Source organism: Callospermophilus lateralis, chromosome 2 (assembly GCF_048772815.1).
Source record: "Callospermophilus lateralis isolate mCalLat2 chromosome 2, mCalLat2.hap1, whole genome shotgun sequence".
Classification (NCBI taxonomy): domain Eukaryota; kingdom Metazoa; phylum Chordata; class Mammalia; order Rodentia; family Sciuridae; genus Callospermophilus; species Callospermophilus lateralis.
Genome location: NC_135306.1, coordinates 22,238,529 through 22,511,677, shown reverse-complemented (window position 1 = coordinate 22,511,677; position 273,149 = coordinate 22,238,529). Strand labels below are relative to the sequence as shown.

Below are 273,149 nucleotides of genomic sequence, written 5' to 3'. Positions count from 1 at the left end.
CCAATTCAACTGTTCATAGCATAAACATAGTGTTACTTCCTATGTTTAAGCACAGTGTATTCACCTATCTTGCTATATGTTATTTTGTTTTTTTAACAAAAACTTCTGGAACTTAGATTTCTGATGCTTCTCAGTGGAGCCCCACATAATATATATTTATCTAAGTCCAACACAAAATGTAAGAGTGTATTCCTGAGACAGCATGAACACCAATTCTCCTAAAATAAGCAAATAGGGAACAGAAAAGAACAGTCTGCTCCATACCTGCTTGCTTTATTTCAGACTAATTGGTAGTTTGGGAAAGGAAGAAATGATCTGAATTCTTTATATATATATATATATATATATTCTTTTTTTAGTTGTAGTTGGACACAATGCCTTTATTTTATTTATTTTTATGTGGTGCTGGGGATTGAACCCAGGGCCTCACGCATGCTAGGCAAGCGCTCTACCACTGAGTCACAACTCCAGCCCTAATCTGAATTCTTGAAATCAAATTTTCCAAGTGACTACTGGAAAACTTTACCTGAATGTTCCCCAAATCTGCCAAATGCATCGATCCGACTCTTGGTGGAAAAACCTCCTTATTCATAGTCTCTCCAGACAGCCAAGACAAAAAGATGGAAATTACCCTAGACTTTGCCCTCTCTTTTAATCCTGGTATCCTATTGGTTTTACTTCCTAAATTTCTCCTCCATACACCCTCTTGCTATCAATCCAACAGCCCACTACTCAAGCTGTATCACTGCCCAGCTGTCAATGATCTGATCTCCCTGTCATTTGAGCTAATTCCCTGGACTATGACGATGGCAGGGAGGAACTTATTCACAATTCTGATTCATCAACAAGGGAGTTCAGATTTAGTATTGAGACCAAGTCTTTAGACCAAATCTTTAAAGTCACAATTGAAAATCCAAAATTTATATTGTCATCCAAAGGGCTGGATAAAGACTCAAGCTGCAGTTTGAGTCCAAACAAGATCAAGAAGCCACCACATAGAAACGTTGAGAGGGCCACCAAGCACATCTGGAAATTCAGTGGAGATATCCATGGTGTATTTTAAATTGTTCACATATGGGTCATGTATACTTGGCAAATTTCAAAGCTGTCTTTGTGTTTGCTCAGATGATAAAGGTTTATATGGTAGTGACAGGGAAGTCAGGCCACCAGAAAAAGCTAAATTCCAGAAAAGCAGGGCAAGGTAGTCATTCAGAGCACCTTCCACAAAGCTTGGCTCCAGGTATCCCACTGTCTTTCAGAACCAGGTTTCCACAGCCCCAGGCCTGTTCTGCCACTGTGAGCTGTTCTCTGCTCCCTCCTCCCTTCCTGACTCCCTGCTCTTTCTGCCTGTCTCTTCCTCTTGGCTTCTACAGCCTCATGGATTCTCTATCTTTGGGGTTTTCAAGATTCCAAGGCAAAAGAATCATACAAATATAGGTAAGTACAGAGGTGAGCAAGCAAGCAAATATTATAAAAGTCACTCAATTTTATTAAATATTTAAAGCAACTGAAAACTAATAGTTAGATCTCCCATTTACCCCAATATAGCAATAGTACTAATAAAAATGATCATATCAGCTAGTGTATATTGAGAGCTTACCATGTATACTCTAAGGCCTTTAAATACACTAATTTAAACCTCATAACATCCCTGTGATGTAGGCACTATCTTTAGACCCATTTTTTTAGATGAATAAAGGGGCACAGACACAGTTTATAACTGGATCAGAGCAATAGAGCCCAGTGTATCATCCAAAAAGGACAAGGGCTCACCCACCATGTGGCTATGCTTCCATATGTTTGAGAGGAAACAGCTGAACCTAGGTGACTATAGGGGTGACTTGTAATCTGCAGGTTGTTCCAAAGTCCATGTTCTACCCTTCATGTTATTCATTCCCTATCCAAGTCTTTTTAATGACCAGCCCCCCAAAAAAGTATTTTAGCATTGCAAATTTAAATTAATCAAGACGTCCAATAGATGAAATAGTTCTGTTTTTTTTTTTCTGAATTCTTATTGCATTTTCAAGTTAAGATCCTGGATCTATGTCCATAGTGCTCATATTAATGTTCTGTACGGCAGGAATGTGAAGTACTCCTTACCAGTGTTGCTTTCTTTTTTAAATAAAGATTTTTCCAATGGTAGAATCACCATATAAATTAAAAAAGGGAGATGAGAGAAAGGCATAGAGCTATTGTTACCAAATGCCAGGACAGACATCAGTAAGGCATCAACAAGTGTTTTAAGATGGTCTAGTATCATGCTGGGCACAGAGGCACACACCCGTAATCCCAGAGGCAGGAGGATCGCGAGTTCAAAGCCAGCCTCAGCAAAGGGGAGGCACTAAGCAACTCAGTGAGACCCTGTCTCTAAATAAAATACAAAATAGGGCTGGGGATGTGGCTTAGTGGTCCAGTGCCCCTGAGTTCAGTCCTCAGTACCGCCACCCCCTTCCGCAAATGATCTAATATCAAATGTGGCAAGAGTATAAGTCATTTGGTACATGACATCAAAAATACATCCTCCAGTATTAAAATGGAACAGAAAAAGAACAATTTCATTTCACTTTCCAGTGTATTATGAACCTGTCCCATAACATTAAATATTATTCCAAAAATCCCATTTAATCTTTGAGTACTAGTCCATTTTGAGGCTAGATTATAATTTAATCAATATATTTTGAACACACAATATTTTTCCAATTTTCACTATTATGAAAAATATTGTAATGCTCATCCATATTTATGCATGTCCGTAACTGTATCTCTATAGAAATTCCGAGAAAGGAAATGTCCGTGCCACATAGCGTACACTATATTATACTTTCATTATGCCTTGTTATGCTCTCTAGAAATATTGTTTTCATCTCTAATTATACAAGAGAGCTCAGAGCCCTAAACATTGGCTGCCATAGAGAATTAATACTCTCTTTTTTACAAATCTTTTGTCTATTTGGGCATAAATAAAGAGGATCTCATTTTAATTTTAGCTTTCATATTACTAGCGGGGTTTCCTTATTCCCAGGTCATTTGTAGTGTTTATTCTGGTAATTACCAACAACCCATTTTTTTTGTACTCATTTTCTAATTCAAATGTAAAACTACTTTTATAAAAAAGCATATTAGCCTTTTGGTATACTGTACAGAAGAGAGAAAATATATACATTTTTACCTTAAATAATATTTGCTTTTATCTTGTAAAAGCAATAATTGTTTATCTTTAAAAAATATTAGATAATATTAGAATAAGAATATATTATGCACAATAATAATAAACCATAATAAAAATGAAAAAACACCATCTGATGGTTATTAACATTAGCATCATGATAAATAGTCTTATAGACTTTTTAAGGTAGGTAGATAGGTAGGTAGGTAACTAAATAGATAATTTTAAACAAAAAAAAATCTTACTGTTATATTGTTTCAAGCTTTGTATTTATCGCTTAATGTATCTTAAACATACTCTATATCCACAAATGTTATGCACAATATCATTTTTAGTGATTTAATGTTATTCTACTTTATAGATTTATCATAATTTATGTAACTATTATTTATATTTTTGCGTATTTGGTAATTTCTATTTTTCACTTATAAATGTAACATTTCAATAATTAATCTTGTTGCTAAATTTTGTGACCATTTTCTTAAGTGATTTCTTAAGATACAACTTCTAGAAATGAAATTTCTAGATTAATGGGTATATATACTTTTAATGGTTTTTAATAATTTGGAAATTACTTTCCTTATTTTATCAATGTATACATCTTCTATCCAGATAAAAGGGCCCAATTATTTCAACCTCACCAATGTCAAGTATATTAGCATTGTAATCATTGTCAATGCAATAGCTTAATTTTTTTTATTTAGTAACTTACTTTTCTTTAAATACTGATGATGTTGAACACTTTTAAATGTTTTGAGGACAAGTGACTTGTCATTTGTCTCCTACTGTTATTTTTCCATTCAGTATATATTTTTCTTGTTGCTTTGTAAAAGTACTTCATATACTAAGGAGTTAAATTTTGCTCTACATGTTTAAACCACATCTATCATGTTAAAATGTATAAACTGGAGGTCCCTTTGTCTTTTTCTCTGTTTTTATTAATCAGGAAAGAATGCTCAATTTTTCAGTCTATTTAGATGATAATGATTTCTTCCCTAACATGCGCAATTGTATGAGTTGATTTCCTAAATTTGAGATATCCTTGTATTCCTGCAATATACTGTCTTTGGGTGTGTCACATCAATCTTATATTTAACTACCAAATCTGACTTATTGATATTTATTTGTGCCAATATTTGCAAGTTCATAAAATTAAAAGATTATCATTTTCTTCTCTATTAGACTGACTTTAGCATTATGATAGTTTTCATAAACTTGGGAGTTTCCATGTAATTGTGGTTAGTGCTATAGTTTGGGTATAATTTCATTATGTCCCTCAAAGCGCTGGAAGCTTGATCCCCAGTGTGGCAGTGTTGAGAAGTCCAGAGGGAGGTATTAGGGTCATTGGGGGTATCACCCTCAGAAAACAATAGGGATCGTCTTTTGGAGTGAGTTACTTCTCTTACAACGAGGGTGTTATAAAGCAAGACCACCTCCCATCCGTTTTGCCCCTTCTGCAAAGCCAATTCCCTTTTTGTTTCTCTAACATATTATGATACAACCAGAGAGCCATAGCCAAAGTACTCAGCCTCAGGTATTTGATTATGGCAAAAGAAATAGACTATAGCTCTGTAGTATAATTTGATATCAGGAAATATAAAGACATGAGCATTGTTCAATATGGCTTTCACTAATCTGGGTCTTTTTTTCTTCCATATGGATTTTAGAACTGTTTTATTTTTCCTAGTTCTGTGAAGAAAATCATTGATATTTTGATGGGGATTGGGTTGAATCTGATATCACTTTTGATAATATGGCCATTTTTACAATGTTAATTCTACCTATCCACAGAATATCTTTCAATTTTCTGAGGTTCTCTTTCAATTTCTTTCTTCAGTGTTCTATAATTTTCATTATAGAAGAGGTCTTTAGAGAGGTCTTTCACCTCCTTGGTTAGATTTATTCCCAAATTTTGTTGTTATTGTTTGAAGCAATTATGAATAGAATTGTTTTCGATTTCTTTCTCAGCAGATTCATTACTGTAGTATAGGAAAGCTATTGTTTTTTATATATTGATCTTGTATCTTGCTACATTGCTGAATTTATTTATTAGTTCTAGAAGTCTTCTGGTGACGTTTTTTGGGATCTTCTAAATATAGGATCATATCATCAGCACACAGATAATTTGACTTCTTATTTTCCTATTTATATACCTTTAATTTCTTTCTCTTATCTGATTGCTTTGGCCAGAGTTTCAAGAACTATATTAAATAGGAGTGGATAGAGTAGACATCCTTGTCTTGTTTCTGATTTCAGAGGAAATAAAACGTTTTCAGTTTTTCTCCATTCACTATGATGTTGGCTTGGCTTTGTTATAGATAGCCTTTATGATTTCTAGGCAAGAGCTATAGTAACAAAAACAGTATGGAACTGGCAAAAAAAAAAAAAAACAGACATGAAAATCAATGGAATAGAATAGAAAGCACAGACAATCTATATAAATCTATACAATCTATATATAGACAATCTATATAAAGAGAGTCATTGATCCTTGACAAAGTTGTCAAAGTATACTTTGGAGGAAAGAGGGCCTTTTTAACAATTTTTGCTGGGAAAACTGGATACCCCCATAAAAGAATGAACTAGATCCCTCTCTCTCTGAACAAACAAACAAAAATAAGTACATCAAAGACCTAGGAATTAGACCAGAAACACTGTAACTTCTAGAAGAAAACATAGGACCAGCACTCCAAGATATTAGCACAGGCACAAACTTACTCCTAAAGCTCAAGAATTAAAACCAAAAATCAGTAAGTGGGATGGCTGCAAATTAAAAACTTGTTTTTTGCACAGTAAAAGAGACAATTAAAAGAATGAAAAGACAGCCTACAGAGTGGTAGAAAAATCTTTGCTAACTATTCTTCCAATAGGAGCTCAATATCTGGAATATATAAAAAATTAACACCAAATAAATAAATAAATAAACAACCCGGTCAATAAATGGGCAAATGAACTAAACAGACATATCTCAAAAGAAGAAATGCAAATATTTGAAAACAATGTTCAACATCCTTAGAAATCAGAGAAATGCAAATCAAAACTGCACTGAAATTTCATCTTATTCCAATTAGAACGGCAATCATCAAGAATATAAATAATAGAGGACAGTCCTACCCATCCCTGCAGAGCCCAGGCAGGCCCAGGACTGCCCACCAGGCCAAGGACCATGCCGGGACATGATAGCACTGTATCTCCAAACAGGCACCCAAAGCCATTCTTTGACTTGCCCTTTCAACTCCATATCTAAAAGTGGTTGCCACCATCTTGGGACACCTCCAATGCCAACTCAGGTTACCCCTGCTGCTGCCACCACTATCTTCAGTTGGGGCAGCTTCTATCTTGCAACACTGGCCAGTGGCTGGAAGCCCAACACCAAGGTACTTAAAGGTTTGACGCTACCTGCCACCAACTCTGGACATGGTCACTTCCATCTAGGGACAATAGCCAGGACCTGGAAGACCATCACCAAGGTTCCTACAGACGTGCGTACACCAGAGATATCCCTGCTAGGTGTACTAACAGCCATCACTTTGTTGCAGAAGCAGGGGAGAGCCTTGCACCGGGCCAACATTATTCTAAATGGAGAAAAATTAGAGGCATTCCCTCTAAGAACAAGACAAGGATGCCTTCTTTCACCACTCCTATTCAACACAGTCCTAGAAACTCTAGCCAGAGCAATTAGATAAATGAAAGAAATTAAAGGGATATGAATAGGAAAAGAAGAATTCAAACTATCACTATTTGCCAATGACATGATTCTATACTTAGAGGACCCAAAATACTCCACCAGAAAACTTATAGAATTAATAAATGAATTTAGCAAAGTAGCAGGATATAAAATTAACACCCATAAATCAAATGCATTTCTATACATCAGTGATGAACCCTCAGAAAGAGAAATTAGGAAAACTACTCCATTCACAATATCCTCAAAAAAAAAAAACATAAAATAACTTGGGAATCAACCTAACAAAAGAGGAGAAAGACCTATACAATGAAAACTACAGAACACTAAAGAAAGACATCAAAGAAGATCTTAGAAGATGGAAAAATTTCCCATGTTTTTGCATAGGAAGAATTAATATTGTCAAAATGTCCGTACTACCAAAAGCATTATACAGCCTTAATGCAATTCCAATTAAAATCCCAACAACATTCCTCATAGAAATAGCAAAAACAATCATGAAATTCATTTGGAAAAATAGGAGACCCAGAATAGCCAAAGCAATCCTTAGAAAGAAAAGTGAAGCAGGAAGCATCACAATGCCAGACCTAAAACTAAAATACAGAGCTATAGTAACAAAAGAGTATGATACTGGCACCAATATATATATATATATATATATATATATATGTAGACCAATGGTACAGAATAGAAGACACAGAGACAAACCCATATAAAGACAGTTATCTCATACTAGACAAAGATGCCAAAAAAATATATATTAGCTAAAAGATAGCCTCTTCAACAAACGGTGCTAAGAAAACTAGAAATCCATATGCAGCAAAATAAAATTAAACCACTATCCCTCACCATGTACAAAGCTCAACTCAAAGTGGATTGAAGACCTAGGAATTAGACCAGAGACTCTGCACCTAATAGAACAAAAAGTAGGCCCAAATCTTCATCATGTCAGACTAGGCCCCCCGACTTTCTTAACAAGACTCTTAAAATTCAAGAAGTAAAATCAAGAATCAATAAATCAGATGGATTCAAACTAAAAAGCTTCTTCTCAGTAATGGAAACAATCAATAACATGAAGAGAGTGCCCACAGAGTGGGAGAACATCTTTACTACACACACATCAGGTAGAACACTAATCTCCAGGATATATAAAAACTCAAAAAACTTAACACACAAACACAAAAAATAGCTCAATCAATAAGTGGGCTAAGGAATTGAACAGATACTTCTCAAAAGAAGATATACAATTGATCCACAAAATCTGAAAAAACGTTCAAGGTCTCTAGTAATTAGAAAAATGCAAATCAAAACTACTGTAAGATTTCATCTCACTCCAGTCAGAATGGCAATTATCAAGAACACAAGCAATAATAAGTGTTGGCAAGGATATGGAGAAAAAGGTACAGTCATACATTGTTGATGGCACTGCAAATTGGTGCAACCACCATGGAAAGCAGTATGGAGATTCCTTAGAGAAACTGGAATGGAACCATCATTGACCCAGCTATCCCCCTCCTCAGTATATACCCAAAGGACTTAAAATTAGCATACTATAGTGACACAGCCACATCAATGTTCATAGCAGCTCAATTCACAATAGTGTAACTGTGGAACCAACCTCGATGCCTCGATGAATGGATAAAGAACTGTGAGGCATACTATACAATGGAATATCACTCAGCTTTAAAAGATAATTTAAAAATGACATTTTCAAGTAAATGGATGGAGTTGGAGAATATCATGCTAAGCAAAGTAAACCAATCCCAAAAAACCAAAGGCTGAATGTTCTCTCTGATAAGTGGATGCTGATCCATAAGGGGGTGAGAATGGAGGAACTTTGATGGGGCAAAAGGGAGGGAAAGAAGAGGAGGCAGCATGGAGGTAGTAAAGATGGTGGAATGAAATGAACATCATTACTCTAGGTGCATGTATGACTGCACATGTGGTGCAACTCTACATGGTGTACAGCCAGAGAAATGAAAAGTTGTGCTCCATTTATGTCCAATGAATTGAAATGCATTCTGCTATCATGTGTAACTAATTATAACAAATTTAAAAAATAATAAAATGTTGATGGAGAGAAAAAAGAAAGAAAGAATGCATATAAATAATAAATGCCAGTGAGGATGTCGGGGGAAATGTATACTCATATATTGTTGGTAGGACTGAAAATTAGTACAACCACTTTGCAAAGCAGTATGAAGATTCTTCAAAAGACTAGGAATAGACCCATCATTTGACCCATTTACCCCACTCCTTGGTATTTATCCAAAAGAACTAAAATCAGGATATTATAGTGATACATGCATACCAATGTTGATAGAAGCACAATTCACAATAGCCAAATTATGGAACCAGCTTAGGTGTTCCTCAATAAATGAATATATAAAGAAAATATAATATGTATACACAATGGAATATTACTCAGGAATAAAGAAGAACAAAATTGTTTCATTTGCTGCTAAATAGATGGATCTGGAGAACATCATACAAAGTAAAACAAGCCAGACTTAGAAAGTTAAGGGTCTAATGTTTTTTCTCATGTGCAGAAACTAGAGAGAAATAAGGAATTTTTTTTAAAAATAAACTGGATCTTATGAAAACAGAAAGGAGAACAGTGTAAGAGAGGAAGAGGATTAATGGGGTGGGAGGAGGAATGGGAATAAAGAGAAACTGCAGAATGAAATTGACCAGATTATTGTACATGCATATATGAATATATTATAATGAATTCCACTCCAATAATATATATAAATGTAATGCACCAATTAAACACTAAATTGCTAGTAGGAAGACCAACAAAACAGAGGAAGAGGATCAGAGAGAGGGAAGAATGAAGAGAAGTAATTAGAGAAATGCAAATCAAAACTACTGTAAGTGGGTAGAACTGGGATTGAAATGGAGCGAATCGTGTTATATGCATGTACGAATATGTCAAAATGAACCTCACAATTATGTAAAAGTACAATGCAGTAATAAAGACATACATTTAAAAATAGATTAATACAGTTAGTTTATTTTAAAATAATTGTATTTTGTTTATAAAATTAATTCATACACAGGTTTTTTTTTTAAAAAAGACTCCTAAGAAGGGTGCAAATTAAACAAAAGATCCCCTCTTCCCATGCATCTCTAGCCCATGCCTATGTACTGACCACTTTGCCCACTTCTAGTTTTAGTTAGGGTGGTGATTACTGCTGCAATTAAGAAATGTGCTTGCATCTCTCTTTGTGAATCGATCGATTCAAAAAGGCATAAAATATCTCCTTTCATAAAAGACGGGCAGTTTAGAGCACTTTTACTCAAACCTCTCTCCACTTCCTGAGATGTCAGTTAACTTCTCTGTAACAATTGCATTGTTTATCATGACTCTCACAAATCTACTTAAACAAGGCTTACTCATTGATTGTGAGTTCCGTAAGATAAATTTAGAGTTTTCATCCACCACTTCTCCCTCTACTCCCAGTGTCGGTCATCTATATAGCTATTTGTCTGCTGACAGGACCTGTGACATTTGCATTTTGTTCTTTAACCAAATTAAGATTTGGGTGCTTTGACTATAGGTTAATTCTAAAAAAAAAAAAAAAAATCGAAACAAGATGTCTACAATGATATAATCATGTAAATACTTAAACAATGGTATTCCACTAAGGATCTTTCTCAGGCAAATCTTCCAAGTTATGCAGAAATCAGTTCATGGTACTCAAGCTTTATCAGAGAAGCTCCCTGGTCCACCTGTTCTGTATGCAGTCTTCTAGATGACCATCCTGATTGACAACCCCTGCTGTCTGTATCTGCCGGCTCAGAGCCTTTATACATGTGAAATCACTTCTCACCTCCATGGACCCCTGGCTTATGTGCACTGCAGACAGAAGTTCACTATTTCCTGCATCCTGCATTATCAATGTATAAGAATATTAAGATATTTTCTGCTTTCAAAACACTTGTCAAACTGATGGCACTTAGATTGCTTTCAGAGTGTGCATAGATGGACTCTTATTCATGTATGTTCACTGTTGTCTCAATGAAATACTCAGTTTCAGCTCACCATCTTGATCCAGAAGCTTCTCTGGAATTACCTATTCACTCACAGTTAATCTCTAGTCTTCATTTGTCTTTAGTCTTCTTGTTTGGATTCTTCTTTTTGTCCTCTTTCTCTCAGATTATTAATGTTGGAACATCCCACATTCCTTGGGCAACATCTCTCTTCTATCTATACTCACCCTTAGTGGTCTCATCTGGTATAAATCACCTGTATGCTGAAATTTTTATCTTTATCTCAAATCTCTGTCCCCAATATCCTACTCACATGTTTAACTCCTTATTGTGAGTGAGAGCTTTATATTTTCTCTCCAGTTTGAGTGCCCATTGCAATAACTGGGTACTGCTGGTTTAGGTACTTATTCTCAAGAGGGTAGATCGTGCCTCTTTAAACAGCTTCCAATAACTTCATCTGTTTTATTACAGTTGAAAGAGATTCCTCCCCTCCTGCAAATGGGCTGCATTTACCTACTCATGATTTCCAGCCCTGATATGGATATTTCCTTTTTAACATGGTCTGTGTGTCACTTTTTTGAGCACTTGGGAGAACACAATGCTATGCGCATTCCACCATTTTAATGGAAGTGTTCTTTATCAAGGCGAAGATTTGCCTTGTCCATATAGATTTAAATCTTTATATCAAGAGCATTTCATGTTGCCATTCTTTTACTTGTTTTAGATCTAAATAGCATGGTCACCAAGATACATGCACTTACAGACCTTTTACTTTGGTATAGATCACCACAGAAACAAGCATACGTACACAGCTTTTGGAACTGAATCATGACATACAAAAACTACGCCAATAGGAATGACCCATAGGTGTGAGAATCTAATTTTAAAAGACTTTACCAGTGCATCTCTTATCATTATCAACAATGATTCATGTGCCTTGCCTTTTAAACGATCATGTCCTCTGAATATGGGGTAAAACAAGGGTGAAAGAAAATAATCAAATGACTTCTAAACTTTTGTATTTCTTCCTTACTGGGTCTCTCTCCATTAAAAAACAAAAAACAAACAAACAAAAAAAACCCCCAAACTTCTAAGAGTTTCAACCAGGATAGTTTTTCTTATAAACATTATCATCATACCTGTAATTACACAACTGGCCCTCATTACCCTTCTTCAAACTATAGCCTCTGGAAAGCATGCACCATATTTAGAATTTTGTCCATAGGAAAAGAAACCACCTGCACTAAGGTTATGTCATAGAGATGGCAACCACAAAAAACACCGAACTTAGATATACACTATCATTTTATGGGTGTGCTCCTGACTATTTAGAGCTGTGATTAAAATTAGAAGTGTGGGCAATGACACTGCTTTCCAATTTTTTTTAAAGCAACATTGACCATATGGTGGTTAGTATAACACTCCTGTTTCAAGTGATGCTTTACCCAAGCATGGACCAAGCATGACATAAATTCAACTCTACGGTTGCTAGCTTAGTTTTTAAATTATGGCAGGTATCATATTTAAGGAGCTTCAGAAAGTTCATTGAGTGTCATGTAATCATTTTTATCTTCACTCATTTAAGTCATGTTCTGACTCAGAGATCACCTTCACAGGAGATTCATCATTCTGTCCCACATCACTCTGCTCAGGTTGGTTTTTATTGGTACCAGGGATTGAACCCAGGGGTGCTTAACCACAGAGCCACACCCTCAGCCCTTTTTTGTATTTTATTTAGAGACAGTGTCTCTCTGAGTTGCTTAGGGCCTCACTAAGTTGCTGAGGCTGTCTGAACTTGTGATCCTCATGCCTCAGTCTCCCGAGCTACTGGGATTACAGGTATGTGTCACCGCGCCCAGCCTTCGGGTTGCTTTGAAAAAGAAACCACCCTAATGTAAGTCTGTTCCCCAAACTTCACTCAGAAGTGAGAATCAATGAGGAATAAAATAACTGAATGCAAGAGAAAGACTTACAGAGGAGTGATTCTGAAAGAGTCAAGAACACAAATTAATTCCATGTCTAACAAGGAAAGGAAAGAGGAAATGCCTGAGGAGAAATCATATTTAAGACAATTTTTAATAATAAGTCTCTGATATTTTAGGGAAAACGACTTTATCAAACACAGTTCTAATCATGAAATCAGCTTTGCAAAGCAATATGAAAAGATAGTTTTTAACTTTATATGTTTGAGATAATTTTGGAAGAAAGGAGGTATTCAATCATACAATCTTAGAGAAATTTGGAGAAAATTCAGAGTTTCTTATTAAAAATCTCTTTTCTTTAATACAGCAAATGTGAATTTACCTAGAATATGCTGAGATTAACCATTAATAGATAACTCATTATATTCACAGTATAACTAACAAAATGACTCCGAGACGACATAGCTTAGCTTTAAAGGAAAAACCATTGATCCTTTGACATGAGTTTCTTACACCTAGATTCTAGATTCTGCCCTTTCAAAATCTCTACTTAGATCTTTTTCCAAAATTGCCTTGTATTATTTGCTAACCTGATAGTTTTACATTATCATTAAATTTGAAGCTTTAAAAATATTTTAAATATAAATATGTGCAACATTATTTGAATACCTATATAATAAATCAATGTACAGATGTAGCATATGTGTTATCTAGATAAGCAGTGGATAAAGTCGGACCTAGGAGCTGACTCAGATCCCAGCAGTTGATTTAATCCTTCTCTGCCTTAGTTTTTTTAATTGATTAAATGAGAAAATAATAATAACACATAGCTGATAGGTTGCTGTTATGTCAAAAATGCTTAGGAAAGTGCCTGATACTCAGTAAATATTACCAATATGCTAATAATGATTGTGTCTAATTTTTTGCTATTATATAATAAGCTGCTATGAGCCATATTATAGCTAAACTACTACCATATGTTTTTTCCTAAGGTCCCATAATAAAATTAATTGGCTCAGACTCAACAAACATTTTTAGGGATTTTTAACATATGTTCCAAAATTACCCTGTGGAAATTTTGTAAGAATTTATACAACCAACAGGAATGTGTGGAAATGCCCATTTCTCATTCTCCAGGTAACTACCATCAAATTTAACAGTTAACCAGGTTGATAAGAAACTTTATCTCCCTACATTAATATTATATTTTGAAAATGTTTTTATTGATTTTTTTTATTTTGTGAATTCTCAAGTATGTTCTACTATTTCTCTTTCATCAACTGTCCTTCATTTTTTCAAGTCTAGGGTTTTTTTTGTTGTTGTTTATTTGTTTTGTTTTTGGTACCAGGGATTGAACCCAGGGCCAATTAACCACTGAGCCACATCCCCAGGCCTTTTTTCATTTTTATTTTTTATTTTTATTTTGAGACAGGGCCTCACTAAGTTGCTGTGGCTATCCACAAACTTGGGATCCTCCTGCCTCAACCTCCAGAGTCAGAGATTACAGGTGTTTGTCACCAAGCCCAGTTCTGTTTTGTTGTTTTGTTTTTATTTCTGTTAGAATGCATGTTCTGGGTCTTCCTTTCAACCTCATTATCTTTACTCTCACTGTACTATTTTTATATCATTTTCTTTTGAGAGAGAGTAAATTTCTTAATCTAATTGTCTCATTTAAAAGATTCCAACTATTTTCTACTGCTTCTACTGCACTCTTTTAAATTTTATTATTTTTAATAGGAAATATATTCATTTGGGTCAGCTGATTTCTCCTTCCAGGGAGATGGACTAGACACACTCTTCCTTCCTCCTTCTACTAAATACAACTAAACCCCCTGCACATCACATAGAAAACAAGCAGAGTGACCGTGAGAGGTGGAGAGAAGGTAGATCCTGCAGGGAAAAGACTCCAGGAATGGCATTCTGGGGAGCCCCGGGGTTTCTAACTGCCTTAAATACCTCAGACCTGGAGACAAGAGCTGGCAATACAGAAACTCCAACAGGCACAGACCAGAAAAGCCCCCATCAAAGCCTGCTATCTTTAGCCAAAGGATTTACAAAAAAAGGCATCCTGGCAAGACAAAAAAATAAAATAACAACAAAAAACCTTTTAGACAAAAATTTCTTTTCTTAGCCAAACACCACAGGAAAATGCCTCACCTCCACCCATAGCAGCAAAACCCAAGTAGGAATCCTGGACTTCTCCCTGGCCACGCTATAATGACGGCTCCAACTGCCCACAGCAGAGGTGCCAGAAAAGTGTTCCCCAGGAGTGAGACTTCCAGCCCCTCTGGGCTCAGAACGTGTGGCCAGGAAGTATTGATGGTGATTGTTTTATAAACAGAGGAGGCAAACGGGGTGTCAAAGGACATTGCTATACTTTACTGGAACTGGTACATGTCAACACTAGTAGACTGTGATAAGTTAAATATGCATCCTGTCACATGTAATGATAACTTCCATACCTATAAGGTAATAAACAGAGCTGCCACTCACAAAGCCCTACAAAGAGATGTTCCTAAGTGCGATATATGATCAAAATAGAATTTTAAAAAATAGTCAAGTAACCCACAGACAGGTAGAAAAAGAAAACAGAGAAACAAAGCACCAAGAGAAACAGCGCACAAATGAAACAGTAGATGTGAGCCCTAACATAGTAATAATATCATTAAGTGTAATTATGGCAGCATTTTAAATGTTTAGGTAGGTTTTTGGAGAACCTGCATTTGCCTCAGCACCTGGGGTCTCAATGGACAAGACATCCGAATACATTTCTGTAAGGTGGAAAACAGACGGAGTCATGCTGACCAACAGCAGAGCACAGGAAATAAAAAAAATGATACAGTAAATGTAGAAACCAGTCTTTTGTGCTAAACCTTTGGGAGGGAGGCTAAACAGAGGTCATTTCTTTAGATCTCTAACCAAAATGCTATCACCTGGCAAGAGTGTTACCCAGGTCTTATAGATGGTGATCTTTCCGTTGCCAGTGTTTAATAAATGCTTTGACCATCATTCCCAAGAACCAATCTTCTTTCCACTAGTTCCTTCCTTGAAACCATTCATTAACTTTGGGTCATCCATTTGACCAGTCTACTGATTATCAAGAAATATATAAAAAGTATATTTTATATTTATATATAAATATAAAAAGTAATATCATGGAAGCTTGGAAATACCAGCAAAAAGATACAAAGAGACTCTTACTTGATAGAGTGCCAAATCTAGTTACGAACTAACAAAAATACAAACAAGATCATTTCAAATAGCAATGTGTACTATCAAGGCAAAGATACAACACAAATTAGTGCGTGTCTTTCTGGTAATCACACTGCTACAACATGCCAACCACCACGGCGGATATTCCACTTACCCCAAGTGCTGGGTGTCTTGTTGTCCCTGGTAATGATCTGACTCTCAGAATCCCATCTGTTATGGTTAAGACATGAGGTGTCCCCAAAAGCTCACGTGTAATCATATCATTACTATGCAAGAAAGTTCAGTGGCAAAATGATTGAGAGCCTTAACCTTTTCAGTATCTTAATCCACTGATAGGGATTATTTGGGTGGTCCCTGTAAGCAGGTAGGGTGTGGCTGGAGGAGGTGGGTCCCTGGGGATGTGCCTTTAGGTTTATATTTTGTCCCTGGTGAGTGGAGCTCTCTCTGCTTCTCTGTGGCCCTGTTCTGAGCTGCTTTCCTCCACCACTCTCTTCCACCATGACGTTCTGCCTTACCTTGAGCCCAGAGCAATGGAGTTGGCCATCTGTAACAGAAACCACTGAAACCATGAGCCCAAATTTACCTTTCCTCCTCTAAAATCGTTGTTGTCTGGTCTTTTGATCACAGCAGTGAGAAGGGTTACTAAAACACCATCCTTGGAGTATGATTCCTAGGACACTATTTCAGGTCAGCTTCACTGGAAGCCACAGCTGAGATAAGGATTCTTGTGCAAGTAATTTATTGAGACGGTGCTCTCAGGGAAAATGCATTAGGGCTGAGGGGAGCTTGACTGAGCAATGAAAGAGCTGGGCAAAGCAGGGCTTTCATCTGACAGGTGGCCTCAATTCACTTCACCTGGAGCTGTGGGGTATGAGTTGCTCCAAGGAAGTTATCCTGCCTTCAGGCAAAGAAGACTGACCTGTTTTACTCCTGCTTAGGCCAGCCCTTGTGTGTTGGTAGGGGTGATAATGGAGGCAGGTCCCATCTCAGATATCTCCTATTGGTCAAGAGCAATCCTCTAGACAAAGATGTAGGTTTCAGTTATTAGTAACCAAAACCTGCAACAGCTTAGGGATGGGGCTCAAGGCCTGCAAAAGAGGCTCAGGCATGGCCACAAAACACCTGATATACCACTATTTGGTTCTGACTCTATGGGTTAAAGGATTCTAGTGAATTTTACTACATGAAGGCCTTCTTATTCATGTGCCATTGACCCAGATTCACCTTCTTCTATTTTGCCTAAAAAAATCCTCAAATCTAATGTGTGGATGACAGACTTCCCTAGTTTCCATTGCTGATACAAAGGTCCTTCTTACTGGGTGTTTTGTTTGATTCCACTGGAATTTGGAATAGGGGAAGAAATTAAAAGGTATGCTGAGGGCTGGGGTTGTGGCTCAGTGGTAGAGTGCTTGCCTCACATGTGTGAGGCACTGGGTTCAACTCTCAGCACCACATAAATGAATAAAATAAAGGTTCATCAACACTAAAAAATAAAAAATAAAAAGGTATGCTGAAGCACAATTCACAAAAGCTAAACTGTGGAGCCAACCTAGATGTCCTTCAGTGGATGAATGCATAAAAAAAATGTGGCATATATATACACAATGGAATTTTACTCAGCATTAAAAAAGAATAAAACCATGGCATTTATAAATGGATGGAGTTGGAGAAGATAATGCTAAGTGAAGTCAGCCAATCCCCAAAAAACAAATGTTTTCTCTGATATAAGGAGGTTGACTCAAAGTGGGGTAGGGAGGGGGAGCATGGGAGGAATAGATGAATTCTAGACAGGGAAGAGGGGTGGGAGGGAAAGGAAGGGGGAGGGGATTAGCAAAGATGGTGGAATGTGATGGATAATATCATTATCCAAAGTACATGTATGAAGACATGAATTGGGTGTCAACATACTTTATATACAAACAGAGATACAAAAATTGTGGTAAATATGTGTATTAAGAATTGTAATGCAAAAAAAGTACACATATAAAGGCAAGAAAAAAAAGAATAGTGTTAGATTAGGTAGAAGGAAGTGAAAGGAGGGGAAGGCAGGGGATGAGGAGATAAGAAAGATAGTAGAATGAGACAGACATTATTACTTTATGTATGTATGTGACTGCATGACCAATGTGATTCTAAATTATATCCCATCTATGTATGATATATCAAGTATATAAGTGCATTCTACTGTCAGGTATAACTAATTAAAACAAATAATTTTTTTAAAAAATGTATGCTGAAATCACCATCTTGCATTCAAAGTCTTGAGATCCTTGACTTCTAAACTTTCAGTGTGGAGAGGTTTCTGCTTGTCTTATTTTGATAGATGGCAGTCATCTTGGAACACCGACACCCTAGCCTTGTATGTTGAAGAACTCTGCTTTAGTTAGCTTTTCATTATTCTGACCAAAATACCGGACAAGAAAATAATTTAGAGGAGAGAAAGTTTATTTGGTGCTCATAGTTTTAGAGGTCTCAGTCCATAGGTAGCCAACTTCATTGATCTGGACCCAAAATGGACCCATCATTTGGGAAGGGTCCAGCAGAGGAAAGCTGCTCAGCTCATGACAGTGTCAGGAAGTAGAAGGGAGGGAAGGGGCCTCAGGGAAGATGGACCCTTCCAGGGCAGGTACCCAGTGACTCCCTCCCTCCAGTCCCACCTCACTTGCCTGCAATTACCACTGAAACAATCCACTCCAACTAGGGTGAATTGATTAGGTTAAAGCTCTCATAATCTGGTCATTTCACCTCTGAATTACCTGCATTAACAGAAGCTTTGGGGAACACCTTACATCCAAACCGTATCATCTTCCCTTAATATTGCTAGCAGATGCCTCATAAATTGTGGTAAAAAAACATTTGGGTTTTTTTTTTGGTCCAGGACCTGTGCCTTCCTTTCTTGTTGAAGAAGCTGCTGAACTTCAAAGGAAAGAACAAACTTTGAAAACTTTGGCTACAAAAAGAATGAGATAGAAACTATCAATAAATATTCCACATTTTCTCTATGTAACAATATCAGTACACATTAAGTCTATTAAGTCTTTGCTGCAAGCTACTGCTGATCACAAGTAATGGAATAAGTGCATTTCTCCTTGGCTTTTGCAGTCTCTGAAGTATCACAACTGCTCATAAGAGACAGGGAAGACGATGGAGGAGAAGGATGGAAGAAAAAAATCTTCTATCCCCTTTAATATTTATAAACTATAGTACATCCCTAATTTTCCTCAGTGTTGCAACCTGGATTCTCAAAATTTAAGAAGAAATTGAAACTTTTCTGTAACTCTGATGAATAATATTTCTGGAGGTTATGCCTCAAAGTGTTGAAATGAGAAAGGGGAAGTGTGTTCCAGTCAGAATTTGGTAAACCACAGTTCTCGTTGTCAGGATTTCACATCTCTGCACGCACTTGGGAACGTTCTCAAAGCAGATTTGACAATAGTTCAAAAAATACCACAAAAGGATTTGCTCAGCAAGGAAAATTCCAAACTTGGCACTAAACAATGTACTCTATCAACTGGCAACAGTGAGTCTCACTTGGTATGAAGAATCCACAGCAGACACCAGCACCAGCCTTAAGCCAGGGTGAGGGGACCTAACTTGGGCATTGGGATTAAGAGGGCTTTACCCAGGTCTTTCTTCAGCCAGGGCCTTCCTCATGGGGTGAGAGGCCCTAGATGACAAGAGGACATGTCCACCTAGAAGCAGTGTCCTTCTTTGAAGTCACATTACAGATGACAGGAAACTCAGAATTTCAGCCCTGGCAAGGGCCATTTTCTGAGTACCTCCACCCAGAGTAGACTGTGTCTCTGTTGTGCATACCTAGGCGTGGGTGACTGAAGGATAGCTATTGTGAGAAGAATGGCCACAATTGTGGGTATGGAGACCCTTCATGTGTTGGGCAGAGCTAGGAATGGGAAAAGAAATTGAGAAGAGCCATGATCCAGAACCTAGCTCTCATGACATCACCATATTCTAGCAGAGGACTGTAGAATCCTAGAGTGCTCTACGTGTGTGTGTGTGTGTGTGTGTGTGTGTGTGTGTGTGTATACATATACACATATATATCTACATATGTTTTAAATATATAAATTCACTTAATTTCCACAACAACTTTATGGGATATTTGCTTACAAGGAAGTTAAATAACTTGCACTGGGTCGTACAGTAAGTGATGGGCATTCAGGATTTTATCCCATACGATCTGGTTCTAAAATCTGCACTCCTAACCATTTCACCATTCAAATACAACACTGCATCCCTTTGTGAATTTCTACCTTGGATAAATCTGACACACATCAGGATGTTCTGTGGGATTTGTTTTTTTTAAAAAATCAGTGTTTTATTCCACCAGAAGACTGCCTGAGCTGATAAACAAGTTAGTAAAGTAGCCGATTACAAAATCAACATACAAAAACCAATAATAAATCTGCACAGAAAAAAGATCAGGAAAATAATCCCATTCAAAATAGCCTCAAAGAAAAATCCTAGGAATAAATCTAACTAATGAGGTGAAACATTTCTTTACAATCAAAACTATAAAATATTAAAGAATAAACTGAAGAAGCAATAAGAAGATGGAAAGACCGCCTGTGTTCACAGATATAATTAATATTGTTAAAGTGGCCACATTACCAAAAGCAATATACAGATTCAGTGCAATCCCCTTCAAAATACCAATAACATTTTCCATAGAACTAGGGAAAAAAAAGCAGCCCTAAAATTCATTTGGAAAAATAAAAGACCCAAATTATCCAAAAAGAGTCTAAGTCAAAAAAGCAATGCTGGAGGTATCACAATACCTGAATTACCTGACTTCAAAATTATACTAAAGAGCATTATTAACAAAAACTACTTGATAGATGCATAAAAACAGACACATAGACCATAGGTTCATAATAGACAAAAACAAACCCATACGGATACAGTCAGCTGATCCTTGACAGAGGCCAAAAACATACATTGTAGAAAAGACAGACTTCTTAACACATGGTGCTGGGAAAACTGAATATCCGCATGTAGAAGAAGGAGACAAGATCCTTATCTCTTACCCTGCACAAAAGTCAAGTCAAGATGGATCAAAGACCTAGGAATTAGACCAGAACTATGCAACTCCTAGTAGGGTCAATGCTCCAGCATGTAGGCATAGAAAATGACTTTCTCAAAAGGATCCCTAAAGCTTAGGAAATAATTCCAAGAATTAATAAATGGATAGCATCAAATTTAAAAGCTTCTGTACAACAAAGGAAACAATTAAGAATGTGAAGGAGAACACACATAATGGAAGAAAAATTTTGCTGACTACTCTTCTGGCAGAGGATTAATATCCATAAAATATAATGAATTAAAAAAAAAAAACCTTAACACAAAAAAAACCCAAATAACCTGGGCTGGCGTTGTGGCACAGTGGTACAGCTCTTGCCTCCCACATGTGAGGCACTGGAATCGATCCTCAGCACCACATAAAAATAAATAAACAAAAATAAAGATTTTTTAAAAAATACCAAATCTTTATTTTTTAAAAAATAATCCAACTAATCAATGGTCAAATGAACTAAACAGACACCTCTCAAATGTCCAGCAAATAAATGAAAAACTGTTCAACATCTTTAGCAGTTAGGGAAATGCAAATCAAAACTACACTAAGATTTCATCTCACTCCAGCCAGAATGGCAGCCAACAAGAATACAATCAATAATAAATGATATAAATAAATAATACAATCAATAATAAATGATATAAATAAATATTGAGAGGATGTGGAGAAAAAAAGAACACTTTTACACTGCTGGTGGGAGTGTAAATTAATACAACCTCTATCAGCATGGGGGTTCCTCCAATGACTAGGCATGGAACCATCATATAACCCACCTATACCATTCCTCAGTATTCCTCCTAAATAATTAAAGTTAGCATGGTGTACTGATCCATTCATACCATGTTGACAGTGGCAGAATTTACAATAACCAAACTATGGAACCAGCCTCGGCATCCGTCAAGAAATGGATGAATAAAGAAAATATAGTAAATATACACAATGGAGTTTTATTCAGCCATAAAGAATGAAATTATGTCATTTGCAGGAACATGGACAGAAATCGAGAACATTATGTTAAGTGATCTAAGCCAAACTCAGAAAACCAACCGTCTTATGTTTTTTCTCATATGTGGAAGCCAGGGAGGAAAAAGGAAAAACAAGATATAGGCAAGGGGGTTATAGGAATCTCATGAAAACTGAAGAGATATGAGTAGAGGAAAGAGGAAGGAAGGGAAGGAGGAAGGAAGGGAAAGGGGAAATGTTAGGGAATGATGTTGGCTAAATTATGTTTTTATAGTGTGCGCCTGTGTGAATGTGTATCAGTGAATCCCAATGAATTTACAAGTCAGGTATTACAGGGCAGCTTGCTGCAAGGACACATAGTGGAGAGAATTTAACCCAGGCCATGAAACTGAGGGGGTAGGAGCTTCCTGAAGGAGATGACACCTGAAACAACTTTTAAAGTACAGATTCAAGATAGGCAAGCAAATGAGATGAGCGGGATAATCCCCTCAGGCCTCCCACAGGAGAATAAAGAAGACTGAGTGGGAACCAGGGCCTTTTACCCACGAGTGTGTCAACTATAGAACACTCAAGCCAGGAGTGAGAGGAAGGCAAAGGGCTGAGAGGCTAACTTCATTCTGTAGCAATGAGGAACCTACGTCATTCTTCTAAACATTTAGATTTTTTGAATGTTCAGAGAGAGGATTATAGACCTAGTAATGCATAACCTCACTTTGTGGGCAAGAAAATGATTCTTAGACAGGCCAAAAAAAAAAAAAACCTGGCAAAATTATAATCTTTTGACTCATTTTCATTATTATCCTTTTGGGAGCCTTCTAACTCCTATCAAAGTGGGCAATACAAAGTCTCTGGGGTCTGACACAGAGCACAATATTTTGGAAGTACATTCTAGGTTTTGATCTCCCCTGGTCATCATTGAGATGCCCATTGTTTGAGTCTATGGAATGTACTGAAGTGTGGGACCTCAGCTACTTCTATGCCACCCCTGAGCTTTGAAATCATCGTAGAGTCAGTCTAGAACAACCCATGCTCAGAACCATCAATCTCCCTAGGGCCGGGGGTTCTGCCATCTCAACAGGGCACCTAGAGAGTGGGTTTCCATCCCTGCTGGAACCCAGAGACCCATCTCCTTCTCTCCCTGGAAAATCTCCATTCTCTGCTGCTTGCTTACCCCACACCTCTAAAAAGGGCACTTTTCCTTTCTCTACCTTTCCTTCTGAACAGTCAACATCATCTCTCAACTGTTTTAGACTTCCTCAAGTGTCAAGAAAAAAAGCTTTTGCTCAGGCGGTGCTGCAACAACTTCTGGGGCAAAGAAAACACAGGACTTAAATCTGGGAACTGTTTCCAGAGAGAAAAATATGTCCAATATCTCTAAGTTTTTCAGCAGCCAAGGGAAACCCAGTATACCATTTCATCAAATGATCAATAAGATGTTTACATGATGATGCATTTTGAGTCATTTTAAGTAACGTGTTAAAAACAGTCCTTGTGTCTGTGTTCTTGGGGTGCATTCAAATAGTTGAAACAGGATATATCACTTGAGTGGCCCTGCTTAGTGAAGCAAGTATAGGATGGGATCATTAATTCATGGCAGGAGGACACAGGAGAACCTTTTTGTCACTTGATAGAGTCACAAAGTACTTTTGATATATGCTAAAGGTGGAATGAGTAATTTTCAGGAAGCCAATGGCTTTCTGGAAGAAACACAGCTTTTTATGCTTAGATGCAAAGCTAGGAGACTTTGTCAGAATGCATTGTGATGGTCTAGCCAAGTTCTGCCAGAAAAAGTAATCAAGCCCCAGAACTCCCACTCCCCCCAAAAAAAGTCTCATAAGAAAGTTAAGGATGGTACAGAGCTCTATGAAGGGTATGAAATTTGGGAGGAGAGGCTGATTCTGTAGTGAGAAGCAATGGGACCAGTGTTTCATGAAGAGGTTTGCTAGTCCAAATTCCTGCAAAAGCACAGCCAAGGGTCTGGTCTAGTGAGGATATGACTGCGGTGGTGACTAGGCATCCCCTGGGCTGCACAGGACACCACTGTTGGGAACAACTGCAGCAGCTGAGCTGATGGAGCGGTTCCTCTGTCTTTTCTGGAATGCTGAAGTAGAGCTAGTCCCTTTTGGCTGGGATTCTGGGACAATCGAGGAGAGAGCTCAAGTGGAAGATTATGTGGGAGTCTGACTTAGTAATTGGAGAAATGTGAACATATTTGTTTCCCAAACTGGAGAAATAGGTCATTAAATACAGGGACCATGAGAGTTACAGATTTACTCACAGAGTAAATACCGCTTATTTATTGCTTCCTCCAGTGTCCCTACCTGCTATGGGGAAAGGAAACCTAACTATAGTTTAGTACATGCTTGGTTCACTAACATTATTTAAATAATCCCTAATCATCTTACATGGAATTCTTTGGCTCTCAGATCCACAAATGGATTGACCCAGTCTCTGTCCTTCTTCAGAATGGAATCTGAGCCAGTGGGAAGGGAACCTGACCTTAAGAAAGCAGAGAAAAGAGATCCAGGATTACATTCCCTGCTCCTGGTTCCTTGCTGGTCCCTACAGCAGAAAGCTTGTCTGTGGGTCTCCTGGATCATGAAACTGAGGCATAAGCACTGGCTACCTACTAGTGTTTACAACCAGAAGTTATGGTCCCAGCTACTGGGATCCATCCTAAAGTCTCTACCTCCTACCTAACACAGACAAAAAACTAAAGCATTTCAACTGAAATACAATAGTTTAATTGAAAACAACACAAATATCAAGAGACATTTAGGACACAAGAGTGTCCATTGCAGTGTTACAATCCAACATGTGTATGAAAGCCTAACAGATCTAACATGCCTTCTTTTCTTCTTCTGGTAGAGACCGGTTAACTGAAGTTAACAGAGTCCAAAACAACACTACGTGTTGTATGTTTAAGTTTTAGGAATTATAATTATACACCTTTCATGATTTCATGGTCAGATGCAATTACAGACAGAGATAAGTTGTCCAGTGTACTAGGGGGAGAAAAAAAAAAGATCATGCTATTATAAATGTGTCGAGACCCCCTTACAATGACGTTGTATATACAATGTCAAGAATGGCTTTTCATTTTTCCAAGTCAAGAAAGAGGGAGAAGCCTCCCACAAAAACTTCAAGGCAAAGGGATGAAAGAATTTCTCACCCTCCCTAAATCTTAAACTCCCAGATGGGGCAATTGAACTAGAGCTTTGTGTGGTTGGACAGTCCTTGGCTGTGGACCAGCAGTGCAGGGTGGGAAAATTGCCTGAAGCACTTGTGAGCCTGGAATCTCTTAGGCAGAATCATTGGCTTGAGAACAGTTTATCTCCAGGAAATTTCTCTACTGGGAGCAGGTGGAGGGGTAGGGTGAGGGCAGAAGGATCTACTTCACTTGAGATTATTTTTAAGTAGAGAAATTTCAAAAGAAACCTCGTTCATATCTAAATATGCTTTCCCCAGAGAGATTACAGCAGATTCTATAGGCTCAAAGACAGTCTTAAGAGCTAGAGTGTCCCCTTAAAATTGGGTCAAACCTATAATTGCCATGGGCAACTTACTTCTGGAAAGTTGACACCAAAAGGCAAACAATAGTAGACTCAATGAAAGGAAATCTTTAAAAGTGAAGTTCTTTTTTGGTACAAAGTAAAAAAGTGAGTAATAAGATGTTCTAACTGACATAAAATGGATAGTGTTAAATATAAGTTAATATTGATATATTATAAATACAGTATAATATAATCCTTAACATAATGATTTCAAGTTTGGTAATTTTAATTTGGGATAGGTTTATTGTGGGGATTTAAATCTTACACAAGCTTCTAGTTCAAGATGAAAGAGAAACCTGTGTTTGTCTCATCACTTGGGTCCTGGGTAATCACAGATCTGGATTATTTCTTTTTTATTGATTTTACTTTTTTAAAAAATATGACAGTAGAATGTATTACAATTGTTATTATACATGTAGAGCATAACTTTTCATATCTATGTTTGTATATAAAGTATATTCACACCAATTCATGTCTTCCTACATGTACTTTGAATAATCATGTCCATCACATTCCACCATCATTTCTAACCTCCTGCACCCTCTCTTCCCCTCCCACCCCTCTGTCCTATCTAGAGTTCATCTATTCCTCCCATGCTCCTCCTCCCTACCCCACTATGAGTCAGTCACCTTATATCAGAGAAAACATTCAGCATTTGTTTTTTTCAGAATTGGCTACCTTCACTTAGCATTATCTTCTCTAACTCCATTCATTTACCTGCAAATGCCGTGATTTTATTCTCTTTTATTGCTGAGTAATATTCCATTGTGTATATATGCCAAATTTTTAATCCATTCATCTGTTGAAAGGCATCTAGGTTGGTTCCACAGTTTATCTATTATGAATTGTGCAGCTATAAACATTGATGTGGCTGTGTCCCTGTAGTATGTTCTTTTTAAGTCCTTTGGGTATAGACCGAGGAGAGGAATAGATGGGTCAAATGGTAGACCCAATCCTAGTTTTTCAAGGAATCTCCATACTGATTTCCATATTGGCTGCACCAATTTGCAGTCCCACCAGCAATGTATGATTGTGCCTTTTCCCCCACAAGCTCACCAACACTTATTGTTGTTTGTCTTCATAATAGCTGCCATAAACCAGAGACTCTGCATCTAATAGAAGAAAAAGTAGGCCCTAATCTTCATCATGTGGGATTAGGCCCCAACTTCCCTAATAAGACTCCTATAATGCAAAAATTAAAACCAAGAAATAACAAATAGGATGGACTCAAACTAAAAAGTTTCTTCTTAGCAAAAGAAACAATCTGTGAGGTGAATAGAGTGCCTACATCTTGGTAGCAAATTTTTACCCCTCGCACATCAGCTAGAGCACTAATCTCTAGGGTATATAAAGAGCTTAAAAAGCTAAGCACCAAAAAAAAAAAAAAAAAAAAAAAAAAAAACAAATAAATAAATAACTCAATCAATAAATGGGCCAAGGACCTGAACAGACACTTCTCAGAAAGGGATATACAATTAATCAACAAATTTATGAGAAAACGTTTATTATCTCTAGCAATTAGAGAAATGTAAATCAAAAGTACTCTAAGATATTATCTCACTCAGTCAGAATGGCAGCTATTATGAAGACAAACATCAAACATCTCACCTGATTAGCACCCTCAATATTTAACTCCCCCAAATAGAAACTATTTTCTAAAATATCAAATAATTTATCTGGATGGATTCCTGCTATGCCTGTGCAGATACTGGTACCTCAGGGTAAAACACTTCCCATTTTGCTAATTGCCAGCTCGCTCATCACTTTTGCTGTTTAAATTAAAACTTACCAAGTAAATTGAGACTGCAATAGGCTCTCCTATTCAAGGGAAGACCTAGTGGAGGAAAGACCTAGAGACAAAGCTCAGAGATGCAACTTCCATTGACCAACTCAGACCTTCACAAAAGCAACAGAGACCCAGAAACCAACAGAGATCTGAAACAAACCCCAGCACCCATGAGACGGGCCAAAATGAGCAAATTACAAAAAATAACCATGACCCCTAAGAAAGAGCAATTTCTATAGAACTGAGGTCTATGGGGAAAAAATATTCTAGTAGAGAAGATGCAAAGACACTGTATCCAAAAGTATAATAAGATCAGGAGAAGAGGAAGTACTTGTGGACCGAAATGGAGTAAATTGTATTCCCTGCATGTATGATTATGCCAAAACGAAACCTACTTTAGGTATAACTATGATGCAGTAATAAAAACAGTTTAAAGAAAAGAACAGGCTACTATAGAAAAAGAATAAAAAATAAGGTTTTTAAAATGTAAATATTTTAGCTAACAGTGAAAATCAGTTGACTATGAATATCTGGTTGATCCACTGAATTAACAACCTCTTTTCTTCACCTCTCACTTTACCCAAGTTCTTCATTATTGAACTTAACTGCACTTTCCCTCTTTGTCTCTGGTCTGTCCATGTGACTTCCTTTATCCAATGATGCTAGCAAATGTGGCACAGACAGAGCCTGGGAAAATGTGTTCCTTTTACCTAGGTCATTGCTGTAGAAACCCTGAGCCAGGCTTCTGGGTACAACTCTGACACATTCTCAAGTTCCTCAGACATCCAAACTGTCACCCAAGTCTCTGGTAAGTGTTCCTCCTCTGGGAGGACTCCCTGCCCCCTCCACCTAACGAAGCCCTCCTTGGCGGATCTCTATCCTGCCTTCATGATCCTCATCACCATCGCTTACATGGCTGTGTTCATGCTATCGTTTGTTCTCTATTCTAGAATGAAATGGACCTTGCCATCTTATTCACCAGTATTTCTCTAGCATCTACAATGCTTTGCACTTAGCAGGTAATCAACATTGGTTAAATAAACAATTTAAATTGAGTGAATGGGCTGGTGGGAGGAATAACTAGAAAGAAGATTGGTATTAAGAGTGATGGTCAAAATATTTACTAATTGATATGGCAGACATGACAGAGCAGAAAGGTTTCCATCCATGGGAGGCCTCAGGGACGCCATCTTGCCTCTGATAACACTTCAGCAGATCCAAGAAGAGGCCAAGGATCTCTGAAGTATTTCAACATGCTAACAAGGGGTTTGCTCCTCAGTACCTGCCATCTGAACACCACTCTGCTGGGTAGGACAGCTATGTCATGTGCAGCAGTAACGAGGTTCCCAAACTGGACAAACTCACCAAATGACTTTTTGAGTGCTCCATGGCATCTTCTTGGAGCCCCTGAATTGTGCATTGATGTTGTTGGATACATATCAGTGTATCTGAGGCTATGTAAAAAGAGATTGATCAGCACGAGTATCAGGCTCTGGGACATCTTTCTCTGCTCTGTGGGACTGAAGTCATTTAAGGAAAGGAATGAGATCACTTATGCCGCCTGAAGACGGGGGGACGCCCAGCCTCCCCCTTCTCCCACCCACGGGTCTCTGAAGTCAGAGGGGCACTGCTGCTTGGCAACACAGAGGCTGCCCTCTCTCATTTCCCAGTGTCCCCTCCTATGCCAAGATAATCTTTCCCAGACAGGGACATTCAGGAGAAATAGAAGTCTCCAGAAATGGGGACTGGAGAGGGGGAAGAGGGGGAGGAGGGAAACCACCCAGAAAAGGACCTGGCAGCACTTGCTCAAATGATTCAACATTTGGACAGAAGCCAGCAGCTGACATACTTGAGGAGATTAGGAGAGAGTGCACCAGATCGTTCACTAAAGCAAAACGAAAATTAAAAGTTTCAGAATGCTGGCTGAAAGACTAAGGCAATTAATTTTCTATACAAAGTATCTGCTACCCACAATTGTCAAGTTCACTAATCAACAAAGTAACCAACACTCTAAAACTTCACTGGCTTGATTAAACCAAGGAGGACGCCTGTTCATCAGAGCCAGTTCTGAAAGAGGAGGATGGTTTATTTCTCTAAATGTGATTTAAGCGAATAAACAAGAGTAACTATTAAAATCTGTTGGAACCACACTATCAAGAACGAAGGAGAAACATTTTTAATGACTTCAGATTGTTACATCCACTTACTTTTATTAGACTTAAAACCAGATTATGATCACTGTATTAAGTATTCTGTGTTGCTTATTAGAAAATCCTTTCCCCCTCCATGCTAATATTTAAAACATCAGCCCATGCAATATGACAGTGAGACCATAAATAGATTGGATGTTAATTAATGAAGTTTACCATTTTTAGAAAGATAGCAGCAATTGTCCCAGAAAGGCTACAAGGGTACATTCTTAATCCATTCTCTGCTGCCAAGAAAATGTTAAATATTAATAAATAGAAAGCAACCATAGAAAAGGCTTTCTGATTAATGGGAAAAAGTCTTCCAGGAAACACCCTACTTACAAGATACTCTTTTTCCTGCCTGAAGCCAGAGAAGTTTCTAAAACCTCTCCGACCACAGCTCCAAAAATCTTTTTAGATAGCATTTTTTTTCCCAGAACCATTAACATTATAGAGCAAACAGTTTGCAGCCTCCCTACATTTCACAAACAGCAAAAAAGTAACCCCCAAAGTGACAAAATGGGAAAAGTTGATGAAATCATATAATTACAGCAAGGAAAAAAATATCTTAAAGACTAAATTTGGTCTGCTAACAAACCAGGAAGTTCCATGAAATCTTTTGTGTTGTCTAAAATTTAGGTAATTGTTCTGGTTATTCCATGAGATACGTTGTCCAGAAAAGACCTGCCTGGTAGTGATGACTCCAGGTTCAGGTTCTAACCAATAACCTACTAATGACAACAGGTAACTAACAATGGCGCCACACCAAAGATGCACATGTAGAGAAAAGGGGGTGGGCGGGAGGCTGGGATGACTAAGCCCATTAAACTCAAGTGCCACACTTTATTCCTTGGTTTGGGTTGACTCAGTGTTTTCTAAAATCCCAAGCTGAGTCACTTCAGTTATAAGCCAAGGAAACTGAAATGAGAGACCTGGCTGCTTTGTGTCTCCTACTATCTTAGGGCAGAGGCTGGCAGTCCCAGATCAGAATGAGCAAGTCCTGGTCTTCTTTCAAGTAGAACCTACAGGAAAACCAGTACAAAATCTCTACTCTCACACTTACCCTAAGTACAGAGGGGCATCAGGAATTTATACTGCAAATAAATATGTAATAGGGAAAAAAGGTTCTAAAAGTTACTTGTCTCTGTATTGAAGTGTGGTTTTTAGATAGTTAAGTGATAAAATGCTAGGTATGGTTTATTGCCAAGCCAGTAGAGGCCAAGCCAAAAACCAAGACCAGACATCTGGAAGATGATAGGAAAAATGGTCAAGTGTAAATGTTGAGCCAAAGTGGAGAGCATACTGAAGCTAAAAATTAGAAGTTGAGATTACCAAGTGGCCATATAGGGAGCCTAAAACAAGGGTTAATAAGGAAGATGTGAGCTCAAGGACATAGAATTTGGAGGCATGTATGCTAGGTACACCATATGTCTAAGGACCTAACTCTATGGCAAAAACAAGCAAGAATAACAGGCATGTACAGAGAAGAGAAACAGATGCACAGAGAGATGTGAACTTAAGAACTTATCTCTTGATATCTCTCAGATCTTGGTTCTATTCTTATCATAAAACCCACCTGCCATTCTGCCCGTAGATTGCCTATGATACATCTGTATTCTTATAGTCAAGCTCCCAGCCCCCTTTCTTCAAGTCAACTCCAGTTCCTTCCTGTTACTTGAATTTTCATTAACAGGGCATATTTCACATTATGAAGATCTTGAAGCACATTGCCAAGTTGTTCTCCAGAAAATTCGTGGATTCATTCATCCAACAATAGGTGCCTGTTTCTCTCCATCTTTCTAACTCTGAATGTTTCCATTCCTTCAAATCTTTACAAATTCCCTGTTATATTCCAACGGCAGAAATAGCTTTTGCACAGTATTGGCTTTGCCACGGAAATCTAGTAGCAATGGATACCAGCAAGAGATCTGAACTCAGAGAACAGGGACCCCTATTGATATAAATTTGGGTTATCTTCCACTGGGAAAATGATGAGATAATTTGTGCCTAAATATGGAAGTAGTAAGATCATGCTAAGCAAGGGAATATTTGAATGAATGGACAGAGGTTGGGTAAGTGTCCCTGCACCACAAAGAGGCCCAATCCATAATGTTTCCCCTTCTCATTATCCCACTAATGTCCAAAGCTGCTCCATCAAAGGGACGCTAATTGACCACACTATATTAATTACAACTTCACACAATGACCTGAGGTATAGGAATTATAAAGGAGAAAACTATCATTTTATAGATGAAGCTGTACTCTGATAGCCTAATGAGTAACTAAAAGTTATGAAACAGGAAAAAATTAATATATTGTAGATACCACAGGTTAAAACATACACTATAGATTCTATCACTCTCAAAGTCACAAAAAATTCATAAAATATCTAGAAACTGGAATGAAATAAATGTGCAAAATATATTTAAAGAGCAACAGCAGAAACTACATTCTATTTATGAAAATAAAGACCAATTAAATGGAGAGATATGTTTTGAGACAGGACTTTTAATGCTATAAGATGTAAGTTATCTTCCAAATTCAATTAAAACTCAATGAAGATATATTTAGAACTTGGCAAAAGAGTTCATCTGAAAAAGAAGCCATAAAATTCACAAAATGTTTAATTATTATGTTGGATAAGAAGGCACTTATCCAAACACATATTAAAAATAAAGCTCCAGTACTCATAAAAGCATAGTATAGTATTGGCAGTAGAATAAATAAGAAAGAATCCATTTTAAAAAGCCACTTGAATACATGTAAGCATTTGGCATAGGATGAAGGTTACATTTCAAATCAGCAGGAAGAAAAGAGATTAGTTAGTGAATTATATTTGGGAAAAATAAAGTTGGAACTGGTATGTATCTGTCACATTCAGTTACAAAAACCCAGCCTCTTCATTAGCTAGTATAAGCAGAAAGGAATTTGTCACATGGTACTAAGTGGCTTACAGAATCATTAAGAGGATGGGCGTGGGGGGAGACTGTAGTACTTTCAGGAACAACTCCCAAAGCCATATGGCAATTCTGGGCTAGGAGAGTTGATGCCAAATTGTTAAATTGCTTCTCCAGGCGCCAGGTCTGAAACCAAGCTGACTGTGCCGGTTTCTGCATCGGTGCAATGGATAACATTTCACTTTCTCTCCACAATTCCCTGTAAAGCCAAGTCCCACACAAGTATATTCAATCAACAAACCCTAAATCACTTCAGAAACGCTAGTTGCACAGATGTGTGGGTCTGTAGGTCTTAACTTTCCAGGATGTGCAGTGCAAGGAAGCTATAAAGGAGAGGGAATAGGTGGCGGGCGACCAGTTCACACAGCCAAAATAACCCACAGACAATTTTTATGTAAAAGAGCTCAGTGGTAAAAGAGAACAAAATATAGCTAAGTCTTTTTTTAAGCATTTAAACTGATTTTTAACATGCTAAGTATCAATATGCTATATATTACAGTGTGGTATATAATGACATAAATTGGAAACATCCTGAAATTATCAGTGTGAATTAAATTAATATTGGCATATCATATGGACTCTCTAAAAAGTACCTACTAAAAAGATTAGAGGATATTTAATGATAAGAAAAGATGTTCACAATGGATATTGAATTTTAAAATGAGGTAATACAGTGTGAAGTGGATAATCCCATTTTGTGAATTATTCATGTAAACTATTTTATATGCATTAACATATATATTACACGTAATATGCATATTTAATTTCTAATATATAACAAAAACACATATATACGTAGATGTTGCTGGGGAGAAAAAGAACATAAGGGTTAGAAGGAGAAAGGCTGTCTTGGAACTAGGGAGTTTGAGTTCTTTCAATTTCTATATTTTTTCCTTGCTTGCAATTTTAAAAGCATGTATATAATAACAGAGTATCTTCTCTGTTATCAAAGGTTATTTTAAAAAGCAATGAGCGTATATAATTTAGAGCAAAGACTTTTTTAAAATCCCAAATATAATATTAGCAAATGTATTTATAAGAAAAGTTAACATTTGCTGGGAGCTTACTATTTGAGACACCATTCCTAGTGTTTTAAATATATTAATGTATATATTCTTTACACCAAGGGAACTGAGACAAGAAAAAGTTAAGTACCTCCTGATACCACAAAACTAATGAGTGTGAAGTGGGTAAGGCAACACTGTTTCAGAACTCAAATTCTCAATCACAACATTAAATATTATTAGTGATAACAATGTTGTCTAACTTATTGAGTGGACATGTACAATTCATCTGTTTATTTAAATTGTACAATTCAATGGCTTTTAGTGGATTTGCAGAATTGGGTGTTAATTGCCACATTCAATTTTGGAAAATTCTCATTACCCCAGAAAGAAATTCCACCTTGCTATCACCCCTCTCCCATCCCTCAAGGCATCATACAAATGTTTCCCTTGTATAATTGATCATACAACCCTGTTCAATAGCAGTTAATATCCCGCACTATACCAATGAGGAAACCAAGGTAGAGAGAGGTCAAAAACATGCCCAACCTTACAAAACTAGTCAGTAGTAGACCTGGGACTTCAATTCAAGCTCTCTGCCTCAGAAGACATTCTCTCAACTACTCTGCCATGCCACCACCATGTTGTATTACAAAATTGAAAACTCATGAACAGTAAGAATTATTCCAGGAATGTAAGGATGATTCAATTTGAATTCATGACAATGCTATTATCATATCAATAATTATAATTTTAAAAATCATATGATAAAAATATTTGATAATATTCAGTATCTATTTCTAGGAGGAAAAAAAAAACATGGATGAGAAAACCCCTCTTAGTAAATAAGAAGGATCTTACCCAACCATCTCAAAAATCTATAACACTTAATAGTGACATAAGAAAGACATACATAAGTAATAAAGAATAAAACATATCTCTTATCATTACTCTAACTTAAGTTTTGACCAATGCAAAAAATAATGAGGTTTCTCTTGAAAAGGAAAATGAAAAATAATTATTTCTACATAAGAGTTGTGAAAAAAAAAGTCAACTTATCATTTTTGGTAACACAAAATTTCAGTATTCCAAGAAACTGAAGTTTCCTGAAAAAAAAGCAAGAAGATAAATGTGTGTCGGTAGGAATGGGAGTGGGCAGTTAGAGCTCAAATCTGTCTTTCAGGCTGAATAAATAGACCCCATAAACTGGAAATCATTAAATCCTGCTTCACCTCCCAAGAATGCATACCAGTTAAAATTCCTTACATTTCTTTCCTTGCCTATTTTGCCTGGAAAAATACTTGAAACCACAATGTTGGACCAATAGTTTATTTTTGTGTGTCACTGTTTTAACTGGGAAGAAAAGGGGAGGATTTTTCACGGATCTTTAAGTTATGGTGATTTGACATTTTACTAGTGGGATTTATCACCCACATGGAAAAAAAGAAAAACTTTTGAAAAAGAGTAGTGGAAAAGCTAAGAGCCAATATTATACATTCCCTTTCTCCTTGACCTACTATTCAAAACCTCCAGTTGTGTGGAGTTTTAAAAAAAAGAAAGGAAGAAAGAATTCCAGTTTCCTTTGAAGCCTGCATGGCTTCCAGGAAATTACAGAATGACATTGTCATAGAGCATCTTGAAGACTGCTGGAACCCCCAGGGACCCAGGCTAAAAGAAATCCTCAACTTTGCATAGCCAGGAGACCAAATGTGTCTGCTCAACTAGGGGCTATCAATGTATCTAAGAACTTTAATTTAAACCTACGAGATAAGTTTTTATAAATCATCTATCTATGCATCTTTACTTTCCTCCCTTGAACAAAATCTTTGGTGGCTGAGACGTTGGCATATTAATTTATCTTTAGAAGTAGGCCAGCGTCTGAGGTATGCAAGCTGACTTGGAGTTAGAACTCCTAGTCTAAAACCCAAATTAATCATTTAAATATTTAACTCATTATTCACTAGAGTTGGCCTCATCAATGTCACTGATAACCTTCTGATTCTGAAGTTCAACTGCCTCTTTCATTAAGATCTCATTTAAGAACTCTGGCTTTGAACCCTACCAATCACCTTTCCTCCTTGGGGTCTCATGACACCACCATTCTGGCTTTCCTTCTACCTGTCAGCTGATTCTTATCATAATTCTTCAGCTCACCTCTTGCATCAGAGATCTGTCTTCAGAACTCATTTATTTGTGTTTAAGTCATTTCTCCTGTGTAGATTTATCCGGATCCACAGATTCAAGTCCCAGACATTGATCCTGAGACTCAGAAGTATAGACTAGACACCTGAATATACCATGGAGACCCAGACTCAGCACACCCCAACCTGAACTAAACACCCACTTCCACAGTTCCCCATACGGTCCAAACCAGAAATTTAGTTCTTTGGGTAAAGTTGATGCTACTGGTCAATAGATGATACTTTGAGTGGCAAGTTTGAGAGGCACGGATTCTTTTCATAACCTCAACTAGATCATCAAGTCTTGTGGATTCTACCTTGTTTATACCACTTTGCTGCTCAGAATCCCCACTTCCATTGCCCTCATTCAAGATTGTATAATCTCTCCTTCAATAGCCTCTCTTCTCTATCCCATCCCTGACACCTTTATTGACCGCACATTAGAGGCAAATCTGAGATTTTAAAATGCTTTTTCATGTCTCTAACGTTAATTAAGCTCCTACATACACAGGCCATTTGTTATGTTTTGGATGTGAGGATTGAGTTACAAGAACCTCAACCCAATCAGTGAATTAATCACCTGATGAAATTGGTAACTAAAGGCAGGTGAGGTGTGGCCAGAGGAGATGGGGCATTGGGGGTGGGGTTATGGGGTATATATTTTGTATCTGGAGCATGGAGTTTCTCTCTCATTCTCTCTGCTTCCTGACCATTCCATGAGCTGCTTCCCTCTGCCACCCTCTTCTGCCATGATGTTCTGCCTCAACTCAAGCCCCGAGGAATGGAGCCTACCGTCCATGGACTGAGACTTCTAAAACCATGAGCCTCTAAATAAACTTTTCCTCCCTGAGATTTTTTTCTGGTCAGATCTTTTAGGTACAGGGAAAAAAAAAAAAAAGCTGTCTAAATCACTATTCATCATCTGGTCTGATCCTACCTGGGCACTCCCATCTTAAATCTCCATCTCACAACCCTTGTATCTCAATTATTACTTTTATTTTCCCCCAAATGTGCTGTTACATGTAGCCTTGCCTTCCTATTCCCTGTTGGAGTGCCATTCTAAACTCCATTGCTTCCTGCTTTCTCATCCTCCCGGGACTGGTTTATTTGTGCCACTTAACCCCAGTGTGACAGATTGCATGAGTGGCCCCAATTATTCTCTGCATTTACGTATTTGTCCTGACTTCATCATGATCAAAATATACTTCCATATTCCTTAACCTTGAGGCTGGCCATAAACCTTACTTTGGCCAATAGCACAGAAGCATGGAGAATAATGCCAGTTCCAAGACCCTTTTAACAAACTTCTAAGATCACTATGAGCAGAGGGTGTCTGTGCCTACCCAGAAGGAGAAAGAGAAACACCTGGAACTTCTGCTGACCTGAGTTCAGCTTCAACCTGTAGACACTCCGACAGTTGAGGGAAATATTGATTTATACATAAAACTGAGATTTTAGTTGCTTGTTATTTGGTATATTGTAGCAACAGATTGACTAATATATCTGGTATGATTTATTTGACCCTTCTTTATTGTCCAATAGCACCCTTGAGTGCTTTTATCCAGATCTCCAAGACAAATTAATTAGAAAACAAAATCAGCACCTTGACCTGTTGCTGTTACTGTTTAGCACATCACAAACTTTAGGCAGAGGACGGAACTTTGCATTGCATTCAGTCCTAAATGTACTAACTCTAATCTTGTTTAGTCAAGGAGCCCAGCTCTCTACAAATCTGGAAAACTTTTCAAGTAAAAATACTTTCATTTTCTCAATGCTTTTCTCTGTGTTTTCTGTTGCCACGAGCAAAAATTTGGAAATTAGATTTCATCAAGGGTTGGGTATTCCAGAAGTCTTTGTCTGGCAAGGTTGATAGCAGGCCAGGGATTTGTCAGTAAGAAAAGAAATCTGAAAGACCCTGTCCTGGGAAGATGCTAAGTTTAAAAGACTGTCTCACAGTCCAAACATATTTGCCAAGCCCAGAAGAATGGGCAAGTAGAGAATCTCGGCATATATCTAGAGAAAAGCTACTTGGATACCAATTCTCACACTCATGGAAAGGTATTGCTATGATTGTTTAGAGAGTCATGCAACCTCAGGCATAGATAAGAGACTTCCATGTTGGCACAATCTATTGTAAAACTTTTTACATGGTTATGCAGAAATTTTGTGTGTTTTTCTTTTGTGTTATGTATACACATTGAGCCTTGTGATAGTTGTGTGGATACATTACGAATGATCATTAGATCATGATTTAGCTGACTGGGACACACTTATGGTACGATGCTTTGTGGGGAAAAAACAAAGCAAAATTATTTATACACTATTATATGTAATGTATTCCTAGAAAATAGACTGATTAGAAAATACATATCCAGAATAGTTGTTAGGTTAGTAAAATTAAGAGTTTTTTTAATGTTTCATTTTTTCAAAATATTTCATGTAAAAAATACATTATGAGGAAAAGAATTAGTGTATCACATAAAATAATACGTACAGGCTAGAAAAAGAAAGTTTTCTCATTGAGAATGGAACCAGAACTCAACAGGGGGAAACCTCACTAGATCCTGTAAGCATCCTCCTCCAAGGGGTCCACTGCTCATTCCGGGTGATCACAGCCCCCTCTCCAATCTGGGTGTGAGGAAAATGAATCACTCTGTAGCTCTGGATTTCTAGACTCCACCCAGACTATAGTCTTTCTGATTCATGACAATTAAGAAAATTGCTGTTTACTTCAATGATATGTCCCTTATATATTCCTGACTGACTTTCTTGATTAAATAGGGTTAAATCACAAATATGCATGATGTTATGCAGTACACATGCTAGTAGAAACAAAGGCCTAGAATTAGAAATAGTCTGCTTGTAATAGCAATGAAATTAGTATGGGATTACTTCAGTATGGGATTCCCCTAGGAATACCCAAGGGGCAGGAGTGCTATTTAGCAAAGACCCTGTTTGGAGACTGATGAAATGGAATATAGAACTTTACAAATCAACAGGACAGGCTGTCATCCTACACCACTTCTGAAATGTTCAGGCTAGAGACAATTGAGTAGTGTTCTAAAAAAATTTTAAGAAAAATAATATTACCCAGGAACTATAAACTCAGTAAAACAAATAATGTTAGAAGAAAGATGTTTTCACACATACAGATCATTACAAAGTCTGCTTTCTGGGGGAAATAAATCATTTATGAAAGCCAAAAGAAAGATGATTCAGCCTAAAGAGGAAAAGAAAGGAAGATGGGAGACTAAAAAGCTACCAAGCAACATAACCAGCAAAGCAGGGTTATCTGAGGACTCACTGGCAGATTATTAGCAAAGACCCTTCAAAGAGAAACTATAATACAAAAAACAGGGATCTGAAAATAAATTTGAAAATTTTAAAAATATGAATGATTTTGGAGAAAATAAAAGGAAAGAAGTAAATCTGTGAGCAAATTTCTGAACTTGGAAAAGGGAAACGCACGTATATTCTTATTACTGACAGAGATTAAAATGTTGTTGAAAAACAATTTTTTTTAACTGTACAACTTCAAAGCAACTACAAAAATAATTTCAAGATGGCAAATTAGAACAAAGAAAAATAAGGATGTTCAAAAGCATAATAAGGAGAAAGAACCAACCAACCCCGTTATGCAAAGCCTCATGGAATGAATAACAAAGCAAAAACAAGATTTTTTGCTGTTTATAAGATATATTCCCCAAAGAAAATGATGTAAAATTGAAAATGAATGAAGAAGATAAAAACAATCTTGGAAATGCTAACATTTAGAGATATCAGAATTTAAATGAATGAACAACAGCAACAATAAAAAAATCTATTGACTATGGAAATCTTCAATGTAGGAAAAGCAATATATATAGGAAAGACAAATAAATGACTTCCAAATAAACAGAAATACCAACAATTCACTAAAATTAACAAAACCTAGGGGGAAAAAAGAATACATTTGAAAAAATCTTCAATTTCACCAATAAGCAAAGAAATAAAAATTAAAAATGAAGGAGGGAAAAGTAAAATATAAGGCAATATGCACATCAAGATCCAATTTTTTTGCCATATAAATTTTTACTAAAAGATTCAAACTTCTGAATCTCCTAAAAAATAGAAAAAGAAGAAACCTTCAAACCTACAACAGGATTTATTTCCAATACTGTATCTGTTGCCTGTAGAGAACTTTTTTTGCCTTGAGAGCCTCAAACAAACCAGATACTTTTCATGAGTGCTTCTTGAAATAAAATTATACTCTTTGAAATCATTCATTTGAAAATTATTTAACTTAGATTTAAACCCTATTATTTTTGTAGCATACACATTTGGAAATATTTCTCAGAATTGATCAGACTTACCAAGATCCCATTTTTTGCATGAAGCAGTTGAAATTTATGTTTACATCTTGAAGATGCAACAAATGTAACTTTATTTCTTTACTGAATTCTACCTTTTTATGAAGTCTTATGTTCATTGCTCATTCAGTGGCAGAAAAAAAAATAGTTAATTTCACTCGTGGCTAACTTCAAAAATTATTTTAAAACTTAGTTTATTGAAGGCTACCATACCACTTCCTCTCTCATATGTTGTATGAATTAATGTGGTGAGCCATTAGGTTATTTTTTTCTATTCTTATTTTGAGACAGAGTCTTGCTAAGTTGCTGAGGCTGACCTCAAACTTGAGATTCTCCTGCCTCAGCCTTCAGATTGGCTGGGATAACAGGTGTGCAACATCGTGCCTAGCTAGGGTATTTCTTAATGCTTATTATTATTTCAAACTAAAATCTGCTCAACCAATTTTTCCACATAATTCTGCATGGGTAAATTAAACCAAATAAAATCAAATGTAAGAGGAGGAATTATCATCATTTGCAGACACTAAGATTCTCAATCTGCAAGACCTGTGCTTAGTGGACATTTGCTATTCTTACTGCCCAATATCCTTTTCCTCTTCTTGAAAGTACCCCAGTTACCATTTGAACAACTACCCTCTTTCCTCTGGATATTGGCTGTAATTGATCCACAGTTTGCTCTGCACTGTCCTCATATAACTCAGGTATGGAAGGAATGTGATCCAAGACAAGTCTTACTGGAATCTAAACCTTTAGCACACGGTTAGAGATCAAAAATTGTAGAATCTATTCATTTCAGCAAAGATATTCTCACCAGATCATTTCCACTAGAAGAGAATTCTTGTAATTCCTGTTTTTTAGCTCAGTTGCTATTTATTTTCAATATTATTTTCTTAATATTATAATTAATTTTATAAACTCTAAATATCCTTTCAATGAGCTACTTTTTGTTAGCCAAGATAAGATTTTACCAGTGCAACAAAATACCCTAATGGATGCCCCAAGATCCTAGATTTTAAAAGTTTGTTAAGGAAAATAAGAATGTTTAATGTTATAGCTAATTTCAAATAAATACATAAAAAATAATATTTTTCTATAGGGCAACAATAATCAGTTAAAGAAATAATAGGAAAAACATTCTATTAAAATTATCATCAAAATATGAAAGACATAGATATAAGTACTAACAAAATGGTTTGGAACATGAAAAAAATAAACCCTAAAATGATACTGGAAAAACTACAGGTTTTGCATATGGAAAGAAATATTTGATGTCAGATCTTTTCAAATTATTCTAGTATAAATTCCAGCAATAACTCTTTTCTAACTATAAACATGAACATTTCTCAAGGTTTGTTCGTGGCTTCTCCTTTTCCTCAGTCTGCCTGCTTTCCCTGAGAAATCTCAGTCAGGCTCTGTTTCCAGAGCCACCATTTTGCCAGTGAACTTCAAGTTCTCCTCTTTGACACCTTTCTTTTAAGCAATGGCAATTTTCCTACACATGCTTTCCTTTTGGATGTCCCAGAGGTAGCTCTTACCTAACATCTGTAAATGAACTTATATTCTCCCTGCCCTCAACCATCACTACCCATGTTGGTACTAAAGCCAAGAGCAGAAGAATTCCCCTCATCATTTCATTTTCCCTTATAATCCACATCCCATCAATCACCAAATCTTGTTTGGTTTTATGTCTGAGTGTTGCTAAAATATGCCCGCTTCCTCCTACCCCTACCACCAGCATATTCCTTCAAGCCTGCTCTATTAGAGGCCCCCTATTGTTCTCCTTCCATCCATCCATGCCCCTGTCTACATTATTATCCAATTAGCAAGCTTTAATGTTGCATATCTCATCACTTCTCTCCCAGTCTTGAAACCCTTCAGTGGCTCATTCCTTAGAATAAAGACAAAAAAATTCCTTAGCATGAATTATAGGGCCCATCCTGGTGCAGTTCCTGACAATTATCCTAACTCCACCCCATTTTTCATGCTCCATATATATAATCTCTCAGGTCCTTGATTATAGGCTTTAAAAATTTTGCACATGACATTCTATCATCTTTCCCATAATCCCCCATTCACCTAGATAACTTCTACCCAGCCCTCATCTGGGAGCTTTCAAGTTGCCCTGTTTACAACACAGCCTCATGTCTGAAAATTTCACCTCATTTGTAATAATCACCCTTCCAGTGGCTCTCTGCCTTCCTAGACCACAGGTTTTGTTCAGGTGAGGTACAGATCTTGTTTACCATTCTTTTTCAAAAAGGTGGAATGTGCTGAGCACAATATATACTTTAACTGCTTCACTAGGAGACACAGAAATGTTTAAAAGTATTTTAGAAAAGGAAAGGCATAGTACTATTTTTGAGATGTAACAAATAAGCAGAGATTTATGATATAATGAATGTATAAATAGACATGTTCTCAGCTGTAACAGACACCTGAAAAAGACATTAGGAATTTTGCTTTTTTTTTTTAAATTTTATGTTATGAGGAAACTTCATATAGGAAACCCACATACTCAGAGGGAGAAAAAGAGAGAATCTTTTACCAAAACAACTTTTTCAGGCCCAAGGAGAGATTTTCTGCAATCCCAAGTACCCCTGGTTTTTGTCTACCTTATCCTTCCACAAAAATCTGGGCCAAGACCTATGAACTGTTCATATTGTACAGTGAATAATCAAAGAGACTCCTCCCAGAACTGCTGCAAGAAACAAACAAAATTAACGAAAGGCCTATGAAGAGCACATGACCGAATAATATTGCCATGAAGAAGAAGAAGATTACATCACCATGGATTCCAAGAAATGGATGGCCCACATAGTTTTTAAGTATATTTGGAACTTACGGCATAAAGAGTTAAAGAACTGTTATGGTCTGAATATGACATGTCCCGTGAAAGCTCCTGGATTAATGCAGGGATGTTTGGAGGTGAAATGATTGGATTGTGAGAGCTGTAACCTAATCAGTTCATTTTGGTTTGAATGGATTGGGTGGTATGTAGGGCAGGTGGAGCATAACTGGAATAGGGGGGGGCACCGAGGGCTTACGCTAGAAGGCTGATCTTCCCCTGGCCTCTTGCCCCATCTCTCTTTATGCTACCTGATCCTACCACGAGCTGAGCAGCTTGTCTCCACTGGGCCCTTCCATTATGATGTGCTGCTTCATCTTAGGCTCAGAGCAATGAAGTCGGCAGTCTATGGACTGACACCTCTGAAACCCTGAGCCCCAAATAAACTTTTTTTCCTCTAACTTGTTCTTGTTGGGTGTTTTGGTCACAGCAATGAAAAAAACCAATTTAAATACGAAATAAGACAACAAGATGATGAAAAATGAATAGGCAGTGCTCAGGAAAGAGTAGGAAGAAAAAATCGAAATGAAGGTCATATCGACAACAGAATAAAGGAGAAAAGATACATATAATGGCAAAGCACACACACAAAGAGGACACATATGCACATACTTTTTCTAAAGAACAATTTTTAGGTTCCCAGAATAATTGAAAGTGAAGTAGAGATCCCCCCACCCAATACACAGCCTCTCACACTGTCAATATCCTGCATCAGAGTGGTACTTCTGTTACCATTAGTGAAGTAACATTGACACATCATTATCACTCAAAGTCCTTGATTTACATTTGGGTTCACTATTGATGTTGTACATTCTATAGGTTTAAAATATCTAAACATGTGTCTACCATTATAGGATTACACAAGATAGTTTCCATTACCCTGAAATCCTTTGTGCTCAGCCAATTTGTCCTTCCCTCTGTTCTAACCCCTGGAAACCACTGATTTTGTTTTACCATCTCCATTGTTTTGTCTTTTCCAGAATGTCCTTCAGTTGGAATTTTACAGTACGCACGCTTTTCTGTTTGGCTCATGTGTTAGTCAGCTTTTGGTTGCTGTGACCAAAGTACCCAACAAGTTAGAGAATGGAATGTTTATTTTGGCTCATGGTTTCAGAGTTTCGGTCCTTGGTTGGCTGACTCCATTGCGCTGGACCTGAGTGAGCCACAACATCATAGCACAAGGGCCTGGTGGAGGAAAGCTGCTCAGCTCACGGCAGCCAGGAAGCAGAGACAGAGTAAGATGCCAGAGACAGAATATAAATCCCAAAGGCCGACCCCAGTAACCCGCTTCCTCTAGCCACATCCTACCTGCTTATAGTTGCCACAGAGTTGGTTCATTCAAATTGTTAATCCATTCAATGAATTAAAACACCGATGAGTTATAACTCTCATTATCTAATCATTTTACTTATAAACATTCTTGCATTAACACATAAAATTGGGGGGCACATCTCATATTGAAGTTATAATAGCTTCTTTCACTTAGTAACATGCATTTCAGGTTTCTCCTTTGCTTTCATGGACTAATAATTGATTAATTTTGAGTGCTGAATAATATTCCAAGGTTTGGGTATGCCATAGTTTATTTATACATTCACCTACTGAAGAATATGTCAGGTGCTTTCTAGTTTGGGCAACTATGAATGAAGCTGCTATAAACATTCAGGGCAGGGTTTTATATGGACATACATTCTCAACTCATCCAGGTAAATACCAAGCATTTTTATTGCTGGGTCATGTGGTAAGAGTATATTTAGTTTTAGAAGGAACCACCAAACTGTCTTCCAAAATGACTACAATACTTTATATTCCCACCAACAATCAATGAGAGTTCCTGTTGCTCCACATTCTCACCAGCATCTGATGGTGTCCATTTTGGATTTTTGCCATTCCCCATTGTAGTTAATTCAAATGACTTCTTAGTTCCAGGACTTGTCAGTTTATTTAGAATTTCTACACAGACTGTCCTGTCATCTATAAGCAAATACAGCTTTCTCTCCTCCTTTTCAATTTGTGTACCTTTTATATCGTTTCTTGTCATATTGTATCACCTAGAACTTCCAGGATCTTGTTGATCAATGATTGATTGATTGATCCTGGTTGATTCAATGTCTTTAATAGCTATAGGCCTTGATTGATTCATTGTCTTTAATAGCTATAGGCCTACTTAGATGGTCTACTTCCTCTTGTATTTTTGGCAAATCATGTCTCTCAACAAATTAGTCCATTTAATCTAGGTTCTCAAATCTGTGGACAAAGAGCTGTTTGTAGTATTCCTTCAATATCCTTTCACTGTCCATGGGATCTGTAGTGATGTCCCATTTTTCTTTTCTTAGTAGTTTGTGTCCCTTTCTTTTCCTTAACTGGCTCAAAGCTTGTCAATTTTACTGATCTTTGCAAAGAATCAAAATTTGGATTCATTGACCCCACCCCCAATCACCTATGGATTTCCTATTTTAAATTTCATTGATTTCTGCTCTAATTTCCATTATTTTGGATGTAATTTGATCTTTTACTTTTTTCAAATTCCCTAAGGTGAAAGCTCAGATTGTTGATTGTAAATCTTTCTTTTACAGATCTTTATTTAGATCATTAACTGTTATAAATTTCCTTCTTAAATACTGTTCTCACTGCCTCCTACAAATTTTGATAGGTTGTATTTTCATTTAGTTCAAATTTTAAATTTCTTTTGAAACTTCTTCTTTGAATAATGCATTATTTAGGAGAGTACTGTTAAAAATCTTTTGGGATTTTTTTTCAGCAAAACTCTTTTAATTATAGAGCCATAAAGACTAATAGTGTCTAATATTAATAAAGATATTGGTTAAAAGAGTTTTATGCACTGTGAGACTATAAATGGGCATGGTAGTTTTGGAGTACATTTTGGTATTCTGTCCCCAAAGTAGAAATTTAAATGTACATTTTCTGTGATCCAATAAAAGCAAAAATTAGAAAGAACCCTAATGCTCATAAAAAGGCAATACTATCAGGAGAAACTAAGTTGTGTTGCAGTAAAAACAAAAAACAAAACAAAACAAATCTCACAAAAACCCACTGGAAAGACAGAAAATGCTTATTAACTGATCATGATAATCATTAGGCTATTCAAACATTCATGAAGTGAGAGGTGACCAGGAATTTATTCTACACACTCAAGGTTCCAGGCTGATGAATACTTCTTATGATTCTGCCACTTCTTGACTTCGCAGGTCAAGTTGGGAAGGGAAGATCTAGAAAATAGCATGGGGTTTTTACATGATCAACTTAGAAATGATACATGCTATACACACTCATAGTCCACAGGCCATAACTAGTGACATGGACCTGCTTAAGAGAATTGTAGTTTTCCAGTAGTCCAGGAAGGAGGTACAAACAAAATATTGGTGAGCTTGAATAATCTCCAGTTCAACTGTACAGTAAGGTAGATGCATATTCACTAACCTTGGACATCTCTCTAAAATATATTATCAAATGAAAATATCAAATACATTGTATATAGATAACCCTGTTTGATTAAAAAGAAACATTCTCACATGTTTCTGGATAATGTATTTAGATACTAAGTCTATTTTTTATTTTTCCTTATTTTATTCCATTCCTTTCTTCTTATTCAAACAGATCAAAGGCTCTGTGTTTCCCATCGTGGGGAAGAATACAGCAAGATGGTAGCAGAAAAAGAGACTCCAGAATTTAGAGCTCTGTCCAGAGAGATATTCTGAGCTTCGTGTCTCACATAGCCACTTCCCTACTGCACAACTGTCTTTGACAGCTCAATACGTCTCTTCTGTAAACTGACTGTTCACCCTTTATTCCTTATCTCAGTATATCACATCTCCCATCCTTCTAGTGGTCACATCTTGATAAAAGTGACAGTCCTCTGACACCTCTTGAATCCATCCATCCTCTTTTCCAACCTCCACTGCCCCCTTCACCTTTCCTGTCAGTGTGACAGTCTCTGACCTTGTCTTTTGCCATCAGTCTTCCTTCTGTTCTTTATTCAGAAGTGTAAACCAGATTGTTTAATTTGAATACTTTGACTTGTTCATCACAATTCTATGACTCCTCGAGTCATCGTGCCTGCTTTTCAAGCCTGATTCTCAGTCTATACTTGCCCTTCTTGCTTTCTTTCAAAGCTTTTACACTTCTTGCCTGAAATTCCTATGTGCCTATGCTAGAAGCAAGCCCATTTTTCTAATGGGTTGTTCAATGAACACTGACTACCAGACTGGCTGCACATTTCTAAAGCACCTCTGTGTAATGCAGACTCAAGATAAGAGGCTTTGAGGGAAGAGTTCCCATCTGAACCCAGAGCCTTGCTGATTTGAACATCTTTTGAAGTTCATTATTCTTGTCTTCCCCATCCCTTTTGTGTTCCTGTAATGATATCTGTCATGACATTGTTTCCTTCAGAACTCTAAATATGATTTGTAATTTTATTCTTGAATTATTTTCTTCCTTATTCCTACTAAATCTAAAGCTTCATTAAAGATCTTGCTTGTCATATTTACAGTACTGTCATATGGACTTAATATAGAGAGGGCTGTCAAAAAATTTAGGTATGAATAAGTTAAAGAGGAGAGATGGTGATAACGGTAACTATTACACCTAATTAAGATCTTATGGTTCTCAATCAAAGATCATTTAGTAAGTGGAACCATATTTCTAATTTTGTTCTAGTCACTAGGGTCCTAAACTGTAGATGGAAAACACAACATTACCTTGCACTTGAAGAATCTGTCTTGGGACATAGGCATGCCTGCAATAACGTGAGCATTACACAGGGCAGCTCATGCCCCCATTCATGATATCATTTTGTCTTCTATTACTTTTACTGCATTGATGTATTTGAAAAATGTATATAATACATTTATCTCTCATCAAGAAATTCATAATCTGGGAAGCCAATATAGATAAACACATATAATGAGTTATGGATTACAGTGTAATGAAAATAGAGTTAGGCATCAAATAATGCTATAGACAATAGATATTATACCCCCAGTTTTTCCTCTGAGATTGTTTCCTTGTGTGCAACAGTCATTTTTCTTATATGTGTCGGCTCAGCACCCTGAAATCATTGTCATAGAGAAGTCAGAAGTTTGGGTATAAAAAAGTGGTTAAAATGCAATTGATGAAATGGGGAACAGACTAAGATTAGTGGATGTGTGGGTCAGGATAGTAAGGGGGATGGTGCGGCTATGGAGTACAACAGGAGAGATCAATGTTAATATGGGTATGTTATATTATTGTCTAGATATTACCCTTTGGGGAAACTAGGTAAAGAGCAGAGGAGATCTCTCTATATTATTTCTTACAATTTCATGTGAATCTACAATTATCTTAAGAGAGAAACTTTGATAATGATAGTAATATTATAACCCATTGAATAGTAGAAGTTCATGAGTCTATGTTAATATAAATAATGAACAAATAAATGGGAGAAGACAAAGCTTCTTCTCACAAAGGAATGCTTACTAATCAATTTGGAAGAGAATTGGAAATTTATCATTTGAAAATCATTAGAATAATGATTGATGCATCCAAGAAATATCAACAGATGTGAAAACTAGACAGTAAAATTTGGACAGGATACTTCCATAGTCTGAAGTACTTCTCTACAAAGTGCTATTACAAGGGAAAAAAGAGTTCTCTTCACAATGGAGAAACCTGACAGACAGTACTTTAATGTAATAATTCAAGTTAACATCACCAGTTCCTAAAGAGATCAACATGAGCTGCTTGACAGGATACAGTGAGAACTGTAGCAGCACAAGTCTTATGTTGTTAAAGATAAATAGTATGAACCTAATCGTAAGGAAATGTCAGAAAAACCCAAACTGAGGGGCATTCTACAACATGACCTGTGATGTTCTGAACCAGAATGTCCTTATCTGAAGAAAGAACATAGTATTTAAAGGTGCTGGAGTATCATGCTGTGGTGAAGGCGATCCCCCACTCACTGTCTTGACAGGGTCACAGTGAGAATAAGTGCTGGCAAGGCCGCTCTCCCCCTGTTTTGACAGGGTCACAGTGAGGATGAATGCTGGCAAAGCCGCGCTGGTTGGTGGGAAACCGAAACCATGAGACCCTTTTTTATGTAATTGGGACTTTTCATTTTCATGCTTAAGTTTCTGACAGGAGGCATGAGAATGTTAAATGCCAAACAAATTAAATTTCAGATGGCTAGAACATAACAGGTAGTTCATGCCTTAAAAGCTGTTCTACTACCCCTCAGCATATCAAGGACAAAGTAGAAGGCTGTTCTTCTATCTCAGTACATTGAGGACAAATCTGATAATGGACAACAATCATCCTCTGAAAGGTCACGAGAATTTTAGGCACCACATTGATTATATCAACTAGAACCCAAGCTCATATTTCTGGCCTCTTAGGAAAACCTAATCATGATGCTTATTTTACAAAGCCCACCATATGTAGCTTCATTCTTGATTGAGGAAAGTTATATTATACACTTAGGAAAGTTAAAACATATAAAGATATATTCTTCTCTTTTTATAAACCCCTTTTTACTTTACATAGGGATTTATGATGAGCATAGTTAATACTGGCAGAAAGTGGACTGATGTTTGGGACTTACTTTCTATTGAGAAAGATTATAAAGATATGAGAACTAGTGCACCTTGACTGAGAAACAAAGAAACTCTTTGAGAAAGCAGCTCAACCAGTTTTATGAGAATAAATTTAGGAATTAATTAAAGTAGCTTTATAAGATATATTTTTAGAATAATGTTAGAAATATTATCCTATTTAGAATTTTGGTTTAGAAATTCTTAAGTTTTTAATTGTATGGGTTTCTGTTTTCAGAATGATTTATAAACTTTAGGATATTTTAAGTATAAGATTTAAGGGGACTTTTTTAGATGGGAATTTTAGATTAGAAATAAAGTAAAGGTGTATTTTAAACTTAAAGGTTAATGATAGGTTAGGAGACTTAGAGTCTGGTTACGTAGTTTGGCATTAGTTAATAAGAAAATAGTATATCTTGGGGAAAAAAGTAAATCTTGGGAAAATCTGAAAAATGTAAATTAGTGATGCATTTTATTAATTATTCTGTACTTTTAATAATTAAATAACTAAAGGTCATATCCTGGAAAAATATAAATTAATGTTACATTTTGTACCCCTAAATTATGGTTAAGGAAATGTCATGTCTTGGCAAAAGTTTTAAATTGTATAATCAATGACGTATTCTGAATTTCTAATGATGAGGAAAATTGTAATAAAAGATGATCCAGAGAAAGCTGCATTAGAGCTCTCTCTCTGGAGATTGCTCCATCGGAACAACTCCTGTTTCATCTTTTTGCGGACGCCACTCATCCTTCAGGACTCCCTGGACCCCGCTAGGGCAGGACCCCAGCAATGCTGCCTACTTACAGTTGAACGATTCTGTACCCTTTCAGAATTTCACAGTTACAAATTCTGTCAATCTGGCAAGCTTTTCTGTAAGTTTGAGATCGTTTCAAAATAAAGATTATCTTTAGTAATAAAAAAAATTCAACTGAGAATTGTCTGTCATAGATGGCTGGATTAAGAGATCTTATACCAAATTGGTCATTAGTCTTGCAATGGAGATTCAAAGTCATGTGGACAGAATGATTGAAAATGGAATCCTCGAAATCAAGGGTTGGTAAACTTTTTCTTTAAAGGTCCAAATAGGAGACATTTTAGATTTTGAGGGCCATAAAGTCCTAATCACAACTCAACTCTGCCAGTATAGTATAAATGCAGCCATAGACAATAAACTAACCTGAGCCTTTATTCTAATAAAACTTTATGAACACTGAAATTTAAAGTTCACATAATATTTGTTGTCACAAAACATTTTCCCACTTAAAAGCAAAAATCTGTCCTTAGCTCAAGGGTCTTATAAAAAATAAGTGAATTTGGCTTATAGGCCTTATAATGAGAATTATTTTAGTATTTAAATGGTTTTACATGTTCTATCATTAAACAGCATAATAAAAAATAATCTGTGAATATAAGCCTTAAAACTTTATAGAGAATTTGCTAGATAGCTAGAAGGTGAATGGGCTCTGATCAGGTAGATTCATAACACACCTGGCTCCTAATGTCACACATTTCTTCCAGCAAGTGTGCCTAATTTCAGCCCAGTCACAAGCTGCCTCAACTTAACCCACAGCTAAACCCATATGAGAGTTCCAGTGAAGTTCACTTGGTGTTCAAAAAATAAGTGATTTGTTTCAAAAGGGTTTTCCATAAAAATGTTCTGCTTACCTTAGTATAGTGAAGGGACATGATTGATACATTTTTGCACTCTCCAGGGGGTTAAAGGGAGGGTCTAGACACAATATTACAAGAAATTTGAGAGACAATTGGAATATATTAGAAGGAAGGTGAATAATAGAACCCAAAGAAATAGTTAATTGGGAAAGAAAAAAGATGGATAATTCATTAATTATATAACAAATGTTAGGTGAGATTTCCAGTCTAGAAAATCATGATTTCACTAACTAAAAGGAAAAAAAGGGGAATATGTGAGGGGTGACTAATTGGTAAAGAAGAGTTCAAAGACATTTGATTTCTAATAATGTTCCACCTACCCAAATTTAAAGGTTGAAAATTCTCTTCCAAATAACTCATTGGGTCATTATAGATATTTATCTTTTTCCAACACCTTAATGATACACTGATTGATAAGATTATAAAGGATATATCATTGGAAGAGATATCACTTTTGACATTAGCCATTGAATCCTTGAACAGAAAGACCACTGACTTTATAAACTCCGACTTATAGAAGTGAAAGGTTTTTATTTTATAAAGTTGTCAAAGTTTCCATAAAATCAGAGTTTTGTTTTGTTTTTTGACTCCCCCAGTTATCCTGTTGGTGTAAACACATTGTCTTTCCTTTCATGGAACAGAAACCCCAATCTCTGAGGCACTGGAAAGACTATTACTCAGATTGAAAAAAGCAGTTCTGATCAAGGGATGTGGTTTTGCCTCTCGAGTAGAAATGAGCAGATAACATCCTTGTCCTTCTGTTACTGAAAGCAATTTAAGAGATTTCCTGAGAAATGGGAAGTGCCACTCAAAGATCTGAGAATGTGACTGATGAAAATGAGTGATGAGTGCAGACTATTAACAATGATGTGTTGGTCAACTAAATTCAGGGACAGACCAGAGGAATTACTGAATTTTATTGTTTAATAAATTTTAACCCTTTGGAAAAATTTCTCATTTGACATCAAGTCATATTTATGCAGACATTTGAATAAAGTTTATCTACCCATGGGGGGGGGGGGAAGAAAGCAGTTCTGGAGGGGGAGGGGGAACGGGCTGGCTTCACCACAGAGTCCTTTATCCCTGGTAGCTGGGACATAAAGGAGCTCACAGAGGGAAGATACTGTGCCATGCAGGCGAGAAAACTCAAAAAAGACAAGCGCACTGAGCAGAGCCACACGTGACCAAACACTGATTGAGAATGATTTATTAGAGTCCAATTAGTATGCTTTTAATCTCAAATAGTCCATATTTCCTCCATAAAAATAGGCACATCAGTAAAAGTCCAAGTTCACTTCTTTCACTTCCAGTATAAGATGTTCTGTATTTTTGGTAAAGTATGTGCAACCAACACCTTTCTGCTGACTGGTTCCCCACATTCTTTTCACTGTGGGCACTTTTCAAGTCTATCCTCTCCAGGCTGACCACGCACACACCGTCTCCCTCCTTCCAAGACAGTCAGTCTTCTTTGGGAGTTCTTTCTCTTAGACGTCCTCCTGACTTCCCCGTACCTGCTTCAAGATCACGTTGCTTCCTCATCACTTGTTACAACAAACTGATGCAATCACTTCTTGACCTTGAGAATGTATTAAACAGGTGTCACCTAAGATGGCAGCAGGTGAATCCTGGAGAATACATGGTGGCCAAGTCACATATGGACACACTCAGTCCCTTTGCTATATAGACAGAAGGGTCCCAAGCTATATAACACACCAATCCTTTATTCACTCAGCACATTTGATTTCTTTGCATTTTCTTTAATTCTACATTACATTGTGGCCACCAAAAGAGGGAAAAAATGGTTCCTTAGCAAACTTTGGAATTGATAGGTATATTAGGATGTCTTGGTTATTGTAACACTTGAATATTCCTAATCCATCTTGTAATATTAATAAAAGTCATCTCAACTAAAGTAACCACTGCATTTCTTTTGTAAGAAGGTAATTTAACTGGCTTTCCTCACAATTGCTACCATGTGCTACAAAAGCAGGAAACCCCTTTTTATAAAAGGTAAAAGCATAAGAAGATATTTCACATTTAAAAAAAATCCTTCATGGAAATAGGTCCCAAGTAAATAATCAATTATATGGACAAAGTTTTATGTACACATTTTTTTTCAACTTTATAATAGTGAAAATTAGAAATAACGTAAATAGTCGACAATATGGGATTGGTTAAATGAACTGAGTTGCATCCATTAAATGGAATATTACATAGTCACTAAAATTTTTTTGTTTAAAATTTTAATGCCATAGTAAAATCTGGCAATTCTGCAATTTAAAAAGCTAGTTTCAAATCTGTTTACAGTACAATCCCAATTACATAAAAAAGTATACAATATACACATAGGCATACGTGGGAGAACTGTTAAAGAATGTTACTTCTGGATTGTGATATTATTGGTAATTATTTTTTCCTTTTTTACACATTTATGCAATTTTCAAGTTTTCTACAACAATTATGTATTATTTTATAACTCAGAAAAAATGGGCTATTAAAAATTTCCTCTGATGTACTGGCAATAACAATGCACTTGTATATTTTAAATATGCAGAAAAAAATTATTGTGCTTCATCTTCTATGACTTTAGAGTACATATTCTTTTGGCAATAAACTGATATTCCCTGTTTTATACTTGTCACAACACTTTAATAAAAACGTACTATTGTGATTAGAACATTGTTTCTTTCATAGTCTAAACAAATACTGGTTTTGACAACTAGGTTCTTCTATTTCCTAGAAGATTTAAAATTAGTATTCGTTTATCTTTTTAAGCATACTGCATACATACATTACATGCATGCTTTCTAAATAAAAAATAATAATTCTAATTTACAATTTTCCTACATAGGAAAAAAATGAAATTATGGTAGTTTAACAGTCTATAGTCTTATCCATCACAAACATGCTGATAGACATAAATGTGTTTATTAAATGAAATGCATCTTGAAAAATAAAAAAGGGAAGGCTGTATGTAAATGAAGTTGTGGACTCAATTTGTCAGAATTTATTCTGACTTGCACCAAACCACACAGAATCTTTTCAAGTCTAGTTAGTGTCGTCTGAATGGACACTCCAAAGTCCATTTCTCAATTCCATTGCAGGAACTCTACTTTCTACCTTCAAAAGGAATGGGGTCAGGATGAGGGTTGTCACATAAACTAATTTTCAATATACATCAAGTCTTGTGGGGTCTAGGAACAAATACTGCCATTGGTTAGTGTTTAAGTACCAGAGTTTCTTTCCCTCCTCTCTCACTCCCCACCCTGCCCTGGCAATCAGGTGTGGGGAGGCCGTTCATCTCTCCATAGAGGACAGCTGGCTTTGCATCTTAGTTTCCTTTCTAAACCACAGAGTGGTCATTGCTGTGAACTCCAGCCAAGATGGTGTGGTTGAGGGAGGAAGCCGAGCGGTCTGAGCCTTCCGTGGGGCCGTTGGTGTTCTCGTTGCGCTGACAACAGAGGATTTGTCTGAAGGTGGCACTCATCTCCTTGTCCCGGTAGGAGTAGATAATGGGGTTCATGGCAGAGTTGAATTCGGCAAGGAGGAGGAAAAATTTCTCATAAGCCAGAACGTCGCACTGTGGACAACACACATCTAGCAATAACAAGACCAATCCCGGAGTCCAGCAGATGATGAAGGCACCTATGAGGACAGGGTGAGAGACCAGAGGATTAAAAAAAGAGAATAAAAAATTCTGAAATGATTTCAATTCAATATGAAAATACTGAGCTTGGAAGCCACTAATCATCAAAAAAATAATGATAAAATAATTGACTTAGTAACATTTCATTAATTCATATGCTGCTAAAATTGAGTATGGAGACAATGATGGTGATTATTTTTAGCAAAACACAAGTTTGATAAGCAACTGAGATATTCAGGATCTACCATCTCTTATAAAGACATGGTTCTTAATAGCAATGGAGCGTTTTCAGGCAAAAGATGACAAATGTCCTTTAATGTGTAGCTAAGGCACACTTTCTGATTTTAGTTTGCCTGGGCTCAAGTGTTTGCTTAGCTGTTTAATGAACTGGGTAAACTTAGGTGGATTACTTTTTCACCCCATTTTTCTCATCTGAAAAATAGAGATGAGTATATTTTACCACACGAGATTTGTTGTAAGAATTAAATGAATGTTAAGAAAATAATTGCCTATATAAATTTACAGTGACAATAATCATATTGTTAACCTGCTCAGTTAAATGGTCCTGGTTGGAAATAATAATTTTCAAGCATAGAATGTGCATTTTATTTTTATTCAGCAATCATTTATATATTGCTTGATATATGCTTTCCAAATAACAACTCACTTAATCTTTACAACTGCCATATAACATTTTGACTAATAAACACCTTTGTACAGAAGAAGAAACTGAGGCCCCAAAAGTTTAAATACCTTGCTCAAGGCTATAGGACTGGAAAGTGGCAGACAGGAGACAAATTCCAGCCTTTCTACTCCTAGAGGATGGCTCCAGAGTCCATGTTCTAGAAAATACTACCTTATTCTTCCATTTCTTGAAACTAATAGAATTAAATATTTTAAACCAAATTCTATATTTCAATGCATCAACTTTGTTCTCTTTCTTTCCCCAATTATTCTAAATTAAGATTTTACTATAATCCTAAAGGGAATGGAAATATAGAATATATTTTTAATTCCATTTTTAGTTCCATTTTGAATTTTAGTTCCACTAATCATTTGAATCACAAGGAAAATGGAAGCTGAGAAATATCATTAAAATCTACCATCAGGTTACCTCAGGATCTCTAGGGGATCCTTGATTGAAACGATGTGAGCCAATGTGACTAGTGGATACCATCGTGTCCCATTACACCTCACCTAATAGGCTCCATATGGACAATCAGGCTGCCTAATGAGCAGATGGGGAACAGCATGACCCAGAAGTGCAACGGAATCTTTAGACTTCAGTGGTGCTGGCCTTGGTGGATGCAGGCATACTTGGGCTGAAGTCTTGGATTTGGACTAGCCTCAAGTTACGAATATCCCAAAATGTAAACAAATGAGATTTAGTCTCTAAACAGCCCAGTTTTGAATGTGAACTTTCTCTTTTGAACCTTTTCAGCAGGGAACTGAAAATGAAGCAAGGAGAAAAGTACCCCCACAAAGCTCTTTGTTCTGCAACACAAATGTGTATTGGTTTTAAACTGCTGTTCACTTTGAAGATGGTCCAAGGTGCTTCATTTTCTAATAAATACGATACCTTAGACTTTCCTTAGAAAAAAATAATATTCCAAATATCAGGAGATAATAGCCAAAGAGCTCTTGAACTTCAATAAAAATGTTAATCAAGCATTCATTCCAAGTCCTTGAATTTCCTTTATTGAAAATCACTCAGAAAGCTAAACATAAAGGAAAAAATCAAAGGAATGCCTCCTGGGTTTCAGAAATAATGCATTATTCATTGAGAATCCAGGAAGGGAATTATTCTTAGGGTGGAAAATGCCAACATGGAAAATGCATGGTCCCATTATTCATTTAGTTTGAAACGAAAAACACACACAGGCCCCTCATGAATGGCAGAGCATTTTTCACATTTCCTTTCTCCTTACTTTTATCAAAGCTCTAATTGAGCTCAAATCCAGAGCTTGATTAAATACTAGCAATGCAGAGATGTATTTTAAATAGAATGATCTTTTTCTCCTTCCATAAAGAAGAGAATATTCCTAATTCTCATATATTTGCTCGAGCTGCATGAATTCATTAAAAAGTGAGAGAATGCAAATACAGTCATTTGTTGTTTCTGATTTCTTTCAATGTTAAACCTTAAGAAGAACAAGATCTTTCCAAAGAGACCCGTGGTCTTAGAAATTACCCTATTAGGCTTGGATCCTTGCTAGATGGGATGCAGGAAGTGGGAAATACCACAGTCCAACAGGAGTGAATGTGTGTGGACACTTCATTGAGGAACTCAGAAGCTTCTCCCTTCTCCCTCACTGAAAGGAACTGTTTTTATTATTATTATTAGGCCCAACCACACTGTGTTTGAATCTTTAAGACTTAATCAAATAATTTCACTGGCCTCAGAAATCAATATCCAAAACCAATCATGCAAAATTTCCCCCTCTTCTTCCTTCCAATTCTCTTTCACAGATGTGTCAAGGATCAAACTGACCAAAAGATGAAGACATATTAAACAAGGGGAGTAGGGGGCCTGGAATATTCCAAGGTGATTAGGCTCTTAAGCCACACTGTACAAATATTCTGAAATAAATTCTGCTCATATTATGGATTTCCCTTTGAGCTTTTAAAAACAAAAATAGATCACACCCAAGCCCCTTTAATAAGAAGTAGCCAACCATCACTAAATCAGGTTACAGGACTTGAGATATCAACACACAGTCTGTAGAGTCAAGTATACACCTGTAAAACATGTCGATGAATTTAGAAAAAAAAATCCTCCATTTCAGCTCTGTAAAGAGGTGAAGTAATAGCTCCTGGCTTACCCAACAGGATATGGGGAGGATCAAACAGGTCCAATTTGCAAAAGCCCTCCTTGCTTGTACATGTACCTGGCCACCATTACCTATTGCCACCATGAGTGGGGCAGATTCAAGTGTAACACAGCTCAAGGACAGAACTTCAAAGCATGATTGAACCAGCAAGACCTGGCATTTCCAAAAAGCTCTGAGACTACACCATCCTGATTATGAGAGGACTTGCAATTGGGTGTGAGGAGGAAAACCAGAAGGAAAAGAGAGAGAGGGAGCAAAGGAAGCATCAGAGTCCCAACAATCTGAGCAGTTCAAGAGTCAACACCTACCAAAATGAGGAATAAAATAACATGTATGCAGTAGGAACAATGCTTTTGGCAGTTTGTATTTCCAGCACTTTTCTGAGGGAGGAATTCCTACAGGCCAAGGCACAGAACCAAGGAATGGTATGCCACAGTATGAGAATAAGAGGAAGTACAAATAGTTTATGGTCATTTATTGTAATGTCGGAAGCAGAAGTGACAGAAGATAAGATATCCAAGGTCATGAAGGCCTTTTGTATCTGGCTGACAGATGAAATGTTTCCAGTCCAGCATTGGTTCTTACTCCTAGAGGCATATAACAATAGCAGACAGTGCTTATAACAGTGCGCACCCTTCCCTGCCCTGGAGGATTGTAACCTTAGTGGCCTCACCATTCAGATATTCATTCAAGATACAACATTAGTGGCAGAGTGAAAGAAGAAAATGATCAAGATAAGGTTAAAAAAATTAGATATTTCCAAATGCTAGAAAGGAAATAATGAGAGCCTGAAAGAGGGCAGCAGCATGAGGAAACATGGGTATAGAAGATTAGGAAAGTTTTTAGTGAGTGCAGGATGACTTCTAGATTTTCAACTGGGGTGAAGGAGGTATGGTGGTACCTTTTGCTGAGGAAGGAAACACAGGAGAAAGCACTGACTGGTGTTTTGTTAGGGGAAGTAAGGAGAGAGTTGATGTGTGTTTTTGTAAGACGGACTTGATGACATCATGATGGGCTCAGGGCAGTCTGAGTGCTGGGAAACTTGTCTCTCAGAGTGCAGAACATTCCACCTGATTTGCCAGTTTTATAAAGAACCTAGGGAGGAGGCTATTCAAAACATGCTCATGGGTTGCTCTTCCTTGAACAAGCTTCATTTCATTCTTATACATCTGTCAAAGCAATCTGGGAGGGCTGGGTGCCCACAAAAATGGAGGGAGAGGTGCTGGAATTTAGCCTCAAAAGACAGGGAGGAAAGGGGCTGTTCTGGAACAACAGGTCACAGCTGCGGACCAAGATCATATTACCACACCTTCACTCAGATCTACTAGCCCATCAGCTGAATAATGCTTACCATCTGGTTTCACAATTAAGTCTTTTTTTCCCACAATGACTTTTTCCTAACAAATTGAACTTTGCTTCTTTGCTTACATGTGGAATGCAAAAACCAAAGTTAAAGAGGAAAAATGGCCTTGCCAGAGAAGACCTTCAGGGAGAAGCCCAGAATTTTTTTTCCAAGTTTTTTGATAAGAAAATTTAAAAAGAAAATAGAAAGCATTTTCAGTGTGACTGGCAAAATTGTGTTTTTATAAAAAATTCAGATATCCCACAGATCCAAAAGAAGTCAAGGTAGATAAATTTTATACCAGCACTATGCCCATGTTAGCCTTTTCTTGGGTCCTCTCTCTCCGTTTCTTAAATGAGGATTTCAGAAGCAGTCTACCTCAGAAGCTTATAGTGGGGATAAAGTGAGAAAATAAATGTTTCAATACAAAAACTGTTTTTTCTGGTGCCACTAAATTGTGTATTCCCTCAGGGTGGGCAGATTGGTGTCCCAAAATCCAATCAAATTTCAGTTCAGCTCTGTAGCTAAGTTGTTATTTGTGTTATGAAGGTACATGATAAGATAGGAAATCCTTCTACATTATGTATCTTAACCCACGCTATGTTAGTCCACAGACCGTAGACACACAGCTTACTGCTTGGCTTAGCAGCTAAAGGGTCATTAAAATGAGACTGCATATAATGGCTTTTGGAGATCAAAGCTTTTTCTGAAAGAACACCCTATATAATCATAAAATCTTTTTTATTGACCATTGAAAAGAATTTGTTTGACTGAGATATAGTCACAGTATGCTGTTTCTTTCTTGAGACTAATTTTACTCCATCTCACTCAGTGCCCAAAACTTCCAGTTCTTCCTGGTGGTGATGGTGACAGCTGCAGACATGGGAAGTTCCACAACTCATTCACTGTGTGATGTGCTCTAGTGTTTCCAGGACTTGCCCCTGAGAGCAACATTCATCTTTCAGAGAAGGGCATTAACACACCCAACTCCAAAGCAGACTAGAATACTCACATTCTCTTCTCAACATTCCTGGGTGTCAGTTTGTGTCCTATCATACTGTCGTGCTCAACACAACAATTCCTTTGCTATATACAAAAGAATGTCAAAGCTGCCTTGCTCAGGTACTGCCTACTCTCCTTAACATCAGGCAGTGAGTATCTCATGCACCTATTCTCTATACTCTACCACAGGCTCTCGATCTCCTACAATGGTGCACAGGAAAGTGCACATTGAGGTGACCTGTGTGCTAGTGCCATGTCTTACAGAAGAAAATTCTGTGTTGAACAGCCAGCAGAAACTACTTCTCTCCTACTATCGCTCACTTGACTTGACTACCCAAGTCAAGTGAGCGATACCTTTTATCTGCCTGTTGCAACAGACTCCTAACCAATTCCTCTTCCTACAGAATGATCTATTAAAAACATAATTCCCTTTCCTACTTAAAATCTCCAAAACCTTCCCATTTGAAATCATTATGCTGGTCTATAATGCCTTATACATGACTGGCTCCTGCCAGTCTCTTGGATCCCATCTCTTTCCATTCAAAGGTGGTGCCTATGATTTCCATGAGGAGTTCATGGAGGTCAGGGTGGATATATGGCAGACCTGATAGGCAGGCCTACTACTTGTCAAGTCTCAGAATGCTGGCAAGGGTAGCACAAGAGTGGCTGCCCTGGGCTGAGCCACTGCCAACCTGTATCCCCCTGTGGATCAGAGCCTAGAGCATTGAGGATGATTGGATGAGCATTGATTCCAACATCAGTCTGGTGCATTATACTGTCACATATGCCCAGGTCTAGATGATAACATGCTATGACCTGTATCACATCTTCTGGCTGGCTGTCCTTCTGTTGATATTCCTCAGTGTCTATAAGGCCTTTGTCATGGAGTCCACCTCTGCTCACTGGGCAGCTGGACAGCATTGCTGGATAGAGCATGGTAACAGTACAGCACCTTGGCCCTTTATATCACTGTCATCAATGTATACTTATACACTTTGTGTCCAAGGCATGGACATCATTTTCCCTGCCTCTCTCCCGGTGTTAGTAAACTGGATTTGGAGGTGGGAGGATTCATTCATTTACCAGGTTCTGGCCACATAGTCTAAGCTCATTTGTGTCCCAGGAGCTCTGTGTTTACAGTTCCTTCTGCTGGGAATATGCTTCTGTGCTGAGAGCCACAGCGGAGTCTGTATGGCCCCTGGCATTTTGCCAACAGTATTGATTGACAGGCGAGGCATTACTATCCGCCTCTGCCGCTACTTTTGAGTTCTCGCACTACTTTCGAACTCTCGTGGGGATTTCCAGGGATTCCCCGAGAGTTCTCATTGGTTGAGGAAGTGCAGGAGGAGGGTTTTCCGGAGGAGATATTTCCTGCTGCCGGGTTCCTGGACGAGCCGCGTGGCATTCGGGAGATTTCCCCAGGAGCGTGTGTGAGGTTTTTTCTTGTAGTTAAAAAATAAAGTTTGTTCCTGCTTCAGTGGCTCATGATTTGTGCCCAGCCAGACTGCGGCACTTCTGTAGCTATCTGCATCTACTTGTCACTGAATGTCACTTCTTCCAAAGGCTCCCCTTGGCTGTCCTAGCTAAGGTAGCAGCACATCATCACCACCACCAGTACAATTTCTTATTTTATTGCCTTCATATTTCTTATCTGTACTTCAAATTATCTTGTTTATTGGTTTATATGCAAGAAGAACATAACTTTATGGGAGAAGGAACATCCATATCTGTGTCTCTGACATCTAGAACAGTGCCTGGTCTAGATACTCAGTATATCTTCTGCTGAATGAATTAGCAAGTCCCAGCCAAGTGACTAATAGACATATCCAAAACAAGTAAGACTGATTAATGGACACAGCACTACACTCTGATTGGAAAATAAACTTAATCTACAGTGTACAGGTCTTTGAATGATTGCTACAGGGCATTCAAAGGGGCACCAGGGGCAGATTTCTTTTTTACATGTGCTTTGTTAGTAAGGCATAAATGAACCTACTGTGATTAATATTGACAGATGTCAAATTGTCTATGGAACCCAGTGAGTACTAGAACACTAGGATGAGTCAGAAACCTAGGAAAACATCGCCCAGTCATGTTTCTGCTATAAGAATGGCTCAACAGACTGATGCTGCTCCCAAGAAACATGTCTCTAAACCAGACTCTCATGTTCCTAGATAGTTTGTACCACCAGACCCTAGACTCTATAGTAGCTGCCTGGAAAAATCCCTAATTCACACAACTCACCTTTGTGTTAATCCCTCAAGATTCCAAGTTCCATGCAGGTGCCTGGCCTCACATCCATACTGTAGCTATCAGAGGGTGGGGAGAGAATACATCCTCCAGCACATAAGATCTTACAATTTCTTAAAATACAAGTTCAGTTCTAATTATTCATCAGCATAATTAGTGTCAACCTGCAACATTAACTTTGAATATTCACAGGTTTATCCCAAGTCATGAGTACATTCTTGGCAGGAACTTAAAATTGGTGAGTTATTTTTATGTATTTATGTCTCATAATTTATAATACTGTTTACTTAGCTCAAGAAAACATTTCTAATTTATGAAAGCATGACAGGGATAATTCTAATAATATCTAATTTTTACTCCTAGCACTGTACATTAGTCCCTATACTTGTAGTGACAGATGTGTGAAGCTAATACCTTCTTTGCATTGTGATGTCTATTTTTTCTCTTATAGATGGTTTGGAAAATACAGAAAAAATAAGTCACTTATAACTATTTTTATGTAGAGATGCTTTAGTATATGATCTTTAATTTTCATATGTTGCTTCTTTGAATTCTAAAAATTGTGCCTTTTTTCTGGTTGCATATAAAAATAATATAGAAAAGTTGAAGAATTAAGTCCATACTCTCAACATAATTCTAATAATAACATTTGTATGTACTACATACAAATTTAAGAAAACATATTCTTTTTCTCCATTTACAGAATTGTAATCATACTACTTATACAGTTTTATATAATAATCTTACCACAAATATTACATTGGAGACAATTTTTATATTATTAAATAGTATTTGCAAACCTCAATTTTCCTGGCTGCATATAATTGCAATAATCTTTCTGAAAATTCTGAAGTCTAAGTATAAAGAGAAAATCCTACAAGCTTCAGGGAGTAGAGCAGGGCAGATAATAAAGTACCTACATAGGAATAAGAATCACAGTGGAGTCATAATTCTTGTCTCTGACTGAATTCCAAAACAGTGGAAAGATCTCTGCAACATTTTGAAGATCAAGCATTTTGAGCCTGTAATGGTAAACCTTACACTTGGCCAACTTGTTTCCAAGTATAAGGTTTTCTTATGGCGGCAGAGACACATGATATTTCAGTTTGGATTTGAAATGTCCCCCAAAGGCCCACGTGGTAAAGATTTCATCCCTAGCCTGTGGCATATTGGGAGGTGGTGGGACCTTTAAGAGGGTGGGAGGTAATTAGGTCACTGGAGATGTTCCCATATGGGATTGTGGCAACCTGCCCCTTCTCTTTCCTGTTGCTTGCCAGCTGCCATGAGTAAGCATCTTGCTCTACCACACACTCCCTACCATGATATGCCACCACAGGCCCAAAAACAATGGGGTCAAGTGACCATAGATTGAAACCTCCAAAACCAGGAGCCAAAATAAACATTTCCTTCCTTCAAGTTTATTTATCCCAGGTATTTGTTGCAGTAACAGAGAGCTAACACACATGAGAAAAGTGTGAATACATGTGAAGAAGCAATTTCTGGATGTTTCTGAAAAAAAAGGCAGAATGGAGAGATTTGGGATAGGGTATTGGTTATATCTCTAATTTTTTTAAGAGCAAATAAAAGCAAATAAAGCAAAATGTTAGCATGTGTTTGATTTTATGTTTTGTAATTATATATTTATTATATTGCTGCGTATGATGTTTTTGAATATTTCATATCTACTGACAAACTTAGAAAATGTAATATGAAGTTAGAATCCTTTGTAAAATAAGAGAACAGGTACAAGAGTAAGAAGCATGTTAAAAGTCTGGTCTTGATTGGGGAACACTGTAGATATTGATTACACCTTGAATTTTTAAAAGTATGCTTTCACTAGTATGACACTAGTAAAAATAGATATTTGATGTATAAGTCAAACCACTACAGAAAAAGAGAAAGAAGGAAAGAAGAACAAAATAGGAAAATTTACCAAAAGGCAGTAAAGGAAAAAGATACAAACAAAAGCAAAATAGCATGCATGCACATACACATAAAACAGGATGTCAAGAAGAGGCCCAAACTTGTCCCTGGGTATCATAAATGTGATGCTCTTCATTCCCTTATTAAAACACAGAGATTCTCAGGTTAGAGTAAAACTATTTGACTTTTGAACAGCTTTTTGTTTTCCCTTGAACTTCTAATTGATTTTTCCCTCTCCATTTTTATCTTTCTCTTACATATCAAAAGGAGCACATGGTTTATTTCAGCAAAAGGGTGTCAAATATGTACTTTAAATTTATGAAATTTCTCCATTAAGGTATTTCTTTAAGTTCTCTGATCACCAATAAAATCAATTGATTTATAAGCCTGCTGCTCAGTTTATTTGGGAATTGTTTCTCTTTGCCTACCTAGGTAGTATTTTGTTTCTGGAAAACTATATCTTTCTCTTTTTTGTGGGGAAGCTTTTCCCCTCATGTTCCAGAGTATATACATGAACATCCTTTCCAAAAAGTTTACATAAGCTCAAATTCATCTTGTCTTAGAACACTGTCTCCCAGCACCTGGTACTGCAGAGACAAAATAGACATCTTGGGTTCCTTTTGTGTAAAGGCCCTGCATGATACAGTCCTCACTTCCAATCTTCTTAAACTCCCCTCCTGCTTTCTAGATACATAGATTTTCGGTTCCTTTCAGTTTGTCACAATTCTTTCATTATAAGCCATAGTGGTGTTTTTCTCTCTTCCAGGATGTTACTTCCCTGCCCCTAATCTAATTCCTACTCATACTTCACCTGTTGGTACGTCTGGGATGCCTTCCCCAATAAGTCAAAAACAACCACCTTACATGCCCTCAGACTATATAACCCTCTGTAACATTAGTTATCATGGCAGACATTTATTTTTATCTATGATGTGATTATTGACGACCGCTTTTCTCTCTCATTAGACTTTTTGCTCATCTCTGTGTCTACTCTGCCTAAGAATATTTTTAGAATAGAGTAAGTTTTCTGTAATTATTTGTTGAACAATTTTTTTAAAAGGGAAAGAAAAAAAGCACACATCTGGCCAGCTAACTACCTAGGTCATTAATACATTTTTTTTTTCTCCCCTACTCAAACCTGAAACCCTGGTATTTTTTTACCTTTAATTTTGGGAGATGACCAATGTCACCAGAATATATCTATTTTGATATATTGTCTTTGTTCAAAATTCTTGCTTGGCCCTTAATGGGCAATTTTAACTAACGTCCCATGATTTTCTTTAAATTATGAAACTATTCTCTATTTCTTTGAGCACTTTTCTTTCCTTTATTTCTTTTAATTTCCTTGAAAATTTGATTCTTGATACTTGGAAGATGGCGGCGAATAGAGTGCATCACTCCCGTGTACCACGTCACTGCGCAGGTGATTATTGAGTTTAGAACAGCCAGAAGCTATCTTGTTAGGAATTTCCAGCAAAATTGGGGTGCACTAAAACCTAGAGGAAGGATTTCAACAACCGAGGATCAGTTACTGTGGCTCAATCGCGAGTGAACCGTGCGCCTGGAGACTCAGGCTGATTGATCAGTGGCCCGCCCCCCAGCGCGCCGATGTGCCAGCAACGCAGAGAAATGGTGCTACAGATTCTGTGGGGTCCTGCCAACTGTGCCCTCACAGTGTGCCAGGCTGAGTTCTGGAATTGAGATGGGGGAGAGAAACAGTCCAGATCTGCCCTCCACACCAGACACCCCACCGAGGAAGCCAGCAGCCACCATCTTGGAGAGCTGACATCACCATCGCCAGTTTCCAACAGATCTGACCCCATTGCAGCAAGTTCAGCGATAGAACAGCATGACCACTCCGATTACGTGTAATTTACTAAATGCAAATAGATGAATATTATGAGACGGTCTATAGTCCATCTAAGCCCTTAACTACCCCCAAGTACTCCTGTCTATTCTCTTGTTAATATCCACCTACATTTGAGCAACCCCCCAAAGAAGCTAAGATATACTAACCTCTATACCATCAAATTGCCCAACCTTAACTTAAAATCCTAAGTTCAAACCTCAATTCTCTATATGCCATCAAAATCTGTAGGCCTTTAATTTTTGAAACTAATGAATTTACCTTAAATTCCAATTAAATCCAACATCTCTAAACATTGTCTCCCAACACAAAGGAGAGATCTTGGAGCTATACAAAACCAAAACAAATTTATAGGAGAAAACAGAAACACAGCAGTCAAACAGAGTTGGAAAGTAACGTGAGCACCATGAAAAAACAAAGGGAAAAAAGGATTACAGACAATGCAGGATAACCTAAATTTACAGGAGAACCTAGAGGCATCAGAAAAATGGACAAAGAAAGAACTTAAGGCATACCTAACTCAGATGGAATGGAATCTTAAAGAGGTCATTAGACAGCAAGTCCAAACAATGGAAGAATACTTTGAAAATGAATTACATAAGCAGATTCAAGAAGCAAAAATGAACTCTACCAGGAGATAGAGATTTAAAAAAAATCAGACAGTAATCCTAGAAATGCAGGAAACCATAAACCAAATCAAAAACTCAAATGACAATATTACAAATAGACTAGATCAAATAGAAGTCAGAACATCAGATAACGAAGACAAAGTTTATCAACTCGAAAAGACTACAGTCAACGCAGAAAGGCTGGTAAGAAACCACGAGCAAAACATCCAAGAGTAATGGGATGTGATGTCATAAAAAAAAAAACTTAAAAGTCATTGGGATAGAGGAAGGTATAGAGGTCCAAACCAAAAGAATGAGCAACCTATTGAATGAAATAATCTTAGAAAACTTTCCAGAAATGAAAGATGGAATGGACTGCCAAATTCTGGAAGCCTATAGGACCCCAAACATACAAAACCATAATAGACCAATTCCAAGACACATTATTATGAAGATATCCAACATACAGAACAAGGAGAGAATATTAAAAGCTACAAGAGAAAGGAGGCAGATTACATTCAGGGGTAAACCAATTAGGTTAACAGCTGATTTTTCATCACAGACGTTGAAAGCGAGAAGATCCTGAAACAACGTATTTCAAATGCTGAAAAATAATGGATTCCAACCAAGAATATTGTATCCAGCAAAATTAAGCTTCAGGTTTGACAATGAAATTAAAATATTTCACGATAAACAAAAGTTAAAAGAATTTGCAGCCAGAAAATCAGCACTGCAAAGCATTTTGAGCAAAACACTACAAGAAGAGGAAATGAAAAACAGCACCCAAAACTAACAGTGTGAGGTAACTCAGTAAAGGGGGGAAAAATAACCAAAGAGAAAAAACAAGCCAAATTAAAATGAATAAATAAATAAACATGACTGGAAGTACAAACCATACATCAATAGTAACCCTAAACGTTAATGGCTTAAACTCACCAATCAAGCAACATAGGCTATTAACTTGGATTAAAAAAACAGACCCAACAATATGCTGCCTTCAGGAGACTCATCTGACAGGAAAAGACATACACAGGCTGAAGGTGAAAGGTTGGGAAAAATCATACCACTCATATGGTCCTCGGAAGCAAGCAGGGGTGGCCATACTCATATCGAATAAAATCAACTTCAAACCTAAGTTAATCAAAAGGGATAAAGAAGGACACTATATACTGTTATAAGGAACCATTCACCAACAAGACATAAAAATTATCAATATGTATGCACCAAATAATGGTGCTGCGACGTTCATAAAACAAACTCTCCTCAAGTTCAAGAATCATATAGACCACAACACAATAATTATGGGTGACTTCAACATACTGCTTTCACCATTGGACAGATCCTCCAACAAAAGCTGAATAAAGAAACTATAGAACTCAATAACACAATCAATAACCTAGACTTAACTGACATATATAGAATATATCAACCATTGTCTAGTGGATATACGTTCTTCTCAGCAGCACATGGATCCTTCTCAAAGATAGACCATATATTATGCCATAGGGCAACTCTTAGAAAATATAAAGGTGTGGAGATAATACCATGCATCTTATCTGATTATAATGGAATGAAACTGGAAATCAATGATAAAAGAAGGAAGGAAAAATCCTGCATCGCCTGGAAAATGAACAATATGTTACTGAATGATCAATGGGTTACAGAAGACATAAAGGAGGAAATCAAAAAATTCTTAGAGGTTAATGAAAATACAGACACAACATATCGGAATCTATGGGACACAATGAAAGCAGTTTTAAGAGGAAAATTCATTGCCTGTAGTTCATTCCACAAAAAAAGAAAAAAACAACAAATAAATGAGCTCACACTTTATCTCAAAACCCTAGAAAAGGAAGAGCAAAACAACAGCAAAGGTAGAAGAAGGCAAGAAATAATTAAAATCAGAGTGGAAATCAATGAAACTGAAACAAAAGAAACTATGAAAAAAATTGACAAAACTAAAAGTTGGTTCTTCGAAAAAATAAATAAGATTGACAGACCCTTCCTTAGCCATGCTAACAAATAGAAGAAGAGAGAGAACTCAACATACGGGATGAAAAAGGCAATATCACAACAGACACTAAAGAAATACAGAAGATAATTAGAAATTATTTTGAAACCCTATATTCCAATAAAATAGAAGATAGTGAAGTTATCGATAAATTTCTTAAGTCATATGATTTGCCCAGATTGAGTCAGGAAGATACACACAATTAAACAGACCAATAACAAAGGAGGATCTAGAAGAAGCCATCAAAAGACTTCCAACCAAGAAAAGCCCGGGACCGGATGAGTATACAGCGGAGTTTTACAAAACCTTTAAAGAAGAGTTAGTACCAATACTTTTCAAGTTATTTCAGGAAATAGAAAAAGAAGGAGCTCTTCCAAATTCATTCTATGAGGCCAACATCACCCTGATCCCAAAACCAGACAAAGACACTTCAAAGAAAGAAAACAACAGACCAATATCTCTAATGAACCTAGATGCAAAAATCCTCAATAAAATTCTGGCAAATCGGATACAGAAACATATCAAAAAAATTGTACACCATGATCAAGTAGGATTCATCCCTGGGATGCAAGGCTGGTTCAATATATGGAAATCAATAAACGTTATGCACCACATCAATAGACTTAAAGATAAGAACCATATGATCATCTCAATAGATGCAGAAAAAGCATTAGACAAAGTACAGCATCCCTTTATGTTCAAAACACTAGAAAAACTAGGGATAACAGGAACTTACCTCAACATTGTAAAAGCTATCTATGCTAAGCCTCAGGCTAGCATCATTCTAAATGGAGAAAAACTGAAGGCATTCCCTCTAAAATCTGGAACAAGACAGGGATGCCCTCTCTCACCATTATTCAATATAGTTCTCTAAATACTGGCCAGAGCAATTAGACAGATGAAAGAAATTAAAGGCATAAAAATAGGAAAAGAAAAACTTAAATTAACACTATTTGCAGATGACATGATTCTATACCTAGCAGAGCCAAACGGGTCTACAAAGAAACTACTAAAGCTAATAAATGAATTCAGCAAAGTGGCAGGATATAAAATCAACACGCATAAATCAAAGGCATTCCTGTATATCTGTGACAAATCTTCTGAAATGGAAATGAGGACAACCACTCCATTCACAATATCCTCAAAAAAAAAAAAAAATACTTGGGAATCAACCTAACAAAAGAGGGGAAAAATTTATACAATGAAAACTACAGAACCCTAAAGAGAGAAATAGAAGATCTTAGAAGATGGAAAAATATACCATGTTCATGGATAGGTAGAACTAACATCATCAAAATAGCGATATTACCAAAAGTTCTCTATAGGTTTAATGCAATGCCAATCAAAATCCCAACGGCATTTCTTGTAGAAATAGATAAAGCAATCATGAAATTCATATGGAAAAATAAAAAACCCAGAATAGCAAAAGCAATTCTAAGCAGAAAGTGTGAATCAGAGGTATAGCGATACCAGATTTCAAACTGTACTACAGAGCAATAGTAACAAAAACAGCATGGTACAGGTACCAAAACAGGCGGGTGGACCAATGGTACAGAATAGAGGACACAGAGACCAATCCACAAAATTACAACTTTCTTATATTTGATAAAGGGGCTAAAAGCATGCAATGGAGGAAGGAAAGCATCTTCAACGAATGGTGCTGGGAAAACTGGAGATCCATATGCAACAAAATAAAACTGAATCCCTTTCTCTTGTCATGCACAAAAGTTAACTCAAAATGGATCAAGGAGTTTGATATCAAATCAGATACTCTGCGTCTGATAGAAGAAAAAGTTGGCTCCGATCTACATATTGTGGTGTCAGGCTCCAAATTCCTTAATAGGACACCCATGGCACAAGAGTTAAAACAAGAATCAACAAATGGGACTTACTCAACTAAAAAGTTTTTTCTCAGCAAGAGAAACAATAAGAGAGGTAAATAGGGAGCCTACATCCTGGGAACAAATTTTTACTCCTCACACTTCAGATAGAGCCCTAATATCCAGAGTATACAAAGAACTCAAAAAATTAAACAAAAGAAAACAAATAACCCAATCAACAAATGGGCCAAGGACCTGAACAGACACTTCGCAGAGGAGGACATACAATCAATCAACAAGTACATGAAAAAATGCTCACCATCTCTAGCAGTCAGAGAAATGCAAATCAAAACCACCCTAAGATACCATCTCACTCCAGTAAGATTGGCAGTCATTATGAAGTCAAACAATAACAAGTGCTGGCGAGGATGTAGGGAAAAGGGTACATTTGTACATTGCTGGTGGGACTGTAAATTGGTGTGGCCAATTTGGAAAGCAGTATGGAGATTCCTGGGAAAGCTGGGAATGGAACCACCATTTTACCCAGCTATTGCCCTTCTCGAACTATTCCCTGAAGACCTTAAAAGAGCGTACTATAGGGATACTGCTACATCGATGTTCATAGTAGCACAATTCACAATAGCTAGACTGTGGAACCAACCTAGATGCCCTTCAATAGATGAATGGATAAAAAATGTGGCATTTATACACAATGGAGTATTACTCAGCACCAAAAAATGACAAAATCATGGCATTTGCAAGGAAATGGATGGCATTAGAGCAGATTATGCTAAGTGAAGCTAGCCAATCCCTAAAAAACAAATGCCAAATGTCTTCTTTGATATAAGGAGAGCAACTAAGAACAGAGCAGGGAGGAAGAGCATGAAGAAAAGATTAACATGAAACAGGGACAAGAGGTGGGAGGGAAAAGGAGAGAGAAGGGAAATTGCATGGAAATGGAAGGAGACCCTCATTGTTATACAAAATTACATATAAGAGGATGTGAGGGGAAAGGGGAAAAAAACAAGGGAGAGAAATGAATTACAGTAGATGGGGTAGAGAGAAGATGGGAATGGAGGGGAGAGGGGATAGTAGAGGATAGGAAAGGTAGCAGAATACAACAGTCACAAGTATGGCAATATGTAAAAATGTGGATGTGTAACCGATGTGATTCTGCAATCTGTATATGGGGTAAAAATGGGAGTTCTTAACCCACTTGAATCAAATGTATGAAATATGATATGTCAAGAGCTTTGTAATGTTTTGAACAACCAATAATAATAATAATAATAATAATAATAATAATAATAATAATAAAGAAAATAGCATATCTTGGGGAAAAAAGAAAAAAAGAAAATTTGATTCTTGAAGTCTCTTGATTTTTCATTTGGATATTCAATACTTTGGTTTTAACTTGGTATTCTGGGAGAGATTCTCCGGACCTCTTTTACAGATTGAATGTTTGATCTTTAACCATTTGGTCTTTGATCCATTTTGCTACTAATAGTGCTTTTTGTCAATATAGTAGTGATGGGTAAAGGCAGACAATCAGATTTTCTGATTTTAAGGAACACTTTCTTATTCTCTAAGTGATGGTATAACATAGTAATGCATCCTAATTTAGTTAGATTAACACCATCCTGAATCTGTGAAGTCATTAGTTAGAACTTATTTGAATTTATTTTGTGGTTCCTAACGTATGGTTCTTTCCCTTGTAAAATGTTGTTCTATCTTCAAATGTACATGGAGGCCTCCATGTTTCAGGGAATGGCTATACATTTTTCAGAAAATTTTCCTGAATAGGAAAATCTCCTTAATTTGAAAAGACAGCATAACAAATTGCCACCAAAAGCCAGTTTTTACTATATCTAAAACATTCAGTTATGCCATGTAAGTAGGCAAATGTCCTGTGTTATATAAGACTTTCAGAGGTTATGATTGCCTATGAATACAGAAACCAATGTCACAAAAATGCCCATATAATAAGCAGCAGCATGACCATATAATTAGCTCCAATAGGCACCAAATTGTACTTCCTTTCAAGCACATACATACCACTTCCAGTGGTAGCTAAGACTCTCAGTAGTAGAATGTGACCTCTGAGGTCTCTGTAAACATACAAAACAGGAAATTCCTTAATTTGCTTTCAATAAACCAGTATGTACAGCGGTCCAACCCACGTTAAGATGGGTCATTGACTCTCGTCTTTCTCCCTGTACATGTCCTCTGATTCCTACTCAGCTGTCTTGGGGTAAAATAGTTGAGGTTAAGACTGACTCACTAGAACATTATAACCCACCAAAAATAAAAAGTAATGCTACTCCAAGGCCTGCCAAAGGATTTTCTTGTAAACCCTTCCTACTTTCAAATAACAGATATATTTTCACCTTGTAAAACCACATATATAATATTGTGTACCTACAGAATATACATATATGTATGTATATATATATATATACCCAAAGATAAATACACTATATACATAACATACATAAATGTACACATAACATGCATGCATACATGTACACTAGGAATAGTCCCCCATTTTAGTAGTTTAAAAAACATGATGAGATTTTCTTTCACATGCAGTAGGTATGAGACCCAATTCAAAAAGAGGATGCTATGTATATTCTTTACATACAAAAGAATTCACCATTCTCAAAATAGTTAAATCTGTTTTGACCCCCAAATTTCATGAAAGACCACTATTTTTTAAGAAAGCAATTCCCCTCTGCCCTCATTTTAAAAATAATGCATATTACATCTTACAGAAAATCAATTTTGTCAACTCCAGACCAACAATGTCTTACTTAGAAAATGATACTAAACTTATTGCATGACTGTGGTCCAGCTGTTACCAAGGTGATTTGAATAATATTTATCCCTTTAAAGGATAAATGAAATTCCCCCAGAAGCTTTCCCTAGCAAAAGTTCAACATTAACAGGAAGTTTATAATTGGTTTTGTAATATATTTAATTTTTCAGCTGTAAATTAAGATTCTTCCAAAATGACATAATTCTAAACAAGTACTGAAATCTAACTGAAAATGTTCATTGAATATAGAGGATGACAACATCCTGTGGATTTTATTCTTCACAATTCATTGGCATGGATTTTAACAAGATATGTATTACTCAGAAGACAAACTTTAAGGATAGAGAAATGTAATGGAAATTTCATTTGCACTTCATTTTCTTACTGTCAAAATGAGAAAAAGTTTTAATCCAAAAACAAATTCAGAAAATTCTGTGAAATATTTTTGCAACCTAAAAACATTTATTATATATATATTTTCATAATTTTCAAAAGACAAGAAAAGAAGAATGGCAGAAATTGTAAATGTGATCATTGTTTTTGAAATCAGTTATGTCTCCTATGGTTGCCAAATGTCCTGAACTGATCTTCACAAAAGTACAGATTCTTGGCGGGCAGGAGGGAGGTGCAGTCTGTTCTGCTATAATATGATAGCTGTCTGCCTACAATAACTGCAATTATCAAAAATGTTTCATTTAACAGTTTTTAAAAAGAGAACCTTAAAAACAAAGGTTATAAAGATAATTATTTAATTGATAAGTGGATGTTTATGCTAGAGAATTTCAGACCTGCAATCAAACATTTTTTAACTACAACTTCAGTGATTTTTAACTACAACAGTGGATTAAAAAATTGGTGGGTCAAAACTAACAAAACCACATTTAAATATATAAATAAATTCTCAGTAGTCCATAAATCCTAAGCAAAAGTCAACTAATCTGTCTAAAGACATCAAAATATACAGCAACAATTTTACTTCTGTGAATTTATCCTATAGATGAATTTACACACAATACTATGTGCATGTGCAGAATTCTCTGAAGTATTTTTTATTCAAAAAAAATGGAAATAACAGACAACTACAGAGAAACGAAATAAATTACACAGCACCCATAAAGTAGAATCATACCCAGCTTCAAAAGTTGAGATATTTTGTTTTTTCTGATACCAAATGATCTCCAAGATACATAATTAGGTAAAAAAATTGATATATTTGCAAAAAGTATAGTTAAGTTACCAATTATGCTTTGACAAGAGCAACAATAACAAAAGAGTATGCACACAAGATGTCCTTTTATAAGCTCCAATTGAGGCTATTAGTCAATTCATTTTAGGAACATTTTAAACAAGAAATCATAAAAATGATACATGAAACATGTCATTTGACTTAACAAATAAATTCTTATTCATCTGCCAATCCTTTGATGGAGAGCCAAGGCTTTTATTTGAACGTGGGGTCTCTTGCCTGAAGTTCCATGTCATCTTCTAAGTAAAAGCCCCAGCAATTAAGCATCACATACCACATCCAATTTGTGTTCTTCAACGTGGAGTCTGTCAGCACTTAAAATTTTTGTAAAACAATTTGAGTGCAAAAGTCTTGTAGAATTTTTATGGTTTCTCCAAACTTTAACAGTTGTTTTCTCCAGTTATTTTAAAGCAACTTCTTTGGTAACTTGAATATTAACAAAACATTCATAGAAATAATGTTTTTCTGTTTTGAACTCACTTGTGCTAGACAATAAAATACTTAACTGGTTATATAATTATGATAGCCTGCTATAAACAATTTTAGGATTCTTGGTAACTGTCAGGAACTGAATTATTGGCCTTCAGGCTATACTGTGCTAAATTTTCATTTTTTTTGATTCATCCAAATATATGAGAGTCTACTAAAAGTCATGTTTTATTCTAGGTACTAAGGATACAGCTATGAATCAAAGAGAAAAAGCTCTCTGCTTTCACGAGTTTATGTTCTGTGAGAGATGAGAAAGACAACTAACAAAATAAATAAGCATAATGCCTTTTAGAGGGAAATAGAGTGTAGAGACTATAAGAGAGCCAGTGTAAACATAAAGAGAATGGTTGGAGGTGCTGGAAGGAATTCATACAAGATAATGTGGGCTTTGAACATGGGGAGGTGGAATCACTGTTGTACTCTGACAGTAGAGCTAATTCGACTTGCTAATTGGACATTGGGGAGAAGAAGAGTCAAGGGTACCTGAAAATGACTGGGAAATGCATTTGTGGCAAGGTCACGGATGACAGTTCAGTGGAACTTTGAGAATAGAAGCCTGATGGAAGCAGGTTCAAGAGAAAATGGAAAGAAAGGGGATGCTGCACATAAAGATAAATCTGAAGTAGTTTTATTATGAAGGGAAGAGAAAAGCAGCTGGGCATGAATCACTGTGTTTTATAAAGCTATGCCTAATATGTCAAGTTGGTGAAGAGAAAGTATAAAATAAGTGTACACTCAGTGTATGAATACACACATGCCCTCCTGCACCCACATGTCCTCATACATGTAGAGAATATGTTTGAAATGCTACATCATAATTGGTTACTGCCACGGCTGAGGATTGAACTGAGAGCAATGATTTGAAATATACTTGGATTTGCATCTTTAACCACTTTAAAATTGACTGAAATATTATAATCAAGGTCACAAGTGCCAACATTAAATTTAACAGGCCCCTATCTGAGCTGTTCAAAATTCAAAGCAATTTTGGGCTTGTTTGCTGCACAAACAGCATACTTTAATAAAGAAATAATCAACTGCAATTCTAGTAATAAAAATTACACACTCCAATTAAGTGTTCAAGACCATAAAACTTACGTTTGAAGAAACAGAGAAATTTATTTTAACTATGATCAAGGAAATCAATAACTTTTTAACAGAAGTTAGGAAGGAGAAATAACCAAATATGATGAAGAAATTCACTCGAATTGATGGAAGTTACATGAAATTATTTTCCAACACATTTTAAAATATCACTAAAATTGATGCTTTTGTAAGGAAATAAAAACTATAAAATTGAAATAGTAGCTTGAAAATCTGAATATAGCCTTAGAATAAAAACTAGGATTTAAATTTAATTTAAACAAATTTCCTCACTGCCTCAAAACTCAGATGGATTTATGGATGAATTTTAGCAAACCATTAAGGAACATATGCCATGTATATGGAATTTTCATTGTTCCCAAGCATTAGCATTTTCTTAAAGTTTCTAATACAGTCTAAGAAACTAAATCTATAACAAAATGGACAAAACAAAACCCCCTCCACAAAATTACAGATTAATTTTTCTATAAATTTTGGAAGCAGGATTAGCTTAAGGAATGGAAAAATTGTTTGTTGTGTGTGGTTGTTCCATGAATTACAGGATATATGTAGCACATTGCCATTACCCCACTAAAAGCTAGCAGACACCCACTCCTAGCTTTTACCCTAAAAATCCCACTGTGGACAACAAAAACATGTCTTCAGGTTACCAAATGTCCCTGGAAGGCAGAGAGGGAAGCCCACTCCTTCTTGGAAACCATTCTATAGACTGGTCAAACTCATGAAAAAAACTTATCTATATCTATCTGAATCCAATTGTATATTAACAGAATGCTAGGATACAACCAGTGGTTTAATACCAGAAAATCTGTTCATGTACTTCACTATATCTTAAGTCAAAAGGAATAAATTATTAAGACCAATAATTTTAGTTTTATATGGTAAAACTCATCATTTACTCACATAAAAGGAAGAAAGAAACACCACTAACAACATATCAAAATTAATTAGAAGTACAACATTTAGTAATCTGAAAATGTGTGAAAACTAAATTTATTAGAATAAAAAATGAGAAATGAGAAATCTCTTAGTTAACAGAATAACAGAAGTATTTTATTATCATCAGGAATAAGAAAAAAAGCATCAGCTTTTACTAATACTCTAGTCAATAAATTAAGCCAAAAAGTAGAGATGAAATATGGGAAAAATATTTTTAGATTTTCTACTTGTTACTTGAAAGGCTAAATACCTGACAGCCATCCAATCAATTATTAGGAAATTATTTTAATTCAGTAAGGCAGATTTTATATATATATAAAGAAATATAAAACTAAACAACTTTCTTAAAAATTAAGGTTCCATATATAGGATGATAATAATCTAGCAAAAATATATTATTCTTTCATAAAGAAAATTAGATTGTTTTAAGGAATAACCAAATAAAAAGAGGTGACATATTCTTAGATGAGAAGACTCAATATTTTAAAGAAAAAAATTATTTCACCATAAATTTGTATATTAAATGTGTGAGTGGGATTGAGTTAATGAAAGAGATTTGCCTTACATTAGAATATATCATCAAACCACAGTTTTAAATTAGTTTGGTAATAACAGAAGTATAAACAAAGAGATCAGTTGAATACCCTGGAGCCTAGAAATGGATCCTCACATTTAACAAAATCTAATCTCAAATGTTTTTAAAGTGAAGAAAAGAAGTGTTGTTTTATAATTATCTTGGAATAATTTCTCTTTGGTGGAGACAGGGAAAGCAAATTTAGATTTCTATTATAAATCAATAAAAAGCAAAGAATCTGAATAAACATTTCTCAAAGGAAAATATTTGAATGACCCTTTTTCTTTAAAATTAAAAAAATTATTTGTTCTAATTAATTATACATGACAGTAGAACACATTTTGACACATCATACATAAATCAAGTATAACTTCTCATTCTTACGGTTGTACCTGAATGAATAACTCTTTAAGCTCACAAAAGGATGCTCAATTTCTTTAGTTCTCAGGGAAATGCAAATTAAAACCACAATGAGATATCATTACACACCCACTAGAATGGCTAAAATTAGAGAGAATCCAACAAGCAATGGTTAGGATGCAGTGCATCTGGGACTCTAACCACTGCTGGTGAGAACACAACATGATAAGAGTCCTTATACTTCAGAAAACACTTTGAACATTTCTTAAAAAGTTAAACATTCTTAAACCACAAAACTCAGTCAATCCAGTCCTAAATATTTATCCAAGAGAAAATAAAGTTATAAACAATAGGCAAAACAGAATCCCCTCCAAAAGTATAGAGTAATTCTTTTCAAAGGGAGCAGTATTGGCTTTAGGGATAGACAATGGTGCTTGTGGTTGTTCTATGAATGGACGTGTTCACACAGGAACATGCCTGAATGTTCACTGTAGTTTTATTGAAACAACCCAAAAATTAATCAACAGATGAACAGATTAATACTAGTAGTATTCATAGAAAATGAAATATTATTTGGCAATAAACAAAAACTATTGATATGCAAAAAATATGGTTGATCTTGACATAATTATGCTGCATTAAAAATGCTATAGTATGTATGTATGAGTCTATTTATATAAGATTTTAGAAACTGTGAACTAATCAAAAGTGACAACAAGTAGATCACTGGTTGCCTTGGTCAGGAATTCAGGTGATGGAACTCACCCAGGCACTGCAGGTTGTCTTCCTTTGGTCATTATTTATTTATTTATTTTTTAATGAGCTCTTATGCTTCAGGGTCTGCCCCACCCTAAGTCTTAATTTTAGACGATCTGATTTGCAAAAGAACTTGAGGTAAGAGCAAATTAATAATCAGTTTAAAAAGTCTTTTATTTTACTGTACCTCAGGCAGAGGGGAACAATTTTAAAGAGGAGTGGGCTACCCCAGCCTTTTAGGCCACTCCAGCATTCTACCTAGGTCGATTTCCTTCATTTGCCGTTAGATCCCAGATATTAAAAAAGCATTTGCTTTCAGTTTAGACTGGAGGGAGAAATGGACTTTCTACTTTAACCCAGGTATATAATGCCAGTGAAGAGATTCAAGTCTAATTTGTAATTAATCTTTTTACCATCAACAATGTTAATCTCTGCTGATACTTTGTAGGGCCCTAACTGTTTTTCAGAAACATCACTGATACTTTACTTTTAATCAATTTTTGTTTTTCAGATACCCACTATTTCTTCAAGTCTCTTGAAGCCTTTCAATTTTTTAATTTTGCTAAGTTTAGAGGTGTGATTATATGTCAAATGCATTTTTACATTATATCCTTTATAATGACTAGTTAAATTTATTAGGGATATTTAAAAGGCATCTCAGAATGTGAAATTTAATTTCTTACTCTGATTACTCAGTTACGACTCATTTTGCACTTAGGTACTTGATTTTTTTTTAATTCCTCATCATGTTCCATGATAACAATCTGGAAAGTAACCTTACTTAAGTAGGTAAGAAAAACAAAGAATTAACAAAAATTATATATTAAGATGGGACCCAGAGTGGGTAAATCAAAAACTTCTTGAGTTAAGTATTGCATGAACCTATAACAAATACATAATATATTTAAATATGGCTTAAATTTAAGGGGAAGAGAGTTCAATAATTTGTATTTGAATAGAACCTGCATTTCCAACAGCGCCCAGCTGATGCTCATGTTCCTGGTCCATTTAAAACACTTCAAGAGTCTAGAAGACTAGCATGAGCCAATGGAACTTCCTGCAATATAATAGAGCTGCTCTATGTCACCACTGCCAACTAGGCTGAAGTAGTTAGCAAACACTTGAAATACAATGACTGCAACTGAGAATCTGATCTTTTAAATTTCCTTAACTTAAAAAATTTTAAATTTAAAGATGTTTAGCAGGACTCCTGGCCTCTGCCCACTACTAGGTGCTAATAGTACCCATAGTCATGAAAATCAAAAATGTCTCCAAACATTGCCAAATGTTCTCTTGGGGTCATATAAAAAGTTATATGAAATGAACATCATTAAAAATAATATGAGTATCTGCATTAATTTTCTATTGCTTCCATAACATGCATAACAAGACAAGTTTATTATCTTATAGTTCTAGAAGCCAGAAGTTCAACATGGATCTCACTGGGTTAAAACCAAGGTATTGGGCTGGGGATGTGGCTCAAGCGGTAGCGCGCTTGCCTGGAATGCGTGTGGCCCGGGTTCGATCCTCAGCACCACATACAAACAAAGATGTTGTGCCCGCCGATAGCTAAAAAAAAAAATAAATATTAAAATTCTCTCTCTCTCTCTACCTCCCTCTCTCTCTCTCTCTTAAAAAAAAAAAAAAAAACCAAGGTATTGACAGAATTGGGTTTCTTTTTGGAGGTTATGGGGAAGAATATTTTTTCTTGATTTCTCCAGTTTCCAGAAACTATCACATTCCATGGCTGATAAACCCTTTCTCTGCCTCTAAAGCCAACAAGCCAGCATCCTCTGCCTTCTGAGATCCTTAACTTAATTATCTCTGCAACGTCCCTTCTGCCTTCTAAGGCAATGTTTTCTCAGGTTCTAGGGACAAGGATGCAGGCATCTTTTGTGTGCCATTTTTCTCGCTACTACAATATTAAGGTAAAAATTTGAAGCAATAAATAATTTTCCACCTAAAATAATTCAAGATGTAGTTTTCCCTTCAAAGTCCTAGAGAGATGTGACTTTATTCTATGCTACAAATACTTCCCTACCTGAGAACAATTTATAGCAATTTTCATTCACACATAAATTTGACTAAGAATCAAGTTTTTCTATTTTTAAATGTCAGTGTTCTCAGGCATTGACCCTAGTATAAAAATGACATTTTAAGACCCAACAAATGAGAAAATATCATTCATTTGTGAATCTTTAGATGTTTCTAAGGATTCAAGAATTCCATCTATATTATTTTTAACTACTTTTTAAACATTTTCTTTAATTTTTCTATTTTCCTTAAAAGTAAAGAGTGTAGTTTGTTATCTAGATTTTTACATTTAGAATTTAACCAAATTTCCCTGTATTTTTTAGATTTTTGCTCATATATGCTCAAGGCTGGGTGTCTTAAGTAACAGGATATATATTGACAAAGTTAGCTGAATCAATTATAGTCCCCCCAATTTTTAACCAAATTCTTTCTTCAAAGAATCTGCTTCTATAAACTGCTCTTTACACTAAAAGCCTATATATTCTCAAGCATTTCTGAAAGAGATGAAGAAGGATAATGATGAAATAAATCCAAATGGTATTTACACTTTGGGTTTCTTTTCCTTTTAGAGTCTGAAGTGTAAGATTCAACTAACTGTCCTCAAAAGTCCATTTTCCCAAGCTTGGGAAGTTAAGCTGTAGGGATGACAAGAGGAGATTGTGAGGAAGGTAGAAGAGGAAGTGGTGGCCCAAGGATGGCGAACCTGCTGACTCACCTTCCCACAGCAGCAAGAGTGGCAAACCCAAACCTTGGCATTCATTAAACTCTTCTTCCTCAGTCCTAAAGACACAAGGATTTCCACTGGTGGAAGCCCATGATGGCAGCAAAATGGTAGAGAGGGAGAAGAGAGAAGGGGGTTGGGGGAGGGAGGGGGGAGGGAAGGAGGGAGAGAGAGAGAGAGAAAAGAGTATGTTTCAATTTTGTCCATAAAAACTATCAGGGGTAGAAACACAGGGCCTAAGAATCCTTTCTGCTTAAACAAAGCCACTAACTAAATGCATCTGCTTCTATTATGGACACTTAAAGGTTCCCAAACCCTAAAATAAGTTCCTAAGTAAGACTTCCACTCTCCCTGCTCATCTCAGCTAAATATAAATACAAATCCCAGAAAAAAACACAAGGGCAACCAAAGAGAACTCTGATAGGCTGAAAGAGGAAGCTGAACTGGAACCTCTAGACTAGAGGAATACCACAATGATAGAGCGTAACCACAGAAGACAACCCAGGACCAGTGTTTCCAGATCAACCTAGCAACAGCAGGCAGCCCAGGTATACGCAGCACAAACAGGAGTCCCACTGCTAGCCAGTAGGACTAGCAAGAGGAATGGATCATGAGCTCTGCTGACAGTAAGTGGCCAGGGAAAGCATTCTCCCTACTTAGAGGGCCTAAGAATTTTCTCCCAATGAGACATAGCAGGTGGCTGGAAGCCCCAGCAAAGGGATCCTGCCACAGATAAAGGTTCTGGGAAGTGCTATCCTTGAGGGTGGGGGCCAGCTCAACAAATGCCTGTCTCTTAATAACCTATTTTGTCTTCCCCCTTCCCTCACCAGAGGTGTCAGGAAGCACTTCCCAGGGAATCTGTTCACCCCTACCCCAGGTAGCACCAACAGGAAACAATAGGAGTTCTAGCAGCCCAGATATATCTAGCAGATCAAAACACAATCCTAAAAGCTCTGAATATCTGTTTCAGGTTCTGTATATTACATGACTAAATGTACAACCAAAAGTTGTCCAGAACCAGAAGAGTCTCTCTGACTAGGGCCACAGGTTATCACTTTCTGGACTGCAACTTTGTCATCTCTGAAGTAGGAATGGTTAGAGAGGTGGGTGTAAATGATAACCTGGGCCATTTCCAGTACTAGTTCTATAATTATAGATCTTCAGTCTTGCCATCCGTCTTTGAGATTCAGATATCTCTAAAAGTACACTGCAAACTATTTTTAAAAGTCCACAATATAAAATATAAAGAGGATGTTGTATAGCACAATCAAAGCTTTCATGGATTCCAAAGTAGAAAAGAAAGATAAAGAAGTGGAAGACACTTCAAATGTGTTATAAACTCACTGGAGCATGGGCCACTTATGCCCGAGGGATTATTCATTTTTTTCTATCACTGGTAGGAAAGTGAAGTACCTAACTAAGGCAGAGTCAAATATTGCTGCTATTCACTTAGCATCACCTTAGATCAACCTACGTCAAATCTCTGGAATTAAAGGAATGACATGAAAATTGACAAATATAATTAATTAATTATGGTATGCCAACTCAAGACACTTTCTCTCTTCCCTCCACTTACCATGTTACCCTATCCAAAAACATTTTACCTTTGCAAATTAGTAGGTCATATATAGATGGTATGGCACATAGGACAAAAAGATGCACTAGAAATGAAAATGCACCTTCATAAGTAAGCCAATCCCCAAAAACCAAAGGCCAAATGTTTTCTCTGATAAGTGGATACTGATCTATAACGCGGGGGCGAGGGGAGTGGGGAAGAATGAAGAAACTTTGGATTGGGCAAAGGGGAGGGAGAAAAAGGGAGAGGCACGGGGATAAGAAAGATGGCAAAATAAGACTAGACATTATAACCTTAGGTTCATGTATGATTACACAAATGAAATCTCGAATGGGATAGCCACCCTCCTTCCCCCAATTAACACATTGGGTTCAATCAGAGAAATGAAAAGTTGTGTTCCATTTGTATACAATGAATTGAAATGCAAATTGCTGTCATGTATAACTAATTAGAACAAATAAAAAAATACCTTCATAAATAATATGAACACCTTCACTTTACCAAAAAGGTAAAAAGTCACCCATGCTATTATTAGTAATGTATAGGGATTAAAATGACTCTATGTATTTCCTTTGATCTCTATGTTCTTTGGCAAGAAGGAACCATTTCTCCTAGACAGAAGCAGATGAAATCACTTAGGAATGCAGTCTTGCACAGAGGTTAAAAGCTCGGATTTGATATCAGGTGCACCTGAGTGAAAACCCTCCAGTTTGTGTGCTTGCTGGCTGAGTTTACTGGCTTACTGTTCTGGGCCTCAGTTTCTTATTTGTAAAAAGGATATGGCAATACCTACTTTTCAGGATTGCCATAGAACCAAATAAAAGTTATAGACCTCAAGTACTTGGTATCTGATAAGCATTCTGCAGTAGCTATCATAATCCTGGGGCATGCTTTTCATCAGAAACTTTGTTGTCAGAAATAGCTATAGTTGTGCATTCAAGAAGTCAGATTAGTGAGGGTCGTGGCACGAAATTTCCTCAAGTTCTAAAGACAAGACAGATACTTTTGAAGCCAAAATTGTCTTGTGCTTATGTTTGGGACTCTAGGATCAATCCTAGGACTACCAGGCTGATCCATTCTCTGCCTTCTGTCTTTGAAGAACATCAGCCCTCCCATCCTCACTATAATGTGCTCCTTCAATCAACATTAAGAGTCTATTTTTCTATTTGTTTACTGTAACTGAGATATGGCAATTTTCTTTAAAAAGCTTACTGCAATCCATGTGTTTTTCCTTTAGAGAAAACTTCTGATTAAAGACATATAGTCATTAAGAATCATTAATCATAATTTTAACCTGTGCCAGAAATGCAAGTTTATAAGTTCCTTTTTTAACATCAACCAAACATGACCACCTCAAAAATTATCTAATAAAAGTACACAATCCAATCATTCTGTGGCAGAATTTTTCATATTTAAATACTTTTCTTGGGCTTAACTCTCACATTCAGAAAATTAAATGCTTTGACATCAACAAAACTACTGGAATTGACAACTAGTTATCAAAGTATTTTTAAAACAATTTTCTTCTGGCCCTCTTCTAGGACAAAGTAAAAATGCATTTCTATATAAAATAGATGAATATATTCAGCAAATAGAACAAGTGACAAATATATCATATGAATATATGAATTATATCTTATATATAAGACCAAAGTTTCTATAGTGGTAACTTAAGGGTCAACTGAAGGATAAATAACATTCCTAAAACTTATGACATAAAGAAATACTTCATTGAGGCAAACTGAATTCAGATATTTTAATTTTATACTTTGAAAAATTCTAAAATTAGGAATTAAATAATTTCTATGAATGCTTATGTATTTTCTAGTATTACAATGTACTTACCTATCCATAAAAATTAATGTTTTAGAAACACTAACAATTATGTTGATCAAATCACTTTAACAAAGAGGAAAAAAGAATAAAACCCTATCTGAAAAGGAATTAAATCTCACTAAGAACATGATGGCAATGTCATGAACTAACATACTGTTCCATGAATACTGAACCATCAAGGAAGGGGTAGACAGGCAACAGGACTAACAGATGTGTAGACAGCAACCCATTAGTGATTTACTAGGGACTTGGCAAGTCCTGAGCCACTGGTAGCTCTAATCTTCTGGGCCCTGCAGAATACATCTCCGGTAGATATAAAAGGAAGACAAAGGACTATAAAGATATAGAATGGGGCAAATGATCACCTCAGTCAAAACTAATAGGTCATCTGTAACAGGACTGACTGAACCCAGATTTCACCAAGATACATTAGAGATCAGAGTTCAGTAAAGCACCACCTGGAAGAGTCCACAGAAAATGTCTTCATCGACTAATTCCATATTTTCTCCTGCCATTTGTGTCCAAAGATAAGAGCTCAGATAAAGGATTCATTATTGTCCCCACATGATGGAATTCTAGATGATTGATTATTTTACTTCTTTAACTTTCAAAAGTTTCCAATTTACCTATTCTGATATTACCTTTACAATGGAAGAAAATAAATATTCTCAATACAGAAATTAAAGCAGAACAAGAAGAAATACAGAAAGTGAAAGGACAGCTTGCTATTCAAAGAATATTTTATATTTTGATTTAAATCATTTTATTACGAACCAAAAAAAATTTTAACACACACACACACACAGGAATAGTAACCTAAAATAATAGGTTAAGAATCACTAATAATAGTTTATTATTCATGTATGTTTTAAAAATAAGTCCTTTTTGGTTTGAAATAAACTGATACAAATCAAAATCTAAAATATTCTTTGAATAGCAAGCCACCTTTTCACTCTTAGTAATTCTTCTTGTTTTGCTTTAAAATGCATTTAAAATAAAACATATTTTAGCAACTGCATTGAATAGCATGAATAGTCTCTGAGAGAGGGATTCATTGGGTAGTGGGGTTAACTAGAAACGGTGAAGAATGCCTTTTCCTGTGTGGACCAAAATCTCCCTTACAACCTTGGATTCCAAGGGACAGCTCCTAAGGTTGCTGGGAAGCCCATAGCCTGGCAAGAACCATTCTGGAGGAACTCGCAGGTGTGCCCAGAATCTCTTCAGATAGGTGGTGTGCCCACACACAGCAAAAGTTCAAGGAAATTTTTAGTTTCTATTTCTGAAGGGACAAGAGAACTACTGACCACACACCATGTGGTAAAAACTTGTGTGTTCCTAACACCTTCCTGTACCTTCCCCATATCCTTATGACCTTCTGTTGAGATTGGAATTAAACAAAGGCTAGGTTTGGTTTTGTTTGAAGGAGTATCCATAAAGCAGAAAGGCTAGGGAGACTATGTCCATCTAAAGAAGACCTAACAGGGAGAACCCCTGATTGATGGAGGATGGGGAGAGATTGATGAAAAGTCTGTGGAGGGGAGAAGGAAAGCCCAAGAGCAATGTAGCAATAAAGGCATAAATCACTGCTCTCAAATACTCAATAACAGAAAATGGAAAGAAAAACACAACTTCTTTCCAAATATTCCCTACTCTTGACCACCCAGTAAGCCAGGTCTCTTTGCTATGACCCTTTTCCATCACAAAGGTGTCTAGAACTTCACATCATAGAGCACTGGAGCTTGGGAATTTGAACATTGCTAGGATTCTCCAACCCTCAAGGCAATTCTGACTTCTTTACGCAAGTGGATATCTGGTCCTGAACCCAGAAATAGAACATAAAACTCTGAAAAACTCTTATCTTTTAAAGACGTTTTAAAAAAGATTTACTAAGAGCAAAGACCTTTTTGCTAACTATGGAATTCTCATTTTATTTTCTTTTTTGAAAAGGAGAAGAGGGAAACTTGAACAAGCTTCTCTTCTCACAATAAAACCCATCTTTAGACATTCATCATTCAGAAAACACTGAAATTTTATTAATGGAACTAGAGTTTGGATAGTCAGGTTTTTGTCAACTATAGAAGCTAGCTTAATCTGAATTTGAATCGACTATTAAAAATACTCATAAGTCTCTTACTGAAGACAATATCTCAACACCATTTTTTTCTTTCTATTCTTCCAACTGTGGGCATTGAGAAGGGCTCTTTCTTCTTCATTCTCTAGATAAGAAAGGTCCCTTTAAGTTCACAGGGTGCTAATCTTGCCTGCCTCTCTTGGAATTATTCTAGTTGGTGAATGGGCTAACCTCAGCTGGACTGAGCAACTGGTCAACCAGGAAAAGGAAGATGTTCAGCCTCAGGAAATTCTGGTACAGGAAGGAGGCTGACGGACATGAGTAAGGACTCCATGGCAGACATGTATCATTTACTCTTCAGCACAGCATAAAAGTAGGCTCATCTGTGCTGTTTCCTAGATGAGAAACCAAAAAAGGAAATCAATCCACTTGTCAAGCTACTATTGAAACTGAAGTCAAATCTAGATCATCCCATTATATATTTTGACCTAGAAATTCATCTGACATATAATAGGTGCCCTCTACCTATGTATCTGTATATTCATCTTTATAGTGACCTATGAATTAACTATCTATCTATCTATTTTTATGAAACTGAACTTTTGAACTCTTTGACTCCAAAGGTATTTTTGTATCAGGACCACAATGCATGGAAAAAAACAACATTTAGAGCAGCTGACAGATTAAGTACAGGTTTTGTTCCCCTACCTTAATCTTGCACTAGTTGAATTTCAACCCCACTCTAATCTTATTTATCTTTGAAGACCATTTGCCCACAGGCTGAAAGTTACTCTTCAGGTGAGGTAGTTGAAACTGGCTGGCTCTAAGATGGCTGCCAGAGAGAACACCACCCTCTGACTTCATTATAATCTCATCTACATGATAAATGAAACACACACCCCAGTGCGATGACAGCTGATAGGAAAAAAACATAATTGAGGCAAAAAGGGCATTTAAATTCCCCCCAAATTTCCTCCCATTCCTAGAAAAGACACAAATATTCTTCTCCTTTATTAGTTGATCCCTCCCCATTTCTTTTACCCTGTATCTATAACCTCCTGACCCTCAGTGGGTTGATTTCTGAGTTTATCTCCCACTTCTCATATTTTTGGCTAAGAATAAAAGTCCGCTTCTCTGATCAATTAGTTCTCACTCTTGTGATTGGTTCCACAATTCCAAGTGAAAAAAGTTTGGGATCAAAAATTGGTAAGTTCCCAAAGATAGTATTTACAACTTTCACACCTGCCCTGGAACCAAATCAGAAAGGTTTCATTTCTGAGAGAAATAAAAATCAGCACCAGCCTGTTGTTGCACACACATATATATTTGATTCTAAAAGTCTCTTGAGTCAAAATATTGATGAAAGATATTATGTATATATCAAGCTCTATTTTAATAAATATATGAATTTTTAGCTTTAGCTATTACAAAACTGTTATAATCATTGTAGACCAGCAGATAAGCATATAATATGCCCAAGTAACAATAAGCCCATTTTGAATGGAACAAAGTAAGAGAAATAGAATTATGGGAAATAAGACTGAAGTATATATAGGCTGCAATGATTTTGAAAGGATGAGAATATCAGCTCTCCCTAGACAGTAGAGATTCACTTAAATTGCTGCATAGGAAAAGGGAAGTGACTATTTTACAGGATGCAGAAGGATGAGATACTGAAAGTGGAGAGAATGGCTAAGAAGTTTAACTGGATGCAGGCTTGTTCCTCCACAATAAGGCTGAGTGTTAATAGATTATATTAAGTCACCTCCAAGGTTGAGAAGTCCCATGCTCTTGATTCCTTCCCAATAAGGATACCAGGGCTTCAAAAGTCATCTCTTCCCAGGAGAAAGCAAGCTCCGTACCTGAGAACCAACAAACTCCCAGGCCTGGCTTGATTCTGACTATGTTCCCTAGGACCTTCTTATATAGCTGCCTCCCTAAGTTTTAACTATTTGGCACTGTGGACACAAATATCTTTAATAAACGTATTATACAAACTTTTAAGTCAGTCCTAGTTATGAGAATGACTCATGGTTTCTTTCTTTCCCAGAGTGGCAGTCTTATCAAGAGAGGCAGAACACTGATCCATGGAAGATGCCTAGTTAAGTATGCACAGAGAAGACCTCTCTAATTCCTTTCTTCATTAACAGCTCAGAGGAGGGAAAACCTTGTTTTATTTTGCTTCCTGAGATGGTACTTCTGGGTTTCACTTCTCCTTAAAAACCAATGTTTTAGTTCTCAGGCTAATTCCATTCTCAAAAGTGGAATCTATCCTTAGTTCTATCCTTGGTTTGCATAGGAACTTGAGGGAAACAGATTCCACAAGTTGAAAATTCAAAGCAAAAAGACAGAATTTAGCAATCAGAAGGATGATAAGGGTCTCTTTGTTCAAGCTAAATTGGCTTCCAATATAGGGCCATTTGTTTAAGATGTGGACATTATTCTCAAGAACTTTCAACTGTTTTAAAACTTCTTGTAAAATTCCGCTATTAACCTTTATTTATGGCTTTGTTGTTCATCTTTATTTTCTTTCCTTTTAAAAACATTAGTATGTATTGCTACTTTGTGATTATGACAGTAATAAGTATCCATTGTAGAACATTTGAAAAATAAAATACACAACAGAAAGTTATTCATAATTCCAGTTTTGGAATTCAATCTGGGTATCTTATATGTATATACATATACATACATACATATGTATATGCACACATATATACATTCACACACATCTTTGTACATTTTTCTTAAAGTAAATTCCTAGAAGTACAAAGATATAAAAGAATATGAATACTTTAAAGTCTTTAGATGTATATTTTAGCATAATTTTCCATATTTATTCTTGCTAATAATGAAACCATACCTGATTTTTCTAAGAGAAATTGAACAAGTTTGCTTTCTTTTACCACTACCTGTTTATTTCTCTCAATATAATAATTTAATAAGCTATCAATTTTAAAATCATGTTAAGTAAATAAATAATAAAAATTATAAATAATCAAAATTAAGCAGAGGGGTCAGTATAGAGTAATAGAACCCTGTGATCAAATGTTAGATTTTTAAATTTAAAGAATAAAGAGAACTGTGTTGAGTGTGATGCAAATTTTTATAGCACTATTATAGATTACCATATGTGTGTGTAAGTATATAAGCACACAGCCAGCATCTACTGAGGCCTTGCCATATACCTCACTCATGCTGTGCTAAGATCAATGAAATACACTTCATGCAGTCCTTATAAGAATCTGATGAGACAGGTCCTATTACATTTTACAAATAAAAAAAATTGAAGCCACTTTTCAGTTCTTGTTTCAGTGTTTCTGTATAGTGTAAAACACTGACACAGAATGTGACTTACTTTTATAACCAGGAATGAGTGAATAATGAATAAATACCACATGTAGGCTTTGTGATTCAGAGCCATGAGGCAGGAATCAACAATCCCTTGCTCTACAGGACACTGATTACTATAATGTGGTGACATGTGCCTAGCCTTCCCATTCAGGTGATGTGGTACAGAGTCTTAATGAGATAGATGTCTTTTTAAGCTCAAGTTTTCTCTGGAGAATGTTAATCACCCACGTACTCCAAGAAACTCCACTGACTTCAAACATTTCATGTATAATTAGAAATAATTTCTAAAAGTGTGTCCAGATGTTATCAATAAAGATAATCTGGGAGAACAATTTTGAAGAAATAATTATAATACATGGCAAAATGTAGAATTCATTCTTCCATATGAGCTAAAATAAAGGTTTTTTTAAGGTTGTTGGGGAAGTTATGGCAGAAAAACTAGTGCTGGGTGTGTTCATTTTCATGTGTGTTCATGACAACTTTATAGTTAAAAAGAAGTTTTCAAATTATAATTTAAGATTTGCCAAAAACTTCAAAATTTTCTTAAAACTCTGGGGGACAGGGCAATACATTTAAAAGACTAAGAAACCTTACGCTAAACTTGACTCTTGATTAAGCCAGCCAATACACAGCATTAGAAAATCAAATGGTTAAGCAGTATCTTTTAAATATCACTTAAATGCTTTTACCAAACTGTACTTTGGTTACAGGCCACCAGCCTTCGTGGAAGAGTAAGAAATGACCTTATAGGACATGGCATCACATGCTCTGTAAACAATGTTGAATTGCCCAGTACTTCCGACCTTGGCCATGTGTCCATCACAGATGGATACCCACTAAAGAAATGTCTCTTTGGATTCCCTACTTTAAAGGGTTATTTCTCCTATTTTTTCTTTATAGCCACCAAATCATGAATCTAATGGTCTATATCTGCATTAACTGCTAGAAAGTGTGTCTTTACTTCACTCTGTTACTTTCTAATGTTTATTTTTCCCCTTCTCTCCTTTTTCTTCCTTAGTTTTAATGCAACTTTGCCCTTTGAACTGCATGCAACTTTTAAACTGTCTTGGATCCCTTTGTTTTACAAGGTTAAGCATAAATAAACACAGACATATATTCTACGCATGTCTGTAAGACTGTTTATATAATACTGATATTTGGATATTTTAAAAAATCATCCTACATGAATGGGACCAGCATCTCTCCTACAGACCAAAAAGAAATCATTTCTATTTTAACACTGAGCTCCAGTCTAGTATCTGACACCCACAGGCCATTCTGCAGACAGTCAGATTACAACCTAACTCCACAGAGTTGCTGGCTTATCTGCAGAGTCACAATTACATCATGATTATGTGTTTCCATGCCACTGTGCTCAGGAAGTTCGTGGTCTGGTGGGTATATGACTTCCAGCCATCCTTGAGGTGAGCAGACAAAGGGAATTGTCAGTTTATAGATGTGGCATTTCAAAACACACAAATGGGGAATGGAGGAAATACAAGTGAATGAATGGGCCAAATGATTGGAGAATCAGGAAAGAGTAGAGTCTCAGTAGTCAAAAGAAGAGAAAATTTCAAGGAAAAGTATGAAATGATACATTCTTAAAGGGAAAACATATATTTCTGGTACATTTTAAAAAAATAAATAAACAGATTTTAAAAGATTAAACTCCATCCTTCACTTAATTCTGTTTAAATGACATTTTTTAAAAGCTAAGTTTTCTTCCATCAAAAGAGTACTTAAAACTCATGGTATATCTATGGTGGAAAAGAGTCCCACCCCTCCGACATGCCCTCTTGCCCTGGGTGTGAACAGAACCTGTGATTTGCTTTATGTTGTTGCTCTTTACAGTGCTACAGACCAAGCCCACAGCCTGACACATTCTTGTAACTTGCTTCTAACGGATAGAATATGACAATGGTTATTGGCTGTTACTCCCTTTATTAGTTTCTGTGAAATGACAAACATGAAAGGGTTTTGCAGATTCAAATAAGTTGACTTTAAGTTGATCAAAAGGGAAACTCTTCTGGGTCAATTGGACCTAGTTTAGCTAGCAATTTTTAAAAAGATGAAAGTCAGAAACTAGAAACAGAGACATTCTCTCTCTGTCTCTCTCACTTTCTTCACTGCTGAAGAAGCAAGCTGCCATGAATCCTAAAACCACAGGGAAATGAATTCTGCTAACAACTTAAGAAACCTGGGACAGTCACTAATATGGCATTATGTAAACATTGTGAATGTGTAACTGATGTGATTCTGCAATTTGTATTTGGGGTAAAAATGGAAGTTCATAACTCACTTGAATCAAATGTATGAAAGATGAAAAAAATAAAATAAAATAAATTTTAAAAAAACATAAAAAAAAAGAAACCTGGGAAGCAGATCCTTTCCTTGTAGAGCCTACAGATGAGAAAGCAACCAGCCAATATGTCAATTTCAGCCTGCGAGACCCTAACCACAACCCAGCAGACAGGCCTGAACTTCCAAATCTACAGAAATAATGAGATAATAAATTAGTGTTTCTAAAACCACTAAGTTTGGGGCAATTTGTTATGCAGGATAATAAAAAACAACATCTAAAGAGAAAGAGGGCCAACTTGCATGGGAATTGCCTTATAATATTAACTAGGCAAGAAAGAAATGCAATGGGAACTTCAGGTTCCTTTCTTAACTCCCCACATCATGCTTAGCCACAGGAGATATTCCAAATACTTGAACTAAAGCTGTTGTCACCATGTCCAAGATGCTTCCCTGGAGAGCCACCACAGTGTCTCCATGGGGCTTTCCATGCTGGCTCGCCCCAAGAAACCTACCTCAAATAAGCCAGGAAACGTTTCACCAGGCCAGCCTGTAACTTGTGTGATTTTCTAGTCAGCCATTAGAAAATCAAGCAACATCTTTGGATTGTTACAGTGGCTCAGCCCTGTAACAATCTAAAGTCACTGTTTCAGTAACACAAGTCAGTACCTTTAACCTTAAAGCTACAAGACTATCTGTTCTCCCTCCACCTGCTATTTGGGTGTGAAAATCACCAAATAAGCATAGGACCAGCAAACTTCCAACAGACCTGATAGGAGGAGGTTGTGTTTCATTCCCATTTTAACAAAAAGATCAAAACACAGCCAGGCTATTTAGCTGAGACTCAATACATAATAGCATGTTCTCTGTGCTCTGCACAAAATTATACTCTGATGATGTATTTCCATGCCACTGTGCCCAGAAAGCGGTCAGGCAGCAACAGTGCTAGCATGGGTGAAAGGGTTAGGATGTGAACACTTGGAAAAAAGGAAAATGGGGGGAAAGAAAAGTTTACTTTTCTTTTTCAGAAGAAATCAAATTTTAATTTTTTTGTATTATTATTTTTTGAGTTATGACGGAATGCTTTTGATATGTTGTTCGATCAGGCCCAATAAACATTACTTTAAAATATTATATCTAAGAACAAAGCATTGGCTTTTTTGATTGCTGTGGTTCCTATACACTAGTTAAAACCTATGAATACTTCAAGGTACTAGATGTAGCAGAAAATAGCAAATTTTCCTTAGTTAGAAGAAATCAGAAAATAACAATATTTTCTTTTTTCTCTCTCTCTTCCTTTATTCCTTCCTTTTCCATTTTTAACCCTTGAAATATTTAAGGCAGCAAAACAAGAAGTAAGCAACCCTGGCACTAAAATTACATACCCCAAGTTAGGGTATAGAGTGCAGCAAATATGAATTATCTTGATCAATTGAGAGTCTCTCTGAGCCTCAGTTTTATCACCTCTAAAATGGGTACAACAATATTTGCACTACCATAATTTCTTTAAAAATCATAAGAGATTATATATCTGTTAAGATGCTTAAGTATATGTAAGAAAATGTTACACAAATATATTTTAATTTAAATATTTATACTTTCCTTCATAAACTAGCAAAGAGAAATACTAAATTTTTAAATAAACATTTGTTACTTTATACCTAACAAAAATTAAAATATCGGGCTGGGAATATAGCTCAGTTGGTAGAGTTCTTGCCTCACATGCACAAGGCCGGGGTTCAATTCCCAGCATCACACACACACACACACACACAAAAAAAAAGTAAGAGAAATTAAAATATTTACAAAAAAATTTCAAAGTTACAATCAGAAAAAATAAGACTAATAGTTATTAAAAATAACAGTTAACATTTGTCAAGTATTTAGGGCCTGTCAGGCACAATGTTAAGGGTTCACCTATTTTCTCATTTGATTCTCACATAAAGTAAGACTTACTATTATCTCCACTGAACAGATTAGTTTTGTTATCTGAAAGCTGAAGTTTCAGGTAGTCAAGCATGAAGTGGTAAGCCGAGGGCACAAAATCAAACAGACTAAGCCAGAGCCCACAATCAATCACTCAACTGTTTCAAATACATATTCTGGGTTGACACTCTAAGGACAGAAGCAATGATATGGGTCAGTGCACACAAGTGATCTTTGTTACTATACAATGTCCTGGGTAAGCTAGGAGGCCTTGTGTGGAGGATGTGTCCACCCACACTGCAGGAAACCACTAGACACATATTTAGTGATGATCCACATCAGGGGTGCCATTGAGGTAGCATACATTGGACATGCTGCTCCTTGGGTCATGAACTGAAGTTGTCCCATAGGATTTAGAGCTAGAGCCAGTTACCAAATTACATCAGAGCCTGCAGGATGCAGCCTGGACCTCTATGCATCTGCAAAGGTCCAAAAGCAACTAAAGAGACTGCTGCTACTTGATGATAAATGGCTACGGGCAAAAGGGAAGGAAACCAGACTGCTAGAACCAAGAAATAAATAAAAAGGAGAACTATGAACAACAGACAACTAGACAAAAGAAAACGAAATTGGGGTAAAGCCAGAAACCAGGAATATAGTAGGGCCCTGGTTCTCAAACAGTGTCCCAGTGCATCTTGGGGTGCCACAGTGAATTTAGAAGAGCACTGACAGATATTTTGAGAGAAACAGTGGTACTTGGCATCTGTTATATACCTTCTGAACTACTAACTTGAGGTAGTTCACAGTTCCAACATTAGATGGCATTACATTCCTTTCAATGACGTTATGCCTTTGCAATATGTCAGATGTGATTTTTAAAATGACTGTACTGTATCAAACTTGATGTGGAACAGGAAATGGGGAACAGTGGTATCCCACCTGACTTCAAATTTTGAGAAGTTGTGCAGTGGCCAAAAGGCACACACATCTTAGCAACTGTTATAAATGAGATAAACATTATATTTTCTTCCAATTTTATGTCATTTGGTTTTAAAAAATGGCTCCTAATTTATTAGTACTGATATAATTACTAAACTGATTTAACCATTTAACTTATCTAATTACTAAACTGATTTAACAATTTAACTTATCAAATGAAACTAAGCAATATATTTTTTAGACAAGAGGCACAGTGAAAAATTATTGAGATAATAAGAACACTGAACTGAGAAGTTGTGGGAACATTGATTAGGGATTAAAGTTGCCTAGAGAAGGAGATGAAAGTAATTTGCATATATGGTTTCAGAGTCTCTCGGGATCCTCTGACATAGCAGTATCACCCAGTCCAAGGGAGATCTGCCCCCACTGAGTCCCAAGGCTGGATTCCACCCTTCTGGGCTGCCCCTTCTCAGAACATAATGAAGATCCGCCATGAGGATTAATCCAGAGACTTTAGGATTCAGTACAGCAATATGATCGCTTGATAAAAGCACCAAGCTATCCTTTATGTATTTCCTAATAGTATCTAAGTACTTATATGCGCAGCATCTCATCTCATACTTTTACTTAACTTTTGAGGCTTGGCTATTTCTGTCCTGCCTCTCATTTTACACACAAGGAAACTGAAGCTTGGAGCAAATGAATATGTTGCCCCAATTGACTCCAGTGGTATGCAGCAGGATCAGAATCCAGGAAGCAACACTGTTAACCACCATGCTCTACTCAGCTGTCAGGCCTTCAGGTTTCTAAGAATAAATATGGACCTTTTCATGGAACAAAGTACTTCAAAGTGGTGCATATATTTAAATGCTATGAAATGCATTCCCATTTTTATATTTTATTAGTTTCTGAATTTCTGAAGGGTGGCCATCTCTCTCTTCAGGTTTGCTAATGTTTATTCCCACGAATAATAATAATGTAAATGGTTATAACACAGCACCATTAAGGAAGAAAAGCTACCTGATATTGGCAATGAATGCAGCCAAACACTCTTGGTCTCCTGTGATAAGAGAGTAAATTAGCACAAACTTTCAGAAGACCATTAAAAAATAAAGAATCAAATTCAATGAATAAATATTTACAATAAGTAAAGATTCATACATCTATCATCTATCGTCTATCTCAATATTATTTATAATAGAAAAAAATGAGAGAGAAAACTTAAAATATTATATAATTGCTGAGTATTTACATATGGAAAATCATGTTTTTAAAGGTTATTTAATGGCATAAGAAAATGCTACGCAGACTTTTTAAAGAATCATACTATACAATTGTATGTATTATATGGTTGTAATTATTAGCACAAGCAACTAGAAAAAAATAGTGTATTCATTTTAAAATTCTAGCTTACCTGTGAAAGGTAAAATTCTAAATAATTTTTTTCTTAATTTTCCTTTCCCAACGAATATGGATTACTTTGATGATAAAAAGTAGTGAATAGTATTAAAACAGAATTCAGTACTGCAGTGCAATGTTATAGGACACCTCATTCTCCAAACTTCACCTGTACATAAACACCTAAGTAAAAAAACTCATGTATATAAAGCTACCCTGATGCATGCATATACACATGTATAGATATAATAGACCATCTATCTGAAGATAGTCTGACCTCTGGAAGATAAGATTGTTTCCTGCATTTAAAATGTTTGAGCAGATGCTGAAAAACCATTTATCATTGCTACTATATAGACAATTCAAGCCTGGCTTTGGAAGAGCATGTGAATACTATATCTTGATAGTTTCATTCCAAAACACAAAATTGCTTGGATTCTACATTCAGTGGCCTATTGAATGACTAAAGGATGACCGGATGGATGGATGGACGTACTAACAGACTGAATCTCCCACATATGAAACCTCTGTTTCACAGAGAGTGGGAAAATGTCACTCATCATTATATAGGACTGTAAAAGAAACTAGGTGGGTCCACAGAATGATCCCGAGAAAACACTCCCAACCACTAATTACAGCAGGTCACAAGTGACAGTTTCAAGACAGAGGGAAGGCAAGAGGTGATAAAACTCTCAACATGTGGCAGGCAGTATGCTAGGCACCGTGACACTTCTCATTGAATTTTTACAATGACCTCCCCATTTGGGGAAAGTGTTCTTTCCAATTGTAGATAGGGAAGAGAAACTCAGGAAGATTGCATATGTTGCCTAAGGTCACACAGCTAATGTATAAGCACAATTGGGATTTTTAACCCAAGTACAAACGAGCCCAAATCCTTTTGATTATGCAGTGCTGACTCAAGAAGAAAAGAAAAGAAGATGGTCCATTCTTCATATAGTGTAGGAGCAAGGAAATGATTGATCTAACCTTTTTCTGCAAAGGTCTCCATGTAACACACACAATTGTCATTAGATTAATGCAAAAATAAATATTTGCTCCATGTCCTCTCTTAGAGTTTCTCTTTAGAATAACATAAAATCAGATATCTACATGAAGTGTTCTTAGTCAAGTATACTTTCTGAAGGTGTCTTTATAACAAGTCAGTTGCATTTTCAGGCATTTATAGGTGGCAATTTTTCTAGTGTGATATAACTCAAATATTTTGAGAAAATATCAATTTTAGTATGAAAATGTCAACTTACTTTGATAGCAAACTCTACTCGAGCTAAGAATTTTGTCTGACTTGTTTTAGGTGTCCTCCATAACTCTCCCTCCCTCTAGCTTTCTCTCTAATCTGCTCTTCTGCAAAGTGGGTTTTGTAAACACATGAGTGGAGTGATCATGTGTCCATACTCACTGTTTAAATGGTCCCAAAACTGTACTATGCTCAGTGGAAAAGGTGAAAAGTAAAACTTAAAATTGAGTAAGGACAAACTGAATGTCATGTAATTTAAAAGAAAGCCAGAGACTCAGTACTGTCATGCTAGAAGCTTGTATTACTGAGGCATGGCAGCCTGGATGCCAACACGAAGATTCAGCTACAGCAGCTCTGGGCTGAAGCCCAAAATTCAGCCAGTTTAACAAGCATCCCTGATAAGTCAGTTGCTGGTGGTCCTTGGACCACACCTGGTAAAGGCCTTTAGGGTGCAGATAAGGAATTTTATCCTAAAGGTTAAGTGGGCTGTCCAAAGTCACAACCACCAGTAAGTAGCAAATCTGGAGTTAGACTATAGTTAGTGGCTTTTCATACTACATTTCCTACTTAGCATTCCAAACTTTTCTTTCTTTCTTTTTAAATTTAGGCCACTTCACTATATGCAGTAGCTATAAAAGCATTCATAGCTTACAACCATGTTGCACTTTCTGTAAAAAAAAAAAAAAAAGAGCTTTTGTGTTCATTATCACATAAGATCTTTATAAAAATAATTTGTATATTTGGAAGATGGAAGTACTGAAACTCAGAGATCTTAAGATTCTTGTTTATAATTAAACTTTATTTGGGACAAAGGTAAGACTTACTGAGTCCTGATTATTAGTAAGAACTTAAATGATAATTATAATCATAAAAAAATTTAAAAAAAACTCTTCAAACTAAAAATATTGACCCAGGAAAAGTCAATAATGGTAGGAAAAATTAAAGATGAAATTGAAGGCAGCCAAATTGTACAGAAAAAGGTTTATTATATATTAAAATTTTAAAAGAAGAACTAAATTTTTTATAAATTTAGCATGAAAGCAAATGAGAGAGAGTAAAAAAAAACATTCACAGTGGCAGATGCTTTAGTTGTCACAATTCATGCTTCAAGATCTGATAAAAAATTGTCTTCTTTGTATTGTTTACATAAAAGTATTTGATACATAAGAATATTTCAGTTAAATAAGAAAAATATAACTAAAAATATTTTAACTGCACTATATATTAAGTTATTGAAAGAATTAAAGTAAAATTAATATTTTCAACATCAATAAGTCAGTCAATGTTACTCTAATTCTGACTCAAATGTTTATAAAGATAGTATAAAAATGCCCCAAAGTCTAATCAAAACAATCTATCAAAATATCCCATGATTTCAATAAGCTACCTAGTATTGAAGATACAAACAAATAGTGAACTTAAAACAATAAATCATTTGTTAGGTAATATACTATAGACAGATCAATACTTTTAAATTAGATTGTACTTTCTGTTCCTATTTCTAACTTTAATGTTAGGGTTTAAATTTATGAAAGCCCAGAAATGCAAATCAAAAGTACTCTAAGATATCATCTCACTCCAGTCAGAATGGCAGCTACTATGAACACAAACAATAAGTGTTGAAGAGGTTGTGGGGGAAAAAGGTACACTCATACATTGCTGGTGGGACTACAAATTGGTCCAACCAATATGGAAATCTGGGAATGGAACCTCCATTTGACTCAGCTACCCCTCTCCTCTGATTATACCCAAAGGATTTAAAAACAGCGTACTACAGGGAAATAGCCACATCAATGTTTATAGCAGCACAATTCACAATAGCTAAACTATGGAGCCAACCTAGATGCCCTTCAGTGGATAAATGGATTAAAAAAATGTGGTATATATACACAATGGAATTTTACTCAGCAATAAAAGAGAATGAAATCATGGCATTTGCAGGTAAATGGATGGTTTTGGAGAAGATAATGAAGTTAGCCAATGGACATCATTATCCAAAGTACATATATGAAGACATGAATTGGGTATCAACCTACTTTGTATACAGAGATATGAAAAATTGTGGTATATATGTGTAATAAGAATTGTAATGCAAAAAAAAAGAATAGCATTACCTTAGATTAGGTAGAGGGAAATGAAAGGAGGGGAAGGCAGGAGATGTGGGGATAAGAAAAATAGTAGAATGAAACAGACATTATTACTTTATGTATGTATGTGACCGTATGACCAATGTGATTCTACAATATGTATACTCAGAAAAATGAGAAATTATATCCCATATATGTGATATATCAAAGTATATAAGTGCATTCTACTGTCATATATAACTAATTAAAACAAATATAAAATTTTAAAAAATTGTAATGCATTCCACTGTTGTGTATTTTAAAAAAATAAAATCAATACAATGAAAAAAAAATCTATGAAAGCTTTAGTGACAGACTTCTTGTTGAAATGATAATTAGATTATAAATAAAAATGATAATTAGAACTAATTAGATTGTACTAAAATATTAGGAAATTTCATTAAAGACATTATTATCTCATGTATTATAGTTAGACTTATTAAACAAATTTGGTTTACAGTATTTTCCTCTAAATTGCTGTCATGTATTAGTTGTAAATACTCTATATGCATAGTGCCTCAGAAATTGTTTTTAATTAAAACATCTTCACTTTTCCTCCAAAACACAAGAATTTGCCAAATTAAATAAAGCTAGTGTTCTAATCTCTACAAAAAGTTTATTTGACCATTTTATGATCACACACACTTCTTAAAGGATGTCTAAATACGGCTGCTTCTGCTTTCGTTGACAAACTCACTGATTCCAGCTCCTCGATTTATAGCTTGGCTTTTCCTCTGGAACTGGACCAATACACAAAAGAGCCCACGTGCTCAGCAAGGTTACAGAGCAAATCCCTTCAGTGTAAAAGGGTAAATTGCTTTCTGGCTTCAGCAAAAGCTTCTGGACTTTTTCATGGGTCTCTTCTGTAGGTCCTTTAAGGCTAGACTCCTACGGGCTATCTTCTCTCTCCCAAGAGAGAGGAAAATAACTCCAGCGAATGGATTCACGCTTGCCACATAAAGAGAAGCTTTCTGAAGTGCAGAAATGCCCATTGAGAATGAACTCATGGAAAGCCTACTTAAAATGCAGTGTTCTCTGTGTAAACAAAAGTCTGCCTGGCAGGATAAATAGGTGAAGCCATGAATTTCCAGTCTCCCAAGGCCAGATTAAATCCCACTCTTCAAAAAGACCCTGTTATTGCTGTGTCACCCCATTAGAAGTTCATATTTGCTTTGGATCATCACAATAAGTCCTCTATTGTGTGAGGAGACCTGCCAGAGTTCAGGTAGAGCCATGACCACATTCTGTCTAGACACTATCAGCCTCACTAACAGAAATAAAAGGTAGCTTCTCTGGGGTGCAGGCCTTTACAGTTTAGACCTCAAAGAAGAGGGAAGAAAGGTACAAACAAGAACAAAATCATTTACTCATATAAAAAAACAAATCACACTAAAATGCTTTTTCAAAGCATGAAAAAGAATATGTAATAAAAGCATTCAGTTTTGACCTAGAGGAACACAACATTATCCATTTCATAGGCAAGCATAATTTCTGAGAAATAAATATAAGATTCTATAAGTTGTGTAGTACCTTTTATTTATTTCCAGACAACTCACAATAAAAATTAAAGATAGTGAGTGAAATTCCTAAGCACTATATATGCAGGATAATATGGAATCCTGTAAGACAAGGAAGATAGTGTATGTTGATTGCCATCCAAAATGCTTTTTCTCTCAATCAATACTCCATGTGTACATGAGTACATGCATGCATGCTAGGGTTGCCAAATAAAACACAGGATGCCCAGATAAATTTGAATATCATATAAACAACAAATACTGTCTTTTAGTAGAGTCATATGCCACATAACAATGTTTCAGTTGACAATAAACTGCATATACAATCATGGCCCCATAAGATGTGCCTTGTGATGTCATAGCTGTCTCGGTTTGTGTAAGTTTATTCTGTTTGTACAATGATGAAACTGCTGAATGACACATTCCTCAGAATGTAACCCCCTTGTTAAGTAATATACAACCATATAATATGGCTTAGGTGATAATTTTTATGTGCTGAGTTTGGCAACTCGGGTATATGTGTTTGAATATCCTCTATTTGTTCTTATTTAGTCCATCTATATCTGGGAATTAAGATCCTTAGAGGCCCAAAGAATATAAACCCCTGAAAATAGAATTGTACATTTCTAAATGTAACAATAACCATTTACAGGCATTCTGAAATCTCCCGCCCCTCTAGATTAATATAGACTATAAAACACCATAGAAAATTATATTTCCATCATGCTTCAAATACAGGTGTCAACTTCTCTTGGCAATGATCAAGTTCCTCAGAGATTTTCTTATTTTCCAAGGACATTAATTTGCACATAAGAAATTTCATCCCATTCCTTATAGGTTAGTAATCACTGAAAATCTATTTCGTAACTAATTTGTTGATGTTAATCTACTATCTTTGGTCAATTAAAAAATGGATATTATGCCAGTGCAAAACATAGGCAAAAAACTATAAGCAAATTTATGTGACAATTATGAAAGATTATTAAAGATTCCCACTGCCAGGAATTTACACTTTGATTTGTATGCCTAACAAAGGCTACTATCATACATAAGTGATATGATAATTGCAATACAGGGAAGTGATTGAAAATTTCACTCTCTGTGTAAAGAATAATTTCTTGGCTTGGGTTCACTTGGCACACCCCTACACACCATCTAAGATATTAATTCCCATGCCATTTTCACCTTCAACTCTTTTCCAGACATTGCCTAAATAATACAGCATTCCACCCAACCACCCACACCTTGTATATTTTATGTTATATTATGCCTATGTTCCATGTTGTATTGTGTTGACTTATGTTATATATTTTCATCCACTAAGAAGAGATCTTCTTGAGAAAAGGGCCCATATTTTCACTGTCCCTCTGTATCCCTACTTCTTAACAAGGACCTAGCAGATATTTAGTATGAGCTTGTTAAGAAACTATCATACAAAGTTCATACCAGAACTTAATCATGATAGGATGAGGAACTGCTTTATTATAACCATCTCATAACAAATATCCTTTGAACAAAACTATAAAACAACACTGGATTTCAGGTAAAACCAATAAATTTCTATTGTAATTAGACAACCTGAAAAACTGCCAATCCAGAATAAGAAGCATATTTCATTTAGTCATTCAATAAACATAGAAAGTTTGCCAAGTGTGGGGCTCTGTGCTAGGCGCTAAGAAGATAAAGCCTTGCCATCATGACATGTCCACAGTGAGGTTCATGAGGCAGTAGAGGGAGATTAGAAGCAGCTTACATCCCTTTTCTTCTTAGGTTAATGGTAATGAAATTTAGCCTAACAGATTCATAGGTGGTCACACTATGAAGCTAGACCAGCAGTAAGGTCTCATGATTCTACCAATGGGATATTTTTTTCATATATTCCAGACATGAGAAAAGAAAAGAGAACAGTATCCTAAATAATCTGTGGGTTACTAGCTGTACCTTAAATATTGCAGATATATCTGAAGGAGCTGATGACTTTCTAATAGATATTGATAAAATGGCCTGCTTTGTTCCAAAATTCATTTTAGTAGTCCACACCATTTAATCATCTGCAGAGAGTTAACAAGTCAAAACTGCCAATTCCTGTGATGCTAATAAGACTTTTCAGACATAGGGCTGGGGCTCAACAAATATAGGCAACACTGAGGTACAGACATATCTATGGAAAAGCAATGGCCACTCAGAATAAAATTTATAATCTGCTATTGAAACCAGCTGCTAAGACTCAATAGTATTTTTGTACTATGTCAGAGAAATGAAGCAGCATCATTTGTACACAAAATAAACTATTTTGAACGATTATGTTGCATATAATAGTGCATTTGGAGTGTGGATAGGTGTGGATGTGTGTCAGAGAGAAAGAGGGAAAGTTGTTCATGAGGGCAGACCTAACAGTAATGATATTCCTTGTTTGTGTTTAGGAAGTGTTCTCTGCAAGTCAGACCCTGAACTATGTGCTTTATATCCGTAGTTTGTCTAATGCTCATAACCACTTGAGGAGAAGGGTCCTGCCAGCCTTATTTTATTAATTCTAAAACTGAGGCTCAGAGGATAATTTTCCTCAGGATTATGGAGTTAGTAAGTCAGGGGCCAAGATTTGAACTGGCCTATCTTACTCCAAATCTAAGTTCTCAATCTCTGGGCAATAGTGATTCTCAGCAGTCACCACAGTTAAGGAATCTTTCTTTTATTCCCTTAGTGACAAAGACAAATAACTGTAATATTCAGAGCTTCTGCTAAACAAGGTCTTAATCATTCTCCATTAACCTAAAATGAGAAAGAACTTCACGTCCTGGCTCCTCTGGGGCCACACCTCACAAGGAACTCTGTTAGGTTCATGTGGTTTTGTGGTTTTTATTTCTGTTTAGAAGTTTCTTCTGAGTTAAATATTTGAATGGAGATGGACAACAAAAGGTATAAAGAGCTGGTGTCTGAAAGCTGTTTTCTTTTTTGACCTAAGCCTGGGGATTGAGGTCTGGGCAATATCCTGGGACTTCTGCAGGGTGAGTCTCCTGGCCACCACCCACAGGGCCAAGCCAGCCTACTGGCTGGCCAAACAATCAAGGCTCTCATGAATATTCCCACAAGTTCTTCCTCAAAGAGTCCTTCACAGGATGGCACTGAGACCTGAGGAGACTTGGATGGCTTTAATTCCTTGTCAGAGCAACAGGATGTGTAGCTTGGTCACCTGTGGCCAGAGAATAAAAAAACTCTGTGTCAACTCCTGTCCCCTAGTAACAAGGCCAATTGGGAAGCCTTCCCTTCCTGCCACATGGCTCTTCACAAGAAAGTAACCCCAAAATTCACTTCTTTGAGACATCCCTCAATAAATATAGCACACTCTTCAATGGGATTAGTGCATCTAGAAGCAAATTATTAAAGAAGGTGATGTACCATTTATGCAAAGAGCAACCACAGACTTTTGTTTTTGCCCCAAGTCCATTTCTAAGTTTTCCACTAGAAAGCTCTGTATGGTTGGCCATGGAGTTATTGACTTTAATTTTATTTATAGAATAATAAATAGGACCCCAGATAATCTTGGAAATCAAATTGGTCAACTTCATCCCACATATAAAGGTACACAGAGAAAGTAACTTGCAGTGAATCACCCAGATAGTTAATGCCACAGTGATAATCCCAGAGGCATCCTGCCTCAACGAATGTGAGAAAACACACACACACACACACACACACACACACACACACACCCCACAAGATAAAGCCTGCACTTAATTTAAAAAACTTGAGTAAAAAACAGTAATACACTGAAGTTAGTAAGGAAGGCAGTGATGCTAGTAAGTGTAAAAGCTATCTAATATGCAAGCTATTTAGTTTCAGATGTCTTTTTGTCAATGCTCCATTATAGCTACTACCAACTATAAAGAGGCCAAATTCAAGAAGACCCTTTCTTTAGTAGCCAGTTAACTCTATAGTGTTACGCCAAATCCTGTATATAAATACATGGTGATGCTCACAAGAAAGAAAGGGATGGAAAGTGAGACTGGGATGAACAAGATGGAGACACTGTTGCAGCAAAAACAGTGCCTTCTTGGAAGTCAGGAAACCTGCATCCTGGCTAGGGTCATGCACTAACTCACACCCACATTTCTTAAGCTGGGAGATTCAGTTTCTTCATCTGTATGATGAAGGAAGTAGACAGGATGAAATTCTAAATCACTTGCCTTATAAAAAGTTCTTCTTTATCACTTTTACAAAGTTGAAGAAGCCCAGTGTTGAGCTCTGTGTTTGAAAAACCAAAAGTATCAGAAAGAATATAGACAAACAAATAAACAGAAAGCAAAGCCTAGAAGGAGGGTTGCTCAGAACCGTCTTGGTTTATGTCTGTTTTACCAGCATCCCAAACAGTTAGTGTCTATTTTCACTATCAAAAGTGTCTCAGTTTGATGATTCATCACATAACCTCTCCACCTGTAAAGAATTTGGTTTTGGTTCATCTTGAGGAATCTTCATAGCTCTGTCACCTACAGGCTGAAGCCTATATTATTTAGTGTGCTATGAAGACTTGTAGTCAAAACCCCATCCAGCAAACCCTGACTTAACACTTGACTTCTTTCAATTCCTCAGAGGTAAAAATCATTGCTCATGCTGTTTCCTACCTTCTCCTCCAACCCCACACTATAAAATGACAAGCTCCTCCACATCCCATCAAGAACATGTAATACTGCCTCTGTAAGCACACGGACCCAACTCCTTTGCAGTACTTTCTTAGTCTCCTCTACTACAACAGAAGCTTTGCAAAGAATTTTACTTATCCATCTTTTTACCCCTTAGCACATAATTAGCTTGAAACATCGTATTTGTTGAAATAAACTGGAAATAGAAGTACCAAAGAGTCAAAATCCTGTGGCTGAAGGTCATGGTCTACACCATTCCAGTTCTGTCACTTACAAACAGAATGATCTTGGACAAATTACTTATCCTCTCTTAACCTGGGAGCTTCAATATAGAAGGGGAAAAATGCAACTTTCCTTGGTGCAAGATACAAACAACACATGAAGAACCAGGCTGAGTACTGACGGGCACAGGGTACCAGGTAATAAAGGGTAATTTAGCTTCAGAGGTGGTCAGTTCCAGCCCAAACAGATCAGACCAGAATACGAGTGTCTCCCTCTTCTTCCACAAAGAGAGAAGCCCCACCTGCGTTTATTTTACTTTATGTACCTGCTGTGGTTAAAAGCAAAATCCTCTTCACTCTATTTTCTCTTGCCAAATTCTAGTTTTCCTCTTTTCTAATGTTCCCCAATAGAAGTATCACCATAAAGAAAAGAGTTAGAAAGGAAAGGACTTAAAACTCAAAACAGCCTGTGGTCAAATAAGAAAGAACAGCTTGACTGCCACTGTTTCAACTGTGGAACAGACTCAAAAAGAATTCTTGGTAAAATGTCAAGTAGGGAAAGAAGTCAGGCCTGGGGAGGGGCGCCATGACCTCACACTGGATGATGAACCTCTAGTGAACTACACCTTTCCAGAACACTCCCCCAGTGAGAAGCTGTCAGTTACTGGTGCTACAACACCGGACAATAGAAAAAGGCAAATGAAATGAGAGCCCTTAAAGCTTTCTCAGCTTGTGGAAACAGCATGCAGGGCCAGGCGGTATTGATGGAAACTAATGGGATCACCATGTTTCAACATAATGGCATACTGCTGTTCAAACTTTATTACAAAATGCAGCATGCGGTGGTTGTTTTTATTCAAGAGAACCAAGATAGCAAGGAAGTGAAAACACATAGGTTCTGGACCCCAAGTGCCTGAATTTGAATCCCATTTCCTATACCTACTAGCTGTATGGCCTTGGGCAAGTTACCTAGCCTCTCTGTACCTCAATTTTTACCACCTGAAAAATAAGGATGACAAATCAACAATGGTACCTACACTCCATAGGGGTTTTATTTACAATTACTATATTTGTAATCTAGAATTGTACTGGGCACATGATAATGCTACCTAACTACTTAACAAAATTATTAAGATTCAGTATTCATTCAAAAGCAACTTATCCTCATGCTTACCAACTGGTATTATAAGTATAAATCTCAAAGATGCTTTTATTTTTAAGTTGACTCCTAGGAATTCAGTTGTTGCCCAACAAACCCTTCTCTTGATCATGAATACTGAACAGGTCTTAAAGGTCATTCTGACATAGTAATAGTGGAAACTAAAGGCTTTCCACATGATTAATCAAACCATAATCAATCCCAGAATAAATGAAAGTGAAACAAATGTATTATTTACTGAGCATGCACTGTAGCCATTCTCTAAGCTGCTGAGTTTTGAATAGAAGGCACAGGTAATAAAGGTCTAGTTAGGTCTGGCTCCCGTACAGTTGAATAAAGTGGCATTTACCAAAGTGAATTCACTATGGCTCTCTCTGGTCTTCAGTTCTGAAGACTCAGAAACTTGATTCTAACACCACATCCATTCTTCAACAATTATGTACTGATCACCTATTTATGCCAGCAATGTGAGAACAGAGACAACAAAGCATTACAATCCCTGTCAGCCTTGACAAAGCTGACAATCCAGCAGAGAAGATATTAGACATTAGAAACCACAAGCCAAAGTGGTGGTGGTGTGTGGGTGTGGGGGGGACAAGCAAGATTGTAAATAGACAAGTTTACACCGAGCTGAGCTTTGCGTAGAACAGAACACTTGTATCTACAAGCCCGCCTTCACCATATAACAATGGGGAAGGACACAACCCAAGCAAGGAGTACTACACTAAGTGAATGGAATGGCCTTAGGCATCACCTTAACAAACAGCCGGCTGCTTAGGATTGGGGAATCCCTATTCTAAGCTTTCCAACCACTCCCATCCACATCCTGCCCATTCTCCCATTCTCACTCTTTTTCTCAGTTTATTGAATTGCTGCTTCCTATATTACAATCACATTCCCACCTTGCCCTATCAAATTTCTTCACCTCACGTAGAGTTTTCCACTAAAACTTCTTCTTTTTCAAAGCTGTAGAAATAATGTTCTTAATTCCAGAAGAGGTTAACTGCTTTCTAGAGGCTATTACAAAGTTTAATATCTCAGAGGGCAATATTATTTCTGCCATTTTCAGGTTTGGGTTTGTGCAGTGGTGGCAGGTGTAGAAAGGGTGATTAGGGCAGAAGTACACTGAAAGTACAGTGCACTACAGTGCACTCAAAATAATTATCTCAACTTGCAAAACAACCCAATGAGGCACAAAAGTTAAGTTTACATGAATCATTAATTATATTGCAAAACAAACTATGCCAGACATTACACAAAGGTCAAAATTAAAACAAGAACTTGGCAGGTTCATAGTCCAAATTCAGCAGTCATTTACTGCTGGTGGTTCTATAAACTAGAAGCAGCACTTGATGTCATAAAAGAAAAAGCACATGCATATGAAAAGTGTCCATCAAACGTTTAGACCATTAGCAAGTAAACATTAGAGTTAACACAGAAGTAAAATGTCTCATGTTACTTAACTTCATACAAAAATAATATCTGTAGTAACTAAGGTGTTTTTCATTTGTATCATGGAAAATAAGCTCTGTGGCACAGGGATGCTCAAAATCTTATTGATAATTAAACAAACAGGGAAACTGGACAGAATAAGACAATCTGACATCTGAGATGTTATGGTCCCCAGTGGACAGACTGCCTAAGTATTCCAGTTGGTTAGACACGGCTTTGGTTATACCAACAATTCCAAGGCCTAGTTCTCATTCTTAAAGGTCTACAAAAGGTCCTAATCAATACAGCCAGAGATGATCTCTGTAATGTATTTTCCCTAACCAAAACAGAATGTGTCAATGCACAAACCAAATTGCTGATTCACTTAATGATAATTAGGGCTTTACCTCCCAGAATTTCAGAAGAACCACATAATCCCCAGTTACATTTCCTTGGTTAAAATCCCAGGTTACATTCCCTGCTTTCTAAAGAGCAAAAGGGATTATAGAAACTCACTGAATTTCTGTAGGGAAAAAAAAAAATGAATTAAAAGGTGCTTGTTTCGCAGTCATAGAGATCAAACCCAGGGCCTCGTGCATACGAGGCCAGTGTTCTACTACTGAGATATATACATCCCCAACCCCTTCAAGTTTTTAAAAAATATTTTAAAAATATGATCAAACATTAATCTGAATATAGTCCATGGAGAATATATAATTTAATTTAAACAAATTCTCATTAAGTTAACTTTCAAAATGGGCACTCAAAGCTGCAAAAGAAATGTTTTGTGTCTGTCCTTTAGGAGGGAATAATAACATAGGCCAGCCAGAGCCTAGAACTTACTAGATATTCTTCAATTCTTTTCTGAGAAGGTAAGTGTATGAAAACATACATCCCTGATAATCACCATGACTTTTTCATCTAGGAAAACTAATACTTTAAATTTAAAGGCAAAAAGTTATTTGAGTCTACAAAAAGAATAAAATATTGGCTTTCAAACAAGATATATGAATTAACATCCATTACTACAAAGAGATAAATTTTAAAAACATAAAATGTTCATGAGGGTGACTGTCACATCATGTCATTAATTCCAATCTTTGTTCATTAACTCTATATGAAACCTTGATAAACTTGCCTATAAGGTAATAATTATCATAGAATATAAATAACAACTTAGTTAAAATAGACTAATAAAAATAACTATATATGAAAGCCATTCACACTACATAAAGCATTCTATCTAAAAATATGTAATACAGAGACTGTGAGGCAAAGTTCCATAATTTAGGTTCTAAGAAATCCTTCAAAAGCTAAATAAATCTGATGGGTTACATATTGTGGTGCTTTCAATACTAGATAACCAAACTCTTCAGTGACATCTTTCCTATCATCATCATTTATCCTATAGCACTGACATGGAACTTTAGATAATTCTGTAACTACAGAAATACTGGTAAGCTGATTTTGCCACAGACATTTGATATAGAGCTAACCTCATCCCCTCATAATTCCTGCACATGCACCAGGTGAATATTCACATTGTTATTTACTGCTATTATAATCTAATGTGGTTTATATTAAGACATTGAATATCCATAAAGGAAGCTATAGTCAAGACAAAACTTACCGAGCACAATGACCACAGTCTTCAGAAGACTCATCATAGTGTCCCGATTCCGACGGGGTCCAGAACTGTGCCGAGACATTCTCATAGTCCTCTGGCGAACGTAGCCAAAGATGTGAGCATAGAGAACCACCATTACTACAAAGGTCACCAAATTGAAAATGGCCCAGAAGACTAAGTAAGAGTCACTGTAGAGGGGTGCCATGTTGGAACAATTATCAATATCACAGATGCAGTTCCAGCCCACACTGGGTATAGCACCCATAACAATGGCCATAGTCCAGATGACCACAATGACCACCACCACCCGCCGATTGCTCATCCGTGTATGGAGCTGCATGCGGAAAACCGTAATGTGCCTCTCGATTGCAATAGCCAGTAAGTTGGCTACAGATGCTGTCAGGCTGGTGTCAATGAGGCCCTGACGGAGGAGCCATGTGCTAACGGTCAGTCTCCGAGTATTGGGGCCTGTGTTGAACATTAGATAGAAGTAGGCCAACCCAGCAAAGAAGTCTGCAGCAGCCAAATTAGCCATTAAGTAATAAATAGGAAAATGGAAGCGACGGTTGACGTATATTGCCACCATGACCAGTAGGTTGGCCAACATGATGAAGATACAAACTGTGATCCCAAGTCCCATCACCAGCTTGCTGACCGTGTTCCATTCTGTGGCAAGATACTTTCCACTCCGGTTATAGAAGAAGGCGATAGACTCATTGTAGAAGCACTGTGGTTGATTCATGGCTGTGAACTAAAAGAGAAAGGAGGAAAGATGATGAAAAGAGAAAAAAGAAACCACAGATCCAAATTTAAAGATGTACAGATAACATGAGACTGCTCTGGTACATGCAGCAGAAAACAAAAGCAAAGAATTTGAAAATCTGATCCTGCATAACATCCTGTGATTATACTCATACCCTAAGGTTTCTCACAGTCCTCAAGATTAAAGACAGTTGGAGTTAAATAAATGACAAGGTCTCTGCTTGGTGGTTGCATGTCATTGAAGTCTACTAGAAAAGCCACATGGCCCAGAAATCTTGCTTAAAATACACGAGACAGACAAAATTTTTGCAGAACATTGCAATTGAACTATTTGCCATAGTAAAATCTATTTTCAACTGTTATTTAGGGAATCTGTAAACAGAGGTGGTTTATATATAGGGTATCATTGCCCTATTATTCTACATTTCTATTCTCACATAGTATGTTCAATCTGTGATGGACATTTGGTAATGCAGGTTCCCACAAGCACCATCAGTTCCAACATTTCAAAGAGGTCACTATGCATCAAAGGTTCTCTGGCCAAAGCCAGCATTTGCTGCTCAACATTCCTGTGGTCAGCACAGCTTACCCCCAAGACTCCTCAGCCCCAGAATAGCATTCATCAACCAACCTATGATACTAGAGAACTTCTTCTTTTTGGAGGACCTAATGTAACCTCCAAGGAGCAGTTGATATTTGACACTACTCTACAAGAAGTAGAATATATTTAGATTAGATGAAGTATATCTTTTCAAATGTGGAGTGACAAAACTTTACAACATGTTAACTTATTTTTCAGCATCAGTGATCAGAATATATTTGCTTATTATTTATACTCTCACTTGAATCCAGAGGGGATTGAGATAGTCTAAAATAGAATAATAAGGGTAGTCAATAAAACTGAAAATTAGAAAACAAAAAGTAACAGAGAAGAAACCAGAAAATTACATCTCCTAGAAAAAAATCATTCTGCCTGAAACCTTAAGTTTGTCTGAGACTTCTGAATATAAAAAATATTTCTTGAAGATACTGCATATTCTACCTTTTTTTTGCTTTGCTTCTAGTAAATTACCTAGCAAATATGACAGTTTTAACTACTATTTTGATAAAATATTCTACTGAATACCATAGGCTATGCATTTCATGTTTACAAAACATGGAAAATTTCAAAACATCCAAGTGGCTAGTCTTTGGACATGTCCAGACACATAAAGTCTCTTTCCTCATCTAGACTTTAATACCATTATACATAACATTCTACCATTATACATAACATGCTGTATAATTATTGACCTCTTTATTTTTCCATTCATTAAAGAGGTCATGCTCCAGGGGCAAAGTGAGGACATTGTTTTGCTCCTCATAGTATCTCATGTACCTTTCACAGTGTCTCATCCATTAGATATCAGAGAGCTTGGCTTATAGTGTTCCCATTTACCCTATAGCTTGTCATTATTCTAATGACAAATTTTGACAAAAATATCAAAATCTAATTTTCTTGCCTTTCATTTTCTTGACCTCATCTCTAATGACCTTTTCTTCTATTACACTCAGCTGCCCACAGCGATGGTCATACCCTGCAACCACCCAGAACTGACTCCCTTTGAAAATACTTGTGACATTCTAATTGCTCATTATGATTTCCTATTCTTCAAATTATCTCACTAGAACTCCAGTACTTAGGTTTTTTGTTTGTTTGTTTTGTTTTTGTTTTGGTACTAGGGATTGAACCCAGGGGTGCTCAACCACTGAGTCACATCCCCAGGCCTTTTTATTTTTTATTTTGAGGCAGATATCAGTAAGTTGCTTAGGGCCTCCCTAAGTTGCTGAGGCTAGCTTTGAACTTACAATCCTCCTGTCTCAGCCTCCTGAGCCACTGGGATTACAGGTGTGCATCACCATACCCAGAAGAACCTTGATTCTCTGAAATTATCTATTTCCTTGACCCATATACTTTTCCCAATGAAATACCCTTCCCACCTTCTCCTTTTCTCTTGTCCAGCTTAAATTCCAATAATTCATTTCAACTTCTTTATTGCTAACACAGGAACACAGTCCCTTCCTGAAGAAATTGGGGCCAGATATCTTTCACAATTCAGAATTTTTCTGGTTTTAAGAACAGTTATATGTGTATACTTCATGTATAGCATCCCCAGTAGAGGCTGAGGCAGCAATCCATAATCACACATATTGATTTGTGAGGCAAAACATATGAATATATATTAAATTTGATAAGTGAAGGCTACAAATAGCCTCAGGTAAATTATTTCAGAGTTTTGCTACCAAATGAGTTATCATAAACTAATGGGGGTGATGACCAATGTCTCATTGGGCGGTTAAAACTAAAACTTAAAGTCTCAAATAATTAATGAATAACAAAACACAAATATTCAGAAATATATTTACAAAAGCAAAGCCCCTGATAGATCTAGTCCACATGGGTGCTAGAATTAGACAAAGAAAAGATGGCTCTGGTGGTTTATTTAAGGGGGTAAATCAAAGGCGGGAATAAGGTTTCAAGGGTGAAGTCCTACTTCATGATGTCTTGCAGTCAGCAGGTTGATTGACATCTTGGCAGGTCACACCTATCTCAGGTGCTGTGTGGGCCAAGGCAGAGCGGGATAGAAATTCACACTGTCTCTGGGCATTTGACCAGAGAAAATGTCCACTGGTCATCCCAGAGACACCAGATATTTCTATCCACTAGGCTTCCATGCATGGTGACCCACATGCAACCCATGGATGGCTCGTGACAATAAAGCTTTAATTTTAGAGCTTCATGAATTTTGGAACTATTAGAAAAGGGAACAGAGGGTTTTATAACTTCTTTGTTGCACTGTGCTTCCAAAACAATATATTTGAATAACACCAGTCTTGGACAAATCCAAGTTTGTTGTAACTTCCACAGGTACTAGGGCTTCTGAGAGAGCCTGGAGAAAATTCACACATTTAAAGGTTGATGCTAGCACAAGTTTACCACGTCTCTCCTCAACTGATAATCTATGCCATGTGACAATATGGTTTCCCCCTAATTATTACTCTATTATATTCTGCACAATCACTAAACTACCTAATATTCTCAAACTTTTGAGTCCCTCTCCCTCTTTTCATCAACAGTTTCCAGAGGTAAATTGAAACCCTCAGATTGGAACACTTCCCCTCCACAAAAAAAAATTACCCATTTAATACACAACTCTTTCACCCCTTTTCTGGGACAATAGAGAACATGTGCCTTTTGCCACCCACGTGCTCTAATCTCATTGCTTCCTACCATTTCAAGAGCCTGTTCTATCAATTACTTCCTTTCTTTTTTGTCTTCAGTTTCTTTCCCATTATCATCCCTCTCCTTTTCTTCCCTTTTTCCTCCCTCCATTACTACTCTTTCCTAAGAACATTCCAGATTAAAGCTGTGCCTTCTCTTAAAAAACAAAGGTCCCCCACAATCTCAGGTTCTCCTTTGAGTTTTGATTTTGTTTCTCCTTTATAGCCAAATATTTTCTAATTTATATTCCACTTATTTCTCAGTTGATCCTCCTCCACTGGGTTAGAAATCCTATTCAAGTGAAGGTTAAATATACAAATACTGTTTCATTGTTTTATAATAGCAACTGTCAGATGGATTTGATGCTAAAGAAATGTTAGCTACATTAATACATTAAATACAACTACAAAAATGTTCATAATTTCCAAGTTTTCTTTCTTCAAAGAATATACGGAAAGTATAAATATAAATGTACAACTGTTTTTTTCTATTAGCCCCTGTAAGCATGTACTTTCTCTGGAAAAAGAGTTTTTTTAAGTCAAATATCAAGCTGATGTGATTTTCACAGTATTCCAATTTCTGAAAACCAATTACTAAATCGAGAAGGGATATGTGCAATTTCTTAACCTTTTCCAAACATAAAAACTATGGGGTTTTTTTTCTATTTATTTAAACTTATACAGTTAAGGATAATGAAGTAAAAAGTTAAAAAATATATCATTTTGAGACATAATATGCTAAGATATTTAAAACTAATATTTAAGACTTCCCCAATGGGATTTCAGGTTCTAAATCAGCAGACAACATGTGATTCAGTTCTACACATTCTTGTTCTCTCATAAACTGGGTACTGAGATGGGTACGGCGGTGCATGCCTGCAATCCCAGAGGCTTGGGAGGCTGTGGCAGGAGGATCACAAGTTCAAAGCCAGCCTCAACAACTTATCAAGGCCCTGAGTAACTCAATGAGACCCTACTTCCAGATAAAATATAAAAAAAGGGCTGGGGATGTGGTTCAGTGGTTAATCACCCCTTCAATCCCTGGTACAAGAAAAAAGTAAGAAAGAAAGAAACTGAGTCCTGACACCATAAATACTAGACTATATTAAGTGATAAAATATTATTTTTTGAAACTCAGTTTTATCTTCTGTGAAATGAGGAAAACAGACTAAGTGATATATAAAGTCTATTTTAGATTTAAAATTCTATACAAAGAGGATTCTGGGTAAGAACTCTGCATTTCATGAAAATTACCAACTGAATATTCAAGGAACAGAAAAATGTACTAGGAATTAAAATCTTGTCTGGGGATATAGCTAATCAGTAGAATGCTTGCCTCAGATGCACATGTACCTGGGTTCGATACCCAGCACCTCCCACTATAGCAGACTTATGGAAGAAGAGAGGGGAAAAAAGAAAGATTAAACTATAGAATATTTATGATTTGTGTTCTTAATGTGTTTTCTTAGGGTACTAGAATTAAAAATAAAATTAGACATTATTGAGATAACAAAAATCCCAGTAAAAACTACATGGAGATTGAATTACTTTCATATTGCCACTATAATAAAATGCTATACACTTAGCAGCGGAACATACAAATTTATTCTTATAGTTCTGGACATCAGAAGTAAAAAGTAGAATCAAACCAGGGTGCTGGAAAGGCTATGTTCCTTTCCAGGGGCTCTACAGAAGACTCTTTTCTTATGTCTATGGACTGCCCTCATTCCTTGGTTTATGGCCCCTTCTACCATCAGAAGCCAGTAATTCCAGTCAAGTCTTTCTCTCAGCGCATCAATCTTGCGTGGACTCTGCTGCCTTGCTCTTCCATTCTTAAGGAACACTGTGATTACACTAATCCCACTTGGATAATCCAGGCTGATCTCCCCTTCTCAAAACTCTTGACAGAATCACATGTGAAAAGTCCCCTTGGCCATGTAAGGTAGGTTACTCAGAGGTTCTGAGGATTAAGTAATGAATATCTTTGAAAGTCATCATTGTGCCTACATGAACAAACTGAAAAACAATTTCTGAATTAAAAACAGCAACACAGGGGACTCGGGATGTGGCTCAAGTGGTAGCGCGCTCGCCTGGCATGCGTGCGGTCGGGTTCGATCCTCAGCACCACATACAAACAAAGATGTTGTATCCGCCGATAACTAGAAGATAAATATTAAAATTCTCTCTCTCTCTCTCTCCCTCTCTCTCTCTCTCTCTTTAAAAAAAAAAAAAAACAGCAACACAGGCAATAACATATAAAAATTCCAGAAAATGGAAATGGCAGATAGAAGACTTAATAAATTCACCTAGCACTCAGAAAAGAAGGTCAGAGATGACAAGAACAAAAGGAAAAGATGTATACATAGGAAAAACTTGAGTCCCTACTGGGAATCCAAGAAAGACTAAGGCAGAACTGAAGAAACACAGCTCCAAATAAAGAGAAGTTATTGCTTAAGGAAAAAGACTTCAGCTTCCTGGTTTAAGTTTATATAAATTACAAAACAAAGTTAAATAAAAACAATTAAAATATAGCTTGATATGATCTTGGAATCTCAGGGTAAAAAAAATGTTAGGAGTATAGAGAAACAATTAAATAGAATACAACTGAATCACATATGTAAGAGAGAGAACAGAACAACTATAAGCTTTTGATATAGAATTCCTAAGGACAGGACCCACACAATCAAATTCTCTACTCTATGGAGAAAATGTCTGAGATCCAGAAGGCCCCACATTCATCTACCCTGATGTTTTCACATGAGGACAAAAAGAACAGTACCAGACATGCAGAGTGCAGAAAATAACATCATATGTGTTTACCTCCTAAGGAAAATACCCATAAAAATAAGTCATGAGAAAAGTAAAGAAAAAACCAAAACAACAAAAGCACATGTGCAATAGAGCAAAAACACTGGCAGCAAGCATGGAAACCTACAAGGCATATGACTGTTTTCACATGACTATAAAACAGATATCCACAATAATCCTTAAAAGAAGTTATACCTATAAAAATACTAATAATAATCTGAGACCAAAAAAATTCACTAAAGATACTAATAAGATCTTGAACTCAGGGAGCAGAATGTAAATATATGTAAATTTCTCTTATTACTGGGTAAACAAGCAAAACATATTAAACTGACAATTTTCAAAATAAATTTAAAATATGCTGATTCAAAACCCACCAAATTAAATAATAAAGTAGGGTGACTTTTCATATTACTGGAGAAAAACAGAATGCAAAAGGGAGAAAGGATGAACAATGTGTAAAATGGCAAATTTGTATCGTTTATCTAGTTAAGATTAGAAATGGTAGGATATGTCAAAATACAATCTACTGTCATGTATAACTAAAAAAGAAAAATTTTTAAAAGTTAAAAGATTAGAAATGATTTTCTTTTTCTCTTTATAAAAGCAATGTTTATTATAAAAAAAATTAGGGGAAAACAAAAATATATTCAGATAAAACACAGTAAATATTTTTTTTAAAGTTTACTCTAAAATTGAACTTACTACAGTTAGAAATTTCTGCTATAAGAAGTTATCAAATTTTGCCCTGCCCAAGAAACAAAAATATAGATAATATAGAAAATTAAATTGTCTTCCATGGCAAAAATCCACAATGGAGCCCTGTTCGTCCTCTAATCACTACATCTCAGGATGACTGGGGGCAGGGCTCAAGGGCTGCTCTACAGAGAAGAGAGTTCCAAATCTAAGAAGTCTACCTCATCCTATCTGTGAGGGAAGTCATAACAATTCTGCCAAACCTAAATTCTGAAGGGGCACACAGGCTATTCATCCTCATTGTGCACTTCATTTATTCATTCACACATTCACAAGCATTCACAGAACACCAAGTATAGGCATGGACACCAAAACTGATACACCTGACTGTAGTAGAGCCACTCTCAGTTCATCTGATGCACTTTCTAATCTCCTGCAAGACAATGACATATTCATTAACCAAGAGGAAAAGGGAACATCTTGCATAAATTCACAGACTAGTAATTATACCTATGTGAGTTAGTAAGTATTCAGGTAAGAATATAAATATGTACTTTACTGACATACTCTTCTTAAAAGAGAGGCTTTAATCTATCCTGGAGAAAGAAACAGATACAAGGTATAAATCAGGCCAACACTGTTCCCTCTTCTGATAAAGCATAACAATGACATGGGTGAGGACCTGATATATGGCCTCTGCTAACCAGGTCTCTTCCTGATTTTGATGCCCACCAGTTAACTTGGTCTTCATCAAGTTCCATAACTCTTCTGAGTTCTCAATCTCCATAAAGGCTCTCTAAGACCTTTTCAATTCCAGTTCTTAAATGCAAAATAATCAGACCTTGATATACTTCCTCCCCCTATAAAGATTAGAAAAGTATTACAGAATTTATTCAAATACCATTAAATTTATGGATAAGAAAAATATTTCTCATCTTCTTAAGAGTCTCCAGTTAGAAACGAGCAAACAAAAAATTATGATTTCCCACTAAAAGTAGAAGAGAGGCCACAAAACAATACTGATAAACTCCAAAAGTTATTAAACCTAGACTCCTTACAATTGCTGAAGAATATGCAAATTTTAAAAAGCTTATCTGAAAAAGAACATCAGGTACCACTTATAAAGAAACAAAGTACCTCAATATAACATATAAATATGCATAAAGGAACTATGGAAAACATAGCAATTGTAGGTCAATGAAAGTGCTTTTTCTCTGTCATAGCCTTTGTTCACCAGGCTAAGAACAGGTGGTCATCATCATCATCACACTTTCCAAATTTCCAGAGAATTCTGTGTTTCCCCACAGTGATTTAGTAAAAATCACTAAAAACCCTACAATGTGCTCGATACAATATAAAAAATAGACTTTTAGATACATCACTGAGCTAAAAGAAAACTGCAAACCATGTGATAGGCTGCCCTGGCAGCAGATTATCAAAGACTCTGGGGACAAGATTTTAAACACTACTAGGAAACAGAAACCCTTGGCCTTGACTGAGGCAATGAATTAGAAGTGATATCCACCCATAAAGCTAGAGCTCTTAAAGATCTCCACATCAAGAGAAGGATATACCAGGAAAAATCAATAATCTACCCTTTTGCATTTCAGAGAAAAGGAAGCAGGTCAGTTTTAATTTAGCCTCCAAATTAGAAAATAAGTAAAATAAAAAGAGTCTCTTAAGAAATCATGACCTCAAACATATAAATCACAAAAGCTTGGTATGGAAAATTAGACTCAATTCTGAGATCTCAACAAGAGGAGAAATTAATACAAACCATGGTCCTGAATTCATGATATTCCTATAACCCTTCCTCGTCTATGTGCCTAGCCCTCACAGTGTAGCCATGCAGGATTCTCTCAAGTTAGACTCACTGATCATGAACTCATCATTCCAAAAGAATAACAGCATAGGAGGGAAACCATGAGCATACGCAGAAGAATCAGAGCAGGTCCCAGGAGTGTCAGATAATGAATGAACCCAAACTGAGTTGAACAGATTGTGGTCCCCCTTTTCCACTACTGCAGGTTCAAGAGTTATACTTTCCATTCATACTCCTTAATAGGTGAATGTGCACACTTGGCTTAAAGTCTAAAGGTATTCTCTTCCCTTAATCTGCTTTCACTCCAATGCCTCCACTCCCATCCTAAATGTCTCTGTAAGCTTATTTGGTTACCTCTGTAAGAAACCAACATAACCATGTTACGAGAGGGGGGGGGGGGAGAGAGAGAGAGAGAGAGAGAGAGAGAGAGAGAGAGAAAATCACCAATCTTATTTAAGAATGTAAATGACAGCTCCTAAATAAAATGCAAGCAAATTGAATCCAGCAATGTGTATAGATGTAGATATGTAGATAACCTATAGATATGTAGATAACCATAGGGTTTGTATATGTTAAGTAGAGTTTATTCCAGAATCCAAAGATGATTTAGCATTTAAAAATCTGCTAATATAATTAACCATTTCAAAAAATTTAAGGAGAAGAAGAAAGTCATTTGTCATAATACATGGAAAACATGTTTTATAACTTTTTTGGGATGTGGGGTACCAGGAATTGAACTCAGGGGCATTCAACCACCAAGTTATATTCTCCAGACCTATTTTTTGTGTGTATATTTTGTTTAGAGATAAGGTTTCATTGAGTTGTTTAGCACCTTGCCATTGCTAAAGCTGGCTCTTGCCTCAAGCCTCCCAAGCCATTGGGATTACAGGCGTGTACCACTATGGCTGGCTGTAACTTTTAACATAATTTTTCAAATGACTTTCATGATAGTTTGGCAATTTAGACTTAGAAGAGAATTAATTTCCTTAAAAAAAAAGGTGGCTACCAAACACATATAGTAAACTGTCAAATTTCATGGAAACATTCCCTTTTAAAACAAAAACAAAACAAAGTTAACTCAAGTGCTTTTACATGCACTAGTGGTTTTGTTAGGCCAGTAAAATAAGGGGGAAAAAGAGGAAAGGACAGGGCATCACAGAAAGTTAAATACAAACTACAGTGAGATCCAGTTTATTTCCTTGGGGTTGGCAGAAGTTAACAACTCTGAAAAAATTAAGAGTTGGCAAGGACAATCATACAGTGCTGGTGAAAGTACAACAGTACAATAGCTTTGAAAAATAGTTTGGTGAAACCACTAAAACTGGACATGTTCATACTCTAGCTTGAAAATTCTAACCCTGGCTAGGGAATAACCACATATGTGCCTAAAGAGAACAATAAGAATTTTATTTACCAAAAGGCAGTTAAGCAAAGTGGGTATAATACATACTAGTGACTAAAGCAATTTCACAAGTATACCTGCAGTATACTATCCTTATGACTGGGAAAAATTTGCAGAGATCTACAATAAATATTTTATATTTTTCTCACATAGTTATATATCTACAATCAAATGTGGAAAGAATGATAGATATTAAGTTTTCTAGACAAAGGGGTGGTAAACAGAGTTGGAAAGGAGTATCAGACACTTCAACTTTGTAATTATTCATTTGTTTTATTTACTAAAGTCCAAAAAATTATGAAGAAGTTAAATCAAAATAAAAGCTGGGTAATGAATACATTATGGTATTATAATTCTACATGTTTCATTGTGTTTAATGTATTTTATTTTTAAAAAAATCTAATTCAGTCTGAGCCATTAAAAAAGAGGGGAAGGAAGGAGAGAGATGTAAAATTCCTCTAAAATGAAGGGAAAAATGTTACCCTCTTTTAAGATGGAGGATCTGTCACTCTATTACTGTGACATGTGTCCTTTTGAAAATTTTAAATCAAAACCCAAAGGACTTAAACCTTCATAAACCAAATATCATCTCTAAAGTGCATTCACTCTTGAATTAAAAGATCAAAATGATTTTGCAGTTTGTCCTGTGAGAAAAATGCAACATTATTTCCCACTAGTCCATTCTGTGTACAGGCTAATAACAGAATGTATATTTCTTTATCAATTTGTTCCATTTTGATTTTAAAAGACAGGGTTATATACTTCTTTTCAGTGTTTAACATCTTCTACTACATTACCTTATTGTGCTCTTTTATTACAACATTGTGTGTCTCTATAAACCATACTTTCTTTTTCTGTGGTTAGGTTAGAGAAAACCATAAAATATGCAATAAAAAAAGCAGCATGTAATATTTAAAATAGAATTAGCCTCCTCTTTGTCCAAACCTTTTAAAAAAATTCAGGCAAAAAGTACATATAAGAATTCTGCTTAAATGTATATTCCTAAAGCATCAGTTGAAACAGTAAAATATAATGGTGTGACAGATGACTATAATCTTCATATTTTATGTTCCCTATCATTTGCCACCTTATTTTTTCTGCCTTTTCTTTCTCCACTGCCACAGGATTGACTTCCCATGTACAAGGTTTTGTTTTTGTTTTTGTTTTTATACCAGGGATGCCCAACCACTGAGTCATATCTACAGCCCTTTTTAAATTTTTTATTTTGAGACAGGGTGTCACTAAGTTGCTTAGGACCTTGCCAAGTTTCTGAGACTGGCTTTGAACTTGTGATCCTCCTGTCTCAGCCTCCCAAGCCTCTGGGATTACAGGTGTGCGCAACAGTACCTGGCCCATGTACAGGTTTGATGGTCCTAGTGTTCCAAGCTACTCTTGAAAGAGACAATGGGCTGAGCAGCAACTGAGTCTCTCTGCAAGGACATGTCTCACAGAGGTGGAATTTACACCTATCCATGTCATCTCTACACAACCCAGCATGTCTGCAAAAGGTAAACCCTGAACTATTACCTGAGCCACTGGGGGCCATTGACTGGAATTCTTGCTGGGTCCTGCCCTCCATTATTTTGCCAGGTTGTTCTGTAACTTAATCAACCACAAGTAAGATAATGCTAAGTAGAGTTCTAGAGTATGCACAGCCCTCAGAGTTAGGCTCATACCTGAATCCAATCTTCCTCCCAAGCCTGAACTAAGACTCCAAAATCTCCCTGTGCTGGCTAGTGGAGGTTCACTTAAGTAAAATATGTTTTGAAATCACCTGCTGGACATTCTGACTTTGAAATCAGGAAGCCACCTAGTTCAACAACAACCACATCCTACTCCTCTTTCTGCAGGATTTGATCTTTTGCTAAAAGTTGTCTAAATCTTTGAAAGTTGCTTTATTGCCACAGCCTTTTCTAATGCTAAGCAGTATATATCAACACACTTTCACTTCTATCCAGCCTGAGCCTGCTTGAACAATCATTTATGAAAAGGGAAGGTTTAACTAAGGACAGTGCTTAAGTGATCTTATACAATTAGCAAAAGGCAGTACCAACACACAGCAAATATAGGCTGAGGTTTTGTTTTCTTTTTTTCCCATGACAGTTTTATTACAGCAAGTTACAGATCTTGAATTTTTTATTTTTATTTATTATTTATGTGTGTGTATTTTTTGGGGGGTCGGGCGCAGGCAGTGCTAGGGATCTGACCCAGGGCATCTCTCATGCTGAGCAAGCACTCTATTACTGAGCTACACCACTGGACTCTTAGGATTATGGTAAAAATAGCAAGCCATTGTCCCACCTTTATGTTTATTCATGGCAAATCTGCAAGAAAAGTTCAAATAAAAGTAGCTGGTGAACTTAGGAGTGTGAAAAGAAGAACAGACAAAAACACAACTATGAGCAGTAAGAAGGAAAATACCACACACTTTGAGGTGTAATTCTATTAATCATTAAATATTAAGCCAATTAAAAAGTGTATTAGAAAGAAAAATCTACAAACAAGAAAGCTATCATTGTGGTTTACCCTAGGTTATCCTGTACATTTTATCTTATGAAAAGAAAATTTAAATGTGCTCTCAGATTCCAAAGGAAGATATCCTCTCTAACTTTATCTGAGTTTATAAACAAAGAAGGGGCATAAATGAATTTAAATGGCAATATGAGAACAAATCTAATTCCTAATAGAAACATGGTTCAAGATGGAGTAAGTCAGAAATCTCAATGTTTATCTCCATATGCACTTATTCCTGGCAATATATTGGAGTTTTCTGTAGAGTGTTTATCCTTTGATGGATCTTCTGGCATAACACATATGAACATTATATACACAGACCATATGTAGCAGGAACCACTTTCTCTCTGTAAAGAACTCTCAGAATAATCAGTAGGAAAATGGAAAGAACTAGCATACCTGGTATCTATTAAAGGGGTTGATACTATACAAAACACTGAGCAGATGTTTTGTCATTTAAATTTGTGAGCACAGTACACATTATTTTAATTCCATTACTTTATTTTTTATTTAAAAAAATAAAGCTGAAAGAGATACTTACATTGAAAGGCCTTTTAGCTACAATGGCCTCACTTCAAATCAAAATCTGTTTCTAAGCCTATGCATTCTCTTTCTCAATTGCATGTTAGGGAGTCAGACCACACTATGTCTTTGTTATGTGTCACCAGAAATTTCATATAGCAATTAACTCATACTGCATTAGTTCTTCATTCTATCATTCATGCATTAGTCTAAAAGAAAGCACTATCAGAAGATATCCATAATTCCTTATGTTAGAGATACAGAACTTAGTAACTGCAACCACTGTAATAATTCATTTATATTGGAATCTTCTGTGTATGTCTCAATTTTATATTCAATAGTGAAATAGTCTGATTATCAATATAATCTTCTTTATTTAGAAAATAAAGTAGAAAAATGGAATTATATTCTTAAACCTTATAAGACATTAAATGCTTTTGTGCAGATCTCATCAATGTTTTTTAACACACTAACTGCAAAAATGCTTTTTCAGAGAAACAAATAGAGAAATCTGAATACAAACTGAGTACAAAAGTGATAGTAAAGGGTTTTTAATTTTGTTTAATGTGATTTTTAATTTTGTTTAATGTGATTGTATTATAATTATGCAAACAAATTATTTCCTAGAGATGAATACTGATATGTGAGCATTGTGATGAGATGACATGCTACCAGGATTTACTTTAAAATGCTTCTCACACTCCCACCCCCAAAAAGGGGAGCAAGTAAAACACTATGGCAAAATGCTAGCAACTACTGAGTCTAGATGGTGGCTACATTGAGAGTCACAATATGATTCTTCATTTTTGTGAATGTTTGAAAGTTCTAAGAAAAACATGCAAAAATCTTTTAACTTCTAAAAAATGCAACTCATTTAATATGTAATTCAGTTGTTTAATCCAAAATACTTTCTAATAACATAAATAAAACCTTCTAAAATATATATGTTGTAAATACAATGGAATTTTGGAGAATCTATAGGTAACAATGTTCAAAAACACTTGTCTTCCAACAGACAACATGCAGAGAGACCAGCCACCTTTTATTGGAATATTGAAGAAGAACTAAAGAAATACTTTAACTGAAAGCTACCAGAAAACACTTGGAAAGATCAAAATATATTTATGTCCTTGGCTAAAAACCAAAACAGTCCCTCAGCACATGAGAGACAGAATGAAACACCTTGTAAAATGCTGAAGGAACAGATTCCTTCCTTGCTGAAATCACAGGTGTGAGAGTTAAATACCTTGTTCTCAGACACCTATTCTGCCTCTATTACCAGCCTTGGATTTGAACAAAGCCAAATCACACACTCAGATATTAAACTACTGACCCCTCCATTAAAATGAAAACAGCCTGATACAAGTGGCACACACACATAATCCCAGCTATTCAAGAGACTGAGGAAGATTGAAAGTTTGAGGCCAGCCTCAACCTCAGTGAGACTCTATCTCAAATTTAAAAATAAAAAGGGACAGGATTAGAGGTCAATTGGTAGAGCACCCCCATTCAATCCCAAGTAGTACCACCAAAAAAAATTGATTTTTTAATCTAAATTCTACTTATTCTACCCACAGCAACCTGATCAACCACAATTAAGGGAATGCTTAACAGAGTTCTAGAAAGAGTTCATGGCTACTCAGAGTAGCAACTTAAGTTTTTCAGTTTCCTATCCCATCCCATCCCCTCAATGACCCCAAGACATGAACACATTAACTTCACCTAGTGATGAACAGGTTTCCTGCCTGCAAACACATCCTTGGAGCTTCCTGTGGATAAGGAAGCTCTTTATCAGCTCAGTGTTTGGAAGAGCAGAACTGTAAGTCAGCAACATCCTGAGGCTTCTAGTCTAGTTTCGCCCTAGGATTCACCTAGCTTTGTAAGGTGCTTTCTCAGCAGGAGAAAACCAAATTCTCTGCTTGCAGCAGCAAAGCAGAGAATACAAACTTGTCCCACTTCAAAGCACAAGGCCTATCTTTCACTAACTGCACAGCAATCCCAGCAGGGGTGACAATGAAAGCTTTCTTCCTTATTATTGTTTGAAACAATTACAGGCTATTGGTTCATATTAATTAGTTTATGTCTAGTATTAGGCAGCCTTAACTAGAAAAATGTTTTTGTTACCAAATGAATGGAGAAACAAACAAAATCAAAAGCTTTTTCCTTTTTTCTTTTTTCTTTTTTTTAATTGTTGCTTTTACCTTGGAAAAGTATTTTCAAGACTTTCACACTTGAATGTGAGTGTATCTTTACACTCTAAAAGAATTCACTCTAAAAGAGTGTATAAGTGCACATGCCGGACAATAGCAGGCTAAGATGTCTAAATGAACTTCTCATTATTTGCTGTCTAAGGAGATTCTGCATTTAAATAATTTTAACTTTCTCTGAATACTGTTAATGGAAGAGAAGACATCAGGCTTAGAGGCAAGGGCAAGCTAGCCTTGGACTACGATTTATATAAATTCCATTGGAAGACTAACATATAATTGGGCTCATAAATAATCAGAGGATCCTGGAACAAGTGACCCAATGGCTTTCATCTCTCCTAAGCCACCTCTCCTTGTGACCTAATGCCCCAGCTTATTGCTGACTCCTTCAAAATCGGAAGTTCCCAACATGTGGCAACAATAATGAGACAACAACCATGGTTGACATTGATAGAGAATTTGTTCAGCAGAAATGTCAAAAATCAGAGCTTGAATCCAGATCTAAGATTCCAAAGCCTGGGTAACCAGTAAACAACATAGGCTTCTTTCAGATCAATATTATATTCCTTAATATAATATGCAAGGCCCTGCAAAATCTCCAGCTTTACAACCTAACTCATGACATTTACAGTTTCTGTAAACACTCCATCCTGGCTAATTTCAAGCTACCAGTATGAAGAAAACCTGGCTCACAAAATTCTTAAAAACGTAACAGTTGGCCCTTGTGGAGTAGCAGAGGTGGTTCTAGGGACATCACTGTTTACAACGCCATGCCCTACTATACCCTGAGCACCCTGAACCAAATTCTAAGTACTGCACCCGGTCTCACCTTGGGACATTTGACATCTGCACCTGCTCTTTCTTTCTCTTACTAAAATAATACACACTTTCATTAGCTCCCTTCAAGAAGTCTTGCCTGATCCTTTGAGTCCTTATTTTCTGGGTATTCTGCTTTACTCCTGAAACATCTCTACTTCCTGTCTCATGGCACTTGTGACACAGGGTTGTAATATTTTGTTCCCTAATCTGTGCATCTTCTACTATGTTTCTAAACTCCAGCAGGACAAAAGCCTTATTTATCTTATCTACACTTGTATCCCCAGCCTGCTGTAGAGCTTGCTAAACAGGAACAGTTGCTAATATCACAGGCAGAGGTGCCAGAAACTATTCTAAGTTTTATACATGTTTTCTGAGATCATCTTTAAAACAACTCTCTGAGGCTAGCTCCATTACTTCTCTGCCCATTTTGTATATGAGCATATGGAGGAACCTTCAAGGGGTGAGCATCTTTCCCCATGACTGGGTCAGTAAATGCTGGAGGCAGGATTTTAACCCAGACAGTGTGACTAGAGGGCCATGTACATCCTTCAAGAAGTCAGCGTTTTTTGACTATTTTTCTTTTCATTAGTGATCCTCTAGGAAAAAAAAAATTTAATTAAATTTAAATTCTCTTTAATGGAAAATTAAATACTAAACAGCATTTTGCTGGGTAGCGTTTGGAGGAATTTTTCATCTCCCAAGATCCAAATTTGACCCTCTTGGGGGCAATATCATTCTATTGGAAATGTATGTGCTGAACTTTTCACTTTGGATTTAAATTTATGTACCATATGTTTGTCCCTAAAAACACATGGTATCATTTTACAGTTTTAATGATATCTTCCTATAAGAATTATTTGCATCTTTCTCTGCCCCCCCATAAGGTTCCATAGGGCAATATAGCTATGTTGACAGCCTCACTTTTTAACTAGAACGTAGTATTTCAATCATATTTACATACCTGAATTTATTAAGTTCTTCCACTATTGAATATTCAGAAAGTTTTATACTTCTTGGTTTTTAACCAATTCTTCGATGAATATCTTTATGCATTCTTGCTTGATCTCACATGTGAGAGTTTTTATAGGGATGTGCAAAGGTATATAATTTTTATATCTATTGTCAAAATTACCACCCTCCACCCCCAAGTGGCTGCGCCAACTAATCTTCCCACAGAAAATTTATGAATACACATTTCCCCATGTGTTTATATTAAATATGGCCTTTTTCTGCCTTGGGTGGTGTTAAACATTCTAATTAAATGAGTCATTTGAAAGTATTTATATTACTCATCAGCTGATAGTAGTTTGTGTAACAGGAAAAGTGTATGTGGACAGGTTGATGCTGTTGGAAATGCTGACAAATGACAGGGACATTGGCATGCTAAAATACCTAGACCAGGAAACCTGCTCAAGGGCCTACTCACTTCACATAAGGCTAAGAACAGTCATTACCTGAGAACAGCTGCACTGGACTTTGAAATGGTGATCTTGGGTAACAGGCACTAAATCTCTCTAGCCATTCTCTAAGACTCTCAAGCACCAAAAAAACTACTGAGGGTAAAGAAAACCAAACGTGCCAGGTCAATGGATGTTGAAAAGGCAATGATCCATTTATGAGAAAGAGAAAAAGCTCATGATGGAGGTAGCACTAAAATGCTAGAAAAGAATACTAAAGCTGTGAAGAACAGCAAGGACTTGAGCCACATGATAAAATCCCAGGTCTTTGCGGGGAAAACACTTAAAGTAAATGAAGTAAAAATGCCCATTTTTCCTCTCTCCCTCTTTTCACTCTTCTTTAAAAAGAATAGGCACCCTTACTCAAAATACATATGAATTTCAATAGTCTGCAAAGCACAGAAATAAAAGTGTGTATCATCAAGATTCAAATTTCAATCCACATGGCTCTTCCTTTTTTTTTTTCAACCTTGGCCTAAAAATGATTTTCATAAATGATTCAGAGTGATGCCACACTCTGAAGAATGAAGCTAAAAAAAGAACTCATGGGAAACTCACTGAGCCCCTACCATGTACCTTCCATATATTCTATTATTTAATCAGGTGAGGAACCTGAAACTGAGAAGGGTGGCATGGCTAAGGCCCTTAACCCAGAAATCCAAGGCCCAGGGATGTGAACTGAGGCGTGCTGACTCCAAGTCTGTTTCCCTATTGTACCACGCTGCTGCTGAGCCTAAACGAGTTTACTAAATACTCAGAGAAGGTTATCCAATAATCCAAACAAAGACAACGTCCCTGCACTACCCTTTGGTGTACAGGAAAATTACCTTGACTACCATCCAAAAGTTTCTAGAACTGCATTTTGTTTCCAAGTTCCTACAACAGGTCAGAGCAAAATAATAATTCTAAGAGGAAGACAACAGGGCAGCATTGCAAAACTTGATCCATTCTGAGTTATTTCATTAGCACCCTTACCCCCCCACACACAAAAAAAGAAAGGGATAGCAGCAAAATTTACTACTCACTTGTCTTGATCTGGAGTCTGATGCCTAGAGTAACAGACATTCTAAAGCACTGAAAACCAAGCCCCTGCAAACAGAGGCCAGTTTACTAACATCACTTGTTCATTGTTTCAGCTGCTTCCTGAACTAAATGGCACCTCACTCACAAAAGCACCATTATCCAAGCACCCACCAAATCATAAGAGATGCACACAATCCCTACAGTCGAACGCTCCTTCTGAAACTCAATTTAAATATTCATGAAAACTATGATCAGCTCAAATCTTTGCTAGTGTGAATTACTTACTTACCTGGGGCTGTGAAATCAGAGGGGTGGAAGTAGAGGCAGCAGCCATGACAGCTCTGCAGCAGTAGGTGGTGATCAGGCCCCAGTACTACAATGCCAAAGACAGAAGCCAATTCTTGTGGTCACTGATCAGATCAGGGTCATGCTAGGAGAAACTGTGAACCTAGAAAGAGACAGGAAAAGTCACAATTAGTGCAAGAGGACTGGTGCAAGGAGTGAAGTACCATTGGCTACGGGAAGTAAAAATCCATACACCAAGTGCCAAATACTACAGCAAGAAACACTGGAATCCAATAGGAAAACTCCAACATCTAAAAGCCATGACTTCTGTATCATATGTCATAGTGATATTAAGTGGATATATTTTCATAAGTTTAAATTTAACTCTTCATAACAGCTAGAAGTTCTGGGGAGGTAGTTCCAAGCTAGAGAGATGATGAGGAGGAGAAGCCATCCAGTCATTAAACAATAAACTAGAAAGAAAAAAAATGATCCCCATTTGAGAGCTGATAGTTTATATACAAAGGGTAAAGAGAAAAAAAAACATCAAGTGGTTAGACTCCATCCATTTACAGATGAAAAAATAATTGAAGCTCAGAGAAGAGAAGGGACCAAATAATTGAACATTTTATTTAGTTCACAGAAGAGCCAGAACTAGAGCAAAAACAACCCCAATTCCCAGTCTGGCATGAAGCGTAAGAAAGTCAATGTGGTCCCTGTTTATGTTTCCTCAAACAACTTGGTCACCATGACCAAGATTTAAGACAAGCAAGACACCCAGTGTTAAGGAATAGAGCACACACTTCCGCATGTGTGAGGAAGAAGAATTCCTACAGTCCTTCTGACATACTCCAGGAGAAGATGCAAAATAAGCACAAAATACAACAAAATTTTCTCTCCTTAATATGTTCACTAAGAAAACTTAGAAAGATGCTAAGTTCCCAGCAGGAGAGCATGGCCCCAGTTCTATTAAAACACTGAGATGATAGTTTCAATGTTGCAATTTAGTTCAGAAGGGGAATTTTTTTCATCTTAAGAAATTAAGAAAATTCTTTCACTTTTTAAAAAAATTCATTCTTAGATGGTTTTCATCCCATCTAGTAATCTCCTTTTTTTTTTTTTTTTTTTTTTTTTTTTTTTAGCACTCCAAAGATATTTATGGAACATCTGCAGGAAACTAAGGACATAATGAAAAAGACCTAATCAGCCCCTGCTGTAAACATATAGTTCCACTAACATGCAGGGTGATGCCTGAAATACTTCTAAACCCTAAGAGAATGATACTTTTCAAAATAGTAAAAGTAAACTGAAGTTCATATGACCCAAGTCTTCTGTAGAAGGAATAGTGAAGTTGGACAGTTAATATGAGTCCTCTGACCCCAAATCCTCTGGTGCTACTCTAGATTAGCTCAATGATACCAGACAAGTCACAAGCTCAGAAGAGCTGCTTTTGTTAAAAATGACCTAGATTTCACAGCAACTTCTATGAACTCTTAAGTTTTATTTTATTCTGTCTTCATGTATTAATCCTTCAAGTTATAGGTTCAATCACTTTAAATTTTAATTGTTTTGAACTGTGGAAACTTCCTATGCTCTTCTGTTAAAGTGATAATTTTTATTAAAAAGTAAATTATAAATCTCTCAAGCTATTTTAGCAGGACAATCAACACTGAATTCTATAGCTGCTCTGAGACAATACTGACATCCTTAGTCCTCCTTTTTAGAGAGAATAAAAGACCTGTTGTGTATCAGACTGTGAATTTAAATGAACAGCCCAGGAAACAGGGTATGTATACAGAAATGCCTTTCTTTATTCATGAGGCTTCCAGAGTGATAAGCCTACCCCAAGGGAATTACAAGACCCCATCATGCACTACTTTACACTGAACATATTCTTAGAGTCAATTTGTGCTAATCCCTTTTTTTGTTTCTCTTTTCTCCTCCTTAGGTATTTACACTTCACATTGCCTTGCTTATGCTGAGATGGACAGATGGATACATAAATGTATCATGATAGCCAAAAAAAAGCAAGCAAGATTCCACTCTTAAACAATCATACTATATTCTTGGTTCCAATTCATTTCAGTCAATCTCGGTCAATCAATATAACCTGAAGATATTTAGATACTTTCAATATTCACATGTAGAGAACTATCCAAAGGGCAAAACAGATACCTGTATAACAAGGAAAGGATGTGGCCTACTAAACCAATATGTTCTATGGCATCATTGCTGATAGTCAACAAGAGAGAGACTGGGGTTCAGTGAGAGCCCACGGGACACTGAATTCTGGAGCAGTCATAGCACGTAGAGTCCAAGACAGACACTGTTAGCTCACTTCAGAGGACACATTGAGGCTTTGAAGTGTTGTGCAACATACTTACAGCCACACAAGCAGGAATGAAGAGAGCTGGGACCTAAGCCAGGATTGACTCTAAGTCCCAGCCCCTTTCAAATACACCAACCCTCCAAGTGAATGAGAATTAAGAGGAGATAAAAAAAAATGCACAGAATATCTTAAAGGAAAAACTTCAGAGAGTCCTGCAGAAGGCAAGATGGAAGTTAGGTGGCCTATGGAGTTACCCTGTGACACAGAAACCTGGTCTTCTCTCCACTATATATGTGCCCCTTATTTCATGTTTCATATACTTGAGATGCCTAATCAGATTTTCAATTCATATTTTTAGAAATAAAATAAGATGTAAAATTAACTTATTTCCCATAAAGTATTTGAGATCTATCTAGTTTCAAGACTTTCATTGAACTCATTAGCACATTACAAGCACTCTTATAAAACAGTGCATGGTTACTTGAATCTGCCAAAAAGTAAGGGCGAAACAACATTAAAGATATAAACCAGTGTTCTCTTAGGAATAATGTCCTAAAATTGCCACGTATCTATTTGCCAACTTATTCACAAAACTGCACAAATCATGGAAAAACGAGACATGTCCTAAGTAAAAATGCCCCTATCTAGCAGGGGAAGTTGGTTCACTTTGACATACTAGACCCTCCCACCTGACCAAAATCCCATGGTCAACTATGGAGTTGACCAAGAACTTTTAAAGAAAAATACCCTTCTTTTAACTCTTCCAAGTACTTGAATACCAGTCCCAGCTTTCTTCCAACCTACCATCAACCTGACTACATTTCCTTTGCATGAGCTCCTAAGCTGTGTTCTAGCTACTGAAAACCACAAAGTAGTGTGGGTTTTCCCCACTGACATCAGTTTCTTCAGCTGCCCTTGGGTCATGATTTTTGTTCCTTCTTTCCTTCCCTAGTTGTCTCCATTTTCCATTAGGCATTTTTCTGATCTATATAACTCTTCTCAAAACTATAAACTACCTCTCTAATATCACTTACTTTGAAAAGATGAGCTTTGTCATCTCTTCACTGGTTTATTCATCCTTACAGTCATTGATTATGTAATATGCAATATGAATTACCCCTACAATTTAAATCATGTGCATAAAATACAAACATAAAAATTCATAGAAACAGAAAGTAGAAATAGAGGTACAAGGCTGGGAGGAGGGAAGAATGGAGCATTAGGGTTTCATAGAGAGCTTCAATTTAGGATGATGGAAATGTTCTAAAGATGGAAAGTAGTGAGGGCTGGGGTTGTAGCTCAGTGGTAGAGTGCTTGCCTAGCACATGTGAGGCACTGAGTTCGATTCTCAACACTGCATATAAATAAACAAACAAATAAAGGTCCATCAACAACTAATTAAATAAATATATGGAAAAAATCTTTACCTTTAAAAAAATGGAAAGTAGTGATGTTTGTATAACAATGTGAATGTAATTAATTGCTACTGAATTGTACACTTAAAAATGTTCAAAAGAGGTAAGTTTTATGTTACATTTATTTTACCATTAAAATTTTTTAAAAGGGAGGGGTTAAGAACATAAGCACTAAGGAATGACGTGAAACTATTTCTTATATAAAGAAGCATAGTATAGTATTATATCTAGACTATCATTTAAAAATGAAAAATATATGCAAATGAAATTAAATAGCAAGGATAATGCAAAATGACAAGTATAATTTTAGAAAAAATATAATTTCTAAATAAGAAAACTATGCAAATAATCATTCCTCTGTGACAGATTACCAGAGAAATGATCACCTGGATGTAAGAATAGGAAATATCTGAATCAGTCACAAAAACTACCCCTGGATTGATCCTAATTATTGCTTAAATCTCCAAAATTATGTACTGGAAAGGAACACTGGGGGAAGTCTACAAAAGAACAAGGCACCATTCCCCCTTCATGAGAAACTGGAACTGCATATACAGAGAATAAGCAAATGAAAACTCCACAGACGTGGAAGGATGCCCTCAATACAGAGGGACGAGGGCTAAAGGGGACTAAGTCAGGAGAAAGCTGGGGAAAATGTAAAATGCACTACCTCTTTAAAAAGTGCTCCTGGCTCCAGAAGCCAGCCAAGTGAGTACTCTCTGGCTGCATTCACTCCTGATTTACACAGGGCCATGAAGACTGCCCCAGAACACGTGAGAAAAAAGGAATGCTACTAGCTGGCTTCAGAGGACAGTAGCCATGCCAAGTGACAATGCCCTTGCTAATTACTGAGTGCCACACCAAATACCTAAGAGAAAGTCTCTGGTTTGAGGCAAACTTCCATTTGATTACTTATGGAGCCAATGCTGGCTTCCTCCCAGGCCTCACAAGAAGATGAATTTCTAGTTGGTAAATTAAACTACTACAAACCTTAACCTTTTTCCTTCTTCTGGATTTCAGTCAAGCAATGACTCATAGAAGTGTTTGAAAAAAACAGAGTGCAATACCTGAGACTGAATATGCATAACATTTGGTCTCCAAGGATAAGCAACAGAGAAAAACACAAATTTACCAGGCCAATAAGACATATAATTATAAGTCAAAATAACAGAAGACTTTAGAATCACAGCAAATATTTACTTGAGAAATAAGTGTACTACTTATTTCTCAAGTAAATATACTTAAAAGGGAAAACTTCAGAAAATTTCTAGCTCATGGTCTTAAAGTTGCTGAGGACATAGTAGCATCTTCCATGGTACAGGTGGTTGTGGAAAGAGATGCAAGATCAAAAAAAGAGTATGCATTAACCAAAAAGAGGAAAAGAAAAGAAATCTGACTTATGGGCTTGAATGAAGGCAATTGATAAAGTAGAAAATAAACTAGTAGAACAGAAGACAATACAGAGCTCCCATGTGGGGAAATGCTACATGGGCAAGACTTAACAGACTCCAAAACAAAGAGAAAAGATGAACAAAAAGTACTAAAGGAAGAAAGGAAACATCATCACTGGAAACGGGAAAGGGTAAGTTTATCTCAGTTTTAGAAAGCTGTTACACCAATACACAATTTAAGTCAAACAGGAATTTTTCAGACTTGAAATTTCTATATCATTATGCAGAGGACTTGATAATCTGGCAAAAACAAGCAGAAAAAAACCTCTGTCCCCCAAACCTGGAAAAAAAATGAGATATAAGCAAGTCATAACCATAACTTGGTTTTCTTAGCAAAATAGCATCTGACACCTGACTTACATCATCTAAGGCGTAACAGAAGATTTTTCTTTCTGGAATCTGAGCAAATGAAAATACTCAATAATAGTAATAACAAGAAAGAGATACTGCACTCACTGAAACAAAAACAGCAAGCTTAAAAAACAATGATTCAAAATTCAGAAGGACTGGAATATAAATCTTTAAAGGTGCCCAAAGTTTAAAAAAAAAAAAAGTAAAGGAAAATAACTAGCCCAGACCATCTAAGAATCTAATAGGTGAAACTGCAGAATGAAGGAGTAAAGGAAACAGAAGGAAAAAAAATATCAAATACCTCAAAATGTTTTCTAAAATGGAAGGCCATACATTTGTAGAGCATTAGGGTCCACTGACACCCATCTGCACATCCACCTAGTACATCCTCCATCACTGTGAGTTTTTTTCCTTTTCTTTTTAACTCTGAGAATTTCAAAAAATCCTGTGAGATAACAAATGATTTGAAATCAGAAAATTTTTGACCTTCTCAACAGCAAGCCTGGAAACCAGAACATAACGGAGAAATGATGAAGAAAGTAATTTACAACCTGGAATTCTACTGGAAGATGTTCCTTGGGAAGAATGACAAGGAAAAGGCAGGCATAGGAATCCAACACAGGAAAAAGGCCAAGGGAATTCCTGGAATATGTGAAGGGAGATCCCTGGCTGGTAGGTAAGGAGACTCAAAAGGTACCCCTGACAGAATAACTGTCCATCTGGATCTACTAACAGCAGATTTCTACAACTAAAAGAGTTTGGGATTTAATGAGAAATAAGTACATAGAAAACTAAGCGAATATTTAAAAACAATGAAAAGGAAGGGAGCGCAGACAAGAATAGGAAGTACAGTGGAATGAATCTGACATAACTTTCCTATGTACATATATGAATATACCATGGTGAACCTCCACATCATGCACAACCATAAGACTTGGATCCTACTTAGAAGAAGATATACTCCATGTTTGTATAAATATGTCAAAATACACTCTATTGTCATGTATATCTAAAAAAGAACAAATACAATTTAAAAAATAAATAAAGGGAGAACAAAAAGTTTTCAGAAAAGGAAAAGAACTCATAAAATTCAACTTGGCTCAGGTGTGAATGCCATTAACAAGCTCATCATCACACTAAAAATGAAGACTGGCAAAGTCACAGCCACATGATGAGGTGTGGGATAAGAATAGACGTAATGGCACACCTAACCTATGGAAAATCTATTAATATTTACAACTTATAAACCAAAAAGGAGAAGCAAAAACCTGGACATTCCAAAATGCATACTTATTTCAAAGCAACATATTATACGCAATTCAAAAAAAATTTTAATAAAGCAAAAATCATAGAGGTTTGATGAAAATACCAATCAAGGCAGCTAACTCAACTGAAAATGGTAGCTCCAGTGAAGGCAAAATGTTAAGAAAGGAATAGAGTTCCTTTTTCTGAGCAAGTCTCATGAAGCTATTTGACATTTTCAAATTTATGATTTAAAAAAAAAGACCATCACTGCTAAAAGAAAAAAATTTAAGCTAGTAAAAGCAGAAGTGCCACACAAGTGTATTCAACTTGATGCTATGGAAGGTTGGTTTGAGGGGAAAAAAAGCACATTTTTTTAAACAATGAAATATATTGGGTTGATTAGTAATTATGGATATATGGCACAGAAAATGAAGATTCGATATAAGAAAAACTGGCATACTTAAAAAGAACAAAAGAAACAAATTAATTACCAATGAAAGTAAACTTTTCTAACTCCAACCTCAAAAACAAACAACAAAAAAGCCCCAAATAATCTGATTAAAGAATGGGCAAGACTTGAGTAGACATTTTTTCAAAGAAGATCTACAAATGACCAGCAAACATGAAGTAAAGCTCCATGTCACTGATAATCAGGGAAATGCAAAATAGATATCACTTCACGTTGATTACGATGGCCATCACAAAAAAAAAAAAAAGAAAAAGAAACAATATAAAATAATTGTTGGTGAGAAGGTGAAGAAATTGAAACCCCTGTACACTATTGGTGGGATGATAAAATGGTACAGTCATTGTGGAAAACAGTATGGAGTGCCTCAAAAATGAAAAATAGAACTACCATAGGCTCCAGAAATCCTACTATCCCACTTCTGGATATATTTCCAAAAGAATTAAAAATGGGATCTCAAAAAAATATTTTTACACCCTTTTCATGGAACATTATTTACAATACTCAAAAGACAGAAGGAAACTCAAGTATGCAATGAACACACAAACAAAACGAGGTATATACATATTATAGAATATTATTCAGACATTAAAAAGAAGAAAATCCTGACATATGCTATAACATGGATGAACCTTCAGGAAATTTTGCTAAATGATGTAAGCCAGACACAAAAACAACAAATATTATACAATTCTAGTTATATAGTACCTACAATAATCAAATTCATAGACACAGAAAATCCAAAAGTGGTTGCCAGGGACAGAGAGGATGGTAGAATGGTAATTCTTTTAATGGGCATTGAGTTTCCACTTTCTAAGATGAAAAGTATTCTAGAGATTGGTTTCATGCTAATGATTTGAATGTGTCCCTCAAAAGTTCATGTATTGGAGACTTAATACCCAGATTCAAATGTACTTGGAGGTGGAATTTTTCGGAAGGAATTAGGAATAGATAAGGTCATGAGGCACTAGTGGCTGTATTTTTTTCCATATTTTGTTATTGGTGCATTATAATTGTACATAATGGTGGGATTCTGTTTATATATTTGTACATGCACACAATTTAACAATATAATTTGACTAATATAATTACCCACTATTCCCCTTACTAGTGGCATTATAAGAAGAGAGAGGCCTACACTGTCACACTTGCTCTTACCTCACCAGGCCCACATCAGATGCTCATACCTTGATGTTGAACTTTGCAGCCTACAAACCATGAGCCAAAAAAAAAAAAAAAAAAAAAACCTCTGGAGTTTTTTGCTTTTTTAATATTTAATTGATTTTATTTTTTAAATACATGACAGTGGAATGCATTACAATTCTTATTACACATATAGAGCACAATTTTTCATACCTCTGTTTATATATAAAGTATGTTCACACCAATTCATGTCTTTATACATGTACTTGATGTACTTGGGATAATGATGTCCATCACATTCCATCATCCTTGCTAATCCCCTGCTCCCTCTCTTTCCCTCCCATCCCTCTGCCTTATCTAGAATTCATCAATTCCTCCCATGTTCCCCCTCCCTCCTTATATCAGAGAAAACATCGGCATTTGTTTTTTTGGGGATTGGATTATTTCACTTATCTTCTCCAATGCCATCCATTTACCTGAAAATGCCATAATTTCATTCTCTTTCATTGCTGAGTAAAATTCCATTGTGTATATATATATGCCACATTTTTTTTTATCCATTCATCCACTGAAGGCATCTAGTTTGGCTCCACAGTTCAGCTATTGTGAATTGTGCTTCTAGAAACATTGATGTGGCTGTGTCCCTATAGTATGCTGTTTTTAAGTCCTTTGGGTATAGATTGGGTTTTTTTTTTTGTTTTTGTTTTTTTTTTTTTTTTTTTGGTGCTTAGCTTTTTGAGTTCTTTTTATACCCTAGAGATTAGTGCTCTATCTGATGTGTGAGGGGTAAAAATTTGCTCCCAAGATGTAGGTTCTCTATTCTCCTCACAGATTATTTCTTCTGCTGACAAGAAACTTTTTAGTTTGAGGCCACCCCATTTATTAATTCTTGGTTATAATTCTTGTACTACAGGAGTCTTATTAATGAAGTTGGGGTCTAATCCCACATGATGAAAATTAGGGCCTACTTTTGCTTCTGTTAGATGCAGAGTCTCTGGTTTAATTCCTAGGTCTTTGGTCTACTTTGAGTTGAGTTTTGTGCATGGTGAGAGATAGGGATTTAATTTTATTTTGTTGCATATGTACTTCCAGTTTTCCCAGCATCATTTATTAAAGAGGCTATCTTTTCTCCAATGCATGATCCAGAATAGCTAAAGCAATCCTTAGCAGGAAGAGTGAAGCAAGTGGCATCACAATGCTAGACCTTAAACTATATTACAGAGCAACAGTAACAAAAACGGCATGGTATTGGCATCAAAACAGACTGGTAGACCAATGATACAGAATAGAGGACACAGAGATAATCCACAAATTACCTTATAAACCTCTGGGGTTTTTTGTTTGTTTGCTTGCTTTTTAAAGAGAGAGAGAGAGAGAATTTTTTAATATTTTATTTTTCAGTTTTCGGTGGACACAACATCTTTATTTTTATGTGGTGCTGAGGTTCGAACCCAGCGCCCCGTGCATGCCAGGCAAGCTCGTTACCGCTTGAGCCACATTATAATTTACCTAGCCTCCAGAATTTTGTTATAGCAACAGAAGACAGACTAAGATACTGCACAACAATGTGAACGTCCTTAACATTACTGAACTGTATAGGTAGATTGTTAAGAGTATAGACTTCATATGTAATTTACCACAACTTAAAAAAAATTCTGCAGCTTCTAGGAAAAATATTAAACAAATGATCTACAGTTGTAACATATGTCTAAGTCACTGAAATTTATAGGAAAACAAAATCAAGTAGGGAAAAATCAAATTTCAAGGTAAAAACAACTGAGCCAGACATAGCTCTCATTCAGCAATAACAATAAAGACAAAGGACTATTTTTAGGACTCTGTCAGAAATATGAAATAGCTCAAAAAATCTCCATTCAAGTAACTGTTGTTACTTGCAATTGCAACAATAAGACACTTCTAATTATAATCTGCTTATATTTAACCCTGAAAAATCTACTTGATGCCACAATGCAGCTATACATATGACAAACCACAATAATATGCTCAGTACTGCTTCAGCATGGACAGCCTGTCAGTCCATGTAAACACAGGATAACTGTGATGATAATGGTGACAAAAAATGCAGTTATAACTTCCCAAAAGAGCTATACAATGGAAATACATAGCTAATGGGTGGAAAATCATAAGAGGAGAAAATTCTTCACATTTTGAGAAAGGAGTTAATTAATACTTCTTATTTTTAAAGTTGATAAGAATAACAATTTCAGCTTTAAAGTAGCAAAAGGGAAGGAAAGAGGAAAACAGGATGACCAAGGAACAACCACACTAACCTTTTTACCTAGGCTACCATTCTTACCAGAGTTGCCTGTACCACTAGAGAGGCAAATGGCCCAGCTGGGATGTGATCAGAGTCCATTTGCTTCACATGCAGTGTTAGAATAAAGAAATTAGAAAAGCACTGGAGAAATCAATTAAGTTCTTCATGTTTTTACTTATTTATTTATTATTTCTTACATACAACACAATAGAGGAGTGCATTACATTCATAATTTTTTGCATTACAATTCTTAATACACCTTTATACCACAATTTATCAAATCTCTGTGCCCACTCAAAAAGACAAGTATTCCATGTTAACTCTTTCCATGTACCTCTCCAACTACTCATTCCAAGCTTTTACTTTACAATTGTCCTAAAAGTTAATCTTTCTTTCCATATGGCACAAAGCTGATGCATTCAAGGGAAGGAACATGCCAGCCCACCCTGCTAATGGGGACTGCAGAAAAGAGAAACACACTTAATGAGTCTGCACTATTTCACAAGTCTTTTATCAGTTCACACTCCCGTATTCTACAAACTGCAGAAATAAGTAAAAAATTATACAAATAAACTCCCTGTCCTGATTTCAAGACTGGATGGACAAGCATACAGTTTTCATTTCAGAAGCATTCCTGATGGAAAGAAATGCTGTCTCAAAACTCATAAAAATAACAAGGAATGGCAAGACACGATTTGTGGGAAAATCCCAGAACAGTAGTCACTAAAAAGGCAAATGAAGTATTGCCCAAACCCTGCTTACAGTCTCAGGGCCAAGCTACTTTGTGTTATTATGCTTAGAAAATGGGGAGAATCTCTCCTTGAATGATAAGATCAAGAACTGGGTAGAACTGTAGATTTTTGAGTTAAATAAAAAATGAAGTCAAGCAAGTATGATAAGTCATGAAGGAAGAAAGCAAAAAAAGAAGGAATGGGATCAATATTTTAATGGGAATAAAGGAATGGAAGTCCATAAAGAAGACTGAGAACGGGGCTGGGGATGTGGCTCAAGCGGTAGTGCGCTCGCCTGGCATGCGTGCGGCCTGGGTTCGATCCTCAGCACCACATACAAACAAAGATGTTGTGTCCGCCAAAAACTAAAAAAAAAAATATTTAAAAATTCTATCTCTCTCTCTCTCTCTCTCTCTCTCTCTCTCTCTCTCTCTCTCTCTCCCTCTCCCTCTCTCTTTAAAAAAAAAAAAAAAAAAGAAGACTGAGAAGATCCTCTTGGAAAGTAGAAAAAAAAAAAAAACAGAATTCGTCTCTGAGTAAGAAATAGGCTTAATCCTATCCTGTTTCTTTCCATAGCCTGAAGTCACAGTGTCTAAACCCCTGATCTTCTTAGTCTTAGCAAGCCATGACTCTCAGCCATTTTGCACAGGGATGAAGAGCAATAGAAGGATGGATGCATTTAGGACTTCCCCTTAAGGTAGGAGGCACACTAAACGACACAGTGGATTCATGTCCACTGTGGCATGTTTGAGATAGGAGTCACTGAGCCAAGCTGGGGGTGATTTCAGTCCAAAGTTTTCAAGACAAGAAGAATTACAACCTGTATAACCAAGCCTCAGACAAGATAGACTCTTCCAACCATAGCAGACGGAGGACTCTAGGAAAACGCCTCCTTCTAAGAGTATGCTAAGAGTATATGCATGTCTAACATCAGAAGTAGTTGCTGAATAGCCAAAAATAGAAGGGAAATTAATATGTATATGTATATTCATATTGGTAGAAGTGGCGGGAAGGGAAAGAGGGAAGAAGAGAGACCAAATGGAGATGGGAACAAAGTGTCGAAACAGCTAGTCAGAATATAGAAGTCTGTGGCTGTGGCAGGAACAGTGATTCAGCCCAAAATAACAGTTTTTCAACAACAGAGGGTTCTGTTGACATAGGCATCTTCCATTATTTAGGGAGTTTAAAATTCATTTTTCAAGTAGTTTCAAATTACAGTACCTTTGATGGAATGCATCAAAATCAATTCTGAGTCCTTGAATGAATAAACAATGATTTTAAAACTGTACCTCAACATTAGAACGTTATATTTAAAAGACAGTTTTCTGATGGGTTTAAACATAATGTAGTTTCCTAGGTACTCAAAATATCTGTGGTGCAATGCATTTGTTATAATCTTCCTAAAATACATTATGGATTTGTGTGTGCACGTGCGCACACATATGTGTCTATGATTGCATCAAGATCCTAAAATGTATGTTGAATCAGAAGCTATATAACTCCACATTATACTATAAAACTATTATTAAGAGCAAAGATTTATCTCCAAGGATATTTAATGCAAAATTGCATACAAGTGGAAAATTGTAGAACTAATCTTAACATCCATTAATGTGGTACTTGTCAACTGAGTTATTAAAATGAGCTATTGTATATTTACATGCAATTCAATTTTACATAGCCAATAAAATTAAACTGTGTTTAAATATTTATCTCCTATTTAGGAAAACATACACATAGAGAAGGATAATAATATATACATATATTTGATTTGCCCATACCACTCTGAGATGGTATGGGCAATTTAATTTTCTGCCAAAAAAGAATGTACAAGGCTAAGATGAAGTAATATAAACTAGATATACCTGTCTAAATACACAAAAAATAGTAAGATAAAATATACAAAGAACTAGACATTGGGCAACACAGGCCAATGATCCCTGAGAGGTGAGAAAAGAAAGATGGGCTCTGTGATTGCCCTAGCTTCCTGCCTCAGGAGTGCCCAGGCCACAGGCCAGGGGAAATGTAGATAGAACTCAGGAAACTTAGGTGAAAAGAAAGGTTTGAGAATCCCAGAATCTCAAGGAAGCTGCAGCTCACATACTAGATACCAGAGAGGAGACATAAATGCAGAAAACTCCAAAAATATGCCAAGTATCTTCTTTGAACACATGTGAGAAAACAGAGGCCAGGGAAATATCACCTTGAAAGAATGACAAGGAATGGTACCTGATGCTCACACAGAGCTGGGAATCAGTCTCTGTTCCCATCTGCAGGACCAGAAAACCTCATAATTCATGGGACATTGAGTAGGGTACTCATAAGCCTAAGCAGTGGGAAACAATTAGCCCTAGACTAAACATTGACCTGATCATGCCTAACAAATCATAAAAGCAAGACATAAAAAAGCAAATTGTTTCCAAGTAATTAACTGTAACTTAGAATAAAGCTTGAGATTATTTATATGAACATAAAAATATCAGCATTCAATAGGGTAAAATTCACACAGTCTGGCATCCAATCAATGATTACTGCTCATGCAAAGAAGCAGGAAAATAAGACCCACAATGTCGAAAAAAATCACTTAGTTGAAACAGACCCCAAACAGACACACAGGCATTAGAAATGACTAGGCACATTAAAATTTATTAGAAGTATATTCCAAGCATTCAAAAAATTAAGGAGATATGTAAAAGACATTTAAAAAAACAAATCAAACTTCTGGATACAAAAATACAATGTACAATATAAAGAAAACATAAACATTGGATGAGATTAACATAAAATTTGACATTGCAGAAGAAAAGACTAATGATGTAGTAAAAATAGATACTACCCAAAATCAACATTAAAAGAAAAAAGAAGAAGACAAGATAGAATATTAGTAAACTATAGGAAAATTTCAAGTGGACTACTTAAATTCTTTTCCTAAAGTAAAGAGGAAAACAGAAAAAATTGAAATATAAAGAATAAAATTTCCAAATATCATTAAAACTATAAACTCACAGATTCAACATGCTCAGTGAACCACAAGCACAAGAAACATCACAAAATGGTAAAGAGAAATCTTAAATTCACCAAATGAAAAAAAAAAGACATGTGGTACAAAAAGGAATATGGATAGGATGATAAAAGATTTTTCATCAGAAACAACACAAGCAAAAAGACAGAAATCAACTTCTTTGAGGTAATGGAGGGAAAAATTGTTAATCTAGAATCTGATATTCATGGAAACTTTCAAAAACAAAAGTAAAACACAAATGTTTTCAGACATTAAAAAGTTCATTATAAGCAAACTTTGGACTGACAAGATGTTAAAAAGGAAGTCTATCAGATAGAAGGAAAGTTATATCAGATGAAAATATGGATCTCTACAAAGAATGAAAGACATTAAAATGGTAATAACATGAATAAATGTTAAAAAATCATTTTCTTATCATATAATCTCTTTAAGATATAAATGACAACCCACAGAACAGGAGAGAACATTTACAAATGATACCTGATAATAGATGTATCCAAAATATATAAAGAACTCTTAAAACTCAATAAAAAATAGATAGCTTAAGCTAATTTTAAATTTTTATTTTATTTTCCTAAGAAATATAAAAATGAAAAGACATATGGTATCATTAGCCATAAGGAAAGCAGAAATCAAATACACAGTAAGATATCAATTTGCAACCACTAGGATAATTATAATGAAAAAGATAGAAAATAGCAAGTATTGGTGAGTATGTTGAAAATTGAAACTTCAATGCATTGCTGATGGGAATGTAAAATGTTTCAATCATTATGAAAAACAGTCCAGCAGTTCCTCAAAATATTAAATATAGTTTCAATATAACCCAATAATTCCATTTCTAGACTCAGTAGAACTGAAAATATATATCCACACAAAAATTTGTCTGAGAATGTTTGCAGAAGCATTATTCAAAAATCATCAAAATGTGGAAACAATACAAATTGTTGAATGAATAAAAATATGATATTTCCAAACAATGAAATACTATTGGGCAATAAAAGTAGGAAGCAATGATAAATGCTACAGAATGCGTGAACCTTGAAAACATTATACTAAGTGAAAGAAACTAGTCCTAAAAGGCCACATATATTATGAGCTGTTTATATGAAATGTACAGGATAGGTAAGTCTACAAGACAGAAAATACATTAGTGTTTTCTAGGGTCTTGAGGAAGTAACTGATGATGGGAATAGGTTTCTTTTGGGATGATTACAATTCTTGACTGAAGTGATTTTTCCCTAATTTGAATATATCCCCCCCAAATCATTGAATTTTTTCTTTAAATAGTGGAATTATATGATGTTTGATATCTCAATAAAGCTGTTAAAAACATAATCAACAAAAATAATAATGATGGTTTTTATTACAAAGGTAAACATGAAAAAATTAAAAGAGAATAAAGATAGTATACTACTACTCAGGTTCTTATTCTATACATAAAGAGGTACACTTACATGTATCCTAGAAGAAAGTAAAGCCTACTATAAACACTGAATCAGTCACTAAAAACAAAACTAAGAATATAGCTAATGTGCCAACAAGATAAAATGAAATCATAGAATACACCAAATACCAAGAAGAAAAAAGACAGATGGGACAAATAGAGAAACAGCAAGATGATAATCTTAAACATAGCATATCAAAACACATAGATACACACTAAATTTTAGTGGTCTAAACAATCTAATTAAAAGGCAGAAGTCTTCAGTTTGAACTGAAAGCAAGCCCAACTCCATGTTCTCTACAAATACCATACAGTAAAAACAGTTTAACAAATAGCTCAAAAATAAAAGAATGAAAAAGACATACCACACTAAAACAAAACAATAAAGCTGAAGTGCCTACATTAATATCTGACAGCATACATTTGAGAGTAAAACATAACACTGGGACAAAGGTCATTTTCTAAGAATAAATGACCTATTCATCAACGGATGTAACAATCCTAAAAGTTCATGCATCTAATAAGACTTTCAAAATGTACAAAGTTAAAACTAATAACAGAAGAAATTAATACATCCACAATTATAGTTAGAGATTTCAATTCCCCCATCATTAGTGGACAGAACAGAAAATCAGTAAGGATATGGAGGACTTAGAGAACACAATTAACTTATCTGACTTTTTGAGAACACTCAACCCAACATCAGCAAAATACATATTCTTTTAAAATACAAAATAGATCACATTCTGGGTTATAAAACAACTCTCAATAAATTTTAAAGGATTTGAGTCATTCAAAGTGTGTTCCCTGACTACACTTGAATTAAACTAGAAATCAATAACAGGAAGATCTCTAGTAGGTCCCTCAATGCTGTAAGACTAATTAACCAATCTCTAAATATCTTCCAAATCAAAGAAGAAATCCCAGGAAATTAGAAAGTATTTTGAATAAAATGAAGATAAAAATGAAATATATCAAAATGTGTGGGATGCCACTAAAAAGTACCTAAGAGGAAAATCAGAGCATTAAACACCTATAGTAAAAAAGAAAAAAGTCTCAAACAAATGATCTTATCTTTCACTATCTCTAGAAAAGATAATCTAATCAAAACCAAAAGAAAGCAGGGAAAAAGGAAGTTATAGATGATAATGAGGACTGTGGATGTGTGTGCGTGTGTGTATATATATATATATATTTTTTTTTTCTCACAAAGAAGCATCTTGTGAAAAAAATCAATAAAATTGCTAATCTTCTAACAAGATTTGTCAGAAAAAAAAGAGAAAACACAAATTATTAATATCAGGAATGAACGAGTGGTCATCACTGTTGCTCCCACAGAAATCATAAGGATAATAAATAGTAAAGACAGTTTAGTATGGACATAGAAATAAACAAATAAACATAACAGAATCCAGGAGTAAATCTACACTTTGATGGATAACTAATTTTTGACAGAGGTAAAGTAGGTCATATAATGAAGAAAGGATATACTTTCTCCATTTTTAAATATTAGATATAATTTAAGAATTTGCTAGGACTATCAGCTATCTACATGCAACTAAAAAAAAATAAGGCTTTGATTAATACTCTATACCACACACAAAAATTAACTGAAATATATCATAGATCTAATATAAAAATTACAACTATAAGACTTCTAGAAGAAAACACAAGAAGTTCTTTTCTACACCCCAGCAACAAAGCAGACAGCTTTGCTCCGCCAAGCACTCCCTCCCATAATGTGCGGCCTAATCAAAGACCCAAAATAACACAGTCCACCAACCATGGGCTGAAACCTCCCAAAGTAGAATTCAAAGCAAAACTTTCCTCTTTATATGTTAAAAAGAAAAACAGAGAAAATCTTTTTGTACTTGGGAAAGGCAAAGTTTTCTTAGATAAGATACCAAAAGCATGATCTATAAAGAACAAATTGAAAAACTGGATTTCACTAAAATTAAAAACATGCTCTTTAAAAAACACTGCAAAGTAAATGGAAAGACAAAGTAAATTTTCTCACAAAGTGTGAGAAAATACTTTCAAACTATGTATTTATTAAAGGACTCATATCCAAAGTGTATAAAGAAATTTCAAAATTCAGTAAGAAATTGAAGAATTCATTTTTTAAAAGAAACAAAAGATTTGGGCACTTCACCAAAGATAATATACAAATGGCAGATAAGAACTTAAGATCAATTAGGAAAATGCAAATTAAAACCACAATAAAATACTACTACATAGCTACTAAAATAAATAAAATTAAAGCCATAACATACTAAGTATTGCTGAGGATATAAAGGGTCTGTAACTCTCACATACTGATATGGGAACCTAAGATGGAATCTGTTTGGAAGCAATATGACAGTTTCTTTAAAAATGAAACATACACTTACTTATTATCCAGTCCAGCCATTCACTCTTAGCAATCTAACCAAGAGAAAAGAAAGCATATATCTATACAAAGACGTGAGCACAAATGTTTATCCATAAAAACCAAACCTAGAAATAGTCAATTCATAAATAAGTGAATAAACAAGTTGTTGCATAAACATATAATGAAATATTACTCAGCAGTTCTCCTTGAATAGAAAACCCTGGCTTATAAGAAAATGTGACCACAAACAACTAACAACAAATAAAATAAAATAAAATCATACATTTGTAACAAAGCAAGGGAAGTCCAATGTAGGGTATCAGAAACTGAGGTGAAAAGAATATCCCCATGAAAAGGCAGCCCAGAGCACATGTCAGATCCTGAAAGCTGATGGGGCATCCAGGGGAGAAGGAGAGAGAGATGTAAACTCATATTTTTCAACAGCAATGAACTACACAGTGAGAAACCCAGAAATAGTCATATTTACATATATATATAATATATATGTATATATACATATATATGTATATATATACAAATATAATATATATATATATATATTACTTCAGTATTAATAAGCACACTTAGCGCTTAGATCTAGGTGTCTAAACACCATCCTCTATTGAAAGGAACCAGGCTCTCTGAAGAAATGTCTGGTTCCAGAGCTGAAGCCAATGATGTACATGATGCTCTAGAACATCTCATATAGAGTGCAGCTAATTAAGACAGCACTTAACAAATATGGGAACTTATGAAAAGGACAGAGAAACTCATTTGAAATATATCCACTAGGGGCTGAGGTTGCGACTCAACAGTAGAGTGATCGCTTAGCACGTGAGAGACCATGGGTTTGATCCTTAGCACTACATAAAAATAAATAAGTGAAATAAAGGTATTGTGTCCAACTACTACTATTATTTAAAATAAATATTAAAATATTAAAATAAATATTAAAAAATTTTAAGACATCACTCATAACTGTGAAAAACATCCGAATCATGAGTTCATTTTAGTAAAGTTTGATTTTAGATGAATATTTATATAGACTCAAACACTTCCCCACAAAATACCTATTAATTACAAAGGGTAAAACTCTATGGTACAGAAGTCTGGAAAGAATCACCTTAATTAAGTTATCAAAGTAAATATCCGCAGTAACAGGACAAATTGTTATTGTGTGATACTTGGTAGTATGCAATGAGAATATCACTTCTGTGACACTCCTGTCAAAGGCTCATAATCTAAATTTAATTCTGAGAAAACATGAAACAAGCCCAAACTGAGAGTCTTTCTATAGAATAACTGGCCTATAATCAGGATCATGGGAAAAAAAATCCCTGAGAAGCTATTCCATATTAAAAGAATTGAAGTGGAAATGGACTACTGAATGCAATGCAAGATCCCAGACTACAAATGGAGTAAATTATGTGACGTGCATGCATGAATAGGTCACAACAAGCCCCAACTCCACGCATAACCACAATGCATTATTAAAAACATTTTTTAAAATTCTGAATTGTATTCTTTGCTATCAAGGATACTGTTTTAACAATCTGGGAAAACTACAATGGGATCTAAAAATCAGTAAAATAACGTTAATTTACTGATTTTGATGGTTATTTTATGACTGTATGGAAGAATACCTTTGTTTATAAGAAATATAAAATAGTGTCAGGGTATAAATATAAACAATTCTTTCTTTCTTTCTTTCTCTCTCTCTCTCTCTCTCTCTCTTTCTTTCTTTTTCTTTGCTATACTGGGACTTGAACCCAGGGGCACTTTGCCACTGAGCTACAACCTCAGCCCCTTTTTATTTGAGACAAGATCTCACTAAATTGCCCAGACTGACCTCGAACTTGGGATCCTCCTACCTCAGTCTCCCTCATAAGCAGATGAGATTATAGGCATGTGCCATAGAGCCCAACATGAACAATTCACTCAATTGACTTGATGAGCTAAGAAGTTCTTTACACTTTTGTACTGCACACTTGCAACTTTTCTGTAAACTTCAGAGGCAGCAGGGGGTGGGGAGCAGGGAAGGAGGGGGGGGAGTAGAAACATCTAAAATAAAATGTTTTAAATAAAAGGAAGTTTTGTTGGTGCTGCTAACAGTAAGAACAGACATGCCCAGTAATGTTTAATTTAATTTTTTTTTTTAATCTGGGAAGAAGTTAGTGTTACAAATTACATTACTATCCCAGACACACATGTGCCTGGTTTTAGAGAAGACAGGAAAAGATGTCTCAGACAAATCACAAAGTTGAAGAGGCAGGTTGCCAAAAGTCAAATAGGTCTTTAGAAAAAAGGAGAAGTCTGAACCATAATAAACAGTCCAGGCAGCATTGTACTATCAAGTTTTGCTGTATTTTCAAAAACTACAGAAATTTCCTAGTATTAGATATATTTATATTCAATACAAAACAAAGAAAATGGCAGATGCTCCAGCCATGTGGCCCTAAGTACTTCTGTTTCCAGAATATAGGAGAAATGTGACAAGGTGCTATGTTCTTTGAAGATGGGAGATTATTCTGCCTACGAGTGAGAATAATCTCTTCCAGATGTTGTTTGGCCCACCATGTGCTATTAAAAAATCTGCAAGTCCTGTTTATTTTCAAAGTTCAAGAGCCAAATAAGAAACCTAGTTTTCCTCAATAACCTCTAATTAAACTGGAGATAAAAGTTAGCTTAAAAAAAAATCAGTATACAACCTAAGACTAGACTTACACATCCTGCCCAAGTTTTAAAGTGGGGTGAAAAACATACCTGTTGAATACAATCCTAGTATCTACTTTGGCATGGGGAAAATAATGAGGTACTTAATTTCATTTCCTTTCCTGTTCTCAGTATTCACCATTCTTCTTCAGTGAAATCCCTCTTGGCAATACTGCTGAAACACAGTAAGTATAGAGGAGAATCTCAAGAAAACTAGCACTGTGCTGGAGGATGGATTATTCCCGGCTGGGCTCAAGATATGTAAATATCCCAGTTTTCTGAGAACTCACATCCATGATTTTACCAACCTGAGGGGTCAGTAAGGAAAGGCAGGCCTCATTCTTTAAGATAAAAATTCCTTGGGCTTCATTTCAAACAGTACCACTCTGTTGAAGCAATAAGGTAGATCAAGCAGAGAAAATTAATCTACTCTGTTCAGAATGATTTAGTAACTAACTGTGAAAACAAAAATAGAAGCCCTCACTAACTATCGGAATGGTATTCTAACTTCTGTTTTCTTATTATGAAAGGATTTTAAGTATAAGAGTGGACACCCTTTAAAATAATCACTGAAGCTGTTTATTAAGAAAGCAACAGAAAATGGAAAGGAAAAGAAGCTATTTCCTTAAAAAAAAAAAAAACACACACACACAAAAACAAAAACTGTGAAGAGATAGTTAAACCACAAGGTAGCCACTATGCCTGAGACATGATCTAAAAACAGCTAGGAGGCCACATTCTTCAGACTTGAAACCATCTAATCATCAGCTTGAAAGATGCCATCTGCCAGGTCTAGAAGAACACCAGGCATAATCCAAACATGCAGAGAATGGAGAATGCCATACAGAAAACTTCTAGTAGGGTATAAAGGCAGTTAACAGCTAGACCAAAGAAAAGACACAGTACTGTAATAGCAAAAATGCAATTCTGGCACAAAAGGAATTTATCAAGGAAAAGAAGAAATGTTTTGCTAAGTTGATATTATAATCTTAAAACAACAACAACAACAGAAAAAAAAAAATGGGAAAAGACATTCAAGCAGGCTCCATGGTTGCAGCTTCTACCTGACCAAGAATTCCCTGGGGCTTGAGAGGAAGCAGCATGCCAAGGACCAGGATTAGTGTGATTGCCATTTTAAAATAAGTCACAGAATACTACTCTATTGTGTAAATATACTCTAACTAGAATATGATATATTCCATGCCTGTATATCATGGATTCTGCCGTCATGTTTAACTAAAAATAACCAATAAATTTTTTAAAAAGTTTTTTTAAAGGTAAGTCACAGAGACAAAATAAGCAGACAGCAACTTTATAAATCCTTTGTATTCCCACATTTCTCCATTTTACAGTACTGGAGTTCTGTGCTGTAAGAGACAAAATGTGGTGGGTTCAATCCATTGCAAAAAAAGAGTGGTCCAGGGTAATGAGGAGAGTGGTTTCAAAAAGGTCGCCTCTTTGAAGATCCACTCCATTTTCTTTGGTGGCGGGTATCGAGGTAACCAGGGTGACAGGCCCTCTTCCCCGCAGGGTCTTATGGTTTTGTGATGGAGCCTGCTCTCAGATCCATATTAGATGAACCCGGCTGGCTGGAGTTCACAGCAGCACGCTGATTTCTTCTGGCCTCACGCCCACATTGCAGCTGTTTGTACTTATTTGAGGTATGGTGTATTTTGAAACAAAATGAACCCAGATTTCTTCCACTGCCTATCTCAGTGCCTGGTACTGGGAAACTTTAACTCTTTCACAGTCAAGCTCCCAACTGCAGTGCACCCAATCACATGGAAAAAGACAAACAGGAGACAACAGTACAGACCTGGGATCAGTTCTACAAAAAAGAAGCCAATTCAAAGAAAAGGGCAGATATACCATCATTTTCTTAGTTTTTAGACCCCACCTAGCTCCAAACAAATTTCAATCAGGTTACAAGAGTAATAAATTAAAGTGGGCAAGGGAAAGAGAAATGGGTACTTCAAAACTAAAGGCAAATTTTCCCTCTCAGATTCCTAGTAACTAAAGCAAAAAAGACAACAATAAGTTGCATATAACCATTGAGAGAGAGAGAGAATATTTTCTTGTAAATATTGATAAGAGTTATCATGTGGTACAAAATGTATTATAGGCTATTTCTTCTATCAACCCTCAGTGAAAGCTGAAGACAAAAATATATGATTCTCCCATGAAACTTCTTAACCACAATTTAACCAGAGGTTATATTACTAAATCCTAGCTAAATATTGTTTTTTAAAACTTTTTATTTGTTCTTTTTAGCTATATATGACAGTAGAATGTATGTTGACAAATCAAACATACATGGAGTATAATTTCATATTTTTATGGTTGTACATGATGAGGAGTTACACTAGTCATGTAATCATATATGAATATAGGAAAGTTTATGTCTGATTCATTCTACTGTCTTTCCTATTGTTATCACCTTTCCCTTCCCTTTATTCCCCTTTGTCTAATCCAGTGAACTTCTATTCTTCCCCTGCCCCCACCCCTGCTTATTTTAAGTTAGCATCCACATATCAGAGAAAACATTTGACCTTTACTTTTGAGAATTGGCTTGTTTCATTTAGCATGATAGTCTCCAGTCCATCCATTTATCAGCAAATGCCATAATTTCATTCTTCTTTTTGGCTGAGTAATATTCTATTGTATATATGTTCCATATTTTCTTTATCTGTTTATCTGTTGAAGGGCACCTAATATACCTATATTTTTAAAGTCTCCTTTGATTACATGCCATTATCTTAAATCAGAATTCTTTATAAAGATACCTATATGGGAACAAATTATTACATTATATTTATAGTTATTGAGTGATTGAACCAGTTACAAGGTGAGAATGGAGCAAGCTTTACCACAGAAATTAAAAGCATTGATTTCTGCACCCGACCAAAGGCCTACAGAATCAAATTCTATGTGGATGGGAACCATGAACCTGTATTTCAAAAGTGCCCAAAGTTGGTCCAGGTTGAAAGCCAGGTATGCTATTACATTAGACTAGTTTTTCTCATACTGTAGCCTATAGGATCCTGAATTTAGTGGAGGGCTTGTTTAAACCAAGTAGCTGGACCCCACCTCCACTGAGGCTCTGATTTGGTAGGGCCCAAGAAATTGCATTTATTAAAAGGTTCCCAAGTGATGCTGGTACCACTCACCCTGTGACCACACTTCAAGAACACTAGACTGTCCCTTCAATACATCAGTAGGCTCAAATGGCCTTTGATAGGACTCAAGGCCCTATGGTCTCTGTTAAAGTATTCAGTATTGTTGAATAAAAGTGGTTTCATGTATTTTTGATCCCCCACATAAAAGGTAAAGTTGGCATTTTCTTCAAAAAACTAAAATAAATTGGACTTTAATCCAAATTGAGGGCCATTTCACCTGTTCAATCCTCAGGACTGCCAGAAATTTTCTAAGGAGAGAACTTCTGAATTATTCAATAAAGGCTTTAACTTAAATGCTACAGTCTAGTGAAGAACAACTCTGAGAGCAGGTGTTACCATTTATAAATCTTGGTCATTAAGAATAAATACAAACACACTTAATGAGATGCCTGAGAAGATGTTATTTTTGAACAGGACTTCATCCCAGCATGTGTCCCACAGGATTAAGAGAGTGACAAAATGTGCCCACCACATCACTTTATGACCTGACCTGAAGAACGAAGCCTATGGATGCTGTCCATCTTAACAGTAGCTTGTTGCCAAAAGCAACAGCTTTAGCTTGCCCAAAGTCAACAGCAAGCTCTCCTTGAACAAAAGGACTGACTTCCTAAATCCACTTATTGTTCATGAGCATAAGATCATATCATAGCTCAACTGAAAAGGCAATATCCAATCTATACTAAGGTTTTATTGTTGTTTTCACCATTAAAATTGTTAAACTACAAGTTTAAAAGAAGACAGAGGGATGTGGACAAAGGAGGGCTTTATATCACTTGCAAATGAAATATGATCTGTAAAAAGACAATTTACATAATACATTATTCTCTGGGTGGCTGTATCAATCCTCTTAAGAAACACTGAAGTCTAAAATCTTTGAACTCAGTTCAACCCAGAGAAGGTTCACTAGGATCAAAAGCTGTGGTTAAACTGCAAATGATGATAAACGGACTTCAATTTCCAGGTAAAATACACACATTCATTCTCTCTCTCTCTCTCTCTCTCTCTCTCTCTCTCTCTCACACACACACACACACACACACACACACACAGAGAGAGAGAGATAAAAACACAAAATGGCTCTGAAACTGAGAACAGCCAGCAGGTTCATAAGAACCTGGGAGTGATAGCTGTTAAGTAAGTGCCGATGGAGAGGAATTAAAAGCAATTAGTGTTCAATAATTGCTTACTGAAAAAGAACACCTTGAAGGTAGGAGGGTCGTACCTCCCCCACTCTATATTTTCCAGAATATGGGGACCAAAAAACAAAAACAAAAAAACAGGACCATCACACTGTGCAGCTCTGCTTTCTGAAACAGCTGTCGATTTGCTTTAGTTGATCTGACAATGTATTATTGACTGTATAGCTTACACAACAAGCATTTATTTATCACAGTTCTGCAGCTGGAAGTCTAAATTCAGGGTACCAGCAAAGTTGGGTTCTGGTGAAGGCCCTCTTTCGGGTTACAGATGGCCATCTTCTCATTGTATCCTCACAAATACAACAAAGGGTAGAGAACTCTCTGGGATCTCTTTAATGAGGGCACAAACCCCATTTGTGACCTCATCACTTCCCAAAGGCCTCACCTCCCAATAATATTACCTTGGGGAAAGGGATTTCAACATAGGAATTTGGGGAGGTCACAAACATTAGTCTATTACATCACTATAACCCCACTCCCAATTTTCCCGTCACTTTCAGAAGTTCTGAGCAAAGAAGTTTTCTCATAATAAGTAAGCAGAATAAGTCATCCATTGGTTGGTTCATGACCTCCTGAATGTGGGAGAAGAAAAGTCCATTTCTAGAGGATTTGCTGTGTACAGGAAGAATTCTAACAGGAAGACTATCCTTGTCACTAACTATGTCTCTTAGTATTAACTTATAACTCAGGAAGCAATGAGCCTCACTTTGATTAGGGGCCTTCTTTGAGGAACAGGACAAGATTTTTCTCCTGTTTTAGAAGTCAGGGCACAGAGCCTCTGAGGTGATCATGGGACATCATCCTTGTCAACACTGTTGGTCACTCCTGCCCAAGGACACCCAGCCAAGTGAGCTGCAACCCAGCCAGTGCTGCACCACTCCCATGGGTGTGTGCCAGTGTGGAGCTGTGCCTGCCCCAAAGAGAAAGACTTTGAAACCTGGTGGGAATTCCACTGCTAGTAAGTGGAGTCTAGCTTAACTCCAAAGTCAAGGCCTGCACTGTCCAACATGACAGTTACTCACCTATGTAGACAGTGTAGAAACAGAACATTGCAATCATTGCAAAAATTTCTATTGAGATGAGCATGGTGGCACATGCCTGTAACCTCAGTGTCTTGGGAAGCTGAGGCAGGAAGATGGCAAGTTTGAGACCAGCCTGGGCAACTTAATTTAAATAAAAAGGGCTGAGATGTAGCTCAGTGGTAGAATGAGAATTAACCCTGGATTTAATCCCCAGTACTAAAAAATAAATAAAAATTTCTATCGACAGCCCTGGAATCCTATCCATAAAAACTATGAAGTGGAAGAAAACTTCAATTGAAACAGAAGTACTATTATCTCTCCATCAAAACATAGTCTCCAGGGAGCTGTCATTTTGCAGTCAGAATTAAATCTAAATAAAATGTATCTAGAACAATGTAAACACTAAGATGTTAATAAGCTGATAATTAACCCTTTTTAAAAAGTTGTGTTTTCTGTTTTTTAATGTTAAAACCAATCACATGGAAATACTGAGCTGTTCTAAATAATACTCATAAAAAGGAATAGGCTTCTCAACAAGAATATTTTCATTAATGTCAGAAATAACAAGAATGACACTATTATCCCTATTAACAGACAAGTTAATTCATTCAATAAGACAACAACAAATAACATGTGAGGGGTAGAAGAGTCAAAACTGTCATTTGCAATCAAAATCGTTATCTATTTTCAAAACTCAAGACAGTCTATAGTCCAACCTGATCCTACGCTTCAGATGAAACTGCTACAGACCAAAATAGCCAAGACAAATTGAGAGAGCAGAAGGAGAGGACTTGATTTACAGAGAGCAGGGCTTATGTGAAGACTTGCAATGAGGTAATGTAATATTTGTTCAAAACTAGACATACAGAGATGCACAGTGTCAAGACAGAACCTTACAAATATGACAGTCATGACATTACAGTCGGGACATAAAGGGATTGAAATAAAATGGTCTCAGACAAAAGGAAAAGTGTATGTAATGAGACCTCCAACATCACACCACACCCAGAAATAGCATCCAAGTAGCTAATAGACCTGGGCCTGATATGATGAGCTTAAGAAAACACCAAGGACATGTGTGTGTCTCCCTTTCTTTCAGCCTCATTCCTGAACTCTTCCACTGCTATTCTATGTTAAGCATCACGTGTAGGGAAAGCTGCATATTATTTCCTGAAATCACACAGAAACAAGAAGTTAAAAAGTTGATCGTGCTTGAAAATATCTTTGACACTTAAAACTAACCACTGGCTTCCTTCCACTCCAAATAAAGTCAGGGAAAGTTCCTGATTCAGCAAAGAGGCAAAAAGCCCATTCAGGATTCTGTCTTAAAAATAAGACACTGTTTCTGAAAGGTTATATTAATAGATAACTAAAATATGCTGCATAGAAATTTCTACATAAAATCTCATAGGAATGTAGCCATCAAATGCAGAATAAGACTTAGTTTTTGATATATGCTAAACTTATTTAGAAATTAAATATTTTACTTACATAAAAATAATGTTTCCTTTAAAAGTTCTGACTTAGGGCCAGGCACAGTGGTGCACCCCTGTAGTTCCAGCACCTTGGAAGGCTAAGGCAAGAGGATTGCAAGTTCAAGGCCAGCCTGGGCAACACAACAAGACCCTGTCTCAAAATAAAATAAGGCTAGGGAGATAGCTTATAGTAGAGTACACCTGGGTTCAATACCAGTACCTAAAAAAAAAAAAAAAGCTTTCTTTGAACTTCCTTTCCTTTAGGTTTGTAGTTCTCTGTATATAATAACATTGGTGTCTCAACTGATTAACAACAGTAACAACTCCTGCAGGAATACTCAATTCCCGAAGCAATTTTAACATGGTCATTTATAAAATATAAATGAAATACAAAACCATTTATATTTTTATTTAAAAAGGGATAGAATTTTAATTACATATTCATATGTATACTTTCCTTGAGAAACCAGTTTTCAAGCATGCTCCTAAACCACCTCAATCTATACTCTAATTAATACGGTCCATGTATAGGAACTCTAGCTATCTTTGAAAAAGATAGATTATTTGAAAAAAAATCATGTAAATTTTACCAGACACCACTCATGGTATGCCAAAGTTCATCACACAAAACCAGAAGTATAACCCAGTGTGAAAACCAATTTCTGAACAAATTTATCTTTAAAAATGGGAAAACCATTACAGGAGGTAAACTAGCAATGGGGGCAGTGAGGATGAACATAGTGTGATGTCCACCACTTTTTGAGAGGTAGATAAGTAGGTTTTATATTAATCCTAATCAAAGTCAGGATAAATCAAGGGACCTAAAACCATAAACAGAGATAAGAAGAACTTTCCTGCTAATAGAAAAGAGCAATCATAACTGTCCATAAAGAGGGCCAGGCCCTAAAACGATGTGTTCATCCAAAGTCTAAAGCACTATGGATGTGTGACTTCTAACATAGAAGTGTTGGTTACAACGAGCCTAATTTGAATATCAAGATGAAGGTATCAAGGAATCCAGGCAGGTCATCAGGAGCCCTTTGAGGCTGGGAATCCTTTACTGCTGGGGAATCAACAGGAAAGTATTTAAACCAGAGATTCAGTCAAGGAGGAAGGATTATAGCTGCCTCAAGACCTGGAGTTTAGCAAGCAAGCCAAAACACTCTGGGGTAAGACAGAGTCCAAAGGTACTCACATCTCAAGTAAAGGCTGGCACAAATGAGACCTGCAGGGTGGCACAAGAATGATACTGGAACTCATCCTTTAGGGACACCATATGTAACTTTCTTAATAGAAGGAAACACAAACTAAAAGAGAAAGGGCTATATAAGAGTTATAAACACATAGAAATCACTGAGGATGTCTTAAAGAATTTTCCTACCTGCAAGGAAAATTCCTTCTCTTTGGAGGAAGGAGGATGAGTACAGCGAACCACTACATAGATTCAGAGACTAAAATTGTGGAGCAATCCAGAATGGACAGAATCTATCCAGTGCCAATGCAATGTGGTAAGATCAGGAGCTCCCTCCTTCCCAAGAACTCCATCCTACAGAGCTAGAGCATGAGATCCAAACCTGTCTTTATGGGTGAAGATGAGATGCTAGAGCCATGTACCTTATGAATTCTCTCCCCAAACCTATGGCTGTGTCTCAGACTCACGTGGACCACAAAGACAAGGAGCTAATGGAAACAAGAATTAAGTTAAGCTAAGCAGTTAATAACTCAAGTTATTTACATAATCTTTGACCACTGTTCAAACCAACATGTAATTTTCATACACTGTTAGTAGCACTGGAATATATTAATTATTTTAATAAAGTTTACCCCAACAATTCAGACTTTGGGGAAAACACCAAACTAGTTGTTATATGCAGGCCTAATCAAAGCTCTACCATTTACCTAGTAGACAGCTGTCATAGTTCTCTGTACCATAAACATTTATGTAATGCTTCCCTCAAAAACATGGATCCTCCCCATGATAGTCACAGTGTCCTATTTTGGCCACCATTGACTTTGCAAAGCACTTCTTCCATCCACCCTAGTCCTCAAGTAGCCATAATTAGTTTTGGACTACAGTTTACTTCATTTAATTATTCTCAGTTTTGGGACTTTAGCTTTTCATTCTCCTCTATTCCTACCCTCAGAATATAAACATGCTAAAATTCCTATTAAAAAAAAAAATACTTCCCTGACCTCAACTTCTTCTTTCTCTTCCTACACTTCCGACCCCCCCGCCCCAATTCTGTTTCAAAGTGAAAAACATTGACGAAATTGGGTTTATTGTTTTTGCAGACTTACATGATACACCATAGTTTCTGCCCCTAGTCCCTCAAAACTGTAAGGACAGATGATTTTCCTTTAAATAAGGACATTTCTCAGTCCTTATCTTATTTGACCTTTTAGTAGTATCATACATCATTAATCACTCTCTAAACTTTCTCTGCTCATGAAACCATGTTCCTTTGATTCTTATCCAACTCTCCGACAGTTTTCTCAAGCTTTTTTGCAGGATTCTCTTCTTCCAGCAATTGGGAAATGTTGGTCCACCTAAGTGGACCCTTTCCTACAGTCCCTATGCTCTCTCTCCCTAGCCAGTCTTAACTATGCCAGTGAGCTTCACAGACAGGGACAGATGATTTTTAAATATGCATCCCTATCACTCCAGAATATATTCCAATACACCAATTGACCTAAGCTAAGGACTTAAGGACCTCAAATTTAAAGATATCCCAAGTCCAACTTGTTATTTTCTTACACTGAATATATCATTAAATCTCACTGACTATACTTTTCAACAGATTCAAATTCATTCTCTCTCCCACACCTCCACTGTCACTTATTTAGTTCAGGTAACCTCTCTTGAACAATTGCAAGGATTTCTATCTCTACTCTATTTCACTTCTCTATCACTCTTCAACGTAACCTCCCATAAAGATCTAGCAAATAACTGAGGCAATCCTTTCCACTGTTAAGAGTTAAGAGAGAGGAAACAAACTTTAGATTCCTTTGTATACTTCATAAGACCTCCCCCAACCTGGCTTCTGTCTCATTCATCAAGGCTTCCATCATTCACAACAAAATTGGAGTTCCTAGAAAACACCATGCTCTTCTATTTTCTCTGTTTGAAATTTCACCCAGCTGAAATTTCAGACGCCTCCTTCTTCATTGCCACAGGCACCCATCACCACCAACAGAAAGGAGGCTACATCCTCCCATGTGCCATCGTCTCTGCACCTTGTACAGCAGTGATAACATTCAGCACACTAAACCCTATTCATTTATGAGACAACTACTAGACTGAGTTTCTTGAGGATAAGGTCAGCACCATAATTATCTTTTTATCTTACTGCTCAGAAAAACTGACAACAGTTTTCAAGGTCTGTTGAATAACAAGAGGAGGAATGAAGACCTATGATCACTAGGAATGGGAAATGAACTAAACAACTGATTTACCCCAAAGCATAAGTATTAAACCTGCCTTAGCTACTTCCTGACCAGTGAATCTCCATTCATTCATGCATGCCAAGGCCACACCATACAAGACACAAAGTGCTGGCCAGTCTCCCCAGCTTTGTCAAGTCACTGCATATCCTCACAATGCAGGAACCTTCCCAGTCACACCACACAATCCATTCCCAATGGCCAGCAGGAAGGAAAGGAAACACATACAAGTTGGTGGGGAAATGACACTAAAATGGGAAAGCATTAGTTAACTTTCTTCCTTAACAAATCCTTTAACTCATTTCTCCTACCTTGACATCAGCCCTTTTGGTCATGAATTTGGAGCTCATCCTTGCCTGTATAAATATCCACACTGCCCATTCCAGCCCAATTCTATTTTCAAAAGTTACAATCCCCCAAATAATCTGGCTTTATCCAAATCATACCTACACAGGGAAGCAACTCAACTAAATCCACAGTGGTCCGTGGCATGAGATAAAACTTTATATCATATAAATAAACCTTCTATGCATTAGAATTAGATAGAAAAAATAAGTATTAAGAGATCTAGAAGAAAACATAATAGAACATCTATATAATCTTAGAATGAGAGGGGACTATTTTAGTATAAGACTAAAGCAAAAATGGTAATAAGAAAAAAATCAATAAAGGTAACTACCTAAACAATCTTTACATCTTGGAGGAGGGGAGAAAATGTACAATTGGAAAAATGCCTTATGTAACATAATATACTGTTAATACCTTAAAAAATTTTAAAACAAGAACTAAATTAATATTAAATAGTTAATATTAAATACAGCTTAAGCAAAATGCTTAACAATGCACATCCTAATAAAAAATGAGTGAGAAACACAAAAAGGAAATTTATAAAAGAAATACAAATGGCCAATGAGCATAGGGGAAAAATTGTGCTTAACTTCTTAAAAAATCTAAACTTAAAAACTAAAATGCCATTTCCTCCAACATATTGATATTTTTTCTAAATGTAAAATTCTTGGTGGAAAAGAGGACTTTTGAGCTGTGGTCAATGTGGAATAACCATCCTGTTTCCTTAGGGTGACTCTGGCAATATCTATCAAACACTGAATAAGCATACCCTTTGAACTAGCAATGGTACTTTGAAGATATTTATTAAGAGGAGGTAATCAGCAACTTATGCAAGCATATCTATAGGAGGGTATTCAATGCAAAACTGAAACAGTGAAATTGAAAGCAACTTTAAAGTTTCAAGAAAGGGGATTACTTGAGTAAATAATGAGGATGAAATATGTTCTGCTTTTTAAAAAGTCACATGTAGACTTCTTTTCCAGGAATACTAAGGGCAAAATCCCCTGAAAGCCCCTCCCATACACAAGCATCTAAAAACTACTGGGTGTGCATTTACAGACAACACACACACAGGCATGCACACTCCTACCTTTGCAAATGCTTAGCCACAGCTGGTGAAAGGAATGCATCTTCTAAAGAGCAAAACATGTCAAGGAATCAACCAAGAAACGAGTACTGAATCTGGCCCATGGTAATAAACCAATCCCAGATAACTTTGCGTTTCAGTGTTTACAGGGGGAAAATGAAAGTCAGATCAAAGATCCCTGCAAACAGCTGGGATGTCAATAGGTAAACTAGAAGGAAAATACTGATCTGTCATACAGGCAGAGGGTAAGGAAACTTAACTGCCTCAGACTTGGATCAAGGTACAAAGGAGTCTCTCCTGAAAATTTGTATCTAGACACCTGCCCTTAATGAACTGAGGACCTGAATTCATACTTATGTATAGCCACCAAAAATGCTCAAGCTGAGTATTTAAACTGATGTGGACATGGGTTGAAGCAGAAGCAAATACGTTCTTTCCTAACTGACTCACATTAACTTCTGGAAGAATTGCCAGAGAAAAAGTTCTTAGAAAGATGAACTCACATGGGGGACAGGATGTCACAGACTTTTAGAAACAAGCCAATATATACAAATAATCAGAGACAACAAGCAGCAGAATCAAACCTACAAAGTCTATAGATGTAGGAATGGTCAGAAAGACTAGAAAAGGAAAATGTTTTACTATGTTTAAAATAAAAGGACATTAAAAAGGGTGACAATATTTAAAATGATCACACAAATTCTAAAAAGATCCAAACCCTTTCTAGAAATAAAAAACATGGCATTTCAAGTTATAAACTCAAAGGGTGACTGATACAGCTGATGAAGTGCAACTGAAGAGATAATTAGTGAATAGATCATTGCTACCAAGAAATGATACAGGACAGAGAACAGGGACAGAGAAGAAACCTGAAAGTGAGATTCAGAGACAGGAATGATAGTGGGAAAGACTCATAAACATCTAAATGGAGATCCAGAACCAGAGAACCAACAGGTTATTATTTTAACCTAAAGAAATAATAGGTAATGTCCCAGGATTGGTGGTAGACATGAATCCTCATCCAAAAACAAAAACATTTTTAAAAATCCACACTGAATTTTTACACTCATGTCATTTTTATCTTTGTAGAAGTGTGGGTTTACAGGCATAATTACACACATACAGAAGAATTGGTTTAAAAAATAGCTGGCTTGTATTTGAGTGAAAATATTTAGCCCACTTTTTATTTATGCTTTTATATTTTACAAATCACTTTTTGTTACTATTGTTGCAATATTGGGGATCAAATCCCGGGTCTCATGCATGCTAGGCTCTACTACTGGACTATATCCCCAACCCCATGTATCACTTTTATAGTAAGAAAGTTGTTTCAAACTAATAGAAAATAATACTTAGCATATATTTGTATGTGTGTTTGAAATATGAAGGAACATATAGCAAAATGTTCATTGCTCATATTTCTAGTTTGTGAAGATTTGGATGATTTTTACTTATAATTTCTAATGGGATGACTAAGCAAATTATATATATAAATACAAATAGGAAAATGAGTATTTAAAAATATTAACAAAGGTTTTATTATGGAGATTAAGTTATATGATTTATAATTCTATTTTACAAATTTTCATGTGTTACTTTTATTGTTTATGTAGTTTACATTTTATGCATTTTCATTTGTCATTTCACAACTAGGAATATATATGGAGATATACACATGCATGTGGACACAAGAAGATAAGTATTTGAGCTTGGAATTATGGGTAAAATTTTGTGTAAGAAAAAAACCCACTTTAAATTGATCAAAATTGAAAGCAAATGTGCAGTGTATCAACATATCTTTATACACTGTTTTCAGTGACTTCCAATGTTATGGGAAAGCACTGCCTTTAAATGTTAGAATTTTAAAACTCAGAACAAAAACACATGCAGAGCTCATAAAGAACCTGCAGAAGAATAAGAGGCAGAAATTACAGAAGAATGTTAACAGTGGCTGTCCCTGGTGTCCCAGTTTCCTTCTTGCATTAATATCTAGGGAGAGAGAGAACAAGAGGGCCAGTCAGGATTTCTGGAAGTTGATGCACATCTGGCCTCAATTTCGATTCTTAGAAATCCCAGCAGTGGAAGCAAAAGGACCAGGAAAATAAGGTAGAAGCAAAAATGACCTATCTTAAAGCACATTAAAATTTACAATCATTGGCAATTACAGGGGGAAAAGTCAACATTTACCATGGCCTTTCAAGATAAGGGAAAAGAAGCAATGCAACCAAGAAAAAGGAGGCAACGCTGGTCCTGTTTGGCTGGGGCCATTTCTCTTCTTAACAACATTAAAACCCACATTAGATATACATTTTTTTTTTGGTACAATATCCTTGAACTGGAAACCACAGATTTTAATCTCTAATTTATTCAGGAACAAAAATTCAGTCCAAGAAACACTTCATCTGACTTTAAATATATATTATTAGCTAATGATAGGAAAACCTCACCTCTCCTAGTTGGGTTTATACAAAATGTCATGACTTTCCCTCTCCTTCCAGAAACAGATCTCTGAAGGCAGATCCTTAGCCAAAGAACAAGAATACCAAATATTAGGAGAAAACTCCATTTATTTTATCCAGCATTCTTCTGATCCTCAAAGAAGTGATTTTGCTATGCTTTCCAAATTCACAACAGACACAATGTAAAAACACCAAATCATCAAAGACAGTTCAAGAGAACACTTCACTTCTAGAAACATTACAAACCAAAACTTAAGAGCTTCCACACCTGCAAATAATAAACTTCAAAGGCTATCAAAAACTATCCTGGCATTTATCATTTGTGTGTATACATGTATGTGGTGGGTGTGCATCTGTGTTTGATTTTAATAATCAATAGACTGTCTACAGTTTCACTAGTCTTAGTTAAGCCTTGGATTCTTATAGAGTGTCCTAAAACTACATATCATGTTCATCAAGTTTATAGCATTTCATAATTGGAAGGAAACTTCTGAGGTCATCCAGTTTTACTTCTTATACAATGCTTTAATCCCTGCAGAATCTCAGTTCTGGAGTATCTGGCATATCATTTCAATAACAGGAAGCTTACTACCTTCCAAGGCTAGCCATGAAGTCCTTGGGAAGGTCATGTGCTACAAACTCCCTCTCTAGTTCAAACAATTCCAACTGAATAGCCCATCAAGGGGACCCAGCTGCTCTTCTGTAACCAAAATGAATCCATCAAACATGTCAAGGTTTAGCAGGCCAATGAAGGCATAGATGTTAACTCTTTCATTCCTCTTTGTCAAAGTTCCTACTTCACAGATCCTTTCCAACTTTTTTCCAATAGTTGAGGAGAACACTAAGTTTATCCATTCTATTCATAAAGGATGGCACCTAAAACGAAATATAAAATGAATGCCTCATTCACCCTTAGTTTCCAGATATAAAGAGGTTAGAGAACATATTATAACAAAATAAAGTCTATTCTTTGAAGCAACAATTTTTTCAAAAGGTTCCAACTTTGTAAAATGCTATTAACATGAGATGAAAAAAAATATTAAAACTAAAGTTCCCATTCTTTCTCAAAAAAAAAATGACACACCAATAGTTCACTGAATATGTTTTGTTCTGTGTAATCCCAACTACTTGAGAGGGTGAGGTGGGGGGATTGCAAATTTGAGGCCAGCCTCAGCAACTCGGTGAGACCTTTCTCAAAACAAAAAATACAAAAAGAGCTGGGGATATAGCTCAGTGGTAGAGCTCTCACCTGGCATGTGCAAGGCTTGGGTACAATCTCCAGTACTCTTAAATAAAAAATAACAGCATTATCCTGGATCCTTCCCAAGATTACTTGAATCAGAAGCTGAATAAGCAGACACAACTCATCATTTTAAATACACATCTCTCTGGTGATTCTAATGCACAGTAAAGGGAAAGAACCAATACCCCATGCTTGCCAAATTATTATTGCCTTAACAGACACAACCTCCTGCCAGTTCATAAAGCAGAAAGGAAGTGACCAGAACAATCCAATGACTACAATTGATGGAACAGCTGAGATTAGAACAAAGCACTGGTCATCATATCTTTTCATTCCAGTTCAAACTTGTCCTTTCAAGAAGAGGACAATACCTGGGATGTAGTAGGATGAGAAGGGCAGTATTAGATGGGACTGCGTTTGGGGAAATGAATCACCTCAAGTGATTATTCACTTGCTTTGAGGCAAGTGATTAAAAACTTAGATACTAATTCATATGGAGGAATCTGACAAAAGAGAAGAAAGAGGAGAGAGGAAGATGGAAGGAAACCACAAGCAACAGAAAGGGGAATTCCTGTAACTGTATAAGGCTCAACAATGGGTTTGGCATAGCTTTATGAAAATTCTAGAGCATTATTCTTACAGTTCAATTTTCAAATATTTTTATGTCAAGACTAAACTTTTTGTGACTTAGAAAACAATCTCTCCAAATAAGCAAACTCAAAATCAAGTAGTTGATATCTGCATTTGTTACAATGAGAACAAAAAATTGAAGCAACATTTTTTTTTCCATTTCAGGGTAAGAATCAGTTATTCCCTCCTACAAGAACACACTCTAATACAAATGCAAAGTGTGCTCATACAATCCTTTCTTTTGTTTGGGGTCCTAGTTTTAAAAACTATACTTCATTCCAGTTCCAAATACAATACAAACTGCAGACAAAACATCCTGCCACAAAACTAAATCCAAAAAAGCCCATGATCGACCAATCCACAATAAAGAGGTTAAATGCCAAACCCAAAATGGTACATGGAACAACCATGACCCTCACCATGTGGTAAAAGATGAATCCAATTAATGTCACCTTAAAAAGAACTTAAGCAACTCCTTTCCTTCCTGTCCTAATTGCCTATTATGGGCTCAGAAGGCAGCTTTGTGGTAGAGACAGTAAGAGAAAAGCATTTTCTGACCAATGTACTCCTTGACCCTGGGTGAACTCTAAGAAACATGCATTAATGGATTCCCAAGGCATTTAGAGCGGCCATAATCTGTCAAACATTTACAATTACAAGAGGATCAATAAAAATGGGATTGTCACATGGTTATTTTCAGATTGCTCTCTTCTTCTGATTAAAAAAAAAAAAGTATTGCAGGGGAGGGAAGAGCAGTGACCCAAAAGATAACAAGACGACATTTTATCAGAAGGGACCTCCAGAGTTATCTAATAAATCTTCTCTACCTCTCATTCCCTCCTCCAAAAAAAACTCAGCTATCAAGCAAGTCCCTACCAAGGGCAATTTCAACATATCCCACAGTCTATCTTCTCAGTTATTTCCTGAACTGACTATTCAACTTAGCCCCTCATCACCCAGAATTGTCCCATGACACTTCAGAATCCCCCTAACTGGAAATAAACTTCCGTACAGCTGTTTGCACTCACATACACTATATCTGCCCTTGGACATCAAATGATGCAGCCTCCCACCCATACAGTGTCTCCCTGTTCCTCACCCTATCCAACCTCTGTTCTCACAATGTCCAGTCTATATCTGCCTTTTGATAACACCATCCCAATTAAATGCCAATCTGCCTGTTTTGTTCCCACTCACTGCCTCCAGAGGCCCTACAGAGAAAACTTTAAGACAAGGTAAAGCTGTCACTATCAAGAAATGCATTCAAACTCAGCCGAGTCCACAATAGCAGCCATTAATTTCTATCATGCTGGTGCTTGTTTGTTTGGGTGCTGGGGATCAAACCCAGGGCCTTGAGCACACTAGGCAAACGCTCTACCTCTTGAGCTACATCCCCAGTCCTAATGCTGTCATTTCCCTCCGCTCTTTTCCATTCCTCACATTGCCCCTCTTGAAATGTCCATCATGGAGAAGGCAGTGGATGTCAGGTAAAGCTCACTCAAAGCTCACTCCTGCTCCTTCTCTCTCCCACAACCCACCACTTGAATGATCTGGACCATTCTTACAGATTCCTTGAATAGTTTACACACTGTAGTCAATGCAGACAAGTCCTATCAACCTTGGAAGCACATTAGAATTACCAAGTGGCTGCCCTGGCCTCTCAATGACTGGGGCAAATGGTCTGAAGTGGAAACCCTGCACATATTATGTTTCAAAAGCCAACCCCACCCCCAATAATAAAATAAGCTAAGGTTGGCTAGTACTGGCCAAGACAACCACTCCTACGGTTTTAAATACCAAATCTGGAGCTCTTTCCTGTGCTATGTTCTCACATATCTAAATGCATTCTAGAATCATCTCCCTGTATATCCCCAGGCACTTCAAACTCAGATTCTTCATCTTTCCTACCATAGGCTGAACTATATCCCTCAGAAATTCTTATGTTCAAGCCCTAACTCTTGATACCTCAAATGTGACATCTTTGGACTTAATTAGATTTAAAATGGTAATTAAGTTAAAATGAGTCTTTAGGGTGAACCCTAATCCAATATAGCTGGGGTCCTGATGATGAGAAATTTGTATGGAGGGAAGACCATGTGAAGACACAGGGAAAAAACGGTCACCTATATGGCAAGAAGAGAGGCCTCAGGATTGGTTTCTTCAACTCTCCCCATACTCTGATCCTCCAAACTCTAAAATTGTAAGAAAATATACTGTTATTTAAACCACCCCATCTGCAGAACTTTTTAGCAGCTCTAGCAAACTAAAACACTTCCCATGTCCTGTCACACCATGTACTCACATTACTCTTCCCTCTCCCCCACCTACCTTATCTACCCAATGGCTAAAGTATATCAATTCTTCCTTCTAAATAACTTTCATCTCAGCTTTCTTCCCTCCAAACCCATTCTCACTGCCTTAATTCAGGCCCTAATAATATCTCTTAAGATATTCCAGCACTGCATGATTCCCCTTACAGGTGGAATCTAAAAACCCTGAACCCATGAGGTGGACCATAGAATGGTGATTACAGGAAGCTAGAGATTAGGAAGGGAGGGAATGGGGAGTTGGTGATCAAAGCATATCAAGTTTCAGATGGACAGGAGGAATAGATTTTCAGATCCATCACACAGCAGGGTGGCTATAGTCAATAACAACATGTATTATATATTTCAAAATTAGAGAGAATTTAAAATGTCTCAGGTAGGTCAGGTATAGATGTTAATTGGCTTGATTTAATCATTTCAAATTGTATACATATATATCAAAACACCACATTGTACCCTTCAAATGCATGCATTTATAATTTTTTAAGAGAGAGAGAGAAAGAGGGGGGGAGAGAGAGAGAGAGAGAGAGAGAGAATTATTTTTAATATTTATTTTTCAGTTTTCAGTGGACACAACATCTTTATTATTTTATTTTTATGTGGTGCTGAGGATCGAACCCAGTGCCCTGTGCTTGCCAGGCGAGTGTGTTATCAATTGAGCCACATCCTCAGCCCATGCATTTATAATTTGTCATTGAAAATTAACAAAAAAAAACCCCAACATCATCTCAATAGATGCAGAAAAGGCTATAAAAATCCATGTCCCCTCATTATTTCAATGGAGTTCACCTAGTAATCAGGGACCACCGGGTGGTGCCAGAAGAGTCCTTCTTTAATTCCTGACTTGCAATATAAAGAAAAATGATAACAAATTGTTGGAAGCTATTTAATTTTGGATTTAAAAGCAAACATATTTAACTGGGAAAAACTGTTATAGATATCTATCAAAACATAACTGTGGATAATTTTTGCAATTGGCTGAATTTTTCTGGGATACTGGGCTTAAGCATTTATCACTTTCATAAGCAAAAACAATTTCAAAGAACTGACATTTCACCTTTCTCTTCATTGCTATATCTTCTCTTTAACTTTATGCAAGTATTCTTAAAAAAAGATAATATAAATTTTTATACTTAGAAAACCACTTAGAGGAAAAAAAATGTTTTTATAAATAACTTAAAAAAGAAAAAGATTTTCTAGGCCTTTTCACCTGCAACCATTTCTCTTGGCTTTATGAAAAATAGTCTTCCTGAAACAGAACCCTAGCATGGCAATGATCTGCTGTAAACTCTCCATTGCTTCTGTTGCCTCGAATACACCCTCCTCAAGCACAGCACACCTCCAGTACATCCTGCTTCCACCGCAGCACCCTGGATCTACTCAGAACTCCCTGACATGAAATGCTGATCCACATGATTATCTCTGCACATGTACTCACCTCTTCCTGGATACCCTCCCATGTCCAAATTCTATGCCCAGCAAACACCTACTCATTCTTTCAGCTCCAACCTGAGAATTACCTCTCAATGAAGCCTTTATGACTCTTCTCCCCACCCAGATTCATCACTGGCTTTTCTTTGCTGCCTCTAAGAGAAACATACACATTCTTCTCATTATATACTGTGGCCACACACAGGAAGGTGTCACAGATACCCATAGGGATTAACCAGGTATCACAAATACATGAAGTGTCTTGTGAAAACAGATCTTAAACTTGTGTGATATAGAAACTATGCTTGCACTATGGCTAATCATAATACCTGCCTCTCTCTATGATCTTTTAAAAACCTTGACTGGAACAAATAAAATGTATACAAAGCCAAATTTATTTAGCACATAGACAATTTTGCTAACTCCGGCCAAAGGCATAAAATGTCAGGGCCTTCATTTATCTTCCTTCTACCCTTTGAAGTAAAAGATACCTAAATATTGCCTGTAGTTACTCCTTTAACCCAAATACCTATGGTCATTGCTGATCCTGGTTCCTGCTACCCTCAGTGGAACTGACACTTGAAGCATACAGACGCACACTTAACCTGACAACAAAGAAAGGATGCAGTTTCAAGTTATATAACCCTGAACTCACTGCTACTCAGTAATTAGCAAAAATATTCTTTGGGGTGAAGTAGTATTCCTGGACAATATCCTGAAAGGTATCTGGCCATCATTCTACAAGGAATGTGGAATGTCTCTGCTTAAACAAAGTCAGCAGAGAACTACTTGTCTGAACTGTCTTGCTTTGGCTCTCAGGACTGCTATTCTGAGATAAGCTTTGGCATTATGCCATGAACTATACTAAACAACTCTACTTTTTTTTTTTTTTAACTCTACTGTTACATTCACTGCAAGGTTGTTTGGAGACTCTAATTATTACTGGAAAATATCTAATGTTTGAAGACATTTGATTGAAAAAAAAAAAAAAACCATCTCCTCTCAGCACTGTCATGCCTCCTGGTTAGTCCTTACCCTCATGGGCTCTCTGGATCACACAATAGACTCTTCACATCAGCTACTTTAAAGGACTACAAAATGTTTGACTCTTTTCTAATACATGGCTAGGATCCTAAGGCGGACACACAATCTTGGTCTTTGCTTAAATTCACCCTCACTTCCTCTTTCTTCATTTCCTTTTTGGGATTATTAAATTTCATTACATTCAGTAGAAAAAATACACATCTAACTAACTTTTTCTTTTTTTATTTGTTCTTTTTAGATATACATGACAGTAGAGTATGTTTTAACACACTATACATACATGGAGTATAACTTCCCATTCTTTACACCTAATTTTTAACACTACATGTACAGAGTAGTACTTTCATTTAGTCCTCACTCCTAGTATTGGATCTTTAAAGAAAGAGCTCCATCTTACTCATCCTTGTATCTCCAGGGTCCAGGGTCTAATAAGTGCTCATTATTTGGATGTCAAATTTAAGTATATTACATGTGACCACCCCTAGTAAAGGGTAAAATGATGGATTACCCCTTAAGGAAGTTTTTATTTCTCCGAACCACCAAAGTGGTCCCTCCCTGGCTGCAACACTAATGGCATCTGGAAGAAAATAAAGTTTATGGGACTAATATGAAGACACACTATCAAGAACAGATATAAATATACTTGCAGTGTTAATTCTTTGCTATCCATCATTAGGGTACTTGCTCCATTTTCTAGTAATTGACCCATTATTTCAGGGAGCATACCACCAGAAAAAGTCTGCTGATAAATAAATGCAGCTAAAAACCAAACTTTTCATGGCATATTAAAGGCAGTACATTCAAAGGTCACAGGACCTAAGGAGGCTTGAGATGATGTTCTCAGGATGCAAAACTTGGTGAGCGGAGGGTCTCACACAGCAGAGACCATCTACCAGGGAGGTCTAAAAACCCTGCTCAGTGTCATACAGGACTGATCATTATTAAACTTTTCTGTTGCTCCAGTCAGTTTCTACTTTCTACAAATCTACTCTTCACTCATACTAATTTCTATCTTCAATTTTTCTCAAACTCTCTGTATGAAATATAAAGTGTTATCATTATTTTAGAAATTAATTTCATTATTTCCATCACTAGCCTTAAAAAATAAATGTGCAGTTTGAAGCAGCAAATTCTGTTACCAGGGACCTGCTCTACAGAATCACCTGAAATGCAGAAAATGTCTTGTACACAAAGGTGTTCAGTTTAGCAAGGCAGTGAGTGGAATTAAGATTGTCTTCAAGTAGAATTCTGACTGTACCCAGTAGGATTTCAACTACATAAAATGTACACACATTTTTTTTTTAAATATCCCATAAACTTGACAAAGGCTATCTCTAGGTGATAGTTGTTTTTTTTCTTTATATTTTCATTTTCTACAATAAACATATGTTACTTTTCTAAGAACCTTGATGCTGATCTGACAAGCACAGGGGCCAAAGTTTAATTCTAGGCACAGCAAAAACAAACAAACAAACAAACAAAACACCAAATTATATATAATTCTAGTTAAAAACCAAATGATATTACTCTCAAATTGGTGATTTCATTCTTAGTCTAAGAAAATGACATGCAGGGGGAAACATGATGAATGTAGAAGGGAGACTATTAGTATAGAAGAAGAGGAAAGAATAGAGGAAGGGAAGGTAATGAGGCGTGAAATTGGTCAAAATATATTATATGCACATATAAATATGCTATAATAAACCCCACTATGCTGCATAATTAATATATACCAATAAAGAAGGAAAATTGCATGGAAAGCTGTGGGATGCAGTTTTTTAAGATATTACGGAAAAGGAAAATAAAACTCAATGTCCAAAAATAGGACAATGATTGAACAGTTTAACAACTTAATGGATTATAAGGGTATTAAATATATAATTCAGAAATTGACATATACAACAGTGGGTTTTAAAAAATGACCTATAGAAACAAAAATATATGTTACCTCTAGGAAGAAGCAGACCATAATGGAAACAGGCTATAAAACCAACATTAAATGAAAAATGTATTCACTAGTGAACTGCAAATGTGAATGGATTTATTTAAATGTTGTCATAATATGGTTTCAAAAGATTTTTGTATTAAGCAGCATTTCACATAAAATATTTTCAAAGAAGTTAAACAGTTTCATATTTTAAATGTTTTTAATGAAACATTTTTACTGAGTTATTTTGACACTAAATGGAATGAAGAAAGAAGAAGAGACAGGCAGGTAAGTGATCTTATGCATTCCCCATATATCAGAATAATCCCAAAATAGGCCATAAGCATCTTCCATGACAGCCACTGGCTAGAATTAATGCACTTCTTTCCAGTCAAAATTAATAAAACATGGTATCAATCAGCTTAGACTACCATAACAAACTACTTAATGTACATAGTTCTAGTGACTGAAAATTCAAGGTCAGGGGTGCCAGCATGGCAGGTTTCTGGTGAGGACTCCTCCTGGCTTGCAGGTAGCAGGTCTCTTACTGTGTGCTCACATAGTCTTTTAGTACACATGTATAGAGACAGCTCCTTCTTCTTATAAAACTATCAATTACCAAATTAGGGCCCCACTCTTATGACCCCACTTAATGTTAATAACCTCCTAAAAACCCTATACCCAAACACAAACACATAATAGGCTAGGCTTTCAACATATAAACATTAGGGGCACACAATTCAGCACATAACAAGGATTACATGTTTTATACTGATTCTCTTGTATATAACATATTTAAACATGAAACCTGGGCAGATTCTTGCTCCTAGAGAAATGGTATTCAACAAGGTTCCTGATCCTTGAATCAGGTAAGAATTTGTAATTTTTGGCCCTCGATTCAAATGGCCAATGAAACATTTTTATTGAGTTACTTTGACACTAAATGGGATGAAAAGAGAAGACGACACAGGCAGGAGTGGGAGCTGGTCCATTCCCAAGTTCCCAGAGGCAAAGTCCTGCTTGAGTGTTGAGATTCCCTTGAATAAGTTGAGAAGTTCAACTCATGCTTCCAAATCTAAAAAATAAAATTTCTCCATGGAGCTTTCAACTTTTGTCTTCTACATTTCTCTCTTGGTCCTCTCTGGATTGCCTTTCTTAAAATCCTAGGCAGTACAGGAATGCTCTATGCCTCTTCCAGGTTCTATATATCTTAAACCCCCCTCCCAAAAAAAAACCCCATGACCCCCTTCTCTGTAACACAACCTATTCTAGTACTAGCCCTGAGCAACACCCATGCCTATGATCTGCCTGGACCTACGCTTGATCCTAAACATAGCCTGTGTAAACTGCCCCAACCTTCTCCCAGATAAGGAGCCTGGAGTCCTGGTCAGTTTCCATACTACAATCAGCCTAAGGAGAAGATATTCAACAGCCAAAAAGGAATATTAGCTGATGAATCAGCACCAAAACACACTAAATAAAATCCCCACAGTCACCTGGACTTCCTGAATAAATAATTATTATGAATGAGGAATCAGAATTCAAAAAGAAAAGGTATGCATATTATTTTTCCTCTCAATTTCTAAACAAAAAATTATAGCAAATGTAATAAGCTATTCATAATACAATAAGTGAACTTGAAAGACTCAATATTTTGAAAGACAGAAATGTTTAAATGTATTTGAATCAATTGATTTAAAATAATGGTAAGAAAGCTTAGTCGGTGAGGGAAATGGAGAGATGTTGGTCAAAGAGTATGCACTTTCAATTATAAAAAGTTCTGGAGTTCTAATGTGTAGTATGGTGTCTAAAGTTAAACATTCTGTGCAGTACACTTAAAATTTGCTTTAGTGTTCTTATCATGAGCAAATTGGTAATTATGTGAGCAGATGGATATGTTAACTAGCCTGATCGACTATGACAATCATTCCATGATATATTCGTATACACAAGCAGCATGTTGTACACTTTTAATACATACAGTTGTACTTCAATATAGTTGTCAATTACACCTCAGTAAATCTGGCTAGAGAAAAAAGAAAAGTGTGGTTTCCAGAAACCTTTTATTCCCTTCCATATGAACCCCATTCCTTAGAAAAGATCACTCAAGCTTGGAACAGTCATTAAAACTGACTTTGTCCTCCACCTGACTCTTTAGCTCTTTAAATCTCTTTGAAATAACATCACCCACTGTTCAGTATAGTTTTTACAAAATATGGATTATACATAACTTAGATACCTCACATTTCTCAAAAGCAAGCATCTAGCAGATAAATCTAAGGATGATTTTTTTTTCCTGAGAGTTTTTTTAAAAATTCAAATTTGAATGTGGTCACATTATAAACTGTGATGCCAAACTCTTAAATATTTGCTCAAGAAGATTCTAATCTTTGTCCATCCTTCCGTGTTTTGAAGCTCTTAGTGCCACCTGAGCCTTACCTTACAAAAACACAAAAGGATGCAAAAACAGGGAGTTCTCCCAACTTGAGTTTGAGCTTCTTGGATGACATGGAGTAAAGTCTTTAAGATTAAAAGGCCAGAACAAAGTTGAGTATAAAAAGCATAGAGCCACTGAACAATAAAACTGGAGAATGATTGGTACAAACTGATTCCAAATACTGTTAATTTAAGAGGAACTTTAAGGCCGGGAAAGGTCGTGTGCTCTCGAAGGCACACGGGCAGCAGTAAGAAAACTGGCACTTGAATCATGGCTTCCTATCTCAGCCTCAACACATTCCTGTGGATTTCCAATTTACAATATTTTTAAAAACCTTTTACACATCTTTTTAAAAAGCTGGGGACAAATGAACCCTAAAATTTTACCGTGGCAAACATACAAATGGAAAAAGAGCACTGGCAGAGAATGGGGCTGGCAAATGGGGCAGGGCCTGCTCCCCAGGCCCTCTGGGTCCCCTGGCCCCAGGTCGGCAGGTAAACCAGGGGCCTAGGAACAGGCCGGAGGGTGGGCTGGCAGTCTCCTCCCTACAGGCACCGTAAGTCCTGTCCCCTACCACCCACGACTACCCAGCTGGCTGGCCTAGGCTATGAAGGACCTGTGAGCCTCTCCGCCTGGGTGACCTGATAGCGGCAGTGACCTGTCAGACTCCGACCTGGACCCCACCGGCTGCCGAGTGTCCTGGCTCAATCCTGCCCGTCCCAGCCCAAGCACTGCTGAGGACTTGGCGGTGAGAAGAAAGGCGGCCACCGGAGGCTTCAAGGGCCCAAAAAGGCTGGAGGAGGGTGGAAATCACCACGCCTGAGACTGACAGCCCCGAGATTAGAGCCCTCAGTGAGCATAGAAGGGGATTTCAGAGACCACGCCTAGTCCCGCGAGACCACGCCTAGTCCCGCGAGACTACGCCTCGACCAATGAGACCTCACCTTGCACGTGGAGGGCAACAAAAGGAAACTTGTTTTCTAATTCTTAAAAACAAAGGCCTTAGCTAACCTGTAAGGTGAGCGAGGGCCCTGATAGCCGCCCTTGGCGATTGGTGTTCCTTCCACCAGAGAACCAGCGGAGGAACACACCACTCTTGACCAATGGGAAAATGCCCAACGTCCTTTGTAAGGTTCACTGGCCATTCTTATAAGACTTGTGTATATAATATGAAAGAACTGCTCTCAACTTCCCCCCCAACCTTTTAAGCCGTTTGCTGTATCTGGACATTCTAAATGTGAAGGGGTCCTCAACAGTAGGGTAGAGTCAGGAAATAGCGTCTTATAAATGCACGTTTTTTTAAAAAAATCTGAAATGTTTTTGGAATTGACTTTGAAATGGAGTTGTTAGACCACCTCTAGGCCCGACACTTGTCCACATTTGTTCAGTAGGTCAGAGGCCATGGCGAAGACTTTGATGGTGAGAAGGAGGAGGGCCTGTGCCAGACTGGTTGTATTATAACCACTGTTCTGTGTGTGCGTCTTATTCCTCATTGGTGTATGGACAGTGGACAATGCTAAGAACTTTTGTTGAACTATCTAGACTTTCTAGATGTTCTAAAGTGCCCAATATATATGTTAAAAGCATGACACATTCTATAAATTTATTTTTGTTAAAATTCTTATGAAATAGTTTGGAGAGGCAATAGACAAACCCCCTGTGGAGTAGTACACATTGTGAACTGGTTTTCTGGCCTGTCATGCTAATGTGCTTAAAATGAAGCAAGATTGTTCCTTATGTTTATGGATTTTGTTTTACTTTGCTGTCCACATAGTGTATATAAAGGACAAACAAGGTCTAATCAATATCTAGTCTTTCTAGATGTTAGGTTGCCAGTGTATGTCAAAAGTAGGATTAGTAAACAAATTTTGTATGTTTTGTGTTAAAATTCCTAGGAAGGATTGTCTTCTGAGCTTCACAAATTAGAACTAGTGTTACATGTGTGCAGTTTATTCAAGACTGTCATGTACATAGTGGACAAATTGAGTCCTTACTTGAAACATCTTTAGAAGTGCCTGATGTATGTTAAATGTAGAGGTAGTAAAATATTGTTTGTAAATATTGTTTTTGCTAAAATTCATAGGAAATGTTGTCTTTGGGGAATGGAATTGTTAAACCACCTCTGTGAGCTGCGTAGTACTGTCTGTACATGTTCAATGAGGTGAAAGGGAAGCGACTGCAAAAGGTAATGTGCTGGTGTGTTCATAAATGGACATTTTCAGACATCAGTTTTCTATATGTTTTGTGTATTTTGTTTTGCTATTTATATAGTGTATATAATAGACAAATGAGTCCTAATTTTGCAACATCTAGTGTTTAGATGTTAAAGAGGTTGTCAGTGTATGACCAAGTAGGTAATGAAATTAACACATTTTGAACATTTTGTGTTGCAATTCATAGGAAGGCTTGTCCTCTGTAAATGACTTTTGGATATGAACTTGTTCAACTGTCTGTAAGTGTTACATATGCTTGTTCTTGTCCACTGGTCTGAATGTAGAGAGAAGGAAGTGAGAAGGAAAAAGTTCAAAGACAGAATGACCATATTAGAAGATATCTCAGATTATAACCATTGCTACATGTGCAAATTTATTTACCAGTGCTGTGTGCATAGTGGACAGGTTCTTCTGTGGAATATTATATATTTAAAAGTAGTAATAGAATAAAACTTTTTGTAAATAGCTTTTAAAAACTGGTGGGAAATAATGTGTTTGGAAATGTTAAACCACCTCTGAACAGAATATTGTCTGTACTTGGGTTCATTGGGTTGAGCAAGGTGGGAGGAAAGAAGTTGCAAAAGGTATTCTGTTAGAGTGTGTTAGAAAATGTCAGCTTACCCATTGCCCTTAACATGCATTTCATTTAACTTTGCTATGCTGTGCTATGCTGCATATATTGTGGTACACTGGACAAAGAAGACCTAATTTTTAATATCTAGTCTCTAGATAGTAAAGAAGTCACTAATGTATGACAAAAGTAGAGTTAGAAACTAACATGTTTTGTACACTTTGTATTAAAATTCATAGAAGGGCAGTCTACTGAAAAGGACGTTTGAAAGTGAAATTGTAGCATCACATCCAAGAGACACATGTGCCCATATCACATGTGACACAGGAAAAAGAAATGGAAGAAATAAAGGATTCTAGGACAGAATGATCCTACTTAGAAGACGCTTTCAGATATAACCATTGTCACATGTGTAGTTGACTACTCAACACTACTATTTACATAGTAGAAAAATTTAAGTCCACTTAAGAAAGACTAGGTGCTTATAAATGCACAAAGTACGTCAAAAGTAGAGGTAGTAGGGCTGGAGCAGTAACTCAGTGGTAGAGCACTTACCTAGCATGTGTGAGGCACTAGGTTTGATACTCGGCACTGCATATAAACAAAATAAAGGTCAACAACTAAAAAAAAAATTAAAAAGTAGAGATAGTAAATAAAACATCTTGTAGATATCTTTTTGTTAAACTCCATAATGAAATAACTATCTTTTGGAAATGGTATGATCAAAACACTCCTCTGAGCAGTACATATTATATTTGTGCTGATTAAGGGAGGAAGAAGGAAAAGAAAATGCAAAGGGCTTTATATAAATATATTTTCTGTGAAGGAAGATTGACCATTGTCACTTATATCTGTGAGTTTTGTTTTACTATGTTGTATAAATAGTGTGTATAAAGGACAAATGAGTCCTAATGTACAACTAGTCTTTCTAGATATTAAAGATGTTGCCAGTGTGTAACAAAAGTACAGTTAGTAAACTAACACACTGAGTACACTATGTGTTGAATTCATAGGAAAGACTGTTCTTAAAACCACTTAAGAAGTGAAATTGTTAGTCATCTCTAAGATTTACAGATGTATATATCTGACCCCTGTGTAGAGTAGATTAGAAATGAGAAGGGGAAAGGCTCTAGGCCAGAATGTTCTTGTTTGGAAGACACTTTCAAATCCTAGTCTTTAAAAACAAAGGTTTCTTTGCTTCAAAGGCTAGCCTTTGTTAAGTAAGTCTGTTCAGTGCTATTGTATGAATAGCTGTAAACTTAAGTTCCTGTTGGAAATATCTAGTGTTTCTAGATATTTAAAAGTGCACAACACATGGTAAAAGTAAAGGGCTAAAGTAATACCCTTTTAAGTACTTTTTGTCAGTACATAGGAACGGTTGCCTTTTAGGGAATGAAACTGTTGAACTTGATATCTTGGAGAGTATGTTGAAGGTTCACTGGGTGGTAGGTAGGAGAAGGAGAAAGTAGACATAGAGAAGCAGTTTGTGTCCCTTAGATTAGTTCAGATTGTCTAGCCATTGTTATAGGTGCTATATTTAGTTAATAATGCTGGGTATTTAAGGATAAGTTCTAATACCCAAAATTTGTTAGAAGTAGCAAAATAATCCCTAAATAAATATCCTTTTGTTAGTTTTTAGGAAGAACGGTCATCTGGGAATGACCTTTGTAATCCACCTCTTGGAAGTAGGGGTAGTTCTGAATTTAGTCACCGGAATGATGAAGAGGAAGGGTGGGGGAAAGTGCTCCTTGCTAGTACCACCATATCTGGAAGACAGTTTTAGATTATAACCATAGAACTATATGTGCATTTTTGGTAAAGCACTTGTGTTATAGTGCACAAAGTTCACATTTTATTTCACAACATCTAACCTTTCTACATATCCTGAGGTATCATAAAAAGTAGAGCTAGTGAATTTGCCAACTTGTAAATATCTTTTTGTTATAATTGATAGAAAAGATGCATCTTGGAAGTGGAATTGTTTTATCTCTGGGCATTGTTTATCAGGACTTGTTCATCAGGCTGCAGAAGAGGAGCAGAAGGAAGCATGCAGGGAGAAATGGGAGCTAGTGCTCAAGGATTTACATTTGGATATGAATCATTAGTGTGTGTGCATCTTATGGCTGTACCATAGGAATACTTTAATTCATTGTGAACATGGATACTTGATAATATTTCAGTAGTAGAAATCTGATAATGAGCCTTCTTAGAAACATGCTTGGTGTATTCTGTTGCTTTGTCTCATTTTAAATTGAGCACTAAGGGAATGCATTATTTTTAGTTGTAACTCTGCCAATATAACTACCTAGAGGCCTGTTGCCATTTCTGTCTTCAGTGAAATTTTTGTCCCCAAGAAAGGATTACAATTTTTTAACAGATTGAGTTGGTGCAGTGTATTCTTGGTTATTAATAATACTCATGTAGCTTTGGGAATTTGAATTGGTGAATATTCATGATGTGCAGAAAAGCATAATACACACAATTATCTTAGTCACACAAAATGGGATGTATGTCCATATATTCACAACCTGGAGGAACACATCCAACTAAGCTGCTTATGAATGGACGACTTTGTTCTTTATTTATGTTTTTATTTTTCCTGTAATACATAGATGAACTTTTTTAAAAAGGTATTTAAAAAATAGAAATCAGCACCGCAATAATTCTTACCATTACTTTAAAAATTCACAAAGAAGCTATGACATAATCATCTGATCTTCACTCATCAAAACTTAACTTCATGGGGCTGGGGCTGGGGCTCAGCGGTAGCGCACTTGCCTGGCATTTGTGAGGCACTGGGTTCGATTCTCAGCACCACATATAAATAAATAAAATACAGGTCTATTAAATATATATATATATATATATATATATATATATATATATATATATATATATTTTAACTTCAGTGTTCTAATTTCTTACAAATTATGCATTGGTTACTAAATTGGTAGCTACCCTACATAAATAGTGTTTTTTAACCCACCAAATCTACTTGTCCTACATAACCAAGCCCAGCTTTGTGCAGTTCCTAGTACAGAGCAAGCCTTCAATATGTGCTGTTATTTAGCAGTATACTACATGGCTGTTACTCAAAACTGTTTCAACAAACACCTACATTCATCTCCCCCCAATTTTTTTCTGTTCGCATTTGACTTTTGCCAAGTGAGAAGGGGGGAAAAAAGTCACAAACAGGAAGTCAAAAAAATGCCAATTCATCAAACAAAAAGAAGAAAAAATGGCCTTCTACCTGTCATTCTCTTCCAGCACTGTATTTTCCTTCCCTAACTCATTTTTTCCATGACTGAACAATCCCACACACACATCCCATTTTAGCCCTTGACAGAGTTAATCCGTCTCATTCTGCAGACCTAATGAAACGTCACTTCCCCAGGGAAACCCTGCGTCACCCCAAAGTCAGATGAGGTTCCCCATTTAATCTCATATGCTCTTTTCCCTTGCAACATCACATCTTGCATTTATACATTTGGGTGATCATTTGGTCAATATCCTCCTTCCCTCTAGATTCAATGCTTGATGCCCCATGTGATAATGACTACTTTACTCACCACCCTCACCAGAATCAGTTATAGTAACACAAAAAGCACTGCTGCAGATTTGATGACAAAACAATACAGAAACCTTACGTCTGGAACCTTACTTCTGGATAGAAAACTCTCTGTAATCACAAATTCCACCAGTCGTGGACAAATAATACTCAGAAAAAAAAAATGGAGTCTCTACTGAACATGTACAGACATTTTTCCTTGTCATTATTCCCAACAATACAATATAACAACTATTTACCTAGAATTTACATCTTATTAGGTATTGTAAATAATCTATAAATGATTTAACTATGCAGGAAAGTAGTTACAGGTTATATGCAAATGCTGTATCATTTCATATAATGAACTTGACCATCCATGGATTTTAGTATCCCTAGAGGATAGAGGATGTGGAGGCATTTCTGGAACCAATCCCCAATACTAAGAAATGACTGTATTTAACTTTTTAAGTTATGAAGTGAAAATATATACTAAAAAATAATGGAAATTGGGGAAGAGCAAGAAAATTAAAGACATACTAATTTTTTTGGGGGGGGGAGGGCATGGAGAATAGGATTGAAAGTCCTACTTTATACCCTGCTAGTAACACAAGAAACTGAGACTGTACGTAATAAATACATGTTGAATAATGAATAAACGTAACTCCAGACAGCACAGGAGCAGACTAGAGCAGTGTCTTTCAAAGCATTATTTATGATTAGATCAGAGTTTTCAAAATATCTGAGTGTGAATAGCACTCTTTTAATGAAAATAGACTAATGGGAAAAAATAGAAAATATAGAAAAATAGAAAACAGAATTACTGTATATGGTAGACTGCAAGAAACTGTTGTTTCATTCTTATATATACAAATATTTCTAACTATGGGTCATGGCCAAAAATCTTTGAAAATCACCAAATAAAAATACTCAGTGCAAGTCCTCTCAACTTTCCATTAAATGCTAAAAAAGGTACACAAAAATTATCAATAGCACTGGGAAATTTAAAAGGGGGAGCCAAAATTAGGACACTATTTCCACTAAACATACACAGCAAATAATAGGTAAGAAGGATATCCTTGGCCCACATGCATGAGGCATATAGCACTTTTTGAACTCAACAAGATAGATGCTCTGATGCACATTAAAAAAAAAAAAAAAAAAAAAACCCTTTGTCAACTCAGGAATGCAGAACATGCAATTGCCCAGATAAATATTAGAACACCACCACCCAACTAAAGGAGAAGCACCTTCTGAGAACAAAGCAAGAGGCTACAGTGGGCCCAAGAACAGATTTGATTACAAAACAGACTACAAAAAGTTTACACTTAAAAGTCACACATTATATAAATATATACAGAGAAAGAAGGAACAATAAAAGTAAAGGCACACTAAATTATTTTATTGCACAGGAGTAGGATCAAAACTTATTTAATGTTTGACTTTGGGAATCAAACATTTTTATGAATGCAATTGGAAAATGTAGGCAATTACTTTTAAAACTAAAAACTAGATTTGGCCATTTCACAATACTATAGCTGTATGAAACAAATAATTCACAGAAAAAGATAAATGACCGAGAAGCATAATATTGGATTGAACCATATGAAATTGCCATTTTTACAGGATAAGAGTATTCAAATATCTGTCATTTTGTATGACTCAGCCAATCAACAATGATAACAATGTAGCTAATGCATTCAATGTAACAGGCATTTGAAAAACATTAAATGAAGATTTGTGTATGTCCTTTCTGAATAAATAAGGACTATAAACCTAGAGGCATTATGTGCTCTAATTAAGGCCATGCAGCTGAGTACTGATAGAAAGAGACTTAAAATAGGGCACTGCCTGACAAGCCTGAGTTCTTCACAGAAGTTGCAGCACCTTTCAAAACAAACAAAACTTAAAGAATTAACATTAAATGTTATCATTTATAATAAGTATAAAAGTAATGTTTCCCTCTTAAGAGGAACCTCAAAATAAAATCCAAGTAGTTGTTGCTTATAGAGAAATATATGAAACAAAATGACACTAGAAGTTTAAAATCAGAAGAATAAATGAAGTCATTTCAGACAAAGAAAAAAAAGAAAAAGAAAATTGGTAACATTAATAGCAAAAAAAAGAATGGGCTATTTTATATTGATAAAAAATAACAAAGAACTAACTGGAATATGTATTTCATATTGCTATTTAACACATAGAAATTGTTATAAAGAAATTGACATTTGATTCCAACCCTATAAAAAAAAAAACAGAAAGAAATTGTAAGAAGCCCACTTGTAGAGGCACACTAAAGGACTATTATTGGTCTACAACAATGTGAGAAGATAAATGGGGCATAGAGAGTGTGTAAATAATATTATTATATTCACTGAACTAATACACATGTATTGTACTTGTCACCTATAGAAAACCAGGCTCTTTTCAAGCAGTAAGGAAACAGAAACCATTAGTTCACAAGAAATAAAAAGCCATGTTCACTTACCAGAATAAACTAAACAAATAATACCAAAGTTTACATGAATAAGCACCAATAATCAAGCAATCTTCAGCTACATTATATTGAATCACTAGCAGGTTTATACCTCCCAATGAAGGCAAATACAAACAAGAAAATTTACTTTCTCTGTACTGTTTTAAATTTTACAGTTATCAACCCCCAAGCCACACACACACAAAAAAAAGTTAGTGAATTTTATTAGCATATAACATAAAATTTAAGCTATTTCCACTTTTAAAAATGACCACTTTCAGATAGAAAAATCCTTTCTCAACAATGCCTGACTCACAATTAAAAATAAAATGCTAATTATTTCAAAATTATTAAAAATTAAGCACTCTTCCTCAAAAATGCCAAAGCCATCTCTTTTTTTTTTTTTTTTCTTTTTTTCCTTATGGGGTAGTATCAGGGATTGAACCCATGGCCTCATGGATGCCACACAAGTGCTCTACTACTGAGCTACATTCCCAGCCTGTTTTATTTTGAGACAGGGTCTTGCTAAGATGCCCAGGCTGGCCTCAAACTTACCATCCTCATGCCTCAGCCGCCCAAATAGCTGGGATTACAGGTGTGTGCACCTTTCTTTTTCTTTATCAGCAACTCCCTCCTCCTTCATTTTCCTTCCCCCAGTTTCACTTAACTAATTCTGTTCACCCTTTAAGTCTCAGACTCTTTCCTACCCTCCTACACAAGGTTTTTGGGCTTTCTGGACTCCTCCAGGATGCCCATTTCTTCTAATGCCAGTCACATGAGGTAGTTGCTCAAAGTCTGTTGCCTTCACTGGACTGTAAATCTCATGAAGTCAACCTTGTCTCTTATTCTAATATGTTCAATATAAGGTAAATGTATTTTTCCATTTATCCAAATATTTATCATGAATAAGTTTGTTAATTTTTGTCCAAAGAGTTTGAATTTCCACCACATGCAAAGTAATGTACTAAACTTTGGAAAAAAATCAGAAAACAGGAATTTAAAAACAAAAATCTTTGCCCTCATCTAAGGAAAGGTCAGAAGAAAATAACAACAATGAAAATGTCAGGTGAGCTGGATAAATAGGAAAGATCACACAATTTTAAATGTATGAGTTAAAGAAGGCCTCACCAAGAAGGTGGTGACCTTTGAGTTAATACATGAAAATGATAAAAGAACAAGCATTTGGATACCTGGGAAAGAACATCCTAGGCAGAGTGGATGAGTGATGGCAAAGACCTGGAAACTACATTCCCTGAGAACACCAGCACCTAAAGATAGGAAGAGGAGCACTAGTCCTCAAAAGAGACTGAGAAGAAGCAAGCAGAGACAGGAAATGAGTAGTTAAATAAGATGAATATTAGGTATTGAGATTATTATCCAGTCTTTAGAAATTTAAAATGAAAGATTTTAATGACATGTGTACATACTTTTGAAACAAAGTAGAATGCTATTAAACATTCACTAAGAGCAAATGTTAAAAGTTTCAAGAAATTATCACAAAATGGAATAAAGAAGCTATTACTGAGTGGTGAAATTACAAATGAATCTCCTATACATACTGGATTTTCTAAAATGAACACATATGCCAATTAATAAAAATTAATATAATCTTTAAAAAATCATATGGCTTAAAAAGAAAAAAGAATAAATTTATCTTTGTTCTATCTCACCTGCAAGAAGGCATGCCAATACAATTATCTGAAATTAAATAAATTCTTTACTAGAAAAGGCTTTAAAAAATATAGGTACAGTGCAAAGTTATATTGCAGTCTACTTTTTACCTTAATTTGGCAATGAAAACTTAAAATGATTTGACCAGACTTTAAAAACCTTATTAGAGTTTCTCAAAGTGTGGTCCTTAGGATCCTGGGATTTCCAAAGTTGTTCTGAGAAATCTATTTGTGTTTTATTGTAGTTATGACAGCAGTATGACACACATTGCTATTGTCTTATAGTAAATTAAAACTAATTTGAAACTCTCTTTAGTTCCCAAATCATCACCAATCTCCCAATAATGCTAAAGGTATTTTTCAGAGAACAGTAGCTGGAATGGATTGTTTCAGGGATTTCTGTTCATCCCAAAGAACATATGCTGAAATGTGCACCATTTCCTTCATATCATCCCAGAACCTCCTTATCAAAAGCCATTGTGGATGCTCAGTGAATGCTTACAAAACCAAACCATCTGCTAAAAACAAACAAACAAGAAAAAAAAAAAAAACACTACAGAATCTGAGTCTTGATAAAATGCTGAGTTTTTCATTCACTCTCAAAAGTTCTCTCCAGCTTAACACATAAATTTCACTGGCCTTTACACATCAAAATTGTTCAACAGATTACAATTATTACTGATCACTGCAAGCTCTGACCTCTCAGCTAAGCTTCAAACTCCAATTTGCAGCTATCAGCTGAACATCTCTGCCTAGATGTTAAACATGTCTAAAACTAACAATCTTCCCTGCAACAATTTTCATATCCCTATGTCTCATCTGTTAATGGCATTAACATGCCCTTTTTTGTTCCCAACAGCCTCTAGCACCCTCCCTCCACAGCCTTCAAGATTGTCCCCAAATGTGTCATCACTCTCTGCAGAAACAAATTGCAAGCACCCTTCCCCACTCACATGCACACTCTGGGCCCTCTTTATTATTCTGGCATGTAATGAACTTCTCCACCCCCCTGCAGCCAGTGTCCTGCCCCAATGTAAATCATTCTTCTTCCCCAAGGCAGACTTACCCTTTTCATCCATCCCCATATAGATGCAGACAGCTTTGTTTAAACCTTGGTTTACATTATTTATCACCGCTTGATCTTAGTCATTTGTGTCCATGTCTCTCCATGTTTATAAGCTACCCAAAAGCAGGGCCCAAGCTTTTTTGGTTGTTTTCTTTTCAGTGTTCTCAGTCAAGCAGGAGGACACAGAAGTATTTCAAGATTTCAGTCGCATGAAACTGAATTGAAAGGATCTCAGATGAAGTAACTAGAGAACAGACCCTGCTGGATTTGGAAAAGTCAGTCATCGTGCCCTGGTCTTGGAACCTTTACATCTCTGTGTCTACTCAGAAAGTAAAGCAAGCAGTTCTCTATGGAACGACAATAAATAGTGAGGACAGAATGAGTACCTCATTTTCTTGACATTACAATAATCCTTCCTGCAATGAATCACATAGTCGAAGAAAGCAAGGCAACCCTTTAACAGAAAGCAGTTGTTTCAGTTGCATAAGAACAGGCCATCTTTGTCAGCTGCTGATTACAGACTTCTAAGGGGTGGGGTCTTCCTTTGATACTCCCACAATGAAACCTACCTGTAAGGAATGACTCCATCTATCTTATGTGCTCCAGAAGTGGTCCATGGGCCTTCCATTCATGCCTTGTTTTCTACCTAACGAAAGGCTCACAGATGCCAAACATGTGCTCTGACATTCCCCTGCTCCCCTCACCTGAGATCCGGATGCGGCAGAGACCCTGTGGAAGTAACCTTCTCTGGAATATTTGTCATCTTGATTATCATACAGCTGGAATTAGTTTTCTTATTTCTCTTTCAGAACAGCCAGACACTCATATCACTCTGACAAGAACTCTTAATTGAGTAATGCCAAGGTGCCCCAGTCTGAGCAGAGTCCCTGCAGGTGTTTCTGGCTTCAAATAGGTCACCCGCAACAGCAGCCTCAGGAACAGCCACTCCATAACAAGAGGAGACCTAGGCAAGTGCAGTCACACACACATGAATATGTACATGAGTATATGAAAACATACCCCAACACATAAATAAACACAAATAGGGTTTTCTAGGTTCACATGGGCAGAGGATGAGGATGAAAGGTGAAGTAACAACTGGATGACCGAGGGGGGTTAATCAGACCAAGGGGTAAGGTTGGAGTGGCAGATTATCTCATTTACTTTAGACATATCTATCTTGTTTGAATCATTATGAAAACCACATAGTTTTACAAAAGAATGCAGCTACCTTTTTCTGGTTGGAATGCTTTCTACCACATTCATATCTCTGAGTGATTTTGACAAGAACATAAGTAAAAGGTTTGAACGAAACACCCCGCCACAAGAACATGAACTCTAAATAAGTCTGACTTTCCACAAACAAGTTTTGGATTTTTCTAAGAAGCAAACCACAAACTGAACATAGAAACTCAAATACAAGTTGGGTCAAAAGTAGGAATATCCAAAATGAGATAGAACCCCTCCAGGGCTACAGATAAGACACAACTGTGTCTGGCTCTTGGTTATTTTTCACAAGCAATAGGTAAATCTTGGCCAAACATTGCAAGTTTATAAGATGAACTTGAGAAACCCAGCTGTCTCCTTATCTTATAGGCAAAAGCTGTCAGACCTGAAAGCCCTGAGACTACTTTGAGGAAAAAGTTCCTGAACTTGAATAACTCAACAGACATACCGCCACACTTGAAGGCATTTCAAAAGAACTTCAGGTCAAATGCAGGCTCCATGACAGAAGGGGACTTACACATCTCATTTTCTACTGTCCTCTAGTATATGGTGGATGCGCAAAAATACCTGAATTGAATGTGGAATGAATAAATGAATGAGTAATATAAAGTATTAAGGAAAGTGTAAATGCAAACTAGAATTGCCATATCAGCTGTTATTCCTATTTTATATAAGAGAGACACCTTGACTTACTCAGCCATAGCACAACTGGAAACAGGAAGCCTCCTGACTACCTCTGTCTTGATCCTTCTTTCCTCTTCTAGGCTTGAGGATCCTTCTTTCCTCACCTAGAGTCCTTGCAGATCCTGGTCTTCCAGGATCCCTCCCTGGTGCTCTCCATCACCTCCTCTACCACACTGACCTCAAGGACCAGATACCCCTCCAGCTTCCCCAGCTATAATGTTCCAGTGTGCCTGAAGCCTCATAACCATGATACACAGAATTGTAATTATTGTTAATATGTCTATGAGAAGAGTGGGAATCCTTCCTTACTTGTCTTTACCCACAATAGTACCTAGCACAATGTCTGCAGGGAATAGGCAGTCAGTTAAATGCTCCTGGTCTAGAACAGACTTTGCTTCCTCTGCCCCAATCTGGTTCTCCTTCCAAAGAGCCAGAAATATCCCTTCATTGGAGCAGAATTTCAGAATGAAGGTGGTTAGGGATTAGCTAAAGAAAACTACATACAGAAAGAAAACCACATATAACAAACATGAAGTCTAATCTAGACCATTTTTCCAACATTTAAGATAATAAAGAGGAAGTGTTCAAAGTAGCAGTCCCTGTTTTGTGAGTCCTAAACCTTTGGAAGCACAGCCACACATAATGGCCATCAGGAACAAAATCTCCTTTAACTAATAATCACAACTTTGGAAATCTCACCCTCCAGGAGGATCCAAGGCCAATTATTGTCCAATTTGCTTTTTCTCTTTTAGAGGAAGAAGCTAGTTTTGAAATCACTTTTCTTCATTTCTAAAATATAGCAAGCACAGTCTGATTTGCCTTATTCGGGCTTATACAGGTTTGTTTTAGCACTGGACAGAAGTTAAGAGTCTGCCCTGTCATTATCTCACTTTTTTAAAACAGTACCACAAAAAGAAAATAAAATTATAACCTAAACCCATGGATGCAGTAAATATTCCCCTTTCCTTTTGGCAGGACTGGTGGGTGACTGAATTTTACATGAATTTCAGGGTTAAAGTTTCCATAGCACTGATCACATGACAGGAGCTCATGTCCAAGTATTAACCCATTAAGTCCCAAGTTTTCAATTCTGCAGATTTCAATGAAATTGACACAGGTGCATTAAAAAAAAGACCAAGAATCATAATTAAGAGCTTATGTATCATTATCTTATTGTATTTCAATTATTTTATTTTATTTTATTATTATATAATTACATATTTTATACTATAAATTTTTAAAGGTGTTCCACATCTGGAATGATGGGGGAAAAATTAGTTGACATAATTTCTTTTAGTCTATCCCCACAAGTTAATAATATAACAACACTACTCTGAAATTCTGCTAACTTACTAAAACAACATGCCAACTAATTTAAATATAATTCTCATCCCCAACACACACACACACACATACACACACACACACACATACATACACACACACACACACATCTATACTATGTCCTAAGAAATAAGTATACTGACCTTGGGCTCCTTCAACTTAACTAAATTAATTTAATAGACATGACAAACGCAAGTCCCTTTGCAGAAAGCAAAAAAAAAAAAAACTGCTGGGAGGATCATTCACTCCAGTAGTATGGAGAAGCAGCTGACCTAGTATCTTTTAATTATCTGTTTCCAGCACCTCCAGACTCAAACCCGATTCAAAGTCTTTACCTTAGTCAACTCCTGCTTTAACATGCAGCTGAAAACCTCTCCACTCCCACCTGTGACACGAGCACTGGGGTGGAACAGGGAACCTACAAATCTACTCAACACCACCTCTCCTAGGTGGTTGCAGAGATTCTTCCTGAGACATGGTGAGCTAACGACTATAGGTCTAGGAATTTAAAAAAAAAAAAAAGTTCAGAAGTATTATACAGGATTGAGCAAGCTACTTCTATTGGAGGACCCACTACATAAAGGATTCTCAGGATTCTATTTACCCCCACACACCCTTTATGGGGGCATTAACCCTATTTTCAAATTAACAATAATTATTTCCTTTTGTGCTACAAACATTCAACCACTGAGGTTAAATACTATGTATAACATAAACAGGGTCAAGAAAGCCAGTCACCAGAAGAGTCATGTTTAAGTTAGCATTAACCAGAAAGTCCTTCCATAAACAAAAAAAAAGGGGAGGGGGAGGATGTGGGGAGGGAGAAAAAAGAAAAATGCTGTGATGGTCAGCTCTGGGCCTGCATGATGGATTTAACACAAAAACTCAGAAGGCCCCATAAGGCCCAAAGATAACACTCTCACCAATTTTTACTAAATTAAATTTCTCAAATACAAAAAAGTAATTTTTGGAGAGAGGGTGAAAAAAACACATATTAGTTTTTTTTAAATTTGTATATAATAAAGTTAAATAAACTAGCAATGGTTTCCTAAAACTTAGCTGCCATGAGTTACAGAGGAATGTAACAGAATAATAGCCCAGTCATCTCTCATCATTTCATACCTCACTCTGCCCCTAAATGTGTTTCTCTACTTCCCACTCCCGAAAGCACAACTCCTTAACCTAATATCCACGTTTTCCCATAGTCCAACATTTTGTAACTTTCCAACCTTCATCAGTGGGAACTCTGACTACCTCCACTCAGGAGAAGGCTTCACTCTCCCACCTTTCATCCAAGAGACGCATCATCCTTCAAATTCTGTTTGTGAAGTCTTTGCCAGAGTCAGAATTTAATTTTCCGTTCCCTGGCATGCCAAGTTTCTTGGACTCCACAACCACACACTGTTATGCAATATGGTACATATATACATAATCGGTGTACATACTGCAGTTTGCTTCATAGTAGCTTTCCAGAGCTTTCTTTTCATCATCCTTATATCCGTTACCATGGAAGGAGTTCAATGATTGCTTCTTGACTTAAACTCTCCTCTTATTCTCCCAACTTTTTATGTCTTCCTTATTACTCCTCCGTAAGCTATTTCAATAATAACACAATATGGACTTTTGGGTAACATGATATATAAAAATAAGAAACCAGACAGTAGTAAGATGCTGACTTAATGAGGCAGTTTTAGACATTCAACCAAGAATTTGTATTTGAGTTTTTATGACATCACACTTCACTTAAAACTAAATTGTGTTCCTCAAGTGTGTAGACATATTGATACCAAAAAAGTTAAAGAAAAGAAAGGCAGGCCATACATCAAACACAGACATTAAAAACTTGACCTCAAACTAAATTTCCAAAGTCTTGATATTTATTGAATACTTGGAGCTTCCCAGTGAAAATGATACCATGTATTCTGCCCAGATTACAACTTTCCCTTACTAAGCATTAGAAATGACCCTGTCCCCTAAAGATCACTAACTTCAGACAATGTCATTGTGTATCAAAAAGACCCAGCAATTGAGATTTATATGCCCTTCATATGTCCCAGAAAGTGGAACAAGAGAGATTAAGAAAAACTTCACAAAGACTATGATTTGAGAAAAAAAAGAAACAAAATTACATATTGGAAAATATTATCTTTGAATGAAAACAGAAGTTTCTAAAGGGCTGCCACTTACATTCCCACCTCTGTTATTTTTTTCCCATCTCTCACAGGGATACTAAGAGCCAAGCTGAATGCCCAAAGCCCTGGGCAGCAGCTGTTCCCCCTGAGAGGATGCAAATGGCAAGTTGCTCTGAGGATACCTAGTAGAGGTCAGACTACAAGAATCACCCTGGGGCTGGGGATGTGGCTCAAGCGGTAGCGCGCTCGCCTGGCATGCGTGCGGCCCGGGGTTCGATCCTCAGCACCACATACAGACAAAGATGTTGTGTCCACCAAATAGTAAACAATAAATATTAAAATTCTCTCTCTCTCTCCCTCTTTCTCACTCTCTCTCACTAAAAAAAAAAAAAAAAATCACCCTGACCTCATGTGAATTTTAAAGCAACACAGGCTCACAAGTGTTAATAAGGGTAACCAGAGGTTGAATTAGGAAAGGAAAGTACTACTGCTTGAATACTGAATGGAAGAGGGGGGAAAAAAACAGAGGAAATCAATGTCCAGCTCAAGGTTCTTTTCCTTCCAGGGACATCCCTTGCTGCTATTTTTGTTTGTTTTTTTTTTTTTTTTTTTTTTTGTTCTTTCCATCTTTTGGGCTCTGTCGCCCTCCTGTTTCCCTCTCCGACTAACCCTCTGGCACTTCCTTTTCCTCCCTTGTTACCGTCCTATCATGGGATAACCACCCACCAGTTTCTAGTTACTGGAGAACTGGAAGGAAAGAACAGCAAAGCTCATCAAAACCCTCCATTTTCCAGATGAGGGCTCTGAGAACAGAGCTGACCTGATCCGGCGAAGGTCGCGCCGCTAGGGGACGCCCGGTGCAAGCGGGCTAGAATTATGACAAGGCTGTCCTCTAGCCTGGATCCTTAGCCTCAGCCTTCCTGCCTCACATAACCTCCTTCTCTTGGTACTTGGTTTCTTTATCTTCAAATTACACAGAATCTAGAAGAAATGCTGTCCTGATATTCTCACAACGTTGACGACCGCTACTTATGTGTGTTTGTACGTCTGTGTAAAAGCAATTTTAGTTTGGTTCACGCGGCCCTAAGTCTAATAGATATCGTTTTCCCTTGGCATTCATTCTATCTGACAAGGGAGTAACTCCTTAGGAGAAGTTAGCAGTTTCCCGAGGGCCTGAACCTCCCTTTAACCAGAACTGCACTTTGAATCACAGACCTCTGGCTTTACAATCATGTTGGCTGAGCAAAGGACACTTATGCAAATGGTGAAAAACAGACTGGTAGAACCTGAAGGAATAGACGGATTTGCTTTAACATTTGCTTTTACGTTTTCAGTATTTACGTTTATCAGTAGGTATCCAATGAGAAACACGGCACTCGGTGAACTTTCACAAAAGAGCCCTCACTGGAAATCCAGGTTTACGAAAAGGTTTCCACCAAAAGGAAAAGGGAATAAAGCAGACAGCAACAATCTCAGGCCCCAGATAACAGCAACAAGTCCTGGATGCCGTCACTCTTAACACATCAAAAGCCAAATGGCAGCAAAGAAAAACAAGAATTAATTTTAAATTCATTCCCAAAACTCGTCCAACACAAGCCAAAGGAGCCCATCGATTTCAAAACCATCGACTCAAAGCCAGGTCCCTCCCTTGCCTTGAATTTCCCAGTTACGGAAACTTAAGTTGAAAGCCCTCAGTCCGGAGGGACGAGAGTCGTCAGAGAGAAGTAAGGGATGTGGGAGCCGGCTCTGCGGGCGCGGGGATCCAGCGGCTGTTCACGTCCACGGGGACACGGCACTGGGGGGACTTCGAGCGCCCCTCGTTAGCCCTCCCGCGTCCGCACCCCGATCCAGATAACCACAGGCCACCTACGTGTCATTTGGGCGAGCCCCGCGTCTCACTGACCTGGCTAGGGGACAGGAGGGCCGGCTGCAGCAACTTCCCTCCGGGTCTGGGTCAACTTGGTGAGGGAGGCCAGGAGAGCCTCGCCTCGCCTTCTGCACGCCGCCTCGCACGCGCGCACATCCACTCACACCCGACCCGGCGAGCGCGCGCGCACAACACACTCACACTCGCACACGCGCGCACGCACAGCCACAAAGCCTTCTGCGGTCTGACGGTGTGAGTTGAGCGCGCCGTTTGGCCGCCGAGCAGTCGCTGCGGCCAGCCACTGGCTCCACGCCCAGGGGGCGCCGTCCCCTGGTGCCGCGTCGTTCCCGCCCCTTTACCTGCACTCGCCGCCGCCGAGCGTCCCGCTCCGGCCTCCTTGGGTCTGGCTGGCTTCAGGCGGCGCGGCCAAGTCCCGAGGCCCCCGCCCTGGGGCCAGCAGAGCCCTGCCCTCCGCCCTCCCCTCGGCGGTCGACCAGAACTGGCCGCCCCTGAGCCCACCCTGCCGGGGTCCAGTGCTTGGCCGCGAAAAGGGACAGGGCACCGCGGCGCTGGGCCCAGGCCGCTCAAATCCCGGCAGCGCTCGGCAAGAGAACCGGGGAATCGCAACTCCCGGAGCGTCCCCGCCACCCGGCCCCTACTGCCCAGGCTCTGGCGAGCTGGCAGGGTCGGCAGGGGAGGGGGCCCCAGGGGCGGCCAAAGAAGTAGCGCGAGACACCGGCCTCCTTTCGTCCTCCGCCGTTTTCCTTTTATGCTTGCTCCAAGTAGCACAAGTCAGCAACACCCGCACCCCCAGACGCCCTCCCCGAGCTCGCCCCCTTACCTGTGTGGCGCACCCAGGGCCCCGGCCTTCAGCACGTCCCCTCCCCCATTCATTCGCTGAACTTCCCGCCGCCGCTGCAGGTCCAGAGGCTGGGGGTGGCCTGAGCTTCCCATTCATTATCTTGCCAACCCCCTGCTCCCCCGCCCCAAATCAGACACACCCACTGCTGGAGACCCAGGGCCGCCAGCTCGGGATCGCCACCCCCAGCCCCCTGCGCTCACCCCATTGCCAGACAGCTTGCAGGACTCCGGTGGGCGCCCCTGCACGTTGCATTTTCATTTTGGCTCTCTTCTCTCCCTACTCGAAAAGCTCTGGAAGACATCGCAAGGCCCGCAAAGCTCCCGGTCTCCGTTCAGTTTCTAAACTTTAAAGAAGGCACAAAGTTTCTCCCAGGGCAGCCCTTGACTGGAAGCTGCAAAGAACCGGGTCGACTTTGCTACTGGAAAGGTGTGTGTTTCTGGTTCTGAACTTTCACTGACTGGAGCTGTTTGCCGAGCAAGTGTGCCTGTGCTCCCCTAGTCATCCAGATCCGTGATTATAAAATTCTCTTCCGCTTTCCCAGTCTAACTCTGCAAGTGCAAACTATCAATTTTAGTTAGAGTAATTAAGGGCGGGGAAAACACACCTGGAGGTGTGGGCGGGAGCGGCGAGGGACTAAGGCCTGCTGGGGATCATTCTCCAAAGAGTGGCAGCCACCAGGATTCGCCCAGGTCCTATAACATCACTCGGTTGATCTGAGTCTCGCCAGTCACTCCATCCCACCCACCCACGTCCCACCCCTGGTTCCTCAGGCTTTCCGGAGTGATCAGAATTCTCTGCTTCTCCCTCCACCACTAAAGCCACGAGCACGTATCAAAAGTAGCTGCTTGAAAATAAAAGCTTAATCAGCACTCGATGGAAATGGCACATAGGTCGGCCCGAGAGCAGTACTCGATGGAAATGGCACATAGGTGGGCCCGAGAGCAGTACGGGAGGACTGATGTGACCACATTTAAGAGGGAATGCTGGACAGCAAGGCAGGGCTTTGGTGGTGGTCACTCGGACAGTGGGCCTTGCACAAGGGAGAGGGCACTGTAATCAGCGGCGGGCATTGAGAGTAAGGCTCCCACTGAGTCTTACTTTTCAAGCCTCCACTGAGTTGTTCACTGAAGAGACCGTGACCATTTCCTGCCAGTGACTTCTTAGAACCTTGACCAAGCTCCTGTGGGTTTTGCAAGATGTTCAAGGCAGAGCCCTGGCCACTGATCCTTTACTATTCAAAGTTCTTTCCTTTTAAAAAAAAATCTTTCAAATCCCTTTAAATCAACTTTAAACGAGGCTGCTTTCTCTCTTTCCCTAACAATTTATGATTCATTTTACAATCTGCTTAAAATATGAAAAAAATTAAATTGTAAAATGCACAATGCTAGTATGTTCATACACAGCACCAATACATATGAATATTTAGCCACTCTTATCTCCTAAATAACAATAAAGGTTTATCCTAAACTGTAAGGAACATTACATTGGAATGAATAGAAAAATGTTCGATATAAAATCTAAGTATCATAAAAAGTATTTATTGGAGGGGCTGAGGATGTGACCCAGTGGAAGAGCACTTCCTTATCCTTAGCATGTGCAAAGCCCTGGGTTTGATTCCTGGTATCCTACCAAAAGGGAGGAAGAAAAAAAATGTTGCAAGGGAAGTTGCCAGGTGCAGTGGCACAGTGACTCAGGAGGCTGAGGCAGGAGGATTGCAAGTTTGAGGCCAACCTCAGAAATTTAGCAAGACCTTGTTTCAAAATAAAAAATAAAAAAGGACTGGGGATGTAGACCAATGGTAAACTATCAATTTTAGTTCAATCCCAGCACCAAAAAATGAAAGAAAGAAAAAGAACATACTGAAAGTGGGTTTTATTTGTAACTATAGTGTTACTCAATTCAGAAAAATTTTTATTACTTAATTTTTCTTTCTCCTTCCTACTACACCACCCATGTAATAGGTTTCTCAATACCAATTCTTCTATATCTAAAGAAAAGATAGTTGTAAAGTTAACTATGTCCATTGTTAGCTTTTTCCCATAAATCAAGAATACACTACAATAAGTTTTTTACCTAGTACTCTGCTTGAATATTTTTAATACGTTAATTTTCATCTCTTGCCTTTTTAAGGAATGCTGCTTCTGCTTCAAATGCCTATTTACTACCTTAACTCCTCTCTGGTCCTTTCTAATATCAAATGGGGACATCTGTACTTATAAGACAGGTGTTTTTAAGGCTAAGTTAGGGACTGAGGCTGTAGCTCAGAGATAGAGAACTTACCAAGCATATGAAATGCCCTGGGTTCTGTTTTAGCCCTACAAAAAAGAAAGAGAGGGAGAGAGAGAGACAGAGGCAGGCATTCGTGAGTTTTTTGCTATAAGGTACTTTCCTCTTTATTTGGTCTACCATGCCTAAAATGAAGTTAAAAACAAAATAAAAGGCCTACCTGGACAGACCTGTCTTGTTAACAAGCATGGACCTGTCCAAAAGAGACAGCTGCTGCAGCCAGCTTTAGGTCAATAACTTAAAATCAAAAGTAAGTTGTGTGTCCAGTATGAAAGGAGAGAGAAAATCAGATACCACACAGAACCCACTTTAGCACATAGATTAGTCCATCATAGCTAGTATTATGTTCGAAATGAACTCATGCTCTTATCTGTAAAATGAAATAATACTAGTACAATCAATTTTATAGGGCTCCAAGTTGTCTTTATCAAAGATAATATATGTGTTTTTGTTTTTATTTGTTCTTTTGTTTGGTGGTACTGGGGATTAACCCAGGGGCACTGTGCCAGTGAGCTACATCCCCCTCCTTTTTTTTTTTTTTTTTTTTTATTCAAACTCTTCCAGAATTGGCCTCAAACTTGCAATCCTCCTGCCTTGGCTTCCCAAATAGCTGGGATTATACTCAACCAGCTTAAATACTATATTTGAATGAGCTTCATAAAATATTAACAATCATGATGTTGCTTTGTTGGAAATGAAGGAGGATACTTGATACGCGTCATGTGTTCACCTGTCTAGGACCATCCTGTCATTTAGACTTACTTCCACTCTTAAATAGGCATCCTGAAGCTTGCTGTTCTAAACTTTCCCTCCTATCCTCTGCCAAGCAGTCTTTCTACATTTGTTTCTTCAAATGTCTTCAACAGAGCCAAAAATCCAGAAAGAACTAGTGCCATCAGCCATAAGAAAAAAATATTCTTAGCACAATGAAGAGAAATTTTTGATGAGGGATATTCAAGAGGAGTTTTTACATTAATATCTTAAAGGACACTTTCCAGACTCTAGATTATTGATGTCATCTAGAGGTCTGAGGACTATAATTTGAGAGCATTTAGGATTGAAAAATTGGCTGTTATTGCCTTTAGCACTATTGTTTGTTGGAAAGGGTCTACTAGTCTCGCCAGTGTTCTCTTCCTCCCCATGTTCCCTTGCCTCTGGCAAAAAGCCTTTGAAATTTTCTACTAGGGAGCAATCAAAACTATCAGCACAAAGATCTGCTGGAAACTTTCCCTCCAGTCTATTAATGTAGAGACTGATTCAAAGAATATATTTTGGTGAAACAAAACCCTGAGAGAATTCAGTCTGCTTGAGAAAGGGTTTCAGGTGCCGGAGGGCATAGGTTTCTGCCTTCTTAAAATGGGGTATTTGTGCCTCTCTGGTGTTTTTCCCTTTAGCCAGAAAACATGCTCCTTAGCAAACCTTTCTATTTTAAAAGGCCAGCAGCAGAGGTGGGTGGGGCAGCCCATTTTAGTAAAAAATAACTCTCTTTTGAGCAGAAAAGAGAATTCCTGGATTCTCCTTGTTATATTAGCAAGGGGCTTCAGTACAATGTTAAATATATATTATAAATGATATCTTTTGTTTTGTTACTTTAAAAGAAAAATGTCTGATGAATTAACCTTAAGAATACTGCTTCTAGAATTAGGTTGTCACCAGACAAGAAGCATATGCCTAGCTATCCAGGAGGCTGAGGCAGGAGGATCACAAGCTCAAGGTCCACCTGGAAAACTTATATATAAAATTTATATATTCTCTAAGGAGAATCCAGGAATGGGGAATAGAAGTTGGGATTGTGCGCAGCAGCCTGGAATGAGGATTAGGCTGTACGGAAACAAAAGCCTCCAACAGAGTGACTGGGCACTCACCTTTTTCTTATCATGTATATCTGCATGAGTAATCAGGTAATGTTGAAAGTAGACCAAGGGCTAGCAAATTCTTTCTCTGCAGCTTTCCTTACCCAAGTAAAAAGACTTTCATCTAAGACAAGGGAAGAACAAATACATATATTTTATATACATATGTATGATAAATTATACATATATGATCTTATTTAACTCTAAAATTACACATACATTATGTGTGTAAATATATATATACATATGTAAATATAGGTGTGTGTAATTTTAAAGTTAAAAATAGACCCATGTTCAAAGAAATGGTAGAAAAAATTAATAAAGCAAAATGCTAGTTCTATAAAGCATAGAAAAATAGACAAATTTTTGGTAGAATTAACAGTGAAAAAAAGAAATGATTAAGACTAAATTAATGTGATAATTCTAAGAAATTGTTTTAGTAGAATTTTTTAACTAAAGCACTGTAAACATTAAAATCTTAAATACTTTTAAAATAGAAAGTAAATTATAAAAAATGTATTGATTCAAAAAAAATGAAGAATGTGAATGTGTTTACAACTACTATGTAATTTGAATCAAAGTTTGGGTAAGCATTATTTTCCAAATCTTCATAGATAGATAACCTCTATTCAAAGGGTTTCAAAGAATAAAAAGAAAGAAAGAAAAGCACCCCAATACTTTCATAAGCTAATATCGATGACTAAATCAAAGATATAGAAAGGAAACTAACAGGCCAATCCGATACAGGATAAAAATATAAATTCTACATATGGTATTATCATACCAAATTCAGAAATGTATTTTTTTTAAATTTTACATCTTGATTGATAGTTCTTTTTTTTAATTTTTTTTATTGGTTGTTCAAAACATTGCAAAGCTCATGATATATCATCTTTCATACACTTGACTCAATTGGGTTATGAACTCCCATTTTTACCCCAAATACAAATTGCAGAATCACATTGGTTACACACTCACATTTTTACATAATGGCATATTAGTGACTGTTGTATTCTGCTACCTTTCCTATCCCCTACTATCCCCCCTCCCCCCCCCCTCCCATCTTCCCTCTCTACCTCATCTGCTGTTGTTCAATTCTCTCCCTTGTTTCCCCCCCTTTCTCCTCACAACCTCTTATATGTAATTTTGTGTAACATTGAGGGTCTCCTACCATTTCCATATGCTTTCCCTTCTCTCTCCCTTTCTCTCCCCCCACTCATCTTTGTTTAATGTTAATCTTTTCCTCATGCTCTTCCTCCCTGTTCTGTTCTTAGTTGCTCTCTTTATATCAAAGAAGACATTTGGCATTTGTTTTTTAAGGATTGGTTAGCTTCGCTTAGCATAATCTGCTCTAATGCCATCCATTTCCCTGCAAATTCTATGATTTTTGTCATTTTTTAGTGCTGTGTAATACTCCATTGTGTATAGATGCCACATTTTTTTTATCCATTCATCTATTGAAGGGCATCTAGGTTGGTTCCACAGTCTAGCTATTGTGAATTGTGCCGCTATGATCATTTATGTGGCAGTATCCCTATAGTACGCACTTTTAAGATCCTCAGGGAATAGTCCAAGAAGGGCGATAGCTGGGTCAAATGGTGGATCCATTCCCAGCTTTCCCAGGAATCTCCATACTGCTTTCCAAATTGGCCTCACCAATTTGCAGTCCCACCAGCAGTGTACAAGTGTACCCTTTTCCTCACATCCTCGCCAACACTTATTGTTGTTTGACTTCATAATGGCTGCCAATCTTACTGGAGTGAGATGGTATCTTAGGGTAGTTTTGATTTGCATTTCTCTGACTGCTAGAGATGGTGAGCATTTTTTCATGTACTTGTTGATTGATTGTATATCCTCCTCTGTGAAGTGTCTGTTCAGGTCCTTGGCCCTTTTGTTGATTGGGTTATTTGTTATCTTATTGTTTAATTTTTTGAGTTCTTTGTATATTCTGGATATTAGGGCTCTATCTGAAGTGTGAGGGGTAAAAATTTGTTCCCAGGATGTAGGCTCTCTATTTACCTCTCTTATTGTTTCAGAAATGTATTTTAACAAAAGATATTATAAGCACATTGGGTTAATACCATAAATGTAAGAATGATTTAATACTGGAAAATAATTACTACTTTTTTTTTGTTTAATCGTAGCAAATAGGAATAGGAAAGAATTTTCTGAACATAATAAGGAGTTGCTGCCGACAACCTCATTCTGTTACTTATTTATTTCTATTTCATTCATCCATTTGTTTTTTTTTTGTTTGTTTGTCTTACAGTACTGGGGATTGAACCCAGAGTGTTCTACCTCTGAATAATAATCCCAGCCATTTTTTGTTTTAAATTTACTTAAAGTCTTCCTAAGTTATCCAGGTGGACCTTATGATCCTCCTGCCTCAGCCTTCTGGATTGCCACCATAACATAATTTTAGAAGCATTATTCTGAAGGTTAATTTAGCAGACATTTTTCTTTTAAAGTAAGTAAAAATAAAAAAAAAATAAAAACAAAGATAGCATTTATAACATATACTTAACTTGTACTAAAGCCCCTTGTCAACATAACAAGACAAGAAAAAGAAATTATACTGTATAAGGATTAGAAAATAAGAAGAAAATGATTTATGGATAATCTAGTTGTCTACTTAAGAAATTCAAGAAAATTTAATTTAATAAAGTATTATATAAAATAAAAATAATTGCTGAACATGGTGGCACATACCTATAATCTCAGTTACTTGGAAAGCTGAGGTAGGAGTGTCACAATTCAAGGCCAGCCTTAGGGACTTAGCAAGATAGTCTCTGAAAAAAAAAATAAAATAAAATAAAAATAGGGCTGGAATTGTGGCTCAGTGATAAAGCACTTGCCTAGCATGCACGATCCCCAGCACCATTTAAAAATAAATAAAATAAAGGCATTGTGTTCAACTACAACTAAAAAATAAATATAAAAATATAAAAAATAAAAAGGGTTGTGATGTAGTTCAGTTGTAGAACACCCTTTGAATACACTGCCACTGCCAGTAGAATTTAACTAGTATTGAATATAAGATCAATATGTGAAAGAGCCCAAGCTCATCAGAGATGATAATTTTTTTTAAATCCCATTCATGATAACAATAGATCTTTATTATAACTTTAATGAAAACTAATAAATAGTTGCAGTGTCTATATTAAAAAAATTATACAGCTTTATTAAAATGCACTTTAAAACCTACATACCACATATGAGTAAGTAGACTCCATATACAATGCAATCTACAAAAAACTGCAACAAGCTTTTCACAGACCTTGACAAGGTGATTCTAAAATTAATGAAAAAATGTAAGAGGCCGAGAATAGTCAAGAGAAACCTGAAGTGGAATTGGTGTAGTCATAGAGAAACAATGTAATGAAAAAAAAATAGAAGGTTCAGAAACAGAATTACATATCAATGACTAATGAATCAATGCAAATTCAAGAATCAAATATGTTGTGTTTTATCAATGCAAATTTAAGAATCAAATATGTTGTGTTTTAACAGTGATACTGAGATAATAGGCACTCTAAAATACCAGATCCCTACCTCAAACCATTTTCTAAAAAGTTTTTAATGAATCAAGAACCTAAATTTACAAAGTGAAGCTTCCACAATTTTGGAAGATCTTCATCATTTCAGGGCAGAGAAGCATTTTTTTACACAAAGAACAAAAAAGACAAAACACATTTTTGAAAAATCTCCTTTCTTTCAAATAAAATATGGATGTTGTAATATGCTAGATTTTTGTGACACCCTAGAATTGATGGGATATCTGCCTTGAGCTGTGCAATGAGTATTTTAAGGCAATCTGAACAGTATTACCCTCTGTAACAGGAGAAGAGGGGTTTTCCACACCATGTGTATGTTATGTCATTTCTGTTGTTCTGCCTTGATGGCTCCTTTAGCAATGCTAATGTTTCCTCAACAGAAGGCTCTAAAGCATTTCGGGGTACAGACTCACCCCTCTGACAACCTAAGTTGTGAAACAGTTCTACAGATAAATGTAAAGTAGATATATTGTGGGAGAGGCCTGTAGCTACAATATCTATTCTTGCCTTCTGGGGCAACCAACTAGACAAAATTTTTTAGCCTCTCTTTGCAGTTAGTTGAGGTCACGTTAGCTCACTTCTCTCCAGTAGAATGTCAAGGTGAATGACTTCTGCTAATTCTAGGACTATCTATGCAATCCTCCCAGGTGTGCTCCTCCAGGTTCTTTTTCCCTTCTAGGCTGATGGGATGGTGATGTCCACACCAACCTGGTAAACCATGGATGGTTTGAAGTTGATAGGAGCCATCATCTTAACACCTAAGTGTCCATGTAAAGCACCCTCTGCTGACACTTTTGGGACTCTGCTACCTTAGTTTAACTACATTTCACACACATTCTGAATGTATTTCTAGGATTTTGGTGACACACTGTAGACTGTGGAAGGATCAGAAAAAAGGAGCAATATGGATGTACTGCCCTCTAGAATGACTCACCAAAAGTGGGCAAGTTAGAGATGTTAATATTTGTGCAAACTCTGCTTGATTAAGCCCTTGTTAGATCTATACTCTTCTAGAAGCAGAGGCAGATTAATTTCAAAGTAAACACACACACACACGCGTGCGCCCACACACACACACACACACTCACACACACAGAAGATTGGCTAGCAATATTGGGGACCAACTACTGATATTCCTAACATGGATGAATCTCAAAAACATTCTGAGTGCAGGCATGTTGGCACATGCCTGTAATCCCAGCAATTTGGGAGGCTGAGACAAGAGGATTGAGAGTTCAAAGCCAGCCTCAGCAGATTAGTGAGGCACTTAACAACTCAATGAGAACCTGTTTCTAAATAAAATTTTAAAAATTTAAAAAATTTTTAAAAAACATTCTAAGCAAGAGAAGCACCTACTACTGTGTGCTACATGATTTTGTTTGTACGAAGTTCTAAAATAGGCAAAACAAAGCTATGATGACAAAAACAGAACAGAACAAGAGTTGTCTGGGGCAGAGGTGTGTGTGTGTGTGGTGGGGGTGAACAGAAAGGCACACAAGTGAACTTTTTGCAATTAAGGAAATGCCCTATATCTTTTTGGGGTTTAGGTGGTTACATGAGTGTATATAATTGTCCAAACTCTTTGAACTGATAATTTAAGATTGATAAAATATATTATCTATAAATTCACTTCCATCACACATTTTAAATGCAAATTAAATGATTTTAATCTATCCATGCATTAATTCTAAATCACACTAGTATGGAATAATCGTTCAGCCATCAGATCCTTTGGGGGTTACTGTTGTGATTATCCATCTATTAACACTGCAACATCTAAGATCAGAAAATGATTGTACTCCTACATAAAACCAAGACACACTATAAACATGTCCTGAGACAAATAAGATTTTTAAGAAATAAGTCAATAGTTTATTTCTGTGCATGGTCCATAATTTTCCACAACTAGCTTCTAATTCTAAATAAACAAAATAAATACACTTCAATAAATAGTAGCGAAGTTTCTTCTGTTTTTAATAGGATATAATAATTACGTGACAGACCTCTATTCTCTATTTTGAGATTTTAAATCCATGTTCATGTTCTTTTTTTTTTTTTTTTTTTTTTGTTACCAGGGATTGAACTCAGGGGCACTCGACCACTGAATCACATCCCCAGCCCTATTTTGTATTTTATTTAGAGACAGGGTCTCTCTGAGTTGCTTAGCACCTTACTTTTCTGAGGTTACCTTTGAACTCGCAATCCTCCTGTCTCAGCCTCCCAAGCCTCTGGGATTATAGACATGCACCACCTATCCTGGTTTAAATCCATGTTGTCTTATCCCTGAATTTCCACTTTCCCTTCTCTCACTGGTGAATAGTCATATGCTCTGTGCTTACAGCTCGAGAAAGTAGATGACAGGATAGAAAACAGAAGAAGCAAAAATATTTACAAAAAGATTAGGAGAAAAGGATTCACCGAGTGGTATGAAGAAACCTAAGTGAAAAACAATCCTCCCAGACTAGAAACAGATTCTTTGGGAGTAGAACAGTGACAGAGAGAGGCCTGTGTGTTCTGAGAGCACAGAGTACTTCTGCCATGCTTCCTGGAAGTCGTGTGGAGGAGGCAGCAGGACCCCAGAGAAGAAAAGACTGCAAAGAATATGAAGGTAGGTGGAACCCAGAAGAGTCAGCAAGAGATGCCCAGGTGCCATGGAGAGCACAGCAGAAGTGAGCACAGCAGAAGTGACTTTAGAGAGGAGAGTGTCAGGGTAACCTCTAAGAACCAAAGCTAAGCAGGTCCTCTCTAGCACACTGCCATATGGAAAACTGTAATGGTGGTTGACTTGGGTAGGTAGGTGTTATTCATTCCTTAAAAACTAAAGGCAACTCCAAATGAGCAAGGGTTTTGCTTTCTCACCAATCCTGAAAAATATTCTGAAATTAAAATACTTTTTTAATATCTCAGTGTATTGACTGAGACCCACTGTATTAGATTGAAGGAGCTGCAATAAAAAGTGTCACAGATAGGGTGCCTTACACAACAGGCAGTGCTTCCTCACAGTTCTGGAGGCTAGGACTCTGAGATGAAGGTGTCTGAGGCCTCTCTCTGTAGCTTGCGGATGGCTGTCTTCTCCCTTTACGTGCTCTCCCTCTGTTGTCTGTGTCCTGATCTCCTCTTCTAAAAAGGCACTGGTCATAATGAATTATTCCTTCTACTTCATTTACCTTAATTACCTCTTTAAAAAACCCTGCTTCAAATATAATCACATTCTGAGGTTTTCGGGCTTAGGACTGCAATATGTGACATTTAGGGAGTGGGAAGGACACAATTTATCCAACAATATCCATGAAATGTTCTCATCCATGATTGTTAACAAACATTCAGGCTTCTAAAAATTACAAATCTGGCAAAAGAGTCACAACGTCAAGAAGATAACTATGTAGACAAAAGATAACCTTAGAGAAGTTACTTCTAATTTGCTGAATACAAATGGACTGTAATGAGTTTGAAACAGTGACAAAGGACACTTTAAAACCTCTGGGGAAAATGCGGTGTGATCAGAAAAAAAGGAAGTGATAACTATGGAGCCTTGCTTGGAATTTGCTGGTAAGGTTAATTTATCTCTAATTTCTAAGAAAATATCTAAAAAAGAAGAACAAAAAGTTATCTTTATAACCCTTTCTGGAACTTTAAGATTCTGAAAGATTAAAAATAACTGGATTTATTCCCAGAAAGAGAACCACACTGATTTATGGAAATTTAGATTCAGAGAGGATGAACTTGACCCATAGGGGGCAAGTTTGGGCAAATGTAAATTGAGTGTCATAATCAATTGCAAGTGTAAATTAAATTGCATACCATAATCAACTTAATGAACACAATCCTCCCCCTGCCACAGTTCTTCCAACCCTAAAGGAGAGGGAAGAGGTACGATTCCTGTTCATTTCCACAAGCAGAAATGATGAGCCAGCCTTTGTCAGCAGAGACCCCATTGGACAAATGAATGGTCATCAGAGCAGAGAAAGAGGTTATGCATGGGTCTGACAACACAGACTCCCACTTACCAAAGCTGAACAAGTTAATGCTTCTTCTGAATGCCCAAGCTACCAGCAATGGAGACCAACTCTGAGCCCCTTGTATAATCTATTCTTCGAGAAGACCAATGGGAAACTTGGTGGCAAGTTGACAAACTTGGGCCTCTTCCATCCTGGAATGCCTAGTGCTTCCTATTCTGGTGTATAGCCTTTCCTGCCCTCAGGGGCTCAGTCAATTTTGCTCTCCAGGATTTGTGGAATGTCTGGTCCACAGGCATGGAATCCCAAACAACATTCAACAAGGGTATTTGTTTACAGTGAACAAAATGTGATCTTATCACACACTGAACCATCCAGAAGCTTTCTGCTGAGTGTTGAAACATCTCCATGGAGACACAGCTTAAAGCACCAAGTTGGAGATAGTGGCCTGCAAGAAGGGAACTCTGTTTCAGGATGCAATATCTGCATTGAACCAGAGACTGTGTAGTACTTTGTCAACAATTAAAAAAAAAAAAATTACAGGGGTCCATGAAACAAGGCAAGGAAGCAGGAATGGCTTCACTTGCCATCACTCTCAATAACTCACAGTGGGATTTTGTGCTTCTGTCCACACAACTTTGGATTCTGCAAGGTTAGTCATTCTGCATTTTTACAAGGGGGAAAAGCTAAGTTTCTAAGATACGTAAATTATGAGAGCTGTTTGGGCAATTTGTGGTCCTTGTGACTAGAGATCAAAGTACAAGTTGGGCCTGGTGACATACACCTGTAATCCCAGCAACTTGGGAATCTGAGGCAGGAGGATCACAAGTTCAAGGCCACCCTCAACAAACTAGGGTGACCATAAGCACAAATCACCAATATTTCAGGGATAATTTGCTTTGATAATTAGCAGAAGGAGATGAAATTGCTGTTAGGAAATGGGAGTGGGGAGAAATGTGGAATTCCTGCAGGCAACTTGTTACTCCTTTGTCCAACTGTGACTGTGAATGAGTAAATATGGTGACTAAATAAGAGGATCGTTGCCAGACCCAGTGGTGCACACCTGTGATCCCAGCTACTCTGGAGGCTGAGATAGGAGGATGGCAAATTCAAGGCCAACCTGGGCAACTTGGCAAGAGCCTGTCTTAGAATTTTTTAAAAAGGGTGGTAGGAGCCGGATGCAACAGCATGTGCCTAAAATCCCAGAAGATTGGGAAACTGAGGCATGAGGATCCCAAGTTCAAAGCCAGCCTCAGCAACTTAGTGAGGCCCTAGCAATTTACAAGACCCTATCTCAAAATTTTTAAAAAAAATTGGGGGGGCTGGCAATGGAACTCAGTAGTTGAGTACCCCTCAGTTCAATCCCCAGTTCCCCAAAAAAGTAAAAATAAAAATAAAAAGGTGGGGGATGGGTACATAATACCAGAGTTTAATCCTCAGTAACACACACACACACACACACACACACACACACACACACGAGAGAGAGAGAGAGAGAGAGAGAGAGAGAGAGAGAGAGAGAGAGAGAGTTAGTTGTTACCAAAGACACAAACTCCTAAGGAAAAAGGGTTTGGGTCACACTATGAGGTAAGTTACCGAGACTGGCAGAGGTGTTAGCTGACATTCTTCTTTGAAGTGCTCCCTTGAGAAACAATAGCCATCAGATCCCTGGAGGTGCTGCTACCTCAACAAATTTGAAAAAATAGATTGACTTGGAACAAGGGGCAGAGCATGGCAGGCAAGAGTTTGTGCCATTCCAGTTCCTGTCAAGAAAGAACAGACTGAACCTCCATGAAGTATATGATTTACCGAAAGCCCATAGTGTTTAGAACTTTCCTAATCCCCTGAAGCTTTTGAGATGGGACCATCTTCTTCCTGGGGCATCCCTTCAGCCAATGAATGAGCAAAGTGGTCACAACCAAGATTGTTCTCTTCTCCTGCAGAACATAGCCAATGACAAGGCAAGCCTAGCCATTTCTGTCTAATGGGGCACATCTATAATGTGCTCCCAAGATCCACATGGGGCTAGCAAAAATTTTGTAGGATCTGCATCATGATCTGATGGCATCCCCTGTCCTTGTTGCTTCCACACCTTTTCCTTTCATAGATGTCACTCCCCAGCAAACCTTTTGTACTCCCAACTCAGCTTCATGACATGCTTCCCAGAGAGCCCAGTCTGTAGCAAGTGTCTTCCATAGTTACGGTCCTATTTAAGCTATCTTACTATCTATCTTTAAATAATCTTGTGGTTGAGATTTTCAAATTGCCTGATCGGAAATTGTTGTGTATATACTTACTGCTTTTTACTCCTTTTTCCTAGTACTGTAATTTTTTCATAATGTGCTTTGCCAGTCGTCTTTACAAAAAGGAAAAATATGATCTAGGATGTATTTATCAATCTTGTGCATTTACTATTGTGTATCTCATTAGTTGTTTTGTGTTTTCTTACTGATTTCCTTAGGTTATTTTATTATTCTCTTTAGTTTCTGGTGCTGGATGCACCATTTATTGTTTCTTTTTAATAGTAATTTTTCAATGCTATTAACTTGGTGTACAACTCAGGCAGTTGGAATTACTTTCACATTTTCAACAAGGCTTCCTGGATGGTTGCTATGACCTGAATGTTTATGTCTCCCCCACACACACACCAAAATTCATGTGTCGAATTCTAATCACCAGGATGGTGATATTAGAAGGTGGTGATATTTGAAGGTCTTTGGGAGGTAATTAGGTTATGAAAGCTCAGCTTTCATGAATGGAATTAGTCCCCAAATGTAAGAGGTCTCAGAGAGCTGCCTTGCACATTCTCCCCCTGTGAGGACACCATGAGAAGGCATCCTCTAGGAACCAGAAACAGGCCCTCACCAGACACTGAATCTGCGAGTGTCTTGGTCTCTTGATCTTGGACTTTCCAGTCTCCAAAACTGTGAGTCATAAATTTCTGTTGTTTAAAAGCTACCCATTTCCCATAAATATATACAATTATTATTTGTCAATTTTAAAAGAAGTTAACTACCCAGTTTAGTGTATTTCATTATAGCATCCAAGTGATCTGAAACAATGGTATATAGTTGAGTCTTTAAATATATTATAATTATTCTGTTCTCTTCAAAAGAAAGAGCAAGCCATGCCTATAATCCCAGCTGTTAAGGAGGCTGAGGCAGGAAGATCCTAAGTTGGAGGTCAGCTTGAGCAATTTCGGGAAACCAGATCTCAAAATAAAATTTCAAAGGACTGGTAGCAGAGTTATTGCCTAGTATGTGATGCAAGGTCCTGGGTTCTATTGCTATTTAAAAAAAAAAAAAGAAGAAGAAGAAGAAGAAAGGAATGAAGGAAGGGACGGAGGGAGGGGAAAACTACTAGAAACCCATTTAAATCTGCAAAATTAGGTTGCATATAGTAGGCATATAAGTAGGTTTTTAAAACTTTATAAGATAGATTTGGGACTATTTTTTCTACTGTATTTAATCTTTGCCTTGGCTTGGGTTTGTCTCCTTGAGGAACAGCTTTATCCCTATATTGGCTCATATTCCCTGTTCTCCATTCAGCTGCTTTCCTGCTGTTTCTATCTCTGCCTCTCCCCCTACGTCCTAGAAGAACTTACAATCTGTGAAATCCACATTCAAGTTCTGTTACCCACAACATTTCTCTTTAATGGCTCCTAAGTAGGTTTTATTCACCTTGAATTTTAAATTACCTTTTGTCTCTTCCTTCTGTCTTCCATCTTTGTTTTCATGTTTTAAAAAAAATTGTTGTTGTTAACATTTTATATCATAACACACTTTTCATAACATACCTATTCCAATTTTTAAAAAACCATTCTTTGAACACTTTGTTAAATAAATGAGCCAAACTCAGTATCTAGCATTTAGTAGACTTCAATAAATACCTGTTGGATTAATTATTTATAAATGAATGAATAAACCTTAAACTCTAGGTAAAGTTCCATAGTAAAAGGAAAAGATAATATGCCAACAAAATCGGCAGTCCATCCAAGGAAATATGAAATGCCATTTCTTCCTGTGTTCCACATTTTATTCAAAATCAGTTTGAAATAAGAATATTATCCAACATTTAACTTAAATCCATATAGAAAAGAAAATTAATGATTATTAATACTATATCCAGCTTGTATAATAGGGCACTTCTTTGAAAAACAAAATGGCCTTGCAGAATAAACTTCTTTCTGAGACACTGCAATCTCCTTCTGGCCATTTCCTTGCACTCTTCAAAGTTCCTTCTTTTATTGTTCCCTTGAGAAAAAGATCTGAATTTCAAACATTAATAAGGAAACAGGAAAAACAAAACCTCTTCTGGTAATACTAACCGGGCAGAAGTGACCGGGGTAGACTTCCCTCATGAAAGCTTCTTGCCTAGAGGTGGGATCGGGTCAGAGTGTCTGTACAATAACCACCCTACAAACTCCATATGAGTACCAGATGGTTGGAACTGTTCCATTAGGAAACTGATGTTTTCATTGTTTGGAACTTGGTTTTGTAGCTTTCTCCATATAGTGATTTGATTGCAGCATTTAGAAACTTTGAGAGCTTTCCCATAAATTATTCCACCCCCTGAATGTGGAACGAGGGTAGGCTTATTAGCCTGTTTTTCCATTAGCATGTCATTCCCACTTTCTTACTCAGATGTGGATAATTTCAGCAGGATTCAGAAAAAGAAAATGTAGGTTTTGTGCTTTGGCTGTTTCTTCAAGGAACTTGCTACTGAATAAAACTTCTCTCACTTTGTTGGTTGAATATGTACATATAAATTTTCATGAAAAATAAAATAATAATAATAATCGCCAGTGAAGTTATTAAGATGCACTTATATGGGTCTTATATTACTTTCATAATTGTTAAACCATTCTAATAATTTTCTACCTTTTAACTCATCTAAACATAACATTAACTCTGTGAGGTCAATGCTATTATTATTTCCATTTTATAGCTGATGAAACTAAGTTATGATGAAGTCAAGTTGCTTGCCTGAGACCAAATAGGTAGCAAGTGGTAGAACAGGATATTAACCCAGAATCTGTTCTTAACCACCTCACCATACAAATCCTTTATTCCCAACTGATCTGATAGCTTCTTACAAGAGAATATTAGTAAAACCGGATTCTCTGTTCCCTACCCAGTTGTCATTAATATGAACGATCTTGTTATTGTCTATTTTAAGCCTTACAGAATATCCCAGGTGACATAATCACCTATCAATATGATAAATCTTTACTGAACCTTGGAGAGATGCAGTATTCTGTCTAAGAAATAAAGGTTTTGGTCAGGTATAGTGGCACACAATTGTAATCCCAGCTTCTTGGAGGCTGAGGCTGGAGGATCACAATTTTAAGGTCACCTAGGCAACTTAGCTAGACCCTGTCTCATAATAAAAAATAAAAAGGGCTAGGGATGAAGTCCAATAGTAAAATGTCCCTGGTTTTAGTCCCCAATATGAAAGAGAGAAAGGAAGAGGAAAGAAGGAAGGAAGAAGAAAGAGAGAAAAGCCTTCTCTCCTAAAATCTTTATAAACTACTCTTACTATAGATGCTCTAATGTTCGCATCCCCCATTATCTTAAGTGGATCATGAAAAAATTTTAAAGTATTTATATTGGCAATAAAGTATAGTATGAAGTTACAGAAAATGGAAATGGGCTGTAAAATCAAAACTACGAGAAATTACAATTGCAACATGGTAAACACTGGGTTGTAACTTGTGATCAGTTGGCCCTAGAGGGAAGGCACATGCCTGCCCTCAAGTGAAAGGACACAGGGATAACATGACCACAAGCATTTGGAGTATGACACTACAAGAGGAAGTTTCAGGGAAATCAGTCCTTTAGAGGGTTTAGAGAATTTCCTTACTTAAAAGCACATATTTGAGTCATCCTAAAATTAGTTCAGATGTGTCAACTCCATAGCCAAATGGATGGGCCGTAGACATCTGTTATTTCGTCACTGGTTATCCGTGATCCCTTCTGCTAATAACACTCCAGTTTCTTTTCTACTGTTTTGTGTGATCTTAGCCATTTGCTCTGAAAGTGAGCTTAAGATGTGATCCTGGCTATTCAGAGTGTTCAGGACTATAGTCACATTAATTTGGGCTGAGCGTATAGCTCAGTAGAGAGTTTGTCTAGCATGCATGAGGCCCTGGGTTTCATTCGCAGCACTATAATAATCATTTTTTAAAAGGCGGTCACATTAATTCTAGGATGCACCATGGATCCAGTCAGAGGTAATAATCCATAGTAAGGATCTTAAATACTTTCTTTTGAGCTACTTTTAAGAAAAGGGTATGCTCTCTATTTCTGCTAGAATTGGAGCTGTGAATCTGAACGCTTAAGCTGTTAGAGACCACCATAAGTGAAAATTTGCCAACGGGTTAAGTCAGAACTCAGAAAAGTAGCACAGGAAGACAAATCCTCATGACATATTTTGACTCCTGAAACAAGGTACATCTACAGTCTGTCCCCTGGACATTTATGTTACATAAACCAATAAATCCCAATATTTATTTAAGCTTTTCCCTTTCTATTGCAGGAGTTCTGACAGGAGAGAATTCAGGATCCCGGCCTGTTTGAAGTGTTTGCCTTCTGTGCCTGTGTGAGAGGAAACAATGGAGCACTTGAAGGCTCTGGGAAGAACAAGAAATGTGGGATTGAGGATATCCCGAAATAGAGCTGATCTTTCAAAGCACCAAAAAAGTGGGACTAAGTTGTCCCTTTTAGATAGGCAAAGAAAAAAAGCCAGACTTGGTGGTACTTGCCTTATAATCAGTCCTAGCTACTCTGGAGGCTAAAACAGGAGGATCACAAGTTCAAGGCCAGCTTGGGCAACTTAGCAAGACCCTGTTTCAAAATTTAAAAAAAGAAATGGGGATGGGTATTGGGATAAAGCTCAGTGGTTGAGAGCCCCTGATACTGGGTTCATTCTCCAATGTTGCCAAAATCAAAAACAAAACTATAAAGGCAAAGACAATATTCTACACTTTCACAGAATATCCTTGGCCATTAAAAGAAAAGGGAATTATTTCAACAGATGATTCCAAAAATTAAAAAACAATGAAGTTTATGGTTGTAACTAAGAGGTCCCATTGCATTATTGTGCCAGATTCAGAGTCTTACCTTGTGGCCTGAGAGCCGCAGATGGTTTTGAGCTTTTAGGAAGGCATTCCTGACCTGCATTTTTATACTTCTGAAGAAATTTGTTCCCTATATAGAGAGGAACTTGGTGTGGCATGCTCTTAGTGGTGGTACACCAGAAATCCTTTCTTCCTTCTTCACTAATAGTAGAATCTTATTTGGCAGGCATATGGATGTTCAGTTAGAGCCTCCATTTCCCAGCCTACTTTGCAGCCACATATGGTCATGTGATCAGTTCTTACCAACAGAAATGGAAGAAGTGTGTGGAAGAACATGAGTGGAAGAGATGTAGGAAACTTCTATATCATTTGCTTACAAGAAAATTCTTGTTCTTCAACTCTGTGTTTTCTCCTTCTAGCTTGATCTAATTTTGATCAATTAGAGAAACTTTCTAGGGAATGAACAAGCAAGAAGGTGAAACAATGTCCCTAAGTGACTAATTGAAGACAGGAGAGCAACCCCACAAACCAGATCCACTTGCCACTAGACTTACTTGACAGATAAATAGCTATATTACTTAAGCCTCTATATTTTGGGGCAATTTTTTTTACAGCAACTCAACACTTATTCTAATACCCTTATTTTATGAATCTTTCCCCATCATCATTCCCTCTTTTTCATAACAGATCATTTCTACTCCATAATGTTCCTTTAATCATGCTCCATCTCACAGGGTCTTTCATTCTTCAAGTCATATAAGCTACCATAGCCACCACCTTGTTGCTTTCTCCTCTGAAATCCAATCTGAAACTTTTATCAAACAATATTAGAAAATATCTGTGCTCAATGACCTTTCCATATTTAGGAGGAAGCCCCTCAACTGTTAGAATTTAATTTTGATTCATTCCTAATAGCCTTGCCTGCTTGGAGTTCAGCAGGGGAGGGGTATGTCTCTGTCATTCTTTTTTTTTTTTTTAAAGAGAGAGTGAGAGAGGAGAGAGAGAGAGAGAGAGAAAGAGAGAGAGAGAATTTTAATATTTATTTTTTAGTTATCAGCGGACACAACATCCTTGTTTGTACGTGGTGCTGAGAATCGAACCCGGGCTGCACGCATGCCAGGAGAGCGCGCTACCACTTGAGCCACATCCCCAGCCCTCTGTCATTCTTAATCCACAGGGAGTCTTTACCTGATCTCCTAATTTTTCTCACTGAATATTGCAAAACAAAATACTATATTCATTACTGTAATTGTAGGGGCATCAAATAGGAGGCAGAATGGAGGTTGAGAAATTTTTTTCCTATAAAAAACATGACACTTTTCTATTTTCTCAACATTAGAAATGTGCATGGTTTAAGAAAAAAAATATTTCCCCCCAAAGTCAGAGGGTAGAATTATCAGAGCCACTCTGGGGTCTGGGTGCTCTCTGCTGCATTGAGTTCTCATAGAGACTGGAGCTACATCTCTAAGAACAACAGGTTGGCAGATAGTCACTTTTAGGCATACCTGTAATGTGACTCACTACCTAAATATGTTCTCCCTTAGTTTTCCTGCTTCTATTACCAACTGAATTCATCCACTTTGACTATAAGTCTTTTCTTTAAATGACATGTTTTTTCTTTATAATTCAGATTCAATTGTGATCCTTGAAGAATCTCAAGACTTACCTCTATACACCCCTTTTTCTTCCTATTCTTCCTGCCACTCTGTTTCTGACCATATTTCCTGACTACATTCTTGAGAATAAGAATCTGATTGGCCACACTTATCCCTAGTTGGACAAAACTTTTTTACTCCAGGAGCGACTATGTTTGGGTTCAATGCCTCCTTCCTTCTCTAACAACTTTGACATAGTGAGGTGACAAAGGAGGCTCCTACACTATGAAACACAGCTGCCACGATTAGTCCCTCTATCAGCAAAGTATAGGATGGAACAGGAGAGTTTTTCTTAGATGTGATTATGGGAAAGGTAAGCATTATGATTAAACCTTATATAGTAGATTCCCTCATCCATGGTTTTGCTTTCCATAATTTCAGTTATGCAAGGTCATATTAAAATTTTAAATACAAAATCCAGACATAGTTTTAAATAACTTATGTTATATTGCTATAATTGCTTTATTATTAGTTATTTTTGTTGATCTCTTACTGTACCCAATTTATAAATTAAATTTTATCATAGTATGTATATAGAGGAAACATGGGCAGTTCATATGAATAGATGGTATAATTTATCAGAAAGATATAGTAGTCAACATTGAAGCATCAGACAATACTGTATTAAACTAAAGAAAAATTATTATAAATATAAGGAGATTATTATATAGTAACACAAAATACCAAATCAAAGTTATAAATGAAAATATTCTAAAGGAAACATTAGAGAATAGATTCCAATATAAGTTTTCAAAATAAATATGTAAATAAATAAATATTTAATATTTATTTAAATATTTAAATAAATAATACTAGGAGTTCAAAAATGATTTGTAATTTTATTCATAAGTCACCCCAAAATGAGGCCAAAGAAGAAAAATCACATCTTAAGGCAGAAAGGTCCCATTTTTAGGTCTTGGGTATATGAGAGTGAACAAAATATAGATCTCCACAAAAGAAGCTTAATCCCAATGGGAGGAGATGGAAAAATCAACCAATAAACAAATAATGTCAGGTAGCAACCAGGGCTGTGAGGAAAACTAAAGAAAAAGGAGAATGCAGAGCTGCAGAGGGAGGGCTTACTTTAGAATGGTTGGGAAAGACCTTTTCACAGATGGCATTTGAACAGGGACCTGAGGGAAGCAGATAAGGAGGTGAGGAAGGGCAGGGGCGATCATTCCAAGTCGAAGGGAAGTTAGTGCAGGAGCCCTGAGATGGCAGTTTGCTTCCCTTATTCAATGGAGAGCAAGGAGGTGGAGGTTGACAGAGCTGAGCGAGGAATGAGGGAAGCAGCAGAGAGAAAGTCAGAGGATGCTGTGTGGTGGGTGGATGGGTTTGTGGAGAGAGGATCAGAGGGGGTTTGAAGTCTGTGGGAAAGACTTTGGATTTTCCTCTGAATGAGGTGGAAGTCATTGGCTTTAGGCTGAAAACTGACATGGACATTGAAAGAATAGTCTTTCTGTCGTGTTGAGAAGAGACTGCAAAGGCAAGGAGATCATGCAGGAGGCTACCACCATTGACTTGCCGAGAGATAAATAGCACTTACAAGAGCAGTGAGAAATGGTTGTAATCTGGGTCTATTTCAAATACAAAGCTAACAGGATTTGCTGAGGGACTGACTGTGTTGATATAAGAGAAAGGCAGAAGTAAAGATGATGTCAAGATTTTGTCCTGGGAAGAAAGGAAGAAAGAAATTTATTGCAGTGGTTACGTATAAAACAAATACCTATGTCCATGAATCAACATATTAGAAAAATGTATTATTGGCTAAAAAAAAAAAAAACATTCCCAAACCATTGGGAAATAATCGATTTAATTTCATCATAATTTTAAATGCCTATACATAAAAAACAAGCAAAATATTCAGAATGATAAAATATTTCTCTAAAATGAATAATATTTTTTGAAATGTTTTCATGGGGCTTTCTTTGAGTACTTGCCTAACTCAGGTGATAAGGTAGTTAGGACTGTTAACCATGGGCCTGCAAGAGAAGGAAAGCAACTGATGTCCATTTCTGACTGTCAAAGGCCTTTGTCCAGAGAGAAAAGGACTTCTTAAAATTCTTTGAGCTCTCACTTACACAATCGCTAACTTAATCTTAGAGTTTCCTGGCAAGTATTAAGGAGACGGAGCTCAGTAAGGAATCCCCTGCCACACAGGCCTTTTTTTCCTCATGGAGTTTTGGAGAAAAGGCATAAGATGAAACCAGATTCCTGTGTCCTCGCTGTCTTTGTCCTAAGGCCTAAAGGGAAGTAAAAGCATCTAGAAAAGATGCCAGGGAAATCCAGGACCTTGCTGCTCCTGAACTTCTCCCCTGGGCCTGGGGAAGCTCTGTCTGTACTTGCTCACAGCGAGGTCCAGCACCACAAGAAAGTCCTAGTGCAGCACTGTAGAGGGAAGTGGCTGGACAGATGGCCTCCCACACTTGATGGCTCCCCATCAGGGGAGTCAGCCATCTCATGTTCCTTCTGATGGGTGACACAGGCAATGAACAGACTGGCAGTCAATGTCTGCTGTTTAAATAGGCCTATGGCGGCAGGACTTCCCACCTGGCTTCCTTTTAGGTGATACAGTGTACACATAGGTGATTTTGAGGTCTGTGTAGCTTGTAGAGTCCCCTCTAAAAAACAGGCAATCCTCTATCAATCTCTTTTTGGGGGGTGGGGAGGTAATGGAGATTGAACCCAGGGGTGCTTTTCCACTGAGGTACATCCCCAATCCCTTTTAATTAATTAATTAAATTATTCATTTTTTTGAGACAGGGTCTCACTAAGTTGCTCTGGGCCTAGCTAAATTGCTGAGGGTGGCCTCAAACTTGTCATTCTCCTGGCTTAGCCTCCCAAATTGGAAAGCCCATCCTCAGACAAAATCTACAGTTGTGGCCTGAGCTACCATACCCAGCTTATCAACATCTTTCAAAATCATGTTTTCATTTCGCTGTGTTTTTATAGATATTTTAGTGAGGCATCATGTGAGTCTCCTTCAGGGAGTAGTAGCCTTGTTATTGGCACATCAAGAGACTAGGATGGCTGTAGCCACGTCCAATAATCATCATCCCTTTATCTTTGAGATGAACAGCTGATCTTGGCAAATGTATATAAAGTGCTATATAAACCTAAATTGAGGCTTTCTTCTAACCTTATGACTACCTCTAAGTCCTTCAGGTATAGAAATTTTGTAATCATCAGTGGCCAGCCAAATACCAATTTTGAGCTCTACATCCTTAAAAGAGCCACTTGAACTTTGAAGTTCTTTTCTGCGACAGGAAGTCACAGGCTGCCATCTTTCTATTGATGATTTTTTTTTTCCTCTTTTTTGGTACCAGGGATTGAATCCAGGAACACTTAACCACTGAACTACATCCCCCACCCTTTTTATTTTTTTATTTTGACACAGGGTCTCACTAAATTTCTTAGGGCCTCACTAATTTGCTGAGACTGGCTTTGAACTTGCAATCCTCCTGTCTCAGCCTCCTGGGTAGCTGGGATTACAGGTATGCACCACCATGCCCAGCTACTATTGGTGGTTCTTGATTGTACCTTTTCCTTCAGCTACTTTGAAATTCTGTCTTCCTTTCTAACAAAAAGTAGGAACCTCACTAGAAAAAAGATAATAGAAATAAGTTCAGTATAAATAATTCACTTTTGAATGATAAGGACAATTAATGAAACCCATCATTTCATTCCGCCAGTTCTTTCTTATGATTTCTCTGTTATTGTGCAAACGGTATCTTAAAAGCAAATGTTAGGACATAAGACTGACCAAGTGATCAAAGAATTTAGACACAAGTTTTGTCTAATTAAAACAATGCCTTAGCATTAACTGGGTCACCGTCTATTTCTTCTCTCTTTTCCCTCTTATGTGTCATCTCATCAGGCAAAACTGCATGTTATAAGCAAAATGGATCTCTGACGCTGCTCACTGCCTCTTCTCACTCCCCTTCTCCCAGATCTCATTAGTGTTTCTTTTGTTTTGCTCATTAGGCAACTTCTCTTTCCTGTCCCCTAGCTCCCTCTGACACGCGCATTCTTGTTTCTGCTGATGTGACTTCACGTTGTGCCCACAGCCCATCCTTAGACAACACCTACAAAATGCCAAACATGAAGCTACTGCTTTTCAACACTGGTATTACTGTTCAGTTCATTCTTGCTAAAATGCAGATTCCCAAGCTTCATAGTAGTCCTGACAGATCAGAAACTGTGGGCAGATCCTGGGAGTCCACATTTTACAAGCTTTCCAGATGGGTTATGATGCATATTAGCCTTTAAGAACCACTGACCTGGAAAGAACATTAATAAAATAAAATGAAATAAAAACACAGATAAGGCCTTTCATTCTCTCACCTCAGCTCTTAGTTCTTTGGATCCTTCCTTTTTCCCTCCCTTTGCTTGTTCCTTCCTTGGAACTTCATGGAACACACTGGCCTCACTCTGATTTCTCATCTCTTCCCCCTTCCCCCACTCCTCTTCCTCTTCTCAGCCTTGGCTTGGAATTTAAGAGCATAAGGGCAGTAGGTTGAATATTACCAGTATCTAATATTCTGATATTTTTTATTTGTAAAAAAGAAAGAAAGAAAGAAAAGAAAAGAAAGGAAACTGACTTGTGCAAGAGCTGCTGGATGGAACTCTCCCTTGGGCTTTGGACACGTAGACTACAGAATACAGAATGGTAAAGAGCCAGGAAACCCGAAAGTAAGAACAGCTGGGATCCATAAAGTCCCCTCCCCTCTGATTCGGGGAGAAACATTGAAACAGCTGACCTATTGCTCCAGCATTTATTTTCCATCATCTGGAATGTGTGATAAATGGATTTTTAAAAGCTGACATTGTCCTGCCGCCTTTCTCCTTCACCACAATTTCACTAACTCATTATATTTCAAGGAAGTTTCTAGCCTACAGACCTCGTGTAAAAAGGTCTTCATTATTCCATGTAATACCTGCATTCTGGAAGTAAAACACAAAGAAATTTCTTCCAAACTTGTTGACTGCAGAAGTGGATAATACAGGCAAAGACCGTGGCTGTCATCTTATTAGAAACAAAAAGTTAAAAGAAAATTGTTTAGAAATTTACTGTTTTTATTGCAATCTATGTTACTGAGAAGTTGCACATTAATTAAATTACTATAAATAAAAGTGCATTTAAACTGTATTCCCAGAGTCTGTAATTTAAAGAAATTCCATGGTAATTTTTAGCCAACTTAGGAATTCTTTTGATGGGCTGATATTGATTCAATTCTATCTTATTTTGTATATTAAGGTTGATCCAAAAAAAAAATCCATTTTCCTTAAAGTAGAGGCATTTCCCTCTCTGGTGTTTTGCTTTAGAGGTTGGGAGAAGCACAATTACTGTAATCATATTTACCTTGCTTAACAGAAAATGCTAATGATACATAAACTAACTGATGAGTATCACAGCTTATAAAAAATCATTATGTGTAAAGTGGGCTAAAAAATGTTAGTTTGTTCTAGAATAATCTCAGATCTCTAGGCTTTGTGACTCAGGAACTGGACACCTCTTTCACTTGAAAAGGGATCAATTTTATCATCATCAGTTGTTTCTTTTAAATAACAAAATCCATTTTTATTTGTAAATGTCTCACAAAGAGACCTATTTGGTTGGCTGAATTTAAATAATTTATGACAGATAGCTTTCCTAGAGATAGGGAGGGGGGGATATGTAACAGCAGCACCCACTGAGAATTATCTTCCAAATACCGCCTGTAAGTCTGGACTTCACAGGAAGATCTGGCAAACACACAGTACTGAGACTGTCAGCTCTGAAATAATCCCAGGCCGCTGTCAGTCAGAGGTTCCACAGTAGAATCAATGCACATTTCTTTCTTATGTGGCAATTCCCATTTTATTCTTATTCTTCTCATTCACTTTTATAATGACTTTATTAATTTCCACCTATACCTTCCTCAGCTGTACAAAACTAAAACAGGAAATAGAGTCAAGGGGCTGAGCCTGGTAGGGGGAACCAGGAGAGACAAGGAAAGAAAGCGCCAACTCCTGAATAGCTTCAAGATGCCCATCCCAAACCTGATAAACATCTCTTTCATATTAAATATTGGCTGGAAGTACTTTTACATAAGGAAAATGAAGACCTTTTCATGGTTTTGAAAGGTGAGCACAAGATCAAAGCAGCCAGGATCGAAATTCCTTGATTGAAATTCTACCAACACAGATGGAAAACCCATTTCTTAAAAAAATCAAATATATTCACAAATAAAAGTAAGCCACTAGGTTTTAGGAGTTCTGGCCTGTGTTATGTGGAACATCAGGAACCAATTAAATTGCTCTCCCCTTCTTGTTTATGCTAAATAATACAGTCTTTCCTCCTCTGACTATACCAGCTTCCCATCACCGAGGCAATAGTCTGGTCTTTTACTCCCTATTAATACCCTCTCTCCATAGCACAAGAGTTGGGGGGAAAAATGCAAACCTACATTGTTTCATGCTAAGTAAAAATGGCTAAATATTCATTTTATATCTTACAATACTTTCTTTTGCCCCCAAAAGACCACTGGCACTTAGCTGATGGCTGGGTGCATTTGTATAGTGAGCCACAATATCCAACCATTGACAATGATTCTGTTTTCCATTGGCTTAAACTTTTCACCTCCCTCTTGAGCTTATAATGGAACATATTCTTCATGCTCTGCTTTTAGTTTTCCTTTTTTAGGCTTGTGCCCATGGTTCAGTTCTTATTGTGAAATACGAACTATAAAATGACATCAATCCTTCCACTTGCTGTCTGGGAACACACCACTCAGCGTGTCTGCATCTCGTCTGCCCACTGGGACCACAGCCCCAGTAAAGGGTACTGTGTCTCATGTCTGCACATCAACGAATCCACATATCTGTCCCTGGGGTATATTCCTAGGACAGCGTAGATATTACACATTGGAAAGAGCTACTGGGTAAGTTCATAAAACCACAAGTCACGTTGTTCTTGACTTGTACAATACACATAGTCATCCTTTACATGTGTCATAGAAAACAAAGGAGAAAGAGAAGCAGTTTGAGCTTTTACATCTGCTCAGAGTGATAAAAGCAACACTTGAGCCTCAGAGCTTTACCTAAGGACACAAACCTCTCCCAAGGACAGACTTCTGGAAGTCTTAGTTCCTGAGAATCCCAATCAGTGAGCTCCAAGTTCAATTATTGTTTTGTGGATGTTCAGATTATTATGCCAATAAATAACAGATGAAATATTATCACAAAGTTGAAAAACAGCTTTCATTTTATATCCACAATAACCCAAAAGCTTAGCTCCACCGTTCTAGGGACTCCTCATCAAGAGTCCTCAATCAGTGCTTTCCCTTCCACTCAAGATCTTCCAAGTACCTGCATTTTTTTTTTCTAATACAACACTTGGATTAGATTATGTACCCACAGAGAGAGTTCACTGGTCATCTGCTCTGCTGTCTTCACAGCAAGTCTACTTTTTATGCATTTCTAGGAAATAGAAAGGAATAGCTGTCTTCTTAGAAACAGCAGAGTCACCCAGAATCACTGGATGTGCCCAGGTAGCGGAGCAGAGGTCATACACATCTGAGTGATGACAAAGTGTCATGGGGAGACAGTCAGACCAGAAAAAAGGAAGCCTGAATTTGACCAAATCTTTTTATCAAAGATGGTTCCTAACCTCTAGATCTCAATACTCTAAACTATTAAAGGAATAGCAAAAAAAAAAAAAAAAATAGCATTCACAGAGTGTCTACAGTGTTCCATGCCCTTCAGAGAGCAGTTTCATGTTCATTCACACAAAACACTTACCAAGGAAGATCTTCTCTCTTCAGGTTATATATACTGCCACTCCTGAAAATACACATAAGAAAGTATTACTGGTATGTAGTTCGTGCTTGGAAATGTTCTTTTTTCTTCCAAAGTCCCTTCTAGCTTCACAGATTCTATTATGAATTCCAAGCTTCCAATCTGTTTATTTTTTGAACCACATAGACCCTGTGCAGAGCCTGGCTCTCCCTGCTGAATTCTCTACTTTAAATTCCCACTGAGCTCCTTTTACAGCATCTTCAATTGTTTCAGGCTCTATTCTCTATGACTCCAGTGTTCCTACATTCCTATCTTTGACTTGGGTAAGGTTATATCCTACTCTCTAATACATTTTCCAAGTTGTAACCTGTGTTTTGTATGCTAAGAGCTCTTGAAATTTCAGCTTTTTTAAATAATTTTTTTTAGTTGTAGATGGACACAATACCTTTATTTTATTTGTTTATTTTTATATGGTGCCAGGGATCGAACCCAGTGCCTCACGCATGCTAGGCAAGTGCTCTACCACTGAGCCACAACCCTGGCTAGAAATTTCAAATTTTTTTTCTCACTATTTTTATTTATTTATTTTATTTGTTCTAATTAGTTACATGTAACAGTAGAATGCATTTCGACACATCATACATAAATCTCAACTTAGAGGTCTTTTCAGAAAAAAAATTAAAACAAGGACAGTAACTTCTTGATCCCTCACCACCTAGTTAAACAATGATTTTCAATAAATAAATTACATAAAAATGAAAATCTACATTATGCTACAGGTATTATATGTAAGACACATGATATATTGCATATATGATATGTGTCATGTGTAATTATATATAACATGGATAGTATAAAAATATACAGTATGTAGTAGAGTATATTACAATATGTACTTATTATTCTATATAAAATATTACTATTTTCTATAGAATTCCATTATTTTGTATAGGATATTGAATATTATTCATATGAAATATAGTATATCATTCTATATAGAATATGGTATAATGTGTATTTCCATTTGAATATAATTTGTATATGTATGTACAAATATACACACACATGTATAAATATGTCTGTCTGGAATTCTGTGTGTGTTTCTATGGTGATGCTGTTCTCTGAAGTGGATAGCTCATGAACATTTACAAATCTAAATGGTTATGGCTAAAACTGAAATAGCACCTCAATTCAGACACATTTTTTCAATATACAGCCCAATAGTCTTCTATATGCAAAATATGAAAATTATTAATTTATATGGTACTAAGTTATCAAACCCAGTAGCATTCTACCACTGAGATCAACACCCAGCCCTATTTATTTATTTTTGCAGTACTAAAGATTGAACCCAGGGGTGCTTTACCACTGAGCTACATCCCCAGCCCTTTTTATTTCTTATTTTGAGACAGGGTCTCACTAAGTTTCTGAGGCTGGTCTCAAACTTGTGATTCTCCCTCCTTAGTCTCCTGAGTTGCTGGGATTGCAGAAAGGTATCACCACCTCCAGCCCCTTTTTAAAATTTTGAGACAGGGCCTTGCTAAGTTTCCCAGGTTGCCCTCAAACTTGTGATCCTCCTGTCTCAGCTTCCCAAGTTACTGAGATTGCACACCACCATGCCCATCAACAATTATCATTTTAATGTGAAAAATAATTCAATTACAGTAATTTACTGTCAAACAATACTTTGGTTAACTCCCTAGATGATAGACTGAGGTTGGAGATAGACCGAGGTTGGAAAAACATGATATGACAGAAAGATGGTTAAACCATTCTGTGTGGAAAATAAGCATTATCAGTACCAATGAGAAAGGAAAGCCGAGGCAGGAGAGGAGGAGGAGGGAGCCAGGAAGCAGGGTGGGAGGCAGGTAGTAGGGTAGCCAGAAGACATTTTAGAAAAGGGATATTAATAACCCAACTATCGAACATAAATTTCTTGGATTCTGTAAGAAAACCCTCTTCCTTTGCCACACAGCTTCAGGAGAGTCTGTTATACATGCATTAAGGGGAAAAGTCAAGGTTGCCCTGGAATCAAAGAGATCAGCCATGGGAAAGGTGATACAGTCAAATTTGGAGCAAGCAGTAACCTTGAGAATGTTTGTGAAATCAGGCTCTTAGCATGAGTCATGAGATGAAACTCCTAGGTTTTGTTTAAATCTTGAAAGACAGGTGAGTTCTGCTGTTATTTAGGTTATATTTACTCCCCAGCATTCTTGACGTGGTCAACATCATCAGGCTGGTATAAGAAAAGGTACAACTACAATTGTTGAAATGCTTCTTTCTTTAAAAGTCCTCTTGTCCTTTTCAGTCTTTTAAATCAAGGTTTAACAAGCCGTGGAGTGGAGGCCAATTCTGGCCTGCTGCCTGTTTTTATAAAGTTTTATTGGAACACAAGCACTCTTGCTTGTTTACATATTGTCTATGACTATTGTATTGCATGACAGAGTTGAACAGCTTTGATAAAGACCATATGGTTTGTAAAGCCTAAAATATTTACCACCTAGAAAGCGGTAGGGGAAAAGGGGAGTGGCAGAGAAGGGAAGCCTAAGAGAAGGGAGGAGGCATGATCAAAGCTCAATATATGAGTATATGGAAATGCCGCAGACTAACCCATTAATTAGTACAATTGATATACTAGAGTAATAATCATTTTAAAATTTTAAAAATCTATTTATCATCTATACCTTTGCAAAAGAATGGTGCAACCCTTGCCCTAAATCAGTGGTTTTCAAGCTTAGTTGTGCATTAAAATCACTTGAAGAGCTTTTAAAAAACTTGCAGCTTCTAGATACCAACCACAGAGACATGGATCACTATGTTTGAGGGTGGTACTTAGCAATTAGCATTTTAAAAAACCTCTGAATTATTGCAATGTGAAGTCAGGGAGAATCATTATTCTAAGCATTCTTGAACACACTAGTAAAGGCAAGTTGAAAAATTATGCCCTAATTTCATATATTTTATATTTTAGCTAACCAAGAAAATATGTCTTTAGTGAATTTATTTGGTCAATATAGAAATCTGGGAAAGGACTTTCTTTTTTCAATAGCCATAAAATAATAAGATGCTTCATTTTCATTTGAGACACACAAGCACAGTAAATATAGATAGCAGGACTTCCCTCTTTAGCTATAAAACATTCACATTAGAAAGGTAATAACTCTTAATTATTTAATTATAATACATGAATGTAATAAGTTAACTTCAGTACTAAAATTTAGGCAATTTCCACTGAATATCAAAGCCCATTTATCATCAAACTTCAAAAATTTGTGTGTTAGCTAAATTTTGCTGGCTCCTAACTTTCTAAATGTCTTTCTGAGAAGAGGAATTACAAGACAATATTTCTAGACACAACCTTTGCCAGTCCTTCATGGACAAGGCTTTGGTTGTATTAATCCAAGCCTTCTTGATTGTAGAAGTATTCTACATTTAACACTAGGTCACCTGTCACTGGTGGTGCTTAGATTTCACGGATGCCAATACTCCCCCTGTGCTGCAGGTGAGGGATGATAAAATTGGTGGCTAACAGTGTTAACTTTTGCCTGTATAAGAACAGGATAAATAGTGTTAGCTTCATTTCTGCTTCAGTACACTTTTCTAAATCTTGTAAGTTTAGAAGACCTACTAGATCAGTTGCAAGCAGATATTTTACCTTTCAGGAATTGATACTTCTGGTAATTTATATACAAATAAAATATTAAAATAATACAATAAAAGACTTTTAACAAAATTCTCTATCAGCCATGGTTCTTAGTTGTAACAAATGCAAACTGACCCTGGATGACTTAAGTAGAAAAATATACATTTTTTTTGTACTGGGGATTGAACCCAGAGATCATAAAATCACATCCCCAGATCTTTTTTTTTTTTTTTTTTTTTAAACAGGTTCTCACTAAGTTGCTGAGGCTAGCCTGGACATTGTGATCCTCCTACCTCAGCCTCCAGAGTTGCTGAAATTACAAGCATATGCCACCATTCTTGGACAGAAAAAAAATAAAAGAATTTCTTAAAGGAATATTGAATATTTAACTGAGTTGCCAGGAAGATTGAAGAATCAGCTCATATCTGCAAATGTGAGGAGAAGCCAAATAGAACAATAGTCAATATACCACATGAGATCTCCTGCAAGTTTACTACTTCAGCTGCCACTAACACAAAGCTGTTGCTGCCGCTGCTGCTGCTGGTACTGTTAGCATCATTAGTGGTGAACACCAAGACACTTCTGCCACTGAAGTCCAGGGAAAATGAGTATTTCTGCCTTTGTCACTGATACTTACCAGGAAGGCTTTTCTTCTGTTCCTACTTTCCTGGTTGGTAGCTCATACTTCAAACACTGGGTACATTGCTTCTGATTGGCTGAGCCTACATTATGTGTCCAGCACTTGGCTTCAAGGGAGTCTGGGAGAGAAGGGACCTAGAAATTTTAGCTTTGATAGCAGAAATCATGCTTAATCCTCTACCAAGACTCAGATATGAAGCCATTTCCAAAATATAGGTCAAAGAGTCACTTTGGACAATCAAAAAATTACAATAAATCATTCTTTAATGATTATATAAAAGAAAAAATGATTATATAAAGGGGAATAAAAGGAAGAGGGGAAAAAAATTTAGACAGTTACTGCCCTGCCTAGTTTAAAAAAAAAATTCTACAATTCAGACTTGTTTTGAGAAAAGTCCAAAAGTGTAAAACATTACACTGATAATATTAATTAGTTTAATATTTTTTATTTCATATAAAAACACTAGTTAGTTCTTTCCTCCTGTAATTTACATTTTTTATATTAACTTGCAAACAACTATATTAACTAATATGCTTGGGTTATAACTGTCCAAATTCTGCCTGATAACAGAAAGTCTCTTCAACAGAAATTTCTCTCCCAAACCAAAGGCAGCAGAATAAAATAGTCTGACACAAGAATATTTCCAAAATGTTAGGTTTTTCTGTTTGGAATAGCATTTTGGAAATATTCTTTTTGTTTTGTTTTGTTTTTTTCCCAGTGTGTCTCACAAACTTTATTATGCATAAGAATCAACAGGGGTTCTTTATTTATATAATGTAGTTTCTGATCCAGCAGGTAAGGCCCAAGAATCTACATCATTAATAAACTACCAGATTGTTGGTGCCCAGGTTGCTGGTCAGCAGAGCTAGTCACATCTCAAGTTACAAGATTTGTAGAAATTTGTTGCCATTTTATTTTACCTTAGTAAATGGTGGCGCTTAGATTTCACAGATACCAATATTCCCCCTGTGCTGCAGGTGAGGGGTGGTAAAATTGGTGGCTAACAGTGTTAACTTTTGCCTGTATAAGAACAGAATAAATAGTGTTAGCTTCGTTTCTGCTTCAGTACACTTTTCTAAATCTTTTAAGTTTGTGATGCCCTTCAGTTGGTATATTGCCAAATTATTATTTTAATTTTAAAAATGAAGATTATAGAAATCAAAACAATTTTTAACTTGTTCTTTTATTTATTTTTCTTTGAAGAGCACTGTGAGTTTTTAATGTATGGTCTTTGTAGGACTTGGATAATTCCAGTGTTTTGGTCTTTTCTGATCCTACACCCTACCCACCCACTATCCAATGAATAATTCTGAAAATACACATAAACACACAAAGAATAATACACACACACGGAGTAGGAATAATAGGTGATTGGCAGTAACAATGCCACCTAAATTTCTACCTTTGGAAAAACAGTATCTCCTCAAGTACACAAAATCTGCAAAGACCCAACTCAATCACAATGAAGTCAGCCTTTTTATAGTGATAAGAGAGGACATTAGTTCCTAGAAAGCACATGGTCACTCTCTCCAACCTAGAACTAGGTATTTGTAGTGGTTTTCTCAAAATGTAGGGATGCTTGCTACCACCCCCTGCCCCATACACACACCTGTACCCCTGCAGAATTGCAGGAAGCTTTGAACTGAAAACATCTGAGTCAGGAATCAAGCCCCAAAGCCCCAGAACTGTGGGATTCTCCCCTCAGCAGCCTTTCAGCAAGAAATAACTTATAGGAGAGCACTTGGTCTGGAAGGAGACTCAAACCCTCAGATGAAGTCAGCAGGTGACTTCTCTCTCCCGAGGAAGCAAATAGCAGAAGTTGTGACCTTTTTTTCCTGTTAGGTTAAGTCTCATATCAAGACACTTATTTCTCCACAGGTTTATAGCAACTTTTTCCTCCCATACGATGCATAAGCAAAGTAATTTCTCAAATTTGACCCTCACTGTGCTGCTACATTATTTTTAGTTTCATACTTGCACAAGTTTACCAGTTATTAAAATTTGGTTTAAACAAATTGGCAAGGGCAGAAAAAGCAGTAAAAAATACATCTGGTAGGATGGAAAAGAAATTGTACAATGATTGCTTGACTTCCTGTGAATTGAGATTCCCCAAAAGATGTCTACTTTAGGTTATTTTTTACTTCTTTTTTAAGGATTTCATCTTATTGCCCTAAGGTAATGATACTTCCAGTCTTTTTTTTAAAAAAAAATTATTATTATTTTCCCTGAGCTGAAGAAAGGAAAGGAAAGAAAAACAAAGGAAATCTGGAAGCTGTCACTATTTTCTCTCCTCATCAGCCTTTTCTCTTACTCACTTCCTCTTCTTGCACACTAGGGATAGCAGCCCAAACCCTGCCCACGGGGACAGGTCTTTGAACAGAAGAAACCAGCTCAGCACTATGCTCACTCAGAATTGCAACACTAGAGGCTCCTTAAACTTTTATTTACTTATTTTTATTTTAAAAAAATGTTTTTTTGATGCTGGGGATGAAGCCCAGAGCCCAGCACATACTAAACACATGCTCTACCATTGAGCTACCCTTCCAGCCCTGATTACATTTTTAGAGTGAGTTATTCTTTATTTAAGAGCATTCATTTTTTCCCCAAAATAAGAGAGTGAAGCTAGTCCTAAACAGGTCCTCAATAGGCTTCCACAAATCTTCTTGGTTCAGGGAATAAGATCCCAATTTTCTCACCCCCAATTCTATCTCTCAGAGGGACACCATGGAGAAATATGACAGTCCTTTGCTCTAAGGTAGAAAATAAGGATATATTAAAATCCTACTTGTTGGAGACCCTGATGGGGCAGTTGATTCTCTGGATATTCTCCAGTTTGAAATGAGTTAGTTAGAGGCTGGGGTTGTAGCCCAGTGGTACAGCACTTACCTAGCACATGTGAGGCACTGGGTTTGAGTCTCAGCACCACAAAAAAGTAAATAAATAAAATAAGGTATTGTGTTTATCTGCAACTAAAAATTTACAACAATGAGTTGGGTATCAGGGGAAAAGTTAATTCAAGAATGTGACAAATACTATCTAGAAAGAAAAAACAGCCCTCTGCACACTCCACACTTCCTCTTGTTCTAGCACCATGGCTGAGGGTGGGATAATGTGATAATTAACACCTTTGTCCAAGTAAGAGGTGGGAAGAATTGCAGAGAAGGTACAATAATAGGAAACCCTTATTTGAGGATAGCTGGTAGAAAGAGATAACTGAGAAAGTGTAGTCCATTCTAAAATAAATGGTATAGCTGTGGAAACCCATCTCAGAGCCTTTGTGGAGAGATAGGGAAAAGCTGAAGAAACATCTAATTAAATTAGAATATCCAGACAAAGGTCAGAGACTATGGAAATGGATTACATGAACTTTTGGTTGGAAGGGCAGGGCCACTCTCAAAAGGGCCAAAGCATGTGGCCCGTAGCTCTAGGAAAAAGGCAACACTGATCTCATGAACAACAATTTTGTGAGGTCAGTTGGGAAATGCCTACTCCAAGGGTCTCCAGAGATCCTTAGATTATTCTGTGTGATCTTTCTTGAGAGGGTGACGACAGGGTGATGACTTAGAGGGCTGAATCTTGCCCTTGGGAGGATATTCTGCTGGCCTTGGGCCAAGTCTGAAGTCACTTTGTCATACCAGGCTTCTTTTAGAGAAGGAGCCAGCTAAAAAGAAAGCTTTAGGGGTAGGAGTCTGCTCCATGGCAACTCCTTGGAACCTATGGAGGTGATAAACCTGAACACCTTGGCTCAAATCCCTCTCACAGGCTGGACATGTTGAAGCAGGAGTTGATTCCAAGGCTAGCCCATGTTGGTATGGATTTTAAAAATTGTGGAGAACCCTGTGGCCTGCTCTTGATTAAAACAGAAAGAAGAGACTGAGCTCATAGATGCCGCCATATGTGATCAGCAGGAACTCCTTGGAGTTTGCTGAAAGAATTCTGGCAAGTGCTCTTTGAACCATATGGTCTCCTGAACCGCTCTAGGCAGAACTCCTCAGGCCCAGATTCCTAAGAATCCAGATATAGTAGGGAGTATTCTCATGCTGGGGACAGAGGGTGGGGGATTTCATAGTAATAACTATTTTAATGCATGCAGTTCTCATTTGAACAATCAAATAATTTTAGATTACTTCAAATAATTTTAGATTACTTCAAAGTCCATCTGATTCTAAGTTATCAAGAATTCTTATTCTTCTAAATTTACTTTTCATTTCTCTTTTCAACTGCATTTATTCTTAGTGAATTATTGTCTAGCAATAATATACCAACCTATTTTTTCTCACACAGATTTGCTTTCTGTAATTATTTAAGGCTTTTCAGAAGACAAGGTAACTCTGTTAAAGTGCATGAAATAATATGGCTACTTCTAATATTGACTAATTATGCAATGTTGGAAAACTTACGATTCAAATGCATTTCTATTCCTTCAAAATAAGTTCTAAATGTACCTACCCAGAAGTGTTGCTGCAAGAGTTGAATGAGGTGACATATATGTGACATTAACTAGCATAGAAGAGCTGCTAAATAGTTTCCCACTGAGATCTCCGGGTGGTGAAACCTTTAGTGACTCTTTTGTTTCCTCTCTGGCATACAGCTGGACTCCACTGGCTGAAATCACCATCTGACCTCTTCAAGGACTTTCCTTACATCTTCCTCTTGGCTCTAGAAACACACTGTCATTCTTCCCTAAGACCATAGGAGGTCACAGCTTCGTCAAACATTTTCTCCCACCAATTCTGCGAAACATCATTTCTACAAGTTCCTCTGGCTCCCACACCAGGCTCTTCAGCCTCTTGAGCTGGCAACATGTTTGAACTTAGGAACCTTTCATTCTCTTTTGGGAGGACTCTAGCCTCTTCCCAGAATCAGGCTGCCTGCATAGCATTTCCTATTGGACTTACCTATTACAACTTTGGTGGCCTCTCTATGGCCCAATTTCCAAAGAAAGAGAGAGAGAGAGAGAGAGAGAGAGAGAGAGCAGCTCTTGAAGGTCTTTTTTTTGGGGGGGGGGGGAAGATGATGGAGAGGCTAATAGGTAACTCAGTCCGAGTAGGAAATCCTACATATTGGGACTTAAATGCCAAGTTCATAGAGAACCAAGCAATCTTCTTCACGCCCCGCTTCATTCCGGGTTCTCCAATTTGGGCAACACTTGTTAAATTCTTTCTATGTGTTTAGTCTTTGAGCATTTTGTATAGATCACCTCATTTTAATTTTAATTAATTCTGTAAATAGAATCGATTATCATCATTCTTATTTTAAAGATGTTGAAAATGAAGCTTAGAAAGATGCTCACGGTCACAGAGCCAGGGAGTGACTCAGATGATGTGGCTCTAGCATCTGTCCCTTTAACCACCCATCTCAGTCAGGGCCAAGGCTACTGTGGCCTCCAGCCTAAGAGAAGACAAACATCTCACCCAAGCAGTCTTTCCAAGACTTTTGGACCCTGATGCATTTTAAGGGGCCTGGGAAAAAGGATATGACAAAGATAAAAATGTTAGTGTATTGCTCATGGAGCCCCAGAATTCTCCATGATATTAAGATAATAATAATAATAATAATGGTTGCGATGGCGAATTAACTACTTGATGGTTCTACATCAGGCACTGTCCTTATTTTATTTCATTTAATCCTTGAAATAACTTGCCAAGAGCTTATTACTATCTCCATTTTATAACTGAGAAAACTGAGCTTTAAAATAGTTAAGTGACTAAGTTGTCTAGGTGGGATTTAATTCAGGGTTCTCAGACTCCAAAGCTCTTGTTCTTTCCAAGATACTGTCTTCTAATTGCTTTTTGCCTTCAGAAAAAAAAAATGTATTGCACTCCTCTTGTCTGTAGTCCATGACTTATGACCATCTTTAATTCTGCATGAAAAGATTAAAATGATAAAGAGATTAAAATTATTTGAGTAATCAATTTCTGATGATCTCAAATTGCCAAGAAAAGCTAACTTATCCCGTGAGCCAAGACCTTTCACCAAGAAAAGGAATAAAACAAACACATTATTTTATCTTTCGTTATGTGGTTTGTGACTCCCAGAGAAAGGAACTCAGCTGTAAAATTAAGAAACAGAAACCAAATGGTTTACAAAGAAGTTATAAAATCCTTTCTTTTTAACAGGTAAGAGAAAGGAAAAAGACCCCAAACTGGGCTAAATATCTAAAGGAATATTGTAATGATCATATTGCATGGAAAAAATACTAGGATTCGAATTCTGATCACAGTTCTGTGCAAACCATATATTCTTCAATCAATTTGCTTCCCTGATATACATTTTCCTTAAATGTAAAGAATTATAAAATGGGGTCAATATACCTGCCTTGCTTAAACCATTAGGTTATTGAAATAATTTTTTTTAAAAAGGTACAGCAAAGTGTTTTATAATTTATGAGGTCTTATATAAAGCTTGCTCCATCACCCTCATTGGCTTTGAGGCCAAATGAGTGAGATTAAGTCTCAATTCAGTCATTATCCATTGGGAGATGGTGGTCAGCTCACCTAGCGTCTCTGTCCTTCTGGATTTAGTTATAAAATATATGTAGTGAATATTTGTTACCTACTCCAAAATCCAATCCCTCATTTTGGTATCCAACATTCCGCGATTTTAGTTCAGGTATCCACTTCTCTCCCATGGAATTCAAATACTTTAGGTCAACCGATTCCATCCCCACTTTCAAGATTGAGCTTTGAAAAGATTAAGCAAATCAGAGAACACAGCCAAACTTGTCATAGTGATTGATTCACAATGAGCACAGTCTGAAAACCAGAGAGATTGGTTCAGGCATATCACCACCCCACTCAGACCAACAAAAAGCACTGGCGATTTGGAAATGAACCAGAGCTTTGTAAAAGAAGTTTTCCAGTTGGTAGGCATAGTACATAAAAAGAAACTTTGTATTTCTCTATCAGCCCTGCTAGAGAACCTTTTATCAGACCAGCCTCCCATTATAAACAATCAGAAAATGGGACAAAATGAAACAACTATTTCTTTCTTTATTAAAATTTTACTTGTTCTTTTTAGGTATACATGAGAGTAGAATCTATTTTGACATTATACATACATGGAGTATAACTTATTCTCATTAGGATCCTATTCTTGCAGTTGTACATGTACTTGTGGAGTTACTCTGGTTGTGTATTTAAATACAAGAATTGGAAAGATATCTCTGATGAATTCTACTGTCCTTCCTATTCCTGTCCCCCATCCTTCCCTTTATTCTATTTTATCTAATCCAATGAACTCCTTTTCTTCCTCACTCCAACCTCCCTTGTTGTGGGATAGCATCCATATATCAGAGAGAACATTTGGCCTTTGGGTCTTGGAGACTGGCTTGTTTCACTTAGCATTATATTCTTGAGTTCCAACCTTTTGCTGGCAAATGCCATAATTTCATTATTCTTTATGGCTGAGTAATACTCCATTGTGTATATATACCACATTTCTTTATCCATTCATCTATTGAAGGGCAGGGCTGGGGATATAACTCATTGGTAGAGTGCTTGCCTTGCATGCACAAGGTCCTGGGTTCAATCCCCAGCACCAAAAAAAAAAAAAAAAAAAAGATTGAAGGGCACCTAGTTTGTTTCCATAGCTTTACTATTGTGAAGTGAGCTGCTATAAACATTGATGTGGCCACGTCACTATAGTATGCTGTTTAAATACTTTAGGTAAATGCCAAGGAGTGGTGTAACTGGGGTAAATGGTGGTTCCATTCCAAGTTTCTGAGGGATCTCCATGCTGCTTTCCATAGTGGTTGTACCAGTTTGCAGTCCCACCAGCAATGCATGAGTGTACCTTTATCCCCACATCCTCATCAACATTTATTGGTACTTGTATTCTTGATAATTGCCATTCTGATTGGAGTGACATGAAATCTCATTGTGGTTTTAATTTGTATTTCTCTAATTGCTGGGAAATATTGAACATTTTTTTCAAATATTTTTTGAACAACTGTATTTCTTCTGTTAAGTGCCTGTTCAGTTCCTTTACCCATTTATTGATTGGATTGTTTGTTTGTTTTCAGTAATATGGTTTTTGAATTCTTTATATATCCTTGACATTAATGCTTTCTCTGAGGTGCAGACTTTCACCTTTCTGTAGGCTCTCTCTTCACATTCTTGATTGTTTCCTTTGCTATAAAGAAGCTTTTTAGTTTGAAACCATTCCATTTATTGATTCTTGATTTTACTTCTTGTACCTAAGGAGTCTTGTTGAGGAAGTTGGTTCCTAAGCCAACATAATGGAGAGTTGGGCCTACATTTCCTTCTAGTAGGTTCAGAGTCTCTGGTCTAGTGTCTAGGTTCTTGAACCATTTGGAATAGTTTTATGCAGGGTAAGAGATAGGGGTTCAGTTTCATTCTGCTTACATATGGATTTCCAGTTTTCCCAGCACTATTTGTTGAAGAGGCTATCTTTTCACCAATGTATGTTTATGGCACCAGTATGAGATAATTGTATTCATGTGGGTATGTCTCTGTGTATTCTGTTCTATTCCATTGGTGCCAATACCATGCTATTTTTGTTACTATAGCTCTGTAGTATACTTTAAGGTCTGGTGTTGTGATGCTTCCTGCATCACTTTTCTTACTAAGAACTGCTTTGACCCGGAAGGATCTCTTATATATAACCTCAAAAATGAAGTTGACCATGGAGAAAAGATGTACCAAGACCAAGAATGGAATATACAAGAAATATGGGATAACATGAAAAGACAAACTTAAGATTTATTGGAATAGATGAAGACTCAGAGATTGAAACCAAAGAAATGCATGATCTTTTCAATGAAATAATATCAGAAAATTTTCCAATCCTTAATAATTAAATGGAAAATAAAATATAGGATATATATAGGACCCCAAATATATAATATTACAACAGATCCACACCAAGACACATTATTACAAAAATGCCTAACATATAGATAAGGATAAAATTTTAAAGGCTGCCAGAAAAAAGAAAAGATAGCAATCACATTTGGAGGGAAACCAGTTCAGATCTCGGCTGATTTCTCAACCCAGACCCTCAAAGCTAGGATGTCTTGGAATAACATATACCAAGCCCTGAAAGAAAATTGATACTATACCCAGAAAAATTAAGCTTCATAATTGATGATGAAAAGACCTTCTATGATAAACAAAAGTTAAAAGAATTCAGAACTAGAAAGCCTGCACTACAGAACATACTCAATAAAATATTTCATGAAGAAGAAATAAAAGATTAAAGTAAAAACCAGCAAAGGGAGAAACTACACTAGAAGAAGAGTCAATTAAATGAGAAAGTAATTTAAATTAAAAACCATAAATAACTCAAAGTGACAGGGAATAAAAATCATTTCTCAATAATAACATTGAATGAAAATGACCTAAATTCATCAATCAAAAGACAGAGACTAGAAGATTATATTAAAACAAAAGACCCAACAATATGCTGTCTCCAAGAGACTCACCTCATAGGCAAAGACATTCACAGACTAAAGGTAAAAGGATGAGGAAAAAATATGTCATTCACATGGATCATGTAAACAACCAGGGGTTTCTATCCTCACGTCAGATAAAGTGAACTTCAAGCCAAATTTAATCAGAAAGGACAAAGAAGTTCATTTTATACTGCTTAAGCAAATTATACATCAATAAGATATAACAATCATAAATATGTATGCCCCAAACAATGGAGCACCATATGTCAAACAAACCCTTTCCAATGTCATGAACCAAACAGACCACAACACAATAATATGGGTGACTTTAACATGCCTCTCTCATCACTGGATAGATCATCCAAACACAAACTAAACAAAGAAGCTACAGAACTAAGATATACAATTAGTAACTTAGATTTTTAAAATCTTTTTGTTTTAATTAGTTATACATGACAGTAAAATGCATTTATGTACTTTGATATTTCATACATAGATAGTATATAATTTCTCATTTTTCTGAGTGTACGTGTTGCAGAATCATAATGGTCACGTAGTCACACATATACAAATGTAATAACATCTGTTTCATTCTACTATCTTTCCTATTCCCACATGCCTTCCCATCCCCTCCCATCACTTCCCTCTACCTAATCTAAGGTAACAGTATTCTTCTCTAGTACCCCCTGTCTTATTGTAAATTTGCATCTGCATATTAGAGAAAACATTCGGCCTTTGGTTTTGTGGGATTGGCTTACTTTGCTTAGCATGATATTCTTCAACTTCAACCATTTACTGGCAAATGCCATAATTTCACTCTTTAACAGACAAGTATAGAATATTTCATCCGTCAATGATTGAATACACTTTTTTTCTCAGCATAGAAAAAAAGATATACCATATCTTAGGCCACAAAGCAATGCTTAGCAAATACAAAAAAAAAAAAAAATAGAGATAATACCTTGCATTCTATAAGATTATAATGGAATTAAATTAGAAGTCAATAATAAAATAAAAATTGGAAGCTACTCTAACACCTGGAGACTAAATAATACACCACTGAATGGTCAATAGATAGTAGAATAAATCAGGGATGAAATTTTAAAAATTACTTAGAGGTAAGTGAGAATAGCATCAAAAGATGTCAAAATCTCTGAGACACTATGAAGGCAGTTCTAAGAGGAAAAGTTCATTACATTGAGCTCATTTAATAGAAAGTCACTAAGTAAATAACCTAACATTACATCTCAAGGACAGTAAATAATTAAAATCAATAAAATTGAAACAAAACCAAAAATTCAAAAAATCAACAAAACAAAAAGTTGATTCTTTGAAAAAAAATCAATGAAATTGACAAGCTCTTAGTGAAGTCAATGAGGAGAAAGTGAGAAAAAACTCAAATTACTAAGATTTTGTGATGAAAAAGGAAATGTACCAGGAACACTAACGAAATGCAGATGACAATCAGAGTATTGAAAAATTATACTCCAATAAAATAAAAAATCTAAAAGACATCAACAAATTTCTATAGAAATATGAGCTACCAAAATTTTGTCAGGAGGACATAGAAAATTTCAACAGACTGATATCAAGTCATGAATTTGAATATGTCACCAAAAGCCTACCTACACAGAGAAGCCTAAGACTAGATGGATTCTTACTGAGCCTATCAGACCTTCATAGAAGAACTAACACCAATCCTCCTCAAAATATTCCATGAAACAGGAAAGGAGGAAATCCTTCCAAACTCATTTTATGAAGCTAGTAACACCCTGTCTCCAAAACCAGACAAAGACACATGAAGGAAAGAAAACTTCAGGCTAATATCCCTGATGAAGAGAGATGCAAAAATTCTTGGGCTGGGATTGTGGCTCGGTGGTAGAGCACTTGCCTAGCATGTTTGAGACATTAGATTCAATTCTTAGCACCACATTTAAAAAAAAATAAACAAATAAAATAAAGTTTAAAAAGTGTTTTAAAAATTTTTTAATAAAATATTGGCACATCACATACAAAAACACATTAAAAAGTCCACCATGATCAAGTGGGTTTCATTCCTGGGATGCAATGTTGATTAACATATGGAATCAATAAATGATTATCTCAATAGATGCAGAAAAAGAATTTGAGAAAATACAGCATCCATTCATGTTCAAAACACTAGAAAAACTAGGAATAGTAGGAATATACCTTAGCACTCTCAAAGTTATACAACCCAAGGCCAAAACCATTCTGAATAGAGAGAAACTGAAAGCATTCCCTCTAAAAACTGGAAGAAGACCACTTCTATTTAACATATGCCTTGAAATTCTATCCGGAGCAACTAGGCAAAAGAAAGAAATTAAAGAGATATAAATAGGAAAAGAAGAGCTCAAAGTATCCCTATTTGCCAATACCATGAGTCTATATTTAAAAGATCCAAAATACTCCACCAGAAAATTTCTAGAACTCATAAATGAATTCAACAAAGTAGCAAGATCTAAAATTAACACCCATAAATCAATTGTGTCCCTATAAAGCAATAATGAATCATTTGAAATAGAAATCAGGAAAAGTATCCCATTCAAAATAACCTAAAAAAAAAAAAAAACCTTTGGAATCAATCTAACAAAAGAGGTGAAACATCTCTAAAGTGAAAACTACAGAACACTAAAGAAAGAAATTGAAGAAGATGTTAGCAAATGAAAGGACCTCCCATGTTCTTGGATAGTCAGAATAATATTATCAGAATGCCCATACTACCAAAAGCGCTATACAGATTGAATGAAATTCCTACTAAAATTTCAATGATGTTCTTCATAGAAATAGTTAAGGCAATCATGAAATTCATCTGGAAAAATAAGAGGCTCAGAATAGCCAAAGTAATCCTTAGTGAGAAAAGTGATGCAGGAAGCCACAACACCAGACTTTAAATTATACTACAGAGCTATAGTAACAAAAATAGCATGGTATTGCCACCAATGGAACAGAACAGAAGACACAGAGACATACCCATATCTCATAATGGACTAAGGTGCCATAAACATACATTGGAGAAAAGATAGCCTCTTCAACAAATAGTACTGGGAAAACTGGAAATCTATATGTAAGCACATATGTAAGCACATATCCTGCACAAAACTCAATTCCAAGTAGTTCAAGAACCTAGGCACTAGACCAGAGACCCTGAACCTACTAGAAAGAAATGTAGGCCCAATTCTCCATCATGTCAGCTTAGGAATCAACTTCCTCAACAAAACTCCTAAAACTCCTAAAATGCAAAAAACAAAATCAAGAATCAATAAATTGAGGGACTGGGGTTATGGCTCAGTGGTAGAGTGCTTGCCTGGCATGCATGAGGCACTTGGTTTGATTCTCAGCACCACATATAAGTAAATAAATTAAATAAAGTTTCATTGATAACTAAAAAAATATATCTTTTAATTTAAAAAAAGAATCAATAAACAGAATGGCACCAAACTGAAAAATTTCTTCACAGCAAAGGAAACAAGAATGTGAATGTGAAGAGACAGCCTACAGAATGGTGAAAGTTTGCACCTCAGAGAAAGCATTAATATCCAGTATATATAAAGAATTCAAAAGCATATCACTGAAAAAAATAAATAACCCAATCAACAAATGGGCAAAATAACTGAACAGGCACTTCACAGAAAAAGAAATACAATCAATCAATAAATACATGAAAAAATGTTCAACATCTCTAGCAATTAGAGAAATGCAAATTAAAACTACACTGAGATTTCATGTCACTCCAATTAGAATGGCAATTATCAAGAATACAAATAACAATAAATATTGGCAAGGAGAGGGGAAAATGGTACACCCATCCATTGCTGGTGGAATTGCAAAATAGTGCAACCACTATGGAAAGCAATATGGAGATTCCTCAGAAAACTTGAAATGGAACCACCATTTGACCCAGTTATCGCACTCCTTGATATATATATATATATATCCAAAGGACTTAAAAACAGAATACTACGGTGACATGGCCACCTCAATGTTTATAGCAGCTCAGTTCACAATAGTAAAGCTATAGAACCAAACTAGGTGACACTCAACAGATGAATGGATAAATTGTGGTATATACACAATAAAATATTACTCAGCCATAAAGAGGAATGAATTTATGGCATTTGCTGATAAAGGATGCAGCTAGAAAATATCACGTTAATAAAATAATCCAGTCCCCAAAAACCAAAGATTGAAGGTTCTCTCTGATATGTAGAGGCTAACACACAACAAGGAGGGAGGGGAAGAACAGAAGTTTAGTAGATTAGATAAAGGGGAATGAAGGGGAAAGGAGGAGCAAATGGAATTGGAAAGACAGTGGAATGGTTCTGACATGACTTTCCTGTGTACATAAAAACACCAGAGTGAATCTCTTTTTCATATACAACCACAATACCAGGATCCTAATTAGATTCAGATGTACTCCATGTTTGTATAAATAAGTCAAATTATACTCTATCATCATGTATAACTAAAAAGAACAACAATGACAAAAACAACAAGTTCTTGCTGAGTTGCTGATTTGGTAAGACTGAGCTTGACCTTGAGATCCTCCTGCATCCTCCTCCCTAGCTGCTGGCATCACCCGTGTGAGCCACTGTAAAATTTCCCTATTGAGAACCCTTTCATTGAATAAAATATGTATTATTTTAAAAATGGACTCCCAGCTTTCCTTCTCATTTGTGAGACGGGGTTGCTGGAGTGTGAGAGGATACCCCATGAGTGGAGCTCCTGGAAGCGGGGTGTAGGCTTAGGTGGGCTCCAGGTTCTTCTTTGAGTGACAATTGGTCTGAAGAGTTGAAACCAGTGCCTCCTGGGCCCAGCAGCTGTGGCCCAGACTTGGAGACTGTCTACCAGGGAGCTCCCCTGTTCCACTCCTGGGGTGGAGCCAATCCTTAGTCTCCTCAGTCACTGTGGACCCTGTGCTTTCTGGTCTCTGGTTTGGTCTTCAAACTCAATCATGCCCCCACCCCTTTTTGAATTCTGGGCGGCCCAGCGGGTCCTACAAGCTGGACTGCAGGGAGAGGGGTGAGCCAGGTGGGTTTTCCCTACCTGTATTCCCCGTGGAAACCCCCCCTCCATGTTTGATCTTCTTCTGGTCACTGGGGCACACTCTGTGTCATGTGGTTGGGTTTGGCAGGCCTGTATGGGGGTCAAGCTCAGTTTGCCAGGAATCAGCTTCCTGAGCCACCAGACCCAGCACCATAGCTGCAAAAAGCTTCCTTCCTCTGAACTACAACCCCAGCCCTTTAATTGCTATTTTAATGGTATTAAGAGATGTGATCTTTAAAAAGTTATCAGACCATGAGGGTTCCACCCTTCAGAATAGTCTAATGCTGTTATTGCAGCGGTTATCCTTTGTTATAAAACCTTGCTTTCTCTCTCTCTCCCTCCCCTCCCCTACTTTCCCTGCTCTCCCCTCCACCCCTTTTCTCTCTCTCTCTCTCTCTCTCTCTCTCTCTCTCTCTCTCTCTCTCTCCATATGATCCTTTCCACTATGTAACAAGAAGACCCTCCAGATTCTGGAGTCATGCTGTTAGACTTCCCAGCCTCTAGAACTATCAGAAATATTTTTTCTTTAAAATTTCCCAGTCTGTGACAATACGTTATAGCAACAGAAAGTAGACTAAGACTATTCTTAGCCTCTTTTTCCCCTGGCATTACCCTTGGCCATCTTTGCTGGTCAGTGCTGTAGTATGGATCTGGAGTATCCCCAAAGGCTTGTGTGTTAAAGACTAACCCATCCTGAAGTACTACTGGGAGGTAGTAGAATCTTTGGGAGGTGGGACCTAGTGGAAGGAAGTTAGATCATCGAGAGTGTCCCTTGAAGGGCATATAGGGACTCTGGCCACCACCAGGTTAGCACTCTCCTCCACCATGTGCTCCCACTATAATGTATTATGCCACCACAGGCCTGAAGCAATGGGCCAAGCAACCATGGATTCAAATCTCTGAAACCTTGAGCTGAAATAAACCTTTCCTTCTTTTTGTTTTAATATCTCAGGTGTTTTGTCACAATGATGAAAAGCTGACTAACACAATCAGAGCTGAGAATCTTCCCAAAGTTTTTATCTGGCTTCTCTAAAAGAGAACAAAAGATTCTGGATTCTAGAAGATAAGAAAGCAAGGAGCAAAGTCTTCACAGAACTAGAATTGGAGAAAGGGAAAAGATGATGAATCCAAGAGGAACCAGGAGAGACAGCACAGACAGGGTTTGACTATGCATGACCAGAAACCTCATCAGGGGCTCAGCATGGACCAGGGAGTTGGTCTATGGTAACTGGAGGAGGATGGCTAATTACTGGGAATTATGGCAAAGGACCCTTCCTCTCAGGAGTCTTTACAGAAGGGATACAGTGATATTTTCTAAGGTAAACCAAGTCAGATTGTTTGAATTTGTTATTGCTTCCTCTGTCACTGTTGAGCATGAAGAAAGTTGCTCACAGGTTTCAAGAATGTCACTGGTATTACTTCAAGTAGCATTTCATGGACGGCTTCATGTCCATCTTCTCTCAAGAGAACTCTCTTGAAACCATGCTACCTTCATCAGCTTGTTTGTTTGAGGGGGAGAACATATGATGTGGCAACTATCATGCTGAGACCTTTATCCTGAGACAGATTCCAGAAGATTTCAAGAGGCAGGGAAGTCTTGAAGTTCGCATAGCACATGGTACAGGAGACTCGGAGATCACCAGGTAAGACTTGCCTGGTTGTGTCATGTGCTAGAATAACCTCAGGAGAAAAGGAGTAACTTTCACTAAAAAAAAAAAAAAAAAAAAAAAAAACCTTAGACAAGACCCCTTAGAGCACACACTGGGAAAAAATAAAGGTCAAATGAAATAGTGCTGGAATGAATTTATTTTTAGGACTTCTTGTTTGAAAAACAATATTCTCTGTTAGACCACAAAGAAAAAAGTGAAATATCTGTCCCTCTGGAGTTAAACATGGAGTGAGATCCTGAAATCCTTGTCTAACAGTCCCCAAGATATTATCCAAATGATGTGCTTCCAGCCTGTTGGGATGGTCCCAGAGACTGATAACCAAGAGCCACTTGAGATCAGTGAAATGTCCTTCCAGACAGCTTTCTTAGACAAGGTCATTAAGCTTCTTGTTTCCATGAGTACCAAATTGTTTGTTTTAAACAGATTTCATATGTTCTTAAATTTTCTGGACTTCATGTCTTAGAAATCCAGCTTATCCCATGTCTGAGCAAAGCAATGTGATATGGCAGGATACGGGGATATAAGCTTATCCCAGTCACGCATAGAACCAGGCAACTGCAGAGACACTGAGTACTCACTTTGCAGGGGTGTGCTGAGGTGGAGGGGTTTCTTAAGGAGAGCATAAAAATTTTCTTCTAGACCAAGGAAAACAAATTAAGATTTTAAAACTTCAGTAATATAGATTTTTTGTCATCCTCAGTTTAGGGATCAACCTCCTCTGCTCTTTTGAGTCTCAACGTGGTTAAACTTACTATCTTTGGGATTTAGTATGAATTTATTCTACTATACTGGTTCCCAGCCCTTGCTGTATTCTGGAATCCCCTCAAGAGTTTAAAAACTACTAATGCCTAATCCTACCCCTGAAATTCTGGTTTGTCGGGTATTAAGAGTGCAGGCTGAGCATTGATTTATTGTGAAGATCTATCTGCAGATTCTGCTATGCAGCAGAGTTTGAGAATAAGCATTCTCATGCTCTGCTGCCACTCAGTGTGGACTGAGAACCTGGAAGCTTGCTTAGAAATACAAATACCCAGGCAACATCCAGACCCACAAATTCATAATCTCCATTTTAAGAAGAGCCCCATGTGATGCATAGGCACATTAAGTTTGAGACACATTGGTCTGCTTTTCTGCGCCCTCCTTCCATTCTGCAGAACTATAGTGCTTTCATGATTGTTACTGGGGATTGAACCCAGGGGTGCTTTACCACCAAGGTACATCCCCAGACCTTTCTATTTTTTCGTTTATTTGTTTTGTTTTACGATCGGGTTTCACTATGCTGCTGAGGGTCATGCTAATTTGCTGAGGCTGGCTTTGAACTTGTGATCCTTCTGTCTCAACTTCCCACATCGCTGGGATTATAGGTATGTGCCACCAAGCTCAGCTAGAACAGTAGTTCTTAACTGGCTATACATTAGAATCACCTGAAGTAACTGGGCATAGTGGCAATCCCAGCAATTCAGGAGGCCGAGGCAAGAGGATCACAATTTTAAGACCAGCCCCAGCAACTTAGTGAGACCCTGTTTCAAAATGTAAAAAAAAAAAAAAAAGACCAGGCATGTAGCTTCGTGGACAACATCACTTGGAAAAAAAACCTTCAAAAATATTGATGCTTGGGTCCTCTCTCTAGAGATTTTGAATTTTTTTTTTCTCTTCCTTCTTGGCCTGTTGGAGTAAGATTTAGAAGAAACAAAAGAACTTGAAAGAATGCAATTCAAAACCCCAAATCTATAAATGTACCTTGTCTTATTGAAAAGATGTATGCAGAAAAATTGTACATAGGATTTGGGTGAGTCAGATGATATTTCTCATAATTACAGAATGGGAAATGAGCTTGCAATTAAAAAAAAATCTCCTGACAATGACTGCGTATCTGATTTTTGTTAATGAAGAACACACTTAGATTTAATATTGATTCTTCATGGAATCACTATTGGATTAAATGAAAAAAATGCATTTACAGCATTAAGGCAGTTCCTGGCATACAGTAGGATTCCAAAAAATGTTATTAACAGTAGTATTAGGTTCAGAGCAAAATTGAGAGGAAGGTGGAAAGATTTCTCATATACACCTGGCCCCCACAGATGCAGAGTGCCCATATTATCAAAATCCTCACCTGAATGGTACATTTGCTGCAGCTCATGAACCTACACTGACACATGGTAATCACCCAAAGTCTACAATCAACGTTCACTATTGGTGTATATTAGACCAATGATTATGACATGTGGTCACCTTTGTAATTTACAAAATAAAAATTATAGAAGGCCATTGTTTTGGACTAAACTCCCACACTAGGCTCCAACAGACTAAGCTATAAATCAAAATGGACTCATTCATGCTAATGTTCCATGTTACCAAGCTGAAACTGAGCTTCTTATCTAACCTTCTGAGAAATCAGAATTAGAGATAACTGCCAAATTTCCCAAACAAGTTGGTCTCAAATGACATGATAATGAAGGTCCCTCTGCCTAATCCCAAGACAATAAAAGGTAAACTAAAGTAAACTGATGTTAACCAATCAGTTATTTTTCTATTGTTCTCTGTGTCCCCATCTTGCAGGGAAAATAACTTTGAAATGACCAACCTGCTTTTGTTTTTTATCTGTTTTCTTCAACCCTTTTCTGTCTACAAAACCAAGCTCCCCTGCTCAACTCGTTAGAACAATTATTCTATTTTATGGAATGAAGTGATGCCTATTCTAAAATAAAAAATTAAGCTACTTAAGATCATTAAACTAAATTGCTGTAATTTTGTCCTTGGATGGTATTCATATGGGAGCCTTTTCATTGCAACCCAATTTTTATTATTCTTGCTATTATTTTTACTAAGACAATGTAATTTGTGCTGCCTAGACATACACAGATATCTGCCCACCTCAGGGGTTACAGCCAGCTCTAGGAACTTTAATGAGATTTATGTCTATTATAAAAGAGCTTATAAATGGGAACATTGTCAGGCAAAGCCACAGTCTGTCAATAATTGACTTAGTGCTAGTTCCCTAGAGCAGACTGGATGAGTAAATCAGGGAGATCCACCCCCAATCTCCAGCATTTGAAGGAAGAGTGGTAAAATTTTTCCCTAACATATCCATTTAAAAACCATTTAGTCTCATTGGATGAGGTTTGATGATGTAAAGACACAGGTTTAAATCTCACTAAATCCCTAATTGTCATTAATTTCACTTTGCTAATGAGAAAAGGTCTAGGAAGCGGCAAAGCAATTACTTAAACCTGTGTCTCTATCCAAAGCCCAGATTATAACCATTCTAGACACCCCTCTTCCAAAATAACTATCACCCCAACTTTGCTCCTTAACAAAAATGAAAAGCCAAGAGTGTGGTACACGCCTGTAATCCCAGCAACTTGGGAGGCTGAGCAGGAGGATCACAAGTTTGAAGCCAGCTTTGGCAACTTAGGGAAACACTGTCTCAAAATTTAAAAAATTTAAAAGGGTGTCCCTGGGGATGTAGCTCAGTGGTAAAGCACCCCTAGGTTCAATACCAAGTACCATAAATAAGCAAATAAATAAACAGCAGGTATGAACTTTTGTAAAGTGACAGACCCATTAAAATGAGGCTTTAACCTGAAACAAGCTAAGATTCCATCATGTAAAGTTTTTTCCCTTAAGAGGCAAGATCTAAACAAGGAGGTGGAGAGATACGTGGGGTTCGGCAAGAGCTCGAGAGACCTCTCAGTCCACACAGCCTGATTTACCTCTTCACTTGGGAAGTGACATTTTTAGTGATGCATTGGTATGCCACACAGAGTGGATGATAGTTTCGTCCCCCTTGGAGGGCTCCATTTGGAGCCTGAGCCCCTGTCCTGCCCACTGAATTCACACCTGAGCCTTTCTCAGTGCCCTTCTGCAGCCTGCCTCTCTGTGATGGGAACTCTGCAGATTTTGGCCCACAGTCTCCCCTGGGGGGCAGAAAGGGCAGGTGCTCTGTTCCCCATCTTCACTCTGGTTCGTACTGTCCCTATTTTACCCCTACTTCCTCCCACGTCCTTCTGTCCCTGCAAGACTCCTAGAGTTATGACTTCTGAGACATCGGGACACTATTTAGTAGCCTTTCCTGTTTCTGGGCTTTACCGCATGGTCTCTGACATCCTGAAACCCATCGCTATGTATGTGACCCTGTGTTCACATCTGCTTAGGTCATCTCTGATCTTGACCCTCGGGATGGTACTCTCTTCCTTCATTCCTAGCCTGGTGCTCTCTCTCTATGTTCAGCATCTGGGCTTCAGTTTGGAGTCCTCCTTGCACTTGCTGTCCCAGCAGGTGTTCTCAAATGCCTGGGGCTGACATTTGATGGGGATAGAACCACAAGATGACATCAGAGAGTCTGATAAACCTGCCCATAATTGTCTAGAGAACTCAAGGAAATGAAATCCCAGCAGGCCTCTGATTTTCCTCCTTAATTAGCTTCCTGCATTCCCTTGGGCATTTGTTCCTTAGCAGGATCCTACCCCATAAACTTTTCCTTTGTCTTGGCTCACAGGTGTTAAGAAAATACCTGGAGTAATAGACCACAGCTTCAAAGAGATTTGGCCACCGTGGACCCTGGGCCTAGAGCTCCGGCTAATGCTAACTGGAGGGCTTGTATCACACTTCTGTGGGCAGGACAGGATTTCAGCAGCTCTGCCTGCTGTCAGAGTGCTCAAGAACTTCCACAAATGTGCATGCATTCCTAGCAAGGCCTGGAGGGTCAGCGGTTGTTATTTTACACATGTTAAGGGACTTCTTGTTCCCTGACCTCAAGGTGTTCAGAAATGGAGAGGTCAAAGGACAAAACACAGAAACCAAAAGCTAAAATATGTATCCCACTTTTGAAGCTCAAATAAGTCTTCTATTCCTGATCCAATGGAGCCAATGTTAATTTCAGAGATAAATGTTATAAACATCAGCATCAGATTAAGGTTACATCTCACATAATGAGAAAATAAAATAAATGATGATCCATAGGGTCTACTTCCGTTGCAACGGCCTTTTTCTCCCCCGGAACCCTAATGTCTCCAGGCTGTGCTAGGCTTCATCTCTGTTAATGTTTTTAAAGAAAATGGGGAAAGTGAAGAGTGAAGATAATTGGGGAGAGAAGAGGAATCTTTTTACTTCCAAATTAGGAAACCTGAATTTTTATTTCTGTGGCTTACACTTCTGTGCAAAACAATGCTAGCCAGATTTCTGTTGGATAATGTATTCAGAGTGCTACCGCAGAGACATTGACTTTTAGATGAGACTAGGAATTCATTCATTCAGCTATCTGTTTGCTCATTCAGTATATACTAGGGTTAAGATGAACATACACCTTATTATCCAAACACGGACAACTTAGAGAGGAAAAGAATGCTTTATTAATTCTACCAAGACAAAACAAAACCAAAACTCATACTAGGACTACTGTGAAGAAAGAGGAGTTCTGGCCACCTTAATCCTATGTACCATCTACATACCAGAAACTATACTGCTTTGTGTGCAAATAGACTATGGCTGTGATGGTGGGAGAAAGACTCCTCTGTCCTAGGTCCAAAATCAACACTAATGCTCATCTGTGTTCAAAATACCAAAAGGTTGAAGATGAGCTTGGTGGTACACACCTCTAATCCCAGGGACTCAGGAGGCTGAGGCAGGAGGATCTCAAGTTTGAGGCAAGCCTCAGAACTTCGTGAGATCTTGTTTCAAAATAAACAGAGCTGGAGATGTCATAACTCAGTGATAGGGCACCCCTGAGTTCAATTCCCAGTACAGAGAAGGAAAAGTTTTATGACTGAGCCCATTGTTTCTTTCATGGCTTGTGTCATTTAACCACTGATTTCCTTGGCTTGACTGTACTCTCTACCTAAATAGGATCCAATTTCCTCTCTGTATCTGTTTGAGAACAAGTTGGATTCCAAGGGGTGATTCTATATTTAGTGGCATTGAACTGAATAGATCACTAATAGCTAATCTTACTAAAAAAAAAAAAAAAATTGTTATCCCCCAAAATAAGGAAACCATTCTCTCACCATTCAAGGGAATATTATTACACAGGGTAGTGGAGATCTAATTTAATCAGTTAGGCAAGATAAAGTACAAAAAAAAATCATAAATGTGTATTTTAATCAAACAAAAGGTAGAAAAAAAACTTTCACTTTGTTTTATTCACTTTTTGTTTTCACATACTTCCAAAGTATTTCTCCCTAATAAATAGAATAGACTTTGAATCCACATGTGATGGGAGAAAACCTTTCTTCCAGGAGGTCAGGCTGATGAATGTGTGATGACTTTTCATAGGGAGAGCTGTACCGGGGAGAAATGGCACAGTTCTTGGGGTCCCCTGAGACTAAACTCCTTCCAGCTCCAGCCCACCCTCTGAGATCACACCACCCCACTTAGCTTTTCCGTGTGCTCGTGTCTAAACAACCAACCACTGCAGCTTCCACCCACCCATGTTCTCATCCCTTCTAAATATCAGATGTAGATGTCCCCATGGCAGCAATGAAGCCAAAGAATGACTGAAATTTCTATTTAGCTCTGGGAAACAGGCCACATAATAAGGAGAAGGGAGGGAGCTTTCCTAAGTGTCCCCATGATGAAGTCACTTTTGGCTCAGTTCTGATTATGTAAATGGCCAGGGCGACTGGATCTCATCATGTAAGAAACAGTTGGGGACAGTGTGAATATGGCTCTGAACTTTGTGACCTTGGGCAGTGTTAGGGGCTGAATTATCATCCCACCCCCCTCCCATCCTCAAAGTTCCTAAGTTGAACTCCTAACCCCCACGTGATCATTTTGGGATACAATCTTTAAATAGTCAATTAAGTTAAAAATAAGATCTTTAGGGTGGGTCCTTTTTTAAGAGAAGGAGATTGGGACACAGAGAAGCAAGCCCACAGAGTGAAGGTCACATGAGCACACAGTGAGAGAGTGACCAAGAAGAGAGATCTGAGTCATATCTTATGCCACAAAGCAACTCAGCAAATACAAAAAAAATTAGAGATAACTACCCTGCATTCTATCAGATCATGGGGTTGTGGCTCAGTGGTAAAGCTCTCACCTACCACATGTGAGGCACTGGTTTTGATCCTCAGCACCACATAAAAAATAAATACATAAAATAAAGGTATTGTGTTCATCTACAACTAAAAGAAATTTAAAAAGAAAGAAATCAAAATAGAATAAAAGGTAAAAGCTATTCTAACACCTGGAGACTAAGTAACATGCTATTTATAAATGATGAATGGATAGCAGAAGAAATCAGGGATTAAATTTAAAAAAAATACTTAAAGGTATATGAGAATAGTGATACAACATATCAAAATCTCTGGGACACTATGAAGTAAGTGCTAAGAGGAAAGTTCATTGTGTTGAGCTCATTCATTAAAAAATAGAAAGTCAATGAATAAATAACCTAACATTACATCTCAAAGCCCTAGAAAAAGAACAAGTACACACCAAAAGCAGTAGAATAATTAAAATCAGAGCTGAAATCAATGAAATTGAAACAAAAGAAACAATTTAAAAATTGACAAAACAAAAAGTTGGTTCTTTGAAAAGCTAAATAAAATTGATAAACTCTTAGCCATGCTAACAAAGAGAAAGAGAGAAGACTCCAATTACTAAAATTCATGATGAAAAAGGAAATATCACAACTGACACTAGTGAAGTAGAGAAGATAATTAGGAAGTATTTTGAAAATTTATACTCCAATAAAATAGAAAATCTTGAAGACATCAACAAATTTCTAGAGACATATGAACTACCCAAAATGAATCAGGAGAATGTACATAATTTAAACAGATCCATTTCAAGCAATGAAATAGAAGACACCATCAAAAACCCACCAACCCTAGGGCCAGACGGATTCTTAGCTGAGTTCTACACCACCTTCAAGTGACTTTACCATGGGGACACGTAGGAAAGAATTAACACCAATACTCCTCAAAGTGTTCCATGAAATAGAAAAGGAGGGGACCCTTCCAAAATCATTCTGTGAAGCTAGTATCACCCTTTTACCAAAACCAAACAGACACATCAAGGAAAGAAAACTTCAGACCAATATCCTTGATGAATATAGATGCAAAAATTCTTGATAAAATTCTAGCAAATCACATATGAAAACATGTTAAAAAAAGTAATGCACCACAATCAAGTGGGGTTCATCCCAGGGATGCAAGGTTGGTTCATCATACAGAAATAAATGTGACTCATCACATCAATAGACTTAAAGACAAGAATCATATGATCATCTCAATAGATACAGAGAAAGCACTTGACAAAATACAGCACCCCTTCATTTTAAAAAACACTAGAAAAACTAGGGATAGTAGGAACATATCTCAATATCATAAAAGCTATATATGCTAAACCCAAGGCCAACATCATTCTAAATGGAGAAAAATTGAAAGCATTCCTTCTAAGAACAAGACAAAGATGTCCTCTTTCACCACTTTTATTCAACATAGTGCTGAAACTCTAGCCAGAGCAATTAGAAGAAAGAAATTAAAAGGATAAAAATAGGAAAAGAAGAACTCAAACTATCACTATTTGCCAATGACATCATGCTATATTTAGAAGATCAAAAAAATTCTACCAGAAAAATTCTAGAACTCATAAATGAATTCAGCAAAGTAGCAGTATGTAAAATTAACACTAATAAATCAAATGTGTTTCTACACATCAGTGATGAGTCCACTGAAAGAGATATTAGGATAACTACCCCATTCAAATAGCCTCAAAATAGATAAAATATTTGGGAATCAATCTAACAAAAAAGGTGAAACAATGAAAACTGCAGAACGCTAAAGAAAGAAATTGAAGACCTTAGAAAATGGAAAGATCACCCATGCTCTAGGATAGGCAGAGTTAACACTGTCAAAATGGTCATACTACCAAAAGTGCTATGCAGATTGAATGCAATTCCTATTATCATTCCAGTGACATTCTTCATAGACTTAGAAAAGCAGTCATGAAATTCATTTGGAAAAATAAGAGACCCAGAATAGCCAACGTTATCCTTAGTGAGAAAAGTGATTCATAAGGCGTCACAATACCAGACATTAAATTATACTACAGAACTATAGTAAAATGGCATGGTATTGGCACCAAACAGATATGAAGACCAATTGAACATAATAGAAGACACAGAGACATACTCACATAAATATAGTTATCTTATACTGGGCTAAGGTGCCATAAACATACATTGGAAAAAAAATAGCCTCTTCAACATATGATGCTGGAAAAACTGGAAATCCATATGTAAGCAAAATGAAATTGAATCCCTATCTCTCACCCTGCACAAAACTCAACTGAAAGTGGAACAAGGACTTATGCACTCTGACAGAGACCCTGCACCTAACAGAAAAAAAAAAGGCCCAAATCTTCATTAGGTCAGCTTAGGAACTGACTTCCTTAACAAGACTCCTAAGCACAAGAAGTAAAATCAAGAATCAATAAATGGAATGGAATCAAACCAAAAAAGCTTTTTCACAGCAAAGAAAACAATCAAGCACATGAAGAGAGAGCCTATAGAATTGTACAAATCTTTGCCACCTACACCTCATACAGCATTAATGTCCAGGATATACAAAGAATTCAAAAAAACATATCATCAAAAAACTCTAATAACCCAATCAATAAATGGGTTAGGGAACTGAACAGACACTCCACAGAAGAAGAAATACAATTGATCAACAAATATATGAAACAATGTTCAACATCTCTAGTAATTAGAGAAATGCAAATAACAGCTATATTGAGATTTCACCTCACTCCACAGAATGGCAATTATCAAGAATACAGGCAACAATAAATGTTGGCACGGATGTGGGGAAAAGGTACACTCATACGTTGCTGGTGGGACTGAAAATTGGTGCATCCAATATGGAAAGTAGTATGGAGATTCCTTGGAAAACTGGGAATGGAACTACTATTTGACCCAGCTACCCAACTCCTCAGTTTATACCCAAAGAACTTAAAAACAGCATACTACAGGGACACAGCCGCATCAATATAGCAGCTCAGTTCACAATAGCTAAACAATGGAATCAAACTAGATGCCCTTCAAAAGATGAATGAATTAAGAAATCACAGTATATATACATAATGGAATATTACTCAACCTTAAAGAAGAATGAAATTATGGCATTTGCTAGTAAATGAATAGAACTGGAGAATATCATGTCAAGTGAAATAAGTTAATCCCAAAGAACCAAAGGCTGAATGTTTTCTCTGATATGCGGATGCTAACTCAAAATAAAGGCGGGCAGAGGACAGTGAAGGAAGGGAAGGGGGTATGGGAGTAGGAAAAATAGTCAAATGAATCATACATGATTACTCTATGTGCATATATGATTTCTTGACCTGTGTAACTCTACATCATGTACAACCAGAAAAATGAGAAGTTATACTCCATTTATGCACGATGTATCAAAATGCATTCAACTGTCATGTATAACTACTTAGAACAAATTTTTTTAAAGGGGGAGGAAAAAAAGAAGAGAGGTCTCAGGAGAAACCAAACCTGTTGCCACCTTGTTCTTGGACTCCTGGCCTCCAGAACAGTGAGAAAACAAATTTCTGTTTTGCTAGTGCAGTTTGGCGCAGTGGTTAAGGGGCACAGCTGCTCAAGTTAGAGTCCCAGCTCTGTCACAATTTGTATCCCTCGCCTAACTGTAAGCTTCCAAATCTTTAGGAATAAAATAGACGTCCTCATAGTGTTATTGGAGCATTATATGAAATAACAAGTAAACAGCATTTGACCTGGTAAATGGCAAAACTCAGAATATACTGGGTATGTTATTATCAACCTTTTCAAATCCACCACCCTACAATATCTAATAATAAGAGAACCAGCCATTGGCTTTACGACCCACCCTACCGCCAGGATGACCTCATCTGGAGATCCCTATTTTTGAAAAAAATTAGTCACAGGTACTTAGGGTTAAGACTCGGATATAATCTGATTCCTGTTTGTTTTGAGTATTGCAAAATCACCCTGCAAGACCATGCTCTCTTCTGCATAATTTCATCAGCCACAATTTTCTCATGTTCATTCTCTTGTAATTTATATTATAAAAACAATAGACGTGTTGGATTTTCTTTAATAAACCTCACAAGTTTCTTTCAAGCTTTGAGATACTCAATATGGAGGCCAAATGCTCTTCATGCTCTTTAGTCTTGAGTCTTTGTTTGTTTTTTGTTATTATTATTATTTTTTGGTTGTTGTCATTGTTGTTGTTTTTCTGTTGTTGTTGTTGTTGTTTTGTTTCATTTTTGGTACTAGGGGTTGAACCCAGTGTTCAATTCCAGTGACTCAGTGAACCACATCCCCAGCCCCTCCTTTTTTTTTTTTTTTTTTTTTTTTTTTGAGATTGGGTCTCACTAAGTTGCTTAGGGCCTTGTTAAGTTGCTGAGGCTGGCTTTGCAATTCTCCTGCCTCAGCCTCCTGCATGGCTGGGATTATAGATGTGTACCACTGCACCTAGCCCAAATGCTCTTCAGTTGAAACTCCCTGTCTGCATTAGACAGCTTTCTGTCACTATAATAATACAACTGAGGTAATAAGCTTAATAAAAAGAAAAAGAAAAAGGTTATTTCAGTGCACAAATTTTGGATGTTGCTGTCCATGATTGTTGAACTCTGTTGTTTTCAGCTTGTGGTGAAGCAGCACATCATGGCAGGTGTATGTGGCAGAACAAAACTACTCCCTTCATAAACCAGGGAGGAAAGAGAAAGAGCAAGTGTCTAGGGTTCCACAATTCCCTTTGGGGGCACATCCCCAATTACTTAAGAACCTCCTACTAGGCCCCTCCTCTCAAAGGTTCCACCGTCTTCCAATAGCACCATGGACTTGGGACCAAGCCTTCAGCACATGGGCCTCTGGGGGACATTCACCATCCTAACTATAACACTGCCCTGACATTTCTCCAGTTTCCTCTGTCATGATCCACTCTTGGCTATTATCCCATTCTCCCAAGATCTTTTTCTAAAGCACAGAACTCGTCTTTGCAATCCTTCCATAGCCTGTTCTGATTTCTGAGCCAGCCTTGCAATGTGGCCCACAGTCCCCCTGTCAAGCTGATCCTCCCTCCACAACATCCCCTCCAGCCACGAGGCTCAGCACCGGGCCTGCCAACAGCAGGTGCTCAGTTAATATTGGTTTGCAGAAAAGAAAGCCTGGAATATGTGCTGGCTTACAGGCTTGATTCTCCCCCATCAGCATATGACCACAAAGTTTAACGATTTAAACAACAGAAACTTACTCTTTTATAGATCTGGAGCCCAGAAATTTGAAACCAAGGTGTTGGCAGGGCCATGCTCCCTTCCAAAGAAGGTGTTAGAGAAGAATCAATCCTCCCTTGCCTGTTCCAGTGTCTGGCCGCTCCAGGAGATCCTTGGCTGTGGCTACACCACTCTATCATCTGCCTCTCTCTTCATCTTGCCTCCTTCCCTGTGTTTCTTCTGTGCCGATGACTCAAATGTCCCCTTCTTTTCTTAAAATAAGAGAACCAGCCATTGGCTTTAGGACCCACCCTATGGCCAGGATGACCTCATCTGGAGATCCCTATTTTTGAATAAAGTTAGTCACAGGTACTTAGGGTTAAGACGTGGACATAATCTGTTTCCTGATTGTTTTGAGTCCTGGGGATTGAGTCCAGACATGCTGAACCACTGAACTACATTCATAGCCCTTTTTACTTTTTATTTCGAGAGATCCTCTTGCTAAGTTGCCCAGGCTGGTCTCAAACTTACAATCCTCCTGTCTCAGCTTCCTGTGTTGCTGGGATTATTCGAGTACACCCCTGCTTCTTGTTGTTGCTGGGTTTTGTTGTTGTTGTTGTTGTTAGTATTGGAATTGAATTAAGGGGCACTTAACCACTGAGCCACATCCCTAGCCCCTTTTTGTATTTTATTAAAGACAGGGTCTTGCTGAGTTGCTTAGGACCTCTAGGGCCTCACTAAGTTGCTGAGGCTGGCTTTGAACTTGTGATCCTCCTGCCTCAAACTCCTGAGCTTCTGGAATTACAGGCATGCATCATCACATCAGTTTATTCCTTGTTGTTTCTAATTACACTGAATTCTTATTTACATTTGCACTCTGCTTCTCTCTTATAACATGAAATCAAAATTATTCCCATTGCATTAAGTTAAATATTATCTTAATGTATGTTAAATTTAGTTTTTTTTCTAAAATTATACCTGCACATAACTCAAAATTTCAAAGGCTTGTTATGAAAAAGGAAAATAAATCACAAAACCAAAATCCCAAACAGAAATCCTTTGCACCACAGCTCCCTCCTGTTTCTCACTACCCAATGACAACCTCTTTCAATTCTTTTAGCTGAATCTTCATTTATTTCCACATACCTCAGTAACATGTTTGTAGACATATTTATCGATATGTCAGTTTTAGACATTTTTTATTAGCTGGCTGGCTCCTCTGCCTAGACTGCTTATCCAGTTCTCCCCTATGTCCACCATCACTGAACACACACACACACACACACACACACACACACACATACATATGTCCATACTCCAACTTTCACATACATTGATACACATCTACACATATATGAACACATATCTTCACATACATCACCTTCATATGTACACATAGACATACTCTCTCCCACACACACTCATATAGGTTCATGCACACATAGGCACACGTATGCATTCTATTTCCTTATTCTCGACATATTTATTTTAATACATTTAAAAATATTAATTTTGTTTAAATTAATAGTTATTATTGACATTATCCCTAATTGAGCCAAGAAGTTTACTGTAATTACTTTTTATTGTTACACAACTATTGCTTTCCTTGGTATTAATAATTGCATCTTTATGTGCTTTGTTTTCTATATATTTATCCCTATGCACCTTAGGCTCTTCCGCATGGTGTAAATCTCCTTTCAGTGTTCTTTCATCTTATCAATTGTTTCTTTTGGAGCCATCTCTTGGAACTTGCTGACCGGTCCTCACTGGTTTGGTTGCTCCCTATGCCTGCTAAGCAGCTGCTGTCCTGGGATCACCCTGGGCCCTCATGCTGAGGATTCCCTCCACTTCTGTCTTGCCTGGGGATCTCCCTGGTTTCTCAGGTCACATGTCCTCCTTTTTATTTGTTTACTCTCTTGCCGTGGGGCAGCTCCTCAAGTGACTTCCAGGTCTTCCCGTGGAGAAAGGATGTTTGGATGGTAAATTCCTACAGACACCTGGATGTCTGAAAATGTTTTTAGTCTATTTCATACTTAATTGATATTCTGATTGGGAATCAAATTCTAGATTGAAAATACTTTTGATTCAGGAGTCATCAGAAATCACTCCATTGATTTTTTTTAGTCTTATCTGTTGCTGAAAAATTCAGGATCATTCTCTGCCAACATCTCCCCCAAGTCTACCTTTAAAATCTTAAAAGCTTTTAAGATTTTCTCTTTCTCTCCAGGATTTTGTAAATTTCATACATATCAGCCAGGGGCCTGACAGGAAAGCAATCATACCCTCGGATAAGATTCCTGAAGACATTTTAACAAAGAAACTTCTTACACAGACCATAACGAAAAGAGCCCAGGGATCTGGAGGCACTTAGAGACTGGCAAATTCAAGAAGCTAATCACTGGCTTTGACCTGGAGGGGCAAGGGAAGAACCTACTGGTATCATATTCTGCTAGTAAGCTGAAGCCCTGGACCAAGGTTGCCTGACAGGACCTGCAACAGGAGCAGGAGTAGTCACTGCCAGGACCAGGAATGACTCCGTCATAGCCTGAGTCATCTGGTTGTGGTGAGGGCAAAACCACGTTTGTGTTTTCACTCACTCACTTGGGCTTCCCAGTGAGTGATACTGCTTGCTGGCTGTGTACCGGTCTATAGCTTATCAGGTGCCGTTTCCTACATTCTTACAGAGTACCTTCCTTTTGCTGAGGGAGAGGGTATGTGTTAGATCTGGATGTGGGAAGGAGATTAATTAAGTTGAAGAATCAGTTGCTGGAACTTAGCTGGTAGGAGAAGGATGGCCCAACTACCTAGCAGGTAGGGTAGACAGCTCTTGGTCCACTCCTCTGGGGTCTAAATTGACAGAAAGTATAAATAGACCAGTGGATTTGTATCTGGAAGACCATTAAGGTTGAACTTCTAAGTAGGACACAAATGAAGAAAAAATTACCTACAGGGCCCAGGATGGGACAAAGGAGGTCCTGAGAGGGAAGCCACTAGCCTCTACAGTATCATCTTTGTATGAAAAGGTACCTGCCTTTGGCAGCGAAGAAGAAGATGCCCATTCTGGGTGGACCCAGTGCTGTGGAGCTACACCTTAGTTGGCCGGGCAGTACTGACCCCATTCACTCCCTGGGCCAGGCGCCTTTGTCAACTGGACAAACTTTACAACCATGTAAAGCAGCCTGAACTCTCATTTTGACCTTAAATATAACAAATGTCAGATACAGCATCGTGACCCTGGGAAAAAAGGGAGATCTACCGTCACCTTTCCTGAGCTGACTCAGAACAGAATGATAACAACAGGTTTTTTTGGAAGATAAAAAAACAAGTGGCAACCAACTCAGTAGACCCAAGAAAGGTGAATCTTCAAGCTAGCAACAGGGAAAGCGAAGACACATCAGGATCGTGCTACAAACCTTCCCTACTGTGTGGTCCCACAGGGCCTGTCTCATTCCCTTAATAGGCCCTTTACTCTGAAGCAAGCTTCACTTGCAATCATAAGAATGTTGTTCTATAATCGAGGCCAACAGAGACCTGGGAGGAACTTTTGTAGCCCTCTTTGGTAACTGTTAGATCTGACCATGAAGCCCACCCTACATTTAGCTCCCTGATGCCTTGGGCAAAGATAGGATGGAGGAGGATTGTTTTATAGGATGGTGTTAAGAGATTTGGGATTTTCTATTCCAAATGCAGCTGAAGAAGCTACAAAGTTTTGAATGGAAGAATTTCAAGGCAAAGGAACCTCTGGCATTTCTTGTTATCCAGGTTCTCAGAAGCACTGGAACAACAGAGTCCATTATGCTCCCCAGGAAGCCTGCGGCTGCAGGAACTTTGGCAAACCATCAGTCGATACCAACTGCTGCACCTTTTCCCATCCTCCCATGCTCTAAAATAAAGGTTCTGTAACAAGCTCACTTTCCCATTCCTGATCATTTAGCTCAGTTAGTAATAATAAACAGAAGAGCAGGTCGCATAAGTCTAGATTCTATGGGCAGCTTCCACGGTAGCATTATGTATAATATCTTGTTGCAGTTTCATATTGGGACCTGGGAAACATTCAAAAGCATGAAGGCTTTTACCTTCCCCAATGTCTCAGTAGAGGAGAGTCTAGGAGAAGCTATTTCATGATCTATATATCTACTAGAGTCCCGAGATTCCTTTGGAAGATCCATCAGTCAAACTATTTTCTCAATGATACAAAAATATTGTGCTTTTTTTCACTGCATTGATATTTGGACTTATGGTATAAAAGTAATAGTGGTCAAGCTGAACACAGTGGCACATGGCTGTAATCCCAGTAACTCAGGAGGCTGAGGCAAGAGGATCACAAGTTCAAAGTCAGCTTTTGCAATTTAGTGAGACCTTGTATCAAAATAAAATTTTTGAAAGAACTGTCCTTAGTCGTAGAGGGCACCCCTTGGTTAAATCCTCACAATAAAAAAGTAATGGGTAGGGGCATCAAAAGATACTAGTAGAATAGTAGTTATTGTATTCTTTACTGCCACACATTTGCAAGGAGAAATTCAGTTTAACTTCAAAACATCTTTGATGAAATGGTAAAATCTTGATTATTTTTTAATATTCTGTTAGAAGAATTTGACAATATGCATTAAGCTGCATTCAATGTAATATGCTTGTCTTGAAAACCATCTGTGAAATTTTGAGTTACAAGCTAAACTGACTTGGTTTTTTTTTTCCTACTTTTTTTTTTTTAACATGAATTACCTTGAAAGCACAGACCAAAATAGAAGCTTTCTTTTTCAGATTTTGTTGTTTGACAAGAACATTTTTTTAAAAGAGAGAGCGGAGAGAGAGAGACAGAGAGAGAGAATTTTTTAATATTTATTTTTTAGTTCTCGGCAGACACAACATCTTTGTTTGTATGTGGTGCTGAGGATGGAACCCAGGTCGCACGCACACCAGGCGAGCGCGCCACCGCTTGAGCCACATCCCCAGCCCTGACAAGAACATTTTTAAATTAAAAAATTTAAGCCTGTTAATTCAAGGAAAACAACTGATAATATTTGTTGCCAATTCTAAAAATTTGAGCTTCCAAGCAAAAATTATAATTTTGGAAAACTTATACCTAAATCATGAACTTAAAATCTCCTAAGTACTCAAAGTCAGAAGTTTCTTACTTAAATTGTTTTTCTGAGATTAGTGTTGATATGGTTAGTTGTGATGTTTTAACATTGTATAATAAAATGTGTCAACATTTGAAAGATCCTCGTAACTCAATAAACCAATAGTGTAACATGGTGAGTACTTACATGATCCACACTTAGTACACATACTGCAGGATAACTGACCATTAATCCTGACAGTTCAGTTCATCAATGTGCAGTATAATGCACACAAACAAACCACTTTCCTACTTTTCATACTAGTCTTCTGACCTTCGAAAGGAAGTTAAAAAAAATGTGTGCCATTCATAGCGTTGTTAAGAAAATCAAGCAATATATAATTTGCAAAACACTATGCACCAAAAAGGGAAAGCTAAGGGTGAGTGGCCAGTTACTGCGGATGTTACCTCTGCTTGGTCAAGTCTAGTCATCTTTGGGTAACACAATTTCTCATGTTCACGTGTCCTCTTCTTTGAATAGTTGTGCTTTATTTGTGTACAAGGAATCAAAATGCATTCTTCTGTCATGTATAACTAATTAGAACAAAATTTAATTTTTTAAAAATAATTACTTTTCTAATGGTTATTTTTAATTGTGATAAAATACACAAAATATGAAATATACCATCTCAACAATTTTTAAGTGTATAGATTAGTACTATTGTAAATGCACACATTGTTGGGTGATCACCATAAACTTCCAATCTTGAAAAACTGAAACTCTACCCATCAAACCATTTTCCATTTGTCTCAATGGTTTTGAAGTCATCCTTCCTCTCAAGATTCCAGATTCACAATTGGTTAAGCTAATCATAGACAGGTTCTTTGCAACATTTTGAGGTTAAACGGCATGTTATTGTGCTCAAGGAACTTGCAGTGGAGTTTGGACAAGTATAAATAATGAAGTATGATTCAGTGTCATGGTGATATAATGAAGGTCTGGGTAAGGTGAGAGGTAGCACAAAGCCAGAAGACATTGAGGTGGCTGAGAGAGGGACATAACGCCAAGAGGTGAGGAATGTCATTAAAGGCTTCATGGAGGAGTAGATCCTCAAATTGGGATTTTAAGAAGGAGAAGGCAAAAACTCATCATAAGACTACAGTGAAAAATTCCTGAAATATTAGCATTTCAGTAGAATGTGGGGTACATTGAATCTAATTCACCAGAGAAGTTTTAAATAATAATCATCCCAAGCAGCAATTTTAATAGGGCTGGTGGGGAAAGTGGTTATGGCAGTGATGGAACAATGAAAGAAATGATTTTGTAGAGACCTTGGAAATCCCATTTGTGTAGAAAACAACTATCCTTTCCTAATATGAAAACACTTCCCTAAAGTATGAAGAGAAAAATGACAGGTAAAATTTGAGCTTTTGAAATTGTTTTGAAAATTTCTTCTTTTCTTATCTCTTCATCTTTTATGACATAGAGTTTGACATTCATAATTCTTTTTCTGCTATATTTTCAGTTTTCATGTTAGAATTCACATGAAATTGCTAAAAAAAAAACTACCAATTGTGTAGGAGTAATTTTCAAAAACTACTCTTTATTCTTTAGTGCAATTTTTTTTAAATTCTAAAATGAAACTTTTCCTAAGATCACATTTTATCAAGAGTGATTCTATTCTATTTATTTTTCAGTACTGGGAATTGAACTCAGGGGTGCTCTACCACAAAGACATATCCCCAGCCCTTTTGATTGTTTTATTTTGAGTCTCTCAAAATTGCTGAGGCTGGCCTCAAATTTGTGATCCTCTGGCCTCAGCCTCCTGAGTCACTGGGATTTTAGGCATATGCCACCCTGCCCCACAACAGCGATTTTAAATACATCTTTGGTACATATCTCAATTTAGAATCTAATGATTAACTCCCAGCCCTTTTTGGCTAAATATTCTGAAATTGTAATAAGATTGCTCTAAAATATTTCAAACCCAATGAGGTATTTGAAAATGAGTGCTTTAAGACTTAAGTACTGAGAGTTATTTCTAGTACAAATTCTATGAATATTTTATAAATAAAGAATCAAAGCATTTACAGTTCTGTAAATTTAAAATACCTCAAAGCTTGCAATTGTAGTTATACCTTCCAGCTCACTTCAAAAGACCCAAAGTGGGGAAAAAGAAGATGAAAGAAAGACCCAATAAGCTAAAAGTGGACATTGGGACTAGGACACAGTCAGGTTTGGGGAAGCCCTTTGTCCACTGCAGAAGGCTGATAGCCTGAGGATGACCACTTCTGGGGCAGGACCCATCTGACTTCCATCCATACCTTTCCTAACTCCCAGGAACTATATCTCAGAGGCTAATTCCATACCCCAGAGACATACCTTGCATTTAGCATGAAGCCAACACCATGTAAATGAATGGCCTAGTAAACATAAGAATTACAGGCAAGCCAAAATTCTCAGAGACTTTAGCTTTTTTTCTTTTTTGATACTGTATTTTTTTTTCTCATAATGTTTTGCTGTGACAGATGTAGTTTTAATGCCACCTAAAACAAAATGTTTGGTAGCAGATTGTTCAGAAAGCATTTTAAATGAAGAGGTATAAACTATTAAAGGGCAGAATTCTGTGTATTAGATTACTTTTAAACAAAAGGTCAGCTGCTGCTTTTATGTACACATACTATATACAGATAGATAGCAAACTTTCAAAAAAAAAAAAAGAAAGAAACCTAGGCACATTGATATTGCAAAACACTATATAAAGCTGACATCTGTTCATTCAGTGCCACTGTAATTGATGTGAAGCAGTTGTAAAACTGTCTCTAATTTTCCTCTGGTTTATTAAAGTGCTAACTACAACATTTTTTGTGTGTGATTACTTTGAATATTTCCTAACAGGACATTATTATTCTGTTTCATGCTCCTATTCCAAATTCATTTTTAATGGTTTGGAAGCTATTTTTCTAATGAATAAATGTTGATGCTGTATAATATCTGTAGCATGTCATTCTGGATTAATAAAAGCAACATAATATATGCAAAAAAAAAATGGTAGGCAAAATTAAACTATATTTCTTCACCTTACTTTTATTTTGCTATGTCTATGGCACAATTTTAGCAACAAATTAAAACTGGATAAAATACTGAATAAACACAAATATGAAATTTACCCGGGAGGCTAGAGATATTTACATTTATGTGTATGCACACTTGGAATAATAATAATAATAATAGATGGATGTTTCTCAGATATTGTGGGCCAAAAGATAATATTCAGGTGCCTTCAATTTCTTGAGAAACAGGAGAATCTATTTTGACAGAGCATCTCCAGGTATAATTTAAATTCAGGAAGCTTAATTAGACAAAGGAGAAATGCCCAGTACCGTTTGTTTTATCAGCAAATCCTCCAAGTTTAGAGTCTTAAACTAAGAAGGCTGGAAATCTTAAAGTGTTCAGGATGCAAAATGTATGGAATCCTCCTTGAGTTTCTTTTCATTCCATTTCCTCCTTTAGTATCAATTTTCCATATTTGATTACTTTTAACCAAAGAAAATATTTTAACACAGATCCCTCCTGAAATATAAAGTAACACAAATGTTTTCACAAACTCTCCGTTTTTTCATTTTCATTCTATGATTTAAACTATTTTTCCCTTAAATCATTTCAGATACTAGAGCATCTGTTTTAAATATAATGTTTTTTGTTGATTTTCCTCCCACATTTTTATTAAGTAATACATCTGCTTATTTGGTTCATCTGGAATCCCAGATTCTTTAAAAGAACTGTGTGATTCTTTTAAATATGAAGACACATATGAGGAACTATATTATTTATACTAAGAATGCTATATTTTGGGGTATATACACTGGTGGTAAAAGATTTAAGATTTGTATAAGAACTTTAAGATCCTGGCTAGCTCCCCAGAGGGAGAAAAAAGAAAAGATGGGCTTCAGCTGTATTTCTTTATGTCTTACTAGGAAAAAATATCTGAACCAACAATGACATGGAATTAATACCTATTAAATCTGGCATAGGGTATACAGGCCATTTGCAATCACTATAAGAATAGCCACAAAACCCTAGAAACAAAGCTCATGCTAAATTTGCATGAACTGTTAAAGTATAAAATATGGGAAGAATGAATATCTTATGACAGAAGGTATCAAGGTACAATAGGCAAAGACCCAGCTTTGAATTCCAGCTATGTTACTTTCTAGATACAAGTTAGGACAAACTATTGAACATTCTGAGTCTCAATTTCTCCATTTGTAAAAGGAACTTAATAATAATTTCAAGGTATGAAAAGATTACATAACTACACGTGTAGAACATAACTCTATTCTCTGACCCTTGCATAATTAATATACACTAGTGGTCAACTTATCAAAAGTAAAGACTTAAAATTCACTTCTAAATTTACTTCTTGATGTAATGAAATATAATTTTTAAAAGTCTCAACAAATAAATTTCTAAACGAAACTCTAAAAGTAAATAGTTGCTGGGAGTATAGCTCAGTGGTAGAACAAGACTCTGTGTTCAATCCACAACAATAATTAAGTAAGTAAGTAAGTAACATAGTAATGAGGTATTAGTATGAAAGTGAGTTATATAATAAGGCATCTAAATATAGACAAGAATTAAAATGGAATATAGGAAAATGAAACAAATTATCTATGGAAATAGGGTAAGTAACTGGGAAATCTTTCCTTAAAAATTATTAATCTTTGTAGAAAAAAAAAAGAAATTAGAGGAACTCACTGGAAATGTTTGACTCTTCAGAAGGAAGAGAAAAAGGAAAATTAATAATTGCTTTCGTGGATAGTATCTTTCACCAAAGCTCTAAGAGAGGTTATATACTCAGGGTTACACAGCTAGCAATCAAGAAAACTAAACTTCAAAGCTAGGCTTAATTTCGATCTTCAATCCATATTTTTCCACTGTTCTTCTAAAGTATTCCTTCTCTGGACCTAATTCTTTTTTTTAAAGTATTTACCTTTTTTTAGTTGTAGGTGGACACAATACCTTTATTTTATTTTTACGTGATGCTGAGGATTGAACCCAGTGCCTCACGCATGCTAGATGAGTGCTCTCCCTCTGAGCCACAACCCAGCCCTCTGGCCCTAATTCTGATCAACACCAAGGACTTAATTCCTTTTCAAGTTCATCCCATGAAGGTAAGTTATACAAATAGGTCTTTCTTCTTCAGACTGCCCAACAGTCAACCATTGGATCAGAACATATACATTTCCATTTAAAAAAAAGGTAAAAAAGTCTAATCCATAGAAAGCAATTTCCCAGATGCTCCCATAATTAGTTGAGAGCATCCTCATTCTGTTTTCTTGCAATTGATCCAAGCAGGGAATTCCAGTGGCATTTACTGAGCCTCTGTTATTACCTAAGCATTGTATATTATTTGCCCATTAGCATTAACTCTTCTAACAACAAAACTCAGCCACTTAGTTTTTCAGGCAAGTAAACAGAGGTCAAGAACAAATCAGTACATTCAGCTATTTGGGGTCAGGATTTAGATCCAGGTGCTATGATACCAGAACATTCTGTAGCTTGGTGCCCATGAGCCACAATTCTGTTCCTCGGATATACTAGTAGGGCTTGCAAGGGATTGATATTACCCCAAGTTACATCAAACTATTTGAAACATATAATATTTTCTATTATCAAAATTATGCTCCTTACACCCTTCAATGACCTGTTAGCACACAGAGGTGAGGTAGCCAGAGAGGTGGAATGGCTTTTTATTTATTTGCTTGTTTTGTTGGAAGTGAGTTTTCTTGGTCTATGTTGTGTTCCTATAACAGAATATCACATCCAGAGTGATTTAGAATGAGCAGAAACTTTTGAATCATGGTTCTGGAAGCCAGGGAGTTCAAGATTGAGAGACTAACCTGGGATGAAGGCCTTCTTGTTTCATCATGCCATTTCAGAGGGGAAAAGGGCAGGAGAGGAAGCATGCGCCAAACTTGTCCTTTTAAAAGAAACATACTCTCTCAATAATAAACCCATCCTGCCATAATGACATTGATCCATTCATGAGGCTGGTACCCCTGGGGCCCAAATACCTCCCACTTCTAATACGCCTGCACTCAAGATCAAGTTCCCAACACAAAATGAACTTTGGAGGACACATTTAAACCACAGTCTCTGATGATGGGTAGAACTGCTTCTGCTAAATCCCTGCAAACCAGACTCCTCTGGACATCAGAATTCCCGTCTTGTGGAAAGCACTTCAAATCTCAGGGGGACATGACTATTCCAAGAGAAACTCAGTATCTAGGCCCTGTGAAGACCAAAACTTAAAAACCATTAACCTATAACCAGAATGCTGTATTGTATACAAAAACCCATGGCCACAGTATGACTGGTTTTCCTGTCCCGTGTCACTGGTCCAACTGTGGGGAGGCTTTGACTCTGTCTAGCACAGCTCTGGTATTCTCTTTCATTAGCATCCTTTTCCTCAGAATTCTGCAGGAACAATCTATCTTTATTCTATTTTATTTATGAGATTTTCTAGTCTCAAAATCCCCCTTTCTCCTCAAGTGTAAATTTTAATTACCATGCTTTTGGTCTCCTTGTAGCCATTCTTTATCTTATCCAATGACTTTGTATAAGTTCACTACCCACCAAAATGCCAGCAGACGATCAGATTATATCCAAATGATTTCAGCCAAATTGCCTGTAAGAAGTGAAAGAAAGCACTGGGCATGGTGACATATGCCTGTACCTCCAGCTACTAGGGAGGCTGAAGCAGGAAGATTTAAGTTTGTGGCTGGCCTGGGCAATTTCATAAGACCCTATCTCAAAACAAAAAGTGAAAAGGGCTGGGTGTAGCTCAGTAGTTGAGTGCTTACCTAGTAAGTGTGAAGCCCTGGATTCAATCCCCAGTGTGAGAAAGAGAGAGAGAGAGAGAGAGAGGGGGGGGGGAATGAGAATTGGAGGTAAGAACTTTACACTTCCAAAGATACAAAAGCTTAGAAATGTATCATCCATGTGCGCCTTTTGGAAAAATTCAGATTATTGTCTCCATATGCTTTTAACACAAACAGTTAACGAAAGGCAAACATAAAGTAATAGGAGGAGGAGCAGAATATTGGACATTCAACTCTCTGATAATCAGAGAAATTAAAGATAAAGGAGACTCTTGAAAATTTTCAAGGCAATCACTAGTAAAAACCCGCCAAAGAATTGTAGAGGTAAAAGCAAAGAAAACAAAGTCCATAGAGCAGAAGACATAAACAACAACAAAAGTATCATCAAAAATCTCAGAAATATTCAGAAGAGTTGCTGGCAAAGATTTTACACTAATTTGTAGGCTCTCTCTTCACACTCTTGTGTGGTTTTTTTTTTTTTCTGTGCAGAAGCTTTTTAATTTGATGACATCCCACTTATTTATTCTTGGTTTTACTTCTTCAGCTTCATGAGTCTTATTAAGGAAGTTGGTGATTGCACCAATATGTTGGAGTGTTGAGCCTATGTTTTCCTCAAGCAGTTGCAGTGTCTATGGCCTGATTCCTAAGTCTTTAATCCACTTTGAGTTTATTTTTTTTTGTACAGGGTGAAAGTTAGTGAGTTAATTTCATTCTTTTGCATTTGGATATCCAGTTTTCCCAGCACCATATGTTTAAAAAGTAATCTTTTCTCCAATGTTTGTTTTTGGCACTTTTGTCAAGGATGAGAGGACTACACCTATGTGTGTTTGTCTCTGTATCTTTTATTTAATTGGTCCTCATGTGTGTTCTTATGCCAATACCATGGATTATTATCCAGAATAAAGAATTCAAAAAAAACCTAACACCAAAAAAGTCTCAAATAACCCAATCAATAAATGGGCAAATGATCTAAACAGACACTTCTCAAAAGAAATACAAATAACCAACAAATATGTAAAAAAAAAAAAAAGTGTTTCACATTCTTAGCAATCAGGGAAATGCCAAAAAAAAAACTACACTGAGATTTCATCTCACTCCAGTTAGAATGCCAATCATCAAGAATACAAATAATAATAATTACTTATGAAGATGTGAAGGAAAAGATACACTTCTAAATTTTTGGTGGGATTGCAAATTAATACAACCATTGTGGAAAGCAGGATGGAGATTTCTGAAAAAACTAGAAATGGAACTACCATACAACCCAACTTGGTATTTATCCTAAATTAAAACCAGCATACTATAGTGACCTATGCATACCATTGTTTATAGCAGCACAATGCTCACTAGTCAAGTTATGGAACAAGGCTAGGTGTCAGTCAACAGACTAAAGGATAAAGAATATGTGGTACATATACACAATGGATTTTTACTCCGCCATAACGAAGAATGAAATTGTGTCACTTGCTTGGTAAATGGATGGGACTGAAGAGCATAATGTTAAGTGAAATAAGTCAGACTCAGAAAGCCCAGGGTCTAATGTTTTCTCTTATGTGGATGCTAGAGTGAGGGGAAGAAGGAATTAAAAAGGGGGTCTCAAAAATAGAAGGGGAAAAAATAGAAGGCATATCAACAGGGTAGAAGAAGATCAAGAGGGAAGAAGAAGGTGAAGTCATGGTGAATTACTAGGGACTTAAATTTACCAGATTATACTACATCCATATACAAATATACTTCAACAAATCCTACAGTATAAACGATATATATGAATATGTTTATATACATTTACAATGCACTAATTAAGTAATAATAATAGAAGGGAGTTCAGTAGCACAAATGGGTTGGGGGAGGGAAGAAGAGAGGAAGAAAGGAAAGGCACTAGGGACTGAGAGTGATCTAGTCATATTTATGTGCATGTATGAGTACAGCATAATGAATCCCACTATTATTTATAATTATAATGCATCAATAAAAGTAATAATGATTAAAAAAATAAAATCCTAGAAATAAGAAATAGTAAGTCTATCATAATAACTGTAAATTGAATCACCTTCCTTAGGAAATAAAAACTCTCTAATGCATCAGAAAAAACAGTCTAACTGTATCCCATTTCTACAAAATATATTCAAAGGAAAAAGAAATCACAAAATTGGCTAAAATGAAAACATAGTCAAAGGTAAAATAAAGCAAAAAGGAAGGATCACAATATTTAATATTATATAAATTTGAATTAAAGGCAAAATATGAATTGGGTTTTTTATACAAATAAAAAGTATATTTCAAAATGAAGAAATAATATTCATGAGTTTCTGTATTCATTTTAATGAAACATAAAAAGGAATAGACACTACTTATAATATCATGGAATTGAGACATGCTTGTGCTGTGTTGGTCAAACTACTAAAAACTTTAACAAGCTATTATTATTTATTGTGACCAACAGATGGTACTTTAGATATAAGAACTTTGTGTCTACATAAATGAGAGCTTCTGAAGAATGCTTAACTCAGTTGAAGGGCAACCTAGAAAAGGTTGAATCTGAGAGAAACAGAAACCAGATGTTTTAAAACCCTAAAGAACTATATGATATAGTAAAAGTTTGTACTGAAATAAAGCATACTGCATCCTGTAGGATAATGTCTCAATTGTACTGAATTTTATCTCCCAGTCTTTTATCAGGCCACTCCTCTTTCTAGAGAAGAGGTACATGGCAATGTCAGTGAATTTCACATGTCCTCTAACATACTTCTTTAACCATACCTTGTTTAGAAGAAATACTGTATGGAATACCATGACAATGGATAGGGCTATCTATAAACTTTCAGAGAATAGTACTATCAGGGTAAGGCACAGCTGGTTTGGGAATTTTATATATTTACTTGAGGATAAATCACTTGCCCTTTTATGATGAGGGTGGCAAGCCAACTTGGAGAGTGTTGACTTATCAGGGCCTTTGCATTGGTAATTAGTTATTGATAGGGTGAACACTCATTGGGATAAAAGCCAAGTTAGTCTTGTTAAGGGATAAATCTACTCTTGAGTTCACGTATAATCCCCATCCTTACTAACATGGTTACTTTGTACATAAATCCATCAAACAACCCATTTTAAGGAAAGAGAGTGATGTCCACTGGATGGGTCATCTGGTCAACCTGATTGTGTAGCTCTTCCTTTATGTCCCATCTAATGGGACATAAATATCTTCATACTCTTTGACCATTCTTCAAGGTCTATCCACATCTCATGTCACCAATTCTGTGTGTTCCAAGTATCAGAACTGCTGGCCAAACAGTTTATTTCCCACAATTTAGCATGCATACCAAGTATTTTTTTATCAAATTAGCACAATGCCTTAAATATAATAAAATAGCATGATTTTCTGTGATATATCGAGGTACCCAAGTTTCTCCAGGCTGTATGGTCATGGAGAACAAGCGAGTCAACACAGCACTAAGACAATACTGGGAAGGGGTACTAACCTCCTTACCAGGTGATATAAAATGTTAATTTTGATTACTAATTAGGGTTAAAAAAAGAACCATCTTTAGGTCAATAGTTTTATATCAAGTATAAGGGATATATTAATTTGCTCCAGTAGAAATATCATATTTAGAATAGTAACTACCATCAGAGATGCCATCGGTAATAATTTTAGCTACCTCCTGCACTGGTTTACAGTTTTCTCATGCTCAGTCATACTCCTAAGCCGAGAGGTTATTCTCATTAAGTAAGGGTACAACTTGTTCAAGAATTCTCATATTCAGGACTTGATTCTGAAGCTATTGTGGTACAAATACCAAAGTCTTGTTAATAAGCAGAATTCATCTCAGAGGCTCAAATTAAGAACTTTAAAAGGAGTACTCATAAATATATGTATAGTTTCAATTAGTTCAAGGTACCTAGAGATTAGTATTAACAGGGAGCTATTCCTACTCTTAGATTTGAGGGACATGGAGAAAAAATGGTTTTACTGGATCCCAGTGAGAAGTGGCTGGTAGCAAGCTGTATCTATATAGTTATTTCTATTGTCAGAGAATTAGTACTGAAGCAATAAAGATCAAAAAATAAATATTTGATCTCCCTCTCACCTTC

The 273,149-nt window shown here is 36.9% G+C and overlaps 1 protein-coding gene across 2 annotated transcripts; it reads right to left on the bottom strand.

The window, feature by feature from the left end:
* Nucleotides 1-52,355: 52,355 nt before the first annotated feature.
* On the bottom strand, nucleotides 52,356-195,872 carry Lpar1 (lysophosphatidic acid receptor 1). 2 transcript variants are annotated; one of them, XM_076843190.2, is made up of 4 exons: nucleotides 195,814-195,872; nucleotides 130,455-130,613; nucleotides 110,876-111,623; nucleotides 52,356-54,808 (listed from the first exon to the last, which is right to left on the bottom strand). In XM_076843190.2, exons 2-4 carry the CDS (start codon nucleotides 130,497-130,499, stop codon nucleotides 54,507-54,509), a joined length of 1,095 nt encoding a protein of 364 aa, XP_076699305.1. In that variant the 5' UTR covers nucleotides 130,500-130,613; nucleotides 195,814-195,872; the 3' UTR covers nucleotides 52,356-54,506. The 2 variants fall into 2 exon arrangements, with proteins under 2 accessions (XP_076699305.1, XP_076699304.1); XM_076843189.2 differs by lacking the exon at nucleotides 195,814-195,872 and adding an exon at nucleotides 195,491-195,704.
* Nucleotides 195,873-273,149: the final 77,277 nt, after the last annotated feature.

Coding starts and splice junctions, on each gene's coding strand:
- Lpar1 (XM_076843190.2), bottom strand. CDS start 130,499: ATGGCTGCTGCCTCTACTTCCACCCCTCTGATTTCACAGCCCCAG. Junction 111,624..130,454: donor CTCTGATTTCACAGCCCCAG/GTAAGTAAGTAA, acceptor TTTCTCTTTTAG/TTCACAGCCATGAATCAACC. Junction 54,809..110,875: donor GACTGTGGTCATTGTGCTCG/GTAAGTTTTGTC, acceptor CTGTCCTCATAG/GTGCCTTCATCATCTGCTGG.